This window comes from Antechinus flavipes, chromosome 4 (assembly GCF_016432865.1).
Source record: "Antechinus flavipes isolate AdamAnt ecotype Samford, QLD, Australia chromosome 4, AdamAnt_v2, whole genome shotgun sequence".
Taxonomy (NCBI): domain Eukaryota; kingdom Metazoa; phylum Chordata; class Mammalia; order Dasyuromorphia; family Dasyuridae; genus Antechinus; species Antechinus flavipes.
In genome coordinates this window covers 436,506,993-436,795,350 of record NC_067401.1, presented here as the reverse complement: position 1 = coordinate 436,795,350, position 288,358 = coordinate 436,506,993, and positions in this window count along the sequence as shown.

Here is a 288,358-nt window from a genome sequence, read left to right as displayed (position 1 = left end):
AGGAGTGTATTTTCTCTCTTTTTGACCTGAGGAGTTGAGCTCTTCAATCACAGGATATGCATTTATAAAATCAGATATACCTTCTCCTTCATTTTTTGCTTTAATTAATGCTTTTTCTAATCTTGTCAAATTCTGCTTTACAGGAGAAGCTGACTGTGTTTCTGTCTCTCTCCCTCCCACTTGTTCCACCCATGAAGGGTTAATTGTGGGGGGAGGGTCATGAGATGTGGAATCACCTAATTCCTCCTGCTATGAAGTATCATACTCAGAATTGTAATTAACTCCATTCTCATCTGATTCGTCCTCCTTTTCACCTAGTAAAGTTGGCACTTCTTCCTCCTGTACTTTCCTTTTCATCATTCTATCACTTAAATAACTTCTTATAGCCAATTGTATTACATTATATGTATTAATTATTGAGTTAGGCCCATTTTTATCATAGAATTGACAAAGATCCTCTCCAACCAATTTCCATTCATTTAGATCTAATTCCTTATCAAGAGAGAAACAAGGACATATGTCCTTTACAGTTTGTAAAAGTTCAGTGATTTGCTGTAAACTTATAATTAAACCTTGGCTTTCCATAATTTTGACAATGCTCTCTAAACATTTTCCTTGAACAGAAACAGGCTGTTTTCTAAATATCTGTCCCATCTTAGATGAAATTCTACTTTAACTCTTCTAACAAAATTTCTTTGTTGCACTCACCCTAATTTCTGGGTTGAAGAGTCTTTTCCACTGGATCAGGATCAGAGGCTTTTCCACTTGAATCAGGATTGTAGCTTTTCCACTGAAATCCACTGAGGGGTCTGTTGGCCCCACGTTCAGGGCGCCAAAATGTTGTGATCTAGTTCAGATGGATCTGAATCGGTCCCTGTTCAGGCGCCAAAATGTTGTGAGCTTTTTCTTCTCAAAATACAGCCAGGTGATCAAAGTTCAGATCTTTTATTATCTCCAATATAGCCCGGTTAGCTTAGAGGCCTATCTCTCTGCTTGGTTCCAAGAGCTCTCTCCGAATGTCGCCAAATCCAAAGGTCTGGTCCTTCAGCCTCTGCCTCTGCTTTCTTCAGCCTCCAGCCAGCTCCAGTCTTCATGTCATTCCGGTGAAATCTCGACTTGTAGCGTCTTCCTCTGAAGCCCCTCTTCGACTGGCCCATTGGCCTATTTATGCTCCTTCCAGAGAGAGGGATTATGGGTTTTCTCCCATAGTGCTCTCTGGCCCAAAGAGCTTGAACACAAGCCTTGTCTTGATTAGTTCTACTTAGTACCTTGTTTCAGGTTCTGGCCAAAACAACTTCTTGTAAGATTAGATCAACTCTAATTACTTAGCAGTTAGTAAGGATTCCAACAGTAGACCAAATAAATTCTAGGATTCTTTCCATTTCTAACCCTATGTCCTATGATCTATACACATATAATGATGTAATCATCATCATTGCAGATGCCATTTGTGTAACACTTGGAGGAATACAGAAATCTTTATCTACATTACATGATCTCATTTAAACCTACCAAAAATCCTATAAGGATAATACTTTATAGTGTTCATACTATGGGTATTGTTATTGAACTTTTTTCTGTCATGTCTGACTCTTAGTGATCCCATTTATGGTTTTCTTGGCAAAGATACTGCAGTAATTTGTCATTTCCTTTTTTAGCTCCTTTTGCAGATGAGGAAATGAGAGAAACAGAGCTAAGTGACTTTCTCAGGGTCACACAACTAGTTAGTATCTGAAATCAGGTCTTCATAACTCAAGAGCTAGTGGTCTATACACTAATGTGACCTAGTTGCCCACTAAAAGTATTATTCTCATGATATGTTTGAGGAAAATAGCCTCAGGGTGCTTGGGGATGTGAAATCCCAAATGGGCTAAGAAATTCACACCCAAATAATTTTTATCCACTAGATCAATGGCATTTTCTCCAAAAAAAAAAAAAAAATAGATGAAGTTATTTTTTTTCCCTAAATCAAGTTGATGAATCCCTTTCTCTTATTTCTTAAGAAATCTCAAATTGCAAAGAAAAAGCCAATGCATCTAGATAGAAGGAAACATGTCAAGTAAAAACACTGAGATGAAGGTAAGGAAATGGGCAAAGACCAGTACCCGTAGCCACAGAGAAGACTGACCCTACCAGTGCAGAGGAGAAATGAAAGAAATATAGGTAATGAGACAGCAGCCTAAGGGATGGTACTTCTAGGGAGATAATCTGCTCATTTTATTGCTGAGGGATCAAATAGGATACTTGAAACCAAATCAAATGGTGGGTACGATGGGTTTTTTCAATTTTCACAGGTTGATTAGTTTCTATTTTCACTGAATGTTGTGGACTTTTAGAGAGAGCTAGGAAATCCTTTCACTGTTTTGCAAAATTTCCCTACATGAAAACTTTTCTGTCAGAGATTTCAACATATATCAGTTAGCAATTGGAAAAGGGGGCAGCTGGCAGTAGTGGTAGTAGAATCTAGGATGGAAAAATGGAATTTTTTTAATCTCCTGCCTCCAAACATTGAAGTGAAAGGAAAATCCACCATCAAAAGAGACATATATCTTCAGTTTTTGTCACTCTTTTGTTGTATTATTGTTTAATCCCTTAACACTGCACAGAGATGCAAATGGCAAGCTGTTCAGCCTCAGTTCAGCTAGAACACCTGAAGTTGGGAGGTGGGTGGGAAAAAAAATCAACAACACAAAGAGAAATTCATACTTGTGGCAGGTGTGAGTTACAAAGTACACTGATCAAAAGGATTGAGAAGCAGATCCAGTAGAGGGTTTCTACTTTTCCCAGTTGTCTGGAGAATAGTCAAAGTGCTATTGTTTTTTATTAAAACCTCTATATCACCGTACTTAATATAGCCACATAACTGAAAATATGTATGAAAATATGACAACAGAGTCAAAATCAATTTCTTCTGGGTCCTATCCTACTAAACCCATAAGAATGTAGGGAAAGACAAATGTAGTAAGTGGCAATCTTAGGATTCCAATGGTTAGCCAATGAAGGGAGAGAGGGATTTGGGGTTCTTTTATTGTGAATTATTATAGGGAGACTTGGGTGAAGCACAGGAAAGAGATCATTCTTTACTTTAGGGTTTTTTATTTCTGAAATGTCTTCCATCTGGATCTTTTCAAATTGATTCTAAGGTTAAAAAAAAAGGCAACTGCTGAGCATGGGTAATGTTTTAAAGGAAGAAGAGGATAGAGGTTATGTTGGGGTGTCTCTGAGGGAACTTTGTCCTGAAAATCTTTTAGGCTTTAAAGAGGAGGGAAATGGGTTTAATGGGATTTTAAATTGTCATCTGATTCAGAATAGGTGTGTGATGATGTGTTGGCAAGGGATGCTCTGCTCAAGAAGCAGGCTGCTGATTTGCAAAAACTAGCCTCTGCTCAATGCAGCAGCATTTATTGTGATCATTCACTAGAGGAATAAGAAAGGACCCCAACTTGCTAAGCAAAGGTAAATGGAATGAAATATTAAAGATTGACTTTCTAATTGCATCAAGTTCTAAATCAAAGAGCATGCAAGAGACAGCACAAAATAAGAAAGACAAGGAGGGCAGGCTAAATGCATTGCTTCAGAGACACTGAAAAGGACACATTAGAAGGACTGAATAGTAAAGCTGGAAAGAAAATGAGACAATAAAACCCAAGTTAGAGGGACCTGAACTAGGTGACAAGCAAGCCCTAATTATTCCATGAAATTCAGAGCAAAGCTTTTACAATCATCTATTACATTTCCTGTACCTCTTGCCCCACTCCCCTCCAGAGAATATCTCATCAAGTCACTTTACAGAACTGGAAAACTTCAAGACATTCCCAAGATTTGGCTTCAAGGTTAAGAAGGAAATGCTACGCTGTGCTTTTTATATAATAAAGTTCAGCTGTATCTCCAACTCTATTTCCTTTTTAATTACAATTTTCTTACCTGAGCCTCAAGTGATTCTAATGTTACCATTAACCCTGGAGGACCAAGTTATTTTATGTTCAACGACATGTACAGAAACGGCGGCTTCTCTATGGGCAATTTCTTCCCTCCATGAACTTTAACCAAGTGGATAACATCAAGAACAAAGTTCCACGCTACCCATACCCTGTGGAGTCTGGTGCCCCAGGGATGGTAAATGAATTTGAAAGAAATGGAAGATTATATTGCTTCTGAACTATTGGGGCACTAGGGAACTACAGAAGAAACAGTAGAATTTTAAAAGAAGAGATAGCCTAAAACCGAACTATGTCTGAGAGATGTTACAATCCCCTTAAAAAATTAAATTGGGGAATTGGGGCCAACTCTTAAGTTGTACTTTTGTTGTTTAGGGAGTACTTTTTGGAAGGTACTGTACACATTCTACCAAATGACCCTTCCTAATAACCCCATTCATAGATTCAACCAGCAAATCTGGAACCTAACCCATAGGTTTGTCCAGATGAACCACATTCTTCCAGGATTCAGACTTTAAAAAAATCCTAGTTGACTATGTGATGTTCTATTCTTTGGAAATTCTATTACCTACTACTTCCTCAGGATTTCATAATGACAAAATGCTATAGCTGGAAGGAAATCCAAATATCATCCAATCCAAACCATATTTGATGGAGACTTCACCTATCCAGTGTTCTGTCAATTTGTGTTCATGGCCTTAGAACTGGAATGGGATTTGGAGGCTATCTAGTCTAATCTTTTTATTATATTCACAAGGGAACTAAGAAACCAGGAAGAAATTCTTTCTCCATTGTGGGATCATAGCCCTCATTCTGGAAGAATTGCAGTATCTCGAGGTTAGATTAAAGAGCATAGTAGATTATCTACAAAAGGAAATAACTGCAAATACCTGTCATCTCTAGGCAATTCCTTTCTTTTTAGGTTCTTTGCTACTGCTACTACTACATATTTTTCAAATGAGGAAATAGAAGGTTGTAACTTCTTCATGATTACATAATTAATAAATTTCAGATGCCAAGTTTGGACCAAGATCATCCTGACTTTAGGTTTATAATTGGATCAGTATTATACCCCACTATCACAGAATAACAAAATGGTTGTTCATTCAAATGGGAAGGTGGCAAAGTGGCACAATCTGTTACACCTGAAATCAGAAAGACTCACCTTCCTGAGTTCAAATCTGACTTCAAACACTTACTAGCTGTATGACTTGAATATGTTTCTTCCTTTCTTCTTTCTTTTGAAAACATTTCTTAAACCTCTTTTGCTTCAGTTTCCTCATCTGTAAAATGTGCTGGAGAAGAAAGTGGCAAATCACTGTTATCTCTGCCAAGAAAACCCCAAAAGAATAAAATAGGCCTAAACTTGATTGAACAGGTCCTAAAGAACAATAGAAAATTTATGTCCAATACATTTTTTAAAAAGATTCAAAATCTTTCACATCAGGTCTGTTGGAGAGTTTTGTTGTCAAAGTATTCAGTCACAAAATATCTAGAGAAAGGCGGGAGGAAAAGGGAAGCAGAGGCAGATACAAAAATAAAATAAGAGAAAGAAAAGGAAAAGGAGGAAATAAAAGGAAAGGGGAGGAAAAGAGAGATGAGAATGAATCAATGCCCTTGATGTCTTTCATTAAAAATAGAGTAATTCAATAGAAGTTTTCTAACTAGTTATAGAATTAAATTTTCCTTCAAAATAAATCTCATAAAATTTTAGAATTATAGATAGAAGGTTTTGAAGCCACCTAAATGAACAGCAAAATATCCGAGTTGAAAATGGATTTCAGAGTTCATACTACAGCATGATCCAGAATCCAGTAAAAGGAATCTTATTAAAAGATTCTTAACAAGGACAAAAGCTCCAATGACAGGAAACTCTGCCTCAAATAGCAAAGAGTAATTTGAAACCCTTCCACGTAATTTCAAATATTTGTAGATGGTAATCATGATACTTCTAAGTAAGTTACTAAAAAAGTTTTTTTTTTTTTAATTAAATACCTACAATGTGCCAAGTACTATGCTAAATGTAAGGAGTACAAAGAAAAGCTATACAATCTCTGTGACAAGCAACTCAATCTAATGGAGAAGATAAGACAAATTGTCTAAATACAGGATAAATAGGAAATAATTAACAGGAGGAAGGCATTAAAATTCAGGGTAATTAGGCAGAGCTTCCAGTAAAAAGTGGTATTTTATTTAGGATTTGAAGGATCAATGAAATCAGCAGGTGGTAAGAGAGAGCATTATGGTATGGAGGGCAGTCAGAGAAAACATTAAGAGAAAGAAATGAGAGAGAATAATAGGGGGAATGGTCATTAGATCAAAGAGGTAGGGATAGTGTGGGGAGAATAGAAAGGTGAAGCAGGTCTAGTTTATTAAGGACTCTGAATGCCAACAGAGAAATTTGGGTTTTATTTTAGAGTAAAGGATCATGGGAATCAATGAATTTAGTATTCATCACTAAGTGAATGGTCAGATTTTTATTTTAGGAAAATCACTTTGGTAGCCAAATGGAGAATAAGCTAGAGTAGGGAGAAACTTGTGTTGGATAGAGTAACAAACAGGAGATGGAAATAGTTCAGGTATGAGATGATAAGGTCCTTTACAGGATGCTAGCAGTATCCAACAGAAGGTGGTATTGTTGAGATTCTTCTCTTCTTTGAGCTAAAAATGTCTGTTCCCTTTCTATTTCTCCTCAGGGAACATGGTTTAAGTAATTTTCAAAGTCCCTCTTAAAATGTGATGTTTTAGGCAGTGTAATGGATAGAGTCCTTCACTTGGTATCAGAAAGATTCAAGTTCTGACTCTTGATACCTATTATTTGTTTAACTATGAGCAAATTCAACTATGAACAAATGACTTCTCTTTTAGTTTTGTTGACTATAAAATGAAGAGAATAAATACCCTTACTACCTATGTCACAAGGTTATTGTAAGGCTCAAACAGTATAAAATAGTACATATTTATCTTTCTATTTGCTTTAGTCCAAATTCTATTTCCTTTTTTAGAATTTTTTCTTTAATTATGAAATAATGAAAAACAAACTATTCTACAATATATAGATGAACCAAAAGAACCACTACTTTTCTTATATACAGTTTGTTTTTAAAATGCTTATTACTTTTTACAAGATTATAATAGCAAGACCAAATTTGTTTCTGTCCCCTTATGACCTTTTGATTTTATTTTGTATACTTTTTATGTTTTAGGGATGCTTCTCTCTCTAGTAAACCATTTTGCAAACTTAAAAGTGCTATAGAAATGTCATTTATTATTATTAACTAAATGTAATATTCCAGGCATATTCTGGCCAACACAGAACATAATGGCCCTCATATTTGCCTATGATATTATAATTCTATTAACACAAATAATAAGAGAATGTTACCTCTACAAGCCAATTATGATTTTTACAACATTACTAATCCCTGCCCTATCTTGCAAGATGAAGAATTAAGAAGGATACACATTTGCAGGTATATGTAAATACATGAGAATGCATACATAGACATATGGGTGAATGTATGATTATGCTTACATATAATATCAGTTATTAATAGGTGTTGGCTTTAACTCATGTATGTTTGTTATGTATAATATAGATGCATGTAAATAAACATATATTGCAAAAAACTGTTAGTAGTCTGCTATAGTAGCTCACAAATATATGTGTGCATAGTTATATATGACATATATCACTGTTATTAGTAATTGGTAATAATAGCTAACATTCATGTGCATATACATATGCAAAGAAGCTATATAATGTATACATGTGTGTATATTATATAACCTACATTTATTAAAACAGATTATATAAATTAACCTTCTCCTATAGTAGTTCAAGTATTTATAAGTTCATGAGAGTGACCTAGTCCTTTTGCTAAGTACAGTTCATATTCTCTCCACAATTTGATTCATGATTTTCAAAATTTGAAGTGAACAACAAAAAAAAAAATCTATCATCCTTTTCCCAACCTAATTACAAATCTCTCTCCTTCTCATAAGATGGTCATACAGTCTGTCATCAGATATATGTTCTGAAACTTTACAAAATGGCAGAACCGTTTAAAGTCTGAGCACTGCTGTTTCAAGAACCAAAGGTCTCTTATCTCTTTATCACAAGGAAGAATAAGAGTCAGTTTTCCCTGGGATGTTTATGGAAATTCCTTTGAAAACTGATAAAATAGTGAAATAGTGAATAATGAAAGACTTTTTAAAATTTATTTCCTATTCATTATCTTCCTTTATTAGTAATTCTTTGAAAATAAAAAACTCCATTTCATGAAGAAATCTATAAACTTTATTATTGAATACAACTCAGGCATTTTAAAATGGAGTAACTTTTATAGACACAGCTTGAAACATCACTTTCTTTTTTCTTTTTAAATAATTTTTATTTATTTTGTTAAAGATTTCTGTTTTTTTTAAGTTAGTTCCAAATTCTCTCCCTTCCCCATATTTTGAGAATGCAAGCAATGTGGTATCAATGTAAACATGTGAAGTAATACAAAAATGTTTCCATATTAGCCATATTATACACACACATACATACACACACATACATATGCCAAAAAAAATTAATTTTGTTAATACAGTTTACATTCTCTCCACAATTTGATTCATGATCTTCAAAATTTGTAGTGAACAAAAAAAATCTGTCACACAAAAAATAAAGTGGAAAAAGTATGTTTCAATTTGTACTGAAAGTTCATCAATTCTCTCTTTGAAGGTAGATAACATTTTTCATTCTTCTGAAATTGTCTTTAAGGGTAGCTAGATGGTGCAATGGATGGAGTGCCAGCCCTGAAGTCAGGAGGACCTGAGTTCAAATTCGGTCTCAGACACTTAATACTTTCTAGCTGTATTATATTGGTCAAGTCACTTAACCCCAATTACCTCAGGGGGAAAAAAAAATTATCTTTCGATTGTTATATTTATCAGAACAGCTAAGTCTTTCACGGTTGATCATTATTACAATATTGCTACTTAGTATAATTTTCTCTTTATTTTACTCATTTCACTTTGCCTCAGTTCATATGTCTTCCCAAATTTTGTTTGAAACCATTCTGTTCATCATGTCTTATGATAGTGTTCCATCTTAATCACATATCACAATTTGTTCAGCCTTCCCCAATTAAAAGGCATTCTCTCAATCCCCATTTCTTTGCTACGGCAAAAAAATCACAATAGAAAAGTGTGTACAGATATATTCTTTTCTTTTGTTTGATCTATTTGTAATTCAGACCAAGTAGTGGTATTTCTGGGTTAAAAGATAAGCCCAGTTTTATAGTCCTTTGGGTATGGTCCCAATTAGTTCTCCCAAATGGCTAAATTAATTCACAACTCTGCCATTAGTATATTAGTGTCCCATATTTTCTATATTCTCTACAGTATTTATCATTTTCCTTTTCTATCATATTAGCCAATCTTTTAGGTACCTTGTTTTAACATGCATTTTTTTAATCAATAGTAATTCAGAGCATTTTTTATATAATTATTAATAGCTTTGACTCCTTCTTCTGAAAACTATCCTTTGACAATTTATCCATTGGGACGTGGCTTTAATTTTTTTTTTTAAAATTAGCTCAATTATCTATATATTAAGAAACAAGGCCTTTATCAGAGATACTTGCTATAATTTTCCCTAGTTTTATCCTTTCTTTCTAATTTTGGATACATTTGTTTTGTCAAACATCACTTTCTATATTAAGTATATCCTGATCCCTAATTACTATTCCCTTGCACTCCTCAAACTATTTTATTTTTAACTACCTAGAAATGATTTTTATTTTTTTCATTTTACTTGTTGTGAATTTATTGAATATATATGAATGCACACATATGAAAATATTTATGAATGTGTACATGTTTCCTTAACACAATATAAAGTTTTTGAAAATAAATATTTTTCATTTCTTATATTGGTATACCTAGGATCTAGTACCGTGCCTGAAATGTATCTGATTGATATATGTTGGCTATCTGATTAACTGATATAACCTTTATTCTTGAATATGCCCTTTTCAATCTCTTATTCAACAAGCTAACCCTCATAATGTGGAGGAAAAGAGAAATTGTTTTAAACAAACTCAGAAAAAACTAAGCAATGTATTAACTGAATCTGAAATATATGCAATCTTTCACAGCCATAGGTCTTCACTATAATTCACTATAATTTTGAATTGAAATGAAAGGAGGAAGACATATTTTCTCATCTCTTCTTTGGGTCAGATTTGGCCTTTAATTACATGGATTGAAATTTTAAAATATACTTTCCAAGGTTGGAATGCCCCTACTTCCATTTTGTCCCAGATCTTCCTTTTACCAGTTGTATGATTGTGGTCAAAGGGATTTTGCCTCTTTGGGCTTTGGTGACCTCAACTATAAATTCAAGTTGTTGAGCTAGATGACTTTTAAGGCTTCTTTCACCTTTACATCTCTGATCCTAAACCAATAAAGTTTGATTATAAATTGGATTCCAGCAAAAATTGCAGAATTTTCTAGCTAGAGACAACTTCTAAGAACATTGTACATAATGTATACTTCTGCACTTCATAATCCAGCTAGAGACAACTACTAAGATCATTGTACATAACGTAGACTCCTATACTTCATAATTCAGTCAGTTGGCTTTGGTTTGTTCCTCTAAGTCATTTCATCTTCTTTCTCTGTGCCTTTTCCCTAGCCATCACTCACGCCTGTAATGGATTTGTTCCTCACATCTTTCTCAAAGAAGCCCTCACTTCCTTGAAGATATAGCTCAATTAACATGGTCTACAGGATCTGCCTCCCCTTTCCAAATTCTTCCCAACCAGCCATTATCCACCCCTTCAAATTATCTTGTTTTTAACTACCGTATTTGTAGTCCATTTATCTATTTTAAATGTTTCCTTTAAAATATGCTTCATTCTTCTCCAAGTTACACTCTTGAATCTTCTAGAATCTCTTTACGATGACCTGGAAATCTTTTTATTCTGGTGAAAGTTCCCTACAGTCCTGGACTTTAGAAGCACCCCTTACTCCTCTATGTTTCTCCCTCTTAGTAAATACATCCTCCCAGAATCAAGAGAAGGATCAGGCTGGTCATGTCTGCTTTCCTTGCCAGGTTGTATACTTGACTTTCCTTCTGGACTTTCTTTTCAATGTATTTCTCTTTCCAATCCCCTTTTATCTACTTTCTTCCCAAATTAGAATGCAAGCCCCTTGAGAAGCTATCTTTTTGCTTGCATTTGTTTTGCCAGTGTTTAGCATGGCACTTGACATATACAAGAGCTTATGTTTGTTGTTGACTTTACACACCCATAAACATACTTGTCTTTTCCATTAACTTGAAACTCTATGACTAACTTCCATTGTTATTGAATCCCTGGTACTATACCTGGCACACAGCATGTACTTAATATATACTTCTTGGTTGATATAATATATTCATCAGTTCATAGATTTAACACTTTAATCTGCCTCTGAGGTCATCTATCCTAACCCCATCATTTTACAGATGAAGAAATCAAAGCTCAAACTGGGTTAGTTAAATGACTTGCTCAAGATCACCCCAGTGGAATTTCTATCCAAGTCCTCAGATTTCAGAACTATTTTTCTTTCTACTGTATTAAATTAGCATCTGGGGACCTTAAGTGACTGCTTAAGGTCAAAAGGATAGTTAAGATAAAAACCCCCAGCTGTGTTGTTCTTTCCAATATACAGTTCCTTCTTGTAATCTGCTTTTTTAGATGCTACAAACTTAAAAATCCTGAATTCCTCCCAGTATCCTAGATTTCATTACTGTAGATCAAGAAGGAAGAAGAGAAGAAAGAGGGGGCAGCTATCCAGGGAGTATATGGCAATTGTCCCATCTCCTGACAGAAACAAGATTTCAGACAGCCTCATTAGTGATGCAACAAGATAAGTCCTTGCTCTAAAGTCATCCACTCTCTCTTGAAATTTTCCAAGGCTCCCATGGTTACCGACGATCCATGGCACCACAATCTGCCTTTTGCAGCATTTTCAGCAGGAGCATAATAGAACTCCGGATCACGGCTGTATTTTTTAAAGGCAATTAATATTTTATTATGCACAGACTTTTATTTTCATCCTCTGGATTCCTCTTCTCTAATTAAATCTTGTGATTTACACAAATAGAGCTGCTGTTCTTTAAATGGTGCAAATTGGAAAAATTAACAAATTCTTGTTAAATGGAATGAAAAGTAGCCGAGGGTCCAATTTTTGTGTTGAAAACAACTGGAGGCTACAGGGGGAATCTGCTGGTGTGTCTCATCTGGGTGTAGCAATGTGACAATTAGGGATAAAATACCTCTGTTAAGTGGGCCTGATAAAAACTTCCAGCTGTGCAAGGTAGAGAGGTTAATTCTTTAAATAAATAAAGCCAGTTTGTTTTATGTGTCCATGTTGGGTTTTTGCATAGGCATCTCATCTTATCTAGTGACCCTGTATGCAGAATTTTACCACTATGGGATTTATAAATCAAGGGAATAAATGTAATTCTACATCTCTTTGCATTTACATCTATGGGATTCTGTCTGGGGCAGACAGAGTGGTCTTCAAATAGTACACAGATAGAGCAGGTTTGGACAATTCCCTTTAGGGGCCTTCTCTGCTGCTCCAACTGGTGTTTTTCACCACTTACTATAACTAGTCCAGTGACTCTGTCAGTTGTAACAGAGTCAGTTGTCTCTGAGCCTGGTGACTTTGCACAACCCACCTTCATTTAAATCTTATTTATTTGCATGTCATGACAGTATCACCTACTTGATGTCATGCTCCTTTCTAAGAAAGGAGTACGACAATGACAACAACTCTAAGAGCAATTACTTGGGTGATTTTTACCTGGGAACCCTTGTAAAGAGGGAGAGAGAAAAGCAAAGAAAAGGATGGGAATATAAAATACCTTTTCATATGAGAGTGGCATCCCTCTCTATCCCTGAACTAACTAGTTAAAGGAAAAGACAGAAGAGGGTAGATTTCAAATGAGGAAGGATTGTTTGATTTATGAATTTAGAGCAAGAAAAATCCTTAGAAGTTATTAAGCCAGCATACGTCATTTTCAGAAAAGGAAACTAGAGTTTGAATAAATTAAGTCATTTGGCCTAACTTACACAGTTAAAAAGTACTTAAGGTGGCAATCAAATTTGACTCCTTCTGTCTCCAAGTTCTATCCATTTTACCACACTACATTTCATCTCCATTTTAGCCAAGAGTCCCAAAGATTTATGTGGCAAAATACCCTCATCTATAAAATGAGTTATTGCCCTACATTGCTTCTTAGATTCCTTTCACATCTAGAGCTGCTACAACAATATCACCCTACAAATGTCTTTCTGTATCCAGTAATAATAATACCAGGTCCAGAGTCCAATACTCAAGTGCTCCTTTGAGCACATACTTACTTCTTCTACTTCTAATTTCATGGACCAAAGCATTTTTGTCTACAAAGTAGAGTCATTTCTAAGAAGAATATGTCCTAGGCCAATTCATTTGGGGTCAGAGAGGTAGGGGAGAGGTATATAGGATGATGAGGATGATTGTGAGGAAATTCACAGAAGACAATCCTATTGAAAATTAAGTTTTGCTTGAAAAGGACCTTCATGTGTTCATCTGAAGAGTGGAATCCCATGACTAGATTAGATTATAAGCAAATGTGTGGTAACAGTGACCTATGGGTAGGAAGTATGTAAAAGCACCCCTCTCTTTGAAAAAGCCTGTACAACACTTGCAAGGTATTACCATCCTCCAGAAAACTCCTTGTTTGCTCTTTTATTAATATTTGCTCTTTTTACTAATATTTCTATCTGGTCTCCACTTGGGGCAGAAGAGAAGTGTAGATTAAAGAAGAAGATCAAGAAACAGTAGATATAAGCCCTAGAGCTAAAATAAGGAGAAGAAATAAGACCCAATTTTGTACACTCCAACTAGAAGTTGTTTGTTTAGGTCTTGTTCTCTTTTGGTTTTGATGATTTTTTTTTTCTTTTTACCATAATGTAGGCCCTAAATCTGTATTAGAAGGTTGAACAAAGTTTTATTAATAAAAATAGTTTACATTTATAGGATTTTAAAGTTTGCAAATTCTGCTATAAAAGTGTTATGAAATAGTAAAGATAACAGAAGTCAAGGGACTTCATCATGCATCAAGAACAAAGATTAAAGAAAAGGTCGTCTTTGAGCACATTCATACCCATTTCCACTAGCTCAGTAATTATAGTTAACAGTTATATCCATACACATACATATCATTTGAAGATTTACAAAGAGCTTTACTTATTTCATCTCACTCATTTGAATTATAGCATACTTGATGCCTCTACAATGGAAGAATAGAAGTCAATAAATTAAATATTCAGAACTATAACGCACATCATTTTCTTGGGGAAAAATTAAGTAATTCCTTAACTTGTATTCATTTACACTTCTCTGTGTAGCATGCTTCCTCTTCTATTATTTCTCTTCCTCAGTTCATGTCAACAAATACCTGATTTAAAATTATTATATTTTTCATTAGGAAGTAAGCTTCTTGAAAGCTATGATTCTTTCTTCTTCTTTGTATTCCCAGCGCTTAGGACCCAGTAAGCGCTGACTGTGCTTTTTGATTGACTGATTTGCATATGAAATAAGCACACCTTCCACTGTTTCCTTTAAGTCACTGAGAAAAATTTTGAATGAAACAGGACCAAGAAAAGGGTTCATTAGAAACCTTCCTCCAAGTTGACACTGTGATTCATTGATCAGAATTCTCTAAACCATTCATTCAGTTAAGTAGACAAATGTTCCTAGAATCCTACCCAATTTTTCTATGTTGTGTCCAAGCATATGAGAAGAAATGCCTTGTAGAAACATAGACATGCTATGTTGTTGACATTTCAATAATCTGCCAATTTAGCAAATCTGTCAAAAGTAGATGTGTTGTCAATCTGCCATGACTTGATCTTAGAAATATGCCGGCTTTCAATTACTTTTGTTATTTAAACAACACTTATTTTCAAAATGCAAAATATAGTTGGGAATAAAAGTTAAGGTTCTTAGTCAATACACTGTGAAATCTTCCTTTTTTCCAAAAAAAAAAAAAAATCAGGATACTTGATATTCTATAGTTTTACATAATGCCTCTTTCACTCTCCATCTTTCCTTCAAAATTACTCGATGGCTTCAACGCTTTGCCATCTTACCTTTATAGCCTAGCAGGGAGGGATGCAACTTAGTGCCTTGCACAAAGGTAATTCATAAATGCTTGTTGGAGGACAACAGTTTATAAACCACATTTGCAAGTATGTTTATTCACTTGCTTCCTTGCTTTCTAATATTCTGAGGAATAATGTGTCTAGGCAAGATTAGCATTCAACAAACAAAAAGAACCAGATATTTAATGCAAACAAGTAAATGTAAATTCATAGGGATCACTGAAGTTTGGTAGAATGGAAGAAATGACTAAAATATACCAAATACCTTCTTCAAAAGAACAAGTCAGTTAATATACACTTTTATGCAGATATATACATATATTTATATAGAGAGAAAGAGAGGTGTATGTATGTCTATGAGAGAGACAGACAGAGAGGGATGAAGAAAGGAAGAAAAATGTTTGTGGTGTAAAACTTTTGCATGAGAACCATAGGAAGGAGAAACAAGTGATGTCTTAGTAAATATTCCCTTCTTACAGAGCTTCAGCTGGATGATGCAAAGGTCCTACTCATTTCTAAGATTCAACAAATCATCATAATTATGTTTCATTGCTATTCACTCTGAACCTCATGCCTTCCTTCTCCCATTCTCCTCTCAGATTTGTGGACTGCCACATTCCAGGGATATGCTAGAACTAGCTTGTACCAGAAATCCAATTGTTAAAATTTCAGTCAGCATTTACATCTTGGAAAAAGAAAAAAGGAAACAATTACAAATCAAGCCTCAATTTATTTATTGTTGATTATCTAAACTTGAGAAGGTGGTGAACAAAATGTTAGTAATGCAGACACAAATTTAAAAATGTGTTATGAATGCTATTTGAGTCGTTTTAAGAACCTGTTAAACATTTACTAGTAGATCCTGGACAAACATAACTTCTTGAATTAAGTGATGCTGCTTTGATTCTTATTTTATCTTATATTTTTTTTTGCAAAGATAACAGCATTTCATAATTGCATTACCATTTCAACCTCTCTTTTGCCAACAACTAAGTTTTAGTGACAGGCCCAATTGATCTCTTAGCATTAAGGACTCATATTTATTGTGTTTATTATTTCATGCTTCAAAGAGTAGTTTTATATCTATTCCAACTCTGAGATGCATTCATTCACCCGATGTAATTGTGTATCTTGCTTGTAGAGCTAATAATGAGAAAAATTCATCTCCACCACTAAAAATAATATATGGGTATCACAAAACTTAGGAAAAACTAGTTGTATATACCCAACATAATTAAATACTGGAAGTCTGTTCAAATAAAATCTACTTATTTAAAAAAAAACTTTATTAGTCATAACATTCTCACACATCTATAAGGATTGAGTGAGAACATCTGTGATTTTTAAATCATGTTATTTTTGAAAACTAATATTTGGTGGCATTGCAGATGTATGATATTTATTGCAAATGAATCATGCTCTACCAGAAATTTTAAAAGGCTTCAAATAGATATTCATAGAATCAAAGACTCATAAAATGCTTGAACTAGAAAGTAGTGAACATTTAGTCTAATTCTTTAAAGTTATTTAAGGTTTGTAGTTTTTTTTTTTTTCATTTTGGAGCTAAGCACAAAAAAAATGAGCATTTTCATATTTGCTAGAGAATACAAAAAGAAAATTGTGTAACAAATCTGGTTTTGACATTGTATCTCTCTCTTTTTTAAAAGAAATCCAAAGCATTCTGCATATTTGTACCTTCTTCTGAACTTCTTTCTTTTCTGATTTAACAATCAGAATGGTTTCATTAGAGCTCTGTTATAGATTTTTTTCAGCAAAACTATTATTAAATACAATTCTCACTACCATTTCCTCATTTAAAAAGTAGATTAAAAACACTCACAAATAAGCATAATCAAGCAAAAATTTTAAAAAAATATATGAAATCTATCTAGTAGTTATTTCCCAAAATAGAATGTTTCTGCACCTTGATTCTATCATCATTTTATCAAGAGTTGGATAATAAGCTTCATTGTAGAACCTCCAGAAACATGATTGTTGCTTTGATAAAAGTTCTGCATTTTTTCATATTGTTTCCATTTTTTAAAACATGTTCCTGTGATGTTGTATCAATTCATACTATTCAAGATTAGCTAAAACCATTTCTTTTACCTTTTGTTATGGTATAATAGTATTCCATTATGTTGATATACCACAATTTGTTTAACCCTAACCCAGATGAAAGGCACACCTATAGATTCCAAGTTTTTTTTTTTTTTTCTTCTTTGACAACCCTTCCCCTTTTAATGACACCCTTAAGGAGAAGTTAATTTGGTTTAATTATGACCATTCTCTCATACTTCCGCTGTAAAAGATATCTATATTCCCATTCTTTTACTAATGATCTTAATATATTTCTCTTCCAAACTCTGCATATGTGTGTCTGGAGGCAGGGAGTGGGGGAGGGGTAGGGGGAAGAATTGGGTATAAACTTTTTTTATTCAATTCAGATATTACAACTTATCTGAAGCTAATCCTGCACTTTACTCATATTTATATTCTCTTTATAATTTCCAATTATGAGAACTAGCATGTAATTCCTTCTTATGCTAGTTTTTCCCTGTCATTTAAAAATCTTCAAAAACTTACTCAATACATTTGAAGACATTCAAATATATATATTTAAAGTTCCTACTCAGCTCTACTCTTTTCATCAGAAATGATTGAAAATGTTTTATTTTTTTATCAAAGGTACATCTTTTTTCCTCCATGCACACTAAATATTTTTAAAAGAAAAAATAATTGCAATAGGGAAAGAAGGAAATTCCTTTTACGACACAGACATAGTACTGATACTTAAACCAGGTAGGATGAGAATAGACAAAGAAAATTATAGGCCAATTTCTATTATGAATATTGATGAAAAAATCTTAAATAAAATATTAGCAAAGAGAATACAGAAAGTCATCCCCAGGATAATACACCATGACCAAGTAGGAGTTATACCAAAAATGCAGGGCTGGTTCAATATTAGAAAAAAAACTATTAGCATAATTGACTATATCGATAACCAAACTAATAAAAACCATATGGTTATCTCAGTAGATTCAGAAAAAAGCATTTGATAAAATCCAAACATCCATTCCTATTAAAAACTCTAGAGAGTATAGGAATAAATGGAGTTTTCCTTAAAATAATCAGTAGAATCTATTTAAATCCATCAGCAAGCATCATATGTAATGGGAACAAACTAGAACTGATTTGGTTCATTTCATTTCTGAGCATGGCCAGGTCCATCAGAACTGATCATCATATAGTATTATTGTTGAAGTATATAATGATCTCCTGGCCCTGCTCGTTTCACTCAGCATCAGTCCATGTAAGTCTCTCCAGGCCTTTCTGAAATCATCCTGTTGGTCATTTCTTACCCAACAATAATATTCCATAATATTCATATACCACAATTTATTCAGCTATTCTCCAACTGATGGGCATCTACTCAGTTTTATGGACCAGAATGTGAAACAAGGTGCTAAGTTGGTGGTATTGACAGAGGCAATGGTTTTTTAGCATGATGCTTAACAGTTCTTTAGTAAATTACATGTACTTAGTACTTACTATAGTTCTACAAGATTCACACCTTTGATTAGAAAGGATATAAGCTCAAACAAACTCAGCCAGAATCAGAACTAGGGAAGACAGAGACCATGGTAGTGGTCCTCCTGCCTCCCCCACAGAAACCAAGACACATCCAGGAGGACCTCAAGAAACTGGCAGAAGCAGAGAAGACAAAGGACTGGTGGCAGGAGTTTAAGCCCACAGAACCAAGGAGAGAGAGAGAGAGAGGGGCCTCTAAGAAAGCTAACCGGGCCCCAGGAAAGGAGACAAGGCTTGGAAAGAGATAATAAAGGATTTGGACCTTAATCCCTGCATGCTCTTGTTGTGATTACTGAACTGAAACAAAGGCTGCTTCCAGAGACCCCAAGAAATCTCAACAGAGAATATTACATTTTAGAGAGAATATTATACCCTCCAACATTTATCATTATTTTTCATCTTAGCCAATCTGAGAGGTATGAGATGGTTCCTCAGAGTTGTTTTAATTTGCATTTCTCTAATCAATAATGATTTAGAATATTTTTTTATATTATTATAGATTGCTTTGATTTTGTCATTTGAAAATTGTTCACATACTTTGACCATTTATCAATTGGGGAATGACGTGTATTCTTATAAATTTGACATCTTTTTTTATATATTTTAGAAATGAGACCTTTATCAGAAACATTAGCTATAAATATTTCCCGAGCTTTTTAGTTCTCTTTTGCTCTTGTTTCAGTTGCTTTTGTTTGTGCAAAAACTTTTTAAATTAATGTAATCAAAGTTATCCATTTTGCTTTTCATAGTGTTCTCTAGTTCTTTGGTCATAAATTTTCTTTTTCGAAAGATCTGATAGATAAATTATCCATTGTTCTCCTAATTTGTTTATAGTATCATCCTTTATGCTCAAATTTTGTACCCATTTTGACTTTATTTTGGCTTAGGGTATGAGATGCATGTCTATTCCAATTTTCTGACATTATTTTCCAGTTTTCCAGGCAATTTTGATCAAATAGTTCTTATTTCAGAAGCTGGAGTTTGGGAGTTTATCAAATACTAGATTAATATAGGCCTTGATTAATGTATCATGTGTATCTAATCTATTCCACTGATCTATCACTCTATTTCCTAGTCAGTACCAAATGGTTCTAATGACTGCTACTTTATAATATAGTTTTTGGTTTGGTACTGCTAAATCATCATCCATTGTATTTTTTTTTTCATTAATTCCCTTGATATTCTTGACCTTTTGTTCTTCCAGATAAATTTTTATTATTATTTTTTCTAGTTCTATAAAATAATTTTGGCAGCTTAATTGGTATGGCAATGAATAAGCATACCAATTTAGGCAAAATTGTCATTTTTATTATATTAGTTTAACCTAGCCATGAGCAATTGATATTTTCCTAATTGTTTAGAACTGACTTAATTTGTAATATTTTAATATAGTTCTTGGGTTTGTCTTGGCAGGTAGACTCCCAAATATTTTATTTTGCTTACAACAATTTTAAATGGAATTTCTCTATCTCTTGCTGATGGGCTTTGTCAGTGATTTTAAAAATGCTGATTATTTGTGTGAGTTAATTTTATATCCTGCAACTTTGCTAAAGTTGTGAGTTGTTTCCAATAGATTTTTGGATGATTTTCTAGGATTCTCTAAGTAATATCATATCATCTGAAAAGGGTGACAATTTTATTTGTGATAATTTTATTCCCTCATTGCCTATTATAATTTTTTTTAATTTCTTTTTCTTTTCTTATCGCTGTCAACATTTCTGGTACAATGTTGAATAACAATGGGAATAATGGGCATCCCTGTTTCACATCTGATTTTATTGGGAATCTATCCCGCTTTTCCCCATTACAAAAAAAAAAAAAATGTTTACTGTAGGTTTTAGATAGATACTGCTTATTATTTTAAGGAAAGATCCATTTATCCATATGCTCTGTAGTGTTTTTAATAGGAATGGATGCTATATTTTGTCAAAAGCTTTTTCTGCATCTATTGAGATTATCATATGATTTCTGTTGGTTTTGTTGCTGATTTGGTTCATTATGGTAATTGTTTTCTCAATATTGAACCAGCTCTGCATTCCTGGTATAAATCCTACTTGGTCATAATATATTATTACACTGAGAAGTTGCTGTAATCTCTTTGGTAATATTTTGTTTAAAATTTTTGCATTTATATTCATTAGGGGGATGGATCTGTAATTTTATTTCTCTATCTTACAGTATCTTTACCCTTCCCTCAATTCCATTATACCTCTTATCCTCTTCTTGAATAGATTATAAACTCCTGGTAGGCAGGAATTATAATTATTAATCCTTGTATCTTTCTCAGAGTTCTTTGTTCTAGTCATACAAAGTAAGTACTTAATAAATGTTTATTGACTTGAATCTCTTCAATTCCAAAATCTTGAAACATAAGCCTTTGAAATTGGAATCCTGGTAGTGGATTTAAGATGTCAAAAATGGAGCATCTTTAGCCCCTACCTTTGAAGGATTCTAATTAAACTAAGAAGTTTTAACTGAATGAGAATAAGCTGGAATGGTGAGTGAAGGAAAAACTCCTTGAAATTATCTATGACAAGCTAGATGGCAGTTTCTTTTATGGGAAGTGGAGTGGGAAACTTACTTAATTCTTCCTTTTATAGGAAGAGGAAGCATGTTAGAGAAGTAAGTCACTGGGTTATTTTATTAGTTAATCATCTATATCTATTCCTCCTCCCTGAAAGTTAAGTCCTTTTCAGCTTACTATAAGAGATTATTTGCCTTGTCAGAAAATCTTGTGCCCTGACACGAATTTATAAAATTCCCTTGATTCTATAGGCTCACAAATACTATATACAATGGATTTGCAAGGTAGCATTATCCATGTTATTTATTTTCCCTCCAAAACCAACAAATATAAAACCTTCAGTGGCTATAATTAGAAAGATTAATAGGGCATTTTAATGGAAAAATATACAGAGAGCCATTGTTTGATTTTTTTACCCTTAAGAAAATGAATAGTCTTCACTGAAGATGATATATCCTTGAATTGTTTCCATTGGTTAATGCCCCTTGATTTCTTCTTACATGACTTTATACTTAAATTATACTTTAAAAAAGACCATTCATTTATGGATCATATATCTACAAAATATTTGTTAATAAAATAAGGAAAATTTCATCTTCCTTTCCCAGATTCACACCTTATTTTCAAAACACAATATAAAAGAGATCATATCAAAAGTGACATATCAAAAATGACTATCTCTGCCCCTCTTCAAAATGGAAAACTTTCACATACCAAAGCAACTTTAAGTTCATTAGTTCCTGAAAATTAGCTAATTTTGGATGCTAAGTTCATTGTTAAATGACTATTCACCAGACCATTTAAAAATATTTTAACATATAAAGTTTATGTGAAGTAGTCTATAAAGAAATGATCTAAAAAGTGAAGACTATTCAAGGCCTGCTGAATCTGATCTATACTGAACATGTCACCCTGGACAAATCAACTTTTCAGAGCTCTAGCTAGCGGTTATAAAACTAAAAGTTGCAAGAGAAGTGATGAATCACATTGGCAGAGAGTTTTCTCATTAGAAAGTTCTCTATGCAAAAGAAATCACAGAGCTAGTCCTTACTCCTGATGTATAAGCATTGGCAATGACTATGTTTGCTCCCCTCTGAGAATTGGCAAATAAAATAACATTAATAGCTAGCATTTTTTTTTAGTGTTTAAAGTTTGCAAAGCACATATGTCATTTCACTTGATCCTCATAACAATCTTGTAAGGTATGCATCGTTTACAGATGCAGGAATTAAACTTAAAAAAGATTAAGTGACTTCTCTGGGGTTACATAGCTAATAAATGGTGGTTGCAGGAATTTATTCAAGTATTCCTGTCACCAAAACCAATACTTTATTGTTGAACAACCTACATGCCTCTAAAGCAGGCTGAGTTATCTTACGATTGAAATAATTAAACTAATTTTTTAATTGCTTTACTGCATTGGATTCTCACCTCCCTCAGCTTAATTAACTGATTCAAGTAATTATTTGGAATTATATAAACAGCCTTTAATTTGGGCTCCATTACTTTCTATAAGCATGTATTTGTGAATAAAACATTTCCAACTGTGAAAAATTCCATTTCCCCCAAGGATAAAAATGCAACCTTTTTAAAAAGATCAAGAACTTTTTGTTGGGTCTGAATGAACTCAGTACATGACATGAAAACTATTCAAAACCAATCAAAACTAACCAGAATTTGAAAAACAACTGCTCACAAGATATTTCCAGGAATGCAAATTTTAAGAGGCTTATCTCTGAATGAAAAAATAAACAAAATTATAAGAAGAACAGGAATATTTTACAAAATTCTTTACAAATGTCATTTGATCTTCGCAACAACTTTGGAAAATAGGTGCCCTTGGACTTCATGATCTCCAGAAACTGATCATTCTGTAATATGAGATCAAGTTTGAAACTCTCACTTCAAATCATTTCCTACCCAGGCTTCTAGATCTGTTCATTCCCCCATCCCTATTATTTTTTCTATCATATGCTTTCTTTAGATTAAGAGCTCCTGGAAGTCAGGTTTTGTTTGCTGCCTTCTTTACATCTCCAGTATTTAGCTTAGTACCTGGCACATAGTTGGCATTTAATAAATGTTTATAGGCTCTATTATTATCCCCATTTTACAGCTGTGCCACCTTGATAGGAGAAGGAAATTATAAGACCTATAGACTTGAAAAATATTACAATGATGTTGAAATCCAGAGAAAAGTTAATCATTACTGTTTTCTCCTAAGCAGAGAACAATTATAATTTCACTATCTAAAAATGAGTCATTTTAAAAATAGGAATAATTATATAAGCACATGTAAAAAGATAGTGATTAGACCTGAAATTTCTTTTTTTGGGGGGGAGGAGGGAGAGAGGGGTTGGAACACCCATTTGACCAATTTAGGTTGACTCCTCTGTGGTTTTTAAAACATACAATTCACATAATTTATTGTTATCTATATTGAGTAGTGTATTTACACACTGTTGAGGAGATTATTTACACTTTTCAGTGCATGTAGTCAAACTTTAAATAATATCTTCTCAGAATAAACTATCTTAGAACTTTCAATAAACTTCATTCAAACAGAATGATGAAAAAACTTGCTCTGACAATCCAGAAGCTATGTGTCCCCCTCCTAGATAGTCTACTAGCTAATATCCATCAATCTATCATCATTGCTCTAGAGGAAATCATGACACATTTGAGTTTCAAGAGTTATTGTTATTATTATATTATTATACAAATATTTACCTTATTATTAAAAAAAATTCTTAAAGAAAAAAAAAAAGACCTTGAGCTCAATCAGAAGATGAATGCTTAAAGCATAATGGAGTTAGGTAATCTAACCTGACATTAACCCCACCATTTTATTAAAGTATTAAAATTTATACTCACTACATAGTCACAGATAGTTGCAAAATTCTAAGGAGTTAAGCAACTTGCTCAAGATTATATATCCAATATATGTCAGAGCTGTAATTTGAATCTAGCTTTGCCTAGCTCCAAAACTATTTCTCTATCCACTAGACCATGCTATTTAAATAAGGAAGATCTTTGACAGAACCAGAAATTCAAAACTAAATCATTTGGGAATAAAACTTTTGTAATGATTTTGAAATCCAGGTATAAAACTGTACCACAACTGGCTATTTTTTTTAAATCAAGAAATTATTTATTTCTATTTGGTATTCTATTTTTTCATAGTAATATGGTAAACAATTTTTAAATAGTAGATTTTTATTTTCAAAATATATGCAAAGATAGTTTCAACATTCACCCTTACAAAACCTTGTGATCCAAATTTTTTCTCCCTCCCAACCCCAACCCCCTTACATAGATAGCAACCAATCCAATATATGTTAAACACGTGCAGTTCTTCTATACACATTTCCATAATTATCATGCTGCACAAGAAAAATCAGATAAAAAAAATAATAATAAGAGAGAGAGAAAGAAAACAAAAAGCAAGCAAACAACAATGAAAAGATAAGAATACTATGTTGTGATCCATACTCAGTCCCCACAGTCCTATCTCTGGATGCAGATGACTCTCTCCATCACAAAGCTACTGAAACTGGCCTGAATCACCTCATTGTTAAAGAATCAAGTCTATCAGAAGTAATCATAGCATAATCTCCTTGTTGCTTTGTTGTTCTCTTGGTTCTACTTACTTCATTGAGCATCAGTCTATACAAGTCTCCCCAGGCCTTTCTGAAATCATCATTTCTTGTAGATCATTTCTTATAGAACAATAATATTCCATAATATTCACAAACCATAACTTACTCAGCCATTCTCTCACTAAAGGGCATGCACTCAGTTTTCAGTTCCTTGTCACTACAAAAAGCTGGTCCAAAATTTAATGTACATTTTTTTTAAATTATGTACCTATATATCTTTAGAAAAACTCGATTTTGTAGGAAGAATAATAATAATGGAAATGCATCGGTTTTAAAGTGGAGGGAAAAAAAATACTTTATATAAGTTCTTTCTTATATAACTTCTTTCCATTATCTTTCCATCTTATTTGATCTTCTCAACAACTATATGAGTTGCTAAAAGTATTAAAATTGTTATCCTTATTTTGAGCCTGATGCTCAGAAAACCATTTAAGTGACTTGCTCATATTCACATAGCTAATAAGTGTTCAGTGCAAGATTCCTGAATCTCACTCTTTCTATATAGGATTTCTCCTCCCCTTTGTTGCCAAATTCCTTGAGAAAACCTCTTATAGATATTTCCTCCTTTCCTCTTACAATTGTTTGTGGCATAGTGGATAGAGTTCTGGATATGGAGTCAGGAAGATTCATCTTCCTATCTAGATATGTGATACCTTTCCCCTCACCAAGTCATTTAGCATTATTTGCCTCAGTCTCTGCCTCTGCAAAATGATCTAGACAAGCAAATGGCAAATTACTTCAAAATTTTTACCAAGAAAATCCCAAATGGAATCACAAAGAGTTGCATACAAATGAAACAACTGAACAACAAATCTCTTTTTGAACTCTCTTTTAAAACCTTTGTAATCTGATTTCTATACCACTTTTCAAGTGAAACTATCCTATTCAAAATTTCCAATGAATTCTGAATTTTTAAATTGAATACCCTTTTTTCAGTATTCATCTAACATCTCTGCAGCATTTGGCATAAATGATCACTTTAATGGTATAGACTTCCAATGAAAAGAAGTCTAATGAAGTAGTTAGTTAAACAAATGTTTAAAAATGATGAAATAGGAATCAGAAGGGTCTCTCTTCCTTTCCCATTGTTATAGGAAGAGGAGTGAAAGAAGTTCAGACCTTCAAGGGCAAGGGATAGTATGAAATGTAGTGATATCTGAGAAGTCAGGTTTATGTTAAAGGTGGAAGTTGAAGAGAAATTCTGCTTTTTTTGTATTTGTTTTTTTAATTTAAAAGTGGCAACAGTAGATTTTTATGGGACTCTGGGAAAAGATATTAGAGAGAAGGAAAGCCAGCATAAAAACAGAAAAGTGGTAGCCATTTGACAACTTGGAATTTGGGGTGAAGTTAGGAATAAGAAGAGTTTAAAGATGAAGAAAAAGAGCCCTACAATAACAAGATTGTACAATGATCAATTCTCATGGATGTAGCTCTCTTCAGCAATGAGATGATTCAGACCAGTTCCAATGATCATGTGATAAAGAGAACCATAAAAAAAAAAAGAAGAAAGAAAAGAAAAGAAAAGAAAAAGAACCTTAGACAAAGCAAGTAAACTTTCTAATGTTACATAAGAAGGAATGGGAAAAAGTTTGGTTTCTGACTTCAAACCATCATGCTACAATTAAATAGAACAATGAAGATGACTGGAATAGTTGATTAGAATGCTTAAATTTTAGAGCAGGAAGAAATCACAGAATAGCCAAGTTGGGAAGGACTTTAGAAGACATCTTCTCAAAACAAGATTTGGAAAAAATAATATTTGCTTCAATACACCTGAAAAGTAGTCATCCAACTTCTACTTGAAACTTGCTTGAGGCCAAGGAAAGTTTTCCATCATGCAATGGGGCAAATACTACATCTCGCTAGAAGTGGTCTATAAAATATTTTCAAGATTATGAGATACTACCTGGATTTTTGATATTCTTAACATGACAATTCCTTGTATAAAAGACGTCCTCCCATAGGGAAAGGGACTCACATGTGCAAAAAATGCTTGTAGCAGCCCTCTTCATAGTGGCAAGAAACAGGAAACTGAGTGGATGTCCATCACTTGGGGAATGGATGAATAAGTTATGATATATGAATGTTAAGAATATTAATGTTCTATAAGAAATGATCAGCAAGATGATTTCAGAGAGACTTACATGAATTGATGTTAAGTGAAGTCAGCAGAACCAGGAGATCATTGTACACAGCAACAGCAATATTATATGATGATCTATTCTGACTGATATGGCTCTTTTCAACAATGAGATGATTCAGGCCAGTGGTCTTGTGATGGAGAGATCCATCTGCATCCAGAGATAGGATTGTAGAGACCGGACTGAGTGTGGACTACAACATAGTATCTTTACTTTTTGTTGTTGTTTACTTGCATTTTGTTTTCTTTCTCATTTTTTTTTCTTTTTTGATCTGATTTGATATGTGCAGCATGATAATTGTGGAAATATGGGGGAAGCTTGGGGAGGAAGGGAGGGAAAAAATTTGGAACATAAGCTTTTGCAAGGGTGAATGTTGAAAATTATCTTGGCATATGTTTTGAAAATGAAATGATTTAATAAAAAATAAAGAAAAAATAAAGAAAAAACTTCCTCCTATAATGCAGTCAGCAGTTCTTCTAATTTTTGGCATCAAATCACTTAGTTCACTGAATTTATTAACTGTTTGATATTTGCCAAGAGACTGTGCTTAAATTTTTTGAGAGTTGTGTAGGGGACTGAGAATTTAAGTGGCTTGCCCAAGATAAAAAAGCTGGCAGAATTTGACCCCAGGCCCTGACTCTGAGACTATCCTCCTTTCCCTATGCCTTTCAATTTAGGATTTAGCATTATAATCGCCAGTATTATGAAATTCATTTCTAAGCCTTTCTATAATTTTTCTCCGTATGTATGGAGGTCTCTTGAGATGTTTTTCAATGGTTCTCTGATTCCTTTTAAAGTCTCAGGGATTTACTTCATTAATTTGTGTATTGGATTAATGTCAGAAAAGAGCTTGCAAATGCATGATCCTCTATTTTGCAAATTATTGTTTGGTATGGTGTATATGAGAAGCAGCTTTATATAGTAGAGAGAGTCTCTCTACTATAGACGGTAAGCTTTGGAACAGCGAAAATCTGGGTTCTAGTGCCAGTTCTGACAAATACTGGCTGTGGGAACCTCTGTAAAAAACAACCTCTTAATGTTTGGGGGAAATCTTTAATATATGGGGTCTTAATCTGGGGTCCATGATTTTTAAATTATTTTTAATATTGTGATAATTGTATCTCAGTATAATTGGTTATTACTGTTATACTAGGCATCTTGTATATGGATTTAAAACATTTTCATTTCCCATATTGCCACAGGGGCCCATAACATACACATAAAAAAATGTTGACAACTCTTTCTGTAAGATCCAAGTTGCATAGAAAAGTATTTTTCTTCATTGGTAGAAATTATTTCCAAACTTGGAAGTTCCCCCACATCAGTGAAACTACAGATCAAGTTCCCAGTAACCAATCTCATGAAATGGTCCCTTGAATTTGAATTTGCACTGAATATTCAAAGTTATATTGCTGTCATTCAGTCATTTCAGTTATGTCCAACTCTTCATGATCTCATTTAGAGTTTTCTTGGCAAAGATAAAGTGGTTTGCTATTTCCTTTTCTAGTTCATTTTATAGATGAGGAAACTGAGGAAAAAAAAGTTTAAGTGATTTGTCTAGGGTCACACAGCTAAGAAGTGTCTGAGGCTGGCTCTGAATGGAGATCTTCCTGACTCCATGCCAACTCACTCCACTGTGCCACCTAGCTGCCCACTTAAAGTTATAATCATATATAATGTGGTAATTGATTCCAAACCAGTGGAAATATGCAGTGTAAATTCAAATAATGAGAGCATCTCTGGAGATTCCTTTCATAATAATTGAGACTTTGAAGTATGATAGGCTTTTAAAGTGTTTTGTTTTTTTTTTTTAGAATTTCCCATCATCTTCAGATATTCATGTGAGATACATTGTGATGAAATAGTTTCTATGTTATCAGGGAAAAAGCACATGGGCCTGACCTAATAGCCCATGGTTTGTTTATTTGCTTGCTTGTCCATGTCTCCACCTTCTCCTTGTACCATAACATTTCCTTAAGTAAAGGAAGGAAATGAATTCACATACTCTATAAAAAATAGAGCTATGTTTCCTCGAAAGCCTAATGAGGAAAGATAGAGACAGATGGAATTCACTTGACTAATTTTCTGCCCAGCTGCCTAGATGAAAAATAAAGATGTACTGACCCCACACTTTTGTATTTCTAAACAGTTCAAAGATGCAGTCTGTTTTAGTTAACCAGAAAGGCAAGGTTGTATAGTTCCTATTTAGATTTGCAGCCACTATTCACCTGTTTTGGATTCCTTCTTCCTCTCTAAATTTCTTTCTCTAGTATTCTCTCTCTCTCTTCTCTCTCTCTCTCTCTCTCTCTCTCTCTCTCTCTCTCTCTCTCTCTCTCTCTCTCCCTCCCTCTCTCTCTCTCCTCTCTGTCTCTGTCTCTCTGTCTCTGTCTCTGTCTCTCTCTCTCTCTCTCTCTCTCTCTCTCTCTCTCTCTCTCTCTCTCTCTCTCTCTCTCTCTCTCTCTCTCTCTCTGTCTCTCCCTCCCTCCCTCCTTCCCTTCCTTCCTTCCTTCCTTCCTTCCTTCCTTCTTTCTCACATGGAGAGAAATTTAAAAAAACAGAGCAAATCCCTTCACTAACTAATTTCTAAATCTGGAATAGGTTAGACAAAACGCCCTGTCTTATCCCCATCACATTTAAAAGAGGAAAAGTTAAAAAAAAAAAAAATACTGCTGTTATTTACATGTTTTCAAACATGTCCAATTCTTGGTGACCCCATTTGAAATTTTCTTAGCAAAGATATGGAGTGATTTGCCATTTCCTTCTCCAGCTCATTTTACAGATAAGGAAACTGAGGCAAACAGGGTTAAATGACTAATCCAGGGTCATTTAGCTAACAGGTATCAGATGCCAGATTTTGACTCAAGAAGATTCATCTTCTACTCTAACTCCAGACATTGTACCATCTAGCTGTCCAAAATAGATACATTGCAATTGAGGCTGAATTTTTTTTTTCTAATTTTCTATTCTTTACTTAATATTTTGCAAAATTCAGTAAATTCAGATTCTATCTCTGAGATAAAATGAAATAAAAATACTATTCTTATTTGCTTCCTCTCAATATTTTTTTTAATTTAGTATTTTCTTTTCCCCAGTTATAAATAAAAGCAATTTTTTATATTTGATTTTAAAACTTTGAATTGCAAATTCTCTCCTTTCCTGCCTTTCCATCCACACTTGAGAAAGTACTCAGTTTGAGAGATTATACATTTGTAGTCATGCAAAACATTTCCATTAGTTATGTTGTAAAAGAAAACATATGTGTGTGTGCATGTGTGTGTATATACACAGATATATATGTATTACATACATGTACAGATATATACATATATATGTATATATTGATATATATGCTTCAATCTGTATTTAGACACCATCAGTTCTCTAAGGATGGATAGCATTCTTAGTCTTTTAGAGTTATCTTGGATCATTGCATTGCTGAGAATAATTGTCATTCATTTGCCATATTGCTGTTATTTTGTACCCAGTATACTTCTCGTTGAATCAGGTCATATACATCTTTTCAGGTTTTTTCTGAAGTCATCTTGCTCATCGTTTCTTATAGCATAATAGTATTCCACTATAATCACATACCACAATTAATTCAGCCATTCCCCAACTGATGAGCATTCCCTCAATTTCTAATTCTTTGCCACCAGAAAAGAGCTATTATAAATATTTTTATACATGGAGGTCTTTCTTTCTTTCTTTCTTTTTTAAACTCTCTTTTGGGACACATATTTAGTAGCAGTATTGCTAGGTCAAAAGGTATGCCTGGTTTTATAGCTCTTTTGGCATATTCCAAATTGTTCTACAGAATAGTTAAATCAGTTCACAATGCATTAATATCTCATTTTTTTGCACATTTCCTCCAGCATAGCTATGAGGTAGTATCTGAGAGTTGTTTTAATTTGCATTTCTCCAGTCAATAGGGAGTTAGGACATTTATTCACAAGGCTATAGATGGATTTGATACTTTTACTAAAAACTATTGACATTTTGTGATCATTTCTCAATTGGGGAATGGCTATTATTTTTATGAAAATTTGACTTGATTCTCTATGTTTAAGAAATGAGGACTTTATCAGGGAAATTTACTTTAATTTTTTTCACACTTACTATTAGTAAGTGTATTTCTCTCTGTCCTATTTTTCTCCCTGCTCTCCCCATTTATTCTATTCTCTCTTTTTATCCCAATCCTCTTCAAAAGTTTTTGCTGAAATAAATATATTTTTGAAAGAGAAGATGATAGGTCATATGACAAGAGTCATTGGTAACTGATGGACATTTCATATGACTTCCACTGGCTTTCTTGTAATGTTGAATAAAATTGAGAAAGGTCCCTATTATGTTGAATAACCTGTGGCTGACAGAAATGAGCCTTATTGGATGGGGAGGCATAAATGAGCTACAATCTGCATCTTGGAAGGAGACATACACGTTGACATGTTTGCAGATCCAAATCTCTTTCTCTACATTTGCTTTGTCTGGTAGCAGAGTTGGCTGTTGTCCTTCATTTTTGAAGAGGATCACAATGGTGTCACTATGTTAGAGTCCAGTAATAGTGTGTCTGATTGTGGCTGATTAGACCAAACCAACATGAGCTCGGAGTGCTCTACTACAAATCAGATCCAAATAGGCCATATGAACATTTGGGGTAGCTTCTCTTATTTAGCACATTTCATGTTTCCTTTGGGCTATCTGAATTCTGCTTTGCTCACAGAGCACAGCACCTTCTCTGATGAGGGCACACCATGCTGGGTGGTCCTGTGACAGTGTCTCCCATGACATACAAGTGATTCTAAAGTTTTTATTTATTTATTTATTATTTTTCTTTTTCTTCCCCCGACCCTGCACTGAGGCAAGCGGGGATAAGTGATTTGCCCAGGGTCACAAAGCTAGGAAATATTGAGTGTCTGAGACTAGATTTGAACTCAGATCCTCCTGACTTCAGGGCTGGTCCTCTATCCACTGCACCACCTAGCTGCCCTGATTCTAATTAAAAGAGATCTTGAGAGTGTTCTTGTATTGCTTTTTCTGACCAGTTTGTGAATTCTTCCCCTGTGTGAGTTCTCCATAAAATAATCTTTATGGAAAGTGGCATTCGAACAATGTGGCCAGCCCAACAGAGTTGTGTTTTCTTCAGGAGAGTTGGAATACTTAGCAGTTTAGTTTGAGAAAGGATCTTGTTGTCTGGTATCTTAATGAGTCAAGTGATCTTCGGAATTTTCCTTAGACAATTCAAATGGAAGTGATTCAGTTTCCTGGCATGATATTGGTCCAGGTTTCACAGGCTTATAACAATGAGTTCAGTATAACTTTACCAGGGGTCCTCAAACTTTTTAAATAGGGGGCCAGTTCCCTGTTCCTCAGACTGTTGGAGGACCGGACTATAGTAAAAACAAAAACTTTGTTTTGTGGGCCTTTAAATAAAGAAACTTCATAGCCCTGGGTGAGGGGGATAAACGACCTCAGCTGCTGCATCTGGCCGAGGACCGTAGTTTGAGGATCCGACCTTCAGTTTAGTAGTCAGTCTACTCTCTCACACGTTCCTTCAGAGTCTCCCAAACACTGAGCTAGTTCTGGCAATCTCATTATTTAGTGTGGACATCCCTGGAAAGTTTACTGCCAAGGAAAGTGAAATTATCCACATCTTTCAAAACTTCACTCTTTACTGACCCCTGCTACCAAGGGCTTATGGGAGACATTCACTCCTATTTCCAACTCTGAAAAACTTTGTCTTTAGTCTATATTTTTTCCCATCAATTTCCACTGAGTGAGAAACCTACATCTACTTGTGTTCTTTATTCTTAAAGAATTAATGTAATGGAGAAATAACAGCAAGAGGAGACACTTGTCAGGAACACAAGGAGTTATTTGGCTAATGCAGAGGTTCTTAATCTTTCTTTCTTTCTTTCTTTTTTTTTTTTTTTTTTGCATCAAGGATCCCTTTGGAAATCTACTTAAACATATTTACTCCTCAAACTAATGTTTTTAAATACATAAATTAAAATATATAATATTAGAAAGAAACCAATTATATTAAATACAGTTGTGAAAACAATAATCAAAAAATATATACATTTATAGATCCCAAAGTAAAAACCCCTCATGAATGGGAAAGATTTTGAATGAAGGAAAATTATTATTAAGATCAATGTCTTCTAGGAAATTCAGAGTACCCCCCTTTTTCTAAAATCTTGGTTTTAAAAGTTCAGTTTTTCTTGAACCACATTACTGATAATAAGATTGGATTGATTTTGGATTAACTTTCTTGTTCAGACCTCACCCAAGTGGGAAAGCATTTTGTTCTGTTTACATTTAGGTGGAGACAGCTTCATTGAATAGATTGTCCAAGACCAGAGGTAATTTGATTGGTTAGTTGATTTGGTTGTTGTCCTTCCTTCAAGAAGAGGACCAAAACAATATTACTATGTTAGGGTGCCACTGTGCAGAATGCTCGGCCACAGGTCAGACAAATAATTTATATGAACATTTTGGAGTGGATTCTCTAACTTTGCACATCTCTCATTTCTCTTGAACTAATGTTTTGCTCATAAAGCACAGCACCTTTTCTGATGAGGGTATTCCATACTGGGTGGTCCTGTGCCATATCTCCAATATCATATAATCAGTTCTGAAGTTCTTAAAAGAGATCTTGAGAGTGTCCTCCTATCACTTTTTCTGACCACCTTGTGAATGCTTGCCCTGTGCGAGTTCTCCACAAAATAGTCTTTTTGATGAGTATGCATTTGTCAATCGAACACTTAGGAAGTAAGGGCTATCAAAGTTTAAGTCTAGCTCCTCATTGTAATATTCACTTTTTTTTTCATTAATTGTTAACCAGTCAAGGGACAGCTAGATGACACAATGGATAGAGCACCAGCTCTGAAGTCAGGAGGATCTGAATTCCAATCTGACCTCAGACTCGTAATACTTCCTAGCTGTGTGACCCTGGACAAGTCACTTAACCCCAATTGCCTCTGGGGGGGAAAAAAAAAAAGTTAACCAATAAGAGTTGATTGCCACCCTGGGTGTGTGTGTGTGTGTGTGTGTGTGTGTGTGTGTGTGTGTGTGTTTGTGTGTGTGTAATGATCCAAGAAGCCAATAATTGTCTTTATTCTGAGAGGCCAAATGACCATCCTTTTATTAAAATGTTAGCATTATCCCTAAAATGATTACATTATCCAGCAATTATGTTTCTTGAAATCTTTTTAATTGGCACAAAATTATCCTTGAGAAAAAGTGTTTCCTATTTGAACCAAATCTACTATTCTCATATCTATAGGTGATTTTCTTCACTCTGACATATATTAAGCTGCCTTTGAGCTAATATGTACTTCATACATCAAAATTATCTTACACTTCTCCCTCCGGACTTTTCTGACCCCTCTACCTTCTTTAAGGATTTTGAGATTTCAAATCATGCTGTTCAACTGGAAAACACTAGTTTTTGGTTTTTTTTGTTTTTTTTTTTTTTTAGTGGTCTCTCCCTTTCTTTATTTAATTATGGATTTCTAGAAATATTCAAAGATAAACTTAATTTTGAGAACTAGAATTATCTACTTGTTACCCTTGCCCTCCACTTCACTAAGGATATTCAGGAAAATCTCAAAGCCTTGTACATAGAGAACAAAATATGTTGCATTAAACATCATATAAACTATCATCATAGCTTTCATTGTAAATCTCAGACTTTTTTTTTTTTTAACTGAGGCAATTGGGGTTAAGTGACTTGCCCAGGATCACACAAACAGAAACTGTTAAGTGTCTGAGGGCAGATTTGAACTCAGGTCCTCCTGACTTCAGGGCTGGCTGATCTATCCACTGTCCCACTTAACTGCCCCCAAATCTCGAACATTTTCCAAAGATTTTTAATCTTGGGTTTTTGTGATTGTCTTCCTTAAAAGCTGTTTTCCATCCCTTCACCCCCCAAAAATTGCTTCCTACTTACCACAGCATCTACTCACAAGTCTTACCATGCTCTTCATTCAACCCTAGCACCTCACTCAAATGAAGGTAATTGATTATGATACCCCATTCCTCTTTCCTTGGAATCTTCTGGGGCTCTTTGGATGAAAGAAGACTCCAATTGAAATTGGCATTTAAAAGGAATGGAACTATATTTTTTCCCCTTCATAGCTGCTTTTGCCCTTCAAAAAAAATAAAATGTGAATTCTTTGAAAATATTCCGGGGAGTCAGCTTAGAGCTCTTGCCTCTGGCTTCCAGCCACTGTTTGTGGGCACTTTGAACTTAGGCATGCATTGAGACTGTTTCTTCTGTGTTCTCTGAAAAGTGGACTGGACTGATTTTCAATAGATATTAACTTTCCTCTTCCCTCCTTCTCTGCACCCCCCACCCCCCACCTCCAGAGGAATTTGTGGTTAGTGATAAACAGCTTGGCACAAACAGCTCTCCTTTTAAGAGAGCAAGTGAATATGATAAGGTATCATACAGTGGTCAAAGATTTCCCCTGTTTAAACTTAATGCTTATCTCATAGTTGTGGCCAGCTGAAATATGTAAAATGTTTTCCAAAACCATTCTGGGGCCTGCTCCGTGAAATCCATGAGCAAATCCACAAAACTGCAGATTTCCTGCATCACAGAATCCTTCCTGTATTAAATAGCTTCCTCCTCCCCTCAATTTTTCATTTGATCCAAGAAGTGCTGATCAAAAAAATCAGACAATGAGAACAGAACGTGTTGTTGTTTAGTCATTTTTTAAACGTCTGACTCTTTGTGATCCCATTTGGGTTTTTTTTTTTTTTTTAAGCAAAGATATAGGAGTGTTTTTCCTTTTCCAGATCATTTTAGTAATGAGGAAATAGGCAAGCAGGGTAAAGTGACCCAGAGTCACATAGCTAGTAAGTATCTGAAGTCAGATTTTAATTCAGGAAGATGACTCCAGGTCCACCACTCTGTGCATGATGCCCCCCTCTAGATGAGCTATTAGCTATGATCTAGATCACTCCTTTTGTAGTCAAGGAAACTCCCAACATGGGAGAAGTGATTTATCCAAGACCTCACCACTAATTGGTGGCAAAGGCATGAGACTTAAACCCAGATCTCCTGACTCTCTAAAGAGTTTTTTTTTGTTTGTTGATGTTTTTTGTTTTGTTTTGTTTTTTTATTATGCTAGTATCCTCCTTTCTATGTGAATCACAGGAGGCTAGGATGTAGATTGAAAGTAGGGAGTGATCTTGCAGGCCATTTAGAATTATATCATTGTAGATTTAGATATGAAAGAGAATTTAGCTCTTAAGTCCCAGCCATCCTTTTACCTTTTAGGCAATAAAGACCAGAGGGATTTAAAGAAGCATGGAACTTGGACAGATAATTTTAATTTTTTTTAGTTTCATGAACCTTTGTGAAGTCAGTGTGGTGGAGCTCATGTACTCTTTCTCAAATTCATATTTTTAATGTATAAAAACATTACAAAGGGAACCAATTATGCTGAAATACAATTATTAAAGAATTTTTTTAAAAACCACAAACACACACATTTATAGATTTCAGATTAAGAATCTCTCATCTAGAGATGAAAAGTAGCTGGAGAACCATTTTGCACAACCCTCTCTCATTTTACAGATGAGGACCTGAAGCTCAGACTATTTAAGTACCTTTCCCAAAGGCACATAGGTAGTAAGAAGCAATCCACTAGATTGGATATCTTTTCTTCTGTTTTCTAATGGTAAGAGTCACAATGAATTAAAAAAACATACAACTTGCATCTGGGATGTCAGTGGCATAAGTAGTTCCCAAATAAGGAAACTCTGTCTATCAACCAGCTTATTATATACCTGCAATTTATAGTCTTAAAAAGCTGCTTTAAGGGGTAGGGAGATGTCCCAATGAATAGAGCACAGTCCTAAAGGAGAAGTACCTGAATTCAAATCTGTCCTTAGACACTTACTAATAATGTAACCCTGACCAAGTCACTCAACCCTGATTGCCTCCAAAAGGAGGTAAATATAATTTTAAAAAGCTGTTTTAAGTAGGAAGGGGTTAAATGTCTCAGGGACATTACTCAATATAACTGAGAGTAGAACATAGAAGCAGATTTTCCTGGGGCTAAGATCAGCTTTATATTATGCTATGCTGCCTCTCACCTGAAATTCTTAATTGAAATTTTCTGAACAAAAATCTGACTGATCACTTCTCTTAACTTGTCCAGATTACCTTGCAATGAGGTGACCCAGTTGATACTGCAGTCATTAACACCTGATAAGCAATGTCTGTTGTTTTCTTCCTAGATCTCAATTTAAAACTAGATCGAAACACAATATACCGGATGTTCTTGATTGGTGGAAGATATTGGTTGGAGGACAAGGTCTCACACACTTCAGTTTTTTGTTTAGTTGGTTTTAGTTTTAGTTTTGGAGGTGTTTTTTGTCTGGTTGATTGGTTGGTTTGTGGCTTTTTGCATGCATCTCTAAGAGAAATAAAATCTGTTCATTATCACAGACTATTGGGGACTTAATTTTTGTAAAGATAGGAGCACAGGCATAAAAATATAACCGAACTCTGAAGGCCCCACTGACAGCATGTGTGGTGTTCCATGACCTTCCCTGAACCCTTCTAAATAATTGTGCCTCCTAGCCCAAAAGGTGAGAGCTGCCAGGATGAAATTCCAAGAACTTTGGTTTTAATGAAAACTCGGTGAAGAGACCCAGGTAATCACTACTTTATCTTTATTTTGTCATCCATCGGGCTCTGGAGTTAGGGAATCCTGCCAATTGCTAAGAAGCTGCCTGGTAGGTTTTTATTGGGGAATTTGATTTAGCTAATGGCACCCCTCCACAAATTGCTACTGCTCATTTATTTGAGGATGCTGGAGGGTACTTTGGGATGACTTAAGACATTTTTAAACCTATTGTCAGATAAACAGTGCCAGGCTCAAAATGCATTGTTTCAAGCAACCTCTCTGCAATATCATAAAAAAAAAAATGGTATCTCCATAATGAGCCGCTCTGAGGACTTCTAACGTTTCCACTTCTACAAATGTACAACTTTCCGTTAACCTCTACAAAGGAGCATTTTGTCTGACACATCTCACCAGAAGGTCATATCTCAGGCAAATGTGGATGCTGCCCTAAATTGAGGGCAAGATTCTAGACAGATGACAGACTGAACATTATCATTTTTCCCTTACTTGAGCCAAGGGAAGTAATTTGAGGAGGATGAGAAAAAGAGAAACCCAAACTCAATCCAACTAGAGCGAGGAAATCAGGTCTCTTAGCTTTCTTATCATGGACTGACATTCCTTCTCTTGTTTCTTTCTCTGATTTCTTTTACATTGAATTTCCTCTGAATCAGCATGCCATTTGCAATGGACACTAAAAGTAGACATGACTAAGTGGAAAGCCATTTAGTGAGGTCCTTGCTTTCTGACATTACTACCTGGTGGCTGACACAGCAACTTTTCCATATGTTTTGGAGGAAATGGAGTGTGGTAAAATAACTGCCTCTGATCTTAAGACTCTGTCTACCCTAAATAGATAATTTTTAGTGGGGGCAAGGGAGGCAGAGAGTTGGGAGGAGGGATGAAGAATGGGATTACTTGGGTATTTGTTTTTGAAGCTTTCATATGGAACAGCATTTCTTTAATAGAATAAAAATAAATTAAATTAAATGAGGATAGACAAATGAAATGTCATTATATTTTATTCAGCTTGAAAAATAAAGCCAGTTATGTGTGTAATTAATAGTAGTTAAAAGTGGAAACTTTTTAAAGGTATTTATTTTATTTAGTAAAATTCTATATTAAGACAGGTTTAAGGGTAGAAAAGGTTTTAAAAGTTCATTTACTCATAAAATCATAGACACCATTAAATTAATGAGTATTCAGTTTGGGATTCTAAGGGCAATGCACTATGGAAAATAAAGTTCTGGTGTTAGAGTCAGAAAGTCTTGGGTTCAGATCCTCCATCAAATTCTGGTTGTGTGACCCTGGACAAGTTCCTTAAACACCCTGACATTCACTTTCCTCCATTTTAATATGAAAATATTGAACTCAAGGATCTCTCAAGTTCTAGATCTATATCTATGATTCTCTAAGTCAGTCCAGCTCTGCCATTATAACTTTTGTGACAATATAAAGACATAGTTGTGTGCTCCCTGGGGTTCGGTTTTCTCCTCTATAAAATGAGGAAGTTGAATTATTCAGCCTTCAAAATAGCTTCTTCTTTTAAATCTATGAGCCTAAAATGAGAGGGTTAGGCCAGCTGATTGCTTTAGTTCTTGCCAGCTCAAAATCTATTAATTACTTATTATGTGAAATACACTATGCCAGGCTCTGGGAATGTGAAAACACAATTCCAATGCTCTTAGGAAAATATCACACCAGTGTGGTAAATTGGACCATCACTCCCCTCCACTCACTCCACTCCACCTCAACTCAAATCTTGCCCAAGCAATCTATATGTTCCTTGAGAACATTCTTTTATTTTAATTTTTCTTGACTAATACAGTATCTTAAATATGAGGAGTTCAATCAATAATAGTTAGCATTAATTGGGCACTTAAAAGTGGGTAAATGGTATTATTGTGTTTCTTTAATGACAACTATGAGCAAGAATTGTTATTAATCCCCATTCAACAGATGAAGAAATCTAGGTTGAGAAGTTGTGACTTTCTACAGAGGATCACATAGCTAATACCTGCCTGAGGGAGGTTTTGAACTCAGACAATAGATGCCCTTGATTGATTAGTCTTTCTTTGCCAGCACCTAGCACCATATTCTGCAAATAGTAATAAAAATTTATTGAATTAAATTGTTAGATTGGACTTCTTCCTGACTTCTTATAGCTTAAGTAAATATATTCTTCTGAATGTAGTCTCTCTACTCTTTTTACTTACATGTTTTTTTCAAGTCTATCCCTATAGTGAAATTACTGCATTCTTCAATGAACTCTCTGCATTTATTAAGCAGACACTGTGTTCCCAGAACTACTTCAGCCTCCAGCAAGACTACCCTTGTCCATAAACCATAGCTTCTCACATGTGGAAACAATCCATCAGTTAACAGGTAATACTAGAATCACTGAGCAAATCTATTTACAAGACCTTGGGAGAACAAAGGATTACAAAATTTCAAAGCTAGAAGGAATCTTAGAGATTATCTCATTCAACTCTTTCACTTTGTATAAAGAAAAACTAAAGAGAAGTTTGAAAAGGTGAATTAGTTTGTCACACAGTAAATCACACGATGAATTGATGGTAGAAATGAAACTCATATTTAAATTATTTTCATCCCAAATATGCAGAAACATAGAAATTATTTATCTACATTATTTTCTTCTACTTGTAGTATATTCCATGATATCAGGCAGATAGTAGGCATGTAATAAATACTCCTTGATTAAATAATTAATCATAATGAAATGAATATAAACAGGACACTTGATTACAAATGGTGTTACATAACTAAACAATATTAGGTTTTAGTTTCTAAACACTAAATGGTGTTACATAACTAAACAATAATAGGTTTTAGGTTCTATTTGACAATACAGAATACAATTTTAAGACATGTTGAGGTCTAATTTATAAAAGAACTTTATCTTGGATAACATAACTGAAGATTTCTAGTAGATAGCCAAAGAGATCTGTTGTTGTCTCTTTACTGTTGAACATTTTTCAACAATGACTTGAATAAAGGTATCAATCAAATACACATCAGATAAGAAGATGACATGAAGTGGGAAGGGTAGCTGACAAAATATATGATAGATAGGGTATGCAAAGAACCTGACATGCAAAAGATCAATCTCATAAAAATAAAGACAATAAAGAAAAAAAGTCATGTATTCATGTACAAAGAATTCTGAGATAGTGGAGGTATGCATAGAAAAAGTTATTTTGAAAAAAGATCTCAGGTGGGGGAAGAAGGAACCAAGATGATAAAGTAAAGGCAGAAATTCACACAAGCTTTCCCTGAAACCCAACCAAATATTAATAATGACTAAACACCTCCCATAATGAAAGAACCCACAAAAAAATGGAGTGACAAAAAATTTCCAAGACAACTTAGAAGGACAGCAGAAAAGGTCTTTATTATCATTGAGTGGAGCAGAGTCAAGTGAAGACTGGGCCCCAGCAAATCAGGATCTGGCATTAGGGCAGCTGAATCAGTAGCAGCAGTGACAATGTCCAGACCATTCCGTGTGCAAATGGTAAGGACATTAGACTCTCTGTTGCATTGCCTATAATTGGACCTGGATCACAGTTCAAGATCTAGTATTAGTGCACCACAGGGGAGCAGGATCAGTGGTCACAGTTCCAGGGCAGAAAAGAGTGCTTGTGGTCATTTACAAATAAGTGCATAATACAAGAGAGTAATAATCACACCTCTCTTTAGATCACATCTAGAAGAACCAAAAACTTACAGCTCCTTTACAATTCTGAATATAGCTGCAATAAAACAAAAAACAAAAACAAAACCTAAGCTTAAGACACTTCCTCCTCAACTTGGGAAACAGAACCTTTCTTCAACATAGAGTTAAAAGCCAAGAAATAGATTAGAAAGTGAATAAACAACAGGAAAAAAAAATAATTCTGCCTATAGAAAGTTATAGTGGTGACAAGAAAATCAAAACATACATAGAAAATGACAACAATGTCACAATTCCTACGTCCAAAGCCTCCAAGAAAATATAAATTGTGTTGTCATGGAAGAGCTCAAAAAGAATTTTTAAAATCAGGTAAGAGAGAGAGAGTAAAAATTGGGAAGAGAAATTATAGCATTGCAAGAAAATGAAAAAAAGAGTCAACAGTTTAGTAAAGCACACTCACACACTACACATACACATACTGAAGAACTTAACACCTTAAAAATTATATAGGCCTATGGTAAAAAAAACAAAAATCCAATGAAAAGAAGAATATGGACTTGAAAAGTAGAGTTAGTCAACAAGGGGTGGGGGGAGAGGGAGATAAATAAATATTCACTGAAAAGAAGTTCTTAAAAATGTAGAATTGGTCAAGTAGATAAAGAAGTACAAAAGCACAGTGAAGAAAAAAGTTTCTTAAAGTTAAAATTGGGCAAGCGAAAGCTAATGACTGTGAAAAATCAAGAAACAAGCAAAATTTTTAAATTAAAAAAAAAAGATAATGTGAAATATCTCATTGGAAAAACAACTGACATGCATCCAAGAGAAATAATATAAAAATTATTGGACTGCCTGAAAGCCATGATCAAAAAAAGAGGCTGGACATCATCTTTCAAGAAGCTATTAAGGAAAATTGCCCTGGTATTTTAGAATCAGAGTATAAAGTAGAAATTGAAAGAATCCACCATTTCCTGAAAGAGATCACAAAATAGAAACTCCCAGGAATATTGTAACTAAATTCCATACATTTGAGATCAAGGGGTACTTCAGACTCAAATAACTTTTTGAAGTTTCTTGAAAGGAAGCCTCTGAAATTTTAGAAGAGGAACACAGTTTGTCAATAAGAAATTTATTCAAGTTGAGAAACTTTTAAAACCCCTATATCCATAGAGACTTAGAACAATGACACAGGACCTATTAATAGGAAGAAGTAGGTCAAAGCACCACAAATATGAAATCTTATACTTAGCTTTAAAAAAATCAGTTATGTAAACATAAGATATGAGTAGTAGTTGATAACTTGATAACAGTTCCTATGAAAAAGAACTGTTTTGTTTTTGTTTTGTGTATTTCAAAAATTCAAAGCCAGAAATATTATTTTTTATTAATTGTTTTATTTTTCTGTTTATATATGTATATTACCTTCTTAAATACACTTTTTTTATGAATCACATTGGAAGAGAAAAATCAGAACAAAAGGAAAAAAAAAACTGCAAGAGAAAAAAACAGGAAAAAAATTGAACATAGCGTGTATTGATTTGCTTTCAATCTCCATAGTTCTCCTTCTGGATACAGATGGCATTTTCTATCCAAAATTTATTGAGATTGCCTTGGATCACTGAACCACTGAGAAGAACAAAGTCTTTTATAGTTGATCATCACACAAACTTGCTGTTATTGTGTACAATATATTCCTGATTCTATTTGTTTTGCTCAGCATCACTTCTTGTAAATCTTTCCAGGTTCTTCTTAAAATCAGCTTGTTTATTATTTTTATACAACAACTATTCCATTACTTTCATATACCACAACTTATTCAGCCATTCCCCAATTGCTGGACATCTACTTATTTTCCAATTCTTTGCCACTACAAAAAGACTTCTTATATTTTTGCACATGTGGGTCTTTTTCCTTCCTTTATTATTTCCTTGGGATACCTGGGTACTTGGGATTGCTTGGGAGTGGCACTGCTGAATCAAAGAGTATGAATAGTTTTATAACCCTTTGGGCAAAGTTTCAAATTGCTCTTTAGAATAGTCGGATTATTTCACAACTCCACTCATTCGTGTCTCAGTTTTCTCATATCTCCTCCAACTTTACCTTTTCTTGTCATCTTAACCAATCTGAGAGGTGTGAGGTGGTACCTCATAATTGTTTTAATTTGCATTTCTCTAATCAATAGTGATTTAGAGCATTTTTCATATAACTTCAATTTCTGAAAATTGTCTGTCCATATCCTTTGACCATTTATCAATTAGGGAATGACTTGTGTTCTTATAAATTTGACACAGTTCTTTAAATATTTTTTTTAAATGAGAGCTTTATCAAAACACTAACTGTAAAAATTAAGTTTAAGTTCTAAAAAAGTACATTTCAGTTTTAAGTAAGTAAGTTTAAGTAAGAGTAATGAATGTAAATTCATTAAAGCAGTTCAGAGGTAGAATGGGTTGCCTCAAGAGATAATCTAAGCCCACATGGTACACTCCATTGACCCCTGATGCCAGTAGAAGTCTTTCTAGAAGGACTTCCTAGATAGAAATCAAATAGCGAACCAACAAGTACATATTGCACGACCCCAGTGTGCCAGGCACTGTGCTAGACATCGGAGATACAATCACAAAGACTGAAAAAATCCTTCTTCTCCCAGGTTTTGAGTCAAAGAAAATGACCTGTGAGATGAATTATTCTGAATATACTTCCTCTAGTTTTATAAGTCAGAATGCTGCATCACACATAACTGTTTGAAGTTTTAACTTTTATTTCTAAGACTTATGAAATATTTGCAAAAAAAAAAAAAAAGAGCACAAACAATGCTTTCCTATCGTGTAGATTTTGGATTTTCAGAATTTCTTCCACACTATAAATCTAATAGCAAAAAAAAAAAAAAAAAAAATTTATAAGGTTTGAAAACAGACTGACATCACTGGCAGACCTAGGGAGATTATCTGGTCCATGCAGAATTTCATTGAGCCAATCCTTTTCTAAGTCAGGGCACTCTAATATGATTCATCTTCTGTTATCCTCCCTGTGAGGTAAATGGAGCAGACATCATCCTCATTTCATCCTTTGACACTCTAGTCACTGCACACAGATTTGAATCACAAATTCCTCTAGGGCAGGGAATATGGTTTATACCTATCTGTAGCCCAGTACTTGGCAAAATTCTTTGTACATCCTGGGCCTTCGATAAAAGTTTGTTTTTGTTTTTATCGAAGGAGATGATAATGAAAAAGAAATCACTCGTGGAAGATAGAAGGGCCTGACATGCTGTGGTCCATGGGATCACAAAAAGCCTTGCATAGAGTAGATGCTTAATAAATACTATTTTTATGGCTGTCACTGCTAAGCATATTCCATCAAAAAAGTCAATATATCATTTCCAGACAGTAAAGTATAGTAGGAATATAGTATTCCAGGATTTGCAATCAAGATTTGACTCTGACCATCTGAATCAAACAAGGTAACATTGCTAAAGTCAGCTAACTTTTCTGAATCTCATTTTGCTCTCATTAATACAATAGGGTTAATAATTGTCCTCTCTATGTCAGAGAATTTAGAGCTAGATTTAATCTTATAAATCATCTATTCTCTACCTTCCTTGTCCCATTTTGCTGATTAAAAAAAAAAAATTCTAAGGCACAAGGAGTTAAAAAGAGAAAAGCAAAAGAGATAAGAATAAGCAGATATAAAGCACTTACTATGTGCTGGGCACTTGACAAACATCTCATTGATTTTCACAATAATCCTAGGAGGGAGGTGCTTTAACCAACTGCTCTAACTTCAAACTCAACTATGTGGCAACACTTCTTCGCACAAAGGTAACATGGAATTGTTATTGCTATTAGTCAATAAGCAAACATTTATTAAATGGCCTCTGTGTGCTAGCACTGTACAAAGAAGCACCAGATGGAGTACACACTTGTTAGTGAGCTTTTTCTGTATAAAGGCACTACTTGATAGCTAAGAGCCAGGAAATAAAAATTCCATTAAATATGTTTGTTTTCTAACAAAATATATTACTTACTAAAATGAAAACATAATATACATATGGATATATATGTGCAAATTTATATGTGCATATGTATATATATACAAATTTATACACAAAATATATTTGTATGTATGTGCATATATATAAATATATATTTACACACACATATACTCTCTCTTCTATCTTTTCTGTCTCTCTCATATCTCTCTGTTTGTCTGTTGTCAGTCTGTATCTGTCTCTCTTTCATTAACAGATTTACCAGTTTAATTTGGCTAAAATCATTCTTTAACCTGGCTAAAATCAATCAATTAATCAGTAAGTATTTATTAAGTACCTAAGGAATAAAAATCAAAGACTGAAATGATTCCTTTCCTAAAAGAGCTTACTGTCTAATTGAGCAAATAACATGTCAATCTATGTACATATACATAAATATAAAGAAAACAAATTTTAAAACAAAAATAAAATCTAGTCTTTAAAACAAATTTTCTGTTATATGGAGAACATTCACCCTAGCTATCCCAGTTTGCAAACATAACATTATCTTAAACTTTTGACTCTTAATCCAGTCTAATCCATTACTAAATCCTTTTATTTCTAACTTCACAACATTACATTCTCTCTATATGTATGTCCTCTCTAATCTCATAGTTACCATCTTATTTCAGCCCTTTATTATTCTTCTCCAGACTACTAAAATGGCCTTCTAAAAGATCTCCTTACCTCAGGTTGCTCCATACTCCAATTCAGAGTCAATTGTCAAAATGGTATTTCTAAAATACAGGTTTCACCATATCAATGAGATTTAATGGATCCCTATTACCTCCTAAATCAAATGTACATTCCTCTGTTGGATATTTAAGGCTTTGGACCCTTTCTATCTTTCTAGTTCTAATACTTTATTCCCCTCCACAACCTACAAATCTCCGCTGATCTGCAGTTCCTCAAACAGGAAAAAGCTTGTATCAAGCTTATTTGTACATAACAGTCTGGTGTTGTCTTTCCATTAGATTGTAATGGGTAAGAGGGTAAGAGATAGTTTTTAACCTTTATTTATTTGAGTACCCTACTTATCACAGAGTAAAGACAATAAATGCATGCTGACTCTCCATTCTTCGATTGCTATGCTTCTGGACCTCACTCATGTATACTTTTAGCCTTGTTATAATCTTACACTGTTTGCACACATATCTGTTTCCTTACTTCCAGAATGAAGGTAGAGGATTTGTGAAATCTTTCCCTGTTTTAAAATTCTGTGATATCTGTGAAATCCTTCATTTAGAGTCAGAACATCAGAAATAGGGAGGTATAATAGAAACTTAACATTTGTCTATAAATGGAATCACACTTTTTAAATTCTTTTTCATTTAAGTTTTAAATTTCAAATTCTATTCCCTCCTCTTTCTTCTCCCTACTCCCTGAGACATAAGTAATCAGATATAGACTATACATGTTCAATTCTGTAAAATATTTTCATTTTATAGAAGGAAACTTGAATAAAAGAAAAAAATGAAAGAAAGTAGAAAGTAGCATGCTTCAGTCTACAATCAATTAATATGAATTCTTTTTCTGGAGGCAGATATTTTGCTTCATCATTAGTCCTTTGGGATTGTCTTGGATCATTGTTTTACTGACAATAGCTAAGTTATTCACAATTCTTCAGCAAATAATATTGCTATTGATGTGTACAACATTCTCCTGGTTCTTTTTATTTCATTTTGCATCAGTTCATGTAAGTCTTTCCAATTTTCTTCTAAAATCATCCTGCTTTTTATTTCTTATAGCACAATAATATTCCAGAATAATCATGTACCACAGCTAAATTAAGCTGTTTTGACAATAGGAACTTATGAAATCTCCTAAGCTTGAAACTTTGCTAAAATGGAGTTTATTACTTTCTAATTTTGTATCTCCTTAGGAGGCACAGTATATAATGGAAAGAGGGCCAAGTTGGAAGTCAAATGACTTAGATTTGAATTGTGCTTCTGTCACTCCCAATGTGACCTTGGGCAAAAAGTTTCACTATTCTTTATAAATTTATAAAATAAAAAAACTAGACTAGATGAACTCCAATTCTTTTCCAGATTTCACTTTTTAAATTCAAGACTCATCCCTCATCCTCACCTTGGAGATTATCATCTGTAGAACCTTATTCTTCCCCACAATTTTTAGCCACCAAGTTAATATCTTAACCATTCTACCTCCTAATCTGCCACCATGTCCCATTTTCACTGACTAGCACATTTACTTTTTACAACTTATATAGACTATTTCAATACTTTCCTAATAGACTTATTCTATTTCTACTATGTAACTCTTTCCAATTCAATAGTAATAACAAATTACAAATATTTGCTGAATCTTATAGAAATATAAAAAGAGGCTAAGATATAGTAGAAATAGAGAAATTAGAAATAGAATTTAGGACATTAGGACTTCTTTCAATTCATTTGATTACTTTTTCTTTTAATAGTATTTCCTTTTTTAACCCAATAACATACAAAAACAATAACCAGCCTTAAAAAAAAAATTGAGTTCCACATTTTTTGGACTGGCTCTGGACTTAGAAAACCTAGGATCAGATCTTGATTGTGGTGCTTTTGGTCTTTTGGTAAACCATTTAGACTCCCTGGGTCCCAGTTTTATTTATTTACAAAAAGAGGGGTTTGAAGTAGGTAATCTCTGATGTCTCTTTGAGGTATAATGTTATAATCCTATGAAATCTTTCCCATATGTGTGTGTTTGTGTATGTATGCATTTATGTGTGTTTCTTTATCTCCCTTAGCTTGCCTGACAGATCCCTAGAAGCAATGATCTTATCCCCCTCCCTTTTTTTTTTTTTTTTATGATTCACTCAGTGCTTAGGTGATCACTGTTTGCTGATATGTTGATTTAGCTGAACATACATGCAACCTGACCAGAGAATGAATGATAAGAGACATTGCATTGAAAACACTGTTCTTTTGAAAACTTTTTTTTCAGTATACAAGGAACCATTATCAATGGCATAATGACCTTTGAATCATGAAGCACATATGATTTCACTAGTGTGGATATTCACTTCTCAGACTACCATTTGTCACATCTTGGTACATAGTATTCTCTCTTGATACTTAGTACTCCAGTACGGCTAATGATTCAATGATCTCATCAGTGTTGGTTCTACAACCAGAAAAGTGTATCACAACCTATGCATAACTAGCCAAATTACTCCACTCTTATCCATGTCAAGGTAAAATACAATAAAAATAAAAAAATACATGGCTTCAAATTTCATCTCAGCTACATCTGACTGGACATGTCAATTAATTTCTCAATTCTTCAGTTTCCTCATTTGAAAATGAAGGAAGTTGGATTGGGTGAAATAGGAATGGAGGGACTTCCAACATCCTCTATTCCTCTATATCAATCTTATACTCCATCACTTTGCCAGAAGGGTTAGATTTAATATTTTGGGAACCTTCCTGGCTGTTAGTGAATGAGAAGATAACAAGAGCAAAAGGGCTATCCAATGAGAATTCCTCACTGTTAACACATGACTAGGCCATCTTCATTTTTGCTCATATATTTCTCTAGCAATATCCATTATTCCATTTCTCTATAATCCTTATTTGAAATGATTTGATGTGAATGAAAAAAAGTCATTATCCTGGATTCAATCTGGTGATGAATTTACTTAAGCCTGTAACAATGACTGGCATTTTTAGCACTTTAGGTTTTGCAAAGCTCATTATCTACATGAAGCCATTCAAGCCTAACAACAACATGGTGAGGTAGTTACTATAAATAGTATCATTACCATTTTAGAGTTAAAGAAAGTACTTTTCAGAGAGATTGAATGACTTAGAATGGACTCAGCAAGCTAAAGATGGCTTATTTACCCAAATTTTTATTAGCAATGAATCCACCATAGACCATGATGTCACATAGAGTTTTATTATTATTATAAAAATTATTTGTTTGTTCCTAGTTCAAATATCTTAAAGTTACTTCCTATATCCTGACAACACACATTCCAATCCATTTCATTCTATTTAGAAGTAAGGTAGAGAAGCTTCAAGCTTGGAAAAAAATCTTACCAAAAATAGATTATTACAAAAATGGATTGCCAAGTTGAAACAGACAAGTAATAATAGTTTTAAAATACTGTAAAGCTACTAATGAAAACATTAGTAAGAAGAAATATTCCTGTAAAAATTGGTGAATCTTCAGGAAAATAATATAAAAATCATTTCACATTTAATTCAACAAGCCACTATTAAGCACTGATTGTGTGTTAGGAAATGTGGACACAAAAACACCTGATCTTTGCCCTCTAGGATTTTACATTCTATTGTCTGGAATAAATGCACCTTAAAAAATACAGAAATACAGCATTTTCTCAAGTTAAATAAATGTGTTGATGTGTGTGTGTATGTGTGTGTGACAGAGAGAGAGAAAGAAAGAGAGCACCAGAGAAACAGATAGACAGTTACATAGATAGATAGATAGATGATAAACTATTTCAATTGATATTAATAATTGTTTCCTCTGCATTGCTATCCTAATCTTATTTTGGATATTTAACCACATTATTCAAAAAATGGATTCAAAGATTTTTTCCAGTCTTCCTAAGGCATCCACCTCCACCTTAGCAATTTAAAGCTTCCTTTAAAACTCTCTGAGACTTAGGTTAGGATATTATCTTCTTGCTGATCTTGCTGATAGTGTTTTTACATTTGGAATTTTATTGGAAAAATAATGGAGTTGGGGGAAGTAGATGGCACAGTGGTTAGAACACCAGCCATGAAGTCAGGAGGACCAAGGTTCAAATCTGGCTTCAGACACTTAACACTTCTTAGCTGTGTGACCCTGGCCAAGTCACTTAATTTCAGTTGCCTCAGGAGGAAAAAAAAAAAAAAAAAAACGAGTAAAGGACATAATGTCTGATTTAGAACACTGAACAAGCAAATAAGTTCTTCTAAGCCTCAGTTTACTCATCTATAAAATGGAGCTACTAGCACCTACTTTGCAAAGTTATTTTAAGGATCATAGATTCAGTCAGAAAGAGATTTTTGAAGTCATATAATCCAACTCCCACATTTTACGAGTGAAGAAACTAATTCCCAGAAAAATAACATAATTTGTCTCCTGCTATTCAAGTGACAAGTAGGAGAGCATACATTGAAATTGAGGTCCTTCAATTCGAGGGTTGACATTCTATTCAATTGCACTGTGTTTCCTCCTATTCAAATTAGATATATATGGGTAGTGCTTATAAAGTTCCATATAACTGTTGGACATTATTATTGCCAGGAGGAGTAGTATAAATAGGAGTACTTTCAGAGAGAGTTCATTATACAAAGATACCAAATACACCCACAAAAATTGGAATAAGAAGTCTCTGGATTATTTCTGTATTAATCAGACATTGAAAGTAATTAAACTTTTGAATAAATTATATAGTACATATTCCAAACAAAAATATATATTTGAAATGTACTATGACTTGCCTATTCCAAACTATAATATTTGCCGTATTTTTAAAAATCAAGCTATTTTAGCAATTGCATAGTAATAAACAACTGTGATTGACTCACAATAAAAGATAATCCATGAAAAATCAATTTCACTGAAATAGCATATCTAACTAGGAAATAATATCTAAATAGCACTTTAGTGCTTGGGCTAACCTTGAGAAATGAGACAAGACCCAGGTGAGGTATGTGACTACACCCTAATATTATCCTACTGATTTCTATTGTGCTAAGGTATTAGGTGTGTAATTCTGAACTATGGCTTTCATTAATTCTGAAGGTTTGTCTCAGGCTATTAGCATCATCTGAGTATATTCGCTCTTATGTAAATTATAGCCAAAGTAGAACATGAAGTTACTCTATAATCATTTCTCCATCTCCAGTAAGAAAGTACAGCAGAACATATGGCAGACATGGTTAACTGTACTTTATGCTAATCTCGGCATTCTGTTTGCCTCACCTAATTAACTCTACCTTGTACACTAGACATAGCTCTCCAGCATAAAGCCTTTGGGGAGTTCTTCACATACAGTTTTAAGTACCTCACAGAAGAGGAAGAGCAACAGATAGTCAAATATAAAGGAAATTTAAAAGGGAAAGAAAGACATTTCAGAGTGAACTTCTTATTGTTCAGTTGTTCTAATTGTGTTTGACTTTTCATGATCTCCTTTGGGATTTACTTGGCAAACATAATGGATTGGTTTGTTATTTTCTTCTCCAGATCATTTTATAGATGAGAAAACTGGGATAAATAGAGCTAAATGACTGACTTGTCTAGGGTCACATAGATAGTAAGTACTGGAGGTCACATTAGAATTCAGGAAAATGAATGTTTCTGATTCCAGGCACAGTACTCTTTTGAAACACCACTTTGCTATTGTCAGACAGAGTGGGATATTAAAATTTCCCCTTAATTAAACTGATTATAACAATTTAAAATGATGGGTCAATCTTAGATTTATCAGTCTTTCTGATGCATTTATATTCTACTAAATATTGAGAGTATGAATGTTTTGGGGGTAGGAGGAAAAAAGGAAGTTACCTTTATTTAATAAAGTTTTGGGCATGTTTTTGCTTTCTCTTTGATCCACACTTAGGCAAGGAGGTTAAGGAAGTCCCAGTGGGAAATGAAAATATCCCTTTCATCTATGAAGATTGGCAATCATTCTTCCTCTTGTTTTAGGGGATAGCCTAAGGCAAAAGTTTCAAAAAAAAAAAAAGTGCTGGGGTTGTGGCAGCCCGCAAAACCAGATTAAAATAAAATAAAAATATAATAAAACACAGATAATGTTAATATGTGGCTTTCTAAGTCAACAAACTATTACAGGAATTCTTCATTACAGGTCAAGGTTTGAGTTTGATATCTGAGTTTGATATCACTGATCTAAGGCACTGAAAAGTAAAAAATTCTTACCAAAAGTCAAATAATCAGATTATGTAAAACCTAGTTCTTTGTTTTAATTTTTACTTTTTGATTCTTAATTTATGGAGTTAAAAAAATGTTTCAATGACATAGTATAATTAAAAAACAAGATGATTGTACATGAAACTGCAAGTCTACTATGTACAACTTGCTATTCCTTTTAAATATGTAATAAAGTTATCAAGGTAATTGTTGCTTTTTTTTTTCTTCCTTCCCTCTTAGAGATGGCCACCATTAGACACAAATATGTATGCATGCAGGTCTTAAATCTAGAGTTTAATGACCCTGTCACCTAACTTCTTTCATTATGCCATAGCACTTCACACAATGACCTATAGTAAACACAATAAAGATGGAACTGTTTAATAAATGTTTGTTGAATGAATAAATGCAAAAAAAAAATGAGTTCAAAGTAGGTCTTCATGGAGTGAAAAAACTTATTTCACTCTCTTAAAAATAATTAGAATAGTAATTAGTACTTGAAAAATGGTTTAAGTTTTACAACACAAAATTATCTCAGAGCAACTCTGTGAGGTAGGTGCTATTATTATCCCCATTATATAAATGAGGGAACTGAGAATCAGATGAATTAAACAACATTTCCAGGGTCAGAAAACTATTAACAGTTTGAGGAAAAAATTAAATTCAAGTTTTCCTGACTATGTCCAGCACTCTTCCATTATATTACTTAGCTTTCTCAAAAGATTCCAAATGGTAAAAATCAAGGGGATTTTAATGTGATTTCTAGATATAGCCATTAAATTGATTGTTTTGTTTACAATTAATTGAATGGACCATGTGCTTTGGACCATGTATTATAAAAAGTAAGGCTCTTATTGTTTTCTGATGCCTTTGTTTTCTTCTTTTAAAAAAAATGTAATTCTGATTTCATTGCTGTCCATATGTTTTGGTGTGGAAATTTCATCAGCTAAAACAACTCACCAACTTCTCTTAATTTTTAATCTTACAGAACTGCCTGGGGCATTGAGTCCTTAAAGTATTTCTCCATGGCTAGACATGCATAAGAGCCAGGACTTGAAGCCAGGTCTTCCTGACTACTAAGATAACCAAACATTTCTATACTTGGAAAAAGGAAATTAAGGAGAAAATGAGATCAGGTGCTTCCTACAACTTTGGCTAGAGGGAGAATTCTTAACATCACAAGGGATAGAGGAAATCAAAAGGTAAAATTGAAAATGTTATTACAGTAAATAAAAAGAAATATCTGTATAAACAAAATCAATGAAAACAGAATTTGAATGGAAACAATAAAGAACCATATTTACATCAAATATTTCTAAAACCCAATACACAATATATAGAGAATTGACACAAATATATACTAGATATAACTCAATAGGCCAGAGATTAAAAGATGTGAATACTTTTCAGAAAGAAGAATCACAAACTTTCACTTGGATATGAGGCACCAAATAGTAAGAGAAATGCAAATCTAGGCAAACCAAGTTTTATTTCACACCTTGCAAATTGGAAAAACATGATAGACAATAGATGCAATATATGCTTGAGAGGCTGAAAGATGATAGGTACATCTTTGTAGTAAAGTGCATAGATGTGAATTATACCAACAACTCTTTGTTTCATTGAAAATATATGAATGCTATGGAATAGTATTATTCTGTAAGAAATGACCAGCAGGATGATACAAGGCAACAACAAGACTTCATAATGATCAATTCTGACAGATGTGGTTCTCTTCAAAATTGAGATGATTTAAATTAGTTCCACTAGTGGAGTGATTAAGAGAGCTATCTACACCCAGAGAGAGAACTGTGGGAACTGAGTGTGGAACACAACATAGCATTCTCACTCTCTCTGTTGTGATTTGCTTGCATTTTTTTCTCAATTTTTCTTTTTCTGCCTTCTTGATCTGATTTTTCTTGTGCAACCAGATAACTGTATGAATATGTATACACATATTGGATCTAACATGTATTTCAACATATTTAACATGTATTGGATTACCTGCCAGATAGAGGAGGAAATAGGAAGAAGAAGGGGAACATTTTCAACAAAAAGTTATACAAGGATCAGTGTTGGAAAAATTACCCATGCATATGCTCTGTAAATAAAAATCTTCAATATAAAAAAGGAAAAAAAAGAAAATTAAGCCACAAAAAATAACTGTCATAATGCCACTTCAAGAAATATGACCTGCTGAAAACACAAAACAGGAAGGATCAATAAAATCAATATATACCAAAGTGTTCATAGCAGTGTTCTTTAGACTAAAAAAAGAATTGTAAACAAAATGAGTCCCACTAACTGGAGAATGACTGAAAAATATAGTATATAAATGAAATTAAATATAATATAATATAATATAAATAAAATAGAATGAATATAAATATAAATGAAAGAAATATAATTTAAAATATTAAAAATAAAGATAAATAAAGATAAATATAATTAAATATAAATAAATATAAAATTAAAATAATAAGAAATTACAAGGAAAGTTCTGGTGGTGGACACAAGATGGCAGAGTAAAGGTGGAAAGCTGCTCAAGCTTTCTCTTAAAAACCACATGAAACCAAGACTCTGAACAGAGTCTGATGGGATGAAGCCTCTCTTCAGCTCAAGATAGACTGAAAAAGGTCAGTCTCATTGGGACAAACAGGATGTTCAGCCCAGGTTAGATAGAGCAACCAGTGACAAGGTCTTAATTATAATAAATCAGCAATTAAGACTCTTAGTCCTAGCTCAGGAGAGGAGTAAATCAGTGGGGCAGTCCCCAGTCCCAGCTCAGAAGGCAAATTCTGGGAAACCAGGTTGTTTCCTGAACACAGGAGACAAAGCTACCCCCTACAAACACAAGGAGTCCTTGTGCTCAAAGCCAAGGCACAGAGTTTCACAGGAAGCTTAGGACAGCATCACTTTTACCCCAGGAGCACAGCTCAACCATAAAAGTTAAAAAAAAAAAAAAAAAAAAAAAAAAGGAATACCAAAAGAAATTACACAGAAGATAGCATTAAAGAATGGGTGGAGACTGGCTTTAATATCAGAAAAGGAGTAACAAACTCTATGAACTCACCATTATCCTTAAAAAAGTGTTGAGAAATTGTTTTGGTGGTGATAATAAAGAGTTCTTTTAGCTAGAAAATGTTTACAAGCAAAATTAACCATATCATTATCAACATAATTTATCATGTCAATAACAAAACTAAAGGAAATGATATGATTATCTCAATAGATGTTTAAAAAGCTTTTGACAAAACATAGTGTCCATTCCTATTACAAAGAGTAGGGAGCATAAGAATAAATGGAGTTTTCCTGAAAAAGATATGTAGCTTCTATCTAAAATCATTAGCAAGCATTATGTATAATGGGTATAAATTAGAAGCATTACCAATAAGATTAGGGAAGAAACCAGGATGATCATCACTAATTCAATATTATACTAGAAATGTTAGCTTTACCAATAGAAAAGAAAAGGAAATTGAAGGAATTAGAGTAGGCAATGAGAAAATAAAACTATCACTCTTTGCAGATGATATGATGATATACCTAAAGAATTCTAGAGAATAAAATAAAAAAAAACTACTTGAAACAATTAACAACTTTAGCAAATTTGCAGGACATAAAATAAATCCACATAAATCATCAACATTTCCATACATTACCAGCAAAGTCTAGTAGCAAAAGATAGGAATAGAAATCCCATTTAAAATAACTGTAGACAATATAAAATATTTGGGAGTCTACCTGCCAACACAAACCCGGGAACTTTATGAACACAATTACAAAATACTATTCACACAAATTGAGTCAGATCTAAAATATTGGAAAAATATCAATTGCTCACAGGTAGGTGGAGCTAATATAATAAAAATGACAATTCTAAATAAATTAATCTACTGTTTCAGTGCCATACTAATCAAATTGTCAAAATATTATTTTATACACCTAGAAAAATAATAGCAAAATTTATCTGGAAGAACAAAGCATCAAAAATATTGATGGAATTAATGAAAACAATGGAAAGACTGGTAGCCTAGCCATACCAGATGTAAAACTGTATAAAAAGCAACAGTCATCAAAACCATTTGGCATTGGCTAAGAAATTGAGTGCTGAACTAGTGGAATAGGTTGGGGACACAAGACACAATAGTCAATGACTATAGTAATCTATTATTTGATAAACCAAAAGATTCCAGGTTCTGGGATAAGAACTAACTATTTGACAAAAATTACTGGGGAAACTGGAAAATAATGTCAGAAACTAGGCATAGACCAACTTCTCACAATCTATACAAAGCTAGGGTTGAAATGGGTATATGACTTAGACATAAAGAGCAAAATATAAGTAAGGGATAGTTCACCTGTCGGATCTTTGGAAAAGGGAAGAATTTATGACTAAACAAGAAATAGAGAACATACGAAATGCAAAATGGATAGTTTTAATTATATTAAATCAAAAAGATTTTGCACAAACAAACCAATATAACTCAAGATATAAAGGAAGCAGAAATCTGGAAAACAACTTTTATGATAAAGACTTCATTTTAAAAATATGTAGAGAACTAGGTCCAATTTTTAAGAACACAAGTAATTCCTCAATTGATAAATGGTCAAAGGAGATGAATAGAAATTTTTCTGATAAAGGAATTAAAACCATTTGTAGTTCTATGAAAAAATCTTCCAAATCACTATTGATTAGAGAATTAGATATTAAAAGAACTCTGAGATCACCTCCTACCTATCAGATCAGCTAAAATGACAGGAAAAGACAATAGTGAATATTGAAAAGCATGTAGCAAAATAGAGACACTAATGCATTGTAAGTGGGATTGTAAACTAATCTACCCATGCAGGAGAGCAATTTGGAACTATGCCCCAAATGCATACATTTTGATTCAGCAGTGTCACCCTGGATTGTTTCCCAAAGAGATCATTAAAAAAGGAAAAGGACTCATGTACAAAAATGTAGCAGCACTTTTTGTAGTGGCAAGCAACCAGAAATTTGGTAATGACTACCAATTGGGGAATGGTTGAATAAGTTATGGTATATGCAATTGTATATACCATGTGGAATATGGATATGGTATGTGCAATTGAATACTATTATTTTATTTAAAAAAGGCTTATTTCAGAAAAGCTTGTAGACTTATATGAACTTCTCTTTAATGAAGTGAGTAGAACCAAGAAATCACTGTATACAGTAACATCAACTATGACAGACTTGGCTCTTCTCAGCAATAGTTATCCAAGACAATTCCACTAGACTTTAGATGGAAAATGACATCCAGAAAAACATAATGCATATCAAGGCATACAATTTTCACCTACTCATTTTTGGGGGTTTTTTTGGGGGGGTTGTGTGGTTTTCCCCAATTCTTCTGATTCTTCTTTCTTAATATGACTCATATGGAAATGTTAAAATTGGATTGCACACATATAACACATATTAGATTGCCTGTTGTCCCAGAGAGGTGAAAGGTAAGAAGTGAGGGGAAGAAAAAAATTAGAACTCAAAATCTTACAAAAAAGAATGTTGAAAACCATCCTTAGGTGTAAATGGAAAATAATATATCATTAAAATAAATTTTTAAGTGCTTTGCAAACAACAACAAAAAAATTGGGGCAGTTAAATATGCAGTTAATAGAGCACCGGCCCTGAACCTGAGTTCAAATCCTTCCTCAGACACTTAACTGTTAGCTGTGTGACCCTTAACAATTCATTTAACCCCAATTGCCTTGGAAAAAAAAAAAAACATTAAAGCTTCTCAGATGGATTCATTAGATCCCATCTTCTTAAACTATGGGTTTCAACTTCATATGACATCTCATAACTGAATGTGGGATTGTGAAATTATGACTTATTATCAGTAAATGTTTTATATGTATAATTATTTTATATATGTATGCACTTCGTCTCATGTAAAAATTTCTCAGGTAAAAAAGGTTGCACATAGAAAAATTTAAGAAGTCTTACATTGGAGAATATAAAGAGCTACCAGCTATTTACTCAAAATGACAATAGTTTAAGAATTCAAATAAAAGTCCTCTGATAAGGAAAAAAAAAACAAACTCACTTCACTCAACAGAATTTTAAAAATTTTGATACTATCACTAGAATTAATTTTATTCTATTATTTTATAATACTGAGGTATTATCTGGCATTAGTGAAACATATCCTATCACCCTATCAGAAAATAAACTCCTATTATCTATGATTCTTCCATATCACTATGCATAATAATAATAACAACATAGCTTAGCATGTATTAAGGTTTGTTAGATGCTTTTCTGATAATACAGAAAAGATTTGTTAGTGAACCATTTTTCAGATGCATTCAACTCTTTATGACCCCATTTGGAATTTTCTTGGCAAAGATACTGCAGTACTTTGCTCTTTCCTTTTCCAGCTCATTTTATAGATGAGGAAACTGAGGCTAACAGACTTGCATAAAGTCACACAGCTAGTGTTTGAGGACAGATTTAAACACAAAGACTTTAGGCTCAGCACTATATTCACTCATGTAGCTTCCCTAAACCTGCAGAGTAGAATGTGTAAATGTTTTCCCCCATTTTATAATTATGGAAACTGAATTTATAAGAGTCAAATGATTAGCTCCAGTCTACCTTTCCAGACAGCTTTCCCCATCCTTTACTATTAACTAACCCAACCCTGTGTTTCAGCCAAACAGGACATTATGTTGTCCAAACAGATCCTGTCTCTTTCTTCTGTAGTTATGAACAAGCAGTTTCCCATATACATACATAATGTATACATCATATACATAGACATAATGCTCTCAGGTCCCTCTACTTAGTAGAATTCTTAATATTTCTTCCTGTTTCAATTAAGTATTCCTCCTATAAAAAAACTTTCATGATTCCCTATCCCAAAATCACTCTGTATTTACTCTGTATACAATCTATAGTTGTCTTGGAAAAGCATCTTGTATTGCCCCAATAAAATAATGGTTTCTTGAGGGCAGAGATCATTATATATTTTTTTCCTATTATCTCTATCACCTTGCTTTTAATAAGTGCTTATTAAATCTTTATTGGATTATATTGGATTTAGTTCTGGAGAACTAAACTGGAGAACTAAAAGTTGAATAACAGCTCATTTGTTTATAGTTTTTGATGAATATCAAAGAATTCTTTTAAAAAATGAAAGACAATCACTACAATTATACAGTAATGAGAAAATAAAGGTTGCTCTGGTGACAAGAAAAAAGGATAACAGATGGACAGCAAGAATGCTCCATTACTGCCTTGGTGGTATTAGGAGATAGAGAGGGAGATTCAAGCATATTGCGTAGAACCAATAGGATGAACTTTTGGGAAATAATAAACAAGATTAATACAGAATGAAAAACCATGGATGGATTATATTTTACATCTTTGGAGAGAACTCCCAAATCAATAAAAATCAAAGGTTCATTTAAATATTTGATTATTTAGGAATTACAAATTGCTTTCTTACAACAATATGCTAAATTTTATAAGTAATATTAGTCTCACTTTGAAAATATAAAATTTAAGTGGACCAGCCAGTTGGCACCACAGATAGAGCAATGGGTAAAGAATAAAGGAGACCAGAGTTCAAATTTGACCTCATACACTTCCTGGCTGTGTGACACTGGTTACTTCACTCTATTTACCTCAGTTTCCTCAACTATAAATAATCTGGAGAAGGAAATGATAAACCACTCCAAATAACTTTGCCAAGAAAACTCCAAATGAGATCATAAAGAAGCAGACACAACTGAACAATAAATAGCTAAGCAACTTGCACAAAGAAATTCAATTCCAGCATGTTCAAGAAAAAAAAAATATTTAAAGTCAGATCTTTCTAGATCACCAAGTTCAGGACTCCTTCCACTATGATAGTACTACTCTGTGTTTTAAAGAACATAGTCACTATCAAGAAATCTTCAATCCAGGACTCAAACCAATAGGTACTAAATTAACTTGGAAGAAAGGCAATAATCAAATCAATGAAAATGAGAGAAATACTTTAATTAATAGTTTAGACAATGTGGTAAACATTGGAGATGCAAATTCAGAAGTTAAATTTTTGTTGCCTTCAAAGAAAATATATTTTAATATATTTCAATAGAATATTTTAATTATTTTTAAATTTTAATTAATAATTCAATTTAATTAATTTTAATTAATATTTTAATAGAATAAAATATATTTAATACATTTTAATAGAAAAACAAAGCCTATATAGAAGAGCAATGCAAGAATGGGAAATTTGGTCTGGAGAATGAAAAGGATGGTGAGTTGATGCATAGGGCAATCAATTACTTTCTACATTTCTACATTATTATTTCTCAAATATGACAATATTTGTAAAGTGATTAGACCCAGTTCCTATCTCATAGTACTTGCTCAATAAAGGCTTGTTCCTTTTCCCTTTGCCTTTTCTCCCTTTCCAAAATCAATAGTATTATTGATTTGGTTATTGTGCCTAGAAGAAAATATAGAAAGCAGAAGGGAGTGGGGTGAAATTATGAATTTCCATGTATCTGGAAAATGGAAAGATTGAAGGAGTAGATGGCTAGATAAGACATGGAATTTGCTCTGATAAGAAGAGCCCTAGATATAATTGTTCAGATGAATTTGCCCTCGCTCACCAGTCAAAAAAGTTCAGTCCCAGTATTGAAATTCCAAAGCTGTGTAGATTGATCTCACAGCTGAGTAGGAAGAGTTCTCCTGAAGGTCCAGTTTGTAAGATGCTATCCTAAGTAGGAAAAATGACAGAAAGATGGCAAGGTGGACAAGAAAGGAAGAGAGGGATGGAGGGAAGGAGAGAAGGAACAAGAGAGAAAGGGAAGAAGAGAAGGAGGGAAGGAAGAGAGGGAAAGAGAGAGGAAGGAAAGAAATAAGGGAGGGAGGGAGGAAAGAAAGAAGGAAAGGAGGAAGGCAAAAAGGCAGGAGGGCAGGAAGGCAGGAGGGAAGGAGGAAGGCAGAAAGATAAGGAGATTGGGGGGGACAAGGAGAGAGGAGATAAAGGCAGTGTGGAATAAAGGAATTCTGGAAATTGAGTTAAAAATAAAGACATTAATTATTGCATGACCTCAAGTAACTCACATGTGTCCAGTCACAAGTTACTTATTTCTTCAATAAGATGGACTGAGGAGCTAAAAAGTATGGTACACAGAGTGCTTGATTTTGAGTCAGGAAGATCTGAGTTCAAATATCATCTTTGACACTGATTAGTAATGTCATTCTGATCAAATCACTTCACCACTTTTGCCCTCAGTTTCTCCATATGTACAATGGAGATTACAATGACCACCTAACTTGCGGTTTGTTATAAGAATCAAAAAAGATAACACAATTAAGACATTCTGTAAATGTTGTACTATAAATAATAATTATTATTCAAATGTTCCATTTAGTTCTAGATGAAATGTCCTAAGGAAGGAAGAAAGGAATGAGAGTTCTATTTTCTAAATGCAGAAAGTTATAGCGAAAATGACTCTGAACTAGTCACCAAGGGTCCTGGATTGTAATCTCACTTCCATTGCTGTCTTCCCAAATGTTACTTAACTTCTTTATTGCTTTGGTATAACAAGTAGAGATAATAATATCTATCCTACCTAATTCACACTGTCATGAAGATCTAATGAGATAATACACATGAAAGCAATTTGCTGAGTATAAAGCATTCTATAAATGTAAAAGATATAAATGTAAGGTACTATAAATGTAAGATATTGTTAGCATATCCATTCGGGGCCAAGATTAAAATCAACCGCAGAATGATGGAAAAAAAAATGTTAATCATTCCTCTCATTCTCAGGCTAACCTTTTATTCTCAATGACGCTTTCAAACTCTATTTCCAAATGTCCATCAATTATTAGGAAAGAATGGAAAAATTGACTTTCATCCCAAATGGATACCTAGATGAAATTTGCTAATCTGAATATCTGACAAGAATATTCCTTAGAATTATAGGCTTCTTGCATGAGGCAAGAAAAGTTGAAGAAGTTTAAATTAACTACATTTTGGTTTAGAGTTTGGTTTAGAATTTACATTCATAAGGAAGGTTTAGGGCAGTTGCCTTGTATGATTTTTAAAAAGATTCTAAACATTGGATATGTGACTATTTCAGTTCATTGATACCACCCATCCCTGGAGTTATTAAAAGCAAAAAAAAATAATAATGTTTACAAATATGTAGTCTAGAAAGAGATTATCATTTTTTTCAAGGCTATGTGTGCTTTAGTAAGTTTGTTGATTTATTTTGATAACTAATAAACTTCCAGTCATTTAGACTGTTGTTTCCATGTTGGAGACCCACAGGTCCTTTTCACTGGACTTCTAGATTGCAATTTTCTAACTCATAATGCATATTATTTGTTTCTTCTGAGTTTCTCAGAATGAAACTTTAGAAGGATGATTGCTAAATTTCCTTAAATACAACCTGCAGGTCAGGCCTAAGGTCAATGATCCATATATCCTAGAAGGAAAATAAAACACCAGTTCCACACAGTGTTTAACAAAAATGTTGAGTTAAAAAAAATGTATTTTAATGCCACCTATAAATTGCTGGAAGCATCTAGTGTCCCCATCCTGTCTTTTGGCTCAACATGACACTCCATAAAGAAAATAAGGCTGAATTTGGTAATGACCAGATTTCAAATCCCGCCCTGGGTTCTGGTTACATGAATTCCATTGGATAAGTCATTTTAAATCTTTGCCCCTCAATATTTTCATCTAGAAAATAAGAAGTTCCGACTACATGACCACTATACTCTCACCATGCTCTGATTCTCTCAGGACTAACCTTTTCTGGTGTTGCCCCTATACTGGGGATTTTTGCCAATTGTTTTCTTCTTATTTAAATCTTTGTGGCACATGCCAGGTTCTTACAGGCCTCTTCTTTCTGGTAATGAGAGCTTATACTTTTGATTAACACATGAACTCTGATTATCTACATATTACCATTCAAAGGTAACCTTTTTGTTTTTTAAGGATTTATGGAATAATCATAGCTTAGCTCAAAGGATTAACTTCAACCACTGTGGCAGGGCATTAGGAGAGATATTTTCACACTAGGTAGGCCACATCTTATTTTGCCAGAGACCCATCCAGAATCACAAAATTACAAAATTTCAGATTTGAAAATAATCTCCTTTATACTATCCCCCCAAATCCTCACTATGGTTTACCTCACAAATGTTCATCCAGCCCCCATTGAAAACCACTAATGAAAGCAAATTTACTCCCTCAAGACTCCCTTTTGAAGAGCTCTTTTTCCATGACATTTATTTCCTTGTCACTTTAATCCACTTTTCCTAGTTCTAGCCTCTTAGATCAAGCAGCAATTATGTAGTACTTTAACTTTATCAAAGTGCTTTATCTATATCTAATCCTATTTCAAATGGGCAGCCTTTCAAATATTTAAAGATAGCTATTGTGACCCATTCATTCCTGGTCTATTTTTTCTTTAAATTAAATATTTTTTAACTAGACTACATTAAGTACCTACTATGTGCCAGGCACTTTGTGAAAGGCCAGGGATGCAAAGAAAGACAAAAGATTGCCCTGATTGTTAATAGCTCACAATCTAATTGGGAAGAAGAATCCTCTATCCAGGGTTTTACATGACATGAACTAAAGATCTTCACTATCCTCCTTGTCTTCCTCTGGGTATTCTCCATTTTATCAATTAGTATTCTAAACCGGGTCAATAAAATATGAACATAAAAACTGAATACACTGTGATAGAAGTGTGGCACATGCCTAAATTATGTAGAATGGACTCATTCACATGAGAGATATAGAGGAACCTACTTCTGGAAGACATGAAAACCAAAGCATGTTCTACCAAGTAGTTGGGAACAACCTTTTTCTTTAGGATAGTAGCTGAAATCTCCAATACAGCATTTCTGAAAACAGTTTGCCTCTTTTTCTTTCATTCACATCACTTGATGGAGGAATCCTTTCCTCACAGGAGTAAGGTGGGTGGGATCTTAAGGCCAAACTCCATTCTCTCTTCTTTAGGCCAGAAAGGCCCAAGAAATGAGCTTAAGTTTTGGATTATGCTTTGTTCTTATTTTTCCTATGTTAAGGGAAAAGAGTCACAGATCCAGGAGCTGCAGGGATCTAGGAACTTTGGAATAAAGTCTAAATCTTACAGCCAGCCTAGCATGCAAGCCTTCTACCCCAAAGGGACTAATACTATGTAGGAATTGAGTTAAGATAGATGTCAGTCTGATCCTCCTCCTCTCCTCAAAGAATGGTGATAGAGGGACATTTTTGGTACGGGTTTTAGGGAAAGTGTTTGGGTGCTTATTTTTGCTATCCCTTTGAAATAAATAATCCCTTGTAGCAATGAAACCAGGATACTAGTCATCATTCCCTAAAAAGATAGAATGCATAAGAGAAAAGGGATTCCCCCAACTTCTGAAGTATCTATAGCATGCTGGAAAATCCTGCTGGTCTGGGAGAATTAAAATATAATACATGTGTCCCTTAGAGAGTTAAATCAGAGAAAACAGCATGAGGTTATTCCCTTCTTATTGCTAGAAACTATATTTTCTTATTATAGCCAATTTATATCAAATTGTTTTTGTCTAGCATATTACTCTATTGACAAATATTACTCTTGTAGTCCACCAAAAGCCACACTTTTTTCAAACAAATTAATGTTTCTTCTTTCACATGTGAAAGATTTGTTTTAATCCATGTTGAGCTTTAGATTTATCCTTCTTAGGTCTGATCTTAAGATAAACAGCCCAATGTTCTAATTTATTAATGTCTTTGGGGACAGGGGATGAAATCTAGTTTCTGTCATCCACAAATTCAAAGGCGATTCCATCTCAATCTTCATCTAAGCCACTGATCATGTGGAACAGCAAAAAGTCAAGCACAGATCTGGGGCACTCCACTGGGGAGCTCCTTCAAGTTGACCTAATGAATGCTTTTGTTTCAAGCCATTCAAGTAGTTCCATAGGCAACTGAAATTCTATTCTACATCATGTCACCTTTACCATAAGAGAAATGAAATTTTTATTCCATTCCAAATCATTCCTAAATTATATCTGAGTAATGATGAACTCTTTTTTAGATTTCAATTTTGATACCTTTAGTACACATGAGCACAGAGGCTCTTACAAATAGCAAAAGCATCAAGCTATGGAAATCAGCTTCATATAATTGGGTCCCAAGAACAAGGAGAAAAGGGAAGGGTTCTTGTATAGGTTTTGAACATTAGTTCCCACAGCTATGTCTCCAGAACTTTAATTTAGTCCCTTTTCCTGTTTACATGACAGAGAAGTTCATAGACTTTCAAAAGTGACTTGGGGAAAACAGCTGTTCCCTTTTTGCAATCAGAGATTTCATATCCACCTCCAGGACAGCAAACTGCCTTCTGCTTCTTCAAGACAGCAATTAGAAGGGGACCAAAACGAGGGCATCTGTCTCACCTGGATTTGACCTGTTGCTGGATTTCAAGGTCAGATTCCCATTAATAGCTATTATTATGTATCTCCCCCTTCAAAAAAAAAAAAGCAGTTGCTATATAGAAATGAGAATATAAGAAAGCCTGTAAAAATCTACAAATAAACACATCTTGTTTAATCAACAGCCTGGGTTTGTCTCTGTATATTTGGGTTGGGTATATTTGTTTTCTTCCAGAGTCAATACCACCCCTGCAAGGGGTTGTAACTTAATTAAATACTGCCTCCTTTGTTTTCTTCTCCAGGTTTACTTCCCAAGCTATAGAAAGGCCTGTCCACAGTTAGGCCATGATCCACTTTTATCCTCTCATTTATAATCGGAGAAAGAATGAAAACACTGGATACCTCCCAGTGTGCTGCTGACAACCGTAGATGAATAACAACTAATACTTTGTTATTATCTAGCCTAGAGAGGTTTGTGGGATAACCAGTTATTGACCTCTCTAAGTAAACATATTGAGGAATCTGGCAGTTTCGGGGGAACTCAGATGAGACTCAGCAGGAACTCTTTCGAGATTGTCCCAAGCACTTGTTCTTGATGATTGAATGTGGGCTCCTTTCTCTTATAATATTTCTTATATTTCACCTAAATTGCTAAGCAGGTGTTTGGATCTTGAGAATTATGTACTTTTACCTGTTCAAATTTATAAGTCTAGGTTGAGAGCCATCTACAGCTCTTCTCATCCCTGGCCAAGACTATCAAGTGAGGAAAAGACCCTATACACACTGTCTTTTTATTATTCTTTGCCTCCTTAACACCTACCACAGTGCCTTTTTACACATATTAGCCAGTTTATAAAAAATAACATTATTAAAATATAAATTTTATAAAATATAAATATAAATTAAAGATAAAATTATAAAAAATTATAGTAATACAAATGTGTTGTGTTTTAAACACTCAATAGAGTGTTATATATATATGTGTGTGTGTGTGTCTATATATATAATCTATATAGCTATATATAGTCATAAAACTCTTACATCCTGTGAGAAAGTTACAGTTTTGACATAATTTCTGTTGTCCAGATTTCATCAGTGTAGATTATTACTGTCAAACCTGAAAAGAAATGGGGATCATTCCATCAAGGGAAGAAAGAAGTAGCACCTTTTTTGCATTCCAGCTCAATCTGTTTCATCTTTACCTTTAAAAAGTCCATGTACATTCTTGTATCATTCTATTTGAAATGCTAGGAAATCATTTTTTTTTTTGAAAGAAAGACAATGCCTGTATTTATACAGAAAATTCATCGGAGCGGAAGTCCAAGAACAGGGATGATAAGCTAATCAGTGAACGAAAGTGAGGATGGTGGGTACAAGGGAGAGCCAACATGGGAGAATGCAGGCTTCCAAAGATATTAATCAGCTTTTACTGGGATGATCAGAATTTATCTCTGTTGTCATCTTTAATACATACTTAATTAACAAGTTTCCATTAAACACTTCCTATCTACCAGACACTTGGCTGTGTGCTAAAGATATAAGGATAAAAAGAAAAGTCACTGTTTTTAAGGTTTTTACATTTTACCAGCGGGATGTAAAAATTAGGACCAAATAGACTAAGAAACAAAACAGCATTTGTTAAAAACTTACTATATGCCAAGTACTGCATAATATAGTGGGGTACAAACAGAAAATCTACACAGTTCCTGCCCTATAGGAGTTTATAGTCTAAATAGGGGAGACAGCAGATATGTGCAAGTCAAATGGAAAGGTTTCATGGTTCTTAGAAAATCCATTGTAATGGATTTCTTATATTAATATTTATAATGATGAAATTATATCTAATCCTAACATATACATAACTTGTACCATAGTCAATGAGGACAAGGACTTTGGCAGTCCAAACATTCTCTTATGGGTCTTCAGTAGTGGCTGTTACTGAGTATGTGGGAGCTTTAGCACTATGGAGTTTCCATGTCTAACTCTCCTGGATGATAAATGCAGGATCTTGATTGGAGGCTTAGAGGAAGAAATATTCCCTGGGATCTTGATCTTATTTGTCCATCAGTGGTGGTTTCTGGATTGTTGTTGTCAGGCTGGATAGCTCGTGATTTGTTTTTTGTCCTCTTCTTGGAAGCTTGATCTGTTGTCTCCCGCAGCTTGAATTCTGTTTCCATTTCCATAATTTTGATGGTTTATATTAGTTGCTGTCCACAGATGCCATGGATTGTAGATCCTTTCCAAGAAACCGGAGGATGGAGCTTACAATGTATTCAAATGTTATTTTGCAGATCTGACCCACTCAGGGCTGAGCTCATTCTTAAGAGCAGTCTGTTCATTTGAGATCTTTGGTACACCTTGTAATTGAGCAACTTTGGGATTACGTCTCCAAGTTCTTTTCGAGGACTTGGTTGGTTGACTAATAGGTCTCACAAATGTTGTGTCCTTTTCTTGGCAATGGAAATGGGACTAGCTGGTCTGCTGTTTTATTGTAATCACATCTCATGTGAGAGCTGCCTGGATGATTGCTGGTCATGATTGCCTCTGGGTGTGAATGCTGGTTGCCACCCAGGAGCAATGTATTGATTAATCTAGTTGGATTTACCTTATAAAGAGAACTTTTTTCTGAAGAGCTTTCCTGAGGTGATTCTTGAGATATTTGAGGGGAGAGACAAAAATTGCTCCTTTAGATCGGGATGAAGAGATGCTTCCAGTAGGAAATCACTTTTTAAGGATTCAAATATGTCTTGTCCCCAAAGACTAATGGGAAATGGAGTCCATGTAGAAAATCCCACAAAGGTCAGGAACTATATAAGCAAAACTACAAAACACTTTCCACACAAATAAAGTCAGATCTAAACAACTGAAAAATATTAAGTGCTCTTGGGTAGGTCGAGCAAATATAATAAAGATGACAATACTACCTAAATTCATCTATTTATTTAGTGCTATACCAATCAAACTCCCAAAAAACTGTTTTAGTGGCCTAGAAAAAATAACAACAAAATTCATCTGGAAGAACAAAAGGTCAAAAATTTCAAGGTAATCAATGGAAAAAAAAACAAAAACAAAAACAAAAAACAAATGAAGGTGGCCTAGCTGTACCAGATCTAAAACTATTTTATAAAGCAGGATTCATGAAAACCATTTGGTACTGGCTAAGAAATAGAGTAATTGATCAGTGGAATAGGTTAGGTTCACAAGACAAAAAAAAAATCCCACAAAGTCTCAATACTGTCAATTCTTATTTATTCTTGATTATATATGAATTTTCCTCTGCCTCTACACACAAGCAATGTGGACAGAAAAAGTCAAGCATTTTTCCTTGAAATATCCAGCTACTTTGGGAAAATTAGTTTTGGCGAGAATAATTCTCTGTTGGAGTGCCTTAGCCCTTCAATCCACTTGATATAGAAGACAATATCCCTTTCTTGTACCATAATTTTACTGTGCATAAATTCATGCTGGCCAAATTCATGGAAAGAAAGACATGCACTATTCAATGGCTTCACATCTGACATGGTGGCATTAAGGGAATGAGAAGATTCTGGTCCCTCTACCTTGGGCAAAGCATGTAGTTAATTTTATCATTAAATGCTGCCATTGGGAGGAATGAGTTCCTTTGAAATATAATAGCTGCAGATCTCATCTCACTGTACCTTTTCTTTCCTTTTTGTGTGTGAGGGAGTGAGTGTTTCAGATTAGCTCATTTTAATTAGGATTTAGTTTAATTGAGTATGGACAGGATTAAAGCCTATCTAGAAGGAGAAAAAAAAAAGAAAGTAAGAAAGAAAAGAAAATTCTTTGTCAATAGCTGAATATTTTTCACAGAGAATTCTGTTCTGCATGTTAATAGGGAGAAGGGGATTGTTTGTGAGCACCAGGAGCAGGAACAGATGTGCTTTTCAAGGTTGCTGCTCTCCTAAACTCTTCAAATAAAAGTTGAACATTCATACGAATCTCATTAACTGTAAATATGCTTGTTTTAAATAAACTTTCATCCGTTACCTTGAAGTTGAAGTAAACCTTTAAGTTCAGATTAGTATAGAGCCAATTTGAGAGTCTTCAAAAGGAAAAAAAAATTTAAAAAAAAAAAAAAAAAGAAAGAAAAGAAAAGTAGCAAAAGAAGCAACTTATTTAATTAGGTCCTCCAAAATGCCGGGGCCCCCATTTGAAGTCTTTTGTTGGACACCTTTGCTTTGAAAATCCAACATGTGTGAGGATGTATGTGTAAGTTTTACTGCTTGTTGCTTTTTTGCCCTTATATTTTTAATTACCATGTTTGTTTTATTGCAGTGACATCATGACATATCATTGTGATCAATGTTTGTGAGTTCAAATGCACATGTATCACAGATTCTGACAGTAAATAATTAAAGTAATTAAATAAACTTGTGTAGGTATCACATTTCTGTGGTTGAACAAATTTGTCGAGCAAGGTTTTATCCTGATATATAATTATAACTGCCAGGGTCTAGCATGATCCTCACTGAGTCAGATTAATTTATAAATTAAGCAGCCATCTGTAGAATTTCTTATTGTAGTACTCTGTCTGTGGTAAGACACTGTATATAGGGATTCAAAAATTACTCTGGTCAATAGGGTTACAGATTGGGTTTTCTTTAATGTCATCATTTCAGACATTTCACTGAAAGTAAATTGGTCTAGATTATTTCTCTCCTTTGTTGCAGGGTTAGAATTTCTGGCTTACCATACTGTAGAAAGTACTATCTTTGGAGTAAGAGAAAAATGGGCTCCAATCTTGCCTCTGATAGCTTATATCTTTTTGACCTAGGTCAAGTTCTGTAGGATTATGGAATAATAGAATTAGTTACAGGACCCACAGGACATCTAGTATGTTTGTCATTTACACATATGGACATTTAACTTGGGAGAAATTATGATTCATAAAAAGAATCCTAGCTCTGTATTCAGAAGCCCGGGGATCATCTCTTATTTCTTGACTTACTAATTGTGAATCTTTGAGGAAGATATTATAATTCTCTAGCCCCTTTTTTCTTCATCTGTAAAATGATAGGACTGAGCTATTTTGGCCACATTAGAAAACAGAACTCATTGGAAAAGACCCTGATGATGGGGGAAGATTGAAAGCAAAATGAAAAGGGGACAGACAAGAATAATATAGATGCATAGTTACATGGAAACAATAACCAGAAACTTGGATAGTCTTTGGGAGATAGTGGAGTACAAAATGACTTGATATGCTATGTGGTCCATAGGATCAAAAAGAATCAAATATGATCAAACAAAAGAAGAACAAGAACTAGATGGCCTCAGAGCTCCATTCCAGCACTGCATTAATGGTTGCATAATGCTCTATTTGTCTAAGATCACACAGGAAATAAGCATCATAAGTGCAGTACAGTTAGGTATCTCCCTAAGGCTTATTGACTAAATCAGGTCTAAAGGGTTTGTAATTTGTGTTCCTAGAGTTTTTAATTAATGGTTAACCAGCAATAAGTATTAAGAGATAAATTTGTATAGTGTTGAGAATAAGTGTTAAAGATATTATAAAAAGCATAAAGACAACACCTATCTTCAAGAAGCTTGTTTTCCAAAAAGAATTATGCATAAAAGGGAAAGGCACAAATTGGAGAAAGTACAATCACTATGTTAATCTATTTGGAGGAAAGGAGGTTCTATGCAGCCATTTTCTAATTAGAAAAAGGTGTTCCTGAAATATGACATCACAGCTTCTTCCCATATTCAAGTGATTAAGTTGTCTAATGATCCAGAAAAATTGTGTAATATTTTTTAAATCTCTAAATATATAATGATTGGTAAAGTACAATCATTTATCTTACTATTTGTTAAACAAATGTTTAATGTGTTAATTAACAAATTTTAAACATTCTTAGCTTTTTGTTAAACAACTAATCAGGCTCAAGTTCTCCTTTCAGAGTCAAGTTGCTATCATCTATTTTCAGAAAAAAATTAATTTCTTGCACAGGTTGGGTAAAGTCCCAAAAGCTACTATAAAGCCTGACTGAGTTAATTTTAAAAGGAAGAAAAACATAACTGTTCCCTGTCCTATTTCTGTACAAGGCTGAATTTATGCATCAATGATTTTAGTGCCCTAGCAGGAAAATTGATATTAGGAGGGACAAAAGTATTTCCAGCTCCACACTGCTACTGTGTTGGTGCTCTGGTTAACATAGAAGTAGCATTCACACAAAAGCTATTTGATAATCAGAAGCAACTTGGTTTCATTTTTACTCCTGGCCCAAGTCAGGCTGTGCAGCAACTTTGTATAGTTGGGATAAACAGGCTCAAAAATGATCAGAGTCACTTAAATTTCATTGATTTGGAGTGCTCCTATAAAGCAAAGCCTTCACACTCAATAGTGAATGCTTTATGATTGGGAAGCCCATTGCTAGGCTAGAAAGATCCAACCTGCAGCTCATTTATTCTCCCTTTAGTGATGACATTAGAGTGCACTTCTTTTTAAAAATACAACAAAACTAAACAAAACAGCCTGAAAAAAGAAAAAGAAAGAGAAAAGAGTGATCAGGTAGAAGCTTCTAAAGCACCATCCAGAACTAATGGCATAAGTTCTTCCATTGAGAAGTGCAATAATAGGGTCCTGAGATCTCACTACAGGGGATTTTCAATTTATACTGAAAAACATAATGTTCCTTCCTATGAATCATTTTCATTAAGTGTAACACTCAAAATACTCCTATAAAGAAGAGAAGAGTTATAGCTGAGAAAAAAGCCAGCAAAAGAGTTTACTCTGAGAAACTCTTGGATGAGAGTGAAGACTCTCACAGCATGTCTACACTATATAATTTTACCAGGACAGCATATGAGTAATAACACTTATCTGTGCTTAGCCATGGATTGCTTTTTTTTCAGTGTATACCTGAATAGCATTCATGCAGGTTGGTGCCAGCCCATTTGCTTGTACAGATTTGCTATACGCCACATGAAATATGGGCAGCACTTGCTTTGGATCGAATCTGTCCTACAACTGTGCAGGTTTCTATCAGAGCCTTCCATGCCCTGCAGGACATGCAACCAAGTCCAGCCAACTTTTGATTGTGCTTGTTAATTGGGGAGGGGGATGTTGTTACCAATTTTTTAAAAAACGTTTAAGCCTCTGACAACTTGGAAAATTCAAATTTGTAACATGTGCTATGTTTGAGTAAGCATCAAGCTTTTAGTTTATCTGACAAGACTACCATCCAATGGAAGGATGCAAGAAATAGGCATAAACCAAGAATGTGATAAGTATAGATTATCCTTCAAAGCAACTCACAACACATGACTGTTTGAAAATATAACTGGTGAGCATTTTTCTGCAATGTGAACTGGCCCAGAAATTGAACTCAAAATTTATCTTAATATACATCCGTAGTATACCAAATTTGATCCCAAACAAAACAATCCCTTTGAAGATTATTGTGGAAAAAATGTAAAGCAGGTAACATTTTTATAAGAATTTTTTATAAGAACCTCAGTTGCACTGACTGTAGATTTAGGAAAACTATTTATTGCAACAGATATTCAAAAAATGACAAACATTTTCCACATTGCATCAGTGATCATCTAGACTAACCTGTCCTTGCAAAATAACTCACTTTTATCTTTCAATATTATTTCTTAGCCATGGTGATGAATTCAAAAGATAGACATGTATTAAGATAGACAAGTATTTTCAGATGTGATTAAAGAAGTGCAAATACATTTTGCTTGACTATGCATGTTTTTACAATGATTTTGTTTCTCCTTTATTATGTTGGGGGGAGAAGAGAGAGATGTTTGCTATTAAAATATAAGATATATATATATATACATACAATAAAATATCCAATTAGTAAATATTAATAACATATAATCATAATTCTCTTTATGTCCTAAAGAGGTCTCCCTTAAAGTTTTATAATGAAGGAAAACATATCATCTCCAAGGTAGTCTTTGACTTTTGGAGAGCTAATTTTTTTTCATATCAAAGTTGAGATTTTTTGTTCCAACCTCTCATCATTTTTTCTTACTTCTGTCCTATGAAACCAAAGAGAAGAAACATACTCCCTTGCCTACAAGACAGTCCTTCTAATATTGACAGTTACCATGTCCCTACTAAACCTCTCCTTTTTCAGACTAACATTCCCAGTTCTTTCAGTATAACTTTAATATAAAGTTATTCTATTTTCCTTATGTTATAAAAGTTCTGACTAATGGAAGGGCCTGTCAAATCCTGATGAAATATTGCCTGCATTTGAAAAAAAGCACAAATTCACTAGCCACAACCTTTAGTTTATTGTTCAATAAAACCTAAAGAAAAACAGTTAAGACATCATGGACCATAGCCTTCAAATCATCCTAAAGAAATGAAGGATAATACTTATTAGGATGCCAAAGCTAAAGGAAATTCAAGAATATAGAAATGATCAAGCAGTAACCTTTTCTATAATAAACACAAAACATCTTTGGTGTCCCTGTTAAAACCAAAACAACTAATAAAAAGGAATAGTTTGGAGCAAATAGGTGGTGTAGAGTTTAAAGTGCTGGGGGTTTGGAGTTAGGGAGACTCTCTCTATGAGTTCAAAACTGACAACACATAATAGCTGTGTGATTCTGAATAAGTCACTTAACCAGTTTGCTCTATATTCCCTCATCTATAAAATGGACTAGAGAAGGAAATGGCAAATCACTCCAGTATTTTTGTAAAAATACACACACACACACACACAATAGTAGGACACAACTAAAATACAAATAAACCATGAAAAAGTTCTTCACCAGAGTGGCAATGTAGTATAGGGAATAGAAAAACATCCTTGAAACATGGAACATCAGAATTCAGGTCTCACCACTTGTGTCCTAGTCACTTAATGGTTAGTGCCAGACAACTATCTAAATTGCAGAGAAAGCACTAACCTGATTGATGGGTAGAGGAACTTCTTCTACCTTCAAGGTCCAGGCCCTAGCCCTTTCCAGATCATTCTTGTCAAATGTCCATAGTTGACAGTGTATATATATTTAGTTCTCCAACTATAAGTAGGAAAAAAACAAGCATTTATGAAGTGTATATATATCCTGTGCTATTGTTTTACAAATACCTTATTTGATCTTCAAAATAATTCTAGGAAGTAGCTATTATTACAATTGAGGAAACTGAGACTGATCAATTAAGTAATTTATCCAGTCACACAGTTATTAAATGAGGTTACATTTGACCTCATGTTCTTGATTCTAGGCCCAGCACTCTATCCCCTATACCGCCTCACTGTCTCATTGATACAGTTTATATAGCATCATCTTTGGCTAGTTAAGTGGTTTGAGAGAAGAGTTTTTAGTGAATTCATTTTCCAGTTTGGAGGAAGTTGGTATCACTGCCTGAAGCAGTGTCTGAATAAAGTAAGTAATAAAGTGTTGCCAATATTTGGGGTGTGCTAGGGACTTTCTAATTGCCAAAGCAGTGTGGGGAAATGTTTTCTACAATATAGCTTCCTGCACTGTACTTCTTAGAAAAATGCCAAAACACTTCAAAGTTTCATTCCATTTAGCTTTCATTTACTGAGAGCTTGCTATATGCCAGACCTAGTGATTGGGACTAGGGATATAAAGGAACAAAATGTAAACTTTTGCCGTACTCAAAGAGCTAGCATCATTCTATGATAATAATAATAATAATAATAATAATAACATATCAAACAATAACAATAAATAAATGCAGTTCAAGGAAAATGAAGGAGGGAGAGAGCATTTGTAATTATCTGGCATAACACAGTGAAAAGGACACAGGAAAAGAATCAGGTTCAAAACTCACCTGTGACCTTAATTATACCTGTGCAAGCCTGGTCAAGCCATTTCAATTTCCTTGGCTTTAGTTTCATTATTTGTCAAATTAGCAAATTGGACTAGATGCCCTCAAAGATCCATTCCAGATTAAGATTGTAATGCCAAAAGGTTAGGTAGGAAATCAATTCCTGCAGGAATTGACACCTGAATTAGGTCTTGAAAGAAGAAAAGGAATCTGAGAGACAGATAAAGAAGGAGAGATTTCCAGACTTGAGAAATAACTCCATTTATATAGAAGTAGGACAGAAAATCAAGTACAGGGAATGATTAATAATTAAGTTTAATTGAAGTCAAATGGTCTTCATCGCCTCTTAGATCTTCAAGAAGAGAGCAAATACATATAGCTGCAAAAGGAACTCTGCTCTCCACCAAAGAAGGATGTTGACTTGGGTTCTCTGGATTTACAAAAGGCCCTGAAATCTGGCCAAAAAGCCCTGGAATGGAAGAGTGAATCTAATCTATAACAAGTTCTTCTGGATATGGAATAAGCAGAGCATGCAACATTTTAATCTTCTATGACCTAGTCACTGAAGCATTTAGTGCATTTTCAGACCTATCTATTAGAAAATAGATTTTATAATTAAATTCCCTTATTTCAAAAATAGTATAAGATTTTTAATTTCCTATGTCATGATCACACGTTAAGTAATATTCACTCAGGATTGTTGAATCAGATCCATTCCCCCACACCAATAACTGCATAATTAAGGATTTACTTCAGTCATAGTTAAGCAATTGTAGGTAACCCTCACTTATAGTTAAAGAAATATTATGATCATTATCAAGATAGTCCCTTTTAATTAATGGTGCATGCAAAAAACTATAGGAATCATTATGTAGTATGGATTAGAAGATCATAGTAATGTTCCTCTCCTGGATAGTCTTACCTTTCTCTTTGCCACCATATCTCAGCTACTATCTCGGCCTAGAACTTCCCTCAGTGCCTAAGGTTTCCTCACCTTGGAATATCCATCTTCCCCTCCAACCTTCTCACCTTGGGATATACTTCAATCATGCTCTTTCCTTTCTCTATTTAATGGGATGCTCCAGGGACTGCTTAGTTTTATAGAGAGGCTAAGTCTAGCCAATCTTTATCCCCTTCCCCATTCTACTTCTGATTTTGAAGGATTTCAACCTCCTCCTCTTGGAGGAGGTATTCCACCTCTTTCCCCATTTTAAGCTTTTGGTGTGTCTGTGTCTTTCCTCATTAGAATATAAGCTACTGGTGAGCAAGGACCTTTAAAAAATTTTTTTGCTAACATTTGTGTCCCCAGAACTTAACATACTACTTGGACATGTGTCTAATAAATACTATTGTTTTATTTTCTTCCTTTCTTTACAAAAGAAATTCTACACATTCTTAGAAAGACATTTTATACTCTTTTTAAGGCCACATTTCAAGTCTTATATTCAAAATAAGGACTCCATATTTTAGGAAGGATAGTATCCAGAAAAGCATGATGAGAATGGTAAAAAATTTGATTGGTAAAAGGCTTTACACTTTACCTGGGGATATTTAGCCTGAAGAAAAATAAAAGAAAAATGAAAACAAATGGCTAGATAGAAAGAGGTGAGAGCAGGTATAGCTGTCTTCAAGTACTTGAAGAGATGGTATGTGAAATTGAGATCAGACTTCTTCTTAGTCTTAGAAAGCAGAGCTAGGGTTAATTATATATAAAGTTGTTTAAAGATAGATTTCAATTAGTTTAAAGAAAAACTACCAAGGAAGTATAATGTTGGAAAGATTGCATCTGGCAATAGTCGGCTTCTCATTGGAGTTCTCTAACTGAAAGTTGGGTAACCTTTTATTGGAGAAGTTGTAGAGGGAATTCTTGCTTAATTATGGGTTCTACTCAAAGATCCTCAGGCCCTTTTCATTCTGATCACAGCATTAAGGGTCCCTTCCTTAAACTCCCACTGATACAAAAAGGATGGTGGTGAACTACTACTCCCTTCAAAGTTCTAAGGGTAACCTACCAAAGGGGCTGGGATTTTTCATTACTATCATTCATTAACTTCCATTAATGTACTCCCCACTAAAAAATATCAGGAAGTAAAATCAATTAAATTTTTAGGAAAGTGTATTTACTAAGCAGGTATGGTAAAGAGAAGTCTCTCCCCAAACCAGAGCCTTGTTCAAAGCCTCCCCTTCTAAACACCAGTTCTTGGGAGAGAATGGGCTCAAGCTTAGAGAGTGCATGTGACTAAAATATAAATTCACTATGCTCATTCCCTGGAAGTTTTTTCCCCTTTCATGTGCTTGGCATAAAGATTCCCTTAGGTATAGTTCTCTAATTGTCTGGGAAGGCTCAGTAAACTTGCAAAGTCCTGAAAATATCTTCTTTGGTGTTTTCTGAGATTCTTTTAGCTCAGGACCCAGACTGCTGCTGTTAGCTTCTGCTGCTGCAAAACACTTCTACGAATGCTGATAGGAATGCCAGATATTCCCATTTTTCATCTAATCAATGGGTGAAGAAGAAGAAGAGTATCTCTTCTCTGAGAAAAGTAATTCCTTCCATTCTCCAGCCTCTGCTATCTCCACTTCTTCACTATTGGATTAGAGCAGGACTACAATAATCTGCTACTCTAATGTGATTGCAAATTGTCTTGCTATTCTACAAAAACCCAAAGCTTTGTCTCCTTTAAATCACAAAATATTTCCTATTTTAGTAACATTTGTTTTTATCTATGATCAAAGCCCTCCATTCCTCCCAATTTAAGAACTTGCTTACACCTAGTTTATGGATTGATTAATTAGTTGATTCAATTCAGTTGTCTTGATCTTCTGTAATTTTGTTAGAATAAAGTTGAAAATCTCCATCTTTACATAGATTCCAATCTACAGATTAGTGCTTGACCTAGACATCAGTTTCTACTTTTAACCAATTAATCAGAAAAAAAAATCAGTACCATTAGGCACTAAGTTAGGCTCTGAAAATACAAGTATAAACTATGAATGTAAATAAGCATATATTTAATATTTTCAAAATAATTTTCATGGAGAGGTGCTAGCAGCTAATAGGATCAGAAAAAAAAGAGAAGACTTTGTATAAGAGATGACGCTTGAGCTCAGCTTTACTCAAAACTATTAATCAATCAAATAATAAATATTCATTAATGTCAGTGTCAGAACCAGTATTAAAAGATGGAGATGCAAAAAGAGTCAAAAGACAGTCACTAACACCAAAGAATTCACAAGCTAATGAAATTCATAATCTAATTAGGGATTCCAAGAGAGAGATGGTGAGGAAGGGAAGCAAAGATCTGGAGGCAAGAGATGAATCTACCATAAACTGATAAGATTTTCTTTAATTAACAAAGTGAAAATTCACTGGAAGCAAGAAGTCATGTATTCCAAAGATTGCCAACAGACTAGACTGCTCATGTATTTTACTTAACATAGTGCTTTGCACATAGTAGGTGCTTAATAAATTCCCTTCAATTGGATGTTACATATGTCATCAGCTCTGAATTTGGCCTTAGTAGCAGTTGTCCTAAAACACATTCAGCTCCGTGAACAATTTCAGTGGTGTCAAATGTGAACACTAATTAAAGTCATATGGCAAGATCGAGTCATCAACAGCAAAGTCCTGGAGCCCAGCCAGTCCACCAGCTCAGTACAGCTCAGTACTATGGAATTGGACATGTGGAGAAGATAGATGACAACGGAGAGCAAAAACAGCTGCTGTGGAAATAACCGAAGAAAGATGGAGCTGAGAAATGCTATAAGAACATCATAATGCAGAGCGTGAACTTGCGCGGCTTAACAGTGGCCTTCCACAAAACAATAGCAGCAGATGGCCCATATTGCAATAAGGAAGGCAAGAACAGGAATGTGCCTTTTTTTTAAGCAGGGGGGCCATGCAGCCCGAAGGGCAAGGAGCCAGGGATGAAGAGCCAGACTCAATAAATGAGGATGCAAGTCACCAAGCCGACCTCACACTGCCCATCTACCCTGGGTAGAAAGGCCTGGGAGTCATCCATCTGTCTCTTCCTGTCACAACCTTGCTGCTAGTGCTTAGGACTTGTCTGTTTGCCTCCCAAAGGAGGAGGGTTAAATATTCAGAACTCTTCATTATGCTTTCCACCATCTCTTCCTGGCCTCTGCCAGGGTCTCCTCATTCCTCAGAGAATCAACAACTTCCTTTGAAAGAACTTTTGTGAAGGGCACATTGGGAGGGTAATGATGATAATGATGGTAGCAGCAGTAATATACCCAAAGATAAAAAATTAGAATTGAAGATACTTTGATCTTGTTATTTCTTCAATTCCAATATTTTCCTCTTCTGTCCCTTGTACATTATAAGGTATATTGCAATTTTCCTTAAACATTTTCTTTTTTCCCGCTTTTTTATTATTAAAACTTTTTACTGTCAAAACATATGCATAGATAATTTTCAACATCCAGCCTTGCAAAATCTTGGGTTCCAAAAATTTTTCCCTCCCTTCCCCTGACCCCTTTCGCTAGATGGCAAGTAATCCATTATATATTGAACATGTGTGATTCTTCTCTCTATATATTTTCACAATTATCATGCTGCATAAGAAAAAATCAGATCAAAAAGGAAAAAAAAGAGGAAGAAAACAAAATGCAAGCAATCAAAAACAAAAAGAGTGAAAACTATGTTGTGTAAAAAAAGGTAGAAAAAGAGCAAATTAAAAAACCCCAAACACCAAATATGAAATTCTAAAAATAAAAACTATATATTAATAAAATTGAAAGTTAAAAAAATACTGAATAGTTTTCCAAATTCAAATAATTGAATAATAATATATAAAATTAAGAGTTGTTTTTTTTAAAAAAAACAACAAAATAGATAAATGTAAATTTTATTTGAAAAAAGGAACAGGAAAAACAAATTATAAGTCTTTAAAATGAAAAAGGAAGAACATTCCACCAATGAAGAGGAAATTAGAGCAATAATTAGGAGTTACTTTGCACAACTTTATATCAATAAATTTGACAACCTAATTGAAATGGAGAAATACCTACAAAAATATAGATTGCCCAAATTAAGAGTAGAAAATAAATTACTTAGATTGTCCCATTTTAGAAAAAGAAATAGAACAAGCTATTAATCAAATCCCTAAGAAAAAACTCCCAGGACCAGATGGGTTTAGATGTGAATTCTACCATACATTTAAAGAACAATTAACTCCAATACTATATAAAGTATTTGAAAAAATAGGGAATGAAGGACTCCTATCAAATTCCTTTTATGACACAGACATAGTACAGATACCTAAACCATATAGGACAAAAACAGAGAAAGAAAATCATAGACCAATCCCCCTAATGAATATTGATGCAAAAATCTTAAATAAAATATTAACAGAGAGATTACAGATAATCATCCCCAGGATAATATACCATGACCAAGTAGGATTTATAGCAGGAATGCAAGGATGGTTCAATATTAGGAAAACTACTAGCATAATTAACTATATCAATAACCAAATTAACAAAAACCATATAATCATCTCAATAGATGCAGAAAAAGCATTTGATAAAATCCAACACCCATCCCTATTAAAAACACTAGAGAATATAGGAATAAATGCACTTTTCCTTAAACTAGTCAGTAGCATCTATTTTAAAATCATCAGTAATCATCCTCTGTACTGGGGATAAACTGGAACCATTCCCAATAAGATTAGGGGTGAAAACCATTTCCCACCATCACCATTACTATTCAATACTATATTAGAAATGCTAGCTTTGGCAATAAGAGAAGAAAATGAGATTAAAGGAATTAGAGTAGGTAATGAGGAAACCAAATTATCACTCTTTGCAGATGATATGCTAGTAGGCTTAGAGAACCCCAGAGAATCAACTAAAAAGCTATTAGAAATAATCCACAATTTTAACAATGTTGTAGGATACAAAATAAATTGACACATATCATCAGCATTTCTATACATCACTAGTGAAATCCAACATTTATGAAAAAAAGAAATTCCATTTAAAATAATTGTCAATAGTATAAAATATTTGGGAATCTATCTGCCAAAGGAAACTCGGGAACTATATGAACAAAACTACAAAACACTTTCCACACAAATTAAGTGAAATCTAAACAATTGGGAAAATAACAAGTGCTTGAGTGAATATAAAAAAGATGACAGTACCACCTAAACTAATCAATTTATTTAGTGCTATACCAATCAATCTCCCAAAAAACTATTTTACAGACCCAGAAAAAATAACAACAAAATTCAGCTGGAAGAACAAAAGGTCAAGAATTTTAAGGGAATTAATGAAAAAAAAAATCAAATGAAGGTGGCCTAGCTGTACCTGATCTAAAACTATATTTTAAAGCATCAGTCATCAAAACCATTTGGTATTGGCTAAAAAATAGACTAGTTGGTCAGTGGAATAGGTCAGGTTCACAGGACAAAATAGTCAATAACTATAGCAATCTAGTGTTTGACAAACCCAAAGACTCTAACTTAGAGGATAAGAATTCCCTATTTGACAAAAACTGCTGGGAAAATTAGAAACTAGTATGGCAGACTCTAGGTATTAACCCACACCTAACATCATATGCCAAGATAAATTAAAATGGGTTCATGATCTAGACATAAAGAATTATATTGTAAATAAATTAGAAGAACATAGAATAGTTTACCTCTCAGACCTGTGGAAGAGGAAGGAATTTGTGACCAAATAAAAATTAGAGATCATTATTAATCACAAAATAGATAATTTTGCTTATATTAAGTTAAAAAGGTTTTCTGAAAACAAAACTAATGCAGCGAAGATTAGAATGGCAGCAATAAACTAAGAAAACATTTTTATATTCAAAGGTTTTGATGAAGGCCTCATTTCTAAAATATATAGAAAATACAAAATTGACTCAAATTTATAAGTAATCAAGTCATTCTCCAATTGATAAATGGTCAACAGATATAAACAGACAATTTTCAGATGAAGAAATTGAAATTATTTCTAGTCATATGAAAAGGTGCTCTAAATCATTATTGATTAGATAAATTCAAATTAAGACAACTGAAAGATACCACTACACACCTGTAAGATTGGCTAAAATGACAAGAAAATGATGAATTTGATGACTGAATTTGAATAAGATGAATGTTGGAGGGGGTGTGGGAAAACTGAGATACATCATACATTGTTGGTGGAACTGTGAACGAATGCAACCATTCTGGAGAGCAATTTGGAATTATGCTTAAAAAGTTATCAAACTGTGCATATTCTTTGATCCAGTAGTGTTTGTACTGGGCTTATATTCCAAAGAGATCTTAAAGGAGGCAAACAGACCCACATGTGCAAAAATGTTCGTGGCAGACCTTTTTGTAGTGGCTAGAAACTGGAAACTGAATAGATACTTGTCAGTTGGAGAATGGCTGAATTACTTATGGTATATGGATATTATGGAATATTATTGTTCTATAAGAAATGACCAAAAGGATGATTTTAGAGAGGCCTGAACAAACTTACATTAATTCATGCTAAGTGAAATGAACAGAACCATTTATACACAGCAACAACAAGACTATATGATGATCAATTCTGAATGACATGGCTCTCTTCAACAATAAAATTATTCCAACAAGTTCCAATAGTTCAGTGATGAAGAGAGCCATCTACACCCAGAGAGAGGATTATATGAACTGAAACTGAGTGTAGACCATAACATAGCATTTCCACCCTTTCTCTTATGGTTTGCTTGCATTTTTTGTTTTCCTTCTTTTTTTTTTTCTTTCTAGATCTGATTTTTCTTGTGCAACAAGATAACTTTATAAATAGGTATACATGTATTGGATTTAATATATATTTTAACATATTTAACATGCATTGAACTATCTGTCTTCTAGGTGAGGGGGTGGGGAAAGGAGGGGATAATTTGGAACAGAAGGTTTTACAAGGATCAATGTTGAAAAATTACTCATGGAAATGAATATGAACTGCTTGCATTTTTGTTTTTCTTCCCGGGTTATTTATACCTTCTGAATCCAATTCTCCCTGTGCAACAAGAAAACTGTTCAGTTCTGCACACATATATTGTATCTAGGATATACTGTAACCTATTCAACATGTAAAGGACTGTTTGCCCTCGGGGGAAGGGGTGAAGGGAGGGAGGGGAAAAATCGGAACAGAAGTGAGTGCAAAGGATAATGCTGTAAAAAATTACCCTGGCATGGGTTCTATCAATAAAAAAGTTATTTAAAAAAATTACCCATGTATATGTTTTGTAAATAAAAAGCTATAACATAATAAAATTTAAGCAAAAAAGGAAAGAAAAGAAAATACTATGTTGTGATCCACACTCAGTTCCCACAGTCCTCTCTCTGGGTGCAGATGATTCTCTCCATCACAGTTCTTTAAGAATTGACCTGAATTACCTCAATGTTGAAAACAGCCATGTACATCAGAATTGATTATCATATGATCTTGTTGAATACAATATTCTCTTGATTCTACTTACTTCACTTAGCATCCATTCATGTAAGTCTCTCTGGGCTTCTCTGAACTCATAATTTTGATTATTTCTTATAAAACAATAATATTCATAACATTTATATACCATAATTTACTCAGCCATTCCCCAACTGATGGGCATCCACTCAGTTTGCAGTTTCTTGCCACGACAAAAAGGGCTGCCACAAACATTTTTGCACATATAGGTCCCTTTCCTTTCAGTTTTCATTAAACTTGCAAAAATTGTACTATCATTTTTTTTTAAATTTGGTATATATTTTTCATCCAGTAATTACCATTCTTCTTCTTAAGGTAATCTTAAGGTAATACAAAGAACATTATACAATCAATCAATCAGGCAGCAAACATCTGCTAAATCCCTAGCATAAACCAAATACTACACTAGGTACCAGGCCTACAAAGTCAGAACATAGTCCCTCTCCTCAGGGAGCTTACATTTTACTGAGGAAGAAGACATGTACATGCAAAAATTCATACAGAATAAACACAAAATGAATATAAGGTAATTTATTGGGAAAAAGGGACTGGTTGCTAAGGGAGAATCTGGAAAGAGTCCATTGTTGAAGGAGGCCTGATTCCTTAATTTAATATAGCTACAAATTAATTCTCCCTCTGCCCTGGAAATACCAATAACAACAAAATAGATATAATGGATTTAGTGAATATGTGTATGTATATATATATACATACACACAAACATACACACACACATACATATATATATGTGTGTGTGTATATATATGTATATGTACATATATATGCATAATAATAAAAAAAGGAAGAGAATAAGAACAAGACCTTTGCCATGGTTAAAGAAATCTGAGAAGGGTCTTATTGATGAAGAACACATAAGAAATAATGAGGCAAAGACTTAGGAAGATATGAGGCATATAATTAACAAAAACTTAAATGTTAAGAGTTGATGAAGAGGTTTTAATATTGTAATAATTAAACATTAGCATCAGATTAACTTTGGAAGTGGAGATGAAGTGGAGATGAACTAGTTACTGAATAATTTTAAGAAACACAACTCCCTAGATTCACATTGTGAAGACGTTTTAGCCTGGGCATTACCTAGTGTAACCTCCCAGGAAGTTTGCCCTGGGCCAGGAACAACCAAGCCTTAAGGCATTGTGTGAGAGGGAAATGGAAATGTAGGCAAATGTAAATGTGACAACATTTAGTTTGTGGATGACTGTTAGAAGGAGGAAAAATCAAGAAAGAAGGCAGTAACAAATTTGGAAATGACTTGGTTAAGAAAATCACATTTAAAAGACTAGTGGTCCTTGTCAACTGGGTTAAGGATCTAGGCCTAGGGAAAAGTAAGGTCATGTGATCCAAATCTTCCTTCCCTGTTGTGATCTTCAGAAAATAAGCCACTCCAACCTATCTGCAAAGTGCCAAAGATAGACCCACTTCTACTCTCCCCTGCTATTGCAGTGAGAAGTGTAGGGTCTTAGCACTTGGCCAACCTTCTTTAGCTTATAAGTATTGTTTTGGGTTTAAAAATGATAGGAAATATGGAATAATATGATTTTGCTACAAAATTATATCATATATTATGGTTCTAAGATAAAGGAAAGGGATATATTTCCCTTTAAGTTACAATAATTAATATTTTGAGTATTCAAGGTAGAGTGGATAGATAAGTGAACTCACAGTATAAAAGACCTAGCTTCAAATCCTGCCCTTAAGAACACTGAATCTATATGGACAAGCTATTTAATTTCTCAATGCTTTAGGAAAGCAAAGGCTAATTGAGGCACCATTAATTCCCTATAGTAATGAAAAAGGGAAGAATATTTATTAAGCATTTTTATGTCCAGTCACTGTCCTAAATTCTGGGTTTACAACTATAAGCTAACAAGACAGCCCCTACCTTCAGGGAGTTTATGTTTTATTGGGAGAAGTTAATGCATAAATGTGAAGTGAAAAGAATAAGGGAGAGCAGGGGAAATACATTTGTCTCTTTTACAGAGAAACAAATATATAGAAGGTAATTATCATTAATTTGTGAAATGGAAATTGAAGAGATAGAAGTGAGAAAAGTCAATTTTGGAATGTGAGTATTTTAAGTTTTTAACTTTGTGTGACTTGCCTTTTTAATGTTCACTCTTTAGATGTTTTTAAAATTAATGGCATAAATAGGAATCATGAATAAAATAAAGTTAGAAATGTACATGGTTGTAATTAAGTATTTAAAAGTAAGTATTTAATGTATTTAAAAGAAGGTTTACTGAGAGATAGTTCATAGGCTTCAGAAATTTACAATATGATAATGAAGTCTAATAAAAAGTGCAATAAAACAAAAAAGACTGATACATAAAAAAATGTTAGGAGTATGATAATCATACAAAAGGGATGCCATTTTGTTATACTGATGCATAAAAATAGCAGCATTATACCTATAATTAGACTAGTTAGTGGATGGCAAATTCAACATGGATCAATAGAATAACTTCCCAGCCCACAAATCTAAATCACTTTTAGGCTACATTTAAAGATGTCAAGTATCCAGGACCATGGAGGTGATAGTACTGAGTATTTTGTTCTAGGCTGACTCTGTTTGCAGCAGTTATATTCTCTTTTGAACCTTGTATTTAAAGAGGGGGATTCATAAGTGAGAAAGAATCCAAAAGGAGGTAAATAGAATGATTAAGAACCATCAACTGGTACCACATGAAGATGAGGAGGAGATAGGAAAGGTCATCTTTGAAAAAGATTTGGATTTGTGCGGGCTATGGTATTTATAGCATATAAAGTTCTGTTATTTGGAAGAGGTCTTAGGCTGTTTGGTATTAGAAGACAAAATGATTAATAGTAGGCAAAAAATATAAAAAAGTATTTTGATACTTGATAAAAGGGGAAAACAACAACAAACAAAAAATCCTTGTTAGCAATTAGAGGTGTCTACAAGTTGAATAGAATATTTCTAAAGGTAATCAGTTCTCAGTCACTGGAAGTCTTTAGGAAAAGTCTGAATGAATACCTTCATCTTATAAAGATGATTCTGATCTATACATTTCCTGAAGTCATTTATTGGCTTTGGAAGTTTTTTTTCACCTTTGATCTCTCTAATTCTCTGATTTGGGGACACTTATTACTGAGTAATGGAATCATCACTGGACAGGGAGTTTAGAGGCTGAGTTTCTATTCCTGGCTCTGACACCAACTTGTTGGGTGACAAAAAAGCCACTTAACCTTCTTGTTCATCACTTTCCTCATCTATAAATTGAAGGATTGAAATAAATGTTTGCTAAGAGTAAATGTCTATAGGACCAAGTGTCACAAGGTACTTTAGAAATCTAGTTATAAAACCCAAGATGTAGAGCTGTAAGGAAACAGTGTTCTTAGCCTCCAATCACCTCATTCTATAAATGGTGATACTGAGGCACAGAGAAGTTAATTGCTTTGTCCAAGGACATACAGATAATAAATGTATAAAGTTAGATTTAAAACCACCATCAGATTCCATGTGCATTTGCACCTCTAGTGTACCACCCAGTCTCTCTTAGTCTTTCATTTAACAGTTAAGTAAGCATAAGTCCAAAAAAACTTGTATTTTTAAGTGTCAAAAGATGGATGGTAAATAATAGAGGATTTGTATTCACAGTTCCTGAAAATTAATCTTACTCTTTTTCTTCTCACCATGAAGTTTCCAATTCTTAAAAAAAAGTATGAAAAATTAAGCATTGATTTACTTATTTGGTTGTTACTATGTGCCAAGTGTTGTGCTAACCTACTAGTAACGAAATTTTAAAATTAAAAAAAAATCAGCTCCTATTCTCAAGTAATTTGTTTTCTCATGGATGAAGAACACCTAAAGGGGAATAATAAGTGACTCTTTTTTTTCCAGGGGCCACACAATTTTCCTTATGAACAATCCTTTATAATTTGGGCTACTCACAGCCAGTTGAGAATGAGATGTAATGAAGATCTGTTCAAAGAAATTTGCCACTGCAGATACTCTTTTGATAGATTTACTTTCCTAACCTCACAAAGTTTCCATCTTGAACATACTTGGCATCCTTGACCCTGTTTAGATATATTGGCCTTATCTTAGATCTCCTCATTGATACTCCTAATTGATTGCTAACTAGCATGATTTTGATTTCATTTTTGCTTTCCTAACTCCTTCTAGGTCCTCTCCAGAAAACCTCATCCCATTTCTTCACTATCTTTAGCTTCATCCACATGGATGTCTCATCCTTACAAATTGGGTGCCTGTGCTGACCCTTCCTTTTCACAAACTGATGTTCTCATTGAATGCCTTGTGTTTTCTTTATAAACATAGCTGCCATAGTATTGTATTTTATAAACCCTTCCTACACATTTCCCTGGTTCTTTGTGGGAACAGTACATCAGGACCATCGTAATTCTGATTTGAATAAATCAGTATTGCAGAATTTCCAAGGCCATTTAGTGATAATTTTCCTAAGAAAAGTCACCTTGACAAGTATATTGGAAAAGTAGTCACACTTTACTTTTGTTTAAATACCTGCAATTAAAGGGAACCCACCATATCCTCAAGTAATTCCACTTTTCAATAGTTTTAATTGTTAGGAAGTCATTCTATACCCCAACCAAAAGTTTTCACTTACATTCTACATGGCTGTTTTTTTTTTTTTTAATTCCCTGTTGTTCCTGGTTATATCTACTCAGGCAAATGAAGCAAATTTGATTTTTTAAATCTTTTTTTTTAATTTAGGTCTTCAGTTACTTAGAGATAGTGATCAAGTCTTCTTCCCTTGGGCTAATCATCCCTAATTCTTTTAATGGTTCTCAAATAGTACAAACATGAAGCCTTTCATAATCCTGGTTTCCTTTGTCTACATTTTTTCTAGATATCAATAACCTTTTCAAAATCAGTCAACAAATATTGTAAGTGCTTTTTATAAGTCAGGTTTTGATCTAAGCCTCAGCTATATAAAGGCAAAAAATCATCTTTGCCCTTGGTAATCTTAAATGCTAATGGAAAAGACAGCTGTAAATAGTTAAAAGTTATATACATAGACTTCTGGGAGTAAAGTCAAAATGGCAAAGTAGAGAAAATATTCATACAGGTTTTTCTAAAATTTCTCTCCAAATAACTTCAAAATAATGACCCTAGCTGAATTCTGAAATAGCGAGCCAACAAAAGATGAAGGCAAGATATTCTTCTACTCCAAGATACTTAAGGTAAGCAGAAAGAGAGATTTTGACAAAAGTGTGGAACTTGGCTCAGAGCCCATGTGGATAAAAGACTTTTTCACGATAAAACTAGGTGGTAGCAACAGGAGTAGAAGCTTTGGAAGCTCTCAAGACAGAGATGGTTTGAACTGGCATCTGGTGAGAAAGGGATTACATGGAATCACTGCCCTACCCCTAGACTCAGGACCAGATACTGTATGAAAAACTCTATTTCCTGTATATACTTCTAGTTCACAGTTCAAGGACAGAGAGAACATTCAATCAAGAGTGATCAGGAGCACAAAGGAGCAGAATTGCTTTTGGTCATAATGGTTCAAGAACTCTGAGAAATAGTATTACTAATCCTGAGGTACAATATCACTTTCAGTTCCAAAAGATCAGAGACCCTGAGGAGCAGTATTGTTTCTGGTCCAAAGAGAGCAAGGACTCTGTGAAGCAGTATCACTTATAATCCCAAGGATTTCTGATTAAGGACCAAAGGTTAGACCAAGAAAACCATGACCACAACCCTCCAATATTAAAAAGTCACACTTTCATATTTAGCATGTATAGGACTGCTTGCCATCTGGGGGAGGGGGTGGAGAGAGGGAGGGGAAAAATCAGAACAGAAGTGAGGGCAAGGGATAATGTTGTAAAAAATTACCCAGACATGGGTTCTGTCAATAAAAAGTTATATTTATTAAAAAAAAAAGTCACAGTTTGTCAAATGCTTTGTTAAAAGCAAGAAAACTCTTTCTTCTATATCTCCCTAATCCAGTGGTTTCAAACTCAAATAGAAATGGAGCCACTAAACCATGTGTAAGTATCACTATGGTTGCATATTGATTTTTAAAAGCACACATTAATATTGACTATGTTCTATTTCATTTTGTTTAATATTTCCTAATTGCATTTTAATCTAGTTCTAGCCACATAGAAATGTTGTGGAGGCTTGTTTTGATATCTCTTTTTTAATCTACTAGTCTATTGACCCCTTGTTCAAAAAAATGAGGTGAATCTGGCAAAGCTTGCCCTTTAGGGAGAACTAAATCTTTTAGTCATTTTCACAGGATTCCATTATCTTTATCAGAAGAGGCTGGAAATATGTTGTAATCCTTATGGAAATAGATCAAAGGATTTATCATTTCATTTGTCAAGTATTTCTTCCACCAAGGAAGATTCCATTGCTCTCATACCTTAGTAAATCAGTCAGTCTTCATAAGGTGCTATTCCCAAATTAATTATTACCCTTCCATTAAACTTTTGGTACTGAGCTTCTCCACATTTTACTAGGCTGGTTTGGAGATAATAATCGCCTATGGCTGAATCTGAAAATTCTGAGCTTGTTAAAACCTATTAGAAACTGTGCTTCATTGGCACAGTCATGAATCCCCATGTCTTCTACAACCCAACACCTGCTTGTATTGCCAAATTCTCAGTGAATCTTCTATTAGCCACTCTATATTCCAATCAAATGAACCTACTTTTAGTTCTCTGAACTTGGCACTCCATCCACATTCTGACCTTTTGTACTATTTCTGGTTCAGTCACATAAAAATTTGGGGTCTTATTTTCTCAATCTGTAAAATAAATTCTATGATTCTCCAAGGTCCCCCATAGTTCTAAATCCTATAATGAATTGATAAGCCTATTATCACAAGACTGAGTAGTCCATTCCCTGCCTGAAGCAGAATGCCCTCCACAATTGCTCTAGGAAATGGCCTTGTTTGAAGATACCCAATGATGGGAAATGCTTTGACCCTGAGATAGACTATTCCACCTTTAGACATCTAATAATCCAAAGTTTGAATTTTAAAGATGAGGAAATAGGAGAAATGACTTGATTCTGCTCATCCAGGTTGATAATGATAAACTTGAAACTAGTCTACAGTTTCATATCTCACATTCAATATTTTTTTCTATTATAATTGTCTGAAGGCAAAAGATTTTTTTTTGAGATTTTTGCCTCCAAATTTGTGACTTGGAAGAGCTTACTTAAAGCAGAATTTGAAGACGATCAGTTATTGCCCTTATCTGCTTTATTCCCTGCAAAAGTAACCTCAAAGTGAAGATCCATAAATGAAATTGAGTCATGGTTATTTACAATTTAAATAAGCTCTGATCTGAAGAACTCTATAATGTTTATATTTATATAGAGAATTCTTGCCAGCCTATAATTACAGGAAGGAAAAAAAATCTGAATTTGGTAACAGTAACTCCATCTCTTCAGATGGAAAGCAAAGGTATCTCCTAAGTAGGATAGCCGTCCTATAAATGCATCTTCAAGAATATGGGAATAAATGGGGTGGTGGAATAAATATTGACTTGTGAGGTCCAGAAATCAAGGAAAATATTTTAGAAGTATGAAATGTAGTGCAAAAACCCATTGTCGAGTTTTCTGGAAAGGTTACTTGCTGGGATTGTATGAAAAACTAACGAAGAAAAGCTGGGCCCAGTATGGGGAAATTGGGAGGACAAGCCGAAAAATCTAAATCAAAACAACCAATAAACCAGATGGCTCAGAGGGGAATTTAATTGCTGTGCATAAAATCTAATATGGTGCAGGCACAGTCAAGCCAGGTGACTTTTTTTTGTTAAACATGGATATTATAGCCTGCAGAACACCCATAAATAGACATTTCAGATATACTCCAAATTCTCATTCAGAATTATTTATTTTATCTATCTCAATTCTATGCTTTCCCTGTATTTGCCCTCACTGTCACCTCCAGGTATCTTCCTGTAGCCCTTACTATAACTTCTGGCAATGTTTCCCTCATACTTACCATGATCCTCTTTTTCACCTTTCCATGACCATCACAATCATCTCTCCTAAACTCCCCATGCCCATTTTACTTGATTTCTTCTTCCTTCAATTACCCAATAAAAGAAGTCAAATAAATATTAAGGCAACTGACCCTTTTTTCTAAGGAAGACTTGATTAGCATCCTGGAAAGAACATGAAAATAGAAAACATAGATTAGTTTTAATTTAACTATTGTTTGAAACCCAAATTTCTTGGGCTATTAAGTTCCCTTATATTCACATGTAATTTTGACTTATTTTTATAACAGCTTAGAAACTGAATAAGAACTTCTTGTCAAAGAGAAAATAAAGAAGATAGGTCTCATAAATATTGTAGCATCTTTATTTAGTTTCTACTAAATGTGTATCTATGATCATGTGTGTCTTTTAATGAAGACATTCAAAAAGGTCTGATTGATTCCGACATTATAGATTTGTGTATCTAATAAGACTATAAGCAACAAGGAGGAAAAAAGATAAACATAGAAGGAGGTAATTTTAAGATAAAAAACATGTTACAAATTATATATATAACATATGTGTGATGTTATATATATACATACATATATGTGAACATGCATATTTTTGTGTAGTTATGTTTCATTTGTCCTTAATTTTTGTAAAGGACTATGATAGCAGAAAAGTGATGTAATACTGTGCAAGTGAATTAGATTTAAGTGAGGAAGGCTGTAAAAGGTAAATAGACTCACTTTTTCTTCCAAAGCCATCTGATTCTAGTGAACAGATATTGATCAAGAGGATTGGAGATGGCCTGGTTAAATAAAAGATTTTGCCTTTTTAAGCTAATGTCTTCAACAGGTCTCAATTTTATTGACTCCACTCCTATTTAATAATTAGGTCAAGGTATACATTGAGATCCAAAATGGCTTCATTTAGTCATAAGTAAATAAATTTATTAATTTATTAATTTCATTCATGAACAAATACATAAATGAATGAAAGATTGAATCTGGGAGAAGACCCTCAGTTTTTCTGGCCAAAACAGAATTGATTGCTATTTGCATTCTTTCTGAATCAATCAGGACCAAAATTATGACCACACATGGCTTAGTCTGGGACCTATTGTTGGCCAATCTGTAATATTGTGTGCATATATATTTGTGTGTAACATGCTACATATAATTATAGAGAAATAAGCTACATATAATTATAGAGAAGATATAATTTTCAACTGTGTGTTAGTACCTATGTTAGGCTATGGAAATAAAAATATGAAGAAGAGAAAATTGCTTTTCTCAAGAGGTTTACATTATATACAATGGTACATATGTTGTGGAAATCCACACTGATTAAATAAAGCATTCTTAAAGCGTTTAAATAATTCTGGTAGAACTGATAGATTTGTGCTAAGCATACAAACTTCAACTCAATTTGACAATTTTTTACAAAATGTTTATGACATCCCAGGTACTGTGCAAAGAACCAACAAAACAAAGATAAAAATTAAAGTCTCTGCATTCAGTAAGTTTTCATGACACTAGGAAAGAGTGTGCCACACACACACACAAAAAAGAACACTTTTGAAACCTATAGCAAATAAGTTTTTAATAGTTAAATATTATTTTGTTAATACTGCTTATTTAATCACATTTCTTTTTTTCAGAATAGGACTCCCTCTCCTTACACAAAAACTATGTTGAAAGAGATTTTTTAAAATTTCAGGAAAATTGACCATAACATCAACTATTTGATGAAATGTTACATTCCATAGTCATAGTTCTTTATCTTTGTAAGGAAAGGAGAATTGTGATGTGCAATTTTTCTACTCATCTTCAGGATGAAGCCTAATTATCAAGCTTCACTTTTTCTTTCCATTTCCACTGCTATTGTTCCTGTTCTGCTCTATATTACACACTCTCTCTACAATCGTGGAATCTGTCACTATATAGCCATAGCCATGACTCTGTCCCTAGAACCCTTGATTATGATAATCAGCTTTTACCTTATCTTGTTTTGCATTGGGGGATGAAAAGAATGCTAGTAGAAATTTTCATTTTTCACAACTTACTCCTCCTTTTCAGTCATCTTTTATGTATCATCTCTTATGACAGGGATTCTTAACCTGAGGTCTTAGAACATTTTTTTCTCTTAATTTCAATGACTCAATATAATTGGATTCTTTTTGTAGTCACATGAATTTTATTTTATGTAGTCATAAACTGTAGAGGGCTGGAACTCTGAAAAGGTATACTTGAATCAAGGACAGCATGGTGCTTATGGTAATGTAATGGTTGTGCGTGCTCAGTGTGTTGCAGTGATGTAATTGTACTGAGGTATTTAAGGGAGTCTCAGACACAGAAGGCTCTCTCATCCACAACTCTCAGCCACAGACCCAGACTCCATTTTTGACCAGCCACTTGGTAGCTTTCCTGCTTCCTTCACTTCTCCATCTAAAAACCAAGGACTCAGGTTGATCCCAAGGTCCTCCAGAGAGCTAGACTAGACATTATAATAAACATTTTTATAAAAAGGTCTATGGATGTTACCAGACTGAAAAAGAAATCATTACATATACACAGACACAAACACAAACACACACAGAAACACACACACACACACACACACAACACACACATAATCCATTGTAGAATACATGCAAGCAAAGTAGTCCATTAAGGAAAAGACTGATCTTTGCTGGCATATATTTGTATTCCCAATTCTTAGCACATTGATAGCCAATTATCCTCCCATCTAGCTAGCTAGCTATCTTGTTTTCCTGGTTCTTATTATTTCAGTTTGCTTTCACTTAAATATCTTCTCATACTTTTCCTGCTTTTTTATGGTTGTCATTTTATCTGCTATATTTATATACCATCACATTTTTGTACCAAAATGTGTTTAGCCATTCCTCAATCATATAGATATCTACTTAGTACAAAATATTTTCTCCATCATCAACAACTGCAGGATTGAGGAACAAACCTGATTTGGATGGGATATTTTCCCTCTACTTTGTAGCCCATACACACTCAAAATCTGGCTATTTGACATGTATATATTATACGTCTGGAATATAACATTTTTATCACTGTAAACCAAACAGGCTATATAGAAAAGCATCTGGCTTGGAACTTGTTTTCCTTAGTATCATGTCCTCTCAGACTGAGTTCATCCACTTAAGCTTCAGCTGTCCATTCACATCCATCTCAAAATCATTTCCTGCTAAGCAGTGGTTTGTGAAATGACTACATCACTCTAGAAGTCTTAAGTAGATAAAAACCATCTGCAGACATTTTTCCCCTTTTGTTCTGAATTCTGTGAAAATTTTCAGAGCATGTAGGAACTAATAACATTTATGATATATTATTTTTTTTTGCCAGTAGAGAGAAGGCAGATGATATGCAATCTTCCCCATGGACAGAGCACCACAAGTACACCAAGATATACATAATGTATATGCATCTGTATGTATACATGTAACTAATTATATCCAGATGTATATTTCTCAATACAGATCTATCTATATATGGATTGTACTGTGCATATGTGCATATTATTTATGTGGATATTGTATGTAACATGGAAAGGTGCATATGCTTTGTGTATACATATGTATATATTGTGTGTATATGTACATGTGCATATATAAATGTGAGGAGTATATTTCTGGCCTCTACCACTTTTTGAGAAAGTTTATATACTATTGTTTGTGTAACTTATAATTCATGCTCAGAGTTGGATATTGTGAGTTGAAAGAAACCTCAAAGACCATGTAGTCTCACTCATAGTTGACCACGACCATTTAAATGGCTGCCTTCCTCAATATCCTTGAATTTTCTAGAATGAAATGACAGGCATTGTTTGGTGTGAGGGCAAGAATAATAACTTTGGAGTCCAAGGACTTGGTTTTAGACTTGTTTAAAAGATCTGGATGTGAATCTTACCTCTGCTGGTCAGCTCTGATCTGGCCAAAATTAATGTTTTGCATCTTTTTTTGTCCTCTAGCCTTAGCACAGTGACTGACAGATAATAAAGCCTTCAAATGTACATCAACTAGCTGAATTACTACCCATGTGACTTTAGGCAAGTTACTCTTTGGCCTCAGTTCCTCCTCCTCAAAAGGAAGCCATTCTTTTCTAGATGGCTAGACATCTTCCAATGTTCTTTCCAGATCTGAATCCATGATTCTATGATCTTGCTCTAGGATCCAAAGGCCAAATTGACTAAATCTGGTGTCATTATCATTTATCATCACTACTACTTTGATTACTTTGAAGGCTATAGCCTATCTTGTTTTCACAATGTGTATGTAACTATAAATGGAACACTAACACCAGCTATTAACAATTGATTTCATTGCCCCCTGGTCTTTTCATGGATTTAGGTTTAAGTCTCTTGAGCAAATACATTTATTTGCTTAGGTCTAAACAAAAGAATAGTCATAAATAAGCATTTATATAGTATTTCAAGATTTCCAAAGTTCATTGCAAATATTAGGTTTAATCCTCAAAACACTATATTTGATCCTTACAACAAATTCATATATTAAATGCTATTATTGTTACTATTATTATATAAACGAGGAAACTGAGGCATGTAGAAGTTAAATGACTTGTCCAGAGACACAAAGTTAGTTATTTGAGATCAGATTTCAATTCAGGATTTCTTGACTCTAGGACTAGTAATCTAACTATTATGCCACTTAGATTTGTAACTTATTTTGGTTCCTCTACCTCCCTATACCTGATAAGCCTGAGGAAAACGAACATGTTATGTTTAATTTTTTTTTTTTACTCTAACCACTTTTGGGGAAAGTTCATATCCTAGTCCTGGAATGAACTAGTACTAATGTCAAGAGTTATAGACTATAAATTAGTAGGGACCTCAGAGGTCATATACTCTAGCCCAGTTAGAGGTAAGCAGGTAAGTGACTCATGAGAGTTGTAGGCCTAGGGTCAGGAAGAACCAAATTTAGTTTAGGATACTTACTAGCTTCATTACGCTAAGTAAGCCACTTAACTAGTCTGTCTTTGTTTCCTCAATGGCAAAATGCAAAAATAATGGAACCTATTTCTCAGGATTATTGTAAGGATCAAATGAGATAGTGTTTATGAAGCACTTAGCACAGGACCTGGCACATAAAAACCACTAATTAAATGTTTGCTTCTTTTCTGCCCTACTTAACTGGGAATATATTCCATATCATTGCATAAAAGTGATCATCCCGAATTTACATAGTGATGCCCAGTAAAGGGAAACCCGCAATCTCCCACTATTTCCCCAGGCAGCCAATTTCACTCTTGGACAGTTCAAACTTCTTATGAGAGTGATACATAATGTAGTCTACAGTATCTCTGGACAGACAAAACATATACCTGTATAATGATTAGAAAACAATGCGAGGAGAGTTACAGTGACCAAATGTCAAAACGCATGATACAGACAAATGCTGTAGGAGGTTAAGGATGGCAGAGATGAATGTGAGCTGGAGGTTTAAAATAAGTTCTGCAATTCTTTAAAATTTGAAGATGTTATTTTGACATTGTATAAATGCAACTTAAATGACCATAGTTCTTAATAGGTCCTTGCCTGTCTTAAATCTCAGATTCCTACCTGAAAATAGTCTCTTTGGAATCTGAAGTTCCTGATCTAATACCTTTCCCTTCCTCCTCCTTCTCCTCCTCTTCCTCTTCCTTCTCCTCCTCCTTTTTCTCCTCCTCCTCCTCCTTCTTCTTCTTTTCTCTCTTTCTCTCTCTCTGTACTCTGAGTGTATGTCTATCTCTCTTTGTGTCTCTATGTCCCTATCTCTCCCTCTCCCTCTCCAGAGTTCTCTGCTCTCCTTCTCTCTGTGTTTCTCTTTGTCTTTGTCTGTCTCTCTCCCTCTGTCTCTGTTTCCCTCTTCCTATTTCTGTCTTTCTTCCTCTTTCTCTTTCTCTCTCTTCCTCCCTTTTTCTTTCTCTCTCTAATTGTCCAGACCTTCAGAGTACCTTATCAAATTATTATTTCTTCTAGTTTTGTATAATCTTTTATACTTTCAGGAGTGGGTATATTTTTAAAAATGGAGGGCATGGGATAATAAATAGGCAAATTGGCAATTTTCTAAAATGAATGTCTTTTTCATTTTCTTTTTTTAGACAAATCTCCCTAAGCAGTGAAAATGACATCATGGTTATTTTCTAAAACTTATTACCCAGATTACTATTAATAATAATCAGACAACATAATTAGCACCTGCATGGCACTTTTTTCATTTTCAAAGTACTTAGAAATATTAATTATGTAACCTTTCTAGCACCCCACTTTACACATAGAGAAATCAAAGCAGAGGTTATGTTTTTTCAAAAGCAAAATTTAGCAATCTGTCCCCAATGTCCCTCTCCTGTCCTTAGACCTGCAAATGAGCTGTCCTCTTCCTTCTTACCTAAAACCATGAAAACTGAGCTGCTGAAGATTTGTACTAGGAAAGATACATTAGCCCACCTGCCTGTAAGGTAATCCAGTAAAATCCCTTAAGGAGTATATATCCATTGAATTTCAGAACTGAAGAAGGCATTGGGAATCATCTTGTTCTAGGACCATAAATGCAATAACACAAACTGATATTTTTATTTAAGTTTGTAAAACATCTTTCTTGCATGTTTTCTCTCAATTATCCTTTGAGATCAGTATTATTATCACCTTTTGGCAAAGAAAGAAGATGCAGCTGAAGGAGTTACGATGATGCACCTGGAGAAACATAGTTAGCAAATGCATATTTCCTGATCTTCCTAACTCCAAGTCCCTCACTCTCTTTAGGGTAGGAGACTTGCTTTAGTTCATATATCATCAAGTAAATGTCAAAGCTGGTTTCAAACCTAAGTTTCTCCTGACTCCAAAAAAAATCAGCATTCTTTCCACTATTACCTGCTACCTATCATTTATAATTTATTTGGAGATTATAGATTCAGAGCTGCAAGGAGACTCAAAGGCTATCTAATCCAATTCCTTTTTACAGATGAGGAAACAGAGGCTCAATCAGGTTGAAAGATTTGCTTTTTAGCCACATATAGATTTATAATTTTATGCCTTGAAGAGACATCAGGAGCAATCTAAGCACACTTCTTCATATAACAGATAAGGAAACTGAGATCCATGGTCTTCAAGTAAATTGGCCAAGGCCATATAGGTAGTAATCAATGTATCTGGGATCTAAATCCAACTAACTCTGTGATTTAAAATCTTGTTCCATTTCCACAAGACTATCTCACTATTCTCAGAGGAGGCAGGCTACTTATGCAACTTTAGAAAACTTTCTTTCATTTAAGCAGTAAGGCAACTAAGACCCAGAGAAATGATAACTGAGAAAGATCTCTGAACTCGCCTAATCCAAGCACTTCATTTCACACATAAGGAACCTAAGAGCCAAGAACATTAAGTGGGCTGCCAAGGGCACAATGGTCTGTGAGTGTCACAAATGGGATTCCACCCCAGATTTCCCAGCTCACGAACACTTTTCATTTTGCTATATGGCTTCCTATTACTGCATGAGTCAAAAGCAGCCAGCACATGTGCTAAAGAGAAATGAGAACCTGGGTCTTCAGCTCCATGATTTTGCCTTTGTCTCTAGCACTAAATATCATGACTGGTGTATAGTGGGCATTAAATAAATAGATTTTGATTGGTTAAATTTAGGTAAAAAAAAAAGGAGCATAAGAAGTGTTGTCTCTCTCTCTCTCTCTCTCTCTCTCTCTCTCTCTCTCTGTGTGTGTGTGTGTCTCTCTGTCTCTCTCTCTCTCTGTTTCTGTCTCTGCCTCTCTCTCTGACTCTGAGTCTCTGTCTCTCTGTTTCTGCGTGTGTGTGTGTGTGTGTATCTTTCTCCTTTGGGTGATTCAAACCTAAGTCTTTTCATGTACCAAAAAAAAAAAAAAAAAAAAAAAAGCAGAGTTGTAGAAAATGAAGTGATTTTTAATTTACAGGTGAAATGGGGATGTTTTTATTAAGGAGGGAAAACATTTCACAGTGTCTTGGTATAGAATTTGTCATAGAATCCCTGAGCCAGAAAAGATATTAGAAATGACTCAGCTAAGCCTTCTCATTTCATAGATGAGGATATCAAAGCTCAAAAAGGTTAAATGATTTGTCCAGGCCTGGTGTAGCCTGATAGAGAATTAAGAGATATGCTTCTAGGGGAAGAGGAAAAAAAAAACAATTAGATATTCATTGAACTGAAGCTCATCCTCAACTTTTTATAATAGTCAATTTCATTTTGGGAAGATGCTGTCCCTAAATAAGGGATAAAGGAGTGATAAACACTAGGCTTTTTAAAAATAGAATAACTTAATGATATCTCCCTACTGAACTGTCATGTTCTTGATGTCAGTCTCATCACTTCACACTTAGACTATTAGAATGGCCTTTTGATTGAGTTCTCTGTTTAGGTCTCTTCTCCCAGACATACTCCACTCAGTGTCAAAGTGATCTTAAAATGCAGGTCACTACACACCCCCTTACTACAACAAACTCCAGTGGCTCCTTACAACCTTCAGGATCAGATCTCAAATCCTTTATTGGGATTATAAAGTCCTTCACAACTTGGTCTCTTCCTTCCTTTTTAGTCTGTTTCCAGCTTACTCTCCTCTGTGATCTAGCAATATTAGTCATGTAGTTCCTTGTGCATAACACTTCTCATGATGTAATTTTTTTTCTGGCCTTTCCCCATATTTAGAATGCTTTTCTTCCTTCCCTCTCCCTCCCAATTCCCTTCAATTCTTTCAAGACTTAGTTCAAATCCCACCTTCTTCAGCAAGCTTTTTTTCTCGGTCTTCTGCCTGGACCCAATCCCTGGCCATTACCTTTCTTCTGAAATTATCTCCCCCTTTGCGTGTGTGTGTGTGTGTGTATGTGTGTGTGTGTGTGCAGAAAAAATGATATAAGGACACTCAAGATTTCACTTAAGGATTTCAGAATTGATTGTATAACATGGAGAAATTTGCACAGAACTGCTCAACATGAATTGCCCTCATCAGAGACAGGATTGTGTTCTATGAACAAAGTAGGATTGAATTATCTTAGAAGAGATATAATAAGATGTGCAAAGTCCAAAATGTTCATAGAGATTATTTGTCTTCAATCTGTGGTAAAGTATTCTGAGCTTAAATTTGGCTGATCAGTCAGTCAGAAATTCTGTAATTTGACTCTAATATAGTGATGTCACTTTGTCCTCCCTGAAAAAAAGACAACAATCAATCATAAATATGTAGTATATATGTGTATGTATATAGCAACTATATATGTGTGTATAACATATTATATATGATAAAAGGGAAATAATCCATATTATCCTTATTAGTCTATGTCCTCACATGATATATATACATGCATCTATCTACCCACATATTTGACACATACAAAGCTATATACACATTGTCTCTGCCCATTAGAAAATGTACTTCTTGAGGTCAGAGACTATAGTTTTATATGCACATACCGTAGCACAATGCTTCATACAAAATATTCACTAAATAAATGCTTGCTGACTGACTCACATATAATTAAGTCAAAACAAGGTATTTGATATTGAACTGGAGTCATGTCACTATATTCATAAAGTGAAATTCTCCAAATCTACCAAAGTCCACATTTATCAAGGGCATAGAAGGTTTTTATAAGATTGAAGAATCTGGTGCAGAGATTCAGAAGTTATTCCCTAATGCTATTTTTTTATTCCACAATGAAATTAGGATCATGCTAAACTTTCTCAAAACAAAACAAAACAAAACTACCAGCCTGTTCTTGCCAGCTATGGAGAACAATAGGAAAGGATTACATTAGCCTGGCACTATGACTTTCTCTTGGAATATTTCCTCGTGCAAATCAGAAAATGTGTCTTGGAAAACCTGTAGTGTTCCTTTTCTCATCTCCCTGTCTTTCCAGGAGAAGACTATGGTACCTTTTGGCCTTTATGGAAACATCAGAGAGCATCTTGGTCCCGATCATTGACCTGACTGGTGGCAATCTATTTGATAATTGTAAGGCAATCAACATTAGTGTTTTTCTTTTCTTTTTTCTATTTCAAATCCCCCTTAAACAAATACACTAAGATATTTGTTACTAAGATTAACTCATTGTCTCATGGAGCTTTCTCTTCTTTTTAAACTTTTAAAATTGGGGAAAAATTGGAACAGAAGTGAGTGCAAGGGATAATGCTGTAAAAAAATTACCCTGGCATGGGTTCTATCAATAAAAAGTTATTTAAAAAATAAATAAACTTTTAAAATTAATTTTAATTAACTAATTAAATATATTATCTTTCTCTTTCAAACTGCAGACACTAAAACAATTAATAAATAAATACAAACAACAACCTTGTATTAAATATTCACTGCAAAAACAAATCAAATCTTTAAACTGTCCATATCCAAAAAAGGTATGTCTCATTCTATACCCTAAGCCCATCCCTTGGTCAAGTGATTGCTAGCATGATTAGTCTTTTTTTTTTTTTTTTTGAAATTGTAGCTTGTTTTGATTGGGCGTCTAGGTGGCACGATGAATAAAGCATTGTGATGGGGTGTTCAGGAAGAACTGGATTCAAATCTGGCCTCAGATGCTAACTGTGTGATCCTGGATAAATCACTTAACCCTATTTGCCTCAGTTTCCTCATCTGCAAAATGAGTTAGAGAAGGAAACGTCAAATCTTCCCAGTATCTTTGCTAAGAAAATCCTGAATGGTGTTACAAAGAGTCATATATGACTGAAACCACTGAACAACAACAACAAAATTGTGTTGATCAGTTATTATTTTTAAAAGTTGTTTGTCATTACAATATTGTCATTATACTGTAACTTGTTCTCCTAGTTCTGATCATTATACTCTTCAACAATTCATAGAAGTCTTCCCAGAATTCTCTGGAGGTATCTCATCATCTTCTATAAAAAATACTCATTTATCATAATTTGTTCAGTCTTTGTTCAAAGAATAGACATTGCCTTAGTTTTCAATTCTTTGGCACCACAAAAAATGCTGCTGCAAATATTTTTTAACACATGAGATCTTTTTTTTCCCCTTGCATTGATTTCTGGGTTTGGGATCATTAGCAGTATTGTTAGGTCAAAGGGTATGCACAGTTTAACAACTTGTGTTAATACTTTTCTAATAGGATCAAGAAAGGCCTGCCATTCTCTAGTTCAGATTCCTTTACCACTGCTGATTAGAACAGAGATCCCCCTGCTTTTTAACAGAGCTTTGGATCATCTACAGATGGTACTAAAGTGAACTATGAAATCTTTCAAAAGACCAGTTTTTTGTTTTCTCTTAGTCACAGTTTATTGTAAAACAGAGGCCTCCCAATAACTTAAATTCTTGACAAATCATAGAACCTCTCAACTTTATCATCTGTTGAATGAGGATGTCAAACAAATTGCCTCATGGGCTCCTTACAGCTCCAACTCTATGATCCTATGATCTTTCATTATGGGATATGGAGACCATTATTCAGAAATATTGTATATACCATGAGATTCAGTTAAGATATTAATAAAATTTGAGAAAGTTTTTTTTGTTGTTGTTGTTGTTACAAAGCACTAGTTTAAGGATTATGTTTGGAAATTGATGCAAAATTATGAAAAATATTAAGAAAATTAAAACAATTAAGAAAATAAAAGATGCTAGTTAACCACTTGCATTGTAGTGGAGAATCTTGGCAACTATAACATACTACAAAGCTATTAAAGTCCCTTCAAGAATTAAAATTCTGTGATCCTATGTACTTCTAACTTACATCAGTTGTGTTTTAAAGACCAGAACTTTATCAGAAGGGAGAAATATATGGAAAACTCAATAACACATTTTTTTCTCATTGGGAAAAAATAAAAACAACTGAAATTACAATTCTTTTCATCAATAAGTCAACATTTCTTAGGCACCTAATGTGTGCCAGAAACTATGCTAAGCTAAGCACTGGATATGCAAAAAGAGATAACAACCAGTCTCTGTCCTCAAGGAGCTTACAATCTAATGTGGGATACAATAAAGAAATACATACCAAAAAAGTTATACAAAAAATAAAAAAGGAAATTGTTTGATCGAAGGAAAGTACTAGAATTAAGAGGGGGTAGAGAAAGACTTTCTGTAGAAAACAGAATTTTAGTTGGGACTTAAAAGGAATCTATGGAAGTCAGTAAGTGGAGATGAGCAAAGAGAACATTCTAGGCATGGTGGACAGCTAAAAGATAGAGCAGACCATAATTATCATTAATAAGAATCTATGATTTTATCTGGTGAAAACTCCCTCCACAGAGCAACTCACTGTCTTTAGGCTAAGTAATTGGTTCCCAGTCACATAGCTAGAGTGTGTGAGAGGCAGGAGATAAACAACAAAAGTAGTCAGGATGATCTCCACTGTGACATGCTCCCTCTCAATAAGAATGATACAAGGGTATGTTCATATTGACTTTTGAGGATCCAATGGTTAAATTTTTGTTGGGATCATTTACTTACCAGAATGGACAAATTATTCAAATCAGATGTTTGTTTACTTTTTGTTGATTGTCTAAATTTTAGAAAATATTGATGATGTAAAATTAACTTAAAAGAGTGTCATGTGCATTTTTTTTCAGTGAGATAGTTGTCAAAAATTTACTAGTATATCCCCGAGACATTTATCAAATACTTAAAAGTCATGAAATCATGTTGATTGGATGAGATCCATTAAAAATTGATTACATCTTATTCCAACTAGGTCTTCACCAGTGATTTCCTTTTGTTTATCTGTGATTAATTCCTCACAATTTTGATGGATATTCTGTCTCTTTCTCTTCTTCAAAAGTGCTACTTATACCCTACTGTGCTTTTTTTTTCCCAACAGATGATCTCACATTTAACAAAGGGAATAAAAACCATCAATGTTTCCATAATTTTTCTGTGGTTTTATTGATCCTCTTTTTCTCTCTCTTTCTTCCAATAGTCCTCAAATATTTTTATCTTTCTCTTTCTATTTGATCCTGTCTATCTTTACTCACTAATGAGTTTAAATGTTCTCATTCTATAATAATAATAGTTTATAATTACACATAAAGGTATATTTCCTGTATTTCTTTCCCCTCCCCTGGCTAACCAAACTCCATTAGGTCATGTTCATTCATGCTAATGGGATGATATAGGAATTATCTACTGTAATCCTTCTACTGAGACAGAAGACCACCAGACTTTATCTTATCTTTTTCCAGTATATTCTAAAATTCTTATTCTTCTTTACCCTCCCAAACTGCCTAAACTTTATCATTTTATCTTCTGAAACATCTTTAAGACTTTGGAGCCTTTCTTTCCACTCTATAACTAATCTCTCTCATATGTGTAGTTACTCCTTTGAACTCCTTGAGGACAGAAATGTCTTGCATTTTCCATTTGTATTCTCAAGGTTTATAACAGTGTTTGACACATAGTAACCACTTTAATAAATATGATTCATTCATTTTCCTCTTCCCTACTCAACTTCTACAAGACTAATCTACTCTTAATGCTACTACTTCCTCATTACCACTCATCCTTAATCCATTGCAATATGTCTCTCATGCTCAGCACTTTATGAAGTCATCCATGATCTTTAATTGACAAACCATTTTCCCCTCAGTTTTCATTCTCCTTGACATTTCATCAGTATTTGATACTATTACTACTCCCTTCTTCTTGAAACTCATCCTTCCTCAGCTTCCTTTACATTGTTGCCTCCCGATATTCTCCATAACTTCCCAGGATCCTTTACAGATACATTTTCTCCTCTCATGACAACAGTACAAGTATACCTAAAAGATCCTTCTCTCAGATCTCCCGTTTCATTAATGTAATATTTGGTGATGTCATCCATTTCCATGTGTTTAACTAGCACTTCTGTGAAAATGATTCTTAAATCTTATTCTCTAGATCAAACTTCTTCCTGGAGAAATACTTATGAATTTCAAATTGCTTACTGGATTTCTCTGTTTAGGTGGCTTCCTTGCTTACATTTCTATCTGAAAATGATTTAAATAGAATTTATATCCCCCCTCAAAAAAAAATTATCCCTTCTACCAACTAATACATTTCTGTGGATAATAATACTATGACGTTTCTAGTTCTTCTGATTGTACTTGAATAATATCTTTTATATATGTCACTTTTCCATTCTTACTGCAGACATCCCAGTACAAACTTTCATTGGTAGAGTCATCAAAATAATATCCTTACTGCACAAATTTGATGTTACTCCTCAGCTCAGAAATTTTCAGTAGTTCCCTACTTCCTCTAGATGAAAACATAAGCATCCTAATCTGAATTTAATGCCCTCTTCCCACTAAACTGGCTATATGACTCTGGGCAAGTCACAACTTATTAGTGCTGTAGGTAACCCCCTTAGAATGTAAATTAAAGAAAAGATGCCAGCTTGAATGGGGAGATGAAGTGTATAGAGGGCTGGGCCTGGGATCAGATAGAAAACATGAGTTAGAATATGACTTCAGACATTGACTATTTGCATAACTTTTTGTAAGTCAGTTAATTTGCTTGGCTTAATGTTCTCAACTGTGAATAAGGATAATAATAACACTTACTTCCCACGGTTTTTGTGAAGATCAAATAAGATAGTATTTTCCTGGCAAATAATAGGAATTAAATAAAAGCTTATTCCTTCCACTTCCCCTTCTAACCCTATACACAAAGTGATGGAGAATGGAAAAAAAAAAAAGTCAAGCGTTCTCATGTTGATTACAACTATACAAATGAAAATAACATTAAAAGGTAAATAAAATCTGGTCCAATATACTGCACAACAATGATAAACTAACTTATTAGGATTAAACAATATATTCTCTCCCTCTCCTCTTATTAGCAAATATTGAATTACTAAAATGTAAAATTGCCTGGCCTACCTGCCACAATTGTTCTTTAATACTGTTCTTTTTATTATTTTAGGGGATATTGCTTGGTTTTCTTGGGACTTTTGTTTTGGAGTGCTTTCTGTACCAAAATCAAAATTGTCATTTAATAAAACAAAAGAAATATTTTTCTTCCATCCATTCCTTCCTTTTCTTTTTTGTAAGCACACTTCAACTCTGGATCTTCAACACTCCACATTCACATCACATAATGATCTAGTTGGGTTCATTGATTTTAGGATTTCCCCATGCCACCTATCTAACTTTATTAAAAATTAGTCTAATTTTTCTAAAGATTCCTAAAAAATAGAGTTCTCCTCAAGAACATAACTTCCTAATTCAGACTACATCTAGCTCAAACTTTTCTACTTAGATCTTTCATTGTCTGGCTCATTCCTATTTAATTTTCTCTTTCAAAATGATTCTTTTTCCGTTTCCTCATATTAAAAAAAAGTTGTATAGGATGGGTTAAATCAGATTACTGTGACATAATATACTGGAATATTATATATACATAATATATCCAGCATAATATACTGGAAAAAACCCTAGACTTGGATTGAGTAGGCATGGATTTCAACACTTACTCTGCTATTAACTATGTGAAACTGGACATAGAGGGAATTTTGCTTTAGAACAGTATCCTCATCTGTAAAACAAATTGATTATATTAAAGAATCTTAAAGGTCCCTTCTAGCTCTAATGATCTAATGAGCCAATGAACTGTATTAGCTCATTCTTTGGTTCCATGTCTCCGTAATCCTCACAATCTCATCAGTACATCAGGTGCAGTGCTGCCTGGTCACCTTTGTTCAGATGATACTCCTCATCAGGACTTTGATCCACTCTTTCTTTTACCTATCTGAAATATATCCATTTTTCAGATCCTCTCTTGAGACCTATATTCTTCAGGTGGTGTTTCTTCACAGCTTCCTAACCTCACTAGTCTTCCATTTTGCTGAATTTAGCATTTCTAATCTCCCACATACAATATAGGTATTCATTAATGTTAATTAGATTTTGCCTTGTAACATAAATTAGTAGAAAATTACCAAAATTAACCTAAAGAAAAAAAACCTAGCTTCCCTCCTCAAGTAACTAATAACTATGTGCTCATGACCATGGAAAAGTCATTCAACCCCTTTTTTGCCCTAGTTTACTCACTATGAAATTTTGGGGCAGGATTTGATGATTTCCTATTGTCCCTTATTGTAATATTCTCTCTAAAATGTAATGTTCTTGGTGGAGGTTTTCTTGGGGTCTCTGGAGTATCCTTTGTTTCAGTTCAGTAATCACCTCAAATATAGCCAGGTGTTAAAGCCCAAAGCCTTTATTGTCTCCTTCAAAGTCTCATCTCCTTCACTTGGGATTTGGCTAGTTTTGGGGGGGCCTTCTGGAGTCTTGGTTTCAGTGGAGAAGCAAATGAGGAGAACCTGCCACCAAGATGGTATGAGATGGGATGAATCTGTCTAAGTACAAGGGTTTGTATTCCAGGTTTCAGCCTCCAGCCTTCTGTTCACTTGTCGCTCCCAATATCTCTGGCTGAGGCTTCTAGCTTATGTGCTCCACGCTGAGTACAAACCAATCATTATATCACTAGGAAACCATTATTTGTTGCAGGATTAAATCAGTGCTAAACTAGATTTAACCATTGTCTCCTCAATTCCACTTAGTATCTTGTTTCAAGTTCTGGACCATAACATCTTCTTGTAGGGTTAAATCAATCATATTGAATCATGCTAAACTATTGTTTAACAATTGTCTCTATCAATTCCACTGATTTAGTATCTTGTAAGAATCCTTTGTTTCAAGTTCAGAGTTCTGGCCCATAACATCTCCCACTTTCTTTTGTTTTAGAACATAGGTAGTCATGACTTCCCTGACTTCTCAAGGAGGTGAGAACCCCCAAAAAGGAAGTGATCACGCCTTCTCTGACTGCTTAAAAAAAAGGAGTGAAAACACCATAAATGAAGGTGATCACACCCTACCTGATGTCTCAGGAAGGGAGATGAAAACACCAAAGGAAATGGGAAATCAAATTATATAAGCGGGTTTCTGAAGGGTCTCACTCTTAAAACAGGTATACATACATCCATCAATATGAGAGGTATTATACATAATTACATAAGTTACATAAGCACATAGTAACACTGTCTAGTAGTGATGTAGCAAATAACATGAATCAAAATGAGGATTTATATATGTCCATAAGTTCTAGAAAAAGTCCAAAACTAATCTATTGTCCATTACTTCATGTGCCAGGAATCCAATAATTCTTGCAAGTTTTGAAGTCCTGAAATAGTCTTATTATGTGTTAGGGAGTCCAATGATTCCTCATGGTTTTCAAGTCCTGCAACAGTCTTTATTCAACAATTTTTCATCTCGGGGAATCCAATGATTCCTGCTGGTTTTGTTATTAGGTCTTCTCCTTTGTTTTGAGGTTTTTCTCTTTTTCTGTCTCCCTCCAGGTACTCGTTGCCACCCATCTGTTTCCTTCTCCATCTGTAGAAATGCAAGTAAACCATTTCTTCCAAGCAGTTAACCCTTCTAATCCCTTCTATTTACCATTTTCTAAATCTCTTCTCATCATCTGGAAATTACATTGGAGCTGCTCATTATATTGGAGCTGCTCACACTGGACACTGCCCTTCTGTTGGGTTAAAAAAAAAGCCTATATTCTCCCCAATTGTAATCCCTTCCTGCTATCTGATTGCTTTTTGGTTGATTGATCATATAATCCCTTTCTGCCATCTGATGGCTTTTTCTGATGCTTGATCATGTAATCCCTTTCTTCTATATGATTGCTTTTTGGCTGATTGATAATATCAGAGTCCTGAACTTCTAAAGGTGTAACCTCAGCTACCATCATGCCCCACCTGTCTTTTGTTTGATATCTTGGAGCTGGGCCCTGCCTCTCATTTTCCTGGGTCAATCTATAGTCTGAGGCCCAGTGGAAACCTTGGTTGCATTTTGGACATAGGGTTTTGGGTCTTATTCTCTCACCCTGTCCTCTCACTCTATCTCTATACCTACAATGAGCTCTCAGATGTCCAATTTTTCCACACTGAAAGCATCAACAAATCTCTCTACAAGTCTCTTGCCAAGAGAGACCCTGTCCCCAAGAGGGACCATGTTCATCAAAGTCTGGGTATAATAAGCATCTGTGTCCACTGTGGCACAGCATCTTATGATTACCTCTAAAGGAGCATCTTTGTATAGACCCCATATAATTCTTCTGCAAACCTCATTGACATTTTCCTTAGCTAGTTGTCTTATCATAATTCTTGTAGCTGAATTTTCTCCAATGGGTCTTGTGACAGCTGTTTGCAAACGTCCCACAAAGTCAGCAAAAAGTTCATTGGGACTTTGCTCTATTTTCGTGAAAGCTTCCCCTCCATCTTTCCCTGGGAGGATGCACCAAGCTTTTGTTGCAGCATTAGCAATTTGTTCAAGCTGCTGTGGGGTAATTAGTCTGTGCTGAATTGTCTGCATACTTACCTTCACCTGCTAGTTAGTCAAAAGTAATTTGTATGTTAATTCCAGTTTGCTTATTGCATTAAGCTTGAATCCTACATAATTCACTATACTCTGGAAGTCACAACAAGTTTTGTCCAGGTTCTAAACATGTCCTTGCTATGGATTTCCAATAACTAGGGGTTAAGATATCATAAGCCAAAATCTCTAGTAACATCTTAACATAAGATGATGTAGCCCCCTAAAGGTCTTTTTCAAATTCTTATTTTTTTTCCAGATCAAAAGAAGTGTATCTTCTCCTTTGTTGACCTGAAGAGTCAAACTCTTCAATCACAGGGTATGCAGTTATTAAATCAGATACATCCTATCCTTCTCTTTTAGTCTTAATTAATACCTTTTGTAATCTTGTAATAGGTTGCTTCATAGGTGGTGCTGATTGTGTCACTGCCTCTTTCCCTCCTCTTTTTCCCTCCACCCATGAAGGGTTAATTGAGAGAAGTAGGTCAAGGGATGGGGAATACCCTAATGGCTTCTGCTGTGAAGTACTACACTCAGAATTGTACTTAACTCCATTTTTATCTGATTCTTCATTCTTTTCACCTAGTTTATCTGGATCCTCCCCCTCCTGCTCTTTCTTCTTTTTTCTTATTCTAATACTTATATAATTTTTTGAAGCCAATTGTATTAAATTATATGTAAAAAGTGTTTCTTCAGAAATTGAGTCAGATCCATAATCATTGTAGTATTGATATAGTTGGTCTCCTTCTAATTTCCATTCATTTGAATTCAATTCTTTTTTCCTTAGAGAATCAAGGAGATGTGTACTGTATTGTTTCTAAAAGTTCAATGATCTGTTCCCAAATTATAATCAAACCTTGGTTTTTCATAAGTTTGACAAGGTTCTCCACACATTTTCCTTGAATTGGAAAAGAAGGCTATTTTCTAAACATCTGTCCCATTTTAGCTGAAATACTACTTTAGCCCTTTAACAAAGTTTCCTTGTTGTACTAATTTCTGGATCACAGATGAAGGTTCTTGGTCCCATATTCAGGTCCCAAAATGTAATGTTCTCTCTAAAATGTAATGTTCTCTGTTGAAGTTTTCTTGGGTTCTCTGGAACAGCCTTTGTTTTAGTTCAGTACTCACCACTACTATACCCAGGTGTACCTTGTTTCAAGTTCTGGCCCATAATGTCTTCTTGTAGGATTAAATCAATCATACTGAATCATGCTAAATTAGATAACTATTGTCTCTATCAATTCTATTGACTTAGTACTTTGTAAGAATCCTGTGTTTTCAAGTTCAGAATTCTGGCCCCTAATACTTTATAACTCTAAATCCACTAACCTGAATTTTTTTTCCATGAAGTATACTTCTGTACTGAAGTATTCTTATCTCCTTAAATAAACTGTATGTTCCTTGAGGGCAGGACTACATCCTTTTTTACTTGGTAGGAGATCAAGTACATTGGAAGCATTCCTAGTATAAGGAGTTTCTAAAGGACTTTGTAAAAGATCTAGCCCAGCCCTCATTTTATAAATGAGGAATCCACAACCCAAGATGATCAAATGACTTGTCCTAGTTCATTACTGGTTGACGATTCTTTCAAAGTGTATCATATCTTTAATTTGGTGGCCTATTTTACCTTGACTTTCTTCTGCATGGATAGCCTTTCACTGACCATAAAACTTTTTTTCAGGACCTTTCTTCACACAGAGTTTCATGTCTGATCATTGTTTTTTATGGTGAACATTATAAGGTCACAAGCTTTCAAAAACAGAACTTCAAGAAATCTCAGAGATTGGAAGCCCAAATCCTTCATTTTATAGATGAAGTAATTACAATCCAGATAAATGGAGTGCTTATCAAAGACAATTCAGATACTAATTATCAGAGTAAAATCTACAGAACAAAAATTCTTAACTATTTTTATGTCAGACATCTTTGGCATTCAGGTGTTACCTTCTCAGAAAAATGTTTTTAAACACATAAAAATAAATGCATGAAATTATAAGGAACTCTATCATATTGAAATGTATTTATCATATTTTGAAAAAAAATAAGTTTACAGATCCTAGGTTAACCGTACCTGAGCTAGACAATTATACATGTTTGTGTTTTTTTTTCCTTTTTTGACTCATTTATTTGTTAATAATTCATTGTCTATTTGTTTATTAAGACACGGTATCTTCTCACCCACTACTTCTGTAACAAGCTAAGTTTAGCCCTTCCCCACCTCCTACAAACTTTGGTTTGAGTATTCAACTTTCAAAATGGGGAACTCTTCACCTCTCAATGATGGATAAAAATTTCACTTATTCTTCATTTAACAAAATATATGAGATAGTGGTAGTATATAAATAATTGGCCTCAAAGTCAGAAACATTTGGTTTCTTATTACTGCTTTAAACACCCTTATTTTCTCACACATTTTGGCTGTATGAGAGTAGGAGAGCTGTTTAACCTTTCACTGCTCTAGACAACTTTCTATATGAATATACTTCAGAGAAGCACACGTATAAATGAATTTCAGGAAATATAATATTCCAGTAGTATCTGGAGTTTTTTTTGTTGTTGTTGTTTTGTTTTGTTTTGTTTTGTTTTTTTTACCGAGAAAATCCCAATAGTATAAAAATCATGGGTCCAGTTCATATCACCTAGTCTTTAATAGTTCCAACCTTTAATCCTAAATAATACCTACAGTGTCCTTTTCCTTTGAACATTCTTCCTATCATGTTTGCTGCTACTTATTCATGGGCTCTATTAGAGCTGCCAAGCAGAACTTGCAGAACTGCCCTTTTAATAAAATGTCCAATAACCATTGACTCCCTACCTGTTTTTGGTAGCTTTGGACTGAGAATGCAACTCAGGCATGTTTTCCATTTCCAAATCCCAGTTTATTGGTTCTTGTTGCTAGAATCTTACTGGGAATTTGAGCTACTTTAAAAGTTATACCAACTGGGGATTAGCTTTCAATAAGTAATTCAGATGGGGAAAATCCACTAAGGCTCCTTCCCCTGAGCTTTCATTTATATGGAGATCTATAGTAGCCTTGTTGATAAATAGCACTGTGCTCAAGTTAGCCTCCTCCAAAATAATCTACAATATGACAAAGTGAAGGCTACTGAGTCATTGAGACATTAAATATGAAAGACCTTTCTGGTGCCTTTTCAGAATTCAAGAGAACAGATTTATTAGCCAGACACATCTTTACAGTAAATGATGCATAAATGATGGTAAAGGTATATAAAAGGAATCATAGGAAGACTTGCACACAGTAAATAAATTGGTAGGGAACCAACTTTGCTTAGGGTGAACAATTCTGCTTGCTTATTTAGAGCATATCATTTAGTGATAGGTACGAAACAGCAAAATTTTTTAATACCAGTATTTCAAAAGATAAGTTCAGATTGAGGAAGTATCACATTTTAAAACTTCAAAAGATTTATTTTCTGGAAAATTTAATCATTTTAATAAGGTTAGCATATTTATTAATAAAAGATGTCAGTGACAGTCTTAACTGCCCCAAACCCCTCATGATGATGGGCTCACAGTTTATAAACTCTTAGAAAAGTGGGTTTCTTGAGGATGATAATCAATTCTGGTTAATAATTAGTGAGAGAATAATTATAATAAGAAGTGGATTGTATTCCAATGAGGATCTTGAAGTATGTAATTTGGATCACCCAAGTCTTGGTCAAAGATATTTATCAGTTTATCAGTTTATCAATTTATCTGACAAAAGAGAGACTTCCCATTTGCCCAGACTTGTGTGAGTAAATGTGGTAATCAGGAATTCTCCCATTAACCCAAACTTAGTGTTTCTTATTGCTGTCTGATTAGATTTTAGTCTGGATAGTCTTTACTAAGATTTCCCATAATGGTTAATTTCTGGATGAGGAAGAAGAAAGGGGGGAAATCTTGATCCTTATTCAATAATCAATTATCATTACAAGACAGAAACAATCATTTCAGAAGGAAGAAATTCCTTATCATATAATGTTGACTATATTCTCCTAATTCCTAACAAAAAGAAGAAAAAAAAAAAAGCACCTAAAGAGGCCATCCAATCAATTAACCAAAAGCATTCAGTATATCAGTATGTACTACTTAGTATGCTTCAGGAAAAGCACTATGGTATAATAACAGAAGAATGAATCTTAAAGCCAGTAAGATCTGAGTTCAAGACCTACTTCTCACACACTCTAATTCTCAGACCCTGGGAAAGCACAACCTCTGGATGCACAAAACAATCCTCTAACTCTATGTGACAGAGAAGGTACCGACATCTAAACTAGTAGAGATGTTTTCCTTACATGGATGAAGAAAATAATCTTTTTAGCCCCTATCCCTTGCCAGTATATGCCAGATACTTGAGAAAGAGTCAAAAGTGAGACAGATCTTTCCTTCCAGGAATTTATATATCCACTGGTGGATGTAATATCAAGGGTAAATATATGTGAGTATATACAAAATTAAAACAGAGCCACTAAAAACTGTGAAAATCAGAGGATAGGACAAATAAAAGAATTGGCTTTTCAGCTAAGCCTTGATGGGAGCCATGGATTTCAAAACTATAGGTAAGGATGAAGTATTACTGGCATGGAGGACACCTTTTGCAAAGAAAGAATAGCAGGTAGATTAGCTGCTATTTATCTCTATGAAATTAAAGCCCAGATAAATAAAACCCTCTCTAACACTTATAGATGTACAATGATAGTTTTGTATCTAGTTGGACCCCATAAATAGTTATAATTCTAAAGAAAGGGGTAGGGAACCCTAATGTCAAGATAACAGAGCATGGACTTCTCCACTCCCTCTCTGTCACAAAGGCTTCCATTCAATCTTTTTGAGGTTATCATAACTCTAGCAAGAAACATAATATGAAGCCCTATTCCCCTATCAAAAGCCCTTCCTTCCACCTTTAATGAAGCACCAAAAAGATCATGTCCTCACTCGAGGGGTCCTGACAAGGAGCAAGGAATCAACAGGAACCCAAAGAAACTTAGTTCAATGTGTATAAGCTTAGCACACTATGCAAAGTCATTTGTCTGTTTGTCTTACTCTTTTTGGGTTGTCGATTCTCCCCATCCCCCTTCCCCTGCAGTATCTTTTTCCTTCAGCTTGTCATTACTCCTATAATATACAATTTTGTTTTCTGTTTGCAATTTTCTGCTGCAGTGGTTTCAAAGTTTCGGAATAATCGGCTCCCATCTCACTGCAAAGATGATAAGGAGACACATATCTGAGCTTGCTTATTGGGAAAGTTACATTAAGTTCCACTTCACATACCTCAGGCTGAGTGAGAAAATCCCTCATTGGAATTGGCAAAGTGAGATCCTCCTCTATTTTTTTTTTTTTTTGGACAGCACTCAACCTTCTGTATTATGTTAGGGCAAGGGTCCTTTTAATAAAGGAAAATGTTTAATAATATTTTTCAATTACATTCTTTTGGGGGGTTAAGGGGACAAATCAACAAATCATCACCCTAGTCATTTGGGGGAAAAAATTATTTTCTTTCCTTAAAGTGTGGGGGGGGGGGGCGAGAGGGGGGAGGCACTGGAGAATGAATTTTGTCATTGGCTCCTGGTTCTTAAAGCCAATATTCATCACCTGAGTCCAGAAGACAAAGTTCGGGTCAGACCAAATATGATTTAAACATCTGTAGGGCTTTCTCTTAGTGCTTTGTTTTTCCAACCTAAGCTTTCCAATATTGAAAGTTCACATCCCAGGCCTTGATCAGCAATGATAAATGAACTACTGAATTGGAAGGAGATGCTGCTATTATTTTAACCAGTAAACTAACTCAAGGTTAATCGGGGTGTTATTTCACCTATCGAAAGTGTTTGGAGTGGACATATGGTTTCTATTGTACACCTAAAGCTCAGTTTTGACTATGAATATAGATAATTACCCTTTGGACTTTAAACATTTCTATGTGTCATGTCTCGTCGGAGCATTTTTCAAGGTCAATAGGTTGAAAGGTTACAAAGTTGAAAATGAAAAACCTGGGCTTTCGAGTAAAATTTCATATCCTAAAGAAATAAATGCAATTCTCTACTGCTCTCTCTTGGAAAGAGTCAGGAATAACACTCAGAGAACATTGGCTGTATCAAACAAAAGCCCATATATTCATTACAAAAAAAATCAATAAATGTTTTGGAAACTGAAGACTGGTCTTTACATTTAGGACTTCAATAGAGAGATACCAAAGCAGGTGTAATGAATTCAGTATTCATTTGAATCCTAGATGATAACTTTTTCCTAAAAATAATAGAAATAGAAAAAATATTACTATGTTTCATGTGTATATATGAATATGTATATTATTATGTACTTATGTATATGTATGTATCTATAACTATAACTATATGTATGCTATCTGCATACTTTGTTACTCTGGGTTTAACAATTAACTGAAATAAAATTTCCAAGCTGACATTGAACTTCTCCAGCATTGTGAACGCAGTGCCAGTCCTTATATGAAAAAATTTTAATTGCTCAGCATGCTACCAATATGCTGGCCCTGCAAAATAATTCACTGAAATAGAGGCAGACAATATTCCAAGTGCTTACAGCCCTTCAAAGTTCAAAGTCAATACCTTATGCATTCATTTGAGCATGCTTAATCATAATAGCATGATTTTATATTTTTCTTGATTCATAGGAGAAATTGCTGGGCTAAATATACAAAATGCAAAAATAACACAATACAGAAAAATGAAAATCATGATCTTTATGTTGGTAAATGTATATTTCTAGATTTTTTACAACCCATTTCCCTCAGTACAATAAACTGAATGTTCAACTGACCTGACTCGGGTTTTCTGACATGACTTATTTGTTAATAAAGTAAATAAATTACTTATTTACCCCTGTAAATATGGTCTCTGACCCTTTGTACAAACTCCATTTTATTAAATACTGATTATCTAACCACCTTCTAATTATTTATACATTGTGCAAAGAGAAAAAGAAAAACAATCATCTTTCAGTACTCTTGTCTTTTGATCTGTATTTTTCCTAGGACAAACAAAGATAATGTCTTATGGGATTTTAACCTCATTTGAAAAACAATTTGTACATGTAAATGGAAACAACAATATCCCCAAACAATCAAACAAAGAAATACTATGTACTTATAATCACCAAACTTGCACTCAGAGAAGAGTTGAGAAAATAAACTTCCTTCCCTTCAAGGAAAAGGTGGGGCATGGTATGGAATCATAAATTCACTTTCTGATATGACTGATATGTTTGCTAGTTTTCCATAAATGCATTTTTTCCTCTTTCTTTTTTAATCTTTGATACAAGTGATAGATCATTTTGGAGGGGAGAGAGAAGGATATATTCAGAAATAAATAAGACACAAAAGCAAGAGGTATCAAAACAATTTCAAATACTCTGTTCATTGTCGTTTATTTGGGCACAAGTTTCTTTTGGCACTAAATGCTTTTCAGCCTTGGGGTCACATCTCTTACAATATTTATCATCATCATTTTGCAAGGATTTATGCCAACATTTAAAGAAGGCATGATGGAACAAAAAACAAATGAATAATATTGAAGGAGGTTGAAGACATTTAAAAAAAAAGATTCTCTTGGCTTTAAACTAATGGCTAATTTTGATACAAGGGCATGAATTGAATGAGCCCTGCTAACTATATTCACCCTTCATCATAATAAGTAATATGGTATCACGTAAGTGTGAGTTTTTTATATCTTAATACATGGCTAGACTATTTTCATTTTCTCCTTGAATCTCAAGTGTCACCTACTGGTTTCCATTTAGAATTTTAGTATTCCCTTTGTAAGATTCTTCTTTCTTTAGAATCAATGTTCTGTTCATGTGCTATTAACAACAATAACAAAAAAAAATCTGATCTTTTTCATTGTTAGTGCTCTCTCCTTCCTTCTCAAATAATATATAGATAGGGATATAGATATAGATATATGTAGATATATACCTGTGTATATATATGTATGCATACGACATAATTATATGTGTGTGTGTGTGTGTGTATGTATGCAGTCTTGTTGATATGTTGTATTCCCCCAAAAAATATAAGCCTAGTGAGATAAGGGATTTGTTTCAGACTGTCTTTATTGTCTTGGGATCAAGTATAATATCTGACATACAGTAAGGCAATTAATGCATGTTTCTTAGATTAGATTAGAAAATATGCTTTCTTGTTTTGTTTGTTCTGGGGGAAAGGAAATATAATGTTACTAAAGCAAAAGCTATGATAAGGGTAGACAAAAACCATATAATAGCCATTTGGTTAAAATAATATAAGAAGCATTCAATATCTTCAGAAATGTTCTTTGCTATTATAGTCACCAAGGATGTCAAACTCAAATAGAATCAGATTCCTGCAGGATAAATCTTAACTTAGAATACATACATTAACATTATCTATATTGAATCTATTTATTTTGTTTTTAAAAATTCCCAATTACATCTTAATCTGGTTCAGGCCTCTAGGCAATGTCATCACCACTATGACTACCACCACCTTCAATCACCATTACCACAATCATTATCATCATTTAATTATAATTATAATTCTTAAAAGCACCCATGGTCAGTTATTACCCAAAAGAAGATAAAGAAATTATACCTCCATATATAAACACTGTCAGCATAGACTGGAAAGAGTGAGTACATAATGGGTAAGAGTAGGAAATTATAAAAACAGCTTTTCAAAACCATACAAAAAGACTCTCAAAAAAGTACTTGAAATGCTGATCAGAAAAATTAGTCTCTAATCTCCAGTAAGTCAGTCTAGGACATTATTTATTCATCACTTGGTGCAATGTTTAGAAATCTGGGTTCTAAATCAAGAAGACCTTATTTCCAGTCCTCCCTCTGAATCACATGAGCTGTTTTATCATGAGGTAGTTGAAGAAATTTTCATTGTCTTAAAAACTTTATAAGGCTATAAGATGCACTCTATAGACATTGATAGAGTGAGTAAGTTCATCGGGGGAAATATATATTGGTGAACTCACTGATCCAGAACCTCTCCTGGAGATTAAAAAAAAAAAAATCAAGTTTTTTTTTTTTTTTGCCATTGTTGCTTTTAAAGAAATTCTCCAACTAAAGAAGTAACCTTTTATACAATATTTTTTTTAATTTCTAAGTTAATGAAATGAATAATATATAAACAATGAAAATGTACTCTCTCTATTCTTTTCCCCCTCCTTTCTTTTCAGCAGAGAGTCAGTCTTAAATAATCCACAAATTCAATAATTAAAAGTTAATCATATACTTCTTATTCAGAAGTGGGAAAGATCCTTAATATTTTGCACTTTTATTATACCTTTGCTTTCTAACACTGTCACCTTTATAAATTCTCTATGACCTTTCCAAATAGTAGAAAAGCAGGTAATATCCACATCTTATAACATAGGTAAGCACAAGATAGATTAAAGTGACTTTTCAAAGTCAAAAAAAAGGAAGTTTTAAACTCTAGTCACCAGACACCAGAAGTAGTATTCTCTTCACTCAATTATCTTGAAGGTCCACTTTTAATAATTCCTTATTAAAGAATTTGACCCCATTTATTCTTCCCAAGGTAGATAGCTGCTCTCCTCTTTTTCTCTCTCTCAATTTGTCTCTGTTTCTATCTCTTTGTCTCTCTCTTTTTGCCCCCATGTTATCTCAAAGCACTTTATCCTATTCTTATACATTAGCATATTCTGATTTTTATCAAGCTTGCAACTTCATTGTCATCCTTAATTCCTCACTCATACTTATTCCATATATCCAGCTTATTTCCAAATTTTGCTATTTGTATTTTTATAATATATATCATATATGCTTCTGTGTCTCCAATCACACAGCCACCCTGATGTAACTTTTGGAACATCTACTTCAATAATGCTATGTTTTGGTCTATCTGTCTCAAGTCTCCCTTTGTAATTTGGAACTATGCCCAAAGGGCTTTAAAACATACGCTTTGATCAAACAGTCTCACATCTATGTCTCTATTCCTCTCACAACTGTGTCTCTATTCCAAAGAGATCATAAAAGAAAGAAATTGTGCAAAAAAATTTGTAGCAGCCCTTTTTGTAGTGATAAAGAACTGGAAATTGAGTGGATGCCCATCAATTAGGGAATGGCTAAATAAGTTATGGTATATGAATGTGATGGAATATTATTGTTCTAAAAGAAATGATGAGCAGGCTGATTTCAGAAAACCCCAGAAAGACTTACATGAATTGATGCCAAGTGAAGTGAGAGCAAAACTAAGAAAATAAGATTATCTGATTATCAACTGTGATGGACTTGGTTCTTTTCAACAATGAAGTGATTCAAGGCCATTCCAATAGACTTGTGATGGAAAATGCCATCCACATCCAAAAAAAAAAAAAAAAGAATTATATAGACTGTGGATCAAAATATAGTGTTTTCATCATTTGTTGTTGTTTGTTTGCCTGCTTTTTTTTTCTTCTGGTTTTTTTCTCTTTTGATCTGATTTTTCTTGTGAAGCATGATGAATATGTATCTATGTTTAGGGAAAAAGTCTCATTTTTCTATAATCTATCCACCATTCAGCTATCAAAATGATCTTCATCACTTCAGCATCAAATATGCAATCCTGTATTTCTAACATTCTTGCACTTTACTGTCTTCCCAGCATAGGATCATGCAGCAATGTTGACCTTGCTATTCCATGGAAAAAAAAAAAAAAAAAAAACTTCATTCTGGAAATGTTCCTCATCTTTACCTGTGATTCATAGCTTTTCTGGCCTCTTTCAAATCACATATCAAATCCTACCTTCTACCCCTACTACTATCTCTTTTTCTGTGAATTTCTACAATCTAGCTAATCAATCAATCCATCTATCTATTATTATGTGTCCTTCACTTTTGAAGGTGATCAATAACATCACAATGTTAGGGTAAAATTGTAAATGATATGTGATATCTTGATTTATGCATGAATTGAATTTCGGTGGGTCAGAGTTGAACAGAGTCATCAGATTCACTCTTCCATAGTCATTGAAATCCATGACAGGACAAAAATGAAGATTACTAGCAATGGCTCAGGATGCAGTGGATGACCTTGGCATCTCTGAAATTTGACCAGGTTCTGAACACCATTGGAACAAATTATTCTCATTCACCAGTTCTCCTAGGAGAAGTTTCCATATGAATAAGTATTCTCTTAACTCATTGATGGATTTGAATCCTGTTGGTTACCCTCAACCTGATTTAGCCTGTCTACCAAGACTTCTGCCAGAGTGTATGGGCTATAGCTTTTTGGAATCATTGGTGAGAGTTCATGATAGCTGAATATTCAAAGATGGTGAGCACCACTAAAAAGGGCTTGGCAAGCCTTGAATACCTCATATATCCTATCAATATATCTATATGAATAGATACAGTATATGAAATAGATAGATAGATAGATTTACTACCTAGTTGCTTATATGCCATCTCCCCATTAGATGACTTTTGAATTCAAGGATTGTTCTTTTGCCTTTATTTGTATACCCAGAAGAGGTCCTAGCTTAATAAATACTTGTTGACTGACCGAAAATGATGACATGTAGCAAGAGCCTGAGAACAACTTTCACATAAAATTGATAACTAGTATAAAATTCATAGAAACACTGTCTAGCTTCCTCCTCCAGTGATTTCTAATAAGATATAGTTTCAGTATGATCCTGTATAAAAGCAGGAGAATGGATTTGGATATGCTTTCCATGTCTAAGAGCAAACCTAAGTAAGAGAAAATATGGCATATTGGATAAAGAAAAGAATTCAGAACTTGGAAGACTGATTTTCAATCTGACTCACTTTGCTAGTTTGTATGACACCAGTCGAGTAACTTAATTTATTCCAAATCTCCCAAAATCATTTTCTTTATATGTAAAATGCAGATAATTATAGTATCAGATTCATAGGGTTGTTGTGATGACCACATGAAATAATTAAGTTTTTTTCAATATTGAATCATTATGTAAATGCATGCTATTATTATTAGAAATCAATTCAAATATTAATAGATGGAATCATTTTTCACATTATGTTATGCTTTGCAGATGATCATCAATGTGTTCAACTGGAAGTTATATAGTTTTGGCAGCCAAGACCTAGAGTGAAATTGTAAAAAAATGTTGTTTTTTTTTTTTAAGTGGTCTCAGTCGTTAGTTCCCAAAAGTGGGTGAAAATACTAATTATAACTTTCTCCCTACCTACCTTAGAGAAATCTTGAATGGTTAATGAGGTCATTTCTATGAAGTCCTTTAAATTCCTTGGAAATAAAAGTACTGGATAAAACCAGATAGATTCTGAAAGCTTATACCCACAAGAAATGACTCTACAATGTCTCTCTTAGGCTGACCCCATTATCAGTTACATGACACTCTCAGGACCTGCTTTCTTAGGGAAGGAAGTGACTAAGCTGACTTTTTAAATAACCTTTATTCACTATATTATATGTATTGAGAATTATGCATTAAGAATTCATATAATACATTAACTAAAGTCAAGGAAATTCCAGGAAAAGTCTTCCACCTGTAAAAACACATAAAAGGGTTTGTGCCTGTGATTCATACCCCAAGTTTTATTTGACTGCATTTCATTACATTTACTGCCCCATATTTCGTCATAATCTATCCAGGGTACTTGTGCCATATGGCCAGACTCAGGAAGCAATGTACATAAAGGAAACAGCCAGAGGCTTATTTGCCTTTCCTTCATGTCATATACTAAAAGAGAGCCTTGGCCCCCTGGACATGGGTATACAAAGAACATGGTTGAGAATCAACAGTGTAAAGTTGACAACAGAGCACAGCAAATACAAACAAAAGGCATGAGAAATGTTTAGTGGGATGGTTATTAGCATACTTAGAATAATGAATATTAATTTACATCTTTATACCAAAAGTGATTTTCTGGGATACCTAAATTATTTTTATCCCTTTCTTCTAGTTCATTTGTTCTTTCTACAATAGTACTAAAGAGTGGAAAGAAGTGATACATATAAAATAAATATGTGTAGGTATATTATATGTGTGTGTGTATTTATAGAGAGAGACAGAAACAGAGAAACAGAGATGAAAAGAGACAAAGGGAAAGATGGAGAGGCAGAGAGAGCATGAAGAAAGTCAAGACTTCAGCCTTCAACCTGAGAATAGTAGCTTAATGGATAGAGTGAGTTCAAATCTAGCCTCAGATATATGGTAGATATGTGACTGTGGACAAATCAATAAACTTTTAGCTGCCTCAATTTCTTCAATAGTAAAACAAGAAAAGTAGTAGTATCTATCGTGCAAGTTTGTTGTATGAATCAAATAAAATGATATTCATAAATAGTACCCCACACAATTCCTGGTATACAATTCACATTATATAAATGCTTATTCTCTTCTGAATTCTGCTGAGGTACAACTTAGCAAACACCTTTCCAGGTGGGTCAATTTGACAGAAGGAAACTTCCAGGCCATTAAGGAGTCCCTCTCTGTGTGACATTTAGGGGAGAACAAGGACAAGGATCACATATGACAGGTAGAGGTCAGTAAATTGTGATCTTTTATATTGAAGGGAATTTTCCCATAAATGGTGTTGGAATCCTTACTAACTGCTAACTAATTAGAGTTGATCTAATCTTACAAGAAGATGTTTTGGCCAGAACCTGAAACAAGGTACTAAGTAGAACTAATTAAGACAAGGCTTGTGTTCCCACCTTTACTCATTGGAGTCCACAAGTATGCTAGCTTCACAAAGTACACTTTCTAATTTCAAGGGAGTCCACACCTCCCTTAAAGCTCATTGGGCCAGAGAGCACTATGGGAGAAAACCCATAATCCCATTCTCTCAGAAGAGTCAGATAAAAGGCCAGCGATGAGGGATCTATAGCAGAATACATTTTTTCCTCTTGGCTGGCTGATCGCACTGGACTCGAGAGGAGCGACTCTGGTGCAGAGAACACTTTGACGGATTTCAGTGGAGCTACGCCAGAAGCCCTCTCTCCGCGGCAAGTTGGTGGCTGGGCTCCCCAGAAGGAGATAAGAGAGACCTTCCATCTCTGTCTTGGTTGGAGGCAGAAGAAAGCAGAGGCAGAGGCTGAAGGACAGAACCTTTGGATTTGGAGACATCCGAAGGGCTCCAAGCCTCTAAATCGGCTGTGTTTTGAGAAGAACAAGAACTCCAACATTTGAACTCATATCAAAATGGGATCACAGATTTACTGAAGTATTAATCACCATAGGATTAAAATAAAATGAAAGAGTTGAGAGGGACCTCTGATTCAATCTCCCATTCATTCAAATAAATGAAGACAATGGAGGATAAAGAAGGGCACTTTCTCTTGCAAGATCACAGAACTAATGAATTTGGGATTTTATACAAGTAAAATTTTAGGGATTCAATAAATAAGACACTTTGAATATTTTAAAATATTTGGAGGATTATAATATTTTGATTTAATAACTGTTTCTCCTTTCTTTGTATATTAAAAAATATATTTTTGGACTACACCTGTGATTTCTTTGGAATAAGAAAATATCAATAAGGAAACCCCCTGAATCAATGAAAATCAGCATGTACTCTGAAATTTATAATATTAGAAAATTATTTTGATCAACAACTTGCCTAAGGTCACACACTAATGCATGTCAGAGGCCAGATTAAGGACTCTGAACTCCAAGGCTTGAGTTATTATGTCATGCTTCCAGGATAAGTGTTTCTACCTTTGTTTTGTTTTTGGTGTGTGTGTATATATATATATATATATATATATATATATATTACTCTTACTTGATGGCTCCTCAAAGCAAGGAGGTCATGTCAGATTGATTATAAAGGGCTATGACCAAGGAGCCCAATCTCTAGCCGGTTCCACCATTTGGAAAAAGCTTTTAATATGACCACAGTAACACATCAAATCTGTTTTCCAAAAACCAGCCTAGCTATTCACAGAGAGACCCATCACTAAAATCTGACCACCTGGCAAGGAAATTTCTTTGGCTATAGCAACTCAAAAAGTGAAGAAAAATCAATCCATACAAAATAATTTAAATACAAATAATTCTAAATCAAATTTAAAGCACCAGATATCAGGCTTGAGATGTGTTTGAATTTGAGGGAATGTATTATGTAACTTCATCTACACATTGGGGTGCTTTGCTTGCTTATCCTAACAAGCATGGAGAACATAAATACGGTTCTACTACAGTAGGAACACAAAATGGACAACATAACAATGGGAAACTATGCCAAACAATTGGATATTCTTGCATCACTCCAAATTCGTAAGGCAGTACAAATAGAAATGACCATCAGCCTTGAACTCAATGTTCCCAAATTGGTGTTGGAAAAAAAAGAAATGTAAAGTGTGTGAACTATGGATAGAAAAATCCATGTCTCTGGCATCACATGGAGAGTTATGGGGGTGTTCTAGAAGAAAAAAAGCATGTAGTTACTACCTAACTGCCCAATTTGTTTGTGTTATTATCCGATTTATGCATGTAAACCAATTTCACAGGTGCGTTCGTTGCACCTGCTTCAACAACCACAGAACTTAATGAATTGTCTCTATGCAGGCATATGTTTAGACATAAATATGTATGTGGCATGTCAGCATAGAAATGTTTGTGATGATCCGTATATATCTTCCTATCCAAGAAGATGTCTGTCAGTGTCAAGGGATGGCTTTCTGAAAATGAGCCATTTATTTGACTCCTCCCTCCTTGTTTTTGTCTTGGGCTCTGAAGGAAGCTTTTGAAAGTGTTGAATACAGATCCTTTCAATTCAATACATATTTATTTAAAAATATACATTATAGATGCAGCTTAGAGTTAAGTATTAAGATACAAAAATTAAGCCAGATGTAATTACTGCCCTCATGGATTTTATAGTTTTTTGAAGGGAAACATGATGATTTACATAAGAACCCCTTCCTTTGAAATGAATCTGTGAAAGAAGTAGCTTAAATATATTTTTCATTTCATCTATGAAGAAATCTGGTATGGGGAACTCCAAGGTAGAGGAGATAATGCAGGAAAACAGTTTGGCACTTTTGTTGCAAGTTAAGTTATTAAAAATAAATAAACATGCAAACACATAAATAAACCCACCACCTAAGACACTGAAACATGAAATTACTTGACTAGAATCCCAAAGTCAATATGTAGCAGAGCCAGAAGTTGAACCAAGGACTTCCTGGTTTCTTTTTTCCCCTTTATTAATTTTTTTTTCTTGTTACCATGTTTCCCCGATAATAAGACACTGTCTTATTATTTTTTTGGACAGAAAAACACCAGAGGGCTTATTTTCAGGGGAGGGCTTATTTTAATGAACATTGACAGCAATTTTAATGTGAACAAAATGTAAATGTGAACAAAAAAAGTACCTTTATTCAATAATGATCATGTCATCTTCTTTAACAACATCGTTATAAGTGTCCATACCCTGAATTCCATCCGCAATGTCTTGCGCCTCTATTTCCTTCAGAAGAAGTGGACCCAATCTGTCATATCCAGCAATATAGCTCTCTTTAAATGAACATGTCTTGTCCAGGTAACCTGCTCGTAGTGCCTTGGCGACACAGCTGTCAGTGATTTTATCCCATGACTTCTTCACCCAAGTCACGACTTCTTGCAGACAGGGCTTCACAAAGTTTCCATGCTGATTTCTTTCCATTCTATTTTCAATGTATTCATTGACTTCCATGCACAAATGGTCCTTGAATATTTATTGCAATATCAAGGGTCTGGAGATAGACAGTCATTCCTGCAGGAATCATTACTTGATCTATTCTTCTCTCTGCAAGGAAGTTCTTCATTTCTTTAGTGCAGTGAGTGCTGGCTGAGTTCTTCTTTTATCCTCCATCATGCCCCCTAAGTTCTTCTTTTATCCTCCATCATGCCCCTTTTATCCTCCATCATGCCCCCTCACTCCCACTTACATACCAGGTTTTTATGTTGTCCTGCCTCAGCTCTCCTCCGCAGCACTGTTCTCAATGGCGCCAGCAAGCAAATCACTGGGGAGGAACAGGATGATGCACTCACTGCTGCAGCTCTGACTGGATGCAGCTCGGAGCGTGGCATGCCTTTCACCCGGAGGGTTGGGGGGGGGGGAGAGAATGATGCATACAGAGGGTACCGTAATGTAGTATGTAGCGCAGGGGATCACTTTCACTACAGTAGCAATCTCAATAGGGCTTATTTTCGGGGGAGGGCTTATTTTAGAGGAATCTTACACAGTAAGGGGAGGGCTTATTTTCGGGATAGGTCTTATTGGGGAAACATGGTATATATGTATATTAATTTTTTTAATACATATTTCTTTATAAATCATGTTGGGAGAGAAAAAATCAGGACCAAAAAAAAAAAATGGGAGAAGAGAAAAGACAGGAGAAAAAAAGTAAATATAGTGTATGTTGATTTACATTCATGTTCCATAGTTCTCTTTCTGAATGCAGATGGTATTTTCTATCTAAAGTTTACTGGGATTGCTTTGGATCGCTGAACTACTGATTAAGAACCAAGCCTTTCGTAGTTGATCATTGCATATTCTTGCTGTTGTTGTGCACAATATATTCCTGGTTCTGCTTGTTTCTCTCAGCATCAGTTCATGTAAATCTTTCCATCATTTCTTTATAAAACAATAATATTCAGTTCCTTCATATACCACAACTTATTCAGGCATCCCCCAATTGATAGACATCTACTCGTTTTCCAATTCTTTACTACCACAAAAAGAGCTGCTACAAATATTCTTGCTCATGAGGGTTCCTATCCCTCCTTTATGATCATTTCCTGACTTCAACTCTCTGCCCACAATACTATTCTCTTGTTTAATGACTCAGAGAAACTGATTAAATAAGGAAAGATTGACACTTTTCAAATTCAGTCGTTGAATTCTACTCTTTAATGCTCTAATGTATTTTAGAGTATATTGGTCAATAAGCATTTAAATGCCTATTATGTGCTAGGCACTGTGAGAAATGCTGGGGATTCAAAGAAAGACAAAAGAGAGTTCCTATTCTACAGAAGCTCATAGCTTAATGGTAAGAAAACATGTACAAGCAAGCCAAATAAAGAATCAACTGGAGATAATCAATAAATGAAAGATCTTAGCATTAAAAAAACATCAGCATGGGGCAGCTTGGTGGTACAGTGGATAGAGCACCAGCCCTGAAGTCAGGAGGACCTGAGTTCAAATGTGACCTCAGCCACTTAACATCTCCTAGCTGTGTGATCCTGGGCAAGTCATTTAACCCCAATTGCCTCAGGGGGAAAAAAAAAGATCAGGATTTTTTTTTTTTTTTTTTTTTTAAGATGAGGATTCAAGTCCAGAACATTTGAGTTGAAAGCACTGAACTTACATTGGGGCTTGAAAAGTTCAGTCAACCAATTAATCAGTTAGACTTCTAGCATATAATCAGTTATTATTATGCAGCAAATACAGTGATAAAGGTTAAGAGATTCAACAACAAAAGTAAGATAGTCCTTGCCTTCAAGGAGCTTACATTCTAAAAGGAAAAAAATAGGGCAACTAGTTGGTGCAGTTGGTAGAGTACCACCCCTGAAGTCAGGAGGATTTGAGTTCAAATATGGCCTCAGATACTTAATACTTCCTAGCTGTGTGACACTGGGCAAGTCATTGCCTCAGCAAAAGAAAAAAAAAAGGGAGAAATAATGTTAAACTACATAGGCATATGACTGATATGTATCAAATGAATATAAGATAGCTTTGGAAGGGACTAATCTGTTTTTCCTCACTTATAACATGAGAAGTTTGAAAAACTGAACTGGATAATTTCCAAGCTTAGATATCATGTCTCCACCTAAATTTCAGCCCAACTTACTTTCTATATCACCATTCTTCATATGTTTTCAACTACCATGTTTAATTAGGTTCATTACAATTCCATTCAATTCAATCTATTTTGTACTAGGTACTAAAGATATAAATGTGTGTATGTACTCACATCCATACCCACATACACACTCAGACACAAACTCTCCCCATCTTCAAAAAACTTGAATTCTCCTGGGAGTTAAACAACATATACAAAGGCATATAAACTCAAAATATACAAATTAATTTCAAGGAAAAAGGCACTTGTGGGTGGGGAAGGGAGATTAGAAAGTCCTCAGGTAGCAGATGGCATCTGAGCTGTGCTTGAAAGGATGCTATTGACTTTATGAGGCAAAGATGATATTTTGTTTTCCTGAAATGGAAGAATCATTTGTGAGAAGCCTTGGAGACATAAGATAGAATATTATATATGAAGAACAAAATCATAAAGCTATGATTATCAATCCTAAATGGCACATTAAAGAGGAAGTCATGCAGTTGTCTCATTTTACACACATGGAAAGGAAGGGACCTGCTCAAGGTTACACCTTTTGTGGATGGTAGAGTGAGGGTTTGTACCAGTACCTTCTTATTTTGATCATATATAAAATAAATTCAACAGGGAGAAGACATTGTGAAACTATTTTCTTCAGGCATTCAGAACTTAGTAATTAAAGATAAATTTCAATATTCTTCCTCAGAAATTCAGTTCTCAAAATGTACTTCTGCACACTGTGAAGAAAGGTATTTTTAGAAATGTGAAATGTGCGTCACTTAATTCCTGTTAAGTTTCTTTAACAGATGGCATAGGTCTTTGATTTATGCACTCACCTCCATGTGGCCTGCTGACAGTCAGCTTTTTTTTTTTTTTTATTTTAATGATTTTTTAAAAATCTCAGGTCTTTTTTTTTCTTTTAATGGAACAGAAATCTTGCCTTATTGAAATTGGACCTGATCTGGTGATTAATTATATTGTTCTGATCATATCCTTTGCTTAATGTGTGGGGCTCATTACAGCACCAGGAATTTCAGGCAATGGGACTTCTTAACAAGGTGTGGATTATTAAAGTGGTGATACCTAATTTTATAAGGATTTAATTTAATGAGGATTTTAAAGGTTTTGCACCAAATGAATGCTCAGAACTACCTTCTTCCCAGGATTAGTTGGTGCAGAAGGTAAAATGATTGACAGAGAAAATCAAAGCTTGATCACAAAAGTCTTGTGCACCAAAAAAAAAAAATCACATGAAAGAAAAAACACAAGATACATGAATTCAAAACTTTTTTTTTTTTACTCTGGAGTGGAGTAAGAGAAAATATTTTCACATAACACATTCCTGCAACTGCAAAATTTTCATTGGGTTGACAGCAAATTATAGAGTATAAAGGTAGTTTTCAGTATGTGTAGAGACATTTCACACTCTCCTAGAAGAAACAATTTTCATTCACTCAGAAGTCTAAAAGTTGATAATGTAAGAGTTTGTGAGAGAAATACTTTTATTCATTAGGTATTTGTTTATGGCTAAGTAAAGCCTGGTTCAAAATTGTTTTCTTGTAAGCTTAAAGATGAGTGAAATGTCTTGTAGATCCATATCCCAAAGAGACCAAAAACGGTGTGGAGAATACCTAATTGTACAGAAATATTTGTAGTAGCTCTTTTTTATGGTGGCTAAGAATTGGAAAATGAGGGGATGCCCATCAACTGGGGAATGACTTAACAAATCATGAATGTCATGGAATATTATCTTGCTATGAGAAATGATGAGCAAGATAATTTCAGAAAAACCTGGAAAGACTTACATGAACTGATACAAAGTAAAGTGAACAGAAGAACAACATTATACATAGTAACAGAAATATTGTATAATGAAGAATTGTGGATGACTTAGCTATTTTCAGCAATACAGTGATCCAGAACAATGTCAAAGGACCCATGATGAAATATGATATCCACCTCTAAAGAAAGAACTAATAGTAACTGAATACAGATGAAGCATACTATTTTTCACTGTCTTTTAAAATTTTGTTTTGCTTGAATCTTCTTGTATAAAATGGCTAAAATGGAAATATTTTAAATGGTTGTTTAAAAAATAAGTGAGATGTGTAATGAGAGGCAAATTTCTCATTCTTATTGAGTAATCAAGGAAGTAGTTTTTCCACATGAACCTCTAAAAGTTATAATTCTATACTAATGATACTTAAAGCAGAGCAAATAGATATGATCTCATGCTAATTCACTATTTGAAGACTAAATAAAACAAATCCTACCAATAATATATTATGAAAGAGAGAGACAGAGAACAATGAAGACATACAGAGAGAAACAAAGAAACAAAGATACAGAGAGATTTAGTTGTAGAAAATGAAGCAGAACAAAAAAAGGAAAACCTAAAGAAGCATATATTCAATGATTAATGCAATATAAATGACAATAAAAAAGTACTAAATGGAAGTCAAACTGAATAATTTTAAGAAAATGACAGAGAAAATATAATGAAACATTCCTTCTTCCTTGTAACAGGGTAGTAACAGACTTCTAGGGTAGCATATTTTATTCCTTTTGAGGTCCTTTTTCCTTAAAGATTTTTGCTTAATTATTATCCTTGATTGTAAGACAGGGTTCACTCTGTAAGGGGGATAGAGAAAGATGTCCCAACCCTGAAATAATTATGATATAAAGAGGGGAAAGACAACACAAAAATAAAAATAAAATTTCTGGAAAAATAAGAGACAGTTGAATCAAAGAATTTAAGATCACAAATCTGAAGAGGATAAGGTCACTAGTAACCTAATCTGTGGTATTAATTAACCCAGTGTTTGGGGCAAGTTATATAATTACCCTAAGTCTGTTTCTTTATTTATAAAAGTGAAAACGTTAAACATTAGGGTGTAGTGGATTGATATCCAATGGAGGTCTTCAAGCAAAACTCAGATAACCATTTGTTGCATATATTGTAAGTAGGATTTTTGTTCAAGTAAAGATTTATTTCTGAGATTCCTTCTAATAACTTTTGAGTTTGTGATCAGATGAAATATTAGCAACTAGATTTGTGGATCTAAGAGTAAAGTCTTAATGGTTGCTTTCTTTCTTTCTTCTTCTTTCTTCTTCTTCTTCTCCTCCTCCTCCTTCCTCCTCCTCCTTCCTCCTCCTCCTCCTTCCTCCTCCTCCTCCTTCCTCCTCCTCCTTCCTCCTCCTCCTCCTCCTCCTCCTCCTCCTCCTCCTCCTCCTCCTCCTCCTCCTCTCCTCCTCCTCCTCCTCCTCCTCCTCCTCCTCCTCCTCCTCCTCCTCCTCCTCCTCCTTCTTCTTCTTCTTCTTCTTCTTCTTCTTCTTCTTCTTCTTCTTCTTCTTCTTCTTCTTCTTTTTTTTTTGCTAGTCTTACTTAACCCATAGTAATTGTTGGGCCACCTTACCTTAGTCCAAAAATAGATCTCAGATGATGAAGTTTACAGAGGAAGCCCAAAGAGAAAGTGGTTGCAATAATTGTTATACTGCTCTCCATGGTCTACTGATGGATTCAGGAAGCTAAAGGAGAATATCAATTGCATTTCTTGAAACAGTAATGTGCATATTCATTTTGACTGGCTGGAATGGAACCGTATAATTTTTGTGAGAAAGGGGTTGACCTTAAGTGAATAATTGAGGGTTCAAAACAAGGAAAATAATGGTTCTTTGTATGAAAGGCACTGAAAAAATAGTGAACATGTGCTGCAAATTTTATTCTCTTACAATATTATTTTATCAACACTACAGGTATATTAAGAGGTATAGAGAACACAGTGGATAGAGAATTGGTCCCTGAGCCAGGGAGAAATGAGTTCACCTCTGACTCATTCTTGGTCTGTGACCATGGACAAATTATTTAACTTTTCAGTGCTATAGTCAATTGTATACAATTATAAGTTGGAGAGAGGTACTAACATGCATTGATAGTTTCTACAACTGGAGGTTCCCTATATTAATAAAACCACAAGTCCAGTACCTATATCTTTCCTACTTCTATCAGACACAATGGTCTACATTTTCTTAACACAAGGTATTATAAGTGAAATGTAGCCAGAATTATACAAGGATTTGGTGATATCACAGGGATTTGGTACCTTCCAAAGTCTTTTCAACAATGAAAATGATCAAGAAAAAAAAAAAAAAAACTGGTACCTATAAAAAACTTCTTATAAAAAACTTCATCTCCCAATTGCTAAAAGAATACACTCTAATTGATTGTGGACATAAGAAAAGAACCCATGTCCAAGCCAATATTAAATAAAATGACATAGGAAATGGTAATTATTGGTACTGTCATTGCCATAGACACTAGATCTTCATAGCCACAGGCATAAGATCTGTTTTCAGTGACAGCCCTTTACCAAGAAATGACTGCCTCTTGAAGATCCAGTTGCCTCACCTGAGTTATAGTAGATTATAAATTCAAAACAATCCAGTCAAGAAACATAATAAGAATATAGCCTAAGATGAAACAATATATGTCAAATGTTTTGCAAATCATAAAACACTATATAAATATTTACTACATACTTCAATTGTTATTGTTTTGATTTGTATTATTGTGCTGTGAGGGCCATCTCCAGTCATCCTGATCTACATCTGGCTACTGGACCCAGATGGCTCTGAAAGGGAAAGTGAGGCAGGTGATCTTATACAGCACTTCCTCACTTAAATCCAATCTATTTGTATATCATAACATCACCTTCCTGCTGTCATGGTTCTCTTTGAGAATGAAGGATAAAACAACTATATCCATAGAATTTAATTTCCAGGAATAAGGGAGGGAGTAAAACTGATGCCATATTCTGCTCTGATCAGATCCCATCTTAAATATGCTGTTCAGTTCTGAGAATATCATTTTATAAAAGACAGACAAGTTAGGGGACATCCAGAAGTAGGTCAACCAAACAAACTGTTAAAAGGTCTTATTGTCATGTTATTATCAGTTGGAGGAACTGGGGATGTTTAGTCTAAAGAAGAGCAGAATTTGAAGTTTGAAAGATCATTGACTTCAAGTGTTTGAAAGCCGAAGTAGAGAACTTATTATTATGGAATCATAAGATCACAGATTTAGTGATTTTTTTTAAATGACCTTAGAAGTCATCTAGTAAAATCTCTCAATTTTACAGAAAAGGAAACTAACACAAGAGAAATTAAGTGATTTTCTCTGATCAGAGAGAGCCATGAATGAAGCAAAGTTTCACCGATTCTAAATTCGTCATGGTTTGCATTGCCCAGTATCATGCCTCAGCCTCTGTTTGGCCCCAAAGGAAAGAATTGATAATATTTAGAACTATCTCAAAGTCACTAGATAACCTTAATTGGTAGTGAGGTTCCTCTTCTGCATACATCCTCAAGCAGAGTCTGGATGGAGATTTGTCCAAAATGTTGGGTTGTAAAGGAATTCTTGCTAAGATATAGTTTGGGAGTCTCTATAAATTCTGAAACAGAAATATTCTGTGATCTCTGAAATAAGAACAATATAGTACTTACCTCATTGCACTACAGTGACAAAAACATTTTATAAAACTTTTAAAGCACAAAACCAATGTGAGTTGGTCAGATTGATGTTATCTGAATGGATAATAGACAAGTAGTATGTTTATGATCCTAAGAAGGAAGAAACAATATAGGTACTATTTTTAAAATTAAAATAATAAACAAAAAGAGAGAAACAACTGTGGTTTGAAATAGATCAGAATGATCTTGAATAAGATGGTGTGTCTTTGGACTAAGTATTAAAGGAAACAAAAGATTTAGTTCAAAACAGTCATCCATTAGTCTATTGGCCAAAAAACTATGGGTTTGCCTTGATGATATTATAGCACATCCATATCCAGTCCTGTATTTCCTCCGCTGATTGAGGAAAAAGCATAATTGCTATTATTAGGGGTTTAAGAAACTAGCTGATATTTAATAAGGGTTTTCATATTGAAAAAGATTGTGAACCTCCACATTAAAGTATGGGGAAAGGAGGAGGGAAATAATTATTTTGACATGAAAAAAAAGTAAATGCCCATAGAATGCCTTGCATCTTTCCAAAAGAGGGTATTTTAGGAGGGTAAATCTATCATGATTCGTTTGAATGTCAATGAGTAGCAGATTAAAACAGCCTAAAGCAGGATGCCAGCTGCCTATCTTTTTGAGAGACCTATTTATAATTCAATTAAACTAGCCAAAGGAAATACTTTTTTAAAGGGTCTGTTAAAATTCCACCTTATCCATCATTATACCATAAAATATTTGTCAAATGGTAGGTAATATTTTTGTTCCATAAAATAATAAACTTAAAGAAAACCTTGATTTTGAGTTTAGCTAACTTTGAAAATGATTTTCATGATGTAGTTTAATCTCTTTGTTCCTACATCTATATTTTATGCCTACTTGGAATTATTTGTGGTTCATTCATTTCATACCAGAAAGCTACAATAAAATGGCATTTTAAAATCAAAGGTGGGTCACAAGTAGGACATCAGTAATGTTCTATATAGTTCTTAAGTAACTCTTGATTTTCCACAGGCTAATCATTCATGTTAGCTTCACTAGACTTTTTTTTCCTCATTATTCCTTTAAGAAAAGTTTGAAACTAGAATTTCATAAATTAATGAACCCACAGAACACTTCAGTGCTAGAAATATATCAATGACCCATAAGTACTTATCTCAGGCCCAAGAAATAAGAACTTTTGGGAGATAAAGAGAAATTAGAAGGTAAAATAAAAAAATACACCTACTCAATAGCAAAAATAGTGCTATTCGTGGGAAGTAATATTTATTATTTACATTATAACATGGTTTTTAGGTATGCAAAATGCTTCGTGTATTTTATCTGGTTTAAGTCTCACAAAAGTCCTTAGAAGGAGATACTATAGCTACTATTATTTCCATTTTGCAGTTGGGAAAAATGGGTCTCAGAGAAGTGTCCAAGATCATACAATTAATAATAGAGTAGGATTTAAATCCAGTTCTTTAATGAATTCAAATCCAAGATTCTGTCCATAGTGGCATGTTTTCATGATTTGGATACTTTACCTTTAATGGGAAAATATTGCAATAATAAATTATTTTATTAGAGTGCATTAAAATATCAGGATTACATTACTTTAGCTCATTATTATGAGCTTATTAATAACATTGCCACTGGAGAGCATATAAGAAAAAGAAAGATTAATAAATTTCTTTCTTTCCTTTGTTTTTTTTTCCTTTATCTGTATTCCTTTGTTCCTTCCTTCCTGTTTTTACTCTTCCTTTCCTCTTTTCCTTCTTTCTCTTAAAATGATTTTTTGTTATTGTTGATATTTGTTAATGAGTCTCAAATATATAATACCAAAAAAGTTTTTTTTGTTAAAATATGAAAAATAAGCCAATTTTGCTACCCACTAAATATGGCAACATAGAATGTTAAGGTATATTGGTAAGATTTAAGATGATTTCTTTAAGATAATCACTAGATCAGTGGTCCTCAAAATATATTCTAGAGACCTCGGGGCATCCCCAAAGCCCTTTCAGGGGCTTTGCAAGCTGGAAGTTGGAAAGGAATGTGGTTACATGGGAGCTACTATGTATTGGGCACTGTCCTAAATGCTTTTTATAAATATCTCATTTAAAGTCAGATATTTTCATAACAATTTTTAATAAATTTAATAATATTTTTAAAATTTTTCTAATACCATTGGGAACACAAATAAGATTTCTTGGTATAGGAGAGTCAGAAATAATTTTTAAGATTATATATGTGTCCTAGCAACAAAGAATTTTAAGGATTACTAATCTATTCCAGTCCTTCATTTTATAGAAGAGAAAAAAAAATCCTAATTTCAAGTTGAAATGACTTAACTAAGATCATACTTCAATAATTCAGATGATCCACAATCAAATTAGTTTTGAGAATTTCTGCCAATCCATCAACAAACATTTATTAACCACTTACCATGTGTCAGTCCCACTAGTAGTATTTGTGGGATAAAACAAAAATTGAAATAATTCCTGCCCTCAAGAAGCTTACTTACAGCCTATGAGTGAAAATAAGTACATATAAAAGTAGAAATATATATATATACATACACACACAGAGTAAATATATAGTCATTAAGGTTAGGGCTAGCAGCCAAATGAATATTATATACTTCATTTGTATCTAACTTATTTGTACTTTTGCTTTTGAGACTGGGTCTTAAAAATATCCAACAGTCTAAGCCTCCATGGTAAAAGGAATTATGGTGCTCAGTCACCTAGCTAAGATCTATTTGATACTTATATCAGCTTTCCATTAAGTACTCTGAAAGTCCTTGGGCCAATGCATCTACCTTAGAGGCCTTTCTCTGGCCATTCTTTTGTTTTTACTCCATCTTTTTGTTTTCCCTCTTTTCCTCCACAATCAGACTAGAATCTTTTAAGATTTTTTTTTTAAGATTTAAAGATTATATATTATATATATAATTAAAATCATGACATTTTGTAGTTAGAAGAAACTTTAAAATTCTTCTCTTCTTATTTATATATTAACAGAAATTACAGGGTTGACTGTTTGCTGTTTGTTTACCGAAGATAATTGATTTCATGATGTTGAGAAAAAAAATTCAAGACATCAACTTTTATTCAGGAAGTCTTGGTTCTCATCTTACTTCAACTGAAAATCACTTATCTTTCTCAGCTTCAGTTTTGTCATCTGCAAAATGGGAATAGTAAAAGCACTAAGTTCCCAGGACTTAAATGAAACAATACATATAATGGGTTTGACATGTCTTAAAGCACTATGTAAATGATTGCGATTATCATTCATGGAAAAGGTCACATTTGGACTGGCCTTTGGAGAAAATTAGAAATTTGATAAGACCAAGTTAAGGAGGGAATTTGTTTTAAGTATGGAGAACAGCCTGTGCAAAAAGAGAGGAGATAGAGACCCAGGTGAAGAACTTCAAAAAGATTGGTTTGTATAGACCATACAGGAGATAAGGAAATCACATACTAAAGCAAGGTAAATTGGAACAGATTATGAAGGACTATGAATGCCAAACAGAAAATTCTGATTTGATCCTAGAGATAATAGGCAATGACTAAAGTTTACAAAGCAGGAAAATGATATGGTCCAAATTATGCTTAAGGAAAATCACTTCAGGAGCTGGAGGATAGATTGGAGAGGGGAGGAATTTAGGCGTTTCATATCAATATCAATCTAGACATAGATTTATAGGTGCATGTATTTAATATATCCATATACATAAACATACACACATACATATATATGCAAACATTTATATGCATATATATATACATAAATAGAAATAGAGAAATAATAGTATTTACTCATTTTATAAGACAATTATATAAACCTGATTACTTTAGACTCAGTATAATCCACAACACTAAGCTGTCAGCTATCATCAATATACAGGAATTTTTAGGGTGTTTATGAAATCATAAAAATCTCAATATTGGGAGTTACCTCAGAAATCATCCATTTTTATTATAATATTTTAGTATTTCAAATGTTTAGAGTTTAATCAATGCAATTTTTTCCTCTGCTAATCTTAATTATTATTTTTGTTCAGTCACTTTAAGTTACATTCAACTCTTCATGATTCTATTTGGGATCTTGGCAAAGATACTTGAGCAGTTTCCATGTCCATTTTTCTAGCAAGAAAACTACATACGATCTATATTTTATGATCTGTTTTATTCTTTTTGGGAGGACTCTTTCAAGTTCCTGAATAGCTAAATTGGGATGAATTAATGAACAATTAATGAGCTAATGAACAGTAGCAATATTATTCAGATATATAGACTGCTATATTTGGAGTCAAGAAGTCTTGGGCTAAAATACTGCCTAAGATACTTACTAGTTATGTAGCCTTAGGCAGGTAATTTAATCTTCCTAAACCTCAGTTTCTCAATTCATAAAGAAATGTACTTGGGCTCACAGCCTCTAAGGTTCTTGTAGCTCTAGCTTTAGGTCTATAATCATATGCAAACATTGATACAATAAATGAAAATGTTCAAATATTTTATTTGTATCAATCGAATGAGATGTGTATATAATAATAGGAATATCTAAGATTTGATAAAATTGGAGTTTAAATTTGACCTCAAACTTTGGGCAAGTCACTTAATCTCTGCCTCAGTTTCCTCATCTGTAAAATAAGGTAATAAATAGCACTTACCTCCAAGGGATTTTTTGAGGATCATATGAGATAATAATTCCAATATGCTTAACATAGTGTCTGGTTAGATGGTAATCATTTAACAAATGCTTCTCTTTTTTCCTTCCTTCACTGAACAATCATGTTCCTGTGATTGTATTTGTAAAGCTTAAGTGTGATCTAACAAGTTCCTGCTTCTTTACTTCTTCCTTTAACATGGTTGTATAAAACTAACTGGATAGAAAAATACTGCACACAGCTCTGCTTGATGGCAATAGAGATAGAGAAATGGAGGAGGTAGAATTGGTTAGTGATTTGGAGAGACGTTCATGGAAATTAAATCATGAATCTTCCAGTTACTACCTGCATGATCTTAGTGGGCAAGTCACTAAATGTAACTTCCTTCTTCTCATATGTAAAATGGAAGACAATCTATATAACCACAAAGGTTCTTTCAGAACTATATTTATTTATAGGACAAAAATGTCAAGTTGATGTCCAATACTATGATAAATATAATGTAATCTGTTTGATGAAGCTCCCATTTCTAACCAATATCCCTTTATATCAAACTAGAACATGTTTTCAAAGTTTCCTTAGTTGTATAAAAAATATTTTGCCAATCATGATAATCAATAGATATAATCTGTTCTTAGAACAAAGCAGCTGGTTGCCACAGTTGAAAGAGTGCCAAGCCTAAAATCAAAAAGACTCATCTTTCTGTATTCAAATCTGGCCTCAAACACTCACTAACTGTGCTCCCCTGGGCAAGTCACTTAACCCTATTTAAAGATGTTTATAGATCTGTAAAATGAGATGGAGAAAGAAATGACAAACCAATTTAATATCTTTGCCAAGATACTAAATGGGGACATGAAGCATTAGATATAGTTGAAAAGACTGAACAATAGTCCCTGGGAAATTACTCTGCTCCTTTGTATTTCTTAATCCCTTTCCCAGCTGTGCTTCTGACTCTAAGAACCATGACTTGCATGCCTTCTCATTCTGGAACTTCCTTCATTCCCTGACATTTTCTCAAATAGAACATATTTCTACCTTTTTGGCTTCTCTTAATGGTTAAGTCTTTCTAGGACTTATATTTTGGGGAATTGCCAAGACAGGTTTTGGGATCAGATCTCTCAGGGATATATTTTTTTAAATTATTATTATTATTCTGATTTTGCCACCATTCCTCTAAGGGGATTCCTTCCCCATCTGGGCTTTTCAGCTCCTTTTTAATGTTTTATCTTCTGCCATTAAAAGTAAGTTTCTTGAGGGCAAAGATTATCTTTATTTTTGCTTCTATTTGTATTTCTAGAGTTTTACACAGTGGCAGTCCTTTGGTTAAATGCTTGTTGTCTACCTGCCTTTGGCCCTTTCACATATTCCTACCTGAATTTCCTTTTTGAAGAAGGTCCAGATAATCAGCTGTAAAATTCTTTGCTATTCTTAGTAGTACAATCATCCAAGACTACTCTGAAGGACTTATGATGAAAACTCTTATCTTATTATTTTTTTTTTAAAGGAGGCCTAGGATCAGCCAATCTGTATTCCCATTCTAGTTCTGCTTTTTGAATCTCTAGACTTTACCTCATGTCACTCTACTCCTTGACTGCATCCCTGTTCTTTCATTTTGGTTCTTTCTTATGTATATTCTTTTCCCATTAAAATGCAGTCTCTTTGAAGGCAGGACATGTCTATTTTTTATTTATTTATTTATTTATTTATTTTTTGCTTAGATTTGTAGCCCTGGTGTTTAATTTTTTTCTGCAATTTAGTAAGTACTTAATAAATGTGTATTGACTTGCTCTGACTGCCAGCTTCATAATTATGTCACTATGATAAAGGGAAACATTTGAATTCAGTAGGAATTTATATCCAAATTTCATACTTTAAAACACGAAATCAACTCAATTCACCCATAGGCATCTGAAAGCCCTTAAGCAGATTTGGACCATTTCTCAAAATAATAGCCGTTTTAATAAGCAAAATAGCTACCAGGTTTTAACTTTTCAGAGTAATGACAGATGAAAAGGGGCAAATGAAATCATTCTCTTATCATATTTTTTTAATATTTTTGAATTATATTGACTTAAAGGAAAAGCTGAAAGAGTGAGCAAGGCAGAGAGAGAGAGAGAGAGAGAGAGAGAGAGAGAGAGAGAGAGAGAGAGAGAGAGAGAGATGATATGCTTTAAGAACAACTTTTTAAAAATTAAATAATCCATAGAGTCACAATGGTCTAATGATAATGATTAGATCTGAAATTCATTAAGAAATGCATATGAGAAGAAGTAGGAAACCTGATATGGAATAAGCAAGAGGGAAACATTTTATTCTGCTGTCCATAAGTCACTAACAGCCCTAGGCATGATAAAAAGTCAATGCTGTTTTTTTAAGTGACAGTTGATTTGGACAAATGACTCCTGAATAGAATACTGAAGTCAAAATTTGTTTGTTTAAGGAACCCACATACAATTCAGAATCAGTACTACCTCCATGTAAACAAATTGTTTCCAAAATAGTATAGCATTAAAAGAACTTCTGTCTAATAGGAATTAAAAAAAACATATTGGAATGTGTTGCAATGTGATCTTTTGGTATGTTTGCTTTAAGAAGGTGCTCTCTGTGACTCAGAATTAGCATGTGCATCATGAGAGTTGGAGTTGCCATGGAAAGTACACATTTTTAATTGAATAGCAGACTAATAGGCACATAAAACCCACATAACTTGTTGGCACATAAATTGCCTCTCTTGGGGCTGCAATTAAACATACTCCTTTTCTGAAATATTTTCCTAGAACTTTTTTTTCCTATTCTAAGTTGGCTTAGATAATAACCCTGTATTGCTTGTTTGGAATGGAAAATGCCGTTCTCCATTTCTTCCTATTAGGTCTTCCATTTATCCAATGCCAATTCAATTGGAAGGTGACCACTAAAATTCAAGTTTTAAAATCTTCAAAGGATGCCAATCCCCAGTCCCCCTTTGTAACAACTCTTAGGATATTTGTAAAACACAAAGCAGAAAGAATTAAATCCTTAATTTTAAGAAAGAAACAGATATCTACAGTTGGGGATTCCCCATAAAAAGTAGCAATGTTGTTGAAGGTGATTAAGAATGAATATTTATGTTTATAGATAAACAAGATGAGGTTCAAAGTAGTTAACTGAATTGCCCAAGACCACACCAGCAGTCAAAATCAACACCAGAATTCAAACCCAGATCCCTTTACTTCAAGTCAAGATTTCTTTCCATTCAGCTCAAATCCTACTTTACATATTTACCAACTATGTGACTTTGGTAAAAATCACTTAAATGCTCAGTTTTTGGGGCTAAATAATCTCTAGCAGTGCCTTCTACTTCTATCTTAATCAATCAATCAATAAAAATTCATTAAGTACCAACTATGTGCCAGTAACTGAGCTAAGAACTGGAGATTCAAAGATAAAGCAAAATGTGCTTTTCATCTTACTGGGAGAGGCAATAAATATATGGAAGATACATCGATAGTCATTGGACCTATAATTTCAATGAAACATGAAACTGACTGATGAAGAAACTCCTTTTGCCAATGAAGGTCTGTATCTTCTCTTTAATTTGTGATTTTAGACAGCCGCTTAGTGCTTTAATAGACTTCTCCAAGTTTACAGTCAACATGAAATCAAGGTCCCCCTAACTAGTTAGCCTGCTTACTATCCATTATGCAATGCTACCTCTCTATACACACACATCTCTGGAGATACAAGAACTAATTTCTTAGACTCAGAGATTCAGAAGGTTCTTTATAGATCCAATCTCCTCATGTTAAAGAGGAGAAAAAACGAAACCCAAAGATTCCACATAGGTAGCAAATGAAAGAGTTCAGTGTTTTTCATGCTGCCCCACAGTGATGAATCAAATGCAAGCTAATCTTGTGGGGGATGGCATCTGAGCTCTATGATCTATCCTCCTCTGATCAAGCATTAAATACCCCCTACACTTTCACCTATCCCCCACTACTCAGTCCCATGACTCATTCTAAATTAAATTTATTCTTGAGATAGAGCTAGAGCCTGGTATCATCTCCTTTCCCTTAATTTACAAGTTACAGATGTAAACATTTGCTGGGTTCATTTTAGTTTCCAAAGTGAATGCCTTATCTCCCATGATCCATTGGATGATATGGGCAAATATATTGGGAGACTTGACCTTCTCACTCTTCATTTTAAAGACTTTTATCCAATATCTGCCCCCTTCCCCAGCTTTACTTTTGTCACAATGAAACACACAGAAAAAGAGTGTCATTTGAATGCCCATCTTCACTATTTTTGGAACCCACACTGACAATCTTTCAAATAGACATTGTATTTCATAAAGAATGCTATTCTAAGATCACTGTGGCTTGAACAATAAGAAAATTCAAGACTACAGCAGGTAAGCACAACAGGATACCCATAAGTAACAACACCTACTTATCAAGTATGGGGGAGCTTAACAGACTTGTTCCTGGCTGTGACAAATAGTGAGCAGAATTCTGAGTGAATGGTGAGAAGATAAACATCTCTCTCTCTCTCTTTCTCTCTCTCTCTCTCTCTCTCTCTCTCTCTCTCTCTCTCTCTCACACACACACACACACACACACACACACACACACACACACACACACTTGTGCTGGAAAAAAAAAATTAGGTGTGCCGTACTAAATCTCTTCCTCAGTACAAATCAAGAGCAATTTAACATAATAATGAGGGATGGCGTTCAGCAGCTGTTTTGCCTTTTATCCTATTGCTGTGCAGAGTTCACCCACCTTTGTTTTCTTGCTTTGATTCCAGAGTTTATGTTTTATGATGTTCATTTGTGTGTGTGTGTATGTGTGTGTATGATGAAAGTGGTCCCGTCTTGAAGGAATAGATGAATAGTTCCTCGTGTGTTCAAAGATACCTTTAACAGCTTGGAACAAAAGGAAATTGTGGTACAGATCAAGGGACTATGAGGAAATGTTTTTACAGATTTTAAATAAAATATAAACAGCTGTTGAGAGAAGCATGACACAGCCACAGTTGTTAACAATCCATTAATAATCTGAACACAAATCCAATATTGTTGATTGTGTTTAACCCTCATTTTTCTGTAGAGAAAATCAACAGATGTGAAATGAATAAGTGGAAGAGATGAAGTGAATAGCCAATCAGAACCAATACAAAGAAAGAGAACAGTAGCTATAACTAGGATTTATGATGTGATTTTTTGTTGTTGTTATAACTGAGTAATCAATATTTTCTAGCTGTATAATGGGTGGTATTGATACTAATAGCCTGCTTTTATTGGCTATCATTCAATAAATGTTGGGGAAATGATGAGACACTCTAACAGGTTTTATTTTATTATTTTTTTCCTCTGTGTCCCTTGTCTACAAAATGCTCAATTTTACCCTCTAATCATCAGCATTCTTTCTCCTGAAACACTGGCTATGGCAGCTGAAAGGGTGTTTCTCATTTCTCCTTATTTTTCTTTATTCTGCATTTGGCTGTGTACCTCCAAATTCTGAAACCCAAGGAATATATAGAATATCTACAAATCTCAGGCAGAGCTGACTGATTTAGTCATTATGTGGCTAGATTGTGCAATGGTGCATCTGCTGATCCCAGTTCCCCAGAAGCAAAGAATTTTAGGTTCAAAAACTACCCCACTGGACAGACATATAATCCAACACATAACTGAACAACTACCCTCCCCCAACTATATTGTATATGACAAGTGATCATCCAACCTTTGTTTGAAGACCTGTAAAGAACAAAAATGCATTTTTTTTATTCCATCAAAGAATTAGAATGTCATAGACTAAAACTGGTAGAGAACTGAGATCTTCTATTCCAGTTACATATTTTATAGATGAAGCAGCTTCATGGCCAAGATTACATAGGTGATAAGTCACAGATCTGGAATTTGATCTCCAATCTTCTGAATACAAATCTAACTCTTAATAACTTCAGACCAGAAAAGCATATGCAAAATAAGCAGAGCTGTAACTAGCATTTTGTGCACACAGGAGAAGTAGAATGAAAGATACTATCCCCTGTTGTTGGGAAGTTGAGAATATAGGGCAGGGGAACTCACCTTGTGCTCAATAGGCTCCATCAGACACAACTTAATTACTCTAGTTCAGTGCCTTTGGACAAGTGACCAAATCATGGCTTGCCTCAGTTTCCTCATCTTTAATACAGGGGTAATAAAAACACCTACTTTCCAGGGTTGTTATGAAGATCAAATCAGACAATATTTGTAAATCGCTCAGCACAGTATTTGGCACATTAGCAGACACTCTATAAATGCTACCTATTTATCATTATTATTGTTGTTGTTGTTAATTAGGTGCTAAATTAAGTATTAATTAAGTGCCAAGAAAAATTACTATTTCTGTCAGCATCCTCTGAATTTCAGAACAGCAGGGCAAAGCTCCAGTTCCTTCACTTTAACTATAGTTGGAAAATGTGATAGAACATGAATAAAGAAGTGACCATGGGGTACTTTGTAAATTCTGCATTAAATTATAGGCTGGAGACCACCCTATAAAGAACAAAGTCTCTTTAATATGCTCTTTTAAAAAGTTGAAAAAATGAAAGTTAGAATCAGCAACTTTGGTTTTTCTTCCTGTCATTCTCAGAAATAGGAAATGTCCTCTCTACAAGGAAAGAAGTGAATAGAGTGATCCCCTGCCTTCAATTTAATGGGAGTCCATGACTCCTATTTATCTAGAATTTTTGGACTTAATTTTTTTCATAAAACAACCTTAAAGGATAGGAGCACACGTATGGTTATTACCATTTTACAGAGAAGCAAACTTAGGTCTCAATAAAGTAAATTTACTTACATCAAATAACCCAGCTGCCAAGAGATCTGAAGGGGTTCGAATCCACATAATTCTTGGCTTCAATTCTAGCACCATTTTCAATTTATTATGTTTCTTTTCTATAGACTATTCTATACTGGGAAACTTGCAAAAAATAGTCCAAAGTCATCTTTTTTTTATTTTTATGCATAATTTAATCACAAACAAATATTTCAATATAGAAAGAACATCGAAAACCTTGAATTTCTTTTCCATAGATTGTTTCAATATATCTGCACATATGTGTGTATATAAATGCACGTGTATATATGCATGCATGCATGAGGCTTAAAGTCACTCCCTGTAATGACCGTGTATTTAAAATCAGCCGGAGTCAGGAATTCAGGTTAAGGGGAAAATCTTCAATATTTATTGAAGTGAAGAGGTGAATAAAGATTGCGATAGCAAATATAGGCAAGAAAGGTTGCGATAGCAAATATGGGCAGTTGCGACAGGAAGCCAGCTAAGAGAGAGAGACGCGAGCCGAGCCAACCGTGGCAATGGCAATCCCAAAAGTCTCTCCTCCCCTTCCTTTTCCACTCCCCTGCCTCCACCCACCAAAATCATCATTTCCTATACAACACATCAGGACTTGCACAAAGAGTGGGTGGGGGCCATTCTTTCTCCAAGCTTATATATTAATAGAGTATGGTCCAATTACTATTTAGCCTCATGTGCTTGGGACCTCAGTGCATCAACTCAAGCCTCAGCCCATTACAACTCCCCACTCCTTGAGGGATACAAATATGGTTATCACTATTTTATAGATGCCTCCTCCATCAGCTACTGATATGATTTCGTTAGAGTAAGTTTATATCTAGCCTTTCTTGATGAGATAAACTAGTTCCATATTATCTTCAGGATCAAATACATTATTTTTTCATTTAAAGCCATCATAATCTGGTATCTTCCTACCTTTATAGTCTTATTACAGTTCAGTTACCTCTAAATATTCAACGTACCAGCAATGCTGATCTACTTGAAGTTTTGAATATAAAATTCCATCCCTATTCTTTATTCTTTTGTATTATACCTAGAATGCCTCACCTCTCAGATTTTTTAAGATTCAGCTGAAATCCCATCTAATCCATGAGCTCTTTCTTATCAACTAATGGTTTGCCATTTGAGAATGTTTTCTATCATCTTTGTGTATATCTTGTATCTATCTGTTTGTTAATATGTCTCCCCCATTGGAACATAAATCAATTCAGGTCAAATGTTACAAAATAGTAATATTTTTTTTAAATTTGTATCCTCTCCTGCTACTTTTTGTGTAATTTAATGATGTTTTGAAAATATTTTATTGATGGTCATCTATTCTCTACTCCATCTTCCTTTTCCCAACTCTGGGAATATATAGGTGACTTTTCACCTCATGTTGAAATGAAGCAGGTAACCATACCACTTCTGGACCATCTCCAAAACAAAACTTCCTTTCCAAAAGTTTCCAAATCTAGTTCCCTAATTTGTACTACCATCCCCTATTGGCATATAGAGGACCATATCATTTTTATATTCATATTCCCACTACTTACACCAAGGCTTGACAAAGAAAAGGCATTTAATAAATGCTTTTTATTTACTGTCATACATATTTATTGTGAATGTTTCTTTTAAGTCCTAATCAAAATATTTTCTCCTGATGGAAACCTTTCCTAGTCTCTTAATTCTAGTCTCTTCCTTTTAGTAATTATTTAATATTTATCTTGAATATAGCTTGTTTTGTAATATTGTTACATTTTTGCCAGTTAGATTATAAACTCTTGGGAGCAAAAACTATCTTTTCTCTCTATCTCTGCTTCTTTTCTTCCTTCTTTCCTCTCTTCCTCTTCCTCTCTCCTTCCCTCTCTCTGTCTCTCTCTGTCTTTGTCTCTCTGTCTCTCTGTCTTTCTCTGTCTCTCTCTTTGTTTCTCTGTCTCTTTGTCTCTGTTTCTCTCACTCTGTCTCTCTGTGTCTCTGTGTGTCTCTGTTTCTCTGTCTCTCTCTTTTTCTCTGTGTGTGTGTGCATGCATGTGTATGTGTATGTCTCTCTCTCTCTCTCTCTCTTTCTCTCTCTCTCTCTCTCGTCTATGTCTATCTTATAATTGATTCATTGTTCCACTAACCCCTGGAGAGGATCTACTCTTCTCCATTCCCATATCTTTAATGGATTCATTCCTTGTTTTTCTTTTTTTATAAGAGGCACAGTGGATAGGGCACCATGGCCGAGAGTCAGAAAGACACATCTTCATAAATTCAAATCTGGCTTCAGACACATACTAGCTCTGTGATGCTAGGGAAATCAATTTGCCTTTTTTTTTTTTCAGTTTCTCATCTGTAAAATCATCTGGAGAAGGAAATGATAAATCATTCCAGTATATTTGCCAAAAAAATACCAAAAGGGGTCACAAAGAGTTGGACATGACTGAACAATAATGTCCTATTCAAAGATCAGAAGTTCTTTGAAAGAAAAGAGTTTAGGATTTTTTTTCAACCTTTTTTCCTTCAGTTCCTGGCAAACTACCCTGCCCACAACAGACACATGATACATTTTTGCTGAAATTAAATTAATTGAATAACAACATAGCTAAAAGCTATCAAAATATTGGCTCAAGTATCAAAGAGTACCTTGATAAGGTGATAAACTGTAGTGATACAGGTCAGAAGTATCAAAATTGCATCTTTATGGTGGGCAGAACTCAGCACCATCAAGTAGCAAGACGCTGATAGATCTATAAACTCATCAGTATGACATTCTGTTCACCAATAAAAAATTCAATCCATCTTCCTCTCATTTAATGTGATTATTTTCTTTTATAAAGGCGGAGTCAATCTTGATCAAACTGGAAAAGAAAAGACTACTCACAGGCCTTATCCCATTATTGACTTGCATGGGAATTTTGACCTTCTCCATTTCCATTTTGGGCTTAATTTTTCCTCCTCAGACATAAATTCCAAAGGTTTCACCATATATTGGTGTGGGACTTAACCACTGATTGACATAAGTCCCTCCATTTCATAGTTACTGAGCCCAAAAGATTTCCCTTCTAACCTCCCTGGTCATTGAGATTTGAGGTATGAGTCATTGAACCAGGATGATATAAATCATTTCAATGACTTTCTATAAATCCTGCAAAAAAAAAAAAGAGCCCTTGAGGTAAGTCACTTCTATCAACATATCTATGATAGAGGCTAATGGTTTTTAACATGAGTTCTAGACACTTTATTTTGAATTTGGCCAACTGAACTTTTAAATTAATTGTTTTGTTCATTGAATTTTTTTTTTTTTTCATTTCACCAATTCTATTTTTAGGGAGTAGTTTTCTTCAGTATTTTTTTTTTCCATTTCACCAACTGTATTTTTTAAGGAGATATTTTCTTCAGACAATTTTTGTGTTTCCTTTCCCAAAGCTCTAGTTTCCTTTACTCATTTTTCTTCTAACTCTCTTTTATGATGCTTTCTTATAATGTCCTGGCTAGCTCTCTGAAAGGCCTCAGATCAGTCAGAATCAGGATCAAAGTCCTTGGTCTTTAGTTGGAGAAGTGAAAGAGGCAAGCAGCCACGTTGTTATATAGTCTGGAACCTGAAGTCTTCCCTGCTGAGCATGCTGCAGCAGAGAGACTCCAACTCTCTCTCCCTCAGCCCTCAATCCTTCCCTATGATTACCTCACCATACCACATTCAGCAGGCTCCAATCCTGAAGAGAATCATCACATCACCTCATCATCTAAGTATATGTTTATAGAACCATTATATCACATTGAGTAGGTACTTAGCCTGAAGTACTCTGCTGTTCTGGATTCAAGTACCTTTTTATAGTTCCAGCCCTCTACACTTTCTGAATTCTTCCAAGAGAGCCTTTTGAGTTGAGACCAATTCACATCACCCTTTGAGGCTTCATTTGAAGGCATTTTGTCTTTAGTGTCCTCAGGGTTTGGGGTCTATTCTTCCCTTTCTCCATAACAATCAGAGTTCTTTTTGGTTTTTTGCTCATTTTAAAAGATTGAGATCTGCTCTTAGGGAAAAGAGAATATTTTCCCAAGCTTCCTCTGCAGAATGAGAGACAGGGGTTTTCAGCTGCCCTGGACCCAGCCTGCTGGCTTCTTTCCATGCTGGGTGGGCATGGCATTGGGGTTTAGAGGCTCACTATTTGCCTTCTATAGTTGTGGTGCAGGTCTCACAGCTAGTCTGCTGATCCACTGGCTTCTGAATCAGGACAGAGTAGTCAACCCTGCTTTATTTTGGCTAAGACCTCCCACCTAGAATCTCTGTGCTCAGAACCTCTCCACCCTCGGCCTCTTGGCCTCCCTATGCTGCAGCTGTGCTGGGTTGCCTTTCCCCTCTGCCCAACTGAGGCAGACCTTTCCTGAAGTTCTTCCAAAATATTTTCTACTGGAAATGTGTTACATTCCAAATACTTATAGATTTTGTCCCTCCAAAACCCATTCAGAGGCTTGATGTGATATTTATTCTGAGGAAAGGCAGGGATCTCAATGACCTCTCTACATTCCACCATCTTGACTCCACCCCCAAACATTTTATTCAAAAGCTATACTTTTTTTTCTACCAAATCACACGATAAGCAGTAAGCAATACATTCCATGAGAACTTAAAGAGTCTTATAACTTGAGAGCTAAAAGATCTTAAAGAATATCTAAGATTTTAAAGATAAGAAAATAGGCCCAGGAAGGATAAATAACTTAGGATTCGGTCCTATATCTCATTAGTGATGAAGCTAATTTCCAGACTCTAATTCCTTGACATAGCTACCTAATAATATAATTATGTGACTTGAGTCTTCCACATGTGATGCTTCCTAGGAATTTATTTAAATAGTAACATTAATTATAGGAAGGTGGCAAAGTAGATAGTGAAATGGGCCTGAAGCCAGAGAGATCTGAGTTCAAATCAGGCTTCTTATGTTTCATAACTGTGTCCCTTGGGAAAAATAATTTAACTTTTCTTTAACTCATTTTGCTCAGTTTAAAAGCATCTTAACATCAGCTTGATCTTATAATCGGCAATATAAATGGATGTTTTTGTTGTTGTTGTTTTTAATTCTGATTACATATGAAAGCATAACACATGAGAATAAATCAGAAATAATCTTCAATATCCCTCATCCCATACCTGCCATTTGAAGTGCTTTGCTATAGAGGGTGACAACAGCCAAAAGGGGAAAACCAGGAGTGCCCAGAAACATACTGAAAACACAAATACTTTATAATTTACCACTGCATATCAAAATTTATAACAAATATCATCAGTTATAACTAAGGGCTCTTTATCAATAGATATTTAAGTTTCTAATCATGTAAAATATGTATTCGTGACCCATACAAAGAAATCAAAAATACTTCATCCTTCAGCCTAGATTAGAAAATAAAGCTACTAATATCCAAAGCATTGGGTGAAGAAAATTGACAATAAAAGTGGATGAGTAACCCTGTAAAGGGCTTAGCAAGCCATACTAAAAGTATTAGTCCTCCCTGAACAGCAATTGATATAGGAAATGTAACAAAACAGTACAGATCTAAATGAGAACTTAGTGAAATCCTGATTAATTAGTGAGATGAACAATAAAAATCAACAACATAATTAGGAGTTCTATAAAAGAGAATGAAAAAAATAGATAATGTACCAAAATGTTGAGAATATAACTAAGTCCTTAAAATAACAATTTCTATCTCTATAAACACACATTATTTAAATAGAAAAAATAATTGAATAGGTCATATAATTTAAAATTATAACAATAAACAAATTATTGAACACAAAAGATTTAAAAAATCAAGTATTTGAGAGGAAATAGTTAAAATGAAAAAGGTAGTTAGGTGGAATAGTAGACTAGAAGGTCAGGAGTAAGAAAAACCTGAGTTTAAATTCAGCCTTAGACACTTTCTAACTCTGTGATTCTCAGCAAATCACTTAACCCTATTTGCTTCAGTTTCTTCATCTGCAAAACAAGCTAGAGAAGCAAATGGCAAACCTCTCCAGCATTTTTGCCCTCCAAGCTAAACCTCAGATGAGGCCATCAAGACTGAAAAATTAAACAAGTTAAAATGAAAACAGAATTGTAGAAATTATGTAAAACTTAATGCTAGTTCATTGATATTTTGTACTTTAAAACGTTGATTTGACTAACAGAATTAATAAACCTTACATTGACCTGGGTGTGTATATGGGGGGGAAGGGGGAGAGAGATTAAAATACAAGATGAAATTAAGTATCATGAATAAAAAATAATTTTCCTAATTTATTCAACTACATGCTAATAAAATTATGAATTCAAAGGGAATTCATTAATACCTATAAAACATTTAAATTATTAATATAAGAGAGATCTTAAAAGCTGAATCTCATAAAACAAAATCTAGTAATTCATAAAAGAGCTACCAAGATAGATCTACTTTTTGGTGAAAGGACAAAGTAGTAGCTATCTTAGAACAGAAACTAACTGAATATCTAAAAGGAGGAATCTTGCTACTATATTATAATCTCTTATTCAAGGAGACCAAATGTAAAAACTTCAAGTTTTCATTTTGAAAACAAAGTGGAAAATAAAGTATACAATTTCCAAGTTTTCCAGTAGTAAAATAGTGTCTCTGAGTATAAAGTCAAAATTAATGAAACAGGTGGGATAAGAGGAGGAAAGGTGGCAAAAAGAAGTGAATTGGTTGTTGTTGATTTTTTTTTAAATTTTGCCACTGGCAAAAATTCCACTAGTAGTCACAATAATTTTATCCATCTAAATATAAAGTACTCTATTATTTTGATGGCAAGCTCAAGACAATTATATACCTGTCACTTAGTCCTCCAAAACTCAAAGCTATAGTGATAAACAGCTGAACAAGACACAGGAATGAAGATTCTGAAAAACAAGGATCTGTCACAGCTTCTCTGAGTGACCTTGGAAATGTAATTGAGCCTTTTCAGGCTTCACTTAGCCCTTCTACAAAAAGAATATTTTAATATGTTCTTCCTGGAGGTGTTAAAAAGCTTCAATGTGTTCAGAAATCTCTTTGAAATGTAGGTTCAATATCTGCCAATAAATAGAAAGGTTGGCTTTATGTTATTATCATTGGATGCCATGACCTCTAAAGCAATTTAGCGAGGAAACAGATCAGACCAAAGGAAACTTAGAGATTTTTATTTATTAATTATCACTGAATATTTGTGATGGAAGGAAAATTGGAGAAATTTACAATGCCATGTTACTGAACCAAAAAAAAAAAAAAAAAAAGTCATCTAGTTTCCAAGCCCAGGGGACTAGGGAAGTATTTGGGAATGTTGAGAAAAAGCATTTGTCAGTCATAGATGAAACTGTCTGCCAATCATAGTGATTATGGGGAGAGGGGGAGAAGTCTTTCTGTGATGAGAAACTTTGCCAGGAAGATATCTCAAAGGTGATATGAACATAAGAGAAAAAGTGAGATGGACAGTTCAATCAACCAGAAAAGTAATACAAAAACCCAATTAATTGTGGGAAGAAGAGACAGGAGGTGGGAGAGTATTGAACAACTCTTTCAGCTAAGGATTAAGCCAAACAGTTTCTTATATTATTACTAAAATTCAATTCTATTCTGCAATAAATGTGTTAATTGCCTACTTAGGAAAAAGCACTGTTCATAATACTAAAACCTGGTTTTAAAAGAACTTACTCTCTCCTTGGGGAATACAATAGTCACCAGCGTAAATAATGAGGTAGGGAACAAAGAGGACCAGAGAGATCAGACAAAGTGCTCTGATAAACTGAAATTGCACAGAATACTTATAGCTGGTATATTCAAGGAAGATTTCATCAGAAGTACTTTGATGGCCCAGTGCTCTAGGTATTGGATTTGGAGCCAGGAAGGCATGAGATTGAATCCTGCCTCAGACACTAACTATATGATCCTGTGCAAGTAACTTTGTGATGATCAAATAACTAACATACATAAAATGCTTTTCAAACTTAAAATCACTTTGTAAAGTCTAGCTCTTATTATCAGAAAGGGCACCTCTTAATCTGAGCCTTCTAGGAATGGTAGGTACTTTGTTCAAAAGCACAGGATACAGAAGATGGAATGTGGAGGTCAAGGACCTCAAGCATTTGTCTGAAACTTAAATTAGAATGTGATGAAGGAAAATGAGGAAGAAAGCAGAAAGAGTTTGTTATCTTTGAGAACTTGAGCCAGTCTTTAATGGATAAGATGTCTAGATTTTACCCTAAAGGAAACAGGGAATCATTGCAAGTTTTTAAACATGGGACCAAAATTATGTTAGGTTGTATTTTAAGATTATTTTGGAAACAACATGGAACATAGAGATAGCAAAGATATTGCCAATTATTTTGGTGACTATTACAATAGAAATTTTTATTTCACTTTTCTTTGTCCGAGTAGGAATGTCTCCATGGTACAGTAGAAAAGAGCAATGAATTTTAAACCACAGGATTTCAGTTCACGTTTCAGCTCTGTCATTTACTACCTATGCTGCCTCAGGCTAGTCACATAGTCTCTGATCTATTTCTTCTTTTGGAAAATGAAGAGCTGGACTAGATCCCTTCTATTATTTGATGTGGTTCCAAATCTTTTTATTTTAAGTACATTGCCAAGCATAAATGCAATTCATCAGAAGTGGAATATTTTGGGGATGAAGAAGAGAGTTGGTCTGAACCTGTGAAAATATCAGTGTGATTAAAGCCATCTATCAATGCAGTTCTGTATATATAGTTTTAGACTGCTGTGTGGAACACTGAGATGTTACATAATTCACCTGACTACTGATAATAATTCAGACCTTGATTCCTGATCAAGATTGGATCACTATTCCCTGTTTTATGATACTTTATTCTTTGGGGGGATGAATGAAGTTTTAATAACAATAGCAAATTTGTGGAGAGCTTTAGAGTTTACAAAGAGTTTTTTTTTTTGGGGGGGGGGTTTGGACATATTTGATTTTCATTTTCACTTTTTAAATTTATCTTAATCTAAGGCCATTGCTTTTTCTATGATATCATGATGAAGGTAGAAAGAAGTAAGGTTGATAAACAAAGTGGGGAAGGATGCAAAAAGACTTCTGCAAACTTGGACAAAATTCTAGACTTTAATGAACTTCTTAAACTGTGGCTTCCAGGAATGAACATAAAGCTCCAGATGAAGTCTGATAAAAGCAGAGTATTTGGGGACTATGACCTTCCTATTCTTGAAAGCTATGACTCTACTTTTAATGAAATCCGAAGAAAATATTAGCTTTTTTGATTACTGAATCTTTTTGAGCTTGGTGGCCACTAAAATCTCTACATTCTTTTCAAAATAAATACTACTTATCCCTGCCTTCTCCATTCATATTTAATTGCACAAGTACAAGATTTGATATGTTTTCTTATTGAATTTCATCTAGGTAGGAGCAGAAGTGAATAGACAGCAAGACCTGGAGTTAGGAATGTTTGATTTAAAATCTGAACTATTAGTAAATAGTATTAGTAATTAATAGTAAATTTTAAAAAATAATAAATAATAAGTAATAAAATATAGTAGCTTTTTGACTCAGCAAATCTTTAAATTTCTATTTGTTCCAATTTCCTCAATAGAAAAATAGTGATCATAATAGTAACCATACACTCAGGGTGCTGTGAAGATCATCTGAGATATTTGTAAAGCACTCAGAACAGTATCTAACACATAAGAGGTCCTTAATAGATAGTTGCTTTTCTCCTTTCTATTCTGTCAAGATTTTTATGGATCCTGTATTTGTTGCTAAGTATATTAGTTAGCTTTTCTAGCATCTTATTATCTTTAAATTTTATTACATCACTAATTTTTTGCCTTTTTCAAATCATGAATAAAGCCTATCAAAGGGAACATATAATTTATTTGAAGAATTGAATAGTAGTCATTAGCTAATTTTTCTACTCAGTTTTACATATGTAGCAGTCAATTAAATACTATACATTTTAAGTATCCATTATATGCCAGGAACTGAGAATACAGAAATGAAAATTCAACATTCCCACCTTAAAGATATTCATATTCTACTACAATATATAGACAGTGTATAACTCAAGTAGGAAAAGTGTTAAAATTAGAAAGCATACTTTAATAGAAGTTTAAAATTAAGAATAACAGAGGATGGGATAAGAATCACTATTTCACAAAAATTCCTGGGGAAACTGGAAACTAATATGTCAGAAAATCAGTAACAAAGATAGCATAGACCTATATCTCATATCACATATTAAAATAAGGGCAAAATGTGTACATGATTTGGGCATAAACGGTGATACCATAAGCAAATTAGGAGAACAAGAAACACTTTACCTATCAGATTTTTAGAGAAGAAAGGAATTTATAACCAAAAAAGAATTAGAAAACATTACAAAATGTAAAATGAAGAAATTTGATTACATTAAATTTAAAAGGTTTTGCATAAGTAAAACCCCACAGAAACAGGTTTAAAAGGGAAGTACAAATCTGGGAAAAAATTTTCACAGCCAGTTTTTCTGATAAAATTCACATTTCTATAATATAAAATGAACTGTGTCAAATTTATAAGAATACAAGTTATTTCCCAATGGATAAATGGTCAAATGATATGAACAGACAATTTTCAGATGAGATAATTTGAGCCATCTATAATCATGTGAAAAAGTGCTCTAAATCGCTATTAATTACAGAAATGCAAATTAAAACAACCTTGAGGTACCATCTCATACCTCTCAGATTGGCTAAGATGACAGGAAAAAATAATGATAAATGTTGGAGGGGAAGTGAGAAAACTGGAAAACTGGGGCATTAATACATTGTTGGTGGAGTTGTGAAATGATGTAACTATTTTGGGGAGCAATTTGGAACTTTGCTCAAAAGGCTATAAAACTGTACATCTCCTTTAACCCAGCAGTGCCACTATTGGGTCTGTATCCTAAGGAAATCATAAAGGAGAAAAAAAGGACCCACATGTACAAAAATGTTTACAGGAGCTCTTTTATAATAGCAAAGAATTGGAAAAGGAGTAGACGCTCATCAATTGGGGAATGGTTGAATAAGTTGTGATATATGAAGGGAATGGAAAATTATTGTTCTATAAAAAATGATGAACAAGCTGATTTTAGAAGGGCCTGGAAGATTTACATGAAATAATGCTCAGCAAAACAAGCAGAACCAGGAATACATACACTGTAACAGCAAGAATGTACCATGATCGACTATGAAAGACTTGGTTCTTCTCAGTGGCTCAGTGATCTAAGGCACTTTGGATATGTAGATTTATGGCAGTGGAACAAGGTATGTGAATTAATGGGTAAGGGATTAAGGATAATAAACTTTGGATAGAAAATGTCTCTGCATCCAGAAAAACAAAAACAAAAACAAAAACATGGAGATTGAATGTAAATCAGCACATACTATGTTAACTTCTTTATCTGTTTTTTTTTTTCCCTCTCCAATGGTTTTTCCCTTTTATTTTGATATTTCTCTCCCAAACTGATTCATCAAGCAATGTGAATTAAATTACTATGTTTTTTTTTTTTTAAAGAATAACAGAGGAGGAAACACACAATAAGTATTCTTAAACTTTGCGGGGAAATCAGAAATGAAAATAGTAGGATGATCATATCTTTAAAAAGTGAACATGTCAAAACAGGATATGGGTTTGCATACTTTTATATCAGGACATGTAAGTGGATAAAAAAGTAAAGCTGAAAAATTGAGTTTCAGTAGGGTGAAGGTCATTCAGGTGTTCATACAAAGTCCAACATCAATATTATGAGCCTGGAGAAATAAAGGACCACCAAATTGTCTAAGGAGTATCAAAATGACCCTGGTCAGAAATGGAGCAGGGCATACCTTCTATTCCATTAAATAGGAGACCAGGCCAATGAATGGATATTGAATTTCCAAACAAAATAAGAGACTTAGTCTAAAAAAAAAAAAAAAAGAAAAAGTGTCCATATCAAAAAGTGATATATTCCAATATATTCCTGTTATGGGCCAGAACTCAGAACTTGAAATAAGCATGCTTACAAGATACTAAGTGAAATTGATAATACAATGGTTATCTAGTTTAGCATGATGTTCTCTAAGTTCAGTATGATTGATTTAATCTTACAACAAATAATGGTTTCCTAGTGATATAATGATTGGGTTATAGTCAGTGTAAATCATATAAGCTAGGAGCCTCAGCCAGCATTCATTTGGAGAGCTAGAGATTCACAGAGCCAGAGAAGAAAAACAGACAAAAGGCTGGAGACTGGAGGCTGGAGCACAAGCCCTTGGACTCAGACAGATTCATTCCACCTCACACCACCTTGGTGGCAAACTCTCCTCCTTTGCTTCTCCACTGAAACCAAGACTCCTGAAGGCCTCCAGAAAACTACCCAAGTGAAGGAGATAAGATTTTGAAAGAGATAATACAGGATTTGGACTTCCACTCCTGGCTACTTTTGTTGTGATTACTGAGCAAAAAAAAGAAGGTAGCTCCTAGAGACCCCAAGAAACCTGGACCAGAGAACATTACATATTCCAAAAAGTATGCTATGAAATAACTTTTTATCTCTATTTCCTAACATCCTACAGTGAGTTTAAAAACAGTTCAACCTACATATTCCTAAGATTCCATCTTTCCTTTGCTTCCTTGTAGGTTATGCTTTTATTCTTTGCTGTGCTATTTTTACTTTATTCTTTTTTTCCTTTTTCAACCCCACCACCTTCTCTATAGAAGCTACAGTTAAGCTTAGATATATTTACATATATGTATATGTGCATGTGCATATATATTCACATGTAATAGCTATCTACATACACACACACACATATATATATATACCTACATACATACACACTCACATATACCCCACACAAATATATATACATGCACATGTACAGAACCATACATCTAAAATAATAATAACATGGCTGATGTATAGCATAGATTTCTTGTTTGATGTTTAAGTTTGACTTTGTCTAAAATCAATGATTATCATTCCCACTTTTTTTTTCCTAATAAATTCTACTCCTGATCCTTGTTATAGTGTTTGTATATATCTTTTATTTGCTATCCCTGTTAACTCTTTTACTTTAATTATGCTCCTTAACTTGCCTTGTGATTACTTAAGTCCCATCCATCCATGGATCCCTTCCTTATCTTCTCCCCCTCCACTCTTCCCCACTCCTTTATTCCTTTCCAAATAATCTATACATCTCATCCCACTACTACACACTCTTCTATATCCCACTTTATCTTTAATCCCTTGCTCATAAATTTACATACCTTGTCCCACTGCCATAAATCTATATATTTTCCTTTATCCCATCTTATCCTAGTCTTTTCCCCCTTCCTCTTTGTAGATTTTGGAGGGTGCTATATCCTTCATATTACATATGTAATATTATCTATTTAATCCATTATTGATGTGAACAGTTTTTTAGACCTACAAGTCTTCTTCCTCCCCTCTAATATCTCTGTGTCTATTCTTCTGTTCCTCATTTGTATAACATAATTAATAGTAATCAACAATAATTGCTATTTTTATTTTTTCCTATACAGTTTTGCTTTTTAAGAGTCAAATCATATTCAACATGGCCCCAATCTTTCTTCTGAGCTACCCAATTACTGGTATCAATTTTAAACATTTGATATACATTTCTATGCAAAATAAATAAATAAATGATTTGTCCATTTGATATTATCTCTTATATATTAAATTTTCTATTACATATGGGTTGGTTGAGACAAAGTCTTGAAAATCTGCAGTTTTGTTGAATGTCCACTTTTTGTCATTCAATATTATGGATAATTTTGCTCAATATGATAGTTTTGGCTGCAGGCCTAGTTCTTTTGATAGCTGGTATATATTATTCCAGGCCCTGGGGTCTTTTATTATGGCTACTGATAAATCCTGTGCCATTCTAATTATAATTCCAGCATATTTGAATTGTTTTTCCCTTGTTTCTTGCAATTTTTTTTTCTTTTTGATCTGGAGGTTTCAAAATTTCTTAATAATATTCCTATGTGTTTTCCACAAAGGATCTCTTTGAGGTGGCTTTGGTAGATTTTTTCTATTTCTACTTTCTCTCCATTCTTTTACTCCAAGACAATTTTCTTGAACTATTTTCATTTTGTGGTCACAGCTTTCAGGTAGTCCAATTATTCTTATATTTTCTTTTCTTGTTCTGTTGTTTTTTTATAAGATATTTCACATTCTGTACTATTTTTTTCATTTTTAATATTTTGTTTTGTTATTTCTTGGTCTTTTACCTTTACTGGCTTCCCCTTGTCCAATTATAATTTTCAAAGAATCATTTTCTTTTTTTAAGACTCTGTATCTGCTTTTCTAGTTAAGTTTTTTTTCTCATAATTTTTCTGTAGATAGTTTTTAATAAAATAAAAAGTAAGTAGTAAGTTTCTATTTTGGGGTTCTTTCTTCTTTGCCAGTTCATGTTTTTTAAATAGGAAATATTAGTGTAAGCACCTCTAATCGTGGGGTGGAGGAAATAGTGCCTCATTTCCATTCTCTCCTGTGACCTGGAACCCCAAACCAAGAGCCCCCCCCCCGTAAGTGCTTACAGCCAGCTATGTCCCTGCCCCCCTTACCCTGAACTCAGTGGGTGCTGGTTCCTTCTTATTCAGGGCCATATCTCAGCAGCACAGCAGGGTCTGGTATTCCTGATCAGCCAAGGTTCCCCCAGTCTTCCTGGATTTAGATACCAACTCTTCATGCTATTCCAGAGATGAAAGTTTCTGCAGTTCCTACTGGCCCTCCACCTATACCTACCTAGTCTCAGGGGTCATCACTTGGTGTTTCTGCAGAAATAGTGGGGCATTTGCATTTTACACTGGTTAATCCCCAGACTAGGGTCTTTCTTCCAGTCTTTACTTGTTGTTCAGGAGGACCCCTGTTCAAGGCCCAAATCTTCTTGATTTTTCTCCAGTCTATGTTTGCCCTGAGGTGCAAATTTATTCTGTTTGTGGGAAAATCTGGAGAGCTTAAAATTTACTGACCTATTCTGTCATCTTCCCAGAATCCTCTTTATTTTCTATTTAGCACCATTAAAAATATAAATGAGGATAAGGAAAAGCTCAAATAATGAAAAAAAAAAGCAACTCAGAGAATTGAGAGAGGTCACAAGCTCTATATGATTATGATATATGATTAATATGATGAAGTAGTCTTTATTTTCTCTTTTTCTTGACATGTGAACATGATGACATTTTTGCTTGGAGCATTCTTTGGAAGGTCTAACTTTGTGAGAGTATATTGGTTTCCTATTAACAGTAAGAAGGAAACTGATCAATAAAGTCAATGTTTATACTGAATGACATCTATGGCATTCATCAAGTAACATTTATTAGTCACCTACTATATATATTATAAATATTCCTCACTCTTCTGTCACACCTACCACTTTGGTCCAGGCTTTCATCACTTCATACTTGAACTATTACAATAGCCTTCTAATTAGCCTACCTGACTCAAATCTGTCCCAACTCAAGTCAGTCATCCACTCAGCTGTCAAACTGATCTTCCTAAGTTACAAATTTAATCATTTTATTCCTCACCACCTATTCATCAAATTCCATTGACTATTACTCCCAAGACCAAATATAAAATCTGCTATTTGGCATCTAAAACTCACCATAACCTTCTCTCCTATATTTTCAGTTTTCTTATACTTTAATGCTCACCACTCCAGTAACAATGGCTTCCTTTCTATTCCTCAAACAAGAAACACTGTATCTCAAATGTGATTATTTTCAGTGACTGCTTTCTGTATTTGTAATTACCACCCTCCTCATACCTACATTTTGGCATTCCTATCTCCCTTAAAGACCCAGCTAAAATTTTACATTCTACTGGAAGTATTTCCCAATCTCCCCTAATTCTAATGCTTTATGTTGATTATTTCCAAGGATGATCATCTGCTTATTATCTCCACCATGATTGTTAGCTTCCTGATAACAGAGAGTGATTCTGCTTTTCTTTGTATTCTTAGTAGGTGCTTAATAAATGATCATTGAGTTGTGCATTATAGATGCTTAACAAATGATTGTTGGCTTAACTGGGACTTCAAAGAGGAAAAATGATAGCAAACAAGATATTTCATAATTAAATACAGAGAAAAATGAATAGCAAATTCTCTATGGCACATATGGTTGAGGATGATGATTCAGTTTTCTAGAAAGGATACAGGAATTTGAAAGACCATCTTTATAGGAGTGACCAAAGAATATGGAGGGAATGTAATAAGCTAAGAATGTTCAAATTGTGCTATTTTCCTTTGATAAGTAGATAGAAAGATAAATAAATAAATGAGCTGATTTTTTCCTATCAATACAATCTATGGGAAAGCTTATGAAAAACTAGAGACAAAATATTGGGTGGGTAGAAATTGAAAAATTTAAACCCTAAAACCAATGGATCTAGCTTCCTCAAGTCATAGTAGAAAGGAACATTCTACCTTTTACATTTCAATTTTGCTTAGTAAATACACTTTATATGTAAGTAAGAAATTCTTTCAGGTACCTAGCAGTTTGACAAAAAAATTAGCATCTTAGGGAATGGAGTTGAACACAAACCAAGCAAATTATGAATTTCTATAGAATTTAATAATATTGATAGCTAACATTTATATAGTGCTTACCATGTTCCAGACATTGTACTAAGTACTTTACAATTAATACCTTATTTGATTCTCACAATAACACTATAAGGCAGATAATATTATTATCCCCATTTTATAGATGAGAATATTGAGGTAAACAGTTGTGTGACTTGTTCAAGGTCATACATTTAGTGTGTATGGGACTGGATTTGAACTCAGGTTTTCCTGAATCTAAACCTGACATTCTATCTACTGTGTCACTCAGACTAGATAAAACCTTGGGCAGAGAATACATGGAGAGGGAAAATAGATTATGATTTGGGAATGCTTGACTGATATGAAACAAATTGCTGAAGAATAGAGCTCAAGAGCTGCTTACTCATGCACACAGTGGAGATATATTTTCAGTTCAGATATTAAAAAAAATTATTAACTTACAATGATATATCATTTCCAAGAGCTGGTTTGTTTTTCCAGCAAAGTTTTTAGTACCAATGAAAAGCAAATACTCCTACAAGTGGGTTGTATACCCTGACATCTCACATTTTATCTTCATTTCTATCACAGTGTTCCTCTGATGGCTGAATATGCTTTGGTGTTGATGCTAAAAAGTGATAGAAGCAGGGCACAGCTTCTTGAAGAGTAAGCCAAGCTAGTGAAGTTTAAAAAGAGAGTTGGTGATGAATTTCACATTTGTCATCTGGTTCCTGACCTAGCTAAGCATGGAGAAGTCCTTCTCTGGAAGACTGACTACCTGGTGATAAACTCTTTCAGCCCAATAAACTCATTAACTAAATTGTATAGGAATTATAATATGTTAGTAAGAAGATGACCAATTATAATTAAATAATTGATCTTTCTTTTTATATATTAAATAAAATTATGCAATTCATAAAATATATATTTCTAAGTTCATAGAAGACATTGCACACCTGATTGATCTATAACCAAAACACACATGCACACACACACACACACACACGCACAAAAAAAAAGCCAAAAAAAAAAAAAAACTGCTTGCAAAAATAAAGAAGATAAAAAGATATCCTTTTTCACCATAAAATGATAACAGTACTATTATTCCAGAAATATAAACTTCTAAACCTTAGATATTTTAGGCTTTGCCCAGTTTGTCATCTCATCAGATTACTTGTATTTCCATTAATTATGAGCATATCGAGTCATACAAACTTGTACATGTATTGTCAAACTAAGAACAGTTTACTTAACTATCTTTATTTTTACTGTCATTACAATAGTCATTTTAAAATATCCATTGACAAGAGGAGCAAAGGAAGAAACATGGCCATTCCCATATATTCAAATAAGTTTCCTTCAATTTGTAAGTAGCTCTCATTGATTCAGATGGCAAACACTTAGCAAATATCTATCCTGTGTGACTCATCCGATTTCTAGCATGTTAGCTACAATGTTTAATCAAACATGCTAGAGACTTTCCTCATCATTTGCCAATACTAAAAGGATACCTGTAGAGGGCTGGAACTCTGGAGAAGTATACTTGAAACAAGGTGTTAACTCAGTTGATTTGATGAGATAATAGCTCTCTAATTCATATATATACTTAGAATTTATTATGGTGATGTAATGGTTCTCTAGTTCATACATACATAGTATGCTGTAATGATGTAATTGTAATAAGGTATATAAGGGCTAAAAAGGACTAGAAGAGAGACATTTTATCTTTGACCACTCCTGGTGGCTGTCCTGCCTCTTGCACTCCTACACTAAGATCAAGACTGGTCCTAAGGACTTCCAGAAAGCTAGCCTGGACATTACAGATACCAGTGGGTGCCACTCTCTACCTGACCAGCCCTATTTTTTTTCTCTTATCATGTGATATACCCTTGTTCTTCAAAGTTCCTTGGTTATATGTAATAAATTGCTCATACTTTTCACTATGTTCTCTCTCTTATATTATACCTTCTGTTACACCCATTATTCAGATAACATTGTATTCTATAGTTCACTTCTATATAACAATGACAGTAGAACTTTGGTCTTACAAAGGTTTTTCATGAGAAACTTGGGGTCATTAAAGAAGCTTTACAATTTCCTAAAGACAATTCAATCTGTTCTTTTATTCAACTCTGGGCCCAACTCTTTCATTTGTACATATATACATACAAATATTATGTATAAACTCTAAAGATTGTTCTTTCAAATGCATGCTATAATCTGTTAAATAGAATTTATTCATCTACTTGGTCTTTCCTAAGGGGATTGCTGGGCCAAACTTCTCTGATTTATCACAGATCTTTTCTACAAGTTCCTACAATGTTATAGGACTTGAAGCAAATGGCACATCATTAAGAAATATGAGCATCTCTAAAGGACCTCAGCATCCCTTGGAAATTTAACTTTGATTTGAATTCTACATTGGATCTACTCCTTCACCATGATAAAAATCTATGGTGAGAGCATATATTTCTTCATTATAATGCCTTGCTTGATAATATAACTAATGAGCAAGATTATTTTTGTTTTTATGTATTTCAAGTATTTTTAATGATTTTGATATATGGATGGGAAACACATTGCTGCAGAAGAGCCTGTAAGGTGGCATTTTATTCTATGAATTATTCAGCAAACAATATTCAAAGTGAGATATTATATTCATCACATCTTTTAGTAAATTATAAATTGAGAGGGATTTGGCCTATTGTTGAATTTTGCTTGTAAAAAACCTGTTTATTCTTTATGAATACACTTATCAAGAATGCCCAAGCATAACTAGTTTAGACTATAAATTCATTTATAAAATTTTACAAGCAAGGATGATGAGTTATTATAAGAATTATCATCTCATAAAACAGAAAGTGATAGTTGAGGATAGAGTGCTTGACAAGTTATCCAAATAGGAAAAATTACTTCAAGGGCATTTAAGAATGAAAATGGAAAGAGTAAAACAAACCAAAATAAATAAATAAATTTAAAAAGCAGTTATAAACATCACTGAAACAAACTGCTTTTTATTTTTCTATCAAGGATGATAGAACCAGCACATTTAAACTCAAAATATGACAATCCCATTTATTGTTATGGAGAGATAGATGATAAAGTGAGTAAAAATAGGTAAAATCAGACTGGATTTAGTATATATAAAGAACACTGCTAGCAGTGACATAAACTGAGTATATCACAAGAATAACATAAAAGGTATCTGAATGAAGGAAAGCAACTACAGGTGTGGGATAAAAACTCAAATACACAAAAAAGTGACTAAAATATCATTGCTAATTATCATTTCCTGTTTCCCTCAAAAACTACATTAAATCAAGCCTCTAAAAAGAGTCTGACAGAATGAAACCACTCTCCAGCTCAAGATACACTGAACAAACTTCAACAAAAGTCACTCTCACTGGAGTGAAAAGAATGTACAGACCAGGTCAGATAGACTCTGGAAAAGCCACGAAGAGGATCTTAAACACAGCAAGTCAGCAGCTAAGATCCTTAGTCCTGACTCAATAGAGAAGCAAATAAGTGGGGCAGCCTCTAGTCTCAGCTCAGAAGGAAAACTCTGGAAACCAGGCTGTTTTCTTGGAAAGAGCAACCAAGCTATCCCCTACAAACATAAGTGGCTCCTCCTCTCAAAGCCAAGTCTCAGAGCTGCACAGGAAGATTGGGACAACACCTTGACCCCAGGAGCAGAACTCCTCCTTAAAAGTAAAAAAAAAAAAAAAAAAAAAAAAAAAAGAGGAAATACCCAAAGTAAAAGAAAATAAGCAAGAAACAGAAAAGACCCTTGACCATAGATGTAATGTTCTTTGTTTGGTTTTCTTGGGGGTCTATGGGCAGCCTTCCTTTCAGTTCAGTAATCACCACAAGAGTAGCTGGGGTTAAAGTCCAAATTCTTTATTATATCTTTCAAAGTCTTGTTTCCTTTCCTCGGGCCTGGTTAGCTTTCTTAAAGGCTGGAGTCTTGGTTTCAGTGGAGAAACCGAAGGAGGAGAGCCTGCCACCAACGTGGTGTGAGATGGGATGAATGAATCTGAGTCCAAGACTTGTGCTTCAGTCTCCAGTCTACTTGTCTTCTCTAGATCTGTGAATGAATCTAGCTGAGGCTTCCAGCTTATATGCTCTCTACACTGAGTATAAATCAATCATTATATCACTAGGAAACCATTATTTGTTGTAAGATTAAATCAATTATACTGAATTTAGAGTACTATTAATCACCATGCTAAACTAGACAACCATTGTCTCATCAATTCCATTTAGTACTTTGTAAGCATCCTTGTTTCAAGTTTAGATTTCTGGCCCTTAACATATGGAAAGCTACTATAACAAAGGACAGAATTGTAATGTTCTCTGTTGAGTTTTCTGTGTGATCTCTGGAGGCAGCCTTCCTTTCAGTTCAGTAACCACCACAAGTGTAGCCAGGGATTAAGGTCCAAATCCTTTATTGTCTCTTTCAAGTCTCATCTCCTTTCCTGGGGCCTGGTTAGCTTTCTTAGGGGCCTCTCTCCTACGTTCTGAGAGCTTAAGCTCCTGCCACTAGTCCTTTGTTTTCTGTCTGCCAGCTTCTTGAGGTCCTCCTTAATGTGTCTTGATTTCTGTGGGAGAGGCAGGAGGATTGCCATCAAGGTCTCTGTCTTCCTTAGTTCTGATTCTGGCTAAGTTTGTTCGAGCTTATATGTACTAAGTACATGTACTGAACTAGAAAACTGTTAAGCACCATGCTAAATAACCATTATCTCTATCAATTCCACTGACTTAGCACCTTGTTTCAAGTTCTGGTACATAACACAGAACAAAACACAAACTCGGAGGAGGACAGAATGTTCACAGAAGAAATCTCAAAGAGTGAAATAAATAGGTCTCAACCCAAATGGGTTTATGGGAAATCCTCATAAAAATCTTCAAAAGATAAATAAGAGAGATAGAAGGAAAAAATGAGAAAAGAAATGAAAGGTATACCTGAGAAAACCAACAGTTTGGAAAAGGAAGGAAAAAAATTGTTTGAAGAAAACAACTACTTAAACAGTAAAATAAACCAAATGGAAAAAGAGATATAAAAGATAACCAAGGAAAATCAAAATAGAACAAGGCAAATGCAAGCCAGTGACTTGGTGAGACAGCAAGAATCAGTCAAACAAGCTAAAAAAAAATGAAAAAAAAAGGAAGAAAATGTGAAATATCTCATTAGCAAAATAACCAACTGAAAAATAGATCCAGAAGAGATAATTTAAAAATTATTGGCCTATTGGAAGCCATGACCAAAAAAAGAGTCTGGATAGCATTCTACTAGAGGTTATTAAAGAAAAATGCCCCACTATTCTAAAATCAGAGGGGAAAATGGTCATTGAAAGAATCCATCAATCACCTCTGGAAAGAGATCCCACAAGGAAAGCCTCAATGAACATTGTTGTAAAACTCCAAAACTATAATCTTAAAGAAAAAATATTGCAAAGTGCCAGACAAAAACAATTCAAATATAAAGGAGCAACAGTCAGGATTACTCAGTATCTGGCAGCTTCTACAGTAAAGCATCAGAGAGCCTAGAATTCCATACTCCTGAAGGCAAAGGACCTCGGATTACAACCAAGAATTAACTACCTGGGGAGATTCAGCATCATTTTTCAGGGGAGGAGATGGAGCTACAATGAAATAAGAGACTTTCAATAATTTCCATTGAAAAAAAACAGAACTAAACAGAAAATTTAACTTACAAGCACAGGGCTCAAGAGAACCATAGAAAGGTAAACAGGAAAAAATATATTTAAAGGTTAAACTGTTTAGATGGGAAAACAATATCTGTAACTCTTGAAAACTGTATCTGTCACTGGGGCAGACAAATGGGAGCATCACATGGACTAAGGGTGTGGTTGTGAATGGACTCCAATGTGATGACATCAAAGAAAAAGATATAAGGGATGAAAAAAGTCTGTAACAGAAAAGAGGAAAGGGAAGGTATAATGGACAATTAGTTCACGCCAAGAGGCTTAAAAGACCCATTACAATCTAGGGGGGAAAAGGAGAGGAATGAGCATTGTCTGAAGTTTGATCTCATCAGTTTTGACTCTAAGAGGGAATAATTTAACCAGTCAGTTGGGTATAGAAATTTATCTAATCCTATAAAGAAGTAGGAGGAGAAAGAGGAAAAGAAAAGGGAGGCTAGAAGGGAGAGCAGAGATACTAGGGGAAAAAAGTAAGAGAAAGGGGGGTAGGGTTGATAGAAGATAAGGTAGTGGGTGCAGTGGGTTAAAAACACTGTTAAGAGAAGGGGAGGGGAATGATAAGAGATAAGGTAGTAGGTGTGGTGAGTAAAAACTCATTACTATAAGAGAAGGGGGAGGGGTGGTAGGAAATAAAGTAGTGGGTGGGGTGGGTATAAAAAAAAAAGACAAGACTAAGGACAGAATGGAAAGAGAGAGCAAAAGTATATCCAGGGGAGAAAATAGGATGGAGGGAAATACAGAGCTGGTAATCATAAATGTTAATGTGAATGGGATGAACACCCCCATAAAATAGAAGCAAATAGCAGACTGAATTAAAAAACAGAATCCTACCCCCCCAAAAAATATCATTTTATAGGGCTTCCTTCCTTCTTTATGAGTAACCTATATAATCAAAATTGATAACCTTTGGGGGTATAATCAACATTTTTATGCTATCCCCCTCAAAAAGAAGGCAATGGCCATCAGTTGCATGGAATATTAGATTCCAAATAGTATTTTTAGCAAAACTCACAACCTGGTTGGCAACTTTTTCAGTGTTATATAATTAAAATGATTAATTTTATCTTTGATCTTCTTGTCCCCTTGTTTTGTCATAAAATTTTCACTTTTCCTGAGAATTGATAGGTATTCTTCCCCCTCTCCCCCACAGACACATTCATTTCTCTCAGTTGTTTGTGATGTGATCTTTTATAGCTAGGTCATAGATCTATCTGGAACTTATCTTGAAGTATTGTAAGTTGCTAGTCTAAATCTATTTTCTGCCAAACATCTGTCTCATTTTCCTATTAGGTTTTTTTTTTTTTTTTAAATTAGATATCCTTATCTCATTAGCTGGAATCTTTATGTTTATTAGGCTATGAGATATACTTTCTTCTATATGTCAAGCTAGCCTGTTCTACTGATTAACTTCTAGAGGATTTTTTGTTGTTGTTGTTGTTTTGTATTGTTGTATATGATAATTTGATATTTGGTGCTGTTAGATCCCTTTTCATTACTACTTTTTTCATAAATTTATTTTATTAGCTGTACCAGATCTAAAATTATATTATAAAGCAGCAGTTACTAAAACCATCTGGTATTGGCTAAGAAATAGACTAGTTGATGAATGGAATAGGTTAGGTTCAAAGGACAAAACAACCGATAACTTTAATAATATAGTGTTTGACAAACCCAAAGACCCAGTTTCTGGGATAAGAATGAATTATTTGACAAAAATTGCTGGGAACACTGGAAATTAGTATGGCAGAAACTAGGCATTGATCCACACTTAATACCATACACCAAGATAAGGTCAAAATGGGTTCATGACCTAGGCATAAAGAATGAGATTATAAATAAATTGGAAGAGCATAGGATAGTTTATCTCGCAAACCTGTGGAAGAGGGAGGAATTTATGACCAAAGAAGAACTAGAGATCACTATTGACCACAAAATAGAAAATTTTAATTATATCAAATTGAAAAGTTTTTGTACAAACAAAACTAATGCAGACAAGATTAGAAGGGAAACAATAAACTGGGAAAACATTTTTACAATCAAAGGTTCTGATAAAGGCCTCATTTCCAAAATATATAGAGAATTGACTCTAATTTATAAGAAATCAAACCATTCTCCAATTGATAGATGGTCAAAGGATATGAACAGACAATTCTCAGATGAAGAAATTGAAACTATTTGTAGACATATGAAAATATGCTCCAAATCATTATTAATCAGCGAAATGCAAATTAAGACAACTCTGAGATACCACGACACACCTGTCAGATTGGCTAGAGTGACAGGGAAAGATAATGTGGAATGTTGGAGGGGATGTGGGAAAACAGGGACACTGGTACATTGTTGGTGGAATTGTGAACACATCCAGCCATTCTGGAGAGCAATTTGGAACTATGCTCAAAAAGTTATCAAACTGTGCATACCCTTTGATCCAGCAGTGTTTCTACTGGGCTTATACCCCAAAGAGATACTAAAGAAGGGAAAGGGACCTGTATGTGCCAAAATGTTTGTGGCAGCCCTGTTTGTAATGGCTAGAAGCTGGAAAATGAATAGATGCCCATCAATTGGAGAATGGTTGAATAAATTGTGATATATGAACGTTATGGAATATTATTGTTCTGTAAGGAATGACCAGCAGGATGAATAGAGAGGACTGGTGAGACTTACTTGAACTGATGCTAAGTGAAATGAGCAGAACCAGGAGATCATTATATATCTCAACAATGATACTATTTGAGGATGTATTCTGATGGAAGTGGATCTCTTCGATAAAGAGAGCTAATTCAGTTTCCATTGATCAAAGATGGACAGAAGCAGCTACATCCAAAGAAAGAACACTGGGAGATGAATATAAACTGCTTGCATTTTTGTTTTTCTTCCTGGGTTATTTATACCTTCTGAATTCAATTCTCCCTGTGCAACAAGAAAATTGTTCGGTTCTGCACACATATATTATATCTAGGATATACTGTAACCTATTCAACATGTAAAGGACTGCTTGCCATCTTGGGGATGGGGTGGAGGGAGGGAGGGGAAAAATCAGAACAGAAGTGAATACAAGGGACAATGCTGTAAAAAATTACCCTGACATGGGTTCTATCAATAAAAAGTTATTTAAAAAAAAAACAAATTTATTTTATTTAAAGAAACAAACAAACAAACAAAAAAGAAAAACAGAAAAGGAATACAAAACTATATGAAATAAAACAAGAGAGAACATTATCATGTGTCCAGCAGAACATCAGGGAGGATTCAAAATATGTAATGGTAATACCAGTTCAAGAAAGTATATATATATATGTGTGTGTGTGTGTGTGTGTGTGTGTGTGTGTGTGTGTGTGTATTTTTTTCTTCTACTAACATATATATGCATATATATGTTAGTAGAAGAAATTATATTTATGAGTGTCCATCTTTTCTTTACTTTCTTGTAAATTATTCTTTGGTTCTCTGCTACACAGCTTTTTTTTTTTTTTAATTCCTTTTTCCCCCATTTCATACCTCACCACCCCCAAGCAGGCTATAGTTAAGAAAGTGTGTGTGTGTGTATATACACACACATACACATGCAGATGTGGATCTATACATACACATACATACATCCACATAACCCCACACATCCACATAACCCCACACATAGACATACACATTGCCTTTCCTATCCTTGATGAATGACCTTTTACTTTAATTCTGCTCCTAACTTGCTTTGGTATTACTTAATCTTCCCCTATCCATGTAATCCTCCCTTGTCTTCTTCCCTCACCTTTTGCTTCCCTGTCTGCCCATTCCCCCTTATTTCTTTGTAGATAAGTGCTATATGTAGTGCTATTCTCTAATAAAGACCTCCTTTTCAATATAGATAATGAACTGATTTAAATATATAAGAAAAGGAGTCATTCCCTCATTGATAAATGTCTAAGGCTATTACTAGGCAGTCCAAAAGATATAAACCAAGATATCTATAACTAGGTGAAGACAATTTTTGAAATCATTACTGAAGAAATGCAAATTGAAACAATTTTGAAGTTTCATTTCATACCATCAGATTGACAATGACCCAAAAAAGGAAATTAACAGTTTCTGAAGGGTATGAAAAAACAATGCTATCGATTCACTATTGATTTATCTGCAAATGATATACGACATATGTATATTACCTATGTAATCTGATGTAAATTTTCAGAATTACAAGCCCTCCTCCCTCTAATGCTTCTGTATTTATTTTTTTCTGTATCTTATTTGGATGACATAATTACTATTTTTTGCCTTAACTCTGCCCCAATCTTTCTTTTGAGCTATCATATTGTTGATGTCAATCTTAAACATATGCCATGTAAAAAAAAAGTCATAAATAATTTATCCATGGTGAATTCATTTAAATTGATTTTTGGTATTGGCTCTTACATGTTAAATTTTCTATTAAATTTGGGTTTATGTGATAAAAAGTTCTGAAAATCTGCATGTTTATTGAATGTCCATTTTTTTCTCTTTCAGTATTATAAATAATTTTGCTGGATATGATGTTCTTGACCACAGGCCTAGTTCTTTTGATTATCAGTAGATATGCTTCCAAAAAATGCTGTCTCATTGTCACTATCATTTTTCTTATGTGATATTTCACATTCTGTTTTATTTTTTTCATTCTTTAAAATTTGTTTTGTTATTTCTCAGTCTCTCATAGCTTCACTGCCTTCCCCTTGCCCCATTTTAATTTTCAAAGAATTATTTTCATCTTTGGGACTCTTCATACCCTTTTCTAGTTAGTTTAACTTTTTTTCATAATTTTCTTTTGTTTTTTTTTTTTTTTTTTGGATGCTTTTTTTCCTCAATGTCTCTCAATGTATTTTTTAACTATTTTTTGAGTTCTTCTATAAATTCTCTCTGAGCAGGGGAGCCATTTCATGTTAATCTTGGGCCAGAAACTTTTTTTTTTTACTTCAGTGTTCTCCTCTGAAGATGAACCCCAGTCTTCTCTGTTACCATAGTATGTTTCTGTGGTGGAAGTTCTTTCTTTTTTGCTAATTCATTTTTTTTAAAATAAGAGATGTAAGCACCTCTAATCCTGGGGTGAGGGGTTGGTGCCTCTGGCTTCACCTCAGCTCTCCCCACTGACCTGGTACCCCAAACCAAGAGCTTTCCCCTCCAGCACTTGGCTCTTCACTCATCTTCTCACCCAGGGCCTTATATCAATAGCACAGCTGGACCTGGCATTCCCAATCAGCTGATGTTCCTCCATCTGCAAGACTCAGACCCCAACTTTACAAACAGTCCAGGAGGTGAAGGTCTCCGTGATTTTTGCAGAGACTCCAGCCACACTCAGCTAGCTTCAGGGCTCCCTCACTCTGTAGTTTCTATGGATCTAACCTAGAAGTGTTTGCACTTGACACAAGTTAATTTTGGCCCCAGGTCCTCTGATCTCCTGTCTTTCTTCAGATATTATTGGATTGTATTGGGAAGATTCCTGTTCTACCCTAAATCTTCATGATTTTTCACTAATCTATGTTCATGCTGAGGTGAAAATGTGTTTTATTTGTGGGGAAAATTTACCAACATACTCCATCTTCCCAGAATCCTCCCCCATTATTACTTTTATTTTTTTTCCCCTCTGGGATTCTTAAAGTTATTTACCTCTATATGAATTTTGTTATTTGTTTCTACTTCTATAAATCAATCTCTCAATAGTTTGGTTGTTGTCCATTGAATAAGTAAATTAATTTAGGCAGTAGTCATTTTATCATATTCCCTCATATTGTCCATGAGAAATTATTTTTTCCAATTATTATGTCTCTAATAAACAATGGTTTGTAGTTATAGTAATATAATTCTTATATGTATTTTGATAAGTAGACTCCTAAATAACTCATACATGTCATTATACTTTAAAATGAAATTTCACATAGTTCTTATGGGAAAAATACTATAAATCCACAATTAAAAGGGAAAAAAATTCCCTTTTTTAATTAGGGGTTTAGGGAACCTCATTACAATAAACTCCTCCAATAAAGACCTCATTTTCTATATATATATATAAATGAACTGATTTAAATATATAAGAAAAGGAGTCATTTCCTCATTGATAAATATCCGAGACTATTACTAGACAGTCCAAAGGGTATAAATCAATATATCTATAACTATGTGAAGAAAAAATTGAAACTATTACTAAAGGAATGCAAATTTAAACAATTTTGAAATTTCATTTCATACCATCAGATTGACAATGACCCCAAAAAGGAAACTAACAATTTCTGGATGGGTGTGAGAAAACAGGGCTATTGATTCCCTGTTGATTTATCTGTGAATGAGTATAGCCATTAAAGAAAGTCACTTGGAAATATACACAAAAAGGTACTAAATAGTTCATATCCTTGAACTTTCTCTATCAGTAAATCAATAAATATTTATTAATCACCTACTATATGCCATGTACTATACTAAGTTCTAAAAGTACAAAAAGAGGTTAAAAAAAATAAACCCAACAACAACTACAGGGAGCTTACAGTCTAATGAGAGAAACAACATGCAAACAATTATATACAAAGCAAACTATATAGCAGAGAAATAGGAAATAATTAGCAGAGGGGAAGGCACTGGAAGAAAAAGGGTTTGGGGATGTTTTCTCATAGATGAGATTTTAGTTGGAACTTGAAAAAAGTCCTGGAGGAGAACTCAGAGCAGGAGAGGGAGAGCTTTGTAGGCATGGAAATACAGCTAGAGAAAATACTTGGAACTGAGAGAGAGAATCTTGTTCCATAGAACAATAAGGAGTCTAGTATTATTAGGTCCAAGAGTATGTGTTAGGGAGTAAAGTATAAGAACATAGGAAAGGCAGGAAAGGAATAAGTTGTGAAGAGCTTTAAATTCCAAAAAAGATCATTCTATATTTCATTTTGGAAATATAGAAAGCCATTAGAGTTTATTAAGTAGGAAAATAACTGTGTCAGATATGTGCTTTAAGAAAAAAACACTTTAGTGCGAATGGAAGATGGATTAGAGTGGCAAAAGACTTGAGACAAGAAGATCCACCTGCAAGCTATCATAGCAATTCAGGCATGAGCTAATGAAGGCTTCCTCTAGACTAGCAATAGTGACAGGGAAGGAAAGGGCATATACAAGAGATAATGTAAAAATGAAATTGATAAACTTTGGCAACATATTGGACAAAGAGGATGAAAGACAGTAAGAAATTCAGGATGGTTGCTAGGTTTCAAGCTTGAGAAACCGTGAGGATAATATTGCCCTTTATCGTAATAGGAAAGGAATGGTGTAGGAAGAGCAGATTTTGGGGAAACCTAATGAGTTCTGTTTTAGATATATTGAGTTTAATACATCTAATGGTCATCCATTTTGAGATGTGTCAAAAGTAAGTGGAAATGGAAGATAGGAGGACAGCATAGAATTTGAGGCAGTTTAGATATATTTGAAAATTGTCAGCATAGAGATGATAATCAAATCCATGGGATAAGATGGATTAACAAGTGAAGTAATGAGAGAGAGGAGAGAAGTCAGACCAGGACAGAACCACAAGGGACACCTATTGTTAGAAGGTGTTATCTGGAGATAGTGAAAAGATAGTCAGATAGATAGAAGGAAACCATGAGAAAGTGATCTATAAAACTGGGGAAAAAAGACTATCAAGGAGGAGAAAGTGATCTCAAGTTTCATAGACTGCAGAGAGTTTAAGGGGAATGAGAATTTAGAAAATGCCACTGTATTTGTCCAGTAAGACATCATTAATAATTTAGAGGAGAGTAGTTTGTGGAAAGATAAAATTAAGAGGCAGCTAGACAGTGCAGTAGATGGAGTACCAGCCCTGAAGTCAGGAGAATCTGAATTCAAATCTGGCTTCAGACACTTCACATTTTCTAGCTGTGTGGCCCTAGACAGCCAATTAACCCCAATTGCCTCAGTTAAAAAAAGAAGAAGAAGAAGAGAAGAAGAAGAAGAAGAAGAAGAAGAAGAAGAAGAAGAAGAAGAAGAAGAAGAAGAAGAAGAAGAAGAAGAAGAAGAAGAAGAAGAAGAAGAAGAGAAGAAGAAGAAGAAGAAGAAGAAGAAGAAAGAAAGAAAGAAAGAAAGAAAGAAAGAAAGAAAGAAAGAAAGAAAGAAAGAAAGAAAGAAAGAAAGAAAGAAAGAAAAAAAATCAAAAGCTAGAGATAGTACAGGATTAAGAAGAAAGAATGGAAGCACCTGTTGTAGGTGGCCTTTTTTTGAGATTTAACTTATAAAGGGCAGAAGAGATATAAGGTGACCATTACAAGTGATGGAAAGATCAAATGAGGGTTTTTTTTTTTCCTAAGCTGAAGGAGTTTGTAATCATAAGGGCATGGACAGGGAGAGCATGAAAATGATTGGAAAAGTGGAGAATGCAGAGGACATAATCCTTGGAGGAGATGGAATAAAATGGGATCATTTGAACAAGTAAAGGAGTTAGTCTTATTAAGGAAGCTATTTCACCATGTGAGAGAGAGAGGTGAAGAAGAAGATAGTGGCAAGAGATATCTGACTTATAGGAAATGAAGAGGGAGGAAGAAAGAGTCCACAATAAATGGCTTCAATTTTTCTGTAAAATGTGAGGCAAGATTCTCAATTTAGAAAAATGCTAAGTTTAGCTTTACCCCAAAGAGATCAAAGAAATAGGGGAGAAAAAGTCCTATGTGTACAAGCATTTATCACAATTGGTTTGTGTGATAACAGTAAAAGAGGAAAAAACCCTAAAGCGATGCCCATGCTTTGAGGAATGAATGAATATATTAGATAGAGTGATGGAAAAGAGTTCCTGGCCTGAAACACAGGAGACTTATCTTCATGAGATCAAATCTTAGATACTAGCTGTTAGACCCTAGACAAGTTACATAACCCCATTTCCCTCAGTTTCTTCATCTGTAAAATGAGTTTAAAAAAAAAAGAAGAAGAAAAAATGGCAGTTCAGATGGATGGTGCAGTAAATAGAGCACCACCCCTGAAGTCAAGAAGACCTGAGTTCAAATCTGGTCTCAGACACTTAACACTTCTTAGCTATGTAACCCTGAGCAAGTCACTTAATCTCAATTGCCCAAAGAAGAAAAAAAAGAAAGAAAGAAAGAAAGAAAGAAAGAAAGAAAGAAAGAAAGAAAGAAAGAAAGAAAGAAAGAAAGAAAGAAAGAAAGAAAACACTCCCAATGGTATCTAGAAGAGTTGGACATGACACAACAATATGAATGTGATAAGTTATCATTGTCCTATAAGAAATGAGGAAATACATTATTTTTATGATTCATATAAAACATGTAAACATATGAAGAGTGAAATAAATTGGAGAACAACTTACAAATAATAACACTATAAGGATAAGCAACTTTGCAAACTATAAGAATTATGATCAAAACAATGGTCATAATGTAATTTCAAAAGATCAATTATGAAACAAATTAAGAAAAAGGTAATGGATGTGGGGTACAGAAATATCTATCTATCTCTCTATATACATATATGTGTGTTTGCAGATGGAGTATGTATTGTGTATATTTCTATATGTATATATATAAAATCTATGTATGCATATGTATATAAGTGTATATGCATATACAAAATACATACACATTTGTACACTTGTATATAGCCAAGAAGGGAATTTGTTTTGTTTTATTATGCATTTCTATTACCAAGAATTTGTTTTTCTTTTCTCATTACAGAGTTACTCTGGATTGATCTTTGACAATATGTAATAGATGATTATTATTTTAGATATGCAGTCAACTGAGAAGTGTATCGTAGATACATCTGTACCTTGAACTGCCATTTGCCTATAAGTTTTTCAGACCAATCATATCTACTTTCTTGTCAAAAAATCACTGCAGTGGCTATCTGAGGATAGATATGGATTTGATTATAAACACAGTCAGGAACAAATCACATTTCCTACAAAATGCTTGGGACTTTCAAAGATATGTGTACAAGTTCCAAAGTAACTCTAAGCTGGTGAGTTGAAATAACCCAGTTAAAGGGTTAAAAAATGAGTAAATAGGTCAGCCTTTTATCTTCTTGTCTATGTGATAATTGAAGTAAGGTGAATTGCACAAGGAAGCAAATTATACCATTTAAATCTAGTTAAGAAAGCTCTGCATTTTACTTTGTTCTACCTTAAGTATAGAGACATAAAATTTTAATGTGAGTCATGAGCCAAGTACATGAGATCATAGTATCCTAGACCAAGAGGTGGAAAGGACCTAAGAAATTATCTAAGTGGAATATGACCAAAGTCTCCATCGATTTTCAAAGTGCCCAACATCCTAAAGCTGAAAATCAGAAATTAACCAATTAAATTTGGTCTTAAAAGTAAATAGCAGCAATGGGCATATACATACTTTTATTTTTGTCTTAAAGAACATCCCTCAATCACAACCATCACAATGACTTTTTTTCACTTTATAAACTTTTCCAGATTACTCCCTCTTCCATGAAAGCTCTCTTGCAACAAGTAAAACACTGAAACAAAGCTAACAATATAGTGACCTCATCTGAAAAAGCATGCAACATTCCACATATGTAGCACTCCCTAGCTTTGTTTGTTTAAGTAACAGAAATGCTTTTTTTCTCTCATATCCTCCACCCAGTTAGGGGGAAAAAAGATTAAAGAAAAACAAATTTCTTGTAACAAATATGCATACCTAAGGAAAACAAATTCCCTCATTGACTCTGTAGAAAAATATGTATGTGCTTATGTGTGTGTTACAGAGATAGATATATAAATACATGGAGACAGCTAGACAGTTGAGTAGATAGAGCACTGGTGTTGGAGTCAGGAAGACCATCTCAGACACTTACTGTGTGACTCTGCTCAAGTCACTTAACCCTGTTTACCTTAAATCTACTGGAGAAGGAAATGGCAAACTACTCTTGTACCTTTGTCAAGAAAATCCCATGGACAGTTTTGACATGCTATGATCTATGAGATCATGAAGTGTCAAATATGACAAAAATAAATACATAAATGTACATAGATAAATGTGTATATGGATAGGGGTAATAATGGAGACAGAGAGGGTTTGATATAAATAAACAGAGTGAATTTAGATAAGGATATAAATAGAACTCTGTATCCTAAAATTCATCATCTTTCTCTCAGGGATAGATAGTATGTTTCATTCTTGGTCCTTTGGAATCACAGGTGGTCACTGTATTGATCATTGTTCTTATACCTTTCAAAGCTGCTTGTTTTTAAACTGAGGTAGGATAACATAACTAAGGGCATGAAGCTTGGGAGTTTCTGAGAATGGTTTTGTTTGTTTGTTTGTTTGTTTGTTTCTTTTTTCAATTATAACTTTTTATTGACAGAGCCCATGCCTGGGTAATTTTTTACAACATTATTTCTTGCACTCACTTCTGTTCTGACTTTTCCCCTGTTTCCCTCCATCCTCTCCCTAGATGGCAAGCAGTCCTTTACATGTTAAATATGTCACAGTATATCCTATATACACTATATGTGTGCAAAACCAACCAGTTGAGAATGGTTTTTGAATTCAGGTCTTCCCCATCCATGATCTGCCAAAACTTTAGTAGCATGCTATTTAAAAACTCAGTTATCTCAGTGCCATGGTGAAAAATCGGAGGAAGAAGTAACTAGAATATTTGTCAAAAAGAAAATGCTATACTGGTCAATGGAGAGATACTTTACTTATTAAGGAACTAAAATTGAATTTTTTTTTAATCCACTGACCAAAAAGTAAACATACTGTATAGGAATAGTTAGATCAATCTTAGCACTCTCACTACAAATGAAAACAGAAGACAAAAGGACACATTTTATTTTAGCTAGTTTTATGCTTTATTATTTAAGTTAAATAAAAAGAAATTTTTCTTCCCAATTAAATCAGCAAGTATCTATTAACCATTTACTATGGACTAGGCACAGAACTTAGTGCCAGTGATATAAAGAAAGAAAATAATTGGTTCTGCTCTCAAGGAGATCACAATTTGAGAAGACTACATGCAGACAGCTATTTACAAATTCTTGAAGCAGAGTGGAATGAGGGTAAAGATAAATAAAGATGATTGTAGCTTATGTACCTACATGTGCCAAAAAGGATAAACAAGTAGATAAAGTCTATGAAAATCTTTTTTTTTTTGAGGAATTATAAGCACTGCTTCTTGTTGGGTTTGGATTTTATAGCTTGTTGACCTCCTTCACCCAACTTGTTTTTATCTATCAATTTTTTTTTCTTTTATTCAGTTCTTAGCAGCACCTTCTATTTCATCTTTAGCACCCTTGTAGCTATTCCTCTAGAAGTCCCTAGGTGGCAAAGTGGTTAAGGCTCTGGACCTTGTGTAAGTAAGATATGAGTTCAACTACAATTTTATGTACTTCCCAATTGTACAAAACGAGCAAATCACTTAATCTCTGCCTACCTAATGTCTGCCTACCTCAATTTCCTCATCAGTACAATTAGGATAATAATAACACTAGTCTTATAGGACAATTGTGAGAATAAAATGATATATGAATGTAATTATGATTACTATATACCATGTTATACCTTTATATCCATTTCCTGCTCCCTGTTTTTGTCTCCATCTTCTTTCTATCTATGCCTTTTAAAATGAGAGATCTAGATAATTCTCTAAGACACTAAGTTGCTCTAACTCACATTATAGAGTGAGTTTCCTGACTCAGAAATCACTAACAGCAACATCAAAGTTCAGGGCCAATCCCCATCTCCTTCTCCCCTCCCAAAGAAATAGCAACAAGGAATTGAAAGTAAGTAAATAGAACCTACTTGTCTATGATAGACTTTTTACAATAACCTTTTGACTAGAATGAATATACTAAATCTGTAAGTCCTTTTTACATTAATACAATTCAATTGGCTCCTTTGAGTTTGAATTTTCTTGGAACAAACCTTTTCTTTGTCAGCAAAAAAAGAAAAAAAAAGCTGGCTATATTCTGAATTCCCAATGGTTATGCTATTCATATCTAGTCCAATTCAATCCACTTCAGTTCAACAAACATTTATTGAGTATCTATTATGGGAGAGATAACTGTATGCTAGGTCATAAGGGGGTTTTCAAAATAAATAACCCTGCCATCTTAGAAAACAGGTTATTTAAATGAGTAACAATGGTGGATTAGAGAATAAGCAGTTAAAAATAACCTCAGATTTAGGGTTATGATAAGGAGATGAATTCTTCTCCAAACAAAAGAAAGAAGCAATTAAAAAAGATAAATTAGATCCTTTTGATTACATGAAATTGAAAAACTTTTGCACAAATAAAATTAAGGTATCCAGGAAATATTGGAAAGTGGCTGACTGAGGGAAAATACTCTTGTTTCAAATATTCCAACTAAGTGTATGATATCTAAGATATATAGACAAATGAGAGAAATATATAATTTAAAGTCATCCTTAGTAATAGATAAATGATAAAAGAATATTAAAAAATTATCAATCAGACAACACAACTGAAGACTAATATTGTAAAATTACAAAATAAGCACAGTTCCAAAGAAGACATAAGAGAATACACACATTTTTCAGGAGCGAAGGGTACAGAGATGTGTTACATGTCATATACTATTACATATAAATCATATTTTTTACCTATTGATCAGTTTTGCTATTTTTTTCTCTTTTTCCTCACTTTTTTATCTGAAAAAAAATCCATTTTTAAAGAGGGGTAGGGATACATTGGGGATTCTACATGATATAAAGCAAAACATATCAATTAATATTTCTTAAAATGTTGAAAAGACCTCAGTAACTTTTCTTCTATTTTCCTAGAACTTTTCTACTGCTAAAAATAACAGAAAACATGATCCTATAGAGTATAGCATTGTAGAAAGAGAAATTACAATCCAGCACTTGAGTATAGAGTATAGGTATTATTTAAAAAGTGTCCATTGAAGGTTTAACCAGGAGAATTAAAGATAAATGGGATTATATACTAGAAAAGTTTAAAACATTGAAAAGCTACATTGTGAAAAAGGAATTAGTTTTGTTCCACATAGCCACAGAGAGTAGAATTAGGAACAGTAAGTCAAAGTTATCAGGATGAGGCGAAGTTGTTTAACATCAGGAAGAACCACCCAACCATTAAAGATGTTCAGAAGGAGAATGATCTGCCTTGGCATGGAATAGGTTCCTTGTTCTTCGAACAAGGCTAGATGGCTATCGCTTAAGGATGGAGACTCTCAAAAAGAGTATCCTTTTTCACATATGAAGTAGACTAGATAATCTCTCAGGTCCCTTTCAAGATATATAATCTCTGATTTTGTCCCATATACTCCCTTCCCTCGAGGAGCTTACATGTAAGTGAGTAAGATCAGTATATAAATGTATACAGTTCAAGTTAATAAGATGTGATAAGAGCTTAAGTGAGGTTCCCACAAAATGCTTGGAGAGTTCTCAAACTCGTGCTATTAATATCTTTTGTTGTTGCTTTGCTTGTTTTATTCTAGCTTTGAGGAGAATTTTCAAAGATTTTAAAGACTCTGGGGCTTTGTAAAGCATAGTAGTATGTTTCAGGGATTCATGAAATGCCAGAGAGTTAATGCATTAGATCTCAAATTAATATTGTCCCAAAAAGATATAGATTGCTACCTAAGTCTAAAATTATATGATACACACACATACACATATATGTTTACATATATACACATATATCTACATATGCATATTTTATGCTATAATTTTAAGTTATCAGAGATGACCCACTTCTATGAGCCTCACCTCCATTTTGTACTTTACAGGAATACTTTTAGCCCTCTGGAGGTTTTTGACTGCCTATATTTTATATCTGCAAAAGATCAGCCAAATCTCCATAAGATGCTAATTCAAAGTATAAAGAAAAGATATGTTTTTATCATATTAATTTTTTACCCACAAATTTGGGGTTTGATGATTGTGTTTTATTTTAAAATACCATATATGAAAGGAAATTGATTTCATGCTCATTTCCCCCAAATTAGTGCTTTTTTAAATCCACAGCAATTTTGAATATTTAAAAGCTCATTCTTTTTTTATTCTAACAAATTAGAAGCTGTATTTTTTCTGAATGCAAATTAATTCACACCCCACTGTTTTGGGGGCTAAATAAGTACCCACAAAGTTTTAGTCAATTAAAATCCCAACGAACCTTCTTTCCTTTCACTTATTAAAATTTATAGAAATAGAGATAAAAAACCCAGCCCTTTCCAAAAAGAAAAGAAAGAAAAGCTCTACAATATTACAAATCCAGACTGTGCAAGATCCAAAGGCTATGGAAAAGCTGGAAGAGTTTTATGAATTATAAGAGACAAACAAGACACCCATCTGGAATTACTCAATAGATTTGTTAAGGAATTTTGATTTTACACCTGGGCATGGATCTGTGAACCATTAAGGCTAATGTAGGACCTGTGTGCATATATTACTGCACTTTAATGGCATTATTCACACTGCATCCCTGGCCAGGGTGGCTGGCGTATATATGCGCTCGACTGTTCCCAGTTCTCTCAGCATTTCCCCATCAATCTCCAGAACCTTTTTCAGATATTATCGAATCAGGTTTCCCAGTGACAGCTTTCTCACTTTTAGGTCCCAGGCACATAATGACCCAAAATGTCTCCCTTGCCATCTTTAAAATCAATAACCTTAAAACAATATTACTGTTCCTTTCTATATGCAGGGCCAAGCCTGCCTTCCAGCTGGAGAGGAATATCCACACATACACCATACCCAGACGGAAATACACAAAGGGAAAAGAGTATTTCTAGTTTCACCAGAAAAAACTGCAAAAGATGGGAGCGTAGGTTATCTCTGACATGTTGTATGGGTGGGTGAACATAAGGACCTGGCTGCCTTATTTTTAAAATGGATTTTTAAAGTTATTTAAAATGTCTTTTCCACTGAACTGTTACAGCTGGTTACAACTATTTTTCCTGATGACCGGCAGGGACCTGGGTCTCATTTTTGAACCATTTCGCTCAGAGTACCCTACAGGCTAATCGAATTTGTTCTTGCAGGTAGCTCTGTATGTATAAAGCAGCTGTAGGCTTGTCTATTGGATGATTACCCCATTCTCAAAGAATGGGGAGTCAGGCCATAAACTGGTATGGCTTGTACTTTGGCTAGGTCCCAAAATACACCCCACCCCCTAAGGAGAAAAGAAGGAAAAACAAGAAAATAGGGATCTTGCCCTCAGAAGAGCTTGTCAAGAGTCCTTGTGTAGGACTAGGACAGAAGAATCATTAACATGACCTCTTCTTGTGAGGCAGGATGTCAAGGGTGATTGTCATTCTGTACACAGGATGGAAAGCAAAGCTCCCAGCTAATGAGGTTCTCAGAGTCTCCAAGAGTAAGTCCCTCTTGGCTGCCTGGGAAACCAAACAAAGAGGGTCAGAAAGGACCCTGCCAAGGTGATACTCTGCCTGCATTTTTAAAGCAGTGTGAATGGATAAAATGCCTAGTGTCACTCCCAAAGGCAGTTTTGAGAACCAAGCATAATGATGTAGGCCTGTCACCTAGCAAAACAGAATTATGCCTAGCCCCCTAATTATCCAGAGGCCTGTTTCAAAGAAATACTTCCCCACTCCTTGTGCTCTCTCTCTGCACCTGGTCAATTTACCACCTGTAATATAATAAGTCTAGAGAGGTGAGGGCAATAAGAAAGAAAATAACAATTGAAGTCTGCTGAAGCCTATGAACTCCCTTCTCAGAATAATATTTATAATTACACACAAAAAAATCCAATATATTACAAAGGAAATTGATTACAATATAATTTTACATGTACATATATAAGTGTGTATATATATATATACGTGTGTTATATATACATATATACATAAAATTTGTGTATAAATGTATGTTTATATATATATGGATGGGTACATCCATATATACACATACATAGAATTGTATATGTGTATGTGTATGTTGTGCCACAGTTCTCTTTTATTATCCTGACTCAGTTCCCCTAAATTGTCCTGACTCAGTTTCCCTGAATTGTTCCTTTCTAATTGTTCTGGTCAATCCTGCAACCACCCTTCCCTCTTAATCATCAGAATATTTGATAAGGATAAAAGATCTTATATTTTAGAATATCCAAATGCCTCTCCCCATCTCCAGGGTGCCTCCCCCCATTATGTCATCCCCATCTTCAGTGGCTCCCTCCACTCTTTCAGAGTCCCGTCCCATTCCCACTCTTAGCAACCTGACTTCACCCCTGACTCGGTCTATCTTCTGTATGTGAGCCACGTGTGTGTGTGTATATATATATATGTGTGTGTGTGTGTGTGTGTGTGTGTGTGTGTGTATATGTCACAGAGAACTCACATTGTTTGCTGGATTCTTGGAGGCAATAGTCTTATTCAGCCCTGGGACCAAACCATGAGTACATTTGGTCCCCAGTAAATCTCTCCCTTTCAAATAAAATATTAATAACTCTCTAATCTCTATCTTGCCTCAGTTTCTCTGGCATTACATGTATATATGTGTGTTTACATATATATGTATGTATGTGTGTGTATAGATGTATATATAAAGTTTATAAACACAGGTGAAAAACTTTCTCCAAAGCTTTTCTATCATTGTTGTCTTTTATTCATTCATTCAATTAACAAACATTTCTTAAGAACCTACATTTCATGTTAAAAATACAAAAAAGAAAAAAAAAACAATCTCTGTCTTCAAAGTGTTTATGTATTATTAGAGGAAATATATAAATAAACCATGAATGTTTGTATATACATACATACATGTACACAGGCAGGAATCTGGTTGAGCACTAATAAGTGAGGATACAAGAGAAGCCTCTTGAAAGAGGAAGGAAGTTAGCTGAGTTTTAAAGAAAGCTAGGTATTCTCGAAAACAGGGTTGAAGAGGGAGTACATTCTAAGAATAAGAACAGTGATCTGTGGAAATATATACAAATGAGATGGGATAGCATGTATGTTAGATAGTAAAGTGGTCTAGAGGAAATGTAGAGTTCCTGGGAAAGAGAAATATCTGGAAAAGTAGGCTGAAGGACTTTAAATGACACACAAAGGAGTTTGTATTTCTTTGTTTTTGTTTTATTTTTATTTTGTTTTTATTTGGTTGTGTTTTTTTCCTAGAAGCAATAGAGAGCTAACTATTGATGCTCTTTAAGATATGGTGACATGATTACCTGAGTTTTAGGAATATCACCGGTCTGGTTGAGGTAATACTAAGTAAAGCACCATATTGTGGCATTCTTATTAGTTAAAAGGGATAATCTAGGTAATAGGGAAGAACAGCTATTTGCCAAATAGGGAAGGGACATTGTCAGCAGTACTGAGGATAACTGGGAGAATGAAAAGACCTAAATCAAGGAGATCAATCTGGAAGTTCTTGTAATAGTTCAATTGAGAGAATCTGAACTAAGGTGATGGTAACATGGGAAAAAAAAGGAGAGCTAATAGAAGAGATATTGTGAAGACAGAATTGACAAGACCTCAACTAACTTGAAGCAGGGAGAGTAAAGAATTGAATGTGAATTTGAAAGCTTGAAAAACTTGAAAATGATAATGACCTTGACAAAAATAGGAAAGTTTCAAAGAAAGGAAAATTTGGGGATAAAAAAGAATGAGTTAAGTTTTGTGTATATAGAATTTGAGATGCCAACAGAACATCCATTTTGACCTCCCCAATAGAGAAAGATGATCTGGAACTGGAATACAGAAGAGGGAATTGATTGCACACATAAATAGAGCTCATGGGAGTTGATTAGGTTACCAGAGAGAGGGTAGAAAAAGGACAGATGGGAAAAAAAAACCCAGGAGAAAGTCTTAGGGTGTGTCAAAGGAGTATTGTTGTTAAATAGGTAGTAGAACCAAGAGAAAGTATTGCCATGAAAGAGATCATTTAAGTGGAGATGGTGCTCAACGTGGTCTGATAGAGAGGTCAGGAAACTTGAATACTGAGAAAAAGCCTTTTGATTTGTAAATTAAGAGATGATATGTTATCTTTGAAAAGAACAGGCACAGTGGAATCAAAAGGCAAATTTCAAGTAGTTAAGAAATGAATGAAAATAGATGAAATAGAGGCATTCAGTGTGGACAGTAATGAATGTAAAGAGAATTATAAGAGAATATTTTAAGGGACTAGTAGAGTCCATTGAATTTAGTTTTTGTTTTGTCTTGTTTTATTCTTGTTTGTTTGTTGTAAAGGATGAAGTTGAGAGAGATCTGAGCTCTTTGTAAGTATTTTAGACAGTTGATAAGAAACCAGGAGAAAGAGAGAAGAAATTGAAGATTAAATGGATGGGATAATTATGGGGATAATTTGTTCAAATGATATGATGAAATAAGATCTGGGGTTTATGGTGTGTGAGAAGAGTTTCTTATGTAAGGAAACCTTTTAAGAAGTAGGTTCAGTTTGCTGAAACTATTCATGCCTGCATGTATGTATGCATATATTTATTTTGAGAAATGTTGAATAGCTCTTCAGCTCTTTATTTAGTTGTTTTTATTTTTCCTTCCCTTTTTTTAGGACACCAAGAATGCTAACATTTCTTTTCCTAATGACATGGTATCAAATTCAAGAGAGGATTTTCCAAAGCCCTCTCATTCATACCTCTTTTTCATATAGGGGGCTTCATCTTTAAAAACTATCAAAAAGAGAGAAGAGATGTGACGACTGCACTAGCACCCAGGATACCTTAGAATCAGCTGGAGTCAGGATAAGCAAAAGTCCTTAGTCTTTATTGTTGGTCTTTAGGGGTAGAAGTGAAGGAGATAGAAGCCGAATCTCTGCGACCAACTTCTTCCTCGTCTACAGCAAAAAGGTGACTCTGGCTGGTCTTACTCCACCCCCTAGTCCCTCCTACAATCCTCTGTATATACCAATCATTGAGCTAGCACGGAATAGTGGAAAGGACCATTTTCCAAGCATATACCCATAGAGTACTGTCCAATCAGTAGTTAGCCTCAAATGCTTGGCTGTTCTGACTTCAGTGAATCGACTCAAGAGTTTCAGCCCTCTATAAAGAGAGCTCTCATTATACAGGGCAATGCAATAAAAAGAGAACTGGTTTGTAATTAGAGGAATCAAGTCTCTAAAACTTACTAAAATAACTATGGACCTTGGACCAGCAGAACAAGTGCTGGAATATGAATAGATCCATGAGAAATAGATGCAAAGAGGAAGAAAGAAAGCATTTCTGAGATCTGGAAAGCTATGAATGCTTAAAGGCAAACATAACTATATGACTTCCCTTTCAACTAAACCTTTAAACTGTTTCCAGTTTCCAAAGGTGTGTGTGTGTATGTATGTGTTTATTTTGTTGCTAAAGTGTCATTTAAACTAATGCCTGTAAACATTTAATAAGCATTCTACTCAATAATCATTTCATTGCACAAACATTTGTTGATATCTTTCTATATTAATATGACTTCTTTTGGCTGCTGAAGAAGACAGGAGTATGGATAAATAAAACATGACCTGCCCTCAAAGAGCTTTCCACAGAGTAGTAAGCTAAGAAAAGTATGTAAATAAACACAACATTAAGAATAGTATGGAAAAAGATTTTTCTTTTTTTTAATGTATATTTCAAAGGAAAGAATAATGCTTCATAAATTCCTTAAAAAGCATCATTTTAAAATCTCTGTTGTCAACTAAAATTTTTGTTTGTTTAAAGTCAGATCTTCTTCCTCAACTCTGTCCATTACTGCTTGTCAGTAAAAGATAATATGTTTGAATTTCAGGAGTCCTTGTGGATTATAAACTGCCTACTAGAGGCCCACCCTCAGTCAATATTTTTATAGGATGACAACTTTCCTGTAAAGGAAGACACAGGGTCTTATTTGAGCTAATAAATTATTATGCTGCACAATGGATCTACAAATAGGACCCCAATTAATGAATCTGCTAATAGCTTTTCTCTGATGTCTCTCTGTAGTCATGAGACTTACTTACACCTACATGAAAACTAACTTGAAAGTTTCCCCCAAACCAAGGCAAAATGACAGACATCAAGGAGGCCTAATTTTAGTGTTTGTCTTTTTATGAGAGTTATCCTGAGTATGTTCTATGGCTCTTCTGTTTGCCCATGAGTCACTACTCTAACAGTGGCTCATTCATTATTTATAAACCACTTTGGGACCTTTTGAGTAGGAAAGATGCTACAGAAAACCAATTCTCTCCCTCTTATTGTGTTAATCCTGGATTAAAATTAATGAATTTTATAGCAGAGGGAAAATGAAATAACACAGAAAGCTAACAGGGCAAATACAATGAAAGTCAGAAAATTAAATTTTAATACATTTCGCTTTGGAACTTTTTGGTCAAGTATCTTATTACAACGGCCTTTGTTCTGAGCCTTTTACAGACCTTGTAGCAAAAATCACTGAAAGGCTATGTTCTGTCTTCACTAACCTATCAATGGGTGAGCTGTTTGCAGATGAAAGACAGAGTTAACCTCCACAGTGAATCAAAGGGCTTTAAGCCATCACTGGGACCTTTGGCTCCTGTGATATCTCTGATCTATTTTCCTGTCTGACAGTTTCACACTGAGGTGATGAGGACTGAAGCTGAAGTTACAGCATTAGGCCTATGTGGTGAAGATACAGGAAGTGACATCCAAAGTTCAACTAGACTTGCTTACAAGTCACTGTGTCTACAAAACATTCTCCAGTGAGACATCTAGGGAACAAAGAAATCCAGGAAAGATAAAAATAGTCAATACTCAGCATGGTAGCACCCTCCTTGCAAATATTCTGGAGTAAAAGCTCAGCATTGTAAACTTAGTTACTGGTGAAAATGATGATTTATTTGAATTCAAGAAATGTTGTCGGCCTAATTCTTATATCCATAGGTCTTTGGCTTGTATAACCAATCTATTGAGGAAAGCTTTCCCTGCAGGATTTGGACCAGGCCCAAGGGAGAATAGCATTCCTTCTGCGTCAGTAAGAAAGTAAGTCTTCCCTTAGGTTTCTTTGACCTTCTGTCCTACATAATGCGTTCTTAACATTTTTCTTTGTCATGAGCTTCTGGAGCAGTCTGGTGAAGCCTGTATATTCCTTTTCATAATAATATTTTGAGTGAACAAAATGAAATACAAAGAATTGTGAAGGGAACTATTTATATTGAAATACAGTTATCAAGATATTAAAAAAAAAATCCAGTTCCCACAACTCTCCCTTCTTTCTCCCCCATACTCTCTCACTTATTTTTCTCCCACTCTTGCTTCCTTTCAATCTTTCCATGTCTATTGAATGCTTTTCCTATTGCCTAGAAAAAATGCTGATGTCTCTCTTGTATTCAGAAAACCCTGACTTTATCCATCTATCCCTGCTATTATCTTATAGTTCTCTTCACTTTAGTATCTAAATTCTTCGAAAAAGTTGTCTTCAATAGGAGTCTCTATTTCCTTTCCTCTCACTCTCCCCTTAACTCTATATAGTCTAGCTTTTGAGTTCATTTAACTGAAATCATCCCCTCAAAAGTTGCTCACAGATCCCTTAAATGCCAAATCTAATGACTTTTTCTCAATTCTCATCCTTCTTGATCTCTCTGTAGCCCCATTCTCCTAGACAATCTCTCTCTCCTGGTTTTCCTCTGACATCTCTGAACATTCATTCTTAGTCTTCTTTTTCTGAATCTTCATCTAGATTATGTCCACTAAACAGAAGTATCCCTCAGAATTCCATTCTGGATCCTCTTCCTTTCCTCCTCTATATGAATTCATTTGGTGATCTCATCAGTACCTATAGATTCAATTATCATCTCCATGCTGATTATTCTCAAATCTATTTATCCAGTTCTAACTTCTCTATTGAGTTCCAGTCATATCTCCAATTCCCTATTGGGCATCTTGAAATTCAACATAGCCCAAGCAAAACTCATTTTCCTCCCCTGAAAAAGAAAAAAAAATACCCTCTTTTCCTAATTTCTATATTATTATGTGGGACATCATCATCCTCCTAGTCCCCCAGGATCACAACCTAGATCTCATCCTTGATTTCTTACTCTCCATCACTCTTTTATCCAATCTGTTACCAAGGTCTGTTGATATTAACTTCATAAAATTTTTCAAATATGCTCCCTGCTATTCTCTGACACTGCTTCCTTCTAAATGCAAGCCATCATCAACACAAAAGCCTGTTGGTTAATCTATCTGCTCCAAAGCACTCTCCACTGAAGTTCATCCTCCACTCAGCTATCAAAATGGTCCTTCTAAAGTTCATATCTGACCATGTCATTCCCTTACTTAATAAATCCTGGTGACTTCCTTTCATTTCCAGAATCAAATACAAATATCCTTTGTTTGGCATCCAAAGTCCTTCATAATCTGCACCTGCTATCTTACTATTCTTCTTATTCCATATAAACCATATTCCTTACCTTTCTCCTATGTCCCAATATATCATGCGGAAACAAAATTCTGCTCTTTGCCACTAAAAGCCTTCACAATCTGGCTTTATTTCACCTTTCCAGTCTAATATTAATTATATACTATACCACTCCTTTGATGTGCTGTTCCTTTTACATGTCTCTTCATTTTGAGGTCCTATGTCTCCTCCATGATGGGTGTACAACCCTTCCTCATCTCCACTGCTTCAAGTATTTCTGCTTTCAAGACTCAGTTCAAGCACCATCCTTTGTATGAAAAGGTTCCATTTCTCTTGATAATCATCATATCTTGAAATTTGTATACATTATGCATATGCATATGTTATGTCCTCTGGTAGAATGCAGTCTCTTTGAAGAGAAAGGCTATTTCATCTCTATCTCCCTGATGCCTAGAATATAATAGTTACTCAATCTATTGACTATTGGATTGTGCGCGCACACACACACACACAGAGAGAGAGAGAGACAGACAGACAGACAGAGACAAAAAGAGACAGAGATAGAGAGACAGAAAGAGAGAGAGAATTTTCTTCACCACCACACCACTACACCACTACACCATCACACACCACCACAGAGACAATGCAAATACCACCATCAGATTCCCAGGTTGGAAGTCAACTTTTTTCTTCTCTACCTTTGACTAAAACACAGACCAGAATTACTGGCACTGAAAAGAGCAATAGACATTCCCCTTCCAAACCCACCTTGATTTATTACACATTTCTCACCATCAATAGATTCAGGAGATCTACTTTTAGTGGTTTATTCCATGTTCCCAACTCTGCTAGATTTATCTGAGCTTCACTTGAAGCCATCAAGGTTCAAGGATTTATTTTCCCATGTTTAATACATTTTCCTCTCATTAAATATTTCCCAATTACATGAAAAAAATTAACTTTTCTTTTTTTAATTTTGAGTTTCAAATTTTCTGTCTCCTTTTCCCTCTTTCTTACTCCAAGAGAAGGCAAGCAATATATTTAATATACATGTGAATTCATGTATTTTCATATTATTCTTGTTGCAAAAGAAAATAAACAAGAAAAACATAAGAGAAATATAGCATGCTTCAGACTAGAATTCATCAGTTTTTTCTCCAAAGGTGGATATTATTTTTCATCATGGATTCTTTGGAATTGTCTTGGATCATTATCTTAATCAGAGTATCTAGTATTTTCACATTTGATCATCTTTACAATGCTTTTTTTTTTTTTTAATCATGTACAATGTCCTCCTGATTCTGCTCACTTCACTCAGAATCAGTTCACATAAGTTTTTCCAGGTTTTTCAGAATGCATCTTGCTCATCCTTCCTTATAACACAATAGTATTTCATCACAATCATACCACAACTTCTCCAACCATCTTCCAATTGATAGGCATTCTCTCAATTTCCAATTCTTTGGCACTACCAAAAAATGTTATAAATATCTTTCTACAGATAAGTCCTTTTCCTTTTTCTTTCATTTCTTTGGGATAAAGACCATGATATCATTGGGTTGAAGGGCATGTAAAATTTTATTTTAGGAGTAGTCCCAAATTATTGTCCTGAATGGTTATATTAATTCATAACTCCACTAACAATTCACTAGTGTGCCAATTTTTCCACATCCCTTCCAGTATTGATCATTTTCCTATTATCCAATCTGATAGCTGTGGGGTAGTATTTCAGGGTTGCTTTAATTTGTACTTTTCTCATCACTGGTGATTTAGAATAATTTTCTATATGATTATCATTAGCTTTGATTTCTGAAAAAACTGCTATAATTTTTCCTAATTTCCTGTTTTCCTTCCAATTTTGGTTATATCAGTTATATTTGTATTTTTTTAGTATATTGCGTATTTGTATAGTTTTAGTTTCATTTAATCTGAATTATCCATTTTACTTTTCATGGTGTTTTCTATTTCATCCTTGATCATATTCTCTTATCCATAGATGTGAGAGGTACATTTTTTCTTGCTTCCCTAATTTACTTCTGGTATCATATTATATGTCTAAATATTTTATCCATTTTGACTTTATCTTGTTATACAGTGTGTAATGTTGATCTTCACCTAGTTTCTGCCATCCTTTCCAGTGTTTCCAGCTTTTTTTTTTTTTTTTTTTTTTTTTTTGTCATATGGTGAGTTCTTTTCCCCAAAGCTTAGATCTTTGGTTTTATAAAACTAAATGACTGGTCCTTTACTACTGTGTATTGATCTATCACTTTATTCCTTAGCTAGTACTAAACTGATTTGATAAATGCCATTTTGTAATAGAGTTTGAAATATGCTACTCCCTTTATTCACTTTTTAATTTTTTTTCTTTAATATTCTTGTTTCTTTGTCCTTCCAAATAAATTTTGTTACTATTTTTTCTAGATCCATAAAAGCATTTTCTTTGATAATTTTATTGGTATGCCATTAAATAAATTAATGGGTAGCCTTGTCATTTTTATTATGTTGAGCATTTAACATCTCTGAAATCATTTAGATCTGCTTTAATTTATGTGAAATTAATGTTCATATAGTCCCTATGTTTGTCTTGGTACATAGATTTCCAAGTATTTTATATTCTCTGCAGTATTTTAAATTGAATTTCTCTATCTTTCCCCATTGAGTTTTGATGGTAGTATATGTAAATATATAGAAATGCTGATAACTTATATGGATTTATTTTATATCTTGCAACTTTGCTAAAGTTGTTAATTATTTCAATTATATTTTAGTTGATTATTTAGATTCTCTACATACATAATCATATCTTCAAAGAGTGATAGTTTTGTTTCCTCATTGTCCATTTTTACTCCTTTCATTTATTTTTCTTCTCTAATTGCTATCATGCATTTCTAATATAATCCTGAATAATAATAGTTATAATGGACATCTTTGCTTCAACCTTGATTTCAATGGTAATATTTCAAGTTTCTTCCTATTACAGTTAGTGCTTACTCTTGGTTTTAGATAGATTTTTTTTTCTAGACTGTTCAAATAATTCTTTGGTCTAATGGTCAGTATCATTTGCCTGATTATCACTTCCTCAGCTTTTCAGGACTTTACCTTCTCACCTGCTATTCCAACTGCCTAAGTACTCCTTGTCAAGACCTTCCCATTTGCTATTAATTGAATATGAACATAAATCCTGCTCTGCTTTGTTTCCTTCAAATCATTGTGAATTTCTTGAGAGCAGAAAATTTCCTATTTGTATCCATTTTTCTATCTGCAGTATATAGTACAGTTCTTGGCAATCTAAGGTAAGCATATCATAAATAACACAACTAGGTGAGGCAATAGATATAGCTTTGGAGCTGGAGTCAAGAATAATTGAATTCAAATTCAACCTTAATTTATGAGCTATATGAGCCCAAGTAAGTCACTTAACTTTTGCTTGCCTCAGTTTACTTATCTATATAATGGGAATAATAATAATACCTATAACAGGGTAATTATGAAAATAAAATCAGATAATATTTATAAAGTACATTGTAAACCATAAGATACTATGTAAATGGTATCTCTTGTCTTAATAAAATGCTATTCTAAGATTATTGTTAATTTGGGAAATTGGCATTTAAAATTCATTCTCCCATGAAATTCTCTAAAATGTTGATGAATTTGTGCTATTGTTAATATACACATTCACTCAAAGGGTAAAAATTATAATCTTCCACAAGTCCTTTTCTTTTTTCTTTTTGTCCTGATTCTCTGTATAGTGAGTACTTAATAAATGCCTATTGACTACAAGTTTGGCTGCTATCCTTTCTTCTCAGAGGACCAAAATGACATCACTTGTTAGAGTCAAATTACAGTGTGTTTGACTGTTCCTGATCTGACCAATCTAAGTTGAGAATGCTTTGCCACAGGTCAGGCACAAAAATAGTCCCTTTGAACATTTGGAGTAGCTTCTCTAACTATACATCTCATGTTTCTTCTGAATTAGTTCAATTCTGTTTTGCTCAAAGAACACAGCACCTTCTCTGGTAAGGGCATACTATGCTGGACAGTCCTGTGCCAGTGTCTCCCATACAGTGTGATCAATTCTAAAGTATTTAAGAGAGATCTTGAGTGTATCTTTGTATCACTTTTGCCTGACCATCAAGTGAGCCTTTGCTCTGTGTGTTGTCCATAATATAGTTTTTTGGAAAGCATACATATGGTATTTGAACAATGTGGCCAGCCAAACAGAGCTGTTCTCTCTACTTGGCAGTTTAGTTTGACAAAGGACCTCAATGTCTGGTATCTTATCCTGTCACATGATTTTTAGATTCTTCCTAAAACAATACAAATGGAAGCAATTTTTGGCACGGCATGGTATACTGTCCAGGTTTCATAGGCATCCAACAATGAGGTCAGCACAATGGCTCTGAAGACTTTCAGTTTGTTAGTCAGACTAATACCTCTCCTTTCTTAAATTTTCCTTTGGAGCCTCCCAAACACTGAGCTAGCTTGGGCAATGCTTGTGTCAATCTCATTATCAATGTGCACATTCCTGGTGTTTTGTATCCAGTTTGTATTTTTTGTATCCAGATTCTATCTGCAGAATACACAAATAATGCAATTGTATTCAAAATACTAACAGAATAAGAGAGTTTATGCACAACATTCAAAATTTCACCATTTACTGTAATGCACATATGGATGGTGTGGTACTGGCTGATGGACAGTCTATGTTTTCTTGGTGTTGTTAAGCCAAAATTAGCACAAGCAGCAGAGAATTGATCCATGCTTTGTTGCATCTCAGCTTCTGAGGCTGCATTGAGTGCAAAAATCACGCGCCAACATTCCTTCCACTTTGGTTTTGGCTTGTAGCCTTCACGAGATGAAGAATTTACCATTAGTACAAATATTACCCTATGTTCTAGATATCTTACTCAAAGTCTCTTAGTATGTCATTTGCCCTGCAAATAGGCTTGCATTTCCTATTTGCTATCCCACAAGTCAATCCACCTACACTTCCTTGAGAATAATCCTTTGTTAGTAAGATGACGTGGCATATGTGTATGTGTCTCTCTGTGTGTGGAGAGAGTCAGAGATAGAAAGAGACAAGAGAAAGAGAGAGAGATAGAGACAGAGAGACAGAGAGAGAATAAAGATTCTTGAAATGGGTTTTAGATGATGTTCAATTTTGATTCATTGGAAACTACTAATCCATGTTTTTAAATCAAATAGTATCATTGAAAGTGAATGGGGGGCAGGGTAGCTAAATGATGCAATGTTGCACTAGACATGAAATCAGAAGAACCTGAGTTCAAATCCAGCCTCACACACCTAACACTTACTAGCTGTGTGACTCCGGGCAGTCACTTAAAACTAGTTTCTTTGCTGGGGAAAAAAAAGAAGAAAGAAAGAAAGACATAATCTAAGATGTTCACACATTGTAAAGAAATCACAGGGGATAAACCTCTACATTTAAATATTTTAAAATTTCCTATTTATATCACATAACCATTGTGATAGATATCTCAAATATCATTTACAATCATTATGACTTCAGAACTACTGCAATTGTTGTAATATAAGCTATTAATTCCATCAGCTTTAATTCCATGTATAACAACATATCTTTGTACATCTAGATTTTTGTTACTTGAAAACATCAAAATAAAAAAAAAATATTGACATCACCTGGATGTTCAGGATGACAGGCAAGTAGCCTTGTCAAAGATCACCCCGTAGTTTAGTGCTTTTAAGTCAAGCCAAGAAAAAATAGCCTTCATACTGATATGTCTTTATAAAAATATTGGCTTTAATTTCTCTACATTTTAAATGCATTATTATTTATTATTTTATGTATTACTAAAGGAGCACAAATAACACTCTCTTATTTTTATTATTTTCGATGAGTCCACTTCAACCAGTTTCCTTTACAATTGTATGCATTTTACTTTACATGCATTTAAGAACAGTATTCTAAGAAGTCATTTAGATTCACCAAATTGTCAAAAGGATCCATGATGCAAAAAAGGTTAAGAACCCACATTCTAGAGAATATTCTTTAAATTAGTGGCATATTATTGTGTCAGTGACAAAAAATGGGAGGGCACGAGAAATGAAAAAAAAAAAAATAACCAAGAAAAGAATTCTGAAGACTGGATAGTCTTCACATGCTGTTTTAATACAGGAATAAATTCAAATCACTTATAGTACAAAATGAGGAAGGGCCTCCTTAAGTGGAACCAAGGAAAGGATTAGCTCAAGAAGATCATCTAATTAGTCTAGGAAGCAAGAGGAAAAAAATAACAATGTAAAGCATTGTATAGAGAAATCATTAAAGGCTTGTCTTCTATTACTCTTTGTGAGAATGCTGGAGAGGAAGTAATGACTTTCATTTTTCTTTCTTAAGATATATGGGTTGAAATGGGAAAGGAGATACTTTCATTCACATTGCTCTTTGTATGTGTGTGTGTGTATGTGTATGTATATATGAGTGCATGTATGTGTAAGTGTGGGTGGGTGTTTTATTTTATCAGCCCATGCATCCATCTTTTATAATTGCAGTATGTAAGAGATACAAAGAGAAACTTCCAGCTGAGACAAGTAGCGCTCAGAGCTTCAGTTCAGCGAAAGACTGCCTTTTCACACATTCAATAGCTTTTTTGTTGTCAAACCTTTCCCCTTCCTCACTCCCCCTAAAAAAAATATCCAGGAGATATAGGATCAGTGGATTCAACAAACCTGATGAATATGAAATAAGTCAAAACATCATATTGTTGAAAGTAGCAGGGGATAGTATGTGCCCAGAATTAGTTTCTTTCTCTCTCACTTGAAATCTGTCTCTTTGTACACTGCCCTCTCAAGAACACATTTGGCATAATGTGTTCAAATTCTGAGTCCCACTCAGAAGGCAACATTTAGGTTTTGTAGTAGATAAAGGGCAAGATTTACAATCAGGAAGGACTGAATTGAAATTCTGCCTTAGACACCACCTGAATGACTGCACAAATTGTTTAAATTTTCTCAACCTCAGTTTCTTTATTTTTAAAATGATGAAGTTGAACTAAATGCACTCTAAGGTCTCTTTCAATTCTAAACCTGTGGGTTTATGAGGAGTATTGGTAAGCTACAAAGTGCATAAAGAGGGTCAAACTACATGGTGAAGGGCCATATGAATCTATACCACATGAGGATACAAAGAGAAAACTCAGGGAAGACAAAACAGATCTTCAAATATTGTTGGAATCCTTACAGATTATTAATCTGAACTGAAACTAAATCTGCCTCCAGAAACCTCTCCAAGAAATCTGCTCTCACAGAGAACCATAATATTATACAAAAGAAGAACATCACAAAATATATTAAGGGCTCTCATTTAATGACAATTAGTTTGTTCTTTATGACCCAGTATATTAGAAGCAGGAGAAATGGATGCAGAGATTATGATTTCTCCAAGAAGCCCATTCCATTTTAGATTAGATCTATTTCTTAGATCCTTTTGCTGAAATTCCACCTTAATTTGCTTTATCACAACTTTCAATACTGCTTCTAGTACTGCTTTCTATGGATAGAGTTTTTGAGTAAGCCCTTCATACACTTGAAGAATGCAATTTTGTATCACTTCCTATTCTTCTTCAAACTAAACATCTTGCTCCAAGCAATACTACCTGATATGAAATCAAGGCCCAGAACTTCTTCCAACATAAATGTTTCATTCTCTTTCTTTGGAAGTCTTCAGGTAGACTCTTTATATTTGCATTTGAATTACATTATAATGGGGATTGCTTTTTTATATGTATTGGATGACATGACTACTAATTTTTTCTAAATTCTGTGGATGTGAAATTTCTGTGAATGTTATAAGATTTTTAAATGGACAGATTTGATTTTGAGGAAATTTACCTAATCTCAAAAGTATTATATTGATCTTGAAAAGGCAGCACAGTATGATAGATAGGATATTGGATTTGGAGACAGGAAGACTTGAGTTTAGACTCTTCTTCAGATATTTACTGTGTGACCCTGGGCTCCATGATGTCTTTCAGTCATTTTTTAGTTATGTCTCAGTCTTTGTGACCCTATTTGGGATTTTCTTTGCAAAGATACTGAAGCCATTTTCCATTGTCCTCTCCTACTCATTCTACCCTGAGGCAAATAGTGTTAAATAACCTGAGTAGGATCACACAGCTGAAAGTGTCTAAGGTTGGATTTGAACTCAGAAACTTTTCCTGACACCAGACTTGGCAATATATCCACTGTGCCACTCAACTGCTACAATCCCATTCAGTTCTAGATGTATGATGCAACAATCATGTTTTTTTTTTTCTGTGCAAGGACAATTCAAATACCACAGATACCTGATATAAAATTTGTAAGCCTCGGGAGTCATTTGGTTTCTGTGTATTTTCTCCTAGGTAATTGGAAGAAAAATGGCAAATACTTTTTTTTTTTAATTTTTTATTTAATAATTACATTATATTGACACTCATTTCTGTCCCGATTTTTTTTTCCCCTCCCTCCCTCCACCCCCTCCCCTAGATGGCAAGCAGTCCTTTATATGTTGGATATGTTGCAGTATATCCTAGATACAATATATGTTTGCAGAACCGAACAGTTCTCTTGTTGCGTAGGGAGAATTGGATTCAGAAGGTATAAATAATCCGGGAAGAGAAATAAAAATGCAGATAGTTCACATTCGTTTCCCAGTGTTCTTTCTTTGGGTGTAGCTGCTTTTGTCCGTCATTTATCAATTGAAACTCAGGTCTCTTTGTCAAAGAAATCCACTTCCATCAAAATATGTCCTCATACAATATCGTTGTCGAAGTGTATAATGATCTCCTGGTTCTGCTCATTTCACTTAGCATCAGTTCATGTAGGTCTCTCCAAGCCTCTCTGTATTCATCCTGCTGGTCATTTCTTACAGAACAATAATATTCCATAACATTCATATACCACAATTTACCCAGCCATTCTCCAATTGATGGGCATCCATTCATTTTCCAGTTTCTAGCCACTACAAACAGGGCTGCTACAAACATTTTGGCACATACAGGTCCCTTTCCCTTCTTTAGTATTTCTTTGGGATATAAGCCCAATAGAAACACTGCTGGATCAAAGGATATGCACATTTTGATAATTTTTTGGGCATAATTCCAGATTGCTCTCCAGAATGGTTGGATTCGTTCACAACTCCACCAACAATGCATTAGTGTCCCAGTTTTCCCGCATCCCCTCCAACATTCATCATTATTTTTTCCTGTCATCTTAGCCAATCTGACAGGTGTGTAGTGGTATCTCAGAGTTGTCTTAATTTGCATTTCTCTGATCAATAATGATTTGGAACACTCTTTCATATGAGTGGTAATAGTTTCAATCTCATCCTCTGAAAATTGTCTGTTCATATCCTTTGACCATTTATCAATTGGAGAATGGCTTGATTTCTTATAAATTTGAGTCAGTTCTCTATATATTTTGGAAATGAGGCCTTTATCAGAACCTTTAACTGTGAAAATGTTTTCCCAGTTTGTTGCTTCCCTTCTAATCTTGTTTGCATTAGTTTTATTTGTACAAAGGCTTTTTAATTTGATGTAATCGAAATTTTCTATTCTGTGATCAGTAATGGTCTCTAGTTCATCTTTGGTCACAAATTTCTTTCTCCTCCACAAGTCTGAGAGATAAACTATTCTATGTTCCTCTAATTTATTTATAATCTCGTTCTTTATGCCTAGGTCATAGACCCATTTTGATCTTATCTTGGTATATGGTGTTAAGTGTGGGTCCATGCCTAATTTCTGCCATACTAATTTCCAATTATCCCAGCAGTTTTTATCAAATAATGAATTCTTTTCCCAGAAGTTAGGGGCTTTGGGTTTGTCAAACACTAGATTGCTATAATTGACTATTCTGTCTTGTGAACCTAACCTTTTCCACTGATCCACTAATCTATTTCTTAGCCAATACCAAATGGTTTTGGTGACTACTGCTTTATAATATAATTTTAGATCAGGTACAGCTAGGCCACCTTCATTTGATTTTTTTTTCATTAATTCCCTTGAGATTCTCGACTTTTTATTGTTCCATATGAATTTTGTTGTTATTTTTTCTAGATCAATAAAATATTTTCTTGGAAGTCTGATTGGTATAGCACTAAATAAATAGATTAGTTTAGGGAGTATTGTCATCTTTATTATGTTCGCTCGGCCGATCCAAGAGCACTTAATATTTTTCCAATTATTTAAGTCTGACTTTATTTGTGTGGAGACTTTTTTATAATTTTGCTCATATAATTCCTGACTTTCCTTTGGTAGATAGATTCCCAAATATTTTATGGTATCAACAGTTATTCTGAATGGAATTTCTCTTTGTATCTCTTGCTGTTGGGTTTTGTTGGTGATGTATAAAAATGCTGAGGATTTATGGGGATTTATTTTGTAGCCAGCTACTTTGCTAAAATTATGAATTATTTCCAATAGCTTTTTGGTAGAATCTCTGGGGTTCTCTAGGTATACCATCATATCATCTGCAAAGAGTGATAGTTTGGTTTCCTCATTGCCTACTCTAATTCCTTTTATATCTTTCTCGACTCTTATTGCCGAGGCTAGTGTTTCTAATACGATATTAAATAATAATGGTGATAGTGGGCAACCTTGCTTCACTCCAGATCTTACTGGGAAAGGTTCCAGTTTTTCCCCATTGCATATGATGCTTACTGATGGTTTTAAATATATGCTCCTGACTATTTTAAGGAAAAGTCCATTTATTCCTATGCTCTCAAGTGTTTTTATTAGGAATGGATGTTGGATTTTATCAAATGCTTTTTCTGCATCTATTGAGATGATCATGTGGTTTTTGTTTGTTTGGTTATTGATATAGTCAATTATGCTAATAGTTTTCCTAATATTGAACCAGCCCTGCATTCCTGGTATAAATCCTACTTGGTCATAGTGTATTATCCTGGTGACAATTTTCTGTAATCTTTTTGCTAATATTTTATTTAAGATTTTAGCATCAATATTCATTAGGGAGATTGGTCTATAATTTTCTTTCTCTGTTTTCAGCCTACCTGGTTTAGGTATCAGTACCATATCTGTGTCATAAAAGGAGTTTGGTAGGACTCCTTCAATCCCTATTTTTTCAAATAGTTTATATAACATTGGAGTTAATTGTTCTTTAAATGTTTGGTAGAATTCACATGTAAATCCATCTGGTCCTGGGGATTTTTTCTTAGGGAGTTGATTGATAGTTTGTTCTATTTCTTTTTCTGAGATGGGACTGTTTAGGATATTTACTTCTTCCTCTGTTAGTTTGGGCAAGCTGTATTTTTGGAGGTATTTTTCTATTTCATTTAAGTTGTCGAATTTATTGGCATAAAGTTGGGCAAAGTAACTCCTAATTATTGCTCTAATTTCCTCTTCGTTAGTGGTGAGTTCTCCCTTTTCATTTTTAAGACTAACAATTTGATTTTCCTCTTTCCTTTTTTTAATCAGATTTACTAAGGGTTTGTCTATTTTGTTGGTTTTTTCATAGAACCAACTCTTAGTTTTATTAATCAATTCAATAGTTTTTTTACTTTCAATTTTATTGATCTCACCTTTTACTTTTAGAATTTCAAGTTTAGTGTTTGACTGGGGGTTTTTAATTTGTTCCTTTTCTAGCATTTTTAATTGCAAACCCAATTCATTGACCTTCTCTTTCTCTATTTTATACAAATAGGCCTCTAGAGATATGAAATTTCCCCTTATTACCGCTTTGGCTGCATCCCATACATTTTGGTATGATGTCTCATTATTATCGTTTTCTTGGGTGAAGTTATTAATTATGTCTATGATTTGCTGTTTTACCCAATCATTCTTTAGTATGAGATTATTTAGTTTCCAATTATTTTTTGGTCTACTTCCCCCTGCTTTTTTGTTGAATGTAATTTTCATTGCATCGTGGTCTGAAAAGGATGCATTTACTATTTCTGCCTTACTACATTTGAGTTTGAGGTTTTTATGTCCTAATATATGGTCAATTTTTGTATAGGTTCCATGAACTGCTGAAAAGAAAGTGTATTCCTTTCTGTCTCCATTACATTTTCTCCAGAGATCTATCATATCTAGCTTTTCTAGTATTCTGTTTACTTCTTTGACTTCTTTCTTATTTATTTTCTGGTTTGATTTATCTAATTCTGAGAGTGCAAGGTTAAGATCTCCCACTATTATAGTTTTACTGTCTATTTCTTCTTGCAGCTCTCTTAGTTTCTCTTTTAAGAATTTAGATGCTACCCCACTTGGTGCATATATGTTTAATATAGATAGTGCTTCATTATCCATGCTACCCTTTAGCAAGATATAGTGTCCTTCCTTATCTCTTTTAATTAGGTCAATTTTTGCTTTAGCTTGATCTGAGATCAGGATGGCTACCCCTGCTTTTTTGACTTCACCTGAAGCATAGTAGATTTTGCTCCAACCTTTTACCTTTAACCTGCATGTATCTCCCCGCTTCAGGTGTGTTTCCTGTAAACAACATATTGTAGGATTCTGGCTTTTAATCCATTCTGCTAACCGCTTCCTCTTTATGGGGGAGTTTACCCCGTTCACATTTATGGTTAGAATGACCAATTCTGTATTACTTGCCATCTTGTTAACCCCGGTTTATGCTTTCCTCCCTTCTTTCCCCTTTCCCCCCCTTCCAAGTATTAAGCTTGTGAGCACCCCTTGCTTCTCACAGCCCTCCCTTTTTAGTGTCCCTCCCCCCGCCTTAGAGTTCCTCCCCCTATCTTACCCCTTTCCCTCCCAGTTCCCGTATTCCCTTCCGCTTAGCTTATTCCTTCCCTTTCCACTTTTCCCTTCTCACTTTTCAATGAGATGGGAGAAGTTTCACCATAGATTGAATATGTCTTAAGATTTTTCACTTAAAGCCAATTCTGAAGGCAGTAAGATACCCACTATATTCATCCCCCTCCATTCTTTCTCTCAGATATAATAGGTTTCCTATGCCTCTTCATGAGATGTACTACCCCCACTTTACCCTTTTTCTGGTACAATGTCCTTTCCACATCAATTTCTAGAACAAGGTATACATATATTCTTTATACATCTATATAGTCAAAATATAGTTCCCAAGATTAATCTTTACCTTTTTAGATTTCTCTTGAGTTCTATATTTGTAGATCAAACTTTTTGTTAAGTTCTGGTTTTTTCATCAGAAATAGATGAAATTCGCTTACTTCGTTGAATGTCCATCTTCTTCCCTGGAAAAAGATGCTCATTCTCGCTGGGTAAGTTATTTTTGGTTGCATACCAAGTTCCTTAGCCTTTCGGAATATCATATTCCAGGCCCTTCGATCTTTTAATGTGGATGCTGCCAGATCCTGGGTGATCCTTATTGTGGCTCCTTGATACTTGAATTGGGTTTTTCTAGCTGCTTGCAATATTTTTTCTTTCATCTGAGGGTTCTGGCATTTGGCCACTATATTCCTTGGTGTTTTGATTTTAGGATCCCTTTCAGTGGGTGATCGATGAATCCTTTCAATGTTTATTTTTCCTCTGTTCCTATGACTTCTGGGCAGTTCTCTTTGATAATTTCCTGGAAGACAGTGTCCAGGCTCTTTTTTTCATCATGTTTTTCTGGGAGTCCAATGATTCTCAGATTGTCTCTCCTGGATCTGTTTTCCAGGTCTGTTGTCTTCCCCAGAAGGTATTTCACATTTTTCTCCATTGTTTGATTTTTTTGGATTTGCTTGACTGATTCTTCTTGTCTCCTCGAGTCATTCAATTCCACTTGTTCAATTCTGATTTTCAGTGAAGTATTCTCTTCACTCACTTTTTTAAAATCTTTCTCTAATTGTCCAATTGAGTTCTTTTGTTCTGTGGAATTTTTTTCCATTTCGCCAATTTTGTTTTTTAGAGAGCTGTTTTCTGTTTCCAGTTCACTAATCCTATTTTTCAAGGATTTTACTTCTTTATCCACTCTCTCTTTAACTGACTTTTCCAGGCTCTTTTGCCAAGCCTCCCTCTCCTTTTCCCAAGCTTCCTTCTCCTTTTGCCAAGCCTCACTCTGCTTTCCCCATTTTTCTTCTAGCTCCTTGTGAGAGCCTTTTTAATCACTTCTATGAGGTTCATCTGTGCTGAGGAACAGACGATCTCCTCCTTTGGGGAATCACCTGGGGACTGCCTGTTTTTAGTCTCCTCAGGATTTAGAGTCTGCTCTCTATCTGTGTAGAAGCTGTCAAGGGTTAAAGTCCTCTTCAGCTTCTTGCTCATTCTGTCTATTAATCAGAGACAAACTACTAAAGAAAAACAGAAAAAACTGGAGTCTTTCTTTGGGGGGGGGGGGGGCTGGGTGTGTTATCGAGCTTCCTCTACAGACTGTAGGGGGCAGCAGTGAGGCACTAGCAGGACTGTGCTGCGCCTGCGCTCTGAGATCCCAAAGCGTGCTGAGTCACTGAGGGGGGGAAGTGGGGGGCGGCCAGGTCCTGAGAGACTCCAGCTGTTTGCGGTTGTGTTCTTCAACCCCGGTGTTTTTAGCTTCTCTGCTGGGCTGTTGACTTGCTGCAGGTTCCAAACCTGTAGCGAAGCTCTCCCCGCAGAGACGGCTACGATCACTCCCCACCCCCTCTCAGCTCTGCTCCCGTGCTCTCACTGCCGCTGCCCGCCGCCTGCGCCCGATCTAAAACCGCCCCAGCCCTCCAGTAAAGACAGACCTTTCTTGGCGGATCTCAAGGATGGCTTCTCTTGGTAACTATTTGTGGGTTTTTTTCAGTCAAGCATTGATTCAGAGGCTTGTAATGAAGTGGATAGTGAGAGAAAGCGCGGAGCTTATGCAACTGTGAGCCTCCTCTCCGCCATCTTAACCGGAAGTCCAAAATGGCAAATACTTTTGCTAAAATTCTGTGGACTGAATTATCAGTCATTTGATCAATAGGTAATAAACTTCTTAGCCTGAAAACACAGCTTATTAGAGAAATAAACATCTGATAATTTCAGATTTTTTTAATAAATAGCAAAATTAAAAGAGTCAAATCTTTAAGGAGATTGGTTTACAAATTATTTAGTTACAATAAAATGGCTGTGTTTTGTGTTTTCATAGTTTGTTTCAGTAGGTTAAAGTACATGTGCACTGAATTTTTCAATGCACAACTTTATGGATTTTTAAAATATTAATGCACTTTTTAAAACTTCATATTCATTATGTAATGTTTCTCTCCAATCCTCATGTTCATTTTCCCATGGAGTAAACCATTCCTGCTAACAAAGATTTTTTCAAAAAAACTAACTTTGAAAATAATATATTTTTGCATGCTAGAGGAATAGATTATGTGGGAAGAATGAGCAAATAACTCTGGCAATTTCATACAGTTCATTCTATCAGGCTAACATAATCACAAAATTCCTAAAGCTGTTTAGTCCAATATACTTAAATCAAAGTCTCCTCTAAAGTATATGTGGATAGGACATTGTTATGGCAGTGGTAGTGGTGATGGTGGTGATTATTGTCCACTTTACAAGTTGTTGTCTTTTGTTCTAAAAGAAGACCATGGCACAAGGGAGGTAATATCACGATACACAAATGAATTGGATTTAAGTGAGGGAGTGATGTGTAAAGTCAGAAATCGTCAGCAGAGGCTACACAGCAGAGGGCAATGCAATAGAGTATCCTCTTTCATTAGAGAAAGTTGCTTGCCCAAGTATAGCACTAGAAGACATAGTCATTTCTGTAGTGTTAGAGGAGAGTTATACATTTCCTCTAATAGAAGTATGACTGAATTGCATGTATTTCTAAGGCATATCTTCTGCAATGTGTATTCCCTAATCACAAACGTTCTTTGTGTGTTTGTTGCCTCCTCCATTGGTGATATGATATCCTGTGGAAGAAATGTTTTATAGTGAGAGATATTTGTTGCTAATTTTGCTATGCTGCTTAATTAAATAAAGGACAACTAGGTAGACAGAGCACCAAGTCTATAGTCAGTTCAAATCTGACCTATTTAATTAAATATTCGCTGAAAAAAAAAAAAAAGAACCTTATCACTTTGACTTATAAAAGGGCTTTCACTAATATAGCATGACTTAGGAGTCCTTAACTATTTTTTGAATGCTCCTCTAGATATTCACCAGTTGTCCATTTCCACCCAAAGAAATAGTATAACAAACTAAATACAAGAACAGAGTACATTCTAATATCACTTTCTTATACTCATCCTTTTTATTCATCATTTGGATCCTTTTTTCAAGAGATTATAGATAGGTGTGGTAAGCAGTCAAATAACATTAAAAGTAATATGCAATAATGGAAATAACATTGAGTTTAGAATCCAAGAAGGCTAATAAATTGTGTTTAAATAGTGATTTGAGGTTTACATCTGGGTTCAAATCAAACTTGGCTGTTTACTAGAATAAGATATATCTTTTCTTTAGTCCTCTGTGAATTGCAGAGGTTTTATTAGGTAATTCTAATGGTCTTTTGAGCTTTAAAGACTATGATTCTATCTGATGAGCACCTGCAAGTAAAATCTAACTAACAGAGCAACATATAGGTCTAAGACTGTGAAAACAGCCGTTTGAATTTGCTCAAGAGATTTCCTATTTGTGAAAACAGTCAATTCTGGAATCTCAGCTACAATAACACAGAGCAACTGAAATGCCAGATGGGAACTCTAAGCGCATATTAAGAGAATATCTAATAGGTAACTACAATACATGTCTAATTCATTATCTTTTTCAAAGAGCATGTACTGAAAAGGATGGCCCACTCTGAGTTTATTAAAGAATTTGGAAAAGAGTAAGCATCTCACGTTGTTTCCCCATCACTTTCTCAATCATCCCATCACTTCACCAATAAAAAGTGCAATGTACATTTAGATAAGGATAGTAGCTTTCATTATTTACTCCCTGTTTGCTATTCACTTCAAACCATTTTTGATTGGGCCTGTCAGGGTGAAAAGTTTGCTCCAGTCATGTTGTTTCAGAGACTTGTCTAAAACGATCTAGAGAAGAAAAAAAAATGAAAAGAAGTCTCATTGCTCTCTCTGTCTAAGTGGAGCTGGCACATGTTACTTTTTAATAGAATGTGTTTGTGACAAGAAGTTTTCTTTTAGTACTTGACATTTTCAAGACATTTCCTTAACTGACTGAGAGGTAGTCCCATGGTAAGCACTCAGTTAAGATAATACAATTTGATTATATAGCCCTCTGGCAGCCTTTATGTGAAACATTCCTGGACAATTTACAAGTAGCTTACAGTGAAATTAGCACTGAAGAAAGGCATGTGGCAGTATGAAATCAGTTTGTTTTGTTGACTGAGAAGCCTCCTCTTAAGAAAATGTGCCAATACCTAAATAGTTAAGAGAACCAACGATTGATTTTCTAAAAGCAGATGATTAAAAGGAAATGAATAATCATAATAAATTAATATTATATTAATTTTATCAATATCAATCAAAATATGCATTTATTTCTCCACTTTTGGAAGTATAAAAGCAAAATATTGCTGTTGTTATAGATTAATAATAAATAATAACAATCATCATTAAAATAACATTAATTATTATTAATTTATCTTATGTTACTAAAAATTATGGCATATTATGTACCAATGTATTAATGCAATATCATATAGAATTTTTATAATTATTAATGTAATATTGATATAAAAGATGATGCCTAAAATGATTATTATTGATATAATAGTATAGTAATATTATAACAATGACACATATGATGCTTCAAAGTTTTACAAAGGACTTGATATATACTATAGCATTTGATCCTCAAAACAACTCTATGAGAGGTAAATAATTATTATTCTCTTATAACAGATGAAGGAACCGGAGTTGACAAAGCTAGACCATGGTCATGCAACTTGCCAATTTCTTGGGCAGATTTCATGCTCAAGTCTTCCTGACTCCTAGTCTGAAGCTATATCTACTATGAATCTATATCCAGGTATTCTATAGGATCCTCCCTATTCTATAGTGCCTCCACCACTACCACCAAAAGAAAATTTTTTGGCTTAGATTTTTTTTTTCATAATTTCATTGAAAATAACATTTAAGGACTAAAATTATGCATTTTAGCATAGTCCCTTAATAATTTTTATATCTTACACTTTTTGGCAGACTTGGAGGTCTATGGACTTCTTATCAAAATATATATATTTTAGGGGTTGCGAGGTTGCACAATGGATAGAGCACAAAGTCAGGAGGATATGAGTTCAAATCTGAACTCAGACACTTAACATTCCTAGTATTGTGACCTGGGCAAGTCACTTAACCCCAATTGCCTCAGCAATATATACATATATACATATATACATACATATATATATAAATTTCACAATTCTAAATATATATATAATATATATATATATACATAGTGAATTGTGAAATATATATATATATATATGATCAGAGCCTGTTGCTTTTAACTTTTCTGTCAAATATATTAATTAATTTCTATTGGTAGTTGCCACACTCTCTACGGTACATCCTGTCTTCTGGAATGCCAGATGTGATTTGCTGTGCCTCAGATGAGATCAAATGCATGCAGCAATGGGAGTCAAGGTGCAAAGTCAACTAGTACATGCCACCTTTTTCTGAGGCTACACATTGACAAGCTCCAATTCAGCTTTCTACAGTTTCCTGGCATTTTGATAGAGAAAGAACCCCCTTGTCAAATAGTAGTCAAGCTACAACAGAATTAGTGGGCAAAGAAGAATGAGTGGGAAGAGAAGAAGAGGGGGAGAGTCATTTTTCCAAGTAGGAAAATTAAATCTTGACATGTTTGTATATTTGAATGACTTTGCTTAAGAGAAATAAGCCTTGTGAAATGGAGGCTTTGTGGAAATACCAATGTTGCAGCTATTGCAAACTACAAGATCAGGAAATTGTGGATAAAGATTTGTTTCTTAATATTTGATATAAAGGCCAGATACTGTATCATTTGTAACCAAATACATGTGATTTAATTGTATGCTTAATTTCACTTCTGAGTCTTCAAAATCAAAATTGCAAACCTTGGGAGATCAACAATTTCTGTTTTCTGGTGCCTGCTTAATGAGAAAGGAGGAGTTTCACTCATAGCCAAGCAGCAATACTCCTCAGGAGACATGGATTCTATCTAGTATTAAGGAGTAATCACTCTTCTGATACCCTAGAAATCTTCTTTCCTCTTTACTATGCTTAATCTTAGACCAATAGTAATCATGTCTATCATTGAGAACTTCCATTTAAGGAAACTTAAAGAACTACCTTCAGTTGCTTTAACTCATTTTCTTTGTTTTTGAGCAACTTTTATGTCATCTTGTAATGACAGAGAAATTGAGGCAAGACAGAGATTAGAGGTTTTTCATATTTTATTCATGGAGAGCTTTGACTAGTTGGCTGAATAGGACTCTTGTCTCAAAGCACCCAGCCTCTAGTGATTAATTACAGACTCTTTTATAGGGTTCCAACTATCAGAGAAACAAAGTCAAGGGGGAGAAGCATCTAGTAAGTCATACTTTCATAAAGGACCATAAATTCTGATAAGTTGGGAGTGAAGAAGGTAGTCAAGCAGGAGGCAGGAAGCCTGGACCAGGAGAGATAGAGGGTGCCATCTAGGTATTTGAGATAAGCCATCTGGAATTTTATGACTCTTTGGAATGCCAGAATGGCCAGAGCTCCGCAATCCTAATTATCTCAGTCCTAATGGACGGGGTGAGAGGTGGGAGGGGCGGGGGTGGGAGTAGCATACTTAGAGAAATTGAGATATTATAGGTCAGGGAAATTAATGCAGGGGAACTGAGGTATTACAATTCAGGGAAACTGAGGCAGGGAAACAGATATTTCAATATACCTTTCCAATGTATAAAAATAACTCTCTATAATATAATTTTTAAAAGGGACAAAAATATAGTTAACAAAAGTAACCAATATCCTGAACAATTTTCACATTAGGAATATTTCACCTATGCATAGTATAAACATTTGAAAAGAAGCAAAGGAGCTGTGTTAGATGGTTAGAAGTAACTGAAGAAGAAAAAGTGGAGGAAGAATCTTTTCCCCATGTCTCTTTAGGGTCAAGTTTCATCATTATTCTTTGATAGTATTTAGCTTCCATTGTTTTTTCTATGTTGTTCTTTCTACTTATATTGTTGCTCATTTTCACTTTCAATCAATTGATCAGAATTAATTGTATGCATGTATTTGTCTATGTTTATGTGTCTGTATAAGAGACATGCATGTGTAAAAAAGAAATGAAATAACTATGTGACAAGTATTATGATACAAATATGAGACAACCCCTGCCCTCAAGGGACTTATATTCTAGTAGGAGAGAGAGAATATTTGTTTGCATTTCAATATATTCATGCATGTGCTTTCAGATCACAGAGGACAACTATAAAGCAGAAAATAGAATGCCAGACAATGCAGAAGTTATTTTTAAAAAATAAATTTAAAATGTCTTGCCCTCAAGAAACTTGCAATTTATATAATAATTGCATATAAATTCAAATTACATAATGCAATTTATATAATACATATATAGATACATGTGTATATATAATATATATATTCATTACATTATAATGTATATAATGTACACAACGTGTACAGATAGCAGTACATATAAAGTTATATGAAGTTATACAAGTAATGAGTATACTAGGGGTCAGTTGCTATAGGGGAAACTGTCCCCCCTATAGGGGACAATTTTTGATCTTAGTCTTGAAAAGAAATCGAGATTCTAAGAGGCAGAGGTGGTCTCCTTTCACCTGTTCATTGTAATGTCAGAACTAGCTCTCTGGAAGATCTTGGGATCAGCCTTGATCTTAGTGGAGGAGTGCAGGAGACAGGAGTGCCACTGGTCAAAGATGGAGTCTGAAATCTGGCATCTTCTCTTGTGTCTGTAGCTGAAAGCTGTGGCTGAAAGAGTCTTCTATGTTGGAGACTTCCTTTAAATATTCCCATAAGATTGTCACACTATGCCATACTGAGATGTGCCAGCTGTAGAACATTACTTCATTACAACACACTGAGCATGTGCAACCATTACATCACCATACTAAGTACTAAGAATATATTTAACTGTGAGTACCTTGCTGACCTAGATTTAAGTATACCTTTTCAGAGTTCTATCCTCTACAGTTTATCCCAACAAAAGATTTTACCGCCCTTCTATTTTTCACAATAACAATAAATAAGTTTTTTTTTTTTTAATTCCTCTTAGAAAGTAGGATTTTTTTTCCCCTGGAAAAGTCACAGCATGATTTCTTTATATCTTAAACCCTTAACATAGGTTATTGAAAACAGCTGATGTTCAGTACATTCTTGATGGATTGGATTGTTGGGAAAATCATGTCTACTATTCAATCAACTAGCATTTATTAAACATTTCCTATGTGACAGAAACTTTACTAACCACTGAAAATAAAAAGACATTTAAAAAAAATAGTCCCTGTTTTAATGATATATGTAAAACTTTAATTCACATAATGAATTCTTTGGTTTCAATTCCAATTTTTAGAAAAATTCCTACCTGGGAAAACCAGTTTCTGTCAGATTATGAACTTCTGTGCTATATTATAGTTATTCTGTATTTCTTTGGTGCAAAATTCCCCATCATTTTTGGATACTTATACAACATTCATTAAATAATTATTTTTGGCATTCACATTGTGTGCTTAGAACTATACTAAGTCAGGGTGTCCCTTATAAATCTAAAGCTATGAACCTATATTACTTAGCTTTCTTGGGTCCCAGCAGTCCTCCTATGTAAAACAAAGGGATTGGACTAGATTACCTCTGGAATCCCTTCTCATTCTAGAGTTATGATTCTATCATTCTATATATGACGTGCTGCATAAATTATCAAACACTAGGAAAATATCCAGTGGATTCATACTAGAAACAACAAGCAAAGCAAAGGTGGGATCCATCAACTAATGTGTCTTTGTCATATACTCCAGTGCAATGAGATCATGGAATTCTACTTCATTCCATTTCACAGTCATCAGTATCCAGACATTTCCCAAGTGAACATTAAGCAAAAGGTATTGTTTCATATGTGTACAAGGCAAGAACCAAAATAGGATGGGAATAGCCAAGAGAGGCTTCAAAAAGAAGGCAATCTTCAGCTGTTTTTGAAAAAAAGCAATCATCAGAGAAAGACACTGTGGGAAAATACAACAGAATGTTAATATAATAAAACAAAGGTGGTGATAAGAAAACCTTATATGTTTGAAAAATGCTGATTATATGAATAATGTAATGACTTTGAAACTGCTCTCCATCTCTGTTTTCCTCTGAATCTATCTGTCTCTCTCTCTCTCTCTCTCTCTCTCTCTCTCTCTGTGTCTCTCTATTTCTCTCTCTCCTCTTCCCCTGTCACCTTCCCACTTCAACCAATCTTCCACATTGGTGTCAAATTAGGTTCCTTAGATACAATTCTGATCCTATCACTCCCTTTGTTTCAAAATCCCTGAATGACCCCTATTGACCAGGATAAAATACAAATACCTTGACTTCCCCTTGTAAATCCTCTATAATATTCTGTAACCTACCTTTCCAGGCTTCTTCCACACTAATCAGTCACTAAGTGCTTACCCTATGGCAAACTACAGTAATAAAAGGCTTTTCATTGTTTCCTAGTCAGAAGATTTGAATTCAAATTGCACATTTGATATTTATTGATGAATTAACCTCAAATAAGTATTTTAACCTCACCCAGCCTCAGTTGCCTTATCTGTAAAATAAGCAAGTTGGACTAGATATCCTCTGACGCCCCTCGTAGTACTAAAACAATATAAAAACAAACATAGTATAATGCCAGAGAAACTGAGGCAAGACAGAGATTAGTTTTAATCTTTTAATTTAGAGAGTTTAGACTGGGATGGGAGTCATGTCCATAAAACATTCGGTCCAGAGGAACTAGGGTAGGGAGCTTACATAGGGTTTTAGCTAACTAGTTTGCAAAAAGAATACATAATCTGGGTATACAATCTTTTAGGAGGAACAAAGGCATATAAGGGGGGCAAGGACACTGGGTAAAAGGACAAGCCATAATTATAGGAAAGGATCCTAACTTAATCCTGACAGGATAGGGGTTAAGATAAGAATGTGGAAGGCAGAAGACAGGTGAAGGGCAATACTCAAAAGGAGGGAGAATTATCTTGAAATAAAATATTGAAATAAAGAACCCAGAGTGCTTTATGACTCAATGGTATGTCAAGGTATGTCAAGAGAATTGAGCTGACTCAATTCTCCCAGTCCTGGTGGCAAGGAAGGGGAGAATGGCCATAATAACTTTATTTAGGGCATAACATTAGGATTTATGAATTCACAGATGTAGGGAACTCCTCTTGAGAAACTCCCTTTAGAGCTTCCCCCGTTATTCTAACATTGTCTAATTCTGCCAATGTAGATCTGGATGGATCTCCAGGAGAAAAGACCGCAAGTGCCCTATTCTGTGATCTAGACTCAGGAAAGTGGGATGAAGCAGTTAGTCCTTGGGAAAATCTGCCTCTTCTTCAGGAATCTAGATTTCCCTTTCTCCCTCTGACTTTTGGTTTCACTGCCTCCATATCCTAGAACAAATTAAGTCTTCATATCTAAGTCTCCCTGAACTGGAGAGCAAAAAGTTCAGTATCAACTTAAGATTAAGTATGAATCAGAAATGGGACAGGTGATCTATTCCTTACTAACCACAGAACACTCAATCATTCTTTAAAAGCCATGAACTTAAAAGGATTCAGTAACAAGTTATAATCCATGTTACAATAAGCAATTTGCCCAACTGTTAATTAAGCTTTTTTCCCTTGAGGCAATTGGGGTTAAGTGATTTGCCCAGGGTCACACAGCTAAGAAGTGTTAAGGATCTGAGATCAAATTTGAACACAGGTCCTTCTGACTTCAGGATAATTAAATATTTTTTTTTTCTCTTTGCTCTGTATTATCAGTCTACACTAAACCTGAGCCTCCTTTGAAGTCTGTGTTAGCTTTCTCTGCAATCGACTGCTTTTGCCCATTGCTGAAACAAACCATTCCAGAGGATACTACCATTACCATTCTGATAGACACTGAAGCAGCAAATCTCTGAACCTTTTGAACACAAAGGTTATCTCAAAGCCTGAACAGCTTTTCTGCTCAAGGAAGCAAACACAAAAAGGTGATACAAAGGCTGAGTCTTACCTAGGTGGAACATGTTCTTTAGATGCCATATGCTCATAGCTGAATGAAGGTAAGGATGATGGAATGGACCCATCTCACACTTCCATCCTTTTTTTTTCTTTCAAGAGCAGCTTGAAAATTGTTTTGCACAGCTGGAAATCAGAATGGAAGTCAGTGCTGGAGAGAGGGTCAATCCCTTTTGTACATCCACTGTCATCAGTTTCTCTACCTCAGCAGTCAATTAGGATTTTTTTTTCACCTACAGCACAAACTTTTCTCACCCAGAAGCAAGTCCTAAAATTTTCATGTAGTCAGCCAGAATAAATATTAAAACATGCTCTAGATAATGCCTATATTACTTGCTCTTAGAAAGGTTGAATGAATTGCATTATAGAAAATTAAGAAAGATACAAAAATAAATTTAGGAAGACTTGTATGAACTGATGCAGATTTAAGTGAACAGAATCAGAAGAACAGCATAGTAAAAATGGCTAACTTTGAAAAAGATCATTTCTGAGCAATTTCAACCAGGATTAATTTTTGAGAAATTTCAACTAGTACTTCAGAGGACTAATGATGAAGGCATCCATCTCCTGAAAGAGAGCTTATGAAGCAAATGTTAAGAATGAGACACTTTTAAGACATAGCCAATGTAGGAATTTATTTTGCTTAACTATGCATATTTATTATAAAAGTTTTATTTTTCTTTTTTCCGATGGGAAACAAGGAAGGAAGGAAACAAAATAAATGCTTAGCAATAAAAAGTAATACTGTAAAAAAGAAAAATTAAGTGAGTTGCACAAAATCACACATGGGATTGTGTCAGAGAAAGGATTTGAACTTTGATTTTTCTTAATCTAAATCTATACTCCATCCACTCTGCTATATTGCCTCTCTGTAAAAAAAAAAAAAAAATACTATTTTCATTTTATGGATAAGAAAACTGAGACATAGAAATGCTTAATATCTTGTTCATGGTTACAAAGCCAGTAAATATTGGAATCAAAATCCAAACCTCAAATCCCCAGAGTGAAGCCTAAGATTATATTCTTTGTGTTTGTTTGTTTGTTTTTGAGATAATCGAAGTAAGTGCAATGTCACACTGCTAGTAAATGTCAAGTGAATGAGGTCACATTTGACTCCAGGACTGTTGTACTCTCTACTACATTAACCAACTATCTTTTCCAACACTATATTCTAAACTCAGCCATTTAATAATTGTGGGGTTTAAATCATAAATATTAAGTAGAATGGTTTGGATTAAGATGAAAAAATCAAAATCAAATAGAAGTTTAGGAACTGAAGGATCAATATTTCTCCTAAAAAAACAACAACAAAAAAAAATTGTCCACATTCCCCATTTTCTCTCTTCCTACCATCACCCCACCCTCATCAAATCCTTTCTGCCTCAGAAGTATCAGTCATATATTGATTTTATATTTCCTTAGATTTTCTTCTCTTACCCTCAGGCTTTCAAAACAAAGTTTATCCTCAAGACCCATGTTTCTCTCTTCCCCCTTAATCCAATAGCACAGATGGTCCATTTGTTGGTATGGGAGCAGAAAGGCACAAATTGGAACAGAAGAGTTGGCTGGTTTGGGGGCAGGAGAGAACAGTGTTGGCCCCATCAAGTACGAGAAGCACTGCCTCACACATAAAGCCCTCCCTGCAGAGAGACAAATCCAAGAAAAGAGCAGGAGTAAGGCAGAAGATGGAGAGAAGTAAAGAAATTGAGGAAGAAAAAAAGGAAATGAGAATGGTAAGCAGCTCATCCTCCCAAGCAGATGAATTATTCTAAACTTTCCAACCTTTAGTAGAGGTTTTGGAGACCCAGAAGAATATTAAAAATAGTAGCTTTAGCTTACACAACTTCCTGTACCAAAAAATAAAGGAGTCAGGCCAGTCATTGTAAAGGTGACGCTCCTTGGAGGGATTCCCTCACTGCAATGGATTGTAGGCCCACAAATCCTGGCCATTCCACTGTGAGAATTTATTTTGCTTGACAATATATAATTAGCATATTTTTCTTCCTTTCTCAATTGATAGAGGAGGAAGATAAGGAAATAATTTCAACCTTGAAATAAAATTGTATTAAAATAAATAAATAAATACACTCCTTGAAAACTAGGACCACTTCCTTTTTGTGATTGTATCCCTGACATCTCCAGCACTACATAGAACATAGTAGATGTTTAATAAATCTTTGTTGATTGATTTTTAAAAGTTAAGGTCACTTTTATATTATTCTATCTGCAGTCCAACTAGTTTGTTTCATCATTCTCACTTATCTCTGACCAGAAATTTGTTCTCTGCCCCTGAAACCTATGGGCCTCAGGAGCAATTGGACCATATCTTGAACAGAACCAGATCTTCATATCTCTTCCTGGACATTTTCATAACAAGTTCCTGCTAACATACCCTCCCCCTTTTCAACTCTCTTAATGTATTGTTTTCTGTAGTGTTCCAGTTGGTTTTTTGGAGGTCTTTGAGGTTTCAGCAAAGTAATCACCATGAGAATAGCCAGAGATAAAGTCCAAATTCTTGATTGTCTCCTTGCCTGGGGCCCTGGGCTAGCTTGGTCTCAGTGGAGGGAATGCAGAACAGGCCAGCCATCATGTTGATGTGAGATGGAATGAATCTCTCTGAGTCCCAAGGCTTGTGCTTCAGCCTCCAGCCACCACAAAAGTGGATGATGGAATGAATCTGTCCAATCCTGGCTGAGTTTGTCCCAGTTTATATGCTCTATTATAATTACATCATCTACAGTATACTGAGTATAAACCAATCATTATATCACTAGGGAACCATTATTTGTTGTAAGATTAAATCAATCATACTGAGCTAGAAAATTATTAATCACCATGCTAAAGTAGATAATCATTGTCTTATCAATTCCACTAACAACATCATGTAAGAGTCTTTGTTTTAAATACAGAGTTCTGGCCCATAACTGTCTTCTACTGTGAAAATGTAGATAAATAAAAACAAAGAGCTCTTGGCTTATTTGTTTTTGCATCCCCAGATGAGATTTATATTCTATCTCGCTGTCTCTATCTCTTTTTTCCTTCTCCTCTCAGAACCTGTTTTTGCCTTCATCAAAGGTCTAGCTCATGTCCCAACTCCTCCATGTAGAATTGCCTAATTTGCCTTTCCAGCTCAAATTATTTTATATTCTTGTATCTGTATATTAATGTGTTTAACATTTAGTATGGTGTCTGGCTAATGTTTGTTGGCTGATCAGGGCAGAAGATCTTCCTACACAAATTAAAGAACTTATCAGTCTTTGAGTCTGATTATTTCTTCCTTTTCATTTGTCAAAGCGTTAAACATAACAACTGAGACAACTGGGTGATATAATGGATAGTAAAAAAATAAGTAAATAAATAAGTACTTACTATAAGCCAAAAACTGTGCTAAGAACAATGAACTATGGAAAATATAGTCCTTGCACTCAGAGAGTTCACATTTAAATCCAGGCAACAACAATAAGCAAATAATAATGAAAAGAAATATCAGAATTCACCAGGATAGAAAGATAGAGTTAAGGACTTGTAGCAGGAAATTCAAAGTTCAAATCTTACCTCATATTCCTATAAGTCGTGTAATATTGGGCATCCTGAGAAAGATTGTCTCAATCTTTCTCAGCTTTATGTTTTCCATCTGTAAAATAGAGATATCGATAGCATCTATTTCATAAAATTGTGGTGAAAATCAAATGAGACTGTGTACTATGGTACTGGGTTCAATTAACAAAGAATGAAAGAAGTCCACCTTTCAAGAAGTTTACTAATAAAAATATGTATAAACTGCTTTGCAAATCCTAAGGCTTTTTGTAAACATTAACTATTGTTTTAAAAGGACCCAAGATATAGAATTAGGAGGAACTTTAGAAATCATATAATTAAATTCAATCCTCTCTTTTTGTAGAGGAGGAAAGAAAGCCAGAGCATTCTCAAGGTTACTCAAGTCATCGTCAGCAAATTTGGGACTAGAATCTTGGTTCTCTGACTGAATTCAGAACTCTTTCTGTTGGTGATGACTTCATTGATCTGAATACCAGGGGTCCCAATTTTTCATTCATTCAATCACTCAGTCACCCAATAAGCATGTGTTAAGTGCCAACTATATGAGTTATTGACTAGACATTGGGGACTAAAAGATATTATTACAACTGTCCCTTCCCTGAAGGAGTTTCTATTTCCATGGCAGGAAGTGGAGGGAAAAGGGGGTAATATGTACAAAATTAAACATAAAACTTTCATATAACAAATATATAGCAATTTCTGGAGGAAAGGTAGTAGCAACTGGATTGGTCAGGACAAGTTTCCCGTAGGAGTTAAACCTTTAAGAAAGTCAAATTTTCCATGAGGTAGAACTGATGAGGTAAAGCATTTCTGGAGAGGGGGCAGTTTATGCTCTGACACAGAGGTGAAAGATAATACCATGTTGGAAACAACAAATAGGTCAGTTAGGGTAGATAGTAGGGATACCAATTTGATAGCAGTGTGCTGAAAAAGTCTTTAAAGACCAAACAGGACTTTTAAAATTTTATCATAGAAGAGGACATCACAGCTTCTTGAAAGGAGAGTGACTTATTGAGATGTGAGATTTTGTAATTTCAATTTGGCAATTCTTTTCAAGTTGAACTGGCCAAGGGAAATGGAAGAGATGCTGGAAGAGGCTGCTAAAATTTCCAAAGCAAGAAGAGAAGAAGGATTGAATGAGACAGAAACACCTGCAGGGAAATCATTGTTTCTTTCTTTCAGTTTTTGATCACCAGTCCCTAGCACTGTGCCATGCAATCATTAAAGTCTTTATATATGGCTTTATTTTGATTTTATTTGATTTTCAAATCTTTTAATAGTATTTTATTTTTTTCAAATACTTTCAAAGATAGTTTTCAACATTCACCTCTACAAAACCTTGTTCCAGATTTTTTTTCCCTCTCCTCTCCCTTCCCCTACCCAAGATAACAAACAATCTGATATAGCTTAAACATGTGTAATTCTTCTCAACATATTTCCATATTTATAATGCAAAAAAAAAAAAAGATAAGATCAATTTATTGAAAAATGATTTTGCTTTCTCTTCCTCAGGATTTATTACAAAGGCACCATTTTGCTTTGATTCATTCATAGGTACTTGGTTCAGATGTTTCTGTTTGTGTTTAGATATATTTTATTTTTTGTTTTGTTTTCATTTTTGAGAGTGAGTCTCTCTATCTGGTCCAGGCTGGAAGTGGAGGGCTATTTATGGTCCCATTGGTGATTGACAAGATTCAATCTTCTCTGTTTCTAACCTGCATCAGTTTACCCCTCCTTAGAGAGTTTGGTTGCCCTCCTCTATATTTTCCTTCTCTTTATAAGTCTTGGAATTTCACAATAATGGTGTCAGATTTAGCCCAGTCTCAGACTTATTGCAATTCAGAACTTCCAAACTCAAATGACACACCAGTCTTTTCCTTTTTTAGAAGTAGGGTTTACAGGCATGTTTCATCACATTTGGTTGTTCATATGTTTCCTAAGTATGGTCATGAAATATCTTGGTTATGCCAGCACAGATGACTTAGCTATATCAGGATGAACCTACCTCGGGCTCTGGTACTGAAAGCCTAGAAGTCAGAGAACTTGGAATGATTAGTGTAGCTTAAAGAATACACCCAAGCATTTTGTGTTTCTCTGTCTCTGTGTGTATGTCTGTGTGTGTGTATGTGTATGTTTGAGAGAGAGACAGAGACAGAGAGACAAAAACAGACAAAAACGTCAAAGACACACAGACAGACAAAGATTTACATCCAAGAGAGTTTCCTGAGGAGAAAAAAATGAAGTGCATCCCATTTCAAATTTGCAAGGTATTAGCATTGTTTTTTTTTTTTAAAAATCTGCTTTATGAAAAAAAAAAAGATAGGTGGGTAAAGTTAGGGTTGGAGGATGTAGATTCAGGGACAAAAAATAATGTAGAGTTTTCTTTTTTATGAAAAAAAAAATCTATTGACTCTCTAGTGGAAAACAGACCTTAGTTTTTTTTTTTTAGTGTACATTCTGAAGTACCATTTTTTACATGAAGAAATGTAGAGCAATGAATAATGATTAAATCTTCTATTTTTATTTACAACAGGTTATGGGAGGACATTAAGCAGGATTGGGGAAGTCATTAATTGTAGGCTCTAAAGAATGGTGGGTGGAGTGGGTAATCTGTGTTTCTTTTTAAGTATATTTTTTCAGAATGATTTTCCTTTACATTCATTATTATTTTTTAAAATTCCCAAAGTAGTTCTTCATGTAGACCCTAAATCTAGTAATATCCCTATTTTGTCAATTATAAACCAAGGCTCATTCAGGTTGTGACCCACTTATAGTCATTTATATTTTTAAAATATATTTTATTATTACTTGGTTTTTATATCACAGAATTTTTCCTTTGTATTCTCTTTTCCCTTTCCCAAGGAAGCATACATTAAAATAAATAATTTTCAAAGCATAAAATAAAAAGAAGTAAACTAGAAAGGTTAGCAAAACTGATCTATATATTGCAAAAACAAAACAAAACACAAAACCACAATCATGTTCAATGTCCCAGACTTCCAAATCTATGAAGACTATAAAGGAGTTGGAGGGGGAAAGGGAAAATACTCCTCTTATTTATAAATCTTGCAACATTCAGTTTTGATTGTTTGAGTTTTTAACTACATTTGTATTTTATAATTGCACAGATTATATTTTCTGGCTCTATTTACTCCCCTTTACATCAGCTCATGTCTTTCCATACCTCTCTGTATTCATCACATTCTTCATTCCTTATAGCACAGTAATATTCCATAATATATATGAACCAAAATTAATTTCCCCATTTCCCAATCTATGGGCAACTACATTGGGGCTCTGCCCAATGTAATACAGTCTGGGATTCCTTGACCTTAAGCAATAGCTCTGTCAGCCTTTGTTTCTTCTTCTTCTTCTTTTTTTTTTTTTGTTTCTTCTTCTTTAAAATGAGATAATAGCACCTGCTCCATGAGGTTCCTAAGAGGATCAAATGAGATAATACATGTGAAGTGTTTTGCAAACTTTAAAACACTATGGAGTATAAATGATAACTATTATTAAACCCAAAGGGATTAAAATATCACAATTTTTTAAGTAATATTAATAGTCACTTCACTACTTCTTATAATTTCTAAATTGGATTTCATTTTTAAAAATCCTCATCTTAACATTTTCTATAAAGATATGTCAAAAAAAGTTAGCATGAGAAACATCCTAAAAAAATCTACTCCACAAAGACAGTCATAACAGAATCCCTTGAAGTGTTAGCTTTTGATAAAGGCAAATATTCCTCAATACAAAGGTCATTTTCTCCCCCTTTTCTCTCCCAAAGGTCACATTGCCTTCTATTTACTTTCCTCCTTTAAAACTGAGATTAAACATTTTTATTTGTCCTGTCTCTAGCTGTTAATCAACATCTGGGCAAAATGTCAGTAATACTCTTCCTCTTTCTTACATGTTTTTGTTAGGACTCAGCATCAGGAACAGGCAAGGAATCCCCCTAAGGAAATGCCAAGGCCCTCCTACCTTGCCCTGCAAGTTGCTCCCTTCAGAGGAAGTTTCAGGCTGTGTTTTCAGGCCAGAAGTCTTTTTCTGTCCTTCAAGCCCCAACTTCAACTGTGTAGCCGGGCTCTAATGCTTTCATGCACATTCTGCTTGCTAATACTTATTTAAAAGCATAAGCTTTTGAAAAATGAAGGTTAAACAAGCTCCCATTTTGCTTTTCATAAAAGACACTGGAGATTTGCGTGGTCCTGGGGCTAATTCTGAGTTAAACAGTCCTGTTTGTTGACTTTGTGACAGGAAATGAAGCCTGAACACAACAGAATAACTGAGATAATGGTTGTCATTCACGCTGGGAGCAGAAGCCTATAAAGTTTAAAAGTCTTGTTTATGCTTCGCCCTCTGACTCACCAGACAGCATCCTTCCAGGCAGCTGCTTGGGCTCTCTTAGCTTCAGTTTTCCTCCATTAAAATAACAGCTCTTGCTTACAAAAGAGTACCACTCCTGCGTGTTGTGAGCTTCCTGCAATTAATGTTATCAAAGGCCTTCTGCGTCTTTACAGGAAAAAAAAATGTTTTCCAAGAGCAGAAAGGTATGATCAGAGGATCACAGGTCTAGTTCTTAGACTCCACATTATCCAACTCCTTAATTTGACAGCTGGGAAAATTGAAGCCAGGAGAGGTTAAGTGCCTGCTGCATTAGGTCACACAGGTGGTAACCTCTCAGAAACAGAATTGGAACCAAATTGTTCTGAAATCAGACAATTTTCTTTCTATGTGTATTACAGATTGACATAACTATCCCATTTGAGATTCACAACAAGTCTATGAGACAAAAAATTCTGGTATTATTATCCCCATTTCATAGATGAAGCTACTAGGCCTTCACAATTAAGTGACTTTTAAGTTATACAGAGAATAACTGACAAATTTAGGGATGATAGCTAAATCTTTTTTTTTTTTTTGTCCAATACTGATTTGTGTAGAAAACAAGCAATAAAGAAATCTCTACCCATGCAGCTTATCTATTGTTGAATTGATTCAATCCAACAAGTTTTTATTGAATACCTATAATATGTCAGCATTGTTCTAAGAGTTGGAAATATGAAGATAAAATGAAAAAACCCTGGCCTTCAAGGAGAAAAGTTCTAAATATAGAGTTGCCTAGTGAACTGAGAGATTAAAAGATTTATCTAAGGTCCTATGGCTAGGGTATGACAAACAGGTGAGGGGACATAACAAATATCACATAGGTGAAGAGCAGATATTGAAATAAAAGGACATCATTTAGTCAAGAAGTATTTTTTTTTAAGTTCATAGTGTTCCAGGCAGTAGCAAAGAATACAAAGAAAGGCAAAAATCATTCCTGTCCTCAAGAAGAATGTATTCTAATAATTACAACATGAAATCTACTAGGATATTCTAGGTTCAAGAAGCCTATAAGAAAGTGAGACTCCATTTGAGACTGATGTTGGGTGAGGAAATGCTTTTCCATATTTCACCCATGAATCTCACTAAATCCACTTTGATATCATACAAAGAAATGATTTCACACAGTCATTTCAGAGTTTCATAAAGAAGGAGAATGTGTCTATATATGTGACAAACATATGTCACATGGATGTTTTACATGCTTGGTCAGAAGGGATCCTGTGCTAGAGTCAGCTCAAATCCAGCTCATTCTTAAGTTTGCAATATCAACATCCACAACTGGGAAAACAGCAAATGCTTAATATACTGTTTTTCTTGACTGTCTAGATTTAACAAATTGATGGAGTAATTGTTGATAATGAAGCTGAAACAAAAAGTGTGATTCGCTGTACATTTATTTTCAGAGAGCTAGTTGTTAAACATATAACAGCATGCCTCTAGATTAACCTCTATTTCTGAAATTAATTTGTCATTAATTAGAAGGTGTTAAGAAAAGATGTTTTCAAATCCAGCTATATCCAGATACCTGAAATCTACCTGACCCTTGCTTCAGGAAAAAAAAAAAAACCAACAACAACAACAGTAATCATTTTCATATAATGTTTAAGAAGCATTAAGCAATTTACCTCCATTAACCAGAAAAAAAAAAAAACATGAAACTACTAGAGATCAGGGACAATTTTTTTTTTTTTGTCTTTCTGTCTCTAACCAGCCAGCAAAGAGCTTGGCATATAGTTGGTGCATAACAAATTCAGGTTCAATGGAATTGAATTTGATTCCTCCCAACTACTCCAAGAGGTAATAACTACAAGCATAAATACAACTAATACAATAAATACTATACAAAGATTTATCTTTGTCATTTATCTTTTTTGGCTTTTTTCATGTTTTTATTCCCCCATAGAGATTTGAATTCTTAATTGAGGATGAAAATCACCATTCCTTGTCTGAGTTCTGGTTGAATCCTATGTCAAAGATGGGGAAATAACCACTAAGATATTGTCAAGTCCTTCTACACCCATACATTTTGCATTTATTCTCATATTTACCAAGAAAAGTGTTTTGAGAAGCCTGGTATATATTAATTTAAGATAATTTATGTAAATAATTTTGAAAACCTTAGGATGGTATGTGTTTATATGTGTGTGTGTTGTTGTTGTTATTCATTATTATTATTACTATGAAAATTAAAGAAAAATCATTGTATTTATTATATTCTAGGCTCTCTATCAAGTGATAAGAATAAAAATAAGGAAGATGATAATGATTACAATGATGGTAATGATGATAGTATCCCATTTTTAGTTTCTTTTGTAAGTTTGGTAGACAGCCTGATTAATGCATTTGTATTCAAGAAATATTAAAAAAAAAAATAAACCAAGAAAGGCTTCCAGAACATTGGATAGATCCTCTATGGAATATTTAGTAAAAGTCAGCAGAAGGAATCCCATAGGGTGAGGAGGAGGTGTGCAAGGTTGCCATAATAGCTGGTACTTCGGTAAGACTCTAAGATTTGCAAAATGCTTTTAAAAATTGTTTCCTTTTCTCCTAACAATAAAATTCTGAGGAAAATGCTATCACTATAACCTTAATTTTATGGATGAGGAAACTGATGTTGAGAGAAGTTAAATGACTTGCCTGTGATCATAAATAATAATAGCTAACATTCATATAGTATTCACATAGCCCAGAATTGTGGTTAGTGTTTTATAATTATCTCAAGTGATCCTCACTATAACCCTGGAAGGAGGGTTCTATTTTTATCCCCATTTACAGATAAGGAAACAGAGGTACATAAAAGTTAAGTGATTTGCCCAGAATCACAAAACTAGTAAGGGTCTGAAACAAGAGAGTAATTCAGCTACTTCTGACTCCAAGTCATCTAGTTTGACACCTAATTATCAATGAAGGGCATACATACACCCAATCCCAATGTGAAAATATTAAAATTCTTGCCTGGATCCTTATTTCCTTTTGATCCACACAATTTTACTAGGTCCACAGACTCATGCTAATTTGTACAATGAGCACAATTTAAAACATTATTTGCAGCAAATTGTGGTAAGGAATAGCTAACTGCTTAAGTGCCAGCTTTGAAATCATTTTTTGTTATTCACCTAGTGCCAGGTAAATCCATGCCAGCTCATTTACACAATGTTCTCAACTGAGGCAGCTCACCCAGAAAACCATGTAATTAAATGTATAATTTTAGCATATCTTCTCTGTTATATATCAGATAATTCATTATGTTTGATATTTGAAAGAGCCATTAATTATTTTTTTTCTTTCTGTGGCTTCCAAATCATGTCAAGTTTGCTGTTTCTCATAATGATATAATGGGGATCTGGAAGCTATGTTCGAACATGTTGTTGTTCATTCTTTGTTTTTAAAGAGAACCAATGGCATCATAAATGATATCTTAACTTGTGCATGAATTGGATTTAAGTGAGGCAGAGTTGCACAAAGTCACCAAGCCTCATTATCTCTTCCAGAATCTTTGAAGGCCAATTCGAGACAAAAGTCAAAATGACTGATGATGGCTGGGATGTAGTAGATTATCTTGCTACCTTTGTTATTTGACAGAATTCTAAGCCATCACAACACTTGCTTCAAATATCTTCATGATGAGCATGCATGACTTATAGGACTGATTGTTATTGATCTGCAATTCTTCACTGTCACCCCATACATCTAACAAAGTTGTCAAATCTTAATTTTACCTTCCCACCTCTCAGAAATATCCTCTTCTCTTCCCTCATACTGCCATGTCCTGATCTCAGACCTACCTTTCCTTTACCTGGGCTATTGCAAAAACCTCCTAATTTGTACCCTACTTTACATGTCTTCCTCCAATCCAGTCTCCACATGCCTTCCAAAATGTTGGGGGGGTTTCTCCTCCAAAGTAAGATTCTGAATATATGCCCCCCACCAACCCAATAAACAGCAACATCTCCCTTTTGCCTCTAGGATTAAATATTAACTCCACTGATATTTAAAGCTGGGCCTTTTTTTAATCTCTATGCACTACTTATCTGTCATTTATGGTCTAGTCATTCTGCCCAACTTGTTACTCCTGAAAAACAATACACCATGTCCTGACCTCATGCCTTTAACTAGCTTTTCCCAACCATTAAATTATTTCTTTCCTTACTTCACCCTCCTAGAGGGTTAGTTATTTGTTTGATTTTTTTCAAGATTTACTTCAAGTTCTACTTTTTTTTCATGAAGTCATTCCTAGTTTTCCTGCCTACTAGTGCCTTTCCTTCAAGATAACCTTACATATTCTTTGTAAATGTCTCACATATACCTACATACATACAGGGTTTCTCCCCATTATGTTCCATCACTTTGTTCAGTGGAGGGACTGTTTCCCTATTATCTTTACTCTACACTACTTTTTCATTTTGCAGATGCAAAAATTGAAAGTTAAGTGACTTATGTGAGGTCACTTAAGATAAGTGTCAGAGGTGGGATTATAACCATCTGCTGTATCAAGCCTTATTTTCCATTAAAATGGAATTCCATTTCTCATCTCTCATTAAAATCCATCAAAGCAGCTCTGCTTCCTACTCTGCTACTATGAATAGTTATTGGCCCACAACACATGAACAAGTCTAACTGTATGACTGACTTAAATAACATAATGAAATAAAGACATTCAGTAATCATTGGGTCTTTTGGAAGTAAATTGTACTGTGGCTCCATTTAACTCCATTCAATTTATTTACATGATAATCTAATAACCTGCCTCCCAACAGGATGTGAATCCTGAAATTTGCTTTTCCTTTTCTCTGCTACTAAATCACTTTGAATTGGGAGTAAAAAATGCTGTTGATCTTATCTCCACCTGAAGACCTTATTAAGGAAGCCTGTTTGGATTAATCTATGGAACACTGTGATGACTTCTATCACATTTCCTGTTTTTACCCCACTTCTGTTGGTTCCCTTGCCATTATTCCTCAAATGATTTATGAGACAAGGCATTTCCCTCAGTTTTTTGGCCTCTTAACTCACACCAAAGTAACAAGATCAGCTTTTTGCCCGTCAGTGGGTGAGAGATGTATGGAAGTTTACCCCAACTTTAGGGGAGAGCCAGTAATTTTGCCATGATTTTGTTTGTTAGCAAATGCCTATGTCATTTCAAATGATAAATGTATTTGTGTATAGGAAAATTTCTGTTTGGTATATTTAACATCCATTAAGATTATGAAATAGAAAAATTTACATACTTATGGGATCCATAATTGGAATTGAATCACTGAAGTCTCTTAATATGTATATGTTCAAAAGAAGCAGTCTGTTGATTGTTTATTTGTGGTATCACAAAAGTAATCCATTTTTTCATTCATTAAGCAAATTTTTATTAATAATGATATTGGTCTGGGAACTTGATAAAGTGGATAGACAGCCAGCATTAAATCCAGGAAAACTTGAGTTCAAATCCTGTTTCTGATATCTAATAATAAAAACTAGCATTCATATGAAGCTTTAAGGTTTGCATATTTTACATGATCCTTACAATAACTCTGAGAGACAAATGCTATTATTATTCTTACCTCCACAGGAGAAAACTAAGAGAGGTTAAATGAATTGCCTAAGAACGAAGGTTCCTAGTCAAACATTCCAGGTGCTCATCCTGCCAGTATATTCCTAGGGAACTCCCAACTTCAGAGAACTTTAGTCATATTTCTAAGCTTGTAATTTGCAAAGAAGTTGTGGATCCAGGTTCTATTCCTATCTTTGAGTTAGGTGAAACAACAACTAAAAACAAACCAAAAAAAAAAAAAAAAAAAAAAAAGAAAAGAAAAGAAAAGAAAAGAAAACTGATCCTCATCTCAAGGAGCATACATAATATTAAAGGAAGAACACATTTACAGAAAAGTAGCTATAAATTATATGAAACCTCAATTCAAATTAATGTGATCACAGAAGGGTAAGGCTCTTTAATGCTATCAATCATTTGACCAACACAGCAAACTATTAAGACGTTGTCTTGTAAAAACATATTGCTGTGCAGAAAATCCCTTAATTAAGTTGAAAAAAATCAGAGGATTTTTAATTTTTGGGTAAATGGAGGACAATGCCACTAAGGAAACATATTTCAATCAGTTGAAAAGATTTTCACTGAGGAAATTAAGTCACACATCTTAGACTGTATAAAAACAGTATTAAGTTTCCCAGTTAGTCTGACCCAGCTTGATCTCTTTAGTTATAGAAGATCTTCAACCATCAAGTCCTAAGGAGCAATCTCTTGGGGGAACGAGAAAATTTTTGTCTCCCTCTATCACTTTTTCTGTCTCTTTGTCTTTATCTCTGTATCTCTATCTCTGTGTTTCCCTCTGACTGTTATCACTGTCTGTATATATCTCTCTGACTCTGTCTCTGTCTCTCTCTGTCTCTCTACCCCACCTCTTTTTCACTCCTTTCTTTCTTGCTATGTCTGCACTTTTGTCTCTTTAATTCTCTTTCTCTCTCTCTTCTCTCCCTTTTTTTATCTGCTAATAGACTGTTAAATATCATATTATTAGAGAAACTAGGGAATTTCAGGTACAGAGTCAAGATAGTGCAGGGCAAGGAACAAGAAGTTTTTTTCAATTTTCCTCCTTTAAACAACTTTAAATAATACCTCAAAGTAAATTTTGAAACCTAGGTGCCAACAAAAGGTTGAGGGTGACATATTTTTCCAGCTCAACTTAGGAGGTCAAGAGGAGAGGGATGGGGGACTGGAGAGGAACTGGTCCAGAGCTCATGTGGCAGCAAAATTAATTGTGGGACTTAGTGACAGCAACAACAGCAGGTGATGCATCAGGAACTGTAAAGTCAGATATAGTAATAGAATCTGACAGCCAATAAAAAAGAGATTACATGGTACTTTGATGGTAGCATTAGACAAAGAACAAATACTGTTTGGAAACTAGAATGTCTTTACTAATTCCAGGTCACTGTACCAGGGTGGAGAGGCAAGATTGCAGTTACAAAGGATCAGTATTTCTTTCAGTCCCAAGAGACATGGTACTCTGAACAACAGTATAACTTCTGGTTGTAAGGAATGAGGGAACCTTCCTGTATGGACCAGAGTACAGACCAAGAAAGCAATAACCATACATCTTGCTGGATCATATTACCTTGGAACCAATGAAAAATTTACAGACCCCTGAGTGCTGGCTCTGAAAGTAGCAGTGAGAGAAAAGCTAAAGCTTTAGACACTTCTCCCCAATCTCTAAATCCCTACCCTAAAACAGATCCCAACTTTCCAACTTTAAGATAAAGACCAAAGTCAAGAAACAGATTAGAAAAATGAGCAAAAAAAATGCAACCATTAAAAAGTACTATGGTGACAAAGAAGACCAAGACAAACTCAGAAGAAAACTACAAAATGAGATAGAGATGGGATGCAATATATATATACTTTTAGTTACATGAAATTAAATTTTTCTGCACAAACAAAGCACACCCAAGGTTAGCAGGAAAGCAGGAATTTTATAGAATGTTTCCTCAATAAAAGCCTCATTTATCAGATTTATAGGGAACAAAATCAAATTTATATGAATACAGAATATTCCCTAATTAATAAACGGTAAAAGAGCATAAAACAGGCAATTTTCAGAAGAAGAAATATAATGATATAGGGGGAAATACCATAAATCAACACTGATTAGAGAAATAAAAATTAAAATAACTCTAAAGTACCATTCATACCAATCCTATAGGCTAATAAGACAGCAAAGGAAAATCACAAAAGCTATAAAGGACATGGAAAAATAAGGACATTAATATGCTGTTAATAGAGTAGTGATCTAGTCCAGCCATTCTGGAAAACAATTTGGAACTACTTTCAAAGACCTCTACTCTTTGAATCAGCAATACCACAATTAGGTCTATATCCCAAAGATCAAAAAAGCAAAAAGAATGCAGATATGTAAAATATTTAGAGCAGCTCTTATTTTGGTGGCAAAAAAAAAAAAAATTAAAAGAATACCCCCAAATTGGGCAATGACTGAAAAAGTTGTAGTATATAATTTTGATGGGATTGAGGTTCAAGAAATGATGAGTAGGATGATTTCAGAAAATAAAAATCCTGTAAAGACATATAAATTGATTCAAAGTGAGCATAATTAAGAAAATATTATAAACAGAAGCAATACTATAATAATAATTGACTGTGAAAGTCAGTTATTCTGAACAATGCAATAATCCAAGTCAATTCAGAATTCATTGTGAAAACTACTCTCCATCTTCAAGGAAAGAACTGATGAGCTTTGAAGGCAAACTGAATTATAATTCTTCATTTTTGTTGTTGACAGTGGTGTTTGTAATAGGGCTAACATGGACCTGTGTTTTGCATTTTTTCACATTTTAATTGGCAACGTATTGCTTTTTTCTCAATAAATCAGGAAGGTACTGCATGGAAGACTAATTTCAGAAAGTTTAGGGAAATGAGAAAGACCCTGCAACAACAGAACATGTGGGATCGAGCTGTTTGCAGTACTGTACAGTATAATATTTGGGTGAATTCTTTCTGGCCACTTGGGATAATTTCAATCATTCTTAAATTATCTCTCCTCAATCTGTTTTTCATGTCAGTAGTTTTTCTGAAATGGTGTTTCATATTTTTTCTGTTGTTTTTTTTTAATTTGTTTTTTGGTTTGTTTGTTTGTTTCTTGGTGTTTCACAAAATCATTATTTTACATACATACAATTCTGATTTTTAAATAATAATTTTTTTGCAGGTTTTTGTTTTTTTCCCAGTTGGCCAATTCTGCTTTTTAAGCATTTATTTTGGGGATAGAGCCAAGATGGAAAAGAGGACACATGTTTCTTTCTAACCTTCTCCTACAACCCTCAAACTAATTAGCAAATTCAGCCTCTGAATTAGTTTTGGACTGGCAGAATCCATAAATATTGGGAGTGCAACAAATTATCAGCAGAAGATTATTCAAAAATTGACAGAAAAGACCTTTTTCAATTGGGAACAGAGTGAGGCAGGCCAAGAACAAACAGGGTGAGCACAGACACCAAGTGCAGCACAGAGTACCGGGTAGTGGGAGTCCCGCAAGGCAGAGAATCTATAGGGAGGAATTTACAGCAGTGTTGACTACTCTGCCCTGGCTGAAAGCCAGTAGATCAGCATAGAAGTCATAAAATATCCAACACAAGCACAAAAGGTAAATAGTGAACCCCAAAACACCAGAATCTCATGGGATCTGGCCACACCCACCCAGCACCAGGACTGAGTCAGCACAGGCACAATGCAGCTGCTGCTTGTACAGAAAGTCATGGCTTGTAGAGGAAGCTGGTTAAAACTTCCCCTGGCCTAAAAGTAGACCTTAATCATTTTTTTTTTTAATGAGTAAAATAGCAAAGACAACTCTGACCATAGATAGATTTTATAGTGAAAGAGAACAGATTTCAAGCCCTGAGGAGACTAAAAGCAGATGGTCTCCAGATGAAGCTCCAAAAGGTGATATAAACTGGTTGCCATCATACAAAACTCTCCTAGAAGAAATTAAAAGGATCTTAAAGGAGAGCTAGAAGAAAAATGGAGAAAGGAAATGAAAACTTGCAAGAGGGTATGGAAAAAGCATATAACTCATTAAAAGATGGATTTGATAAAATGGAAAAAGAAAACAACTTCCAGAAAAACAGAATTTGTGAAATGAAAAAAAAAATCCACAAAACAAAACAACTTATTTAAAAATTCAATTGGAAAAATACAAAAAGAAGTTTAAAAAAAGTAAATGAATAAAATAATTCACAACAATTCAAAACTGAACAAATGGAAATGAATGACTCAATTAGACAACAAGAATCAGTCAAGCAAAACCAAAAAAAGAAAAAAAATAGGGAAAAAAGTAAAATACCTAATTGGGAAAACAAATTACCTGAAAATAGATCTAGAAGAGACAATCTAAAGATTATTGGACTCTCTGAAAACCATGATGAAAAAAAGAGCCTAGACACTATTTTTCAGGAAGTCATCAAAGAGAACTGCTTAAATGTCATAGAATCAGAAGGTAAAATAACCATTGAAAGAATTCACCAAATACTTCTTGAAAGAGACTTCAAAATTAAACTCTAAGGAATATGATGGCTAAATTTCAGACCAAAGACCAAGTTAAAAATATCACAAGCCCCCAGAAAGAAAGAATTCAGATACCTAGAAGCTACAATAAGAATTACCCAGGACTTAGCCGCCTCCACTTTAAAGGATCAAAGGGCCAGGAATCTCATATTACAAAAGGTGAAGGAACTTGGAATGCAGTTAAGAATGAATTACCATGCTAAACTGAGCATTTTCTTTCAGGTAAGAAGATGGACATTCAATGACACAGGTGAATTCCATTTATTTCTGATGAAAAGGCCAGAGCTAAACAAACAAAAAAAAAAAAAAAAAAAAAAAAAAAAACTATTGAATTGATTAATAAAACTAAGAGTTGGTTCTATGAAAAAACCAACAAAATAGACAAACCCTTAGTAAATCTGATTAAAAAAGGAAAGAGGAAAATCAAATTGTTAGTCTTAAAAATGAAATGCAGAAAGGCAGAAATAGTACATGCATTTTTTCAGAATACGATGCAATAAAAAGTACATTAAATAAAAGGTCAGGGGAAAATAGATCAAAAAGAAATTGGAAACTAAATAATCTCATCCAAAAGAATAAATAGGTGAAACATCAAATTATAGACACAATCAATAATTTCATCCAAGAAAATGACAATAATGAGAAAACATATCAAAAATTTGTGGGATACAGCCAAAATGGTAATAAGAGGAAATTTTATATCTCTAGATGCTTACTTGCATAAAATAGAGAAAAAGAAGATCAATGAATTGGGTTGACAACTAAAAAAGCTAGGAAAAAAAAACAAATTAAAATCCCCCAATCAAATGCCAAATTTGAAATTCTAAAAATAAAAGGCGAGATTAATAAAATTGAAAGTCAAAAAAAAAAAAATTGACCTCCAAATACAGAACTCAAGAGAAGCATAAAAAGATAAAATGAAAAGAACTCTTGAGAACTGTATTTCTATTTTGAGTATACATATAGAGTGCATGTATAATCTGATTTTATTGTTATAAAAAAGAAAGTAGAGGTGTGAAAGGGATTGTACTAGAAAAAAGGGGAAAGTGGAGATAAAATGATGGAAATTACGTCTCAGGAAGAGGCAAAGAAAACCTATTATAATTGAAGGAAAGAAAGCAGAGTGATGAAAACTGTGAATCTTATTCTTATCACATTTGGCTCAAAGAAAGAATATTAGACATATTTGGTTTCACCAAGAAACTTCTCTAACCTTATAGAAAAGTGGGAGTGGAAAAAGGAAAAGTGAAGGGGGAGTCTAAATAAAAGGGAAAACAGAAATAGTAGGGAAAATATATAAGAAAGGGGGAGGACTGCTTCAGACAAGTAGTGCTCATAAATAAAATACTAGGGAGGAGATAAAGTGGAAAGGGAAAGAGAAAAGTATAATTTAGGGTAAATAAGATGGCAGGAAATGTAGAAGTAATAGTTTTAACCATAAACATGAATGGAGTGAACTCTCCCATAAACCGTAAGCAAATAGCAGACTGGATTAAAAGTCAGAATCCTATGATACATTATTTTCAAGAAACACATTTAAAGCAAAATGATACATACAGAGTTAAGATAAAAGGCTGGAGCAGACTCTATTATGCTTCAGGCGAAGGGAAAAAAAAATGAGCTCAGATCAAGCAAAAGCTAAAATTGATCCAATTAAAAGAGAGAAGGAAGGAAACTATATCTTGCTAAAAGGTACCATAGATAATGAAGCAATATCAATATTAAACATATATGCACCAAGTAGTATAGCATCTAAATCCTTAAAGGAGAAGTTAAGAGAGTTGCAAGAAGAAATAGGCAGCAAAAACTATAATAGTGGGAAATTTCAACCTTGCTCTCTCAGAATTAGATAAATCAAACCACAAAATAAATAAGAAAGAAGTTAAATAAGTAAATAGAATACTAGAAAAGTTATATATGATAGATCTTTGGAGAAAATTGAATGGAGACAGAAAGGAGCACACGTTCTTCTTAACAGTTCATAGACCCTATGCAAAATCTGACAATATATTAGGACATAAAGACCTCAAAATCAAATGCAGAAAGGCAGAAATGGTACATGCATTTTTTCAGAATACGATGCAATAAAAAGTACATTAAATAAAAGGTCAGGGGAAAATAGATCAAAAAGAAATTGGAAACTAAATAATCTCATCCAAAAGAATAAATAGGTGAAACATCAAATTATAGACACAATCAATAATTTCATCCAAGAAAATGACAATAATGAGAAAACATATCAAAAATTTGTGGGATACAGCCAAAATGGTAATAAGAGGAAATTTTATATCTCTAGATGCTTACTTGCATAAAATAGAGAAAAAGAAGATCAATGAATTGGGTTAACAACTAAAAAAGCTAGGAAAAAAAAAACAAATTAAAATCCCCCAATCAAATGCCAAATTTGAAATTCTAAAAATAAAAGGCGAGATTAATAAAATTGAAAGTCAAAAAAAAAAAAAAACTATTGAATTAATAAGTAAAACTAAGAGTTGGTTTTATGAAAAAAAACAACAAAATAAATAAGCCTTTAGTTAACTTGATAGAAAAAGGAACAAGGAAATTAGAGCAATAATTAGAAGCTACTTTGCCCAACTTTATGAAAATAAATTTCATAATCTAAGCAAAATGAAGGATTACCTACAAAAATATAGATCGCCTAGATTAACAGAAGAGGAATTAAATTACTTAAATTGTTCCATTTTAGAAAAAATAAAAATAAAAAAAAAAAACAAGCTATTAACCAACTCCCTAAGAAAAAATCCCCAGGACCAGATGAATTTACATGTGAATTCTACCAAACATTTAAAGCACAATTAACTCTAATGCTATATAAACTATTTGAAAAAATAGGGAATGAAAAACTCCTACCGAATTCCTTTTATGACACAGACATGGTACTGATACCTACAACAGGTAAGTTGAAAACAGAGAAAGAAAATTATAGACCAATCTCCCTAATGAATATTGATACAAAAATCTTAAGTAAAATGTTAGCAAAAAGATTACAGAAAATCATCCCCAGGATCACTCTTTGCAAATGATATAATGGTATATACTTAGACAACCCTAGAGAATCAACTAAAAAAAAACTATTAGAAATAATCCACAATTTTAGCAAAGTTGCAGGATACAAAAGAAATCCACATAAATCATCAGCATTTTTATACATCACTAACAAAAATCAACAACAAGAAATATAAAGAGAAATTCATTTAAAATAACTGTCAATAGTATAAAATATTTGGGACTCTATCTGTCAAGGGAAAATCAGGAAGTATATGAGTAAAACTAGAAAACACTTTCCACATGAATAAAGTCAGATCTAAACAATTGAAAAAATACCAAGTGCTCTTGGATAGGTCAAGCGACTATAATAAAGATGACAATACTACCTAAATTAATCTATTTATTTAGTGCTATACCAATCAGATTCCCAAGAAACTATTTTACTGACCTAGAAGTAATAACAACAAAATTCATCTGGAAGAACAAAATGTCAAGAATTTCAAGGGAATTCATGGAAAAAAAAAAAAAAAGCAAATGAAGGTGGCCTAGCTGTACTAGATCTAAAACTATATTATGGAGCAGCAATCATCAAAACCACTTAGAACTGGCTAAGAAATAGAAAAGTTGATGAATGGAATAGATTAGATTCACAGAACAAAACAGTCAATGGTTATAGCAATGTAGTGTTTGACAAATCCAAAGACCCCAGCTTTTGGGATAAGAATTCACTATTTGACCAAAACTACTGGGAAAATTAGAAACCACTATGGCAGAAACTAGGCATTGACCCAAACCTAACACCATATGCCAAACTAAAGTATAAATGGGTTCATGATCTAGACATAAAGCATGGTAGTATAAATAAATTCAAAGAACATAGGGTAGTTTACTTCTCAGATCTGTGGAGGAGGAAAGAATTTGTGACCAAAGAAGAACTAGAGATCATTATTGATCACAAAATAGATAATTTTGATTATATTAAGTTAAAACATTTTGTACAAACAAAACCAATGCAGATAAGATTAGAAGGGAAGCAACAAACTGGGAAAACATTTTTATATTCAAAGGTTCTGATAAAGGCATCATTTAGAAAATATATAAAAAATTGACTCAACTTTATGAGACTCTAAGCCTTTCTCCAGTTAATAAATGATCAAAGGATATGAACAGACAATTTTCAGATGAAGAAATTGAAACTATTTGTAATCATATGAAAAAATGCTCCAAATCACTATTGATCAGAGAAATGCAAATTAAGACAACTCTGAGATACCACTACACATCTCTCAGATTGGCTAAGACAACAGGAAAAAAAAATAATGACATATGTTGGAGGGGATGGGGGAAAACTGGGACACTGATATATTGTTGGTAGAACTGTGAACAAATACATTCTGAAGAGAAATTTGGAACTATATTCAAAAGTTATCAAATTTTGAATACCCTTTGACCAAGCATGTTGACTTATACACAAAGAGATCTTAAAGGAGGGAAAGGACATATGTGCAAAATTTTTGTGGCAGCCCTTTTTGTAGTGTCAAGAAACTGGAAACTAAATGGATGCCCCTATATTGGAGAATGGTTGAGTAAATTATGGTATATGAATGTTATGGAATATTATTGTTTTTAAGAAACAACCAACAGGATGATTTCAGATAGGCCTGGAGAGACTTATGTGAACTGATGTTAAGTGAAATGAGCAGAACCTGGAGATCATCATCCATGGCAATAACAAGACTTTATGATGATCAATTCTGATTGTGGCTGTCTTCAACAATTAGATGATTCCAACCAGTTCCAATTGTTTAGTGATGTAGAGAGCCATCCACACCCAAAGAAAGGATTGTGGAGCTGAGTGTGGACCACAACATAGCATTCTCACTCTTTCCATTGCTGTTTGCTTTCTTTTTGTTTGCTTTCCCAATTTTTTTTTTCCTTCTTGATCTGATTTTTCTTGTGCAACAAGATAACTGTATAAATATTTATACATATATTGGATTTAACATATATTTCAACATATTTAACCTTTATTGGACTACCTGCCATCTAGGGAAGGGAATGGGGGGAAGGAAGGGATAATTTGAAACAGAAGGCTTTGCAAGGGTCAAAATTCAAAAATTACCCATGCATATGTTTTGTAAATAAAAAAGCTTTATTTTTTTCTCTGAGGGGATGGGGTTATTTGACTTAGCTAGGGTCACACAGTAGAAGTGTTAACTGTCTGAGAGAAGATTTGAACTCAGTTCCTCCTGACTTCAGGGCTGGTGCTCTATGCATTGTGTCATCTAGCTGCCCCAATAAAAACCTTTAATTTCTTTTTAAATATTTATATTATGCAGTGAATTTTTTGCCTCTTTTTCCACTTAGTTAATTTAATTTTTAAATTGTTATATTCTTCAATATCTTTTGTGCTTTTTAAAAATCAAACTGTTCATTCTTCTTTTATAATTTTCTCATTTCTTTTCCAGATATTTCCTCAACCTCTCATCTCTTTTTTTTTTTTAAACTCTTCCAGGAATTCTTATTGGATTTGTATCCAATGCCCTGGGTTTCATTTTTTTTCTCTTTGGTACTTTATTCATAGTTATTTTGGCATCGTAGTCTTCTGAATCTGTCTTGCTCTTCACTGTGAAAATAGTAGATTTTTTTTTAATGCTTGACTCTTTTTTTGTTGTTGTTGTTTGCTTTTTCTTCCAACCCATTTCTTGACTTTTAGTGACCACATGACTTCCAGGCAAACTGTCAATGCTTTTTTAGATACTTTTATTTTGGTGAGGTATAGTTGATTTATCAGCTGATAAATTATACTTAGAACCCATGGGTCCATTTGTATTTCTTCTGAAATGGTTTGTTTTGGCATAAACATGTGTATATGTGTGTGTGTGTGTACGTGTGTGTGTATATACATGTGTATATGTGTTTGTGTGTGTGTATGCCAGACATCATGGTGCTAAGCACTGGGGATAAAAAGAAAAACAAAAACAGATTCTTCCTTCATGTAAATTGCTTACATTCTATTTGGGAAAATAATATGTGAATTAATAGACATCTACAGAATACACAGGGATAAGATGAAGAGTAGCTTTAGAGGAAAAGACTCTAGAAATTGTAAAGATTAAAAAAATATCCTATAAAAGGTATTATTTGAGCTGAGTTTTGAAGGAATGGAGGATTCTAGAGGAGGAAGTAAGAAGACAGTGTAAAGACATGGTAATGAAATATTATGTTTAAGGACCAACAATCATGACTTAATCATAGAGTATAGAGAGGGAAGTAAAGCATTAGAACAAAGGAAAGGAAAATGGGGCCAGGGTGTAAAGAATTTTAAAATGCCAAATGAAAGATGAAATTTGGTTAGAGGAAGGAAGGGAGGGAGGGAGGAAAGAAAGGAAGGGAGGGAGGAAAGAAGGAAGGGAGGGAGGAAGATAGGGAAGGATGAAGGAAAGAAGGAAGGGAGGAAGATAGGGAGGGAGGAAAGAAAGGAGGGAGGGAGGAAGGAAAGAAAGAAGGTAAGAAGATAGGGAGGGAAGAAGGGACGGAAGGAGGAAGAGAGGGAGGAAGGGAAGGAAGAATGGAAGAAGGGAGGGAGAAAGGGAGGAAGGGAGGGAGGAAGGGAATGTTCTGTTGTTGTTGTTGTTTTTTTTTTTTTCATTTGTTTGCTTTTGAGACTGTATCTCTCTCTCTTAGCCAGATTAGAAATTTGATAGCCCTGACAGCAGATCTCAGAATCTTGAAGTTGTTCCATTTACGACTAGTAGGGTCATTTTGTCCCTTCCTGGGAAGTCTGATCTTTTCATTCTTCTATCACTTTATTCTACTTCTTCAGGAACTTGCCATTTTGGTGCCCAATTTAGCATGAATGCTCTTTCAGTAGTTTAGAACTCCCAACTTCAAATTATCCACCAGCTTCATCCTTTTCCAGTCGCAGAGAGGAATGGGCCTGTCACTATGACTGACTAAGTATATTTCTTTATAGTAAAGTAAATCACATAATGTGGTATATTCATATGGAATACTTTGGCCTTGGTGCCCCCAGCACTCACACCTCTTCTTCCATGCACCCAGCCACTAGCAACTTTGTTACAATCCTGCCTGGACCTTAACTTTTATGACTTCACTTCTGTCCCATTTACCTATTATACTTCCCCCCATCCTATCATCAATGTGATCCCATATAAGACAGAGCACAAACCCTGCAGATATCAAACATAGAATGACAAGTAGGAAGATGGATTTGGACCACAGGGCTTCTGACGTACCATTTAACTCCCAGATTCTCTGTGATTCTCTGTGTGTTGTGAACATGAAAAGCAGCAAGAGTCTTCTATGACTTTGGAGTTCAGAGTTTCATGTGGTAGCAGACTTTGGCTTCCAGGCGCTGAAAATAGAAAATACAATTAATAATAAAAATGGTGTTACCCACCTGTTACTTTTTCCATCCTTTCATGAAAGTAACAAGAAAGAAACTGGAAAAAAAAAAAAAGATACATGCTTAATGAGTTCTGATTCATGCTGGGTTATCTTGATCAGGTACTTTTCAGATTCAAAACCCTCCAAGCCATTCCACTTCATAAATCACATAAAAGTCAGGATTTATTCTCCCAGATTGCCAAAAATCATATCTGATCACAGCTACTTCTCATGAAGTACTTTGTTATTTTGGCTAAATATTGTGAATCTTCTTCTCCCATTAGCCCACTGTAAGATCTGTGACTTAACAATTTGGGGTAAACAAAATGCCTTTTGATTTACAGAAGCAGCTGTGAAAATTTTTTATTGAAATACCAGCATCCAGTGAAAATTTTCGCTATTATCAGTAATTATTGTCAGCAGTGAGAAAGATATCCTGAGCTGCCATTCATCCCAGAACTTTAAGAGAGAAAAGGAGGAAGCACGCAAATGTGCAGAGAATTGGATTAAGCATATGAATTGACCTTGAAAAAAAGGCATGGAGAAACAGGGCAAGAATCAAGCAATATTAAATGGAAACACAGCAGGTGAGATCATAATTACCTGGAAACAGGCTGCATTCTAAAACATTTTTATATACACATATGCAGATTTTTATTTCTCTTATGTTAAAAAGATGTTGAAATCGAAGACATCTTCCATTTAGGTAAACAGAGTGGAGTTAGAATGGATCTTGAATATTTACCTTAGGGTAATATGCAATACCCCAGGCTGTTCCTGAATCTCAATTTATATGTCTCTGGGGGAAACCAGAAGTAGTGTTTTATTGAAAATATTTCTAGGTAAAAACTTAATCTACCCTAAATAGGACTTAACTTTTAATTCTTCCCATCCAAATAAATTTTCTTCTTAATGTCTTCTTATACTTCCAATCATCAAAGGTCAAACTACCCCTTTCCATCATCTCCCACTCAAAACTAATCAGTTTCTATTTCTGATTTGTTTGCCTTCTTCCTCTTCATTCATTCTTATGGTATCAATCTAGTTCAAGCCTTCATTAACTGTTTTGTTCATGTGATTCAGATTCAAATCATAGTCTCCCTTAATATTATCTGTCTTTTGAATTTTTATTCTCTTTATGCTGTCACTTCTTGAGCTCATTTTGATTTTTTTTTTTACTTAGGATATGACAATTCCTTAAAATGAATTTCCACTCCCATAAAGCCAGTTGTGATACATGAATTTTTCTCTTCCATATCTTTGTCATGTGAACATTCAAACAAGACTGGGAAAAAATGTTCATTTTTGTCCTGCTTCCCTCCCAAGTTTCTTTAAAAAAAAATCATGCTATCAAACAGTCTAGCAGGATTGTTCTATAAAAAGTTAAAATCTTATCTGTATAGGTTACCATTTACCAATACATCTTGCAAAACCTCCATGTCCTAGTAGACAATCTTCATGAGCTGCTCTGGACAAAAGCAAACCAAAAATAAAAATCCATCTATAGTCAAACTGGTGATGAGAGTCTCTGAACGTGGCTAGATTGATCCTCTTACAATAGACATCCAATTTGTGACTTGGTCTGTACTCTGTATAGGGAATACTTTCATTCTCCTAGAGTAGACATTAATAGTCAATCCAATCCCAGGTTGAGAAATGATAATAAAACTTTAATAGTGGTTTTATATCACTTCCATTCTGTACCTCCCCCCACCAAACAAAAACAGAGGTAGCTATATAGATCTCTGCATAGATCTCTGGACTTGTTATCAGGATGACCTGAGTTTAAATTCATCCTCAGACATTTACAAGTTTTGTGACCCTGGACCAGTGACTTAACCCTGAGCTTCAATTTTCCTATCTATAAAATGAAAATAAACATAGTCATAAGGATCAATTAAGATAACCTATAACAAGTGCTTTATTAATTTTAAAGAAATACATAAATGCTAGCTGTTCTGAGTGGGGAATAAGAAATATAATGACAGAAAATCTGATTTGAAATTTGGTCTCCTTAATCTTAGTAAAATACATGCAAAGGGTCAGTTTTGATATTTGGCTCTCTACTTTCAGTCTCATTCTTCTCTCCCCAGGTGTTAAAATAACAAAAAGCTGATGAAGTTTATATTCATACATTAGTTTTAATAAATCTTGACCCTATATTCAAAAATTAGGAAACCAGACCTTACTCTATTAAATTCCCTCTTCCCATCTGATCATCCTTCTTCTGCCATAGTGTTTCTTCAGTTCCATTCTTTTCCAGTGACTGGGCTTGGTTTACTAAGATTGCATTGTGTCAGTCTCCAGAGATCTCTTTCCCTTCACCTGTAGTTCTAGATATGAAAACTCAGGCTAAGGAGTAGTATGTTTTTCCTTCTCTTTTTCCTTATAAGCTTCAGACTCAAACTTCTTCTTCACAAGACTGGTACTGGAGAAGAAAACCTGAAGGTGTCTTCATTTTTACTCATCTTGGCTCCTAGAGTTAGTATCATCTTCTTACTCTGGGCATCCAAGTTGTCTCTTCTCTCAGTCTTCAATCAATCATTTCATTCAAAAACTTTTTGTTTAAAAAAAAGGAGAAAGGACCCCATATGTACAAATATGTTTGTAGCAGGTTTTTTTGTTGTGGCAAAAAACTGAAAGTGAGAGGATACCCATCAGTTGAGGAATAGCTGAATAAGTTTTGATGTATGGCGGTAATGGAATATTATTGTTCTATAAGAAACAATGGACAGACTGATTTCAAAAAAAGCCTGGAAAGATCTCTGTAAACTGATGCTGAGTAAAATGAACAGCACCAGGAGAACATTATACATAGTTAACAAGAAGATATAACTGTGATGGACTTGGCTCTTCTCAACAACATGGTGATTCAAGGCAATTCTAATAGACATGGGATAGAAAATACCAATCATGTCTGAGGAAAGAATTATAGAGACTGAACTTGGATCAAAGCATAGTATTTTTATCTTTTTGTTTATTTGCTTGTTTATTTTCTTTCTTGTGTTTTTTTTCCCTTTTGGTCTGATTTCTCTTGCATAGCAAGACAAATATGGAATTATGTCTAAAAAGGATAGTACATATTTAACATATAACAGATTGCTTGCTGTCTTGGGAAGAGGGGAAGTTTAAGGAGAGAGAAAGAACAATTTGGAAGACAAAGTTTTATAAAAATGAATAGTGAAAACTATCTTTACATGTATTTAGAAAAATAAAATAGCTATTGATAAATAAAATAAAATATCTGTTCAAAAAACAAACAAAAATCTTTTTAGTAAGCTTCTACTATGTTCCAGGGACTGTAACTAGTGAGGAAGATATATAGATTAAAATTAAGACAATTCCTTCTTGCAGACTTGCTTGGAGTTGCTAGTGAAGATAATAGAGAAATAAAATTCAATCAAAAGGGGGAGAGAATAAAAAGGCCCCTAACAATTCAACACCAACATTGCTTAATGAATACAAGCTACCAGACATGGTACAATGGAAAGAGTATTGAGCTTGGAATCATAGAACATAAATTCAAATCCTGGCTTGGCATGACCTTGGCCAAAATTGAACCTCACTGAGCTCTAGTTTCCTCATATGTACAATGAGGGGGATCTAAAACCATCCCTTCTAGATCTGTGGTCTCAGAGCAACATAAGAACTAGAAGATAGAATTTCTGAACCATTATAATTGAGCTTTGAACTATTATGAAAATAAATAGTACTTTTGATTCAACAAGAAGAGAGCCAAGGTTGTCCAATTTCTTAAGAATGGAAAGAGAAGAAAGTTTGCAGACTATCTTATTTGGAAAACATGAAATGCCCTGAAGGATACATGCTGGATAACCTATTTGCTAAGGTTATAGTAGAATGGATTTATACAGTTGGGTAGAGGGATTGGACAAGTAAACCTCTAATCTTCTTTCCAACTCTGAGATTCTATCAGCTGTGACTGATTTCATGGGTGAATATCCCTACACACAGAAAATGATTGATTTGGTTGCCCCATGTCCCTGGGGAGCTTCCTGTTATCCCTAAATAATATAGTGGCTGGCTTTACTTAGTAATAATAGACAAGACCTGAACAAAAATCAGAAGCACAAAGAGTAACTTACAGTTTTCCTAGTGTTGTCACAGAATATTAGAACTGTAAGAAGACTTAACAGAGCTCATCTTATCCAACTCCTTCAGTCATATCGTAACAATGATGGCTTGACAATGTTCACTTACTGGAGTCATCAAGGTCAGTTTCCAGGAAAATTTAATTAAAAAAAATTTTTTTAACATTAAAATTGACTTTGACCAGTCACACTAATATTTCAGCTCCTGCCAATCACTTTAATTGGATGATGGCCTAACCTTGTTTGGAACAGATTTCAAAATTCTATCTTCATCATATTTTTTAGATTACTTATTATAACAAAAATGTAAATTAGAAAAATTAGGAAAGGGAGCTGAAGGGATATAGTGGCATGTGTCACACATATATTATCTCCTGCATAAAGACATGACAAAAAGTATTGTATTTAAAACGGTTTCGAAAAATTCCATACAAAACTTGACAGGTCCCTAAATATCAGCATTTCTTAATTCTACTTTAAGAATATCATCAATTCTGATCTTTTCTTCTCCCTGACCACATCTACTTGAAAGGGACTTCCTTAATTTCTTTTTTATCACAATGAATTTCTTTAATTTTGACTTAATGATTTGTCACTACAGTGAAGTGAACGGTGATCTGGTCTGTAAGAGTAATACCTAAGTTAAAATCCCACTTCTGGCAATTCTGGTCCAGTGAAGCTAGTCAGGTCAGGAAGATCATAGAATTTGGGGAATAATAGGTGAAGAAAAAGAAGACAAAAGAGAGAAACCATAGCAACCACAAGAGGAAGAGAAGGATAAAGAGGAAGAGGAGGAAAAAGAAACAAAACATCAAATTATATGAAACAATGGTTACTAATATGACAATCATTTTTAAATTAGGTTTGGTATAAAGTCAATCAACAACCATTTATTATGTATTAACTGGGTGTTTTATGTATTGCTAACTGAGGTTTGAAAAAAAGACTAAAACACAGTCCTTGACCACAAGAAATTCACCTTCTAATGCAGTAAAACCATTGAAGAGTTTATTAAAAGATGAGGGGAAGCAGGGCTTAGTGGACAGGGTACTAGTCTTGGAGGCACAAAAACCAAGGTCCAAACAATGGCAAATCCTTTCTGGCTGTATGATCTTGGACAAGTTAGCTAATCTTAAAGGCAGCTAGTTTGAAAAGAGCAAAGAGTATAGAATGAGAGAACCTGGATTCATATCCCAAAGCCCATAACTTGTATATCTTTGGTCAAATAGTTTCTTTTCAAGATCTCAGTTTCTTCATCTGTAAAAAGAGGAAGTTAAACTTTCAGCTATAAATCTGTTCTGCTATTATCCTACTATGTATAAAATATAATGCTTTTGTAAGCTTGAATGCATATACACACATTTTTAAAAAGAGAAGATACATGTAAAGCACTTGAAAAACTTTGAATGGAATAAATATTAGCTATTGATATTATTAGTTATCAAATAAAAGTGAATTCATTGCAATCTGAATTCAGCAGTCTAAAACCAAAGGGGAGACCAAATTAAAGTTTATTTCTTCTCTTTGTTCATAGGTATAAAGATGAGAATTGATATCCCCCTTCCAAAAGAAAAAAAAAGTATCCTTTATGTAACTTTACTAATTTTATCTGTAATGTGTAACAAATCTTGCCTTTTTTTCTGGTTACATCAATATCCTCTTAAGAAAAAAAGAATTCTCGTCCTCCTTGAAAGTTTATTTAGTTATCTCATCCTCTCTTCCTCTTCTCTGAGGAGATTCTCTGCAAGCAGTGATATTAAAGGAATGAGCTCAGGAAATGAGCTTCAAAGTCTCAAACTTTTCCACCATCATCAGCATCAGTCCTCCCTCCTTTCTTTGAGAACCACGGGAACTTATTCCAGCCAAATCCATCTAGAATTATAAAGACCAATATGTCAGAGTGAATCAGTGATTAGCTTGTTTGATTGCTCATTCCCCTCCCCCTTTGGCTATTAATAAATTGGGACATGAAAATATTATTTTTTTAAAGCTTGAAGCAAGCTGCATTCTCCTAGAGACAATTCTTTCTGGTTTTCCAGGGTTTCAGTGTTTTGCAGGTTCCAAATAAATTGCACAGCTTTGTGCAGTATTCTTCTTGCATACAGCTGTTGAGAAATTACATACCAAATGGGTATTACTTAGCATTCTGGTGGCCACTGACTATCGGTGAGGAATAGAGGAAACATATTAAATGAATCACCTTCTTGTAGAAGATGTCTATTTCTTTAACATATATTTATTTACCAAGGCTCTGTTATTTTATGAAATATTGCTTGGACTGTGAATAATCATTTATCAGATCAGCTTTCTACTGATTTTACCTTTCAGTGAACTGGAAGTTCATTCCTTTTCGCAAATTTATTCGTCTTGTCAGGGACATTCATTTTAAAGAAATAAGGAAGAGAGAGATGTCGCTGTTTCTAAAGATTTCATTTTAGTACACAGAAAATTAGTTCACTCTGAGGTCTCCTTCTCTTTAGGGTATTTGTTGAAATTGGCCCTCTTGTTTTATTCCAGTCTACAATGCCAGATCCCTAACTTCAATGACACTTAGACCCTTGGAGAGTTTTCTGAGGCAAGATCGGTTGGTGATCCATCTGGTGGTGATGTGCAGAGCTGAGATGAGGCATTTGTCTTCCCAAGGCAAAGTTTGAAAATTGCACCCATTCCCTCAATCCTGCAATTTCAAATGTTCCCTTTTTGCATTACTGTTCACTGGAGGCTGTGAGCCTTCATTGTGACATATGTGACTTCACTAATCACAAAATAAATGCCAGAGAGAGGAATTTTCTGGCATTGAAAATAAGTGGATTTCTTTATTTACTGAGGACCTATTTGTTAAGTCATTAAGTTATTGAGAGGCAATTAGTGTGATGGATAAAATACTTAGCTTGTAATCAAGAAGACCTGAATTCAAATCTGACCCCATATATATGTGTTTGGGCAAATCAGTTAACTTCTGTCTGCCTTAGTTTCCTTCTCAATAAATTGGGAATATCATATCATCTATATCCCCAGGATGCTGTGAGAATCAGATTGAAATAATATTTGGGATGCTCTTAGAATAGTGTCTGACACATAATTCTGGTTATTATTATTAATTAAATGCCTATTCTATTGGATGCTTTGGTTGGTGATAAGGCTACAAAGACAAGGGTCCCTGCCTACTATATATATATATGTTCCAAAAGGATCTGACATGTATGTATGTGTGTGTATATATATACACACAGACACACACACACAAATAAATACAAATATATGTACCAAGTTAATAAACAATAATCCTTGTGAGGTGATTAACTATGATAGGGAGGGATAGTTCTTCTCAGGAATTCAGTGATCCAAGGCAAGCCCAATAAACTTTGAATGGGAAACACTATCCACATTCAGAAAAAGACCTACAGCAACTGAATGTGTTTAACCTTTTGTTCCCCTCTTTCTCTTTCTCATGGTTTTTCCTGTCTGTTTAGATTTTTCTCTCCTAACATGATTCATATGGAAATAAGAAAAATGAATATACATGTATAATCTAAAATTTTTAATTAAAAAAATAATAAACTAATCTTGAATGAGATCCAGAAGTATAAATTGAAAGTGAGGGAAGAAAGATAGACCTCATATAGGAGATGGTACTTGAATAATAATTGTTTCTCCCCCCCAAAAAAAAGATTTCCTCTAGATCCTCTCCTCCCATTCTCCAATTAAGTCTTTAGCCCCAAACTCCAACCTTTTTTTTTTTTTCTTGCTAAGGCAATTGGGGTTAAGTGACTTGCCCAGGGTCACACAGCTAGGAAATATTAAGTGTCTGAGGCTAGATTTGAACTCAGGTCCTCCTGACTTCAGGGCTGGTGCTCCATCTATTGTGCCACCTAGCTGCCCCCACTCCTCCCTTTTTTATAGAGCATCTTATCCAGGTCTCTACCTTGAAGAAGAACCAGAGTCTGCTCGTCCTGTCATTTTTTAACACAATTAACAGATGAACTGGAAATGTGTATGTGTAGCCATTAATATGTTCCAATGGATACATTCCTTCTGATGTCTGTTTAGCCATCTTTCAAGCCTATCTGCTCTTTTCACAATAATATCATAACTCACATTGTTCAGTGTTTAATGGGAATTTTTTTGTTTTTGTTTTAATTTTTAATATTATAATAGCAATGAGAACCAGCTAGGAACCTGGGTTAAAATAATTCATCTTGGAGTCAGGGATGTCTGTCAAAACCTTTATGATCTGGGAAAGAGTAGATCAATGAGTTTAAGAGTAAGAGATAAGTCTAGAGAATGAAATTCAGATCAAACTAGTATTCAGAAGAAATGTGCTTCACTTTGACTCACTTATACATTAGAAAGCATTGACTATGCCCGACGTTGGAATAAACCACTATCTATCATAATTATGGGTGATATCTCCTCCAAGGTCTTTTTATCTGATTGATCCACTTCTCTTTTAAACGTCCCCATTTCCCCATTGAAATAAGTCATCACTGACTCTTGTTCTCCCTTCTTCTACCCCATATCTAATTGTTTCCAAGTCTTTCTATCCTATCTCCACATTTCTTATATTAATTTTCTTCTAGGTAGTCATATAGGTTATTTCAGTTTCAAATCACCTCTCTCCCGGTCTACTGCAAAAATTTCTTAATTAGTCTCCCAGTCTCAGTCTGCTTCCCTTACCATCCTCAGCAATCTATTCTCCAAACAACTACCAGAATTATATTCCAAAAGCACAGATCTGACAATAACATTTTCCTACTCAAAAGACAAACAAACAAACAAACAAAAAACCTCCAATGGCTCCTTGTTAACACTGGGTTAAAAGACTCTCTTCATTAGCCTTCACGAGCCTTCACAACCTATCTCCCACCTACCTTCTAAGTCCAATTATGTATTGCTGTGCTTCACACACTATTTAGGATTGCTTTTTTTTGTAGTCCTTTACATGTCATTCTATATCCTATCACTGGAGCTTGCAGATTTTTCCTTCATTCCAGGAACAGCACTCCTCCTCACCTCAAACTTCAGGATACCTAGTTTTCTTTCAAAGCTCTGCTCACGTGCTACCCCTTACATGAATCCCTTGTTATCTTGAATATATATGTACACACCACATATATCACGATATATAGATATGCATATAAATACATGGGCAAACATTTATGTGATAGATATACATAATACATTTATTTATTATTATATGTGTGTTGTATATGGATGTGTGTATATATATATGCATATATATATATGTATACATATACATATTTTTATCTGTGTGTATTCATGGGTGTATATGTATATATATGTATTGTGTGTATCTCCATATACATGTGCATAAATTTGTTCAATATTATCCATTTTTTTTAGCTCAAATTGGATTTTCTTGGCATAGATACTGGAGTTGTTTGACATTTCTGTCTCTAAATCATTTTACAGATGAGGAAACTCTGGCAAAAAGGATTAAATGACTTTTCCAGAGTCACACAGCTAGCTAGTGTGTGTTAGTTTGAATTCAGATCTTCCTTATTCCAGGCTCAGCACTCTACCTAGCTGCCCTTTTATGCATGAATATATTAAGTATATAAGGGCATTATATATTGTATGAAATGTTATATAATTATATTTATATTTTGCAATTCATTGTATTATATATCATTGTGTTATATTACAATAACTACAAAAATATATACATTTTGTATTCATATATACATGCAAATATACATATGTATATATTACTATGTGTATACACTTATGTGTGTGTGAGTGTGTATATATATATATATATATTATGGGTATAATACATATGTGCATATCCACATGTTCATTATATAATGTATAATATCACATTATTTTATAATTATATATTAATATACAGATATAGAAATATGCATTAGCATGGGTAGAAAGACACATGTATGTGGAGATACATATTATATACATATGGGTATATATCCATATGTATTTGTATATGCATTTTATATTTAGGTATTTAGATATTTTTATATATCCCCATGTATATGTACATGTACAAGATAGGAAGGGACTAATAAAGGAGTTAGAATATGAGCACAGCTTTGAAAGAAACCAGGACTGCTAAAAGTTTGCTATTTAGGAAGGAGAGCATTTCTCAAAAAAGCATTATAAAACCATCTAAGTCAGTCAATGAGCACTTATTTAGTGCATACTATTTGCTAATAGATATCTTGTATATATTTCTCTCTTCCTATAGAATGTGAGCTCCCATGATGCAGGCACATTTTTTAAAACCTTTATAACTCTGGTACATTACACACTAGTAGCAGAGGACTCTTCAAAAAGGCTTTTTGATGGATCAATTACTCTGTGATCAAAATTTCCATCATTAGTAGCTCTCTTGAGTTACTGAATTCAAGGATGTTATTATTATTATTTAAACTGAAAAAGAATAACAAAGGGAGTTATAATTGACAATTGGGCATTTCTGTTCAATTTAGTCATTTCTTAGCAAGGAGAAGGTAGCTGAAAAAATAAAACACATGAGTTTAAATGGAGAGGAATAGATCCAAAAAAGTATGGATTTGGAGACTTCAGAGTAGAACATTTCAGAGACCCATGGGGCATGAAGTTGCAAGTGTTCCTTGGTTTGGAGAGTGAAAGTGCCAAAAATCTAATTCACCTTTAATTCAAAAAGCATTTGAGGGTGTTAAGAAAGGACATTCAATGGAGAATAATAACTATCACTTATATAGCTCCTTAAGGTTTGAAAAGTAGTTTATATAGCTTTCTCACTTTATCATCACAGAAATCCTCTAGAGATAGATGCTATAGTTATTACTATATCCATTTTAGAGATGAAGAAATTAACACTTAGTGAGGTGAAATAACTTTCCCAGAGACAGAAAAATTAATGTCAGGGTCAAAATTTAAACCTGGACTTCAAACCCAGTGCTTTTTTCTTCTATTGCCTTACCTCTGTAAGTAATCTGTACAGTAAGGTAATAATAAAGGAGTTAGAATATGAGCACAGCTTTGAAAGAAACCAAGACTGCTAAAAGTTTGCTATTTAGGAAGGAGAGCATTTGTACCTTCTGTACAGATACAAATAGGTGCAAAAATACACACACACATAACGTACACATATATGTATATATTTATATTTATGTTTCTATATGTATATTTGCATATTAATCCATATATGTATATACATATTAGTGTGTGTATACATGTATATGTGGATAGAAAATAGATGGTAGAGAGATAGATATAGATTGGTAAGTAGATGGTGAGTGGATGAATGGATAGATAAATGATAGGTGGATAGAGAGATGAAAATTATTTAAATAGATGATAAATGGACAAATAGAGACAGACAGACAGATAGTCAGGATCTGCATTTAGAGTCTTTATCTGGATGTGGATAGTATTTTGTTGCTAGAAAAGTTGTCATGCATAGTTTATGCATGATAGTTTCTATCACACCATGATGCTGATATTATATATGTTTTCTTCATTCTGTTTATTTCATGTAGCACCAGTTTGCACTCTCTTCTGTTAGTTATCTCCCTCTTACTTTTCTGTCAGTTAAGATGGATTTCAATAATCAACTGCTCATGTATATTATTCTCTTTGAGCCAACACTGATGAGAATAAGATTCAGTGATGTACATCACCCACCTTCCCATCTTTCCTTCAACTGCAACAGGTCTTCTGTATGTAAACAATTTACCCCCTTCTATCTCTCCCTTCCTTCAGCCTCTCGTGTATTCCTCTTTCCCACTCCTTAATTCTTTTTCTGCCACTTTCTCAAATTCACCTTACATCCATACCTCTGTGTGTGTGTGTGTGTGTGTGTGTGTGTGTGTGTGTGTGTATTCCTTCTAAGTATACTATTTGTGATGCAATTTTTAGGAATTACCAGTATCATTTTCCCATGTAAGGATGTAAAAGATTTAGTTGTGTTGTACCCCTTATGTTTTATTTTCCCTTTTTACTTGTTTGTTTCTCTTGTGTCTTGATATTGAAGATCAAGTTTTTTGGTTTAATTCTCATCTTATGAAAGCTTGAAATTCTTCTATTTCATTGGATAGCTACTTTCTCCCTTGATGTATAATGCTTCATTTGTCCAAGTTAGTGATTTTTGGTTGTAGTCCTCGCTCCTTTGCCTTCCAGAATATCATGTGCCATGATGTCTTTTAATGTTGCAACTGCTAAATCCTATGTAAACCTAATTGTTGCTCCCCAATACTTGAATTATTTTGTTCTCGCCACTTGAAGTATTTTTTCCCCTGACCTGATAATATTGAAATTTGACTATAATGTTCCTTGGAGTTTTTATTTTGAGATCTCTTTCTTAAGGTGATCAGTGGATTCTTTCAATGACTTTTGCCTTCTAGTTCTAAGATACCAGGGCAGTTTTCCATAATATCCTGAAAGATATTTTCCAGGTTCTCTTTCTGATTACGACTTTCAGATAGTACAATAATTCTAATATTGTCTCTCTTGGATATATTTTCCAGGTCAGTTTTTTTTTTCCATTAGGTATTTTACATGTTCCTCTATTTTTCCATTCTTTTTGAATTATTTGATCAATTCTTGATGTTCATAGTCATTAACTTTTACTTGCCCAATTCTAACTTTTAAGGAGTTGTTTCTTCAATTAACTTTTGTACTTTCACGTTTAGCCAATTGTACCTTTTAAAGAGTTGTTTCCTTCAGTGAATTTTTGTATCTCCTTTTATTTTTAGTCAATTTTAATTAAGTTTTGATCAGTTTATATTTTGATCAGTTTTTTTAAGCTGTTGTTTATTTTTCCCCAAGCTGTTGACTCATTTTTAAAAAATTTTCTTCCAGCCCTCTTGTTTATTTTCCCAAGTTTTCTTTAAGTTCGTTTTCAAACTCTTTTTTGAGCTCTTCCATGAAATCTTTCTGGGCCTGAGATCACTTCCCATTTATCTTTGGGGTTTGCCCATAGGTGTTTTGATTCTTTTGAGCTTGTGTCTTGATCTTCCTTGATATCATAATAACTTTCTATAGTAAGATTCATTCTTTTGTTCATCTCTTTTATTTTACCTTTCTTTTAAATTTGGTATCTTCTCCCAGGGAAGAAGGGGCACTGTCTCAGACTTCTTGTGCCAGGAGGAGAAGTCCTGGCTATTTACCCAGTACTGCACTGATGTTGCCCTGAGGCCCACAGGGGATTCCCATGTCAGGTCCTGTGCTGAAAGGATGGGGTGGGGAGTGGCTGGTACATTTGGAGGTCAGAAGACTCTGGAATTGTATTTGGTTTCCTTATTTGGGTCCTAGTGATGGTGTCTGAGATGTGCTGAGTCCAGATTGGTATTTCTGTGTTTCCTCAAAGATATTCTGAAGCTGACCAGTGGACTGCCTCTTCTCCCAGGGCTATATTGAATCAAGTAGCAGAAACCCAGCTCTGGTGGCTTAAGCATCAATAGGATGGGCATTTACCTGTTTGCTCCAGGCCACATTGAAGCACATGGTAGTTCTCAGAGCTAAAGCATTCTTACTTCTCTGACTATACTAAGGTATGTTGGGGGGATCTTGGTATTGGCATTTATCTGTCCCTAATGTACTAGGGTTCAGAATATCTCCTTGGTTTGCTGAGATGAGGCTTATTGATGGCTTGCTGGGATGTTTTCTCTCCTGAACTGCACTTCCCCTTTTATCTGAGGGACATATATCTTTCTTGTTCATTTTCCAATCTCCCTGGGCCCAAAGATTGTTTCACCCCATATTTTTGCTGATTCTGATTTTCCATGATTTGTTTTGGAGTGCTACTTTGGAGTTGAATATGGGAGAATTACAGCAGTTTACCACTTACCTCACCACTGTGGCTCCTGGACTACAACATGCTTTTCTTGTGGACATTGTGTTTTCTTTGATTTGGTTTTAATGGCAGTGTAATTTCAAGTATATCACTTTGGTTTGATTTTAGTGAATAGCTCCCTCCTTCCTTATAGGCAGCATCTGTTAGAATATCATCTTCTAGTAGACAAGTTCATCAGCTAATTTTTTTTGTATTTGTATCCCCAGTTCTTTGTGCACAGAGAGTACCTAAAAAACATTTTTCTTCATCTATTTAATAGAAATAAATAAAAAAACATAGGGGAAGTTATAATTTCAGTTGGTTTCTTACTAATCTTCTACAGGGAATAGTCAATGAAAAGTTTTCAAAAGTTTAAGGAGAATTAAGTGAGAAGGGAGAAATAGTTTAGCTTCATTATCTTTCATTTCCATGTCACTGAATATCTGTGGTTCATGAAAAGAAAATGCACCTATTCAGCAATACTTTCATAAATGGCATTCATTTTCCCATTTGTTTTTCTTAAGGAGAAAATGAATTGCAAAACTGCAGAATAGATTATTTGAAAAGCAGAAATGCAAAGATATAAAAAGTGAATTAGGTGATGTAAAAGAACAAAAATGGGTCGACAGACACCATCTTAAATCAGAGACTAAAATCATATGTGGTATAGTTTAAACACAGATTCTAACTAACAGTCCAAAAAAGATATATGAATTAATACTGCTAGGAGAAAATATTTCTTACTTTTGACATATTAGAGTTTGCTAAGTGCATAAAGATCATTGTGCATTTTTAAGTTTGGTGGAAATGAAAAGAAAATATTTAATTTACTGTATCAGGCCCTCTTTGGATATATGATTTAGCATTACTATCAAAGTTGAAATGCTGATATCCTTGTTCTTTGAGATGATATTTTTGCTTTCAGTCCACATAACAAAATAGCATATTTCAAATTAAATATATAAATTGCAATTATATTTTTAAAAGTCTAAAAATTGAGTTAGGTCACCAAACCACAAAATCTCAGAAACTTCAGAATCCATTCAAGTGTATTTATACTTGAGGAAAAATCCTTTCTGTAACATACCTGACAAATGATCATCCCACCTTTGAGGATTCATCTTGCTCTAAATCTAAATCTGTGAATAAGAGGAGGAAATTAGGCTAAACTGTAGTCTAAAATTCAAAAAAGTCAACCAGCTCCCTACCTGTTGCCAAAGCATATATTTTTAATATTTAATATCCTCCTAATGATTTGAATAATCAAAGTTGAAGGTGAGGAAAAGGACAACATTTACATAGAGTGGGTGAAAATGGATAATCTCTGGGAAAGAAAGGATTTAAAGGCTGTCAATAGCATATGTAAATAAATAGGGAGATGGACTAATTATATAAGGGATAAGAAAATGGGAAAATTGAATATTGAATTCATAATTATCATTTTTTTAAATAACTTTTTATTGATAGAACTCATGCCAGGGTAATTTTTTACAGCATTATCCCTTGCTTTCACTTCTGTTCCGATTTTTCTCCTCCCTCCCTCCACCCCCTCCCCCAGATGGCAAGCAATCCTTTACATGTTGAATAGTTTGCAGTATATCCTGGATACAATATATGTGTGCAGAACCGAACAGTTTTCTTGTTGCACAGGGAGAATTGAATTCAGAAGGTATAAATAATCCGGGAAGAAAAGCAAAATGCAAGCAGTTTATATTCATCTCCCAGTGTTCTTTCTTTGGGTATAGCTGCTTCTGCCCATCTTTGCTCAATTGAAACTGAATTAGCTCTCTTTATCGAAGAGATCCACTTCCATCAGAATACATCCTCAAACAGTATCATTGTTGAAGTATATAATGATCTCCTGGTTCTGCTCATTTCACTTAACATCAGTTCATGTAAGTCTTGCCAGTCCTCTCTGTATTCATCCTGCTGGTCTGAATTCATAATTATCAAAAAAATTCCAGAATGTCTTCATGGAGGATAGATCTTCTGTAAAAGAGAATTTATGAAAACACAGGGAGAAAATATAAACAAAATAAGAAGCTCCATATGGGTTTCTGTTTGTAACATTAGAAGGAATATTCATACTGATAAAACCATAGATTACTCAAAAAAATAAAATTAGTGTGACCTTATATACATACATATGTATATACACACCCATACATACATATACACACATACATGTATGGTACTAACTTCTAAAGGTTATAGTTCTACTTCATGAACTTTCAAGAGCCTAAAAATTTTACATGAAATCTCTTTTCATTTGAAACTCAGTACTGTGATAGAATTTCAAAACAGAAATGGCATTTATGTATTCAGCTTTCATTACTTATAAATTACTGCCACAGTTTTATGTGAAGAGGTGAGATCCTGGAAGGTTGTGATGAAGTGTGGTGGCTATTTGACTGTCAAAGACAGAGAGGGCTTAGTTTAAGCGATTGTATGTGAAGGAGAGAAGATGATTAATTAATGAAACTCAATAGAGGTAGACACACCATTAGAGGTGGGTGTTTTGTTGTTGTTTTGTTTTAGGTTTTATGAATTCCCTGTAATTGTGGGACATATTTCAAGCCTTCAGGTGTAAATGTCCAGAGGGTTCAGAGTGATGTTTAGAACAAAATTTCACTTTGGGATCTTGGAAATGATTGAACATCTTGGCAACACACTGAAACAGGTGCTCCTAAACTACATCCAACAAGCAAGATCGAATGCATGCTCTATCCTAGTGCCAAACCTCATGTAGCAGTTCTAACATTTGAGAATTGAGATTTTTTTTAAATCAACAACATTGATAGAAGTGAAATATTTGATTGAATCTATATAGAAGAGAAGAGTGCACCTAGGGAAATGTGAGGGGAACCAAAGCCAGCATGTGAAAGCATATGTGTGAGTGGATCTGGAACATAAGGAGCTATTGGCCAGGATGAGAAAGCATATTCTTCCTTCCCCATTGCCATTTTAAAAACTAAATTTCATTGTTCTCTATTGTTTTTACATCAGCTACATTTCCTTTTATATTTTCCTCCCTGCCTCTCATGAGAGATAAATCACACATAAAAAAGAAAATCAACAATTCAGCAAACCTAACTTATAAACATTTTCCCAAGGTCACAATAGAACTTTTAAATTGAACTAATCAAAAATGTCTATCAGTATTTATTTTAGGTAAGCACAGTGCTAGATGAAACAAAGCCTAAAGTAATGTAGTCCCTAATCTCAAGAAGCTTCTATTCTAATAGTAGATAAAATATATGCATGTATTGGTACAGAATACACATAAAATAATTACAATGTATTTTGAGGAAGAGGCACCTTATTAAGTCAACAGGGATGGAATTTTTTTTTTGGAAACATGGTGCATGAAGGGAGCTAGGGGTACCTAGAAATAGTAGGAAGAAGAGGAAGCACATTTTATAAGTGGAATATAATCAGTGCAAAGGATGGAAGACTTGAGAAGAATATGAGAAGGGGAATAATCATTAAGCTTGATACACAGTAAACATTTAATAAATATTTATTGAATTGAATAGTGTAAGAAAATGGAAGGAAGTGAAGAATAAGTTTTTCAAGATACTTAAATTTCAAGCATAAGCATTAATTGGATCCTAGAAGCAATAGCAACTGGAAGTTGTTGAATGGGATAGACATAACATGATAAGACTTATGCTTAAAGAAGAAAAAAAAATATATAAACCTGACAGCTGCTTGAAGAATGGATTGGAGTAGAGAGAACCTTCAAGCCCTGAAAACAGCAGCATTTAAAAACCTGAAGCTTGTCACTGTGCCTCCCCCAATTCATCCCCACCACCAGAACAAAGTCCAATTTTAACATAAAGTTCAAAGTCAAGAAACAGACTAGAAAATTAAGCAAAAAGCAACAACTTTGTGATCATAAAAAAAAAAGTGATCATAAAAGCTACTATTCTGTCAGGGAATATCAAGACACAAACTCAGAAGCAGTTATAGGCAAAGCGTCAAAGAAAGTCTGAATTGAATCTAACAAGAATTCTTGGGAGATCTTTTCAAAAACAATTAATGAGTGGTAAAGAAAAAATTGGGGGGAAAGGATAGTGATGAAAGAAAATTATGAAAAGATAATAGTATGGGAAAAGAGGTACCAAAAACACTGAAGAAAATAAGAAGAAAATAACATCTTAAAGTAGAATTGGCCAATGGTAAATAAGGTACACAACCAAGTTAAAGAAAATACTTTCTTAAAAATTAAAATTGAGCAAGCTAATAACCTCATTAGATATCAAGAAGCAATAAAACAAAGTCAAGACAATGAAAAATGGAAGAGTTTGTGAAAAATATCATCAGAAAAACAATAGAGAACATGGAGGAGAAACAATTTGAGAATTTTTGATCTACTTGAAAGCCATGATAAAAGAAAGAGCTTAAACATTATATTTCAAGTAATTATAAAGGAAGTGTCTCTGTTAACCTAGAACCTCAGGGTTAAATTAGAAATTGAAAGGATCCATCAATCACCATTTTAAAAATATCTCAAGATGAAAGCAATGATTAAATATTTTTGAAAGCTTGTGAATTCTATATTGGTTTAAGCAAGAAATGAGGAAGATTTGCCCAACAACTGGGAAGTAAGAATAAATAAATAAACTATTAGAGAAGAAGCAAATTCCTATGGTACAGTTGTTCCTGAGTGTAACTGTGACATCAAAGCCTTCAGTTAGGAGTTATTCAAAATTTGTGTGTTTTCTCCCTCATGTACTTTCTTGCCAGATTGCTGTATGGGGTCACTATTTCCCACAAATATAGAATACGCTAGCAGAAGAATATAGTAAAATTTTATGTGTGGATTATGACAGGCTTTATTTTTTAGATACTCTTAAGATTTGATTACATATGATGTTATCACTATTTATTTTGGCTATTGTTAAGCAAATAGTTATGTTTGCTATATAACATTGTCATTTATGTGCATGGTTGGGATTTGTGTGAATAGAAACATCAATGGGGGTTCAAGAGTTTATTGTTCAAACATTTTCAGTTAAGTCTAACTCTTTATGACTCAATTTGAGTTTTTTTCTTGGCAAAGATACTAGATCAGTTTAAGATTACAGATGAGGAAACAAAGGCAAACAGGATCGAGGGAATTGCCAAAGTCACACATGTAGTTAGTGTCTGAAGCCAGATTTGAACTCAGGAAGATGAGTCTTCCTGACTCCAAGCCAGCATTTTATCCACCATATTATCTAATTGTCCTAAGAAGAATGTATTCTCCTATAATAGGGTTACCTTTAACATTCTGAAAGAAATTGAATATAATTGTCTATTGATGAATATTCTGTTAGAACCTAGACCTACCAATATAAACAGGGTTAGAGAGAATGGGTTAGTCCAGAGAGTGTCACAATGCCTTGGTTAGAGGTAAGAGATCATACAGTGATTACCAATATCCCACATACTGATGCTTGAATTATATAGCAAAAAGGTTATGAAAGCCTAAACTGAAAAGATGCCTACATAAATGTAGGAGAAAGGCTATATGTGAAAGATGTTGCCAAATTTAGCAACATGGAGATTTGTGGCATGAGTCAAGTATGACGCTAATTTGAGAACCTAGATGACTGAAAGGATAATAGTAAATGACAAGATTAGAAAGGGGAAGTCCAGAAATCACATTTTTAAAAATTATTATTACTTTTAGTATTCTGGAATAGTAGTTCATCTGCTGTGCAAAAACTCCTTAATTTAACTAGGAACTCTCTTATTGCTGCCTCATTCATTTATGCAGGATTTAAAGCAGTTAATCATTATTGTTTTATTGCTTCCAAAACAAAAATTGTTCTCTCTGGCAAGAAAGGATTTTCTAATTTTTCTTTCACTCTAATTTGTATTAATATTGCCTTAACAAAATGGGATAGTGAATAAGTCACAATGAGTTGTGTTCAAATCCTACTTCTGATTTTATTAGCTCTGTTATCTGGGAAAACCAATTAACCTTCCTCTGCATCAGTTTCTTCAATTGTAAAATGGGGATAATCATAGTAACTTATCTCCCAAGGTTTTGATGAGGATCAAACAATCTTACATATGTAGAACTCTTTGCAAACCTCCCAATAAAGCACTACATAAATGCTAGTTATTATTACTATCTATCGTGTGTAGCAAGTGTAGACTATCTTGTGTCTTCTGCAGATTAAAAGGCACATTTATCTTTAACATTTGGAAAACATGTCAAAAACTGAATGAATAATTTGCCTCCAAAAAAAAAAAAGGAGAAAAAATTTCTCCTCCCTAACTTCCATACATCTGTCAATAGCATTGCCTTTTACAAGATACTCAGATACAAAATTCATTATTGTTAACTATTCCATCTTTTCTTCAACAAAATAGGAGCTCCCTGAGGAGCTGTCCAAACTGTCTCATTTCTATCCTTGTCTCCCTTCTCCCCTGTACTCTCATTCATAATAGGCACTCAATCAGTGTTTTTCTATTTCTTACCTGATGTATCAAATCCACTTCTAGTCAATTTTATCACTCCAATATTTCCAGAATCAAGTCTTTAGCACAATGCATAGAGCTTTGGGGCTGTAGTCAAGAAGACCTGAATTCAAATCTAGCTACAAACATTTACTAAGCAGGTAACTCTGTGTAAATCATTTAATCTCTGTCTTTCTCCAATTTCTCAACTGTAGCATTGGAATAATAATAATGGCACCTTTCTCCCGAGGTTGTTGTGAAGATCTAGATGAGATATTTTTAAACTGCTTAACATAGTTTCTGGCACAAAATAAGGACACAATAAATGCTTGCTTTTTTTCCCCTAGATTCCCCTTTTAATTCCCACTACTAATAGCCTCCAACAAGACCTCATTACCATCCCCATTCACTATTGTTTTGTAATATTTTATTAACTTGTCTCCTCACCAACCTTTCTCATACACCTTCAAATCACTGGAAAAGTCATCTTCTTAATATACAAGTCTGATCCATATTGTTCCTCTGCTTAAAAAACTTGCTTGGTTTCTTATTACCTATGAGATGAAATACAAACTTCTTTATTTGATATTTATAGTTTTATATGTTCTGGCTCATTCTACTCTTTCAAGAATGTTTCCTATGTTACCAACCAGACAGTCACTATTCCCCAGTCTTCCCTCATAATTTCTCCTATTTCTGTGTAATTGCAGCTACACTTCCCAATCTATGGGCAGGATTCCAAGCACATTTCTGTCTGTTGAAACCTGTCCTTTTCTTCAAAGCCCAACTCATGTAATTCCATTTGCACCAGGCCTTTCCTAATCCACCCATTTCCTAGCCCTCATGATTCTTTGTTGGAACTCTACTACATCTCTAAGTCTTTTCATTATCCTGGGAAGGCAGTTCATCTCAGTTAGGAGATATGAACTCACTGAGAGTACTCAGATACTCTCATCATCTCATCTGTGAGTTCTCTATATGACAATTTCGCAGTTCCAGCCTCAATCCCTATCCCTATCTCAATAATGCCCACAAGAGGGACAGTTAGGAGATGCAGTAGATAGATGACTTGTTTTGATCCAGAAAGGCTTGAGTTCAAATTCACATTTATTTGCTGAGTGACCCTGGTCAAGTCACAATCTATTTGTCTCAGACTACTCACCTGTAAAATAAGAATAATAATAGCATCCCGCTCCCATGGTTATTATCAGGATTAAATGTGATAACAGTGCTTGACACTGAGTAAACATATTAGCTATTATGACTATTATAATTATTATTAATACTTGCTTCTTTCCCCTGACTAAATTGTAAGCTCATTGCAGGTAAGAACTATTTCATTGCTGTCTTTGTCTCCTCAAACTCAATTATTATATCTTGAACATGATAAGAAAATATTTGTTGAATTGAATATAATCTTCTATTTCATTTTAAAAAGTATTTTTAAAAATTAAGTAAAGTAAGATTTCTTAAAATATAATTTGACAGGACTGGACTTTCATAGTCTTATCTTGCTGGAAAATTGAATTAAATACTTCTGGATTTGGATAATTTAAATTTAAAACTGGCATTTGAAAAGGTATCTGGAGGCTAACTAATGCTTTTTGATCAGATTTTTGGAAATTCCACATTGATCCTAAGATAAAAGAGGGCTTACCTGTTAAATATTTTGCTTGCTGAATGATGAAATGTAAATATTGGAATTTCTTTTCTGTTTGGTAGACAGTAAATAGATGACAATTTTTGTGTCACTTTCCCTAGGTGGTCCATTACTTGACAAGACATGCCCTTTGAAAAGTAGCTTATGGTTCTCTAATTTTACTCACATAGTGATATTCTGATGTGATGGTATAATGTGCTGCCTTTGATGGTTATAGTACAATAGTGAACAGATCATTTTTCTTGGTCCATCATGCCAGCAATTAATTCTAAGTTTGTGGGAAATTGATACAGACTGAGGCTTCCATGATATTGTTTTTTTTTTTTTTTTTAAGAACTGGTGTTTCTTGGCTCCATACCTCCAAGCATTTGTTAGATCAGACTATTAATCTTACTCCCATCACGATGTTACTTTACATTTATTAAATACTTCCAGTGCACTTGGTAACATACAAAATAGTAGAAAAAGGACATTTCTTTTCATCAAAGCAAGCATAAGTGACCTTTTTTTTATATAGTACCACATTTATTTAGGCACTTACAAAAGGCTTTTTGATGATGATAAATCATTACAAATTCAAGACATACAAACCAAGACCTATTCTTTGCACTTCTGACAGATTCAAGAAAGTCTTCAGAGAGATATTCAGGATGGATTATTTTTTTCTAGTCTAACATTACTAGTAGTGGTGCTGGTAGCAAAAAACTGTTGTGTTCCATTTCCCCTCAAAATTCAGCCTGATTCTATTTTTATCCCTTGGAAGGTGGAATGGTAACTGCATAGTTATACTAATATAAAGACTTCAATAGTCTCTTTCCAACTAAATGAAAAAGTCAGATAACCTCACTTTCCTACCAAAATAAAACCTACAATAAAGGCAGAAAGCATCCTTTTCCTCTAGCAAGTAATCCAAGTATCAACTGACCACCAGTTTCCCATATATCCTCCCCATGCATGTCAGCACCAATCTTTGACTTCCACCATAGGTCTAAGAACCCTATTTCATTTCTTGGGTTCTCCTTGACCAAGAAAATTACCCTACAAAAGACTTACCTTGTGCTATATTCTGGCGGGTGGTACTCAGATTGTTAGACACAATAATTTTCTACTTAGAAACATCATCCCATGTCTGGGATACGACTAATATTCTCAGTGACCACATCTACCTCCCAAACCTTAGCCCATGAACACAGAACACAGATGGTAGACATGGAACCCATGTAAGCTCACATGCCCCAAATATAGGCCCAACCTGTAAAACTGTAAATAGGGGCCCCCATTAGGTTTCCTGTCCTGTACTGTATGATTCTGAATCTCACTCAACTTGTAATGAGACAAGATCCTCCTCTTCCTATGTAGTGTAATTAAATCACAATGGCATTTAACCAGCTGGCTTATAACTTTTCCACTGAATGTTTAAACCTACATTGAAAGGAATTTCATAGAAAATGTATGACCATGGGAAAGTCATTTAATATTTCTAAGCCTCAACTAATCTGTCTATAAAATGACTGGTTTATACTAGATTCCTCCAAGATCTTTTGCTATTCTAAAATCATTCATCATGATGAGCATGCAAATTTTAAAGAAATTTGGAAAGACCTAGTGTATGTACTACTGTTAAGTGAGCAGAATCAAAAGAATCTATAAAAAAAATAAATAAGCAAATGAGTGAATGGACTGACATATAGATGATGAATAGGTAGATAGATGGATGGACGGATGGATGGATGAATGATAAAAATAAAATCAATCATCATATGAACCTATGAGGGCAAGACATTCCCTGATGACCCTACTTGACACTTTAGGAATCTCATATACAAAAGAAAAAATGTTTGAAGTACTGAACAAGCAGAGAATAGAGAAATCATTTTTCATAATATCAAGCTAAGATTTTTTCTTTTGTATAATATATATCTACTTTTTGGTATATGAAGAAGAGAATAAGATAGTTATCCAATGTTTTCATCTTATGAATAGAGATCAATTCATCCCTTCTTCCTTTATATCACCCTAACAAAGATGGTGTGGATGAATTTGAAAATCAAAAAGCATTTGTTAAACACATCATGCGAGCATTAACTTAATAAGTGGAAAAATGAGATTGGACATTTTATTTGAAGGGAGGGAAACAAGGAAGAGAGGAGGGGGGTGGTTTCTGTTTGTAAAATGGAAGCTTATCCATGAAATAGAGATAGGGAAGGCAGGAGAAGGAGGGGAAGATTAGAGAAATTTCCTAGAAAGAAAGCTGCTTTAACACTGTGAATTCCTTGGAAGTAGGGGCTACTTTCTTTCTTTTTCGATTTGTATCATTAGTGCTTAATATAGTACTTTGCATATAATGAGCCCCTAATAAAATCTTTTAATAAATAAATTTTTTGTCCATTCATAATATAAGAAAAAATAGGAAATGAGTAAATTTACTTAACTGAGACAAGTTGGAACATGTATTTGATAGCCATATTCCTAAAAGTCGCTATGTAATTCGAGTTCCTACAAAAAGAGTTTTCCTTAACATCTTGCAAGTCTCCAAAAGTTGAAAGATTGAATAAATGAATTCAGATCTCATAGAAAGAAGGGCTACTGAACATAAACAAGTAGAAAGATGGAAGATAGGAATAAAGTAAAAGAAGCAAGCAAAAAGATGCAAAGAAATAATAAAAGTCTGTGAGGCAGAAGCCCCTAGTTGAGGGAAGTTGCTTAGAACAGATTGTACAAGCACTGCAGAATAGGAACTATATGTCATATCGTATGATACAGACACTTAATAAATGTGCAGTTATTAGCATTATTACTTTTCTATTGCTATCATTAGCGTTATTAATTTATGAAAACTTGGAAAATAGATGGTAACTATATTGCTTAATTAAACTAGGCATTGTGCTATTGAATTAGATATATAATAAGGAAAATTCCCAAGCTCTCTATAAGAAAACTTAAGCAGTATTAGAGTGTCACATTCCTCTCTAATAGGGTTTTCTTCATAGAAAGAGAAAGGTTAAAGCAAACCTACATTTAAAAAGATCTCATCATATTTGTCATTGTCTCATCATTTAGATAATCACATACTCTAGGAATGTTCCTATTTGACATACACATTTTGACAGAGTTATATTTTTGTCCCCAATTCTCTAGAAATTCTGTTCATATCAGAGCAGATCAAAACTGCTTAGTTTAAAGAAGAGTAACTTTTCTTCTGTTTTAATACTATACAAACAATTTAAGGTTATTAGATTCTATCATTAGCTTTACTTGCTTTTCTGAAAAACAATTTTATGCAAGCCTAGACTTAAAAACATTGAAATTCATGACACTTGTCCTTCTTAATAAAGGTTTTCCTGTGGGAAATGTTCCCCGACTCCCTAGCATTAGTGCTCTCTCCGTACTAAAATAATATTATCCTTATTTATCTGTTTAAATTCCAGAGCCCTCTCTACTCAAAAAAAAAATCCATAATCATCACATCATATGATCACAGAAGGATAGAACTAGTGGAGACTTTTGGGCCAGCTAGAGAAATAATTTAGTTTGATAGATTAGGCACTGATTGACCTCTGAGTCAGAAAAGCTGGAGATTGAATTCTATGTTAGTGGCCAGCTATGGGACCTTGGGCAAATCATTCTCTCTCAGTCTCAGTTTCCTCCTCTGTAAAATAGGATAATTAATTGTATCTCCCTAATAGTTTATAATAAAGACAAATGAGACTTGATATACATAAAAGAAGTTACAAACCATGAAATCTTACTCAATTGGGAGCTATTATTCCAAACCTTTCTTGTTACAGTTGAGTAAATTCATGTGCAGAGGTAGCCCAGAAAGGTTGTCATTTACCCAGAACTACACAGGAAATTTGAATCTGGGTCCTCTAATTCCAAATATAGTAATTGCAATTTCCACTAGACTATATTCATATCCAAATATTAGTCCCTAAACTTTTCTACTATATATTGTACAAAATTATTTACTTCTTACAAATTCCTTAAAATACTCAAAAGTATTCTCCTTGTCCTAAAATAAAAGTCATTGTTACATGAACCATCATACATACATACATCATACATTTATTTATATATGCATATGCACATACATTTTGATGTATATACATGTATGTAGATGTACATGTATACATATATAAGAAACATGTAGCATTTTTGCTTTCCTTGCTGAGAGCTGAAAACACTGACAGGAAAGTCTATATGGGAGAAGATAACTGAAGTTTTGATGAACCATATTATGTGATTCATCCACATTCTCTTCCTCTAATGTTGGTCCCTTACTAAACCAGATCAATTCTACTTAGCTCTTTTCTCCTGAGTATCTTGTCACTCATATCAGTTGCAGGGTATCTTGACCTTTATTCCTACACAATTGCTGCCAAATGATGGGAAAAAAAATCACATAATTATTCTATATCCACCATAAATTGGTATTATGTAACTTCTGTTGAATTCTCACTGCTCCTATGCAATCCTTCTCCCCTAATTAACTCATTACTCCACTCTTTACAATATCTCTTCCAAGTCTTTTTATCCGTTGTTAAATTTCTCAAGACTCCCTCTCCTCCCACCTTGTTAGTTAAGAATCTTGCATAATATTTTACTGGAAAAAAGAAACTATCTGCCAAGATCTTTCACTTCCAGATTTTTCATTTCTTCCTTTAGATGTCTTCTGCAACACAGAGATGTGACTACTCTCCCTGCCAAGGCAAATAGTATACAAGTGATTTCATTCTATTCCATCTTTTCCAGAAGATTGCCCAATTATCTTCATTCTCTCATTGATCTTCAATGTCTTGCTGTCTACTGGCTACTTCCTTCTATCTCCATGTCTCTCTCATCTTCAAAAAGCCTGCATTTGATCCATCCAGCCCCACTCTCATCCCACATCTTTCCTGTTTTCTCCTTGAGAACACAAGTTACCATTGATGCCTCTGCTTTCTCTCCTCTCTCTTCTTTTACAGTCTAGCTTCTGATTCTATCATTCAACTGAAACTGCTCTCTCCAAAGTTACCAATGATTTCTTACTTGTCTAATCCAATGGCCTTTTCTTGATTGTCATTCTTTCTTACCTCTCTGTGGGCTTTTATACAGTTAATCACCCTCTTTCTCTTTGATACTCTCTTCTCTCTAGTTTTTCAGTACCCTCTCCTGGTTCTTCTTGTATCTATCTGCCTACTTATTCTTAGTTTTCTTTGTTAGGTCTTCATCCAGGTCATAGCCCCTACTACTAATGGATATCATATAGGGCTTTGTTTTGGGACCCCTTTTCTTCTTTCTTCATTCTGTTTCACTTGGTGATCTGATCAAGTTCTATGTATTCAATTATCATCTCTGTACTGATGATTCTCATATTTACTCAACCAGTCCTAACTTCTCTGCTGACACTGAGTTTCATATTTCCGACTGCATTTTCGATATCTCAAACTAGATATCGTAAAACCATCTTAAATTCAGCCTGTCCAAAACTGAACTCATCATCTTTAGCTTGAAACCCTCCGCCCCTTCTAAACTTCCCTATTACTGTAAAGGGCAACAACATCATCCTCCTAGTCCATTAGACTTAGAACCTAGATGTCATCCTAAATTTATTATATTTCATCCATCTCCCATAGCCAATCTTTTGCAAAGACATATAGACTTCACTTTTGAAATATTAGTCAAATGCAATTTCTTTTCTCTTCTGATATTTCCATTAACTTGGTATAGGTCCTCAGCCCCTCATACCTGGATTCTTGCAATAGCCTTTAATTGGTTTATCTGACATAAGTTTCTCCTCATTCTAGTTCAAACTCCACTCGATTGTCAGAGTGATTTTCCTAAAGAGTAGATCTGATCCTGTCATCTTTCTATTCAAGAAACTCAAGTGGCTCCCTATTATCTCCAGAATCAAACACAAAATCTTCCATTTGTGATTCAAAGTCCTTCAAAATCTAGTGCACACACACACACACACACATACACACACATAATCTTGTCCAGTTTTCTTACATCTTAACAGCCAATTATATACTCTTTGATTTAGTAATACTTGCCTCCTTGCTCTTCTTTAAATGAAACAATCCATCTCCCAGCTCTGGGTATTTTTACTGGCTGATTCCCTTGATTGGAATGCTCTGACTCCTCATCTCTGCCTCCTGACTTCTCTGGCTTTCTCCAGGTCCCAGTTAAAGTTCTATCTTCCAAAGGAAACTTTTCTTGACCCCTCATTATTTTAGTGCCTTCCCTCTGTTAATTATTTACAATTTATAGTATATATACCTTGTTTGTACATAGTTATTTGCATGTTTTGTCCCCCATTAGGTTGCGGGCTCCTCAAGAGCAGAAACTATCTTTTGCTTTTCTTTGTATTCCCATTGCTTAACCACAGTAGTTGTGAGATAGGTGGGTGGACCTGGAGTCAAGAAAGACCTGAGTCCAGATCTAGACTCAGATGCTTACTAATTGTGTGACCCTAGGCAAGTCACTTAACCTCTGCCTCAATGTCTTTAACTGCAAAGTGGGTATAAAAACAGTCCCTATCTCCCCAGGTTGTTGTGAGGATCAAATGAGAATAATTGTAAAGAACTTCACCTAACACCTAGACATCACTATATAATGTTATCATTATTATTATTATTATTTGCTTGGGATATACTTATTTTATCTGGACTTCACAGGATAAACATCACTGGATTTCTGGCAATTAACTCATTGATTTGAACAAAGTAAGGAGTCAACCATGGACAGCCATGATGAAAAGTAAATTATAACTCCTCAATGATTTTTTGGCTAACCCTATTAACCAGAGTAAAGCTTTATGCTACACAATATGATACAGGGAAACAGTGTTACAGTTAGAAAGCTATCCTAAACAGTCAATAAGACCAGGATAGAGGATAATCTTTGACCCAGATCGTGTGTTTCTGGGCAAAACCCAACCTCTCTATATTCTAAGAGAGTATAAATTCTCTGAGACTATAAATTTCAGATAATGCAGTAATACTCATTGGTAAACAAAGTTTCCTTATCCAAGCTTTTCCCTATACTAATGTAGTCATAAGTACAGTTTCCATTTTGGCACCGTGTAATTTTGATAACTTATTTTGAATTAGTGTAATTTGGATTTGAGAAGAAAAATCTTGCATGAAAATGGGTATAAAGCAATTATACAGTTCTATCTTGCAATCCACCCTTTCAATTTTCAAGTGCATTGTTTCAAACCCCTTAATTAGACTTTCCAGTAGGCTTGTTAAACCTGCATCAGCTCAACCTGTAATGTAAACTAGAACAAAAAGAAATAGATTAGGAGAAGGTGTCCCAGGAACCTGGACATATCTGGTGCTTTATCTATCTACATGCACTATGGACAATGTCTTACTTATGTTCTAGGTCATTCCACCATATTTCACATTACATTTGACAAAGTTATTCATGAGATTAAAAGGCATCAGAGCATGTCTGCTCCAGAACTAGACAAGTTGCAGGCTCTATTGAAATGCCAACAGGCTTTGTCCTTAAATTAAAAACATGGATGAGAGGTACCTATCACATGAAACTAGAAGAAGATATATTGGATGACAGACTCAACTATCAAGAGTCTCAATAATGCAGAAAGAACAGCTGAATTGAATAAGATTAAATAGAAAGTTATATACTTGGACATTAAAAAAAAATGGATCTGTACTTAACTTCAACAGGAATTCTTAAAGAAGGAAGCCATAACTTGGCATCTTTAACTTAGTCATTTGCCAACCATTCTAAAGAATATTATTTTTGTAATAATTTTGTTTCTTTCTTCATAAGGAATTCATTCTGAGACAGACATTCCAAAGCTCTTGTTCATTATTATTTGTTACAGAAATGACTTAAAAATGGCTTTTGGGAAACAACAGATGAATTACTAGTTTCCTCGAGCATCTTAGACTCCAGTGGATGCAGTTACCTGGGTGTGGTCCTCTTAGATAGATTTGATTACTAATTGTAGCCAAAAAAAAAAAAAAAGCAACATATTGTATTAAAAAAAAAAAAAACCACCAAGCTATCACAGGCTGGACAGCCTGTTCTATTTGATTGTTTGGAGTCTGTCGGGAAGTCAACTCTGCCCTAATTTCCTCTGTGACTCAATAGGGCATTTTCCAGAGAATCTGGAGCCAAAAGGGATCCATTCCAAAGTGGTCACTAAAAATATCCCCATGGTTGTAAGTCTTTGAAGAAAGGATCATTTGTTTTGTGAGAGTCATTAACCATTAATAATATAGCTATGCAGGCTACAGGTACTATCATGTAGACTGTACCTATTCTTCAACAATAAGAATAATTAACAGATTATTCTTAGAAACAAAATTCCACTAAAATTGACAGAAAATATCCACATCCGCATCATATCTCCCAAATTTCATGTATCCTAACAATGGAGGAGACTGCATCACACCAGTAGAAATTCAATTTTTATCATTTAGACATGCATGTACTTTGCAAATAGTCCTCCTTTCAATACTTTGTTCCTTTTTCTTACTTTGCATTGTGTCCTACCTTTGACCATGAACCTTATTTATAACCAAATTTCTGATCATTTGTCTATTACACTCTAATTTAGTGAATTAGTGGATAAACAATGGCATCACCTCCAGAGGGCTAATTGGTAGAAGGGAAAACTCACAATGGCAAAATGTTTGGTTATTGTTTTTTTTTTTTTATTGAATAAAAGAAGGGCAAAAGCTCACAGCAGCAACATTAAGAGAAACAGCTACAGCAACAATAACAGCAGCAATAGCAACCGACACAGCAGCCATAATACAATGACTACAGCAGCAAAATAGCAACAATCACAAGAGAAACAGCAGCGGCAAAACCAACAACTTTGGATCTAATGCCTTTTCTGAATGAATGCTATTTCAGTAACAATCTCTGTATCATAGCACAAGAATAAGCTTCAGTTTCTAAGAATTTTGAAACAAAGTAATAAAAGATGTTATTCAAGGGTATGACTATCAATAACAGGTGCATTTGAGATCATTCCTTCATCCCCATCATTATGCATCCTAATATTCAGATAAAGTGGGCAAATGATAATTTCAGAGACAATTGGCTTTTCCATGTTTCCCAGTGTGCATCAGTAGCTTGAAGTTAGGATGGATGAGGAGGAGGAACAGGAGAGGATATATAAGCATTATTCCACTATGTATGGGATGAAAATTTGTAGGGGATAATCCCTCTACTTCTTCCTTAGGTTATATATGTGTAAAGACTAAAGCTATCTGGTCAAAATGCCTGCTATCAAGGATGTCATTGAATAAGTCATTTCCTAAGGGCTGGCTCAATACATACACACAATCATGCATTAGCCTGGAAATATTTTTGTTATTAATTATTATCATGCAAAGCAATTTGGATTAAGTGACTTGCCCAGGGTCACAAAGCTTGTATCAAGTGCCTGAAGCTGGATTTAAATTCAGGTTCTCCTGACTTCAGGGTTAGTGTTCTATCTATTACAATAACTCACTGCCCCTTGAGCCTAGCAATCTTGCAGAAGATAGTGGAAAGAACTCTGAAGCAAAAGACTTGAGTTTTGAATCTGGCCCCTGCTAAAAATCTAAAAATAAATAAATAAATAAGTTTGGGGATGCCATAGTATTATAAAGAACTAGGGAGGATCAGTGAAGTTGCATAATCACATCCCCTTATTTAATAGATGAGAAAACTAAATTCCAGAGGGATCAAGTGATTTGAGATCACACAGGTAGAAGGAGAAAAGTCAGCATTTCTTTATCTCCCTTTTATTATGTCAATTCTTTAAAAATTAGGGACATTTTCATAGTTTTGCTTTTCTTTGTTCCTCCTGGGTTTAGCACATCCTTGGCACTTAATAAATGATTATTGATTGAGTGATCCATTTGCCTTGAAAGCCTGAGTTGTTTCTACACTATTCTACTACTGTTCTACTCTTCTCTGCTAGTCTATTTCTTGACCTCTTAATACTGTCAGTTCCTCAATTTCCTCATATTTAAAAATGAAAGGCTTATATTATCCACCCTCCAAGACCTCTCAATGTTTAAATCTCACAGCCTATCAATTAGTTTTTCTTCTTTCAAAAAATATACCTCAATCAGGTATAAGGTGATCAACAACCAGATGTGGCCAGAGAATGAGCTGAATATGTATTAGTATATTATCATTTTTCTTTTCTTTTCAGATCTAGAGATAAGCAAAGTAATTAGATCAGCAAAGTTGTTATCAATGGATATTAATAAATTGTCTACCATGCTCATGAAGATAAACTTCCCTGTTTCTGCTGCAGATAGCAAATAGTTCTTCTTTAAAACATATTTATTTGCCAACCACTGTAAGAAATCTTATTTCTGTCAGAACTGACAGTGAGGAGAGCCCTTGGATTTGACCATAGATTACAGAATATTTTCATCATCCTTGATAATTGAGTCAAAGTTGACCTGAAGGTTTGAACAACTCATTGAAGCTTTTCTTTAGGAGCTATCTTAAGAGATCTGTGATACGTACCATTAAGGTTTCCAGAATGGAAATGCATCTGTTTTAAATGATTGAATGTCATGTCATCAAAGTCTATTACTAGCGCCTCATTTTTTATTCAGATAACAAATAATGACCTTGAAGCATCAAAAGCAAAATGAGTTGACATTTACAATTTCACTTTGCACATGAGAGAAAAATGTCTAATTGGGGAATATTCTTCGGAATGCTTTTTCAATTTTGTATATTTTTTTGACATGCAAAAATATTCTCATGGGAACCAGCACTTAAAGTGGTTTAAATTTCAACTAAGAAAGAAAAGCATAAAGGAAAAAGGAGAAGAGGAGAAGAAAGGACAGGAGAGAAAAGAAGAGGAGATGGGAGGTAAATTTTTTCCAGTACCTTTTATTGTTTTGGAAATATATGCTGTTCAAAATCTTTCATCAATCTCCTTCATAATGATTTTCAAATGACCTTGTGCTTTGGATCTGTGCTTCCATCTTTAATTGCTATATGTGCTTGCTATTAAAAAGATCAAGCTTGGACTGGCTGAGATAGTTGAGGGGTTCTTCCAGTCTCCTATTTATTTATTATCAATTGAACTTCTCCATGACATGGTGATTCTTAAACTCAAGAGCTTTCATTTTGTCTATATGGCCCATGCTCCAGCTCCCATTTCAAGGCTCTGGGCTCACATAGATATTGATCCCACTCCGAAGGTTGAGCCTTCAGTATCAGTTTCCCTTTTTAGCTCAGTATATCCACCTACTCTAGAAAAAAAAAAAAAAGAATCTTCGAAATACATATATGTGTAGCTCATGTGAAATTGTTCTAATTTGAATAACTACAGGGTCTCAATCCCTCATAAATCACTCAAGGTATTAAATGCAAGTCAGGAATGGGACTATCATGATTTCAACCCACAGAAAATGCAATAGAAGAAATATACACATATGTGTATGTTTATATATCTATCTATATATAATATGTATTAGTGCATATGCATGCGTTCATGTGTATGTGTACATATATGTGTATGTGTATGTCCCTAAATAAAAACAGAAAATACTCCTCAAAACCCATTAATTTTTCTCATTGGGAAATTAATTTGGAATTGCTATAGGAGCAACCTTATGGCATTCGGATGATATCTTCTCTCCCACAGAACCACTAATATCACAATAAAAATCATAATACCACACTGTGGTTTAGGATGCTCCTAGAATACAACATACTCTGGAGGCTATTGAACTGCATTTCTCTTCCATCAGATTTGCATAATAAAAATAGGGGGTATAACAAGAAATTGATCTTTTGTCCTACTCCTATCCACCATTTCATGGCTCTAGCCCTTTAATTACAGAGGCTAGACTGGCAATCCTCTTTAGTCTTTAAGAAACATGTTTAAGGAAATATTCTCCATCTTGTTCAATGTTCAATTCATAAGAGTTCATCATCTCTCAAAATCATTGTTACCCATGATGTGCAGTCCAGAAAATTTCCCTTCTCTATCTAAAAAGCAAGATTTTTATATCATGCTATTCATGAAATTAAAACTATCTCCCATTCCCCCAGAGGACTTTGACATTTACAAATATTGTCCATGAACTCCCTTCTCAGAATGAGTGGGCACCCACATATATATATATATATTATATATATATATATATATATATATATTAACCTCTCTCATGAATTCCTGCAGGAAAATTGAGTCTCTCGATTTTTACCATCTGTGGACCTGGGGAAGATTAATCTTGAGCTTTTTCCTTTCAGTTTATGTGTGGTCATTTTATTTTTGCCATTAACTTCTGCCACAAGTTATCATCATTTGAACTTCTGGGAAAGTTCATGAATATGGACATACTTCCTTCTCCTAGCAGATTTATGGATAAGTAATAGATAGATATCCTTAATAATATTTTACTATGTGCCATGCACTGGGGTACATTCTATAGATACTAATAAAAGCAAATAATATAGTACCTGTTTTTCAGGGGTTTACATTATAAAATGGAAAGGCAATAATTAGTCAATCACTAAGTATCTACTATATGCCAGGCAATATGCTAAGTATTAGGAACTGGAAAGGGAGGACAGTTGGGATGGGCACAAAGACATGTTGTGATACAAATGGCTAGAAGTAACCTGGCAGCCTTCCCAGTCAAGATTAGGTGAATGCTCATCTTCCAGAGCTGAGAATTGATGGGTGGAGTCCAAAGTTGTCATAACATCAATGAAGATACTGGATAGCGTTCAAGTGATATAGGGTGGAGATAACTAGGAAAAGCAAGTGAACTTTACAACATGATTGTCTTCTCAGAGCCTGTTCAAGTTGATCTACTCATTTTTATAGATTGAATAGAAGGGATGAATCTACTCTCTTAAAATCCATCCAGTTAATTTTCTTGAATGCCTTGTTAGCTATCAGCAAGGCATGAGTAAATAAGCCCACACTCCACCTGGCAATGTCCCAACAGCTAGCTCCAAACAAGGGCTAATGTCTTTTTATCTCCTTCGTTCAATTTAGGAACCCATAGTATCGATGAATTTTTCCATATGTATATTTCCCAGTCTTTGGAATTAACAGTTTTATTAAACAAACCAAGTCGGAGCTTTAATCATATGTAATGTCTTCTTACAATATTTTTTGGGGGTGTGGCATTTATTTTCACCTAGGCTCTCACTAGATTACAACCTATTTGCAAAAGATTCTGAAATAACTGCTATTTCTTCTCTGTTAGGAGAAGTGGCCAATCATCGCTATCAGCTGCCAACCAAACACTACTTACAAAGCTGGAAAGCAACAAGGCACCCTGTGGGAGAGATGGAAAACAATATGTTCCAGGTAAATAAAATCACCATCCCTACCATTATCATTTCTTCTCAGATCCTAATGGAGACAGTCCAAAATCTCAAACTGGAGAACATTATGAATAGCAATGCTTTCATTCCAGTGGTCTCATCATTCATCCTTGCATACAATTCTTGTGAAGACATAGTCTGATAGCTTCACTCCAAAAAATAAGGTGAAGATCATTGCTGAATTGTTTTTGCTTCAAGATTTTGCTGTCTAAAGAATAAATGGGTAGAGAAGTGATCTATTGTTCCACCACATTATTTAGCAATACACTCTCTCTCTTCCTGCTCACTGATAAATTCCTTCAAATGAACTCCCATCATATCCTACTACCTCAAAGTCCTGGTGGCAAATAGAGATCATGTCTTATGGGTCATTTTTTCAAGTATGTGTAAAATAAATTTTCATATAACTAAAATATCCCCTTCCAATGTCTTGTCTTTGAAAACCTTGAATATTTATATGATACTCATTGAATTATGAAGTGATCTCTCTTCCTTTTATATTTATATTTTATTAATTTTTCAAAAATATTAAATTAACATGTTGAATAATAAAAGAGTCAATAAGATTATTTTATCAGCTGTGCATATAAATAGAAGAAAAAGGCAGTTAATGGGCATACAGAATTAGAACTATAATTGCAAATAGACACATAGTCCAATGTATATTACACTTTTGTAGTTCATAGGGAACTAGTAAAGCGTATCATATAATTATAGTCCTTTTTCATGGAAATGTATGGTAAATGATTAGAAAAAACAAAAAGAACCTTTCTATGCACCTATTATTGAATACAAGTGTTAAATTCTTAAGTGAAATTTAAATTATCCTTAAACCTAGGAGCAATCAATCTACTTTGCTAGCTGGTAGTTCAAAAGAAAAAGTATGTACTTCAGGTGTCCTTCAGCCCTATCTCCTCATTTTTAACTCTACTTAGTTTACATTTTACTTACTGAGATTAATCATCTAGTTTGCTAAGCACATTGGAAATCATGGGTACTAACTATGTAAATGATGCCAGAAAATATATCCCCAAGTATAAAATAAAGCTCCAACTAGATAATGCTAATAAATATTAATGTATGGAGATAGCAAAAGGAATATTAAGCAATTAAACAATCCCAAATAAGAATAATACATCTTCTGTCCTCAAGGCAGCCCCTGTGTAGTTTAGGTTTCCACAAATATTAATGAAAGAGATTCTGCAGATAGATCTGGGAGAATCTTCAAATTTTATAACTGAACAGGAGCTAATAAAACCATAACCAAATGGGCAAACAATCAGCTTGGTTGGTTATTAGAACTGGATTTGTTATGATTGTATCAGTGAAAGAAAATAAAAGTTAGTTGTAAAGTCACTGAGTATCAAGGATGTTATTGAATTAGATTGAAAACTATTCTTCTAATTTCTTTATTTCTTCATTCTCTATAACAGATCTTGGAAGGAAAGTGTAATTTTCTTCACATAAATATTTTTACTTATGATTTTCATTAGCAATGCAAGATAATATATCCTTGTAGAAGAGAACTCTATGGGTTAAACTTTCATGAGAATATGTGGATAAATCAAATTTTTAAAAGGAAAATTTAGAATTTTAAAATATGAAAAAATACTAATAATATGGAATTGAAGTAGAGTAATTTATACTAACCAGCACATAACAATCTCATACCAGATTGAGCACCTAGAGAGAAGATATTTGGATTTGAATTATTCAGCTATGAGATTATGGGCAGCTGGGTGGCACAATGGACAGAGAGCTAGACTTGAAGTCAGAAAAACCCGAATTCAAATCTGGTTTCAGATATTTAGTATCTGTTCTGTATATGGAAAGTAAATTGGAAAAGGAAATGGCCAATCACTCGAGGATCTTTGCCAATAAAATCCCAAATTGTGTCACAGTCAAACCCAAATAAAACAATTGAACAACAAAAATACTATGAGATCATGAGCAAGGCACTGGGATTCACTGAGTCTTAGACAATTAAACTATAAAATGAAGAAAATAATACTTTATTATCTCCCTATTGTGAGAGAAACACTTTGCAAAGTTAAAAGTTTATATTAATATGAATTATCAGCAGATGCAGTTAGAAGAAGGTCTCTCCTCATTTTTCTCTCATTTCTCCAATTCTGCCTTCAATGTTGGATATTGAACCTTAATAATGAAGGTTCTATAACTGATTCAGCCTAACAAATTCCTTCCACCAAAACAGAGATCACAATGATCCATGATGTCACAGATAGATCCTGTGAATTTATACACTTAAGGCATCTCAAAATGATTACATGAGAAAAATTAAATGGATAAATGTTGACATCAAGACACATACCTATTAAACATCGAAGAAGGGATTTAAACTCTGATCTTAATGATTTCAACCTAAGCTATGCTGCCTTGTTATAATGTGTTTTTGGAGGGACAGGGGTGGGATTGTATGTAGGAGAACTGATCTATAACCACTACCCCCTACCCTAGAATATGATCACAAATGTTAATAAGGTGTTAAACTAACTTTGAAAATTTACCAAGGGATTCCTTAATGAGATGTGATTCTCTAAGTGAATTAAAAGAGGCAGTTTCATTGGCTGATAGAAAATTGCTACAAACCTAAATGATCTTTAAAAAACAGAATCAGAATTTGGAAATGTGCCACAGAATCTAGCAATGACTTGCCCAGAGGAAGAAACTTTATCCATAAGTTAAAGTATCAATGGATTTTAGAGAATGAGAGCCACAATTGAGGGAACAGAGACATGCCCTCCAAACAGTCATATAATAATAGTTTCCATTTACATGGTCTTTTAAAGTCTGCAAAGTATTTAACAAATATTTCATTTTATCCTCACAGCAACTTTGGGAGGTAAGTGCTTTTATTACTTCCATTTTACCTTAGAGGCAAAAGTTCTCAAAGGAAGACTTCTTAATCTGATCTAATGTTCTACCTACTACATCACCCTTCTGGGTAGAGCAGTACCATAAGATTATAGAGTACAAAGCAGAATAAAATTTAGTGAATTTTAGTAATTATGTTATATTTCAGTAAACATGATCTCATTTGGGGGGCAATGTAGCACAGTGGAACGAGCCATGCCAAATCCTGCCTCTCATCCAACTAGCTGGTACTATTAATAGGGCCCTGGATTTTGGTGTCAAGGAGGCCCAAGTTGAAGTTCTACCTTTAACTTGTTCTGTGACTTTGGGCAAGTCATATAACCTCTTAGCCTAATGTTATTCAGCTATAAAGTAAGAGTGTTGTATCTAGTGGATTCTGAGTTTCTTTCAAGCTATAAATCTAAGATTATATAACATAGTTATAGGTATACTCTTGGGCAAGATATATAATTTCCCTTTTCCTCAGTTTCCTAATGTTAAAAGGAAGAGGGTTAAAGTGAATGCCCTCTAGAACTTCTTCCAGTTGCAGATGAATGATTCTAAAGTTTGAATATTGAGCCTAAATTGAGGAGGGATTTGGAAATCTATTTCACATAATGTGCTACATTAGAATAAAATGAATTTTCAAATAACCTTTCCCATTTGGAATTGGGAAAGACTGAAGAATACTACTCTATGGTGGAAATGCAGAAATGTAGAACATTATTTCTCACTAGGACACCCCACGTCCAATTAATAGATGATCTATTTTAGGATATGGGATGGGAGGCAAGGCAGAATTGATGGGAGTAGGGGACAATGCTAGAGCAAAAAGAGTGTATTTTATAGGTTCCTATATTAACTATTGTTACTAGTTTATATGTGTTCTGTCTTGTTTGTGCATATCTATTTGCATAAAATATTAGATCTCTAAAGGCTAGAACTATCTTTTGCCTTTCTTTGTATCCCCAGGACTTAGCACAATACCTGGCACATGGCACTTAATAAATGCTAGTTGACTAACTACTGTTTGACTCTAGGCAAGTCATGTAACTTCTCAATGTCCCAGGTAATGTTCTAGTATAAATCATCCCAGTTGTTGATCTTTATAAAGGGAATTTTCTCACTGGGATTTCCCTATATCAATGAAATCACTAGTCTTATCAAATGCACACAGTGCCCCTTCATGTCCCCCTTTGCACTACCACCATATTAGCTCCTTAAGAATAAGGGACATATATTTCATTTTGCTTTTATATCCCCAGCAACCGGCAGTCATTTTCATTGACCTTTGATAGATGTTTAATTGAATAAAATTAACCTGAATTTGAAAAATGAATTGAACTGAATTGAATGAATCTTTATCACAAAATCACTTTGTATTTCTTGATCTTTACATAGGTTGTACTGAGCCATCTTGGTGTAATGGATGGAGAAAGTACCAAAGTCAAGGGGATCTCAGTTCAAGTCTCAATTCTGACAGTGATTGTTTGAACCTGGATGTTATTTAATCTCTGAATGTTCTGAGCAGCCTTTTAACATTGTAAATATATAGGAGATGAAAATTCACAGATAGAGGAATAAATGAAGTTTGCTCTGACTGTGAGTCCCTCTTATCAATGACTTAGAAGATCCAGTCCTTATTCTTATCATCACAGAATTACTTGAACCCCTGCTTATGGCAGTGAGAGGATTATGTAAAAAAAAAAAAAAAAAGAGAGAAAACAGGAAACAATTATGTGGCCATTTCATAATTGTAACCCTTTTCTGGGGGAGGAGGGAACTTGAAATCCTTAGAAGACAGCACAGAACATAGTTCCATATGGATGTGATTTCAAGTTACTCAATGAACTTCTATATAGTTCACAGCTTTCAGCCTCAAGAAAAGGCCAATTATTAATCCTCTAATTATCCAGCCTTATCACAGCTATCCACACATGCTGACTATGGGGAGAGTTGTAGATGATATTGTTTTCATTAGTGTGACCAAAGGGAAATTTAATTAGAGATACATTTCTTGAATGGACAAGGGAAAATATATGGATTAACAAATTAATCCTAATACTTAATTACATTTAAATGTTTTGCAATTCTGGATAGAAAATATTGACACTCTACACAATCCCTTTTTAAAATCTGTCCTCTTTTATATAATAAATTCAAACACTATTTTTGAAGGGAGGTGGTGGAGGAAGGTGAATTATCCTTCCTGTAGCTTGTGTACTGAACAGGAAGAAATAATCAACATAGTTGACCCTGGACCATATCAGTCCCTGGCCATGTGCCATAAATAAAGGCATTTGGAACAACATAAGCAGATCTACAGGTAACAAAACCAGAAATATGCTCTGATGTAAAGATAAGAAAGTGTATGACTAAATGAATCCAGGTAAACCAAAAATAGAGTCAAAGAAAGAAACCAGAGTGAGTAATTTAAAGAGATAGCCATGGATGCATTATATAACTGTCGTATCTAAGGCATCAACTCGATTTCTCCCCTATAAAAATAATAATAATATCTGTCTTTCTCACTTTGCCTCTCTGTGTGTGTTTTGCTGGATATAAGATAATTCACGTATTTTCATGGCAGGTTTTTCAGATGTATATAAATAAGGACTGGATCTGCGTTTCAAAAACACCCAACAAGCCTTTATTTGTTTTCGCTATAGCTTCCCTATCATTGTTTTGACATCTAGGGAAACAGATGCCTGTTTGTCATTTGGGAAGGCATGCAGCTGTTCCACAGAATTTTCTCCAGCAACCTCAGTTTTCTGATTAAATTAAAGAAACAATCTCATATCTTTTACACACCCAGGTACCCCAAGAAACAGAAAACAGAAATTAATGAGTGAAGCCCATATATTCGAGGACTTTGTAAGCTTGAACTAAATCAGTCCAAAAAGAAACTCATTGCAAAGTAATGTATGCTAATGTAATTTGTCTAACATAAGGAATGAGGGAGAAAGCTGAACTGTGCCCTGGGCTGTGATGCATGTAGGAGGCCAATGGTGGACCCAGCAGCCGGGCGCTTTAGTAATAATGCATAATGTAAGTGGGGGAAAATAAATTCTGTCTGTTCTCACTAATCATCTCCAAACCTACATCTCACAGCCCAATTGTGCCTGACCCTGTGTTTGCTGCCTGGCATGTTTTAAAAGGAAATATTTTCAGAAATTGTAGAAAGATGTAGCTTGTTGCTTTAGGGAGAGGTGACCATCAACTAGCTGTTATTTCTAGGTTTGGAGGAAATTCAAATGTTCAGATCCCTCAGAAAAGATCGAGTTATCAAGAATTTGTAAGTTTATTAATGTACTACTCTATGAGGACAAAATGGTATGTTTTAGATGAATTTTGGATGTAAATTCTAAACAGGTGGATGAAGCAGCAGGAGGGCAATATATGGCTATCAGCAGGGGGCCAGCCCTATCAAGTTGGAGAAGCTGAATTACAGGGGTTGGTGGAGAAGTCAATCAGATTTGCCAAGATGAATATATGAAAGGAGTAGGAATATCCTCTATATTATACAAACAGAGAAAATATGCCCATATGCCTTTAGCTCATGATAACCCTGAAACTGCAGACTACTAGTTACCAATTAAAATAATATGGCACATTGTTCAAAATTGATTTTCATTTTTTTCCACCAATTTCAGAGTTTTGTTTTTATGAGGGAATGGTATTATATTATATTTTAATTATTCTCATTGCTTTTATGATAGTTTTACTGGGGGTACCACTAGTGCCCCTGGCTGAAACAGAGGCAAAGAGAGAGGTACGATATCTCATATCCACTCCAGCTAGGAAAAAGGAGAGTTTCTATTATTTTCTAGCTATGCACAAATACTTCTATCAAGAAACAACAGAAAGATTCTGATGGCATGCTCCCGGTGGGGAAAAATAAATATGTCTAACTTTCTATTTGTGCCTAGTGTCCCTCATAAAAAAACTATTTTCACCAAGTTGGCAGAAGTTTATAGAAGATTCATTTTTTTGTGGAAAAAAATTAATTTTCACATTCTTTCCCTCCAAAAATGTAAGGAATTAAATCCTAATAAAACCCTTACTTATTTTTGCTTGGTTGTTTTGTCATGTCTGACTTTGTGACCCTATTTGAAGTTTTCTTGGCAAAAATACTGGAGTGGTTAGCCATTTCCTTCTCCAGGCCATTTTTAATAGGTGAAGAACTGAGGCAAATAGGATTAAGTGATTTGCCTGGGTCACATATCTAGTAAGTATCTGAGGTTGGATTTAAACTTAAGATTTTATTGACCCCAGGCTCTCTATCCACTGAGTCACCTAGTAAGTCTAAATTAATTTAGCATCTTTAAAAGCACTGGTTCAAGTGCCATCTCCTATGTGAACTGTTGCCTTCTTACTTTGTATGAGAGAGACAGTATAGTACAAAAGTTAAAAATGGCCTTTGAGGCAGTAAAACTTAAGTTCATGGCCCATCTCTGGTTCACAATGTCCAGGCAAGCCTTTTAATGGCTCTGGGAAATTCACAAAGTCTGTAAGATGAAGACAAAGGGATGATCTGAATTGAGAAAGTTCCTCACAAAAAGCTCCCTATATCAGTAAAATTAGACAAGATTTAAAACATCAACAACAAGGGCAGCTAAATGATACAAAGAATAGAATACTGCCCCTGGAGTGAGGAAGACCTGAATTCAAATTCAAAAAAAAAAACTTAACATTTCTTAGCTCAGTGTTGCTTTACAATCAAAAAAAACAAATAAACACAACCATCAACAATTATTTTGTATTAGCTTATTGGTGTGTATATTGTATGGCATCCCACAACCCAAAAAATTTAAATGCCTTGAGGGCAGGATTTTTTTGTATTTGCATCTCAAGCATCTAACATAGAACTATGTTCAATTGTAGGCACTTAAATATGGTTCTATGGAAATAGCTGTGAATTTGGGATCTAAAGAACTATTTTCAAATTCTGACTCTTTTACTAGAATAAAATTTTCATATTTTTTAGTTTCCTTATCTGTAAAATAAATGGTTGTGGCTAGATGCACTCCAAAGTCCAAACTTTCTCTATGCTCCCTGATTCTGTGAAATATTACATGAGTATGCTAGGTCTTTCCCAGTGTTCAGTTAGTATCCAAATGACATTCTACTTTCTCATTTTATAGATATAGATATATATAAACTGAGGCCCACAGGGATTAAATGTTTTGTCCAAGGTCACTTCTATCACATTTTAAGTACAATGACCTTGTGTATTTTTTCAGCTCATAAAACATCTTCATAAGACTTGGATCTTCTAAAACTTTGTCAACTTGTATAATAATATTTATTTCATTCTTATGTGAATAAAAATTCTATCTCAGGAAAGCATATAAATTATAGCCTATAGATTTCAGAAGTGTCTGGGAATTGTTTACTAGACCTCTCAGTGACTCCAGTCCCCAAATAAAAAAGTCCAGCATACAAAAAAATCCTACAATTACATGTTATATCTTCTGCAGCAAGCCCACTGGTTATCCACCAGCTTGCTGCCAGGATTGAGTTAATTCATTAACTTATTTGGCACCTCTTTTTGTCACTTGGCTGTCTAGAATACTGGCCACTCATGTTTGGCTAGCTGATGCCTGAGCTTCTGCCAAACGGCTGTCCACCTGCTAGACTGGTCAGTGTTTCCAGCATTTTGCTATGCCCTATTTGACTGGGTGCCTAGGATAAATTCTTTTTTTAGCAACTACTCAATATGTCTAATAGCGAAACCTTAGAAAAGTCAGTTAGGTATGTTAGAATTTGATCATATTTGAATGGAAAGAGACCTCAATCCCCTTCTATTCCAATCTCCTATTCAAGAAGTTATCCTTCTGAAAGACCCCAAACAATTGATGATCCCATATCTAATTAGCTGATATCACCATTTGACATGAAGCTACACATTAGGAAGGTCTTCCAATCCTAAATGTGAATAATATGAAATCAAAGGTCGGGCTTCAATTTTCTTTCCTAGAGTTATAAAAAAGATAAATATCCAGTACATTTTTCATAAATAATTAGAATCACAGAACATACTCCCTCCTTGCCTCTACCTCTTTCAAATCTAATTGACTTGATTCATATTTATGTAATTTTTCAAATCCTTGCTAACAGACACCCAAACAATTTGTCTTTTCCATCACTATATACCAAACCTCCATTCCAGGTTCATATTTTGCTTCCTAAACTCATCACGCATTGCCTTCCTCTATAGTATACTCATGCTGAAAAATAATATCACTTTTAATACCATGCTTACTACATTGTTTGTACTTTTTCTCATTTGATCATCTTTTCTTCATATACTCTGCCACCACCTTTAGCTAAATGACACTTTTGGATACTTTACGTCCTTCCAGAGCTATATTCTAAGTGCAAATTCCCTGTCCACAACTCTGTGACACTTGTGAAGATGAATTTATCTATTTAAATCATTTGGTTCACTTTGTTCATCACCTATACTTACCTTAAATAGAAATTTGGATTTCTGAGAGTTTTTATGATCCAACATCTGGGGCATGATCAGTCTGAATGAAGAAACTATGATTCTATGGGTACTTTTCTTAGAATGAAACATGATTTGGCATATCTTTAATGAATTAGAACCAATTCTTGATGGATGAAAAACTAAAGAAAATTCAGAACCAATGAAAATCTTCAATAAGTTCCATTCTACAGTATATAAACTTTGTGAGAACAGGGATTTTTCCACTTATATATTTGTATCCACAGAGCTGAATATAATGATAGACAAAGCAGAAGTTTTGTTGTTGTTGTTGTTTTTAATAACTTTATTGACAGAATCCATGCCAGGCTAATTTTTTTTAACTTTTATTTAATAATTACTTTATATTGACAGAATCCATGCCAGGGTAATTTTTTTTTTTTTACAACATTATCCCTTGCACTCGTTTCTGTTCCGATTTTTTTCCCCTCCCTCCCTCCACCCCCGCCCCTAGATGGCAAGCAGTCCTTTATATGTTGGATATGTTGCAGTATATCCTAGATACAATATATGTTTGCAGAACCGAAAAGTTCTCTTGTTGCATAGGGAGAATTGGATTCAGAAGGTATAAATAATCCGGGAAGAAAAACAAAAATGCAGATAGTTCACATTTGTTTCCCAGTGTTCTTTCTTTGGGTGTAGCTGCTTTTGTCCGTCATTTATCAATTGAAACTCAGTTAGGTCTCTTTGTCAAAGAAATCCACTTCCATCAAAATATGTCCTCATACAATATCATTGGTGAAATGTATAATGATTTCCTGGTTCTGCTCATTTCACTTAGCATCAGTTCATGTAAGTCTTGCCAGTCCTCTCTGTATTCATCCTGCTGGTCATTTCTTACAGAACAAGAATATTCCATAACATTCATATACCACAATCAGGGTAATTTTTTTTTTTACAACATTATCCCTTGCACTCACTTCTGTTCCAATTTTTCCCCTTCCTCTTCCCCCTCCCCCAGATGGCAAGCAGTCCTTTACATGTTAAATAGGTTACAGTATGTCCTAGATACAATATATGTGTACAGAACTGAACAGTTCTTTTGTTGCACAGGGAGAATTGGATTCAGAAGGTATAAATAACCCAGAAAGAAAAACAAAAATGTAAGCAGTTTATATTCATTTCCCAGTGTTCTTTCTTTGGGTGTAGCTGCTTCTGTCCATCCTTAATCAATTGAAACTGAGTTAGATCTCTTTATCGAATAAATACACTTCCATCAGAATACATCCTCAAACAGTATCGTTGTTGGGATATATAATGATCTGGTTCTGCTCATTTCACTTAGCATCAGTTCATGTAAGTCTTGCCAGTCCTCTCTGTATTCATCCTGCTGGTCATTTTTTACGGAACAATAATATTCCATAACATTCATATACCACAATTTACTCAACCATTCTCCAATTGATGGGCATCCATTCATTTTCCAGTTTCTAGCCACTACAAACAGGGCTGCCACAAACATTTTAGCATATACAGGTCCCTTTCCCTTCTTTAGTATCTCTTTGGGGTAAAAGCCCAGTAGAAACACTGCTGGATCAAAGGGTATACACAGTTTGATAACTTTTTGAGCATAGTTCCAAATTGCTCTCCAGAATGGCTGGATGTATTTACAATTCCACCAACAATGTATTAGTGTCCCTGTTTTCCCACATCCCCTCCAACATTCCGCATTATCTTTCCCTGTCATTCTAGCCAATCTGACAAGTGTGTAGTGGTATCTCAGAGTTGTCTTAATTTGCATTTCTCTGATTAATAATGATTTGGAGCATATTTTCATATGGCTATAAATAATTTTAATTTCTTCATCTGAGAATTGTCTTTTCATATCCTTTGACCATTTATCAATTGGAGAATGGCTTGATTTCTTATAAATTAGAGTCAATTCTCTATATATTTTGGAAATGAGGCCTTTATCAGAATCTTTGACTGTAAAAATGTTTTCCCAGTTTATTGTTTCCCTTCTAATCTTGTCTGCATTAGTTTTGTTTACACAAAAACTTTTCAATTTGATATAATCAAAATTTTCTATTTTGTGGTCAATAGTGATCTCTAGTTCTTCGACAAAGCAGAAGTTTTAAGAAGTTTTCTCAATTTTGATTGTTGACATTAAATTAAATTTAAAATTAATTTATACTCTACAAAATGTTTAATAACTTTATAAAATCCATGAGTATTGCTTTCAACTTGTTTTTAAAGGCTAACTTCTAAATATAATCTCCACTGTCCTTTCATTGATTCTACAATTAGTCTTTACTGTTCCAAAAAGAATGGCATGACGCTTTTTCAGAATATCTAAAAATTATCTCCCTAGCACTTTGTGGAAGAAAAGGTGAGGGTGGTTTGACTTGTGATTTCATCAGTAAAAATGAACTCAACCAGAGTTATTGCCAACCTGAGTCATTAATTCTTTC